Source organism: Fulvia fulva, chromosome 4, assembly GCF_020509005.1.
Source record: "Fulvia fulva chromosome 4, complete sequence".
NCBI lineage: Eukaryota > Fungi > Ascomycota > Dothideomycetes > Mycosphaerellales > Mycosphaerellaceae > Fulvia > Fulvia fulva.
This window is the reverse complement of record NC_063015.1, coordinates 5,133,914-5,406,905: the sequence shown is the minus strand read 5'-3', so window position 1 is coordinate 5,406,905 and position 272,992 is coordinate 5,133,914. Positions and strand designations below refer to the sequence as shown.

General features: G+C 50.5%; 71 protein-coding genes across 71 annotated transcripts; 33 read left to right on the top strand and 38 right to left on the bottom strand.

Moving 5' to 3' along the window:
* Positions 1-41,761: 41,761 nt before the first annotated feature.
* On the bottom strand, positions 41,762-42,292 carry CLAFUR5_05194 (uncharacterized protein; the record flags this gene model as incomplete). The annotated part of the gene is made up of 1 exon (XM_047904342.1): positions 41,762-42,292. The coding sequence occupies one exon, from the start codon at positions 42,290-42,292 to the stop codon at positions 41,762-41,764; it is 531 nt and encodes a 176-aa protein (XP_047761303.1).
* Positions 42,293-42,861: 569 nt separating this feature from the next.
* On the bottom strand, positions 42,862-44,106 carry CLAFUR5_05193 (uncharacterized protein; the record flags this gene model as incomplete). Its single annotated transcript, XM_047904341.1, has 1 exon — positions 42,862-44,106. One exon carries the CDS (start codon positions 44,104-44,106, stop codon positions 42,862-42,864), a length of 1,245 nt encoding a protein of 414 aa, XP_047761296.1.
* A 634-nt stretch (positions 44,107-44,740) lies between these two features.
* Positions 44,741-46,249, bottom strand: CLAFUR5_05192 (N amino acid transport system protein; the record flags this gene model as incomplete). The annotated part of the gene is made up of 2 exons (XM_047904340.1): positions 44,741-45,413; positions 45,474-46,249. 2 exons carry the CDS (start codon positions 46,247-46,249, stop codon positions 44,741-44,743), a joined length of 1,449 nt encoding a protein of 482 aa, XP_047761297.1.
* Positions 46,250-47,025: 776 nt separating this feature from the next.
* On the top strand, positions 47,026-47,709 carry CLAFUR5_05191 (uncharacterized protein; the record flags this gene model as incomplete). The annotated part of the gene is made up of 1 exon (XM_047904339.1): positions 47,026-47,709. One exon carries the CDS (start codon positions 47,026-47,028, stop codon positions 47,707-47,709), a length of 684 nt encoding a protein of 227 aa, XP_047761298.1.
* Positions 47,710-48,110: 401 nt separating this feature from the next.
* Positions 48,111-49,142, top strand: CLAFUR5_05190 (Core trichothecene cluster (CTC) protein 15; the record flags this gene model as incomplete). Its single annotated transcript, XM_047904338.1, has 2 exons — positions 48,111-49,058; positions 49,113-49,142. The coding sequence occupies 2 exons, from the start codon at positions 48,111-48,113 to the stop codon at positions 49,140-49,142; spliced, it is 978 nt and encodes a 325-aa protein (XP_047761299.1).
* Positions 49,143-50,255: 1,113 nt separating this feature from the next.
* Positions 50,256-51,176, top strand: CLAFUR5_05189 (uncharacterized protein; the record flags this gene model as incomplete). The annotated part of the gene is made up of 2 exons (XM_047904337.1): positions 50,256-51,002; positions 51,060-51,176. The coding sequence occupies 2 exons, from the start codon at positions 50,256-50,258 to the stop codon at positions 51,174-51,176; spliced, it is 864 nt and encodes a 287-aa protein (XP_047760605.1).
* A 165-nt stretch (positions 51,177-51,341) lies between these two features.
* Positions 51,342-51,731, top strand: CLAFUR5_05188 (uncharacterized protein; the record flags this gene model as incomplete). The annotated part of the gene is made up of 2 exons (XM_047904336.1): positions 51,342-51,568; positions 51,623-51,731. 2 exons carry the CDS (start codon positions 51,342-51,344, stop codon positions 51,729-51,731), a joined length of 336 nt encoding a protein of 111 aa, XP_047760604.1.
* Positions 51,732-52,832: 1,101 nt separating this feature from the next.
* CLAFUR5_05187 (uncharacterized protein) lies at positions 52,833-53,865 on the top strand (the record flags this gene model as incomplete). The annotated part of the gene is made up of 2 exons (XM_047904335.1): positions 52,833-53,002; positions 53,073-53,865. The coding sequence occupies 2 exons, from the start codon at positions 52,833-52,835 to the stop codon at positions 53,863-53,865; spliced, it is 963 nt and encodes a 320-aa protein (XP_047760609.1).
* A 112-nt stretch (positions 53,866-53,977) lies between these two features.
* CLAFUR5_05186 (uncharacterized protein) lies at positions 53,978-54,806 on the bottom strand (the record flags this gene model as incomplete). Its single annotated transcript, XM_047904334.1, has 3 exons — positions 53,978-54,202; positions 54,260-54,505; positions 54,561-54,806. The coding sequence occupies 3 exons, from the start codon at positions 54,804-54,806 to the stop codon at positions 53,978-53,980; spliced, it is 717 nt and encodes a 238-aa protein (XP_047760608.1).
* A 1,942-nt stretch (positions 54,807-56,748) lies between these two features.
* Positions 56,749-58,512, top strand: CLAFUR5_05185 (uncharacterized protein; the record flags this gene model as incomplete). The annotated part of the gene is made up of 3 exons (XM_047904333.1): positions 56,749-57,357; positions 57,410-58,305; positions 58,359-58,512. The coding sequence occupies 3 exons, from the start codon at positions 56,749-56,751 to the stop codon at positions 58,510-58,512; spliced, it is 1,659 nt and encodes a 552-aa protein (XP_047760607.1).
* Positions 58,513-59,242: 730 nt separating this feature from the next.
* CLAFUR5_05184 (Short-chain dehydrogenase/reductase) lies at positions 59,243-60,229 on the bottom strand (the record flags this gene model as incomplete). Its single annotated transcript, XM_047904332.1, has 1 exon — positions 59,243-60,229. One exon carries the CDS (start codon positions 60,227-60,229, stop codon positions 59,243-59,245), a length of 987 nt encoding a protein of 328 aa, XP_047760606.1.
* Positions 60,230-60,888: 659 nt separating this feature from the next.
* Positions 60,889-62,554, bottom strand: CLAFUR5_05183 (uncharacterized protein; the record flags this gene model as incomplete). Its single annotated transcript, XM_047904331.1, has 3 exons — positions 60,889-61,755; positions 61,809-62,367; positions 62,418-62,554. The coding sequence occupies 3 exons, from the start codon at positions 62,552-62,554 to the stop codon at positions 60,889-60,891; spliced, it is 1,563 nt and encodes a 520-aa protein (XP_047760613.1).
* A 10,889-nt stretch (positions 62,555-73,443) lies between these two features.
* CLAFUR5_05182 (uncharacterized protein) lies at positions 73,444-74,527 on the top strand (the record flags this gene model as incomplete). Its single annotated transcript, XM_047904330.1, has 2 exons — positions 73,444-73,711; positions 73,803-74,527. 2 exons carry the CDS (start codon positions 73,444-73,446, stop codon positions 74,525-74,527), a joined length of 993 nt encoding a protein of 330 aa, XP_047760612.1.
* A 514-nt stretch (positions 74,528-75,041) lies between these two features.
* CLAFUR5_05181 (uncharacterized protein) lies at positions 75,042-75,731 on the bottom strand (the record flags this gene model as incomplete). Its single annotated transcript, XM_047904329.1, has 1 exon — positions 75,042-75,731. The coding sequence occupies one exon, from the start codon at positions 75,729-75,731 to the stop codon at positions 75,042-75,044; it is 690 nt and encodes a 229-aa protein (XP_047760611.1).
* Positions 75,732-76,213: 482 nt separating this feature from the next.
* Positions 76,214-76,908, bottom strand: CLAFUR5_05180 (uncharacterized protein; the record flags this gene model as incomplete). Its single annotated transcript, XM_047904328.1, has 2 exons — positions 76,214-76,487; positions 76,511-76,908. The coding sequence occupies 2 exons, from the start codon at positions 76,906-76,908 to the stop codon at positions 76,214-76,216; spliced, it is 672 nt and encodes a 223-aa protein (XP_047760610.1).
* A 402-nt stretch (positions 76,909-77,310) lies between these two features.
* CLAFUR5_05179 (uncharacterized protein) lies at positions 77,311-77,650 on the bottom strand (the record flags this gene model as incomplete). The annotated part of the gene is made up of 2 exons (XM_047904327.1): positions 77,311-77,343; positions 77,393-77,650. 2 exons carry the CDS (start codon positions 77,648-77,650, stop codon positions 77,311-77,313), a joined length of 291 nt encoding a protein of 96 aa, XP_047761169.1.
* A 452-nt stretch (positions 77,651-78,102) lies between these two features.
* CLAFUR5_05178 (uncharacterized protein) lies at positions 78,103-79,251 on the bottom strand (the record flags this gene model as incomplete). The annotated part of the gene is made up of 1 exon (XM_047904326.1): positions 78,103-79,251. One exon carries the CDS (start codon positions 79,249-79,251, stop codon positions 78,103-78,105), a length of 1,149 nt encoding a protein of 382 aa, XP_047761170.1.
* A 1,213-nt stretch (positions 79,252-80,464) lies between these two features.
* Positions 80,465-81,149, top strand: CLAFUR5_05177 (Endo-1,4-beta-xylanase 2; the record flags this gene model as incomplete). Its single annotated transcript, XM_047904325.1, has 4 exons — positions 80,465-80,652; positions 80,713-80,733; positions 80,792-81,063; positions 81,121-81,149. The coding sequence occupies 4 exons, from the start codon at positions 80,465-80,467 to the stop codon at positions 81,147-81,149; spliced, it is 510 nt and encodes a 169-aa protein (XP_047761167.1).
* Positions 81,150-82,331: 1,182 nt separating this feature from the next.
* Positions 82,332-84,181, top strand: CLAFUR5_05176 (Phosphate-repressible phosphate permease pho-4; the record flags this gene model as incomplete). The annotated part of the gene is made up of 2 exons (XM_047904324.1): positions 82,332-82,413; positions 82,470-84,181. The coding sequence occupies 2 exons, from the start codon at positions 82,332-82,334 to the stop codon at positions 84,179-84,181; spliced, it is 1,794 nt and encodes a 597-aa protein (XP_047761168.1).
* Positions 84,182-84,984: 803 nt separating this feature from the next.
* CLAFUR5_05175 (uncharacterized protein) lies at positions 84,985-85,744 on the top strand (the record flags this gene model as incomplete). Its single annotated transcript, XM_047904323.1, has 2 exons — positions 84,985-85,041; positions 85,064-85,744. 2 exons carry the CDS (start codon positions 84,985-84,987, stop codon positions 85,742-85,744), a joined length of 738 nt encoding a protein of 245 aa, XP_047761165.1.
* An 820-nt stretch (positions 85,745-86,564) lies between these two features.
* Positions 86,565-88,166, top strand: CLAFUR5_05174 (uncharacterized protein; the record flags this gene model as incomplete). Its single annotated transcript, XM_047904322.1, has 1 exon — positions 86,565-88,166. The coding sequence occupies one exon, from the start codon at positions 86,565-86,567 to the stop codon at positions 88,164-88,166; it is 1,602 nt and encodes a 533-aa protein (XP_047761166.1).
* Positions 88,167-89,631: 1,465 nt separating this feature from the next.
* Positions 89,632-90,063, bottom strand: CLAFUR5_05173 (uncharacterized protein; the record flags this gene model as incomplete). The annotated part of the gene is made up of 2 exons (XM_047904321.1): positions 89,632-89,963; positions 90,021-90,063. 2 exons carry the CDS (start codon positions 90,061-90,063, stop codon positions 89,632-89,634), a joined length of 375 nt encoding a protein of 124 aa, XP_047761163.1.
* A 1,064-nt stretch (positions 90,064-91,127) lies between these two features.
* CLAFUR5_05172 (uncharacterized protein) lies at positions 91,128-91,720 on the top strand (the record flags this gene model as incomplete). The annotated part of the gene is made up of 2 exons (XM_047904320.1): positions 91,128-91,262; positions 91,313-91,720. The coding sequence occupies 2 exons, from the start codon at positions 91,128-91,130 to the stop codon at positions 91,718-91,720; spliced, it is 543 nt and encodes a 180-aa protein (XP_047761164.1).
* A 738-nt stretch (positions 91,721-92,458) lies between these two features.
* Positions 92,459-92,905, bottom strand: CLAFUR5_05171 (uncharacterized protein; the record flags this gene model as incomplete). The annotated part of the gene is made up of 1 exon (XM_047904319.1): positions 92,459-92,905. One exon carries the CDS (start codon positions 92,903-92,905, stop codon positions 92,459-92,461), a length of 447 nt encoding a protein of 148 aa, XP_047761161.1.
* Positions 92,906-98,096: 5,191 nt separating this feature from the next.
* CLAFUR5_05170 (uncharacterized protein) lies at positions 98,097-98,699 on the bottom strand (the record flags this gene model as incomplete). The annotated part of the gene is made up of 1 exon (XM_047904318.1): positions 98,097-98,699. One exon carries the CDS (start codon positions 98,697-98,699, stop codon positions 98,097-98,099), a length of 603 nt encoding a protein of 200 aa, XP_047761162.1.
* Positions 98,700-99,608: 909 nt separating this feature from the next.
* CLAFUR5_05169 (uncharacterized protein) lies at positions 99,609-99,970 on the bottom strand (the record flags this gene model as incomplete). The annotated part of the gene is made up of 2 exons (XM_047904317.1): positions 99,609-99,874; positions 99,958-99,970. The coding sequence occupies 2 exons, from the start codon at positions 99,968-99,970 to the stop codon at positions 99,609-99,611; spliced, it is 279 nt and encodes a 92-aa protein (XP_047760453.1).
* Positions 99,971-100,484: 514 nt separating this feature from the next.
* On the bottom strand, positions 100,485-101,779 carry CLAFUR5_05168 (uncharacterized protein; the record flags this gene model as incomplete). Its single annotated transcript, XM_047904316.1, has 2 exons — positions 100,485-100,558; positions 100,711-101,779. The coding sequence occupies 2 exons, from the start codon at positions 101,777-101,779 to the stop codon at positions 100,485-100,487; spliced, it is 1,143 nt and encodes a 380-aa protein (XP_047760452.1).
* An 829-nt stretch (positions 101,780-102,608) lies between these two features.
* CLAFUR5_05167 (uncharacterized protein) lies at positions 102,609-103,205 on the top strand (the record flags this gene model as incomplete). The annotated part of the gene is made up of 1 exon (XM_047904315.1): positions 102,609-103,205. One exon carries the CDS (start codon positions 102,609-102,611, stop codon positions 103,203-103,205), a length of 597 nt encoding a protein of 198 aa, XP_047760449.1.
* An 863-nt stretch (positions 103,206-104,068) lies between these two features.
* On the top strand, positions 104,069-104,584 carry CLAFUR5_05166 (uncharacterized protein; the record flags this gene model as incomplete). Its single annotated transcript, XM_047904314.1, has 1 exon — positions 104,069-104,584. The coding sequence occupies one exon, from the start codon at positions 104,069-104,071 to the stop codon at positions 104,582-104,584; it is 516 nt and encodes a 171-aa protein (XP_047760448.1).
* A 143-nt stretch (positions 104,585-104,727) lies between these two features.
* Positions 104,728-105,760, top strand: CLAFUR5_05165 (uncharacterized protein; the record flags this gene model as incomplete). Its single annotated transcript, XM_047904313.1, has 2 exons — positions 104,728-104,740; positions 105,519-105,760. The coding sequence occupies 2 exons, from the start codon at positions 104,728-104,730 to the stop codon at positions 105,758-105,760; spliced, it is 255 nt and encodes an 84-aa protein (XP_047760451.1).
* Positions 105,761-106,036: 276 nt separating this feature from the next.
* On the bottom strand, positions 106,037-106,285 carry CLAFUR5_05164 (uncharacterized protein; the record flags this gene model as incomplete). Its single annotated transcript, XM_047904312.1, has 1 exon — positions 106,037-106,285. The coding sequence occupies one exon, from the start codon at positions 106,283-106,285 to the stop codon at positions 106,037-106,039; it is 249 nt and encodes an 82-aa protein (XP_047760450.1).
* A 20-nt stretch (positions 106,286-106,305) lies between these two features.
* CLAFUR5_05163 (uncharacterized protein) lies at positions 106,306-106,593 on the bottom strand (the record flags this gene model as incomplete). The annotated part of the gene is made up of 1 exon (XM_047904311.1): positions 106,306-106,593. The coding sequence occupies one exon, from the start codon at positions 106,591-106,593 to the stop codon at positions 106,306-106,308; it is 288 nt and encodes a 95-aa protein (XP_047760445.1).
* A 469-nt stretch (positions 106,594-107,062) lies between these two features.
* Positions 107,063-107,794, bottom strand: CLAFUR5_05162 (uncharacterized protein; the record flags this gene model as incomplete). Its single annotated transcript, XM_047904310.1, has 1 exon — positions 107,063-107,794. One exon carries the CDS (start codon positions 107,792-107,794, stop codon positions 107,063-107,065), a length of 732 nt encoding a protein of 243 aa, XP_047760444.1.
* A 570-nt stretch (positions 107,795-108,364) lies between these two features.
* CLAFUR5_05161 (uncharacterized protein) lies at positions 108,365-108,841 on the top strand (the record flags this gene model as incomplete). Its single annotated transcript, XM_047904309.1, has 2 exons — positions 108,365-108,740; positions 108,789-108,841. The coding sequence occupies 2 exons, from the start codon at positions 108,365-108,367 to the stop codon at positions 108,839-108,841; spliced, it is 429 nt and encodes a 142-aa protein (XP_047760447.1).
* Positions 108,842-111,502: 2,661 nt separating this feature from the next.
* On the bottom strand, positions 111,503-113,489 carry CLAFUR5_05160 (Siderochrome iron transporter 2; the record flags this gene model as incomplete). The annotated part of the gene is made up of 4 exons (XM_047904308.1): positions 111,503-111,925; positions 111,976-112,490; positions 112,537-113,162; positions 113,215-113,489. The coding sequence occupies 4 exons, from the start codon at positions 113,487-113,489 to the stop codon at positions 111,503-111,505; spliced, it is 1,839 nt and encodes a 612-aa protein (XP_047760446.1).
* Positions 113,490-115,404: 1,915 nt separating this feature from the next.
* Positions 115,405-116,021, top strand: CLAFUR5_05159 (uncharacterized protein; the record flags this gene model as incomplete). The annotated part of the gene is made up of 3 exons (XM_047904307.1): positions 115,405-115,449; positions 115,504-115,782; positions 115,836-116,021. 3 exons carry the CDS (start codon positions 115,405-115,407, stop codon positions 116,019-116,021), a joined length of 510 nt encoding a protein of 169 aa, XP_047761224.1.
* A 1,053-nt stretch (positions 116,022-117,074) lies between these two features.
* Positions 117,075-118,448, top strand: CLAFUR5_05158 (uncharacterized protein; the record flags this gene model as incomplete). Its single annotated transcript, XM_047904306.1, has 1 exon — positions 117,075-118,448. One exon carries the CDS (start codon positions 117,075-117,077, stop codon positions 118,446-118,448), a length of 1,374 nt encoding a protein of 457 aa, XP_047761207.1.
* A 405-nt stretch (positions 118,449-118,853) lies between these two features.
* On the bottom strand, positions 118,854-119,270 carry CLAFUR5_05157 (uncharacterized protein; the record flags this gene model as incomplete). Its single annotated transcript, XM_047904305.1, has 2 exons — positions 118,854-119,048; positions 119,103-119,270. 2 exons carry the CDS (start codon positions 119,268-119,270, stop codon positions 118,854-118,856), a joined length of 363 nt encoding a protein of 120 aa, XP_047761225.1.
* Positions 119,271-121,683: 2,413 nt separating this feature from the next.
* On the bottom strand, positions 121,684-123,494 carry CLAFUR5_05156 (putative 4-coumarate--CoA ligase 1; the record flags this gene model as incomplete). Its single annotated transcript, XM_047904304.1, has 4 exons — positions 121,684-121,988; positions 122,039-122,659; positions 122,709-123,347; positions 123,395-123,494. The coding sequence occupies 4 exons, from the start codon at positions 123,492-123,494 to the stop codon at positions 121,684-121,686; spliced, it is 1,665 nt and encodes a 554-aa protein (XP_047761226.1).
* Positions 123,495-126,103: 2,609 nt separating this feature from the next.
* CLAFUR5_05155 (Aromatic peroxygenase) lies at positions 126,104-127,383 on the top strand (the record flags this gene model as incomplete). The annotated part of the gene is made up of 2 exons (XM_047904303.1): positions 126,104-126,438; positions 126,489-127,383. 2 exons carry the CDS (start codon positions 126,104-126,106, stop codon positions 127,381-127,383), a joined length of 1,230 nt encoding a protein of 409 aa, XP_047761227.1.
* Positions 127,384-127,931: 548 nt separating this feature from the next.
* CLAFUR5_05154 (Dothistromin biosynthesis peroxidase dotB) lies at positions 127,932-129,437 on the bottom strand (the record flags this gene model as incomplete). The annotated part of the gene is made up of 4 exons (XM_047904302.1): positions 127,932-128,303; positions 128,367-128,602; positions 128,658-128,852; positions 129,191-129,437. 4 exons carry the CDS (start codon positions 129,435-129,437, stop codon positions 127,932-127,934), a joined length of 1,050 nt encoding a protein of 349 aa, XP_047761228.1.
* A 2,214-nt stretch (positions 129,438-131,651) lies between these two features.
* On the bottom strand, positions 131,652-132,808 carry CLAFUR5_05153 (uncharacterized protein; the record flags this gene model as incomplete). The annotated part of the gene is made up of 3 exons (XM_047904301.1): positions 131,652-132,170; positions 132,220-132,233; positions 132,283-132,808. The coding sequence occupies 3 exons, from the start codon at positions 132,806-132,808 to the stop codon at positions 131,652-131,654; spliced, it is 1,059 nt and encodes a 352-aa protein (XP_047761229.1).
* Positions 132,809-134,283: 1,475 nt separating this feature from the next.
* Positions 134,284-134,952, bottom strand: CLAFUR5_05152 (uncharacterized protein; the record flags this gene model as incomplete). The annotated part of the gene is made up of 1 exon (XM_047904300.1): positions 134,284-134,952. The coding sequence occupies one exon, from the start codon at positions 134,950-134,952 to the stop codon at positions 134,284-134,286; it is 669 nt and encodes a 222-aa protein (XP_047761230.1).
* Positions 134,953-135,935: 983 nt separating this feature from the next.
* Positions 135,936-137,829, bottom strand: CLAFUR5_05151 (Trichothecene efflux pump TRI12; the record flags this gene model as incomplete). Its single annotated transcript, XM_047904299.1, has 3 exons — positions 135,936-136,865; positions 136,918-137,586; positions 137,641-137,829. 3 exons carry the CDS (start codon positions 137,827-137,829, stop codon positions 135,936-135,938), a joined length of 1,788 nt encoding a protein of 595 aa, XP_047761231.1.
* A 1,735-nt stretch (positions 137,830-139,564) lies between these two features.
* On the bottom strand, positions 139,565-142,173 carry CLAFUR5_05150 (uncharacterized protein; the record flags this gene model as incomplete). The annotated part of the gene is made up of 4 exons (XM_047904298.1): positions 139,565-140,340; positions 140,391-140,548; positions 140,603-141,394; positions 141,443-142,173. The coding sequence occupies 4 exons, from the start codon at positions 142,171-142,173 to the stop codon at positions 139,565-139,567; spliced, it is 2,457 nt and encodes an 818-aa protein (XP_047761232.1).
* A 266-nt stretch (positions 142,174-142,439) lies between these two features.
* Positions 142,440-143,798, bottom strand: CLAFUR5_05149 (Putative exopolyphosphatase; the record flags this gene model as incomplete). The annotated part of the gene is made up of 1 exon (XM_047904297.1): positions 142,440-143,798. The coding sequence occupies one exon, from the start codon at positions 143,796-143,798 to the stop codon at positions 142,440-142,442; it is 1,359 nt and encodes a 452-aa protein (XP_047760503.1).
* A 1,132-nt stretch (positions 143,799-144,930) lies between these two features.
* CLAFUR5_05148 (uncharacterized protein) lies at positions 144,931-145,347 on the bottom strand (the record flags this gene model as incomplete). Its single annotated transcript, XM_047904296.1, has 1 exon — positions 144,931-145,347. The coding sequence occupies one exon, from the start codon at positions 145,345-145,347 to the stop codon at positions 144,931-144,933; it is 417 nt and encodes a 138-aa protein (XP_047760502.1).
* Positions 145,348-146,298: 951 nt separating this feature from the next.
* CLAFUR5_05147 (uncharacterized protein) lies at positions 146,299-146,704 on the bottom strand (the record flags this gene model as incomplete). Its single annotated transcript, XM_047904295.1, has 2 exons — positions 146,299-146,454; positions 146,522-146,704. The coding sequence occupies 2 exons, from the start codon at positions 146,702-146,704 to the stop codon at positions 146,299-146,301; spliced, it is 339 nt and encodes a 112-aa protein (XP_047760511.1).
* Positions 146,705-147,336: 632 nt separating this feature from the next.
* CLAFUR5_05146 (uncharacterized protein) lies at positions 147,337-148,146 on the top strand (the record flags this gene model as incomplete). The annotated part of the gene is made up of 1 exon (XM_047904294.1): positions 147,337-148,146. The coding sequence occupies one exon, from the start codon at positions 147,337-147,339 to the stop codon at positions 148,144-148,146; it is 810 nt and encodes a 269-aa protein (XP_047760510.1).
* Positions 148,147-148,328: 182 nt separating this feature from the next.
* On the bottom strand, positions 148,329-148,868 carry CLAFUR5_05145 (uncharacterized protein; the record flags this gene model as incomplete). The annotated part of the gene is made up of 1 exon (XM_047904293.1): positions 148,329-148,868. The coding sequence occupies one exon, from the start codon at positions 148,866-148,868 to the stop codon at positions 148,329-148,331; it is 540 nt and encodes a 179-aa protein (XP_047760509.1).
* Positions 148,869-149,808: 940 nt separating this feature from the next.
* On the top strand, positions 149,809-150,818 carry CLAFUR5_05144 (uncharacterized protein; the record flags this gene model as incomplete). The annotated part of the gene is made up of 2 exons (XM_047904292.1): positions 149,809-150,312; positions 150,360-150,818. 2 exons carry the CDS (start codon positions 149,809-149,811, stop codon positions 150,816-150,818), a joined length of 963 nt encoding a protein of 320 aa, XP_047760508.1.
* A 1,919-nt stretch (positions 150,819-152,737) lies between these two features.
* On the bottom strand, positions 152,738-155,334 carry CLAFUR5_05143 (uncharacterized protein; the record flags this gene model as incomplete). Its single annotated transcript, XM_047904291.1, has 3 exons — positions 152,738-153,235; positions 153,340-155,149; positions 155,216-155,334. 3 exons carry the CDS (start codon positions 155,332-155,334, stop codon positions 152,738-152,740), a joined length of 2,427 nt encoding a protein of 808 aa, XP_047760507.1.
* Positions 155,335-155,442: 108 nt separating this feature from the next.
* On the bottom strand, positions 155,443-156,804 carry CLAFUR5_05142 (uncharacterized protein; the record flags this gene model as incomplete). The annotated part of the gene is made up of 1 exon (XM_047904290.1): positions 155,443-156,804. One exon carries the CDS (start codon positions 156,802-156,804, stop codon positions 155,443-155,445), a length of 1,362 nt encoding a protein of 453 aa, XP_047760506.1.
* Positions 156,805-159,834: 3,030 nt separating this feature from the next.
* CLAFUR5_05141 (uncharacterized protein) lies at positions 159,835-160,230 on the bottom strand (the record flags this gene model as incomplete). The annotated part of the gene is made up of 1 exon (XM_047904289.1): positions 159,835-160,230. The coding sequence occupies one exon, from the start codon at positions 160,228-160,230 to the stop codon at positions 159,835-159,837; it is 396 nt and encodes a 131-aa protein (XP_047760505.1).
* A 192-nt stretch (positions 160,231-160,422) lies between these two features.
* Positions 160,423-162,654, top strand: CLAFUR5_05140 (uncharacterized protein; the record flags this gene model as incomplete). The annotated part of the gene is made up of 2 exons (XM_047904288.1): positions 160,423-161,860; positions 161,909-162,654. 2 exons carry the CDS (start codon positions 160,423-160,425, stop codon positions 162,652-162,654), a joined length of 2,184 nt encoding a protein of 727 aa, XP_047760504.1.
* Positions 162,655-241,069: 78,415 nt separating this feature from the next.
* Positions 241,070-241,993, bottom strand: CLAFUR5_05139 (uncharacterized protein; the record flags this gene model as incomplete). The annotated part of the gene is made up of 1 exon (XM_047904287.1): positions 241,070-241,993. One exon carries the CDS (start codon positions 241,991-241,993, stop codon positions 241,070-241,072), a length of 924 nt encoding a protein of 307 aa, XP_047761070.1.
* Positions 241,994-242,484: 491 nt separating this feature from the next.
* On the top strand, positions 242,485-244,563 carry CLAFUR5_05138 (uncharacterized protein; the record flags this gene model as incomplete). Its single annotated transcript, XM_047904286.1, has 3 exons — positions 242,485-242,665; positions 242,717-243,718; positions 243,773-244,563. 3 exons carry the CDS (start codon positions 242,485-242,487, stop codon positions 244,561-244,563), a joined length of 1,974 nt encoding a protein of 657 aa, XP_047761071.1.
* Positions 244,564-245,512: 949 nt separating this feature from the next.
* On the top strand, positions 245,513-247,183 carry CLAFUR5_05137 (putative extracellular serine carboxypeptidase; the record flags this gene model as incomplete). Its single annotated transcript, XM_047904285.1, has 1 exon — positions 245,513-247,183. One exon carries the CDS (start codon positions 245,513-245,515, stop codon positions 247,181-247,183), a length of 1,671 nt encoding a protein of 556 aa, XP_047761074.1.
* Positions 247,184-247,269: 86 nt separating this feature from the next.
* On the bottom strand, positions 247,270-247,833 carry CLAFUR5_05136 (uncharacterized protein; the record flags this gene model as incomplete). Its single annotated transcript, XM_047904284.1, has 2 exons — positions 247,270-247,590; positions 247,654-247,833. 2 exons carry the CDS (start codon positions 247,831-247,833, stop codon positions 247,270-247,272), a joined length of 501 nt encoding a protein of 166 aa, XP_047761075.1.
* A 245-nt stretch (positions 247,834-248,078) lies between these two features.
* On the bottom strand, positions 248,079-248,992 carry CLAFUR5_05135 (Mevalonyl-coenzyme A hydratase sidH; the record flags this gene model as incomplete). Its single annotated transcript, XM_047904283.1, has 2 exons — positions 248,079-248,520; positions 248,577-248,992. 2 exons carry the CDS (start codon positions 248,990-248,992, stop codon positions 248,079-248,081), a joined length of 858 nt encoding a protein of 285 aa, XP_047761072.1.
* Positions 248,993-249,554: 562 nt separating this feature from the next.
* CLAFUR5_05134 (uncharacterized protein) lies at positions 249,555-249,995 on the top strand (the record flags this gene model as incomplete). Its single annotated transcript, XM_047904282.1, has 1 exon — positions 249,555-249,995. The coding sequence occupies one exon, from the start codon at positions 249,555-249,557 to the stop codon at positions 249,993-249,995; it is 441 nt and encodes a 146-aa protein (XP_047761073.1).
* An 880-nt stretch (positions 249,996-250,875) lies between these two features.
* On the top strand, positions 250,876-252,412 carry CLAFUR5_05133 (COP9 signalosome complex subunit 1; the record flags this gene model as incomplete). Its single annotated transcript, XM_047904281.1, has 3 exons — positions 250,876-250,897; positions 250,937-251,005; positions 251,055-252,412. The coding sequence occupies 3 exons, from the start codon at positions 250,876-250,878 to the stop codon at positions 252,410-252,412; spliced, it is 1,449 nt and encodes a 482-aa protein (XP_047761078.1).
* Positions 252,413-253,579: 1,167 nt separating this feature from the next.
* CLAFUR5_05132 (Peroxiredoxin-like 2C) lies at positions 253,580-254,545 on the top strand (the record flags this gene model as incomplete). The annotated part of the gene is made up of 1 exon (XM_047904280.1): positions 253,580-254,545. The coding sequence occupies one exon, from the start codon at positions 253,580-253,582 to the stop codon at positions 254,543-254,545; it is 966 nt and encodes a 321-aa protein (XP_047761079.1).
* A 1,136-nt stretch (positions 254,546-255,681) lies between these two features.
* Positions 255,682-257,753, bottom strand: CLAFUR5_05131 (oxidoreductase ptaK; the record flags this gene model as incomplete). The annotated part of the gene is made up of 3 exons (XM_047904279.1): positions 255,682-255,872; positions 255,975-256,136; positions 256,190-257,753. 3 exons carry the CDS (start codon positions 257,751-257,753, stop codon positions 255,682-255,684), a joined length of 1,917 nt encoding a protein of 638 aa, XP_047761076.1.
* A 1,273-nt stretch (positions 257,754-259,026) lies between these two features.
* CLAFUR5_05130 (uncharacterized protein) lies at positions 259,027-260,496 on the top strand (the record flags this gene model as incomplete). The annotated part of the gene is made up of 1 exon (XM_047904278.1): positions 259,027-260,496. One exon carries the CDS (start codon positions 259,027-259,029, stop codon positions 260,494-260,496), a length of 1,470 nt encoding a protein of 489 aa, XP_047761077.1.
* Positions 260,497-260,996: 500 nt separating this feature from the next.
* CLAFUR5_05129 (L-pipecolate oxidase) lies at positions 260,997-262,420 on the top strand (the record flags this gene model as incomplete). Its single annotated transcript, XM_047904277.1, has 3 exons — positions 260,997-261,798; positions 261,849-262,089; positions 262,156-262,420. 3 exons carry the CDS (start codon positions 260,997-260,999, stop codon positions 262,418-262,420), a joined length of 1,308 nt encoding a protein of 435 aa, XP_047760341.1.
* A 924-nt stretch (positions 262,421-263,344) lies between these two features.
* On the top strand, positions 263,345-264,579 carry CLAFUR5_05128 (Putative epoxide hydrolase; the record flags this gene model as incomplete). Its single annotated transcript, XM_047904276.1, has 2 exons — positions 263,345-264,422; positions 264,479-264,579. 2 exons carry the CDS (start codon positions 263,345-263,347, stop codon positions 264,577-264,579), a joined length of 1,179 nt encoding a protein of 392 aa, XP_047760340.1.
* Positions 264,580-265,553: 974 nt separating this feature from the next.
* On the bottom strand, positions 265,554-267,012 carry CLAFUR5_05127 (Putative alpha-ketoglutarate-dependent sulfonate dioxygenase; the record flags this gene model as incomplete). Its single annotated transcript, XM_047904275.1, has 3 exons — positions 265,554-265,705; positions 265,758-266,613; positions 266,668-267,012. 3 exons carry the CDS (start codon positions 267,010-267,012, stop codon positions 265,554-265,556), a joined length of 1,353 nt encoding a protein of 450 aa, XP_047760343.1.
* A 585-nt stretch (positions 267,013-267,597) lies between these two features.
* Positions 267,598-269,154, top strand: CLAFUR5_05126 (Pantothenate transporter liz1; the record flags this gene model as incomplete). The annotated part of the gene is made up of 4 exons (XM_047904274.1): positions 267,598-267,804; positions 267,835-268,288; positions 268,330-268,834; positions 268,884-269,154. 4 exons carry the CDS (start codon positions 267,598-267,600, stop codon positions 269,152-269,154), a joined length of 1,437 nt encoding a protein of 478 aa, XP_047760342.1.
* Positions 269,155-269,730: 576 nt separating this feature from the next.
* On the top strand, positions 269,731-270,150 carry CLAFUR5_05125 (uncharacterized protein; the record flags this gene model as incomplete). The annotated part of the gene is made up of 2 exons (XM_047904273.1): positions 269,731-269,974; positions 270,026-270,150. The coding sequence occupies 2 exons, from the start codon at positions 269,731-269,733 to the stop codon at positions 270,148-270,150; spliced, it is 369 nt and encodes a 122-aa protein (XP_047760345.1).
* A 985-nt stretch (positions 270,151-271,135) lies between these two features.
* CLAFUR5_20296 (uncharacterized protein) lies at positions 271,136-272,365 on the top strand (the record flags this gene model as incomplete). The annotated part of the gene is made up of 1 exon (XM_059463132.1): positions 271,136-272,365. One exon carries the CDS (start codon positions 271,136-271,138, stop codon positions 272,363-272,365), a length of 1,230 nt encoding a protein of 409 aa, XP_059318985.1.
* Positions 272,366-272,992: the final 627 nt, after the last annotated feature.

The window sequence follows — 272,992 nt, the reverse complement described above, 5'->3', positions numbered from 1 at the left end:
TTTACTATATAGGATCGCGTCCTATAAACTTCTAGTAAGGCTGTCTAGTTTAGCTCCTTAAACACCTAGACAATATATAATCTTAAAGAAGAATTATAAGAGGAACTCGGCCTATCTTACTTGTCGTCTATTTAGTTATATAGAAGATATAAAGTATTCGAGGTTCTTATAGTCGCTATATACTAGTACTAGGTGGCCGCTTAGATTAGTAAAGTTCTTAAAGTCTAGTTCGTCGACATCGCTAGCTATAAGTTCGGGCTTCTACTCTTTAAATACTTTGACGATAGTAAGTAGTTCCTTGTTATAAATGTCCTAATTATACTCCTACGGGCTTATCTTCTTAGATAGGTATACGATTGGCCTTAGGATGTTATCCTTATTGTATTACGATAGGACCGTAGCCGTAATAAAGTCAGTCGTATCCGTTTTAAGTAAAGTTCTACGTCCTAGGACAAACATCGCTAATATAGTGCCTTTAGTATCGGTAAAAGCTTACTTTAGTCCGTCGAATGCCTTCTGATATTCCTCTATCTATTACTAAGGGCAGTCCTTCTTAGTCAGCTTTACTATAGGTAATACTATCTTACTATAGTCCTTAATAAAGCGCCGAGAGAACCTAGAGAACCTATTAAACGTAAGGACATCTTTCACGTTTACTAGTATTCCCTATTCCCTTATAGCTTGTACCTTAGCTAGTTCTATTAAGACTCCGTCCTTACCGATAATAAGGCCTAGGTATTTAGTAGATTAGGTATAAAAGTCATATTTAGTGATGTCGAGTTATAGGCCGGCTTCACTACATTTACGAAGTACCTTCTTAATATACTCTATATACTCCTAAAGAGTGTCGCTAAAGATAAGTATATTATCTAGGTATGCCGACGTAAAGTCGTTAAGGAACTCTCGTAGTATGTCGTTGATATAAGACTAGAAAGTACTAGGGGTATTATATAACCCGAATGGTATTACTAGGTATTCAAACTGTCTATATCGTGTTATAAATACGGTTAGCCATTCGGAGCCCTCTACTATTCTAATACGATTGAAAGCGGTAATAATATCTAGCTTAGTAGAGTACTTCTTACTAGTAATACGATTGAGTATGTCTTATATTGAGGGTATAGGATACCTAGACTTGATCGTGCGTTCGTTAACTTGTCTATAGTCAATATAGACTCTTAATCCACCTCCTAGTTTCTTAATAATAAGCACGGGTAATAAAGTATCTACTCTACCTTCGTATCTACAAATGCCCTTCTAGGCTAACTACTCTTAGACCTAGTACGCGATGACTTTGTCCTCCTAGTTTAACATCCGGTAGGGCCTACTAAAAGGCGGTGTAGTTCCTAGCTTCAGCTAGATCTCGTGGTCAATACTAGGCCTATATAGTAGAAGCTCCTTCGCATCTTGTTTAGAGAAGTAATATACGAATTCGTGATATATAGGGAGAAGGTAGTCCTTTAGATCGATAGTCTCCTCCTTCTTACGTATAAATTTGTCTATATCGGCTTGTATATATATCTTGTAGGTAGAGAGAGTCGGACTAACGCGTTACGCTACTAGTACGAACGCCGCTATACGTACATTAAGTCGCTCGATAGTCTTATTATTAGAAAGCATCCTATAGCCAGTATTAGGCGAGTATATCGCTATATTACGTATATTACGGGCGCTTATAGCGTAGGTAGTAAGTAGGTCTATAGCACGTATATTGCTAGGTTACTATAGCTCGTTCCTATTAAAGATAAACATTATATATACCTCTACTCCTTTCCGCCTTACTATCTTCTTAATTGCCTCCGCGCTGACTTCCTAGATGTCGACATCCGGTAGTATCGGCGTAGCTAGTTTCTTTTCGAATAATAGTTTAGCGGTTCGCGGGCGTTTCTTTATAATTATATTAGAGGTTATAGTCTAGACAAAATCTCTATCGTTATCTTCTTCGATAGTAGCTTAATACGCTAGTCGGGTCTTTAGGGTAGGTTCGAAGGTCTGCTTAGTAATTACCGGTTCCTACTTATTATTAACACTCTATACCTAGACTAGCTCGCTATCCTATAGGCAATACTCCTTATAGTACTCCGAGTCGAGGGTTATAGTGCCTAACGTAAAGTAGATACCTAGCTAGTGTTTATTATACTAGGGCCTACCTAGCACAATGTTATACTCTAGATATATAACCTAGAAGGTTCTAGTCTCCTTATAAATATTGCCGAGTATAAGTTCTAGACTTATACGGTATTCTATCATTTCCGCGGCTATCGAGCCGTTTGCTAACCTAAGGGCTAGTAGGTTGTTAAGCTTAATCAAGGGCAGATTTTGTTTTTACGTATAGGAGAAGTCGATATACTTAGAATTAGTACCGTCATTAAGGAAAGTAAATGCATTTTGCCTATTAGCTATCCCTATTAAGATGTAGCATCTTAAAGGGAGTCAACAATCAGGAAGTGATCTAGTAGCCTAAGGTATCCACGATGACTTAGCTTATAGGGAGATACCTTCTCTCCCCTTTAGCTTAGATAGATATCTAACACAATTAACATATTGGTTCCTAATATATTACTATATACTCGTGCTATTAGTTAGTTGAAGATTGATCTCTTACTCCACTCCGCTACTATCTACCCGTACCTGTTTAACAATCCCTAGTATTACGAGGTATAAGCCGATAATAGGGTTATATTCTATTTCTACTATTCTACAAATATATAATAATAGCTTAAGTCCTTCGGGTGGCTTTACTAGTAGTACCTCTTCGTTATGTCCTATATTCTCCTTTTTATATCTACTAGTTATTACGCTTAAGTAGTAGACTAGGCATTTTCCGCCGGTAGTATAACGGTAGTACCGCTAGCGTTAGTACCTAGACGTACTAGTATCTCGTACTCGAATAGCTCGTAAGTACGCTACTATAGGCGGTAACCGGGCTTACGACACTTCTTATAGAGACTCTTACGTATATAGCGAGTGTTCTTAGCTTCGTCTATAGTCTTACTAAGGCTACTCTTAAATAGTTCAGGTCGGGTAGACTAAGCCTTACGGGTCGGCTTATTAGAGCCTAAACCTACTAGCTTATTGTCCTTGTTATCCTTATTACCGTCCTTCTTATCGTTCTTTAGCTTCTCGGAGCGTAGGTAGAGAGCGTTGAGGATCCTAAAGTCCTTATCTACCTAATAGAGATTATCGATTATCTCTTATAACGATTCGGGACGGAAGTTAAGATACTTATTAAGATAGCTAATAGTTAGCTTACGTTATAGGTTATCTATCGTATCTTTACCCTTAAGGCCTAGGATGTTAGTATTCTAGCGCTACTTAGGGAAGAAGGTCTAGAAGCTATCCTTATTATCTATCCTAAGGCTACTTAGGCGATCACGAGCCCTACTAATTAGGTTACGGTCTCCGTATTGCTTAGCGAGTTTCTTAATAAGGTTGTTAATACCCTTATACGTCTTCTTACTAGTAGTTAGGCTGCCCGAGATAGTAGGGATCTTTAGTCTAACTAGTTCCTAAGCATTACCTAGTAAGGCTAGTAAGTCGTATACGAACTTAAGTACTACCTTCTTATCGCGAAAGACCGTGTAGTCGATAATAGTCTCTAACTCGGAGAAGAACTTCTCGAGGGAGGGTCTAGATAGCTTACTATTAATAGTACCGACGAACTTCTCTAGCTTATCTATACTACGCTAAGTCTTAAAGGGCTAGCTAAGGTCTAGATTGTACTTAACTAGAGACTCGAAGTCGTAGACTAGCTTCTTCTTCTTAGAAGAGCGGCGATAAGTACGAGTATCGCTATCCGACTCCGAGTCCTTCTCTAACTCCTTAGATAATAGATCGGAGTCGTTACTATCATCCTTACGTATAGACTTCTAAGCCTTCTTTCTAGTAGTACGGCGAGCTGCCTTATCCTCCTCGTCCTTGTTACTAGCTCTATTATTATCCTTATTATTGTCCTTAGATAGGGTTCGGCCGTTCTATAGGGTACGACGCTATTATATAGCGCGAGATAGTAAGAATCGTACTCGAGAGCGGCCTTAGCGGTCTTCGAGTTACTTCTTAAGATTATCTACCTAAGTCTACTACGACTTATTAAGATACTTAATATCGTTCTAGTAGGTTTAAGCTTCTGTCTTATACGTATCGAGATCGAGTTCGAGGGTCTTAATCTTCGAGTTATTATTAGATAACTACTAAAGTACCTCCTTAGCTTACTTCTTTAGGGTGTCGTTCTTCGCGGTAAGTGTACTAATCTCTACGGACATTACTACATTCGATAATACCTTAGGTCGGGCCTTTAGGTTATCGAGTTCCTTAACTAGGGTGTCGTATTTATTACGTATCTATTAGTCGTAACTCTTCTATCTCCTAAGCTCTTCCTCTACTTTGCCTAACTACTCGTAGAGGATAGTCGCTATCTATATTACGTTCCTATACTCTTACTCGGCGCGTCGTAGGATAAAGTAGATAGCCGCGGCGGTCTCGGGCTCTACTAGGAGCTTGACGAGCTAGTCGATATCGAGTTAAAGGAGGTCGTTCGCGGGAATTCGGAGGGTTTTCGCGACTTATTATATATCCTCGCCCTTACCTTCCTCGGTCGCGCCTTCGTCGTCGTAGTCGACCACCGCTATAGTAACGCCGTTCTCGTCTTAGATCTCGTCGTCGTTTAGAAGGTCGTATAAGTTAAACTTACTAGGTAGGTTAGTAACTAGGCGCTAGAAGTTCTCGAGTTTCTACTTGTTATAGTCTCCCTATAGAGTGTATAGAAGGTGGGGACAGAAGAGCCTTAGAGTGCTTAGAAGTCGTTAAGAAGTGACAGTCTAGCTTAGTGTTTAAGCGCTAAGAATCATATACCCCGTAATATTCACTACGGGACCTAGCCCTCCAAATTCACCCCTCTACTAAACCTTGACAGATTCACTTCGGCTCGTGACTATATGACTCACAGCACTCCCGCGAGCACCCGCGACCGCGCTAGACCCTAGAAGAAGCACGTAGAAGACTCGGAACGTAGGGCCGGTTAGAATAAGGTTTTGAGCAAAGCTACTAAGCGCGGCTTCGTACGGGTTAGCCCTATTAATGCGGGGACACGCACTCGCGAGGGTCGCGTATAAATATCTAGCCTTCCCTAGGCCTCTCTTACTTTCTTCGTCTTTCGTTTTGTATAGCAATTATACTATACCCTTTATATCTATACTTCGTACCTATATTCTCGCTTTTACCCTTACATCTTATAGGCTAGGCTCTCGCCCTAACACCCGTACTAGATTATAGAAGTTATACTAGCTAAGCTCTTATACAAACTAAGATTGTCGGACGCTATAGTAGGACTCGATAACTACTTTTATACTTCGTTACTTTAGCGAGCCGATCATCCCGACTTCCTACTACTCGAAGGCTAGTATCTAGTACTACTACCGCCGATAACTATCGAGCCCGATACTATAGAAGCCGATATGGTCGCTAATATAGTCGTAATACCTATATATATATAAGGTAGAGAAGATCTTAGATATATATACCCGTAAGCGAGTAGGCAAAGTGAAGAAGGGGTAGAAGCGTAAAGTAGACACTTAGTATAAGGTGAAATAGCTTAGATATTAGAATGAGGAGGATAGTACGACCTAGTAACCGGCTAAGAATATATTTTAATACACGGCTACCGCTATTATAGACTTTTACTATAACCGGCCGGAGTTATCTACGCCTATAGGCTTTGTAGCTCTATCTAATTAGGTCCTCCTAAGTAATAAGGTCCTCGGGTCTAATACGATTAGGGTTAATAGTAACACCGTTACGAATAAGTTGTCTCGAGCTATACCTCTAATAGAATCTACTTAGTATATATTTACTACGTACCGCTATACTAACTAGGTTACGGGAAAGCCTACTGTCTTAACTAAGGACTCCGGTGTTACCTACTACCCTTAGCTCTACGATAGTACCGGTAGTATTACGTTAGAAGTGTAGGAAGTTATTATACGGGCTTATATAGGGTGCTTTAAAAGCAGGTTATGTATTATATATATCTATCTAGAATAGAGAAGTGTTGCTCTTAAAGAGGCTATAGGTAACTAATTAGTCACCTAATTCTTAGCGTACGTAGCCTCAAGTTTTGATAATAGGATGTTGCCTATATATACGCTTGGATCGCGACACACCCCCTCAGCTCGTACGCTAGAGTGAATGAGCTAATTCCTATATAATCGCGTGTACCCTATTATAACTACCCCCCCTACCTATAGTAGTGACGTCAGGCCCTCGGTGTTACTACTACTATAGTAAGGGTAAGTCAGCTATTTCAAGTAAAGTGAGCTAAGGTGATAGGGGTGTTTCTTACCCTTACGCTATTAGCTAATAGGAGTCCGAGAAACACCTATTAATAATAGTACTAGGGCCGTACCGGTAAATAGTAGATACTTTGCCCTAGCTTCGTTATCGTCTATAGTATTAGTAGCTACTAGTAGCCGTGTCTTACGCCTACTAGCGCTTCTAGAGAGGTGTCCGTAAAGATAAAGCCGTTTAGTGTTCGTTTCGAGATAAGGTAAGGCCGCTACTACGGGCTTCTTAGGCGTCTATTAGCCCGTTACCTCCTAATACGGCTATAGAGGGCACTAAGGTACGTAGGTCTACGCCTTCCTTAGCTATATTAAGTAGCTTAACGAAGTGCTTATACTTCTATAGTAGAAGTAGCTTAGTTAGCCCGTCTGTAGGCATGTCGTTAGTACTAAGATACTTAATCTTAATGTCTCCGCGCTAGTCTCGCTATCGGAGCTAGTAGTAGTAGATATTAACGTAGCGTAGCTTCGTATTAAGCTTTTGCCCTTATTAGTTAATAAGGCGGATAGTCTACGTGTTGTCGTAGTATAAGTAGGTACGCTAATTGAACTGAAGGTGTATCTTAGCGAAGACTCATTCCTACTATATAAGCTCTAAGGCGGCTTACGAAAGCCCGAGTAGCTCAGCCTCTATTAAGGACTTAGTGATAGTGATTTGTTTAGATACCTTATAATCTACTAGTCTACCGAACAGTATAAAGACCTAGCTATTTAAGCTAGTCCTGTTATTATTTATGCCGTAGGACGCGTCCGATACTCTAAAGAACTCGTAGTTACTACCGAGGTGCTCTAGTTAGCTATAAAGGCTAGTGATGTGTTTACTAGCGCTATATATAAGGCAGAGGTTCTTAGTCTCTAGGAGATAGCGTAAGCACTAATCTATAAGCTTAAGGTATGTCTTAGTTAGCTTAGTTAGATACTACGATAGTATAGATAAGGAAAAGGCGATATTAGGCCGCGTATATATAGCGGCGAAGTTAAGGGATCCTATACGTTATTAGTACGTAAGGATGGCGATAGAGGTGGGTTAATAACCCTCTAGAACGGTCTAATTAAGGTGTTGATCTACTAGTACTGTCGTTTTACGTACATTTATAGATATACTGAATTTGGCGGCTAGCTTCTTAATATAGTCTTCTTAAGAGAGCTATAGTAAGCGCTTATTTCTATCGCGCGTAACGTTGATTCCTAGGAACTAGGAGAGATTACTAAGCTCGTATATCTCGTACTTAGTAAGCAGCCGCTACTTAATATTAGTAGTATAGGCCTTATGCTTACGGTAGTAGAGTATAACTAGGTCGTTAACGTAAAAGAAGAACATAACCTTGTTGTTATAGTAGATACATTTAGAGTCCGATAGGGGTACTAGTCTAAGGGAGGCTAGCGTCTCGGTTAGGGAGTTATACTATAATAAAGGGGACTCCTTTAGACCGTAGAGGGCCTTAACTAGCTTAAGGGCGTGTCTATAGGATGGCCTGTCGATTCTAGGAGGTGGTTATAGATATATAGTATATAGCAGGTCCGAGTTTAGGAAGGCGTTAATAATATCGAATTGTTCGGCTTCTAGGTCGAAGCTCGCGGCTATAGTATAGTAGAGGCGGAATATACTTACTAGTAGTATAGCGGCGTATATGTCTAAGTGTGTTCCTTATAAATCGCCTCTTACGTATAGCCTAGCCTTGAAGCTCTTTAGTATACCGTGCTCGTCTAGTTTATATTTATATACCTACTTAAGCGGTAGTAGTAGCTAAAGTCCCTCCTCTTACTAAGTATCCTAATCCTTCTCTTCCTTTATTACCTATCTGAATGTGCCTATTACTAGGGCTTTAGCAAACTCCTTAGCTATAGCTTCGATCTACTATTAGGAGAAGCGGTGTTCTATAGCGGCTCGGTAGTTAGAAGGTTCGGGCGGAAGGTCATCGCGGTATATAGAGGTAGTAGTGTTAATACGCCTTAGAGGGCTATTACCTCTTCGTGTAGGGCTTCGATCGCTCTTATCGCGATAGTGGCGTGTTCTAGGTCGTATACCGGATATCTAGCCGATAATTATATTAGCGACTATAATCTAATATAGTATATAGTAGAAGTAGGCCGTTCGTAGGCGCCTTCTATTCTCTATAACTATATAGTTAGACTCCTCTAGTATGTAGAGCTCTAGCTCTAGGGGGAAGAGTAGTATATTAGACGCGTTATGTATTAACGCGTCTTCTAGTAGTATAAATATGAATAGATATAGCTCGCGATTAGGGTCCGTATTGCCTATAATCTCCTCACGGTCTTCTACGGTAAGGGCATCTATTATCTACTACTATAGGGTGTCGTAGTAGTCAGTAGTGTTGTGTACTAACTACTATATATTGTCTTGAGTCACGTGATCTATTACGTACTCGATTTGCCGGTCTTTTTAGTTATATATTACTGACTCGCGGTGTTACGGTGTTACGGTTCGGGCTGAGCCACGACGGCACACATAATCATTGGCTAGGAGCATCACGTGCGCTGCACGAAATCACTCGCTCACCAGTGACTTGGTGATTCGAGGTCACTCGCTCACCAGCGACTTGGTGATTCGAGCCAAGACTAACAATGTCTCCTTTGTATTTAGGAACGCTGAGAATCCCTTATGGCTTCGAGGCGTTCAACTCACTGTTCAATATCACTGTTTGGAATACACCACAACCCAACCTCTGCCTCATTGCTGCTTGGTCTTTACAAGACAAGACAGCTACTGCTTCATCACTCTCCCTCAACTTCCCATCGGCCCGAGAATAAACCCGATTGAGCTTGTCTTCTTGACTTGTGATATCATTAGGTTATACCAAACCTAACAGCTTTGAACGCCCTCTACGATGGGAGATCGACAGAGTGACCGGGGAACACCCGCCCCCAGTGAAGCAAGCAGAGCCCGACGACCTCAGACCGCGAACGATGCTATCAATGCCTTGGCTACTTATACAGGCAACGAGTCCCTCAAGGTTGGCAAGCCAGAGTTCTTCTATGGCGACCGAGACAAGTTCGACACTTGGGTCTCTCAGATGGATATGTACTTCTTGTTCAACTCCATGGCCGAGAACCTCAAGCCTATCTTTGCCACCACCTTCTTGAGAGGACGAGCACAGCATTGGGTCAAACCATTCCTTAGGAAGTACCTGGACAGCAACGGAGAAGACAATGCTGACGGAGTCTTCAAGTCTTACAACCATCTCAAGCATGCTATGAAGAGCGTCTTTGGTGTCTCGAACGAGATTACCACTGCCGTTCGTGTTATTCAGCACTTGACTCAGAAGACTTCCACAGCCGAATATGCTGCCAAGTTCCAGGAATACGCGCAACTCACCGATTGGGACGACGAAGCACTTCAAGTCATGTATCGAAGAGGACTGAAGGAGCATGTCAAAGACGAGTTGATGAGGGACGGTCGGAAGATCGATGGCTTAGGCGACCTAATCCAAGTCACGATCGATCTTGACGACAAGCTCTACGAGAGAGCTATGGAACGACGATACGACTCCAAGGTATCTGGAAAGGCCGGATACACGCCAGGCTACGACAACCGTAACAGAGGTTTCAACGACAACTACAACAAACCCAAGGACAAGCCGTACTACGGACCACAGCCAATGGAGCTCGACGTTACCGAGAAAGGTCGCAAGATCAGGAACAGCAAGGGGAACAGAAGACCCCCGAGTTCAAGAGAAACACGTACCTGCTATGGATGCGGCAAACCTGGCCACATAGCAAGGGACTGCCGCGGTAAGAATATGGTGCGCCGCGAACAGTTCAACATGATGCAACGACGAACTAGTAAATCTGAGAGCAGTGTTGAGTCTCTGGGAGACATCGACTATACTCGGAGAGTGGAGGAGAGAGCTAGCAATGGACGCACGGAGCCTCTCCTGGACCCCTCACAAGGACGAGGAGGATGCCATGGGCAGCAAATGGTGGTCATTCCATTCGAGCTGCAGAACCAGCCACGACAGTTCAACATGATGGCACGAAGAGTCGACTACGAGATCGAGTCCGAATCTCGAAATGGTCACGGAAGCCTTCATTGGCGATTCTGTTACCAAGACTCGTGTCAGGTTCACTACTCCGCGAAATCAGGAGCAGGGTATTGGCCTCAGCAACCGCGAGGAACCCTGGGAGCAACACATAGGCAAGACGCCACGCTCCAAGAAGTGGACATCGACGAATCCTGCTTCGACGACGATAGAAGCGACAAAGAAAATCAGGACCCAGGATGGAACGGATCGTGGTCACCGGAACCACAGGAAGGAAGTCAAGAAACCACCGGGCTGGATACCATCGAGGAAGACCAGGATCCGGAAGAATCAAGCGAAGAAGATTCCTCCGAAGGAGAAGAGAGCGACACTAACAACGACAACGAACAAATGACCTTCACCGTAGACGCACCGAAGAAGCTCTACGACATGATAATTCACCTGCAACGAAGGCATGAAGAATTCCTACCGAAAATAGGCGGACGACGAATGCTACACTCCATTGAGTTTGACAAGACACTCGACACCCTACGAGGCATGGCCTGGGGATACCCACTCATGGAAACGACCGAAAACCTAGCAACTGCTGTCACAGAGCGACCGCCGATAGGAAGTAGAATGATAGGTACCGGATACCTCACACCGTCAGGAACATTCGTGTCAAACGAATTGCGCAACATGGTGCAGCACGCACGCGCACTCAACTCAGAAACGCAGAAGATCCAGGAACGTCATCGAGTACAGATGTGGACACAGAAAGGCTCGCGCCAGGTTCAAGCGGAGGCCTCGAGACACGAAGCACGACGTTCCACATACGAACAGGGAAAAGGATCAACTCCCTAGGAATGAGCGACCGAAGGGAGTTATACAACACAGAAAAGGCTCAAGCATCACCAACGACAACAGTGTTTCGAACCAAGATTATCGTCAACGGGCACAAGACAGATGCCATGATAGATTCCGGAGCGAGCGGGAATTTTGCCTCCGAATCATTTGTTACAAGAAACAGGATCGCTACCTGTAAGAAGAAAGAGGGTTATGAATTGATCGCGGTAGACGGATCATCCTTACCCAGCGTGGAGCGCGAGACGATACCGCTACCACTTGCTATCCAACGGCACCACGAGGAGATTACCTTAGATGTTACTGATATGGCCAGTCATGACATCGTACTAGGTATGCCTTGGTTGAGAAAGCACAACCCAGTAATCGACTGGAGAAGAGGAGTACTCAGATTTGAGCAATGCGATTGCGTTATCGCGATTGAACCTACGCAGCGGCAGCGTTCGCTGGTGGATGAGGTAAGACAGCTAAACAGAATACAGCTTGCACCGACCAGAAGGACAGAAGAACCACCTTCGACTGGGATAGACACCGACTTGGGGCAGTTGGGTCACGAGATCACCGGAACGGATGGAAGTAACGCACCATCGAAGATGTCTGCTTCGGAACCAGACATTCCTCTAGAATATCGCAGATGGTCACGACTATTCAGAGAAGAGGAAGGCAAGGACGCCTTACCTAAGCACGCACCATGGGATTACAAGATACACATTCAGCCAGGAAAAGAGCCTCCATAGGGACCCCTATACCAAATGTCCGAAAAAGAGCTCGAAACCTTACGAGAATGGCTGAAGGAGAAGCTAGCCAAAGGATGGATACGACGATCCACCTCAAGCGCAGGAACTCCATGCATGTTCGTTCCAAAACCAAACGGGAAACTACGACTCGTACAAGACTACCGAAAGTTGAACGAGATCACGATCAAGAACCGATACCCGCTACCTAACATCGAAGAAGCACAAGACAGATTAACCGGATCGGACTGGTACACGAAGATTGACCTACGAGATGCCTTCTATGCTATACGGATGGCAGAAGGAGAGGAATGGAAAACCGCTTTCAGAACAAGATACGGACTCTACGAATTCTTGGTCATGCCTATGGGACTGACCAACGCACCCGCATCCTGTCAGGACCTTGTCAACGAAACACTCAGAGACCTACTCGACGTATGCGTCATCGCTTATATGGACGACATACTAGTCTACACCAAAGGATCCCTCCAGGAACACGTTAAGCAAGTCCAAGACGTCTTCGAACGACTCACGAAGTCAGGATTCAAGACGGCACCGGAGAAATGCGAATTCCACAAGAAAGAAGTCAAGTTCTTAGGCTTCATCATCAGCACGACAGGAATCACAATTGATCCTGCCAAGACACAGTCAATCAGAGAATGGCCAGAACCGAGGACAATCAAGGAAGTACAATCGTTCCTTGGACTCGCCAACTACAACCGAAAATTCATCAAGGACTACTCGAAGACAGCAGCACCAATGACGATGCTTACAAGAAAAGACGTCAACTAGAAATGGGGAAAGGAACAACACGAAGCGTTCACGAAACTCAAGGAACAATGCGCTTCAGCCCCTACGCTTCGACTATTCGATGGTAGCAAGGAATTCCACATCGAGACCGACGCGTCCGATATGGCAATAGGCGCATGTCTTACGCAGACACACGATGGGAAACGACACCCAGTGGCCTATTACTCCCGGAAGATGACCACAGCGGAACAGAACTACGACATCTATGACAAAGAGCTTCTAGCCATTGTTGCCGCCATGCAACATTGGAGAGTGTACGTCGAGGGCCCACCGAAGTTGACGATTCTTTCAGACCACAAGAATCTTACGTACTTCACGACGACGAAAGAACTTACCCGAAGACAAGCCCGCTGGTCAGAGCTGCTGGGACAATACAAGTTCGAAATTAAGTACACTCCAGGAACAGAGAATGGCCGCGCAGATGCGTTGAGCCGAAGAAGCGACTACATGGAAGGAAAAGAACCAGTGCAACACAAGATACTTAAGACGAACCCCGACGGAAGTCTTAGTGCCAACACGAGAGAGTTCAACAGCATTGTACGAATCCTAAGCGACAAGGAAGAGCAGTTCCCTATATCGCAAGGGAAGTACCAAGTACCAAAGGACCGAGAAGAAGAGTGCATTCGACAACATCACGACGAACCAATCTACGGACATCCTGGAACTTCAAAAACGATTGATCTGATACAACGCAGTTTCTCATTTCCACAGATGAGACAGAAGGTGTTACGCTACATCAAGCAATGCGTACACTGCCAACAAAACAAGGCTGCACGACACGCCAAATACGGTCATCTACAGTTCAAGACACCGCCAACGAAACCATGGGACGAAGTCACAATGGACTTTATTACGAAACTCCCACTATCCAAAGATCAGGTCACAGGACAAACATACGACATGATACTGGTTGTAGTCGACAGACTCACGAAATACGCACACTTCATTCCTGCATCGGAAACATACACTGCAGAGCAGCTCGGATACCTCATACTGGACAGATTGATCCGATACCACGGATTCCCGGAGACATTTATTACGGACAGAGACAAGCTCTTCACGTCAAACTACTGGAAGACGCTCATGGGAACGATCGGAATCAAGCACAAGTTGTCAACAGCATACCATCCAGAGACAGATGGGCAAACGGAGAGAACGAACCAGACACTCGAACAATACCTACGGCACTACATCAACTACGCACAAGACAACTGGGTTTCACTACTGCCAATGGCGCAGATTGCACTGAACAACCACAAATCAGAGACAACTTCTGTGACACCGTTCTTCGCGAACTTTGGAAAAGATCCTAACTTATTTGGAAAACCTGGATCCCACCCACAAGCCGAAAGAGCCATCGTGACGACGGAGACTCTCAAGGAAGTCCACAAAGACGCAACGAAGGCAATCACAGATGCACAACGAAAATTGTCTCAACAGCGGCAAGACACAAGAAAAATGGCGCCTCTGCTAAAAGAGGGGGATAAGGTCTATCTCCTTACAAAAAACTTGAAGACAAAAAGACAGACCAAGAAACTGGATCACGTCAAGGTCGGACCATTTTTTATCGACAAAGTCATAGGACCAGTCAACTATCGCCTACGACTACCACCTGACGCCAAAATCCACCCAGTCTTCCACATTTCCAAATTGGAACCCGCGGACGCCAGAACACCTTGCCAAGAGATCTTCCATTTCGAGCCGGAAGCAGAAAACGAATTTGAAGTCGAAAAAATTCTAGACAAGAAGGGTCAGCAATACCTTGTCAAGTGGAAAGGATACAACGAATTAGAAAATACCTGGGAACCGAAACAAAACCTACGGAACTGTCAGCAAAAAATCCAGGAATACAAAAAACAAAATCGGCACGGGAACCTCATGCGGTTGTCCACATAAGCTTCCCATGCCACGAGCCGAGATGGGAGTCGAACCCACGACCTCCGCGACATCGAGCACTTTTGCCGGAGGCCCTGCGACAAAATCGTTCGACGGAGACACGACGCTCTACCACTGAGCTACCCGACCAGGAATTTCTTATGTGGCAACAACGAAGAACACGAATACATACCTAACCACCTTCCGACACGACGGTCCTACCAGAGGAACCGGAAAAATCGATCGCATTGTTGATGAAGTCGATCGAAGTCCACACAGCAGGAGAGAGGCCGACAGTCGCATCTGCGGCAGGACAGTCGACGTCCTCGATCTCCCCGGAAGCCTCCATTTCAGCTTCTAGGCACTGCGCCTTCTTACGCGCGCGCTCCTCAGCTTGGCGGAGTATCGCCTTGTCCCGCATCAACCTCGCTAGCACCTCCGCCAGATCCTCCTCGTCCTTCTCGACCTTCCTCCGGTATTCTTCGCGAGTCCTGTCTAAAGACTCCCAGGACAAGTTCACGCACTTCCGCCCGCGGCGAACGCATTCGGAGCAGCGGAGTCGAAAGTTCCCCTCCATAGCGACACAGGAGAGGCCGTTCCAGAAACAATAATCGCAGGATTGATCGACGGGACGACCGTGTTCGTTTATCTCTTTGGCAAGCCGGAGACGATTCTTGGAAGAGGAAGAAGACATCGTTGCAAGACCTGACATGAGGGGACATCATGTCATCTTGTACAAAGCTTCGGGACGAAGCTAAGCTAGAAAGGGGATGGTGTTACGGTTCGGGCTGAGCCACGACGGCACACATAATCATTGGCTAGGAGCATCACGTGCGCTGCACGAAATCACTCGCTCACCAGTGACTTGGTGATTCGAGGTCACTCGCTCACCAGCGACTTGGTGATTCGAGCCAAGACTAACAATGTCTCCTTTGTATTTAGGAACGCTGAGAATCCCTTATGGCTTCGAGGCGTTCAACTCACTGTTCAATATCACTGTTTGGAATACACCACAACCCAACCTCTGCCTCATTGCTGCTTGGTCTTTACAAGACAAGACAGCTACTGCTTCATCACTCTCCCTCAACTTCCCATCGGCCCGAGAATAAACCCGATTGAGCTTGTCTTCTTGACTTGTGATATCATTAGGTTATACCAAACCTAACATACGGCTAGTATAGTTCTTGCCTAAGGAGCTTTTAGTAGGCGTCTCGAGGTTGTTAGGTGTACGGCTACTAAGCCTATTCTTCTACCCCCTCGGCCTATACTATGTCTTGCTCGTAATAAGCGACATATAGGTCGTAGTATTATTTAGGCTCTTTAGCCGGTTCCGCTATTACGATGTTCTCGATAGGGGTCGTATACCCTACTATTAGGCGTGATAGGTTATAGAACGTAGTCTTATCGAAGAGGACGTCCTTAACTCGTATAACCCTATCTTTTAATAGGTCCGATACGCGGTAGATATTAGTAGAGTCGTATCCTATAAGGTAGCCTATAAGCGCTCTCTCTTAGAGTTTCTCGCTCTTACTAGGCTGATCTAGTCTATAGATAAACACGTATATAAGGAAGCTATACACTACTATATGACCTACGTTCGGAATTCGTCCTATTACTAATTCGAATAGGGTCTTCTAGCCCTTTGACTAGATAGGGGATCGCTAGAGGATATATACCGCTACTATAGTATATTCTAGCTAAAGCTTTTCCGGCAATCGTACGTAGATACGAATAGTTCTACTTATAGTGATGATTAGAGCTCTAGCTCTTTTTGCTAGGTCCTACGTAGGCGCGTATTCCGCGGTTACGTACTATTTAATCTTGTTATTATTAATGACTAAGCAAAACACCTTCCTAATAGCGGGCTCGTTATCGCTATAGAAGTATACGAATCTACGACTAATAAAGTTAATAAAGCTTAGTAGGCTATTAAAGCAAGCTAATACCGATTGCTAATCCCTATTCTTAATAGTAAACTAGAAGTGTCTATAGGTATCTAGATCGTAGAAGTGGACGAGGTACCTATTACCGTTATAGGCGATAGTGAATTCTACTAAATCTATAGCTATATAGCCGTATAGGGTCATTACCCTAATAGGCTAAGACCGATTGTGTACCTTATAAGCTTTACTAAGCCTATATGCTCTATAATATATAGTAAGGAGTACGCTTAGACTATCGTTAATAATCACCCCCTTAACTCTAAGCGGTAACTACTTAATACGTTCAGCGCTAATATAACTAAAGATTTGATGCTACTAGCGGCTAGAGAGCTTTCGGTGTTTAATAGGGGTCCTACTAGACGTAGCTATACCTTTAGTGCCCCTAGTACTGTTTATGACTACGAGAACGGTACGGTTACTATCCTCTTAAGTAGTTAGAGATGCTACGCTATTAGTAGGTTCATCGCCGATGTTTATACCCCTACTAATAGTACTAATAAAGTACGCGTTACGTATCTTTTTAGTGACCTTCGGCAGGACTAGGCCCTCTTTTATAGGCCATTAGTATATAATAGGTGACTTAGGTAGTATAACTACCTTAAAGAAAGGGATTGTACTAGTAGGGCGGTATAGGTCTATCAATTTAGTGTCGTTATGCCACATTAAATTGCTACGTCCGTACTACTAGAGTCCGGCTCTTTCTATACGTATATAAGAGATGACGTTTACATAAAAGCCTAGGTAGTAAGCCATATCTAGCAAGGTGAATAAATGGCCCCTAATTGATATATAAACACGCCCTAACGCTATAATTGGAAAGGTGGTTATTCTAGCCTAGATTTCTAAGGTAGTAAGGCGCTCTATAATGAACTATACACCCTCCTAGTCATGATGATTAATTATATAAGTGTCTAAACAGTTATTATATACCTAGTAATCCCTAAAGTTAACGCTCAACTTACTAATTAAGCTAGAAAGAACAGTAAGGCTAATAAAGCCCTTATCGCTTAGTAATACCTTCTTCGTATTAGTAATAGCCTTGTTACGTTCCTAGTCCTTACGATTATTACGATTCAATACGCTAAGTAGACGCTCGCCGTCGTCGCTTAAGCAGTAGTTAATAAAGTTTTTCTAGTACTTCTTCTACTACTCTAAGCGCTAATCCTTTACTAGGCGCTTATCGGGGTTGATTACATCGTATAAGAACAGGCCCTTATAATAGGTGTCCTTAGGCTCGCCGGTAATGTTTTAGTAGCCGCTTAGCCTATTATTATCCTTATCTTTGTTCTTATCGCCGCGGCTACTACTACGACCCTTGTTACCGCGACTATTACTACGGTTATTATTACCGCGGCTACTACTACGGTCACCCTCCTTTTAACTAGTACCTATAGGTGATGTTTCGTCCTCTACTTCTACTAAGGTTTCTCCGGAGAAGGTTATGAAGACTAATCGACCGTTAGTTATTACTAGTACGGTATCGCGTATCTATTCGAGGTAACGCTTAGTAAGCTTTTGTAGTAACATTTTGTTACGCTTCTACTCGTTATATAGAGAAGCACCGTAGGCTAGAGCCTACTTCTACTAAATAGTAAGTAGGAAGTGTCTACTAAGGTCGTCGTACTCGGCGTAGTTATACTTAAGCATCTTAGTCTATAAAACTAACTAGTCTAAGTACTAGTTATCGATTCTACGTACGCTAGCCTTTTAAAGCTTAGATAGCTTAAGCGTAAGCTACCGCTTACGTAGTATATCGTCTAGACTATACTAATCCTTAAGAGCCTAGTATTTCGGTCTAAGGGTATTCTAGCCGTATATTAGCTCTTGCCCTAGCTCTATCGTCGTACGGATAAGGTAGGTAATAAGCTTTGATCGGGTAGTAGTAAAGATGTCGTATATCCGTTACCTTCGGTCTACGTCTATTTGTCGTAGCTTAATAAGGTCTCTTAATATAGCGTCTCCTACCGTATACGCTTATTAGATTTCCTTAAACGTTAAGTAAGTAGGCTCTGTTAGCTCGTTACTTAGTTAGTAAGGATCTATATACTTCTAGACATTTAAAGACTCTACGTAGAGCTTAAGCTAACGGTCAAACTTGTCCTATTAGTTATAGCTCTTTAGAACTACGGTACCCTAAGGTAGGGTACCGGTAGTTACCGGCGTCTGGGTAGTAGCTATAACTATAAAATAGGTTATAGGCTAGTGAAAGTTCTACGCGGGTTCACTAGGCCTAGGGGATACTACTGTACTAGTTGTAGTAGTAGTACTATAACGATACAAACTCTACTTTAGGGCTTCCTTATCGTAGCGAATATTAGTAAGCGCTAACCGGGCTTATAACTATTACGTTAGAAGTTGTTAAACAGGTACGAGTTGCGCAGCAGTGGAAGACGGCGGATCACACAAAAGACGAAGAAGGACCCAATGGGATAGCGTGTATCTACATACAGTATCGCCGGTGTTGGTGTAGGTAGATGCTAGGTGTCCGGATGTTTGCCAGCCTATAGGGGCTGGCAAACCCTAGTCACGTGATCTATCACATGACACACCCACACCTACATGCTTGTCCTGCGGCCTGTATGTTCTCAACAGAAGTGTAGGAAGTTATTGTACGGGCTTATATAGGGTGTTTTATAAGCAGGTTGTGTATTATATATATCTATCTAGAATAGAGAAGTGTTGCTCTTAAAGAGGCTATAGGTAACTAATTAGTTACCTAATTCTTAGCGTACGTAGCCTTAAGTTTTGATGATAGGATGTTGCCTATATATACGCTCGGATCGCGATAGGTAGTAGTACCGATGCTCGAGTAAAACCTATAGAGCCTATAATAATACCTAACCTTAGCTATAAGGATTATACGCGAGTACTAGCCGAAGACAAACTTAGGTCTAGGGTAAACTAGCTAACTAGGCAGTTTGTTTCTCGAAGGGAGCCGGTCGCGGATAAGCTAGTTATAGATAGACAGGATGTAGATATGTTACTAGATAATAACAAGGTATTAGGGGATAATTAGACTTTCGTACGGTTATAGAGTAGTACGGGTAAGTAGCTATATAAGATAGATAACGCTTAGAGGACTAAGACGTATTTTGAGAGGGGGGATACTATTACGGGTAGCCCGCGACCCCTTACTATAGCTACGTCGGCCCGGGTAAACCGCGGACCTTCCGTATCGGGTTAGCGCGGCTTAGCTTTACTTTATAACTTCGCTACGCCGCGCGCTCTTCTTTCGTAGCTTTATAGAACAACAACTCTCTTATTCGGACCCTATAGTACGCGCGCCCTTATAAGCGGATACATTTAGCTCCGCCCCTCCGGCTATAAATCCTACTAATTCGCTAGTAAAGGGCTTTAGTCTATATTTCGTTTACTAGGTTCTACCGATATAGTTTAGAGATTATACTATTATCGATGTCTTATTATATAGATAGATAGATATTTCATTAAGCTGTTGTAGTGCCCTTTGGCCTATATAGCTATACTATCTTGTTTTCGTATATATAGAGGGGAAACCGTATTAGGAAAAACCCCTCCTCCTTCCCGCCTATCTTTTCCTCCTAGTTATTGTCTTAATTTTCCCTTGTTAGGGGTACGCTAGTATTATAGGCCTGCCCTAATGACTACCCTATCTACCACCCCCTAGCTTCCGCCTCTTATCTATCTACTCCTCCGTCTCGCTAGCGAGGCTAAACTACTAGAGGTATCCCTACTATAGTATCTACCGAGAGATTCGGCGAATGTTACCTTTGTCCCTAATAATTAACTTGTAGTCTCTCCTTCCCGCTTAGTACCTCTAATTTCCCCTACCTCTCGCCTACTACGGGCATCGTAGTAGTATATATTCTAGGTTTTACGATAGGTAGCTACACTAGTAGGCTAGGCTATAGATGTCTAGTACGCGTCTTCTAAATAGGTAGGCCCTTAACCTAATATGTTCGGACCTAATTTGGATCGCTATACTTGCCTCGGCCCTTATTAGGTCCCTATATAGCTAGTAATTGTGTCTCTAGAAGGCTCGGAGCGCTATCGGGCCTATTGTCTTAGGGGGCTTCCTTTTCTAGTCCTACTCCTATAGGTAGCTCGCTATCTATTCCGCTAGGCTTTAGGTCTTAGCCTTGCTCCCGCCGGCCTAGCGAGTCCTACGCTCCTCCTCTTTTCGTGCTAGCCATTCGGTACTTGTCTATATAGCCGTAAAGGTAGTAAGGTCATCCTCTTTTTGGCTTGTCCTATATCCGGCCCCTCTCCGGTAGTAGCTTTCTATCTTATTCTTTACCTCCTAGATCGTAGTTTATACTAGGTAACCTATCGTCCTTGCCGCGTATTGAATTCTTATTCCCCGGATATACTAGCCGATTAGTAGTGTTCCTGTCTCTATTTCTATTATACTTATTAACGTTGTCTTATATACGCCTAGTACCCTACGTAGGTTGCCTACCTATGTCCTGTTTAGGGGTTACTCTATCCGTTTCGGCAAGGAAGGAATCGTATTTAGTAAGCTAGCTACGAGATAAGGTGACAAGTCTTAACCGCGCTTTCCTACTTATCTAGTACTACCGTATAGCCTCGTTTCGAGAGGTTAGCCCGGAGTAAAAGCTTCCCTCTACGCCCTCCCTCCCTATTTACTCCTTAAGCTAATATCTACCTCTATAGGCCTAAGCCCTTTAGTGCTCTCTATTGACCGATATACGTATCCGTCCTCTCGGGCTATATAGATAGTATTAGCCGTCGCTACTAGTATATACTACGCCCTAGGTTTTAACGCCCTTCGCGTTACCGTAGCCTATCTCTAGAAAGCGGCCGTCTATACCTCGTAGGTTTGCTCGGGGCACACACTACGCCGGGTAGCGTACTCCTTACGTTTCTACCTACTAACTAATATAAAGTTCCTTATTACCCTGCCCTCGATCCTCCCCGATTATAGAACTAATCTACTTATATTATACGTCTTTTCCCCGTCCTAATAGCCGTCTTTTCCTTACTTAGGCTATCGTCTTTTCCTCGTCGCAATCTACTATATTAGACTAGGTGCGTTATATAGTAGGACAGGTAGTGCCTTAGGCAAAACCCTCGTTCCTATACCGGGTATTTAATAGGCCCTTATAGGCTTCGTCGCGTATCTACCTACCTACCGTATTACCCGCTAGTAAACACTAGATTGTTTCGTAGTCCGCTCGACGCCGTTATATAGTCCGCTTAGTTGTTGTTCTATAGTCCGCTCGTCTAATGTTCGTCGCTTAGCCCGCTCGGTTTACGGGCTCCGGAGGTAAAAATTCTGTACTTATACTAGAGGTGTCCTATCGAGCGTATAGGCCACGGTTCCGCGCCCTTCTTATACGTAGAAAGAAGAGGGACTCGCTCCCGATACGAGTATACGCTCGTCGGATAGTTTTTATACCCGTTTTGCTAGTAGTCCTCTATTCGCCGCGGCTTCGCCTACGTTACGCGCCCGTCGCGCCTACGACGCTCTAGCGTAAGAATACTTAGCTCTCTCGTAGCTAGACGAGAGGTTCGTAGCCGACACTACGTATAGGTGATTCTCGTCGTCGACCTGTCTTATTATATAGATAGTAACCGAAGTAGTAGTTAGATCTAAACGCCACCTCGCTAGTTTCCTAGAAGATATTTAGGTTATACGCGGAGAGCTACGGTAGTCTAAAGACAATGTCGTATTCGAGGTCGGTAACGTAGTATAGCATTTACTCGTAATAACCGCCGATAACTACGTCTATAAGGGCTATATATATGATCTGACGCGCTATATCCGATCTATCTCCTAGTATTAATCGTCTGTTCTTCGTCAAAGAGATCAAGAGGGTTATATATTTACGTATAAATTTCTAATTAAGAAAGAGAGAGGTAGAGGTAGAATCTATAAGGCCGCGAGCCTTTTTATATTATATTATTACGGGTAATACTATATAAGAGTGTATAGCTAGTTTGTTTATCTAGTATATATACCGATATCTTAAGCTCCTTACTATAGTCCGTCTCTTATATTCTATATCTCTTAATCTTATACTCTTTCTATCTTAGAAAGTTCGGTTACTAACCGCTATCTACTACGCTTAGGTAGCGGTCGTACCATTTCCCTATTACTATAGGTCGGTAGTAAGGGAGCTAAGGTTCGGGTTAGCGTTCGCGTTGTTTCGTAGGCGTAGAGGGCGGTAGTCGCCGTCGTAACTATATATCGGGCATTCGGGGTTCGTTAATACGTACGAGCCTATACGGTAGCGGTAGTACTTATCCTACTTCTTAAGGTCCTCCCGCTACTTACGGTTTAATAAAGGCAGGTTCTATAAGTGAACTAGTAGGTCCTCCTTCTTCTTCGTACCTACGTATTATAGTAGTCGCTAGATAATTATAGCGGTCGTACTAGTAGCTATAGCGCCTACGGTATTACTACCGCCCTATACGCCGTTATTATTCGAATTAGGGTTACTACGTAGGCGCTCCTTCTATAGATACAGTCGGTCGGTCTTATAGAAGCTCTTATCTAATACCGTATATTCCTTAATAATATCTTATATATCGTATAAGCGTCTATCTACTTCCCTATCGCCGAAAGTCTTAATAAAGTACTTACGGATTAGGCGGTTACGAAATAGTATTGGCTTAGTCTCGTCGGTCTACTCTATCTAAGTACGTAGCTTCGAGTAGCGAGCGTAGTGTTACGGTCTGAAAGGTGGGAGAAGCTCATTTGTCAGACAAGCGAAGAACGAGGGAAGATCACTAGGCAGCCAGTGTATTGGAGTCACTTGGGTCACTCGTGAACGAGGTGACTCAGGGTCACTTAGGTCACTCGTGAGCGAGGTGACCGCGCCAAGACATAGTACTATATAGACGACGCTCCTTTGCAAGTAGATAGGAGCCTCGTGCTCAACTCATTTTAAGTATACACCATATACTGTTTGGGACCACTACCTTCTCAACGAGTCAGAGACATCATTGCAAAGATCCAAGCCCGGTTGGGATAACGTACAGCGGTTCCTAACAACTTTGAGCACCACCACCAGGGCCCTTTGCATATGTCTGGGAGAGACGCTACCCGGAGTCCGTCGAGACAAGGAACGCCACAGTCAACTGGCATTACGGAACGAATGAGCGAAATGTCGATTACAGGAAGCAGCAAGAACAACAACGCTCCTATGAGTATGCTGAACTCACAGGACCACCACCGTGCACCTAAGGTGTCTACGCCGGAGACGTTCGACGGGACCAAGGACAAACTGGAGGCTTTTCAACTGCAGGTTCAGTTGTACCTTCACTTCAACGCACACCAGTTTCAAGGCGAGGCCAGCAAGGTCTTGTACGCCGCATCCTTCCTACGAGGAAAAGCAGCTAGAGGATTCCGACCATACCTCAAGGACTGGCTCCACAACCAGGGTGAGGGGGGGACACCGAAGACGGAAACTCGAAAAATTTTCCACGACTACGACGAGTTTGAGACGAAACTCGATGATCTATACGGGATACCGAATGAGGAGGTATACGCCGACCGACATATCCGACAACTTCGACAGACCACTTCTGTAGCGCTGTACGCCTCAGAATTCCAAGGATATGCCGCCGACCTAGAATGGAACGACGCAGCATTGCGATCGCAGTTCTACCTCGGGCTGAAGGACAACGTTAAAGCCGAACTATCCCGAAACGCCAGCGTTGTGACGCTAGGGGCGATGATCAAGGCAGCAAAGGAGATCGACGAAAGGCTCCAGGATTTGAGGTACGACCGACACGTACAGCCTGGATACCAGAGACCCGCCGCGAGCGGAAGAGGGGGCTTCAAGGCCAGAAGTCAGGACCCTAGTTACGGAGACCCAATGGAATTGGACGTAACGGATCGTAGGACAGGAAGGGGGCTGAAGAGCAAAGGTTCCACCTGCTACGTATGTGGCGAGCAAGGCCACTTTGCAAAAAACTGCAAGAAGAAGAATATGGTTAGCCGCGAGTTCAACGCAATGATTCGCGAAGAGAAGACATACCAGGAATGCGAGAACTTCTTCTCGAAATCTGCTTAGCAGAAACGACCTGACGACAAGGCATCAAACAGCGGCTTCTTGATTTGATGACCTAAGGACTAGAAGTCAACACAACGACACGGATAAACGACTACTGGAACACGACTTACGAAGGCGCCTCGGGAGGAGGATCAGAACAAAAACCAGACCAGGAGAAAGGGGACGCTACACCGACGCTTTGGAGGCTCTTCTCCAGCTCGGATGCGGACAGGTGGACGACCCGAGTATCGTCTCCCTCGGCGGCGAGCTCACGATCCAAGCAACGGAGTTTTTCTTCTTCACGGGCACGGTTCTGCTCGAGTACTTGGCGCTTCCTGGTGAGGATCGCCCGGACCTGCTCCAGTTGCTGCAGGAGCGATTCCTGTTGTTGCTCCGCCAGCTCGATTTCTCTTTTTATGGATGCTTCGGTCCGATCTATGGCGGCCCACGACGTACGGACACAGGCGCGACCTCTACGGACACACTCGGAACACCGCGAGTCGGAGCCAGGCATGACGAAACACAGACGCAACTTCGAACAACAGTTCTCGCAGGGGGACTCGGCCAGGTGATTCTGTCGCTCGATGCGGGAGGCACGAAGTTCGCGTTTCTGTGACGAGGAGGAAGACATTTTGGACAAGCTGAGGAATGAAAATGATGGGACATTCGCTTATATCATCATGACACGTGATCGTTGGGACACCGATCCTGGGGAGGGGGATGGTGTTACGGTCTGAAAGGTGGGAGAAGCTCATTTGTCAGACAAGCGAAGAACGAGGGAAGATCACTAGGCAGCCAGTGTATTGGAGTCACTTGGGTCACTCGTGAACGAGGTGACTCAGGGTCACTCGTGAACGAGGTGACTCAGGGTCACTTAGGTCACTCGTGAGCGAGGTGACCGCGCCAAGACATAGTACTATATAGACGACGCTCCTTTGCAAGTAGATAGGAGCCTCGTGCTCAACTCATTTTAAGTATACACCATATACTGTTTGGGACCACTACCTTCTCAACGAGTCAGAGACATCATTGCAAAGATCCAAGCCCGGTTGGGATAACGTACAGCGGTTCCTAACACGTAGAAGGTAATAAAGGTCTCGCCCTACTTCTACTTATAGGTAGCGATATTAACTATAGCCTTAGTTCCTTCGTTACGGGTACCGTACTAGCGCGTTATCTAATCTAGTAGTTCTTTACTAGTATTAAACTCGTTAAATAATTATTGTCTAGGCACGGGGATCCTCGGCTTAATACTTCTCTAAGGGTTACCCTATGTCTATCTATATATAAAACGTAGGCCGTCTACCTCGGAGCGGAAAGTAGTTATAGTCTACTTAAGAAGTACGCTACTATACTAACTGTCGAAGTTAGGGTCGTTATTATTCTTAAAGTACTTCGGGTTAGGCATACTCTTACTAACCTCGATACCGCGTATTAGAGTACGGTTAATAGTAAATAGGCGTTCTAAAAGCTCGGTTAGGGGAGTCTATATACGGGTATTACGCGCTCGAGAGTCGCGACCGTTATTATTATTAGGTCGTAGACGGTTTCTATTACGTCCTCGGTCGTTATTACTATTGCCGTTATTATCGTTACTACCGCCTCCGCCGCCGCCGCCTCTACTAGTAGCTTTACGATACTTACGTATTAGCTACTCGAGTAAAGTCTCGTACGGAGGTAAATATAAGGGTCGGCGACTAGAGCGGCCCTTACCTCTATTCTATATAGTGTCTTTAGTAGCTTAGAGTCGAGTCTTTAGATCGTTAACCGCCTTCTATAGAGCCTAGTTCTTAGCTTCGGTATCCTATACCTTCTTCTTCTCCTTTTCGTAAATCTCGCTAAATTGCTTATATAGGTTATTAGCCTCCCTATACTTCTTCTCTACCTCTTATAACTTTGCTAGGTTATAATCCTTCTTACTCTTTAGGTCTATAGCTATCTTCTATATTATAGCTTCCTCGCTTCGTAGTATCTTATAGATACGGTTATACTCGGTATATAGCGTAGTATACTAGGTATTCTAGAGGTTGTTAGCTCGCTCTATTATATCGAGTTGTCTACCTTTAGTAATCGCTATATTTACTACCTATAGTACGAAGTCGTAGGTAGTCTTTAGATACTAGAATACGAGGGTCGTAAGTTTATTTAGTATAACATTCTAGTATTTAGATACGAGAATATACTCTACCTCGTCGTATAATAGGTACACCTCGTCTAGGTCGCCGCCTAGGTTCTCTTCGAGCTTAAACTCGAACAGTTCTATAAAGTTAATCTTACTACCTTCTTCTCGCTCGAAGGCTTTCTAGTAAGCTTTATTAATTTCCTATTATAGCGCGATACCGGTGTCTACTATAACCCGCTAGTTGTCGTCCTATGTCTAACTCTAAGGAAAAGAGAAGAGGTCGGGGAAAAGAGATATACGCTACTTACCTTTACCCTTAGGCTTTAGTAGCGGTAGTATACCGCCGTTTGTCTATAAAGTTATATTATCTAGGTTCGGGGGAGGCGTAACAATGCCTATTTCCTGACTATCTACGAGCGCGCGACTACCTACTAATAATGTCGCCGCGTTACGTTCTCTAGGCATTTACGCGCTATACGCCTTACCGTGTTCTATATTCTTGTCACGGGCAGCCCGCGACCCCTCACTGTAGCTGCGTCGGCCCGGCTGAACCGCGGACCTTCTGCATCGGGTTAGCGCGGCTTGGCTTTGCTTTATAACTTCGCCGCGCCTCGCGCTCCTCTTTCGTAGCTTCGTAGAACAACAACTATCTCATTCGGACCCTATGGTACGCGCGCCCTTACAGTTTGTTCTACCTTACTACCCAGATCGCGGATCTAGGTAAGGGACGCGTAACAACAGGAACAGACAGAACCGCAGAACTCGAGAACGCGCAGAGCCGCATCAGAACACAGAACACGGTAAGGCGCACAGCGCGCAGATGCCTAGAGAACGCAACGCGGCGACACCATCAGCAGGTGGTCGCGCGCTCGTAGACAGTCAGGATACAGGCACCGTCACGCCTCCCCCGAACCCAGACAACATGACTTCACAAACAGCGAACGGCGGCATGCCACCGCCACCTAAGCCTAAGGGCAAAAGCAAGCAGCGCACATCTCTTTTCCCCGACCTCTCCTCTTTTCCTCAGAGTCAGACACAGGACGACAACCGGCGGGTCACAGTAGACACCGGTGTCGCGCTACAACAAGAGATTGATAAAGCTTACCAGAAGGCCTTCGAGCGAGAAGAAGGTGGTGAGATTGACTTTACAGAACTGTTCGAGTTCAAGCTCGAAGAGAACCCAGGCGGCGACCCAGACGAGGTGTATCTATCACTCGACGAGGCAGAACACATTCTCGCATCCGAATACCAGAATGTCACCCCAGACAACCTCACGACCCTTGCATCCCAACACCCGAAGACCACCCACGACTTCGTGCTACAAGCAGTCAACACGGCGATTACTAAGGGCAGACAACTCGATGTAATGGAGCGAGCCAACGACCTCCAGAACACCCAGTACACCACGCTGTACACCGAATACGACCGCATCTACAAGATGCTGCGAAGTGAAGAGCTTGTCACACAGAAAATGGCAGCAGATCTCAAGAGCAAGAAGGATTGCGACCCAGCTAAGTTGCAAGAGCTGGGGAAGAAATACAAGGAAGCCAACAACCTGTGCAAGCAGTTCAGCGAGATCTGCGAGAAGGAGAAGAAGAAGGCACAAGATGCTGAGGCGAAGAACCAGGCCCTGCAACAAGAAGTCGATGACCTGAAGGCTCGGCTTGAGGCAGGAGACACCACACAGAACGGAGGCAGGGGCCGCTCAGGCCGCCGACCCTCTCGTTCCCGCCCACGCGAGACCTCACTCGAGCAGCTGTTGCGTAGGTATCGCGAAGCTGCTGGTGGAGGGGGCGGTGGCGGTGGTGGTGATAACGATAACGATGGAGACGACGATGACCGTGGCGACAATGGCCGAGGACGTGACAACGACCGTCCGCGACCAGGACCCAACAACAGTCGTGACTCGAGAATGCGCAACACCCGCACCCAGACACCACTGGTTGACCTTCCAGAACGTCTCTTCACCATTGACCGCACCCTCACTCGCGGCATGGAGATCGGCAAGGGTGTGCCCGACCCTAAGCACTTCAAGAACGATGACGACACCAATTTCGACAGCTGGTACAGCAGTGTTCTCCTAAAGCTGACTGTAGCAACCTTCCGCACTGAGGCAGATGGTCTGCGCTTCGTGTATGGGTGGACACAAGGTGATCCTCAGCGAAGCATCAAGCCGAGGATCCCTGTGCCTGGACAGCAGTCCTTCAACGAGTTCAAGACTGGAGAAGAGTTGTTAGACTGGATGACACGCCAATATGGCACACGCAATGAGGGAACCAAGGCTATGGTTGACATTGCTACCTGCAAGCAAGAACAAGGCGAAACCTTTGTAGCCTTCCATGCCCGCTACTCGAAGTTGCGCGCCTGGATGTCATGGACCGATGAGACCGAGCTCATGCTGTTCCGCAACCGACTGAACCGCAAGTACTTCATCAAGACCTTCGGCGACCGCGAAGTCGACCGCCGCCTGGACAGCATGCAAGACGTTATCGAGGAGTGCACCGCACTGGACGAGAGTTTCTACGAGACAGATCGACTAAACCCGCAGAAGGAGCGCCCCCGGGGCAATGGCAACTCGAACAGCAATGGCGGCCAGAACAACCAGAACAACGGCAACGCAGTTGCTAGTGCCGCTGCCGGTGTAGCAGGTGCCTTGGTACAGCGCCCACTACAGTACGCTGGTACCAAGAAGAAGGAGGATCTGCCGACACATCTACAGAACCTGCCTGCGCTCAACCGTGAGCAGCGCGAAGACCTTAAGAAGCAGGGTAAGTGCTACCGCTGCCGTACAGGTTCTCACGTGTCGACCAACCCTGAATGCCCAATGTATGGGTACGATGGCGACTATCGCCCACCGCGTCCACGCAATACCACGCCGAATCCGAACGCGAACCTCAGTTCCCTAGCCGCCGATCCGCGGCAGGGAAATGGCACGACCGCTGCCTAAGCGTGGCAGACAGCGGTCACCCGAACTTCCTAGGACAGAAAGAGCATGAGATTGAGAGACACGGAACGCAAGAGACGGTAACAGACTATAGTGAGGAGCTTAAGATATCGGCATGCGCACTGGATAAGCAACAGCCAGCTGTGCACCCTCACATAGTGTTACCCGTAATGATACAACAGAGAAAGGCTCGAGGCCTTGTAGATTCTGCTTCCACCTCTCTCTTTCTTGACTGGAAATTCACACGCAAATACACAATACCCCTGATCCCTTTGACGCAAAGCCGACGACTAACACTGGGAGATGGAACGGCCACTGCGCGGCAGATTACACACGCGGCCCCTGTAGACGTAGTCATAGGCGATCATCACGAGCAAATGTTATGCTACGTCACCGACCTCGAATACGACATCGTCTTTGGCCTGCCGTGGCTTACAGCGCACAACCCAAACATCTTCTGGGAGACAGGCGAGGTGGCATTCAGGTCGGATTACTGCTTTGGTCACTGTCTACAGAATAAGACACCGACAACAGTGCAATCCCTGAACCACCGCGAGAAGAAGAAGCAGGCACCAGTACTGTACGGACCAGAGCCCTTCACTGGAGATGCAGCGAGCTTCACAGCAGGAGGGGCAGAGCTGAATGTCTCATCATATGACCTGGAAGACATAGAAGATGAAGAAGTGGACTGCCAGGGCGTTTCTCAACGCGCGTGGGGGATGTACGCGCACCGGCCTGGGGCTGAGTGCTTCTACATCATGCCGACTAGGCGTGAGAGCGACGGCGGAGAGCTTAAGCTGAGTGCAATGGCTGCTGATGATCTGGACCAATTCTTGAACAAGCAGTTCAATCACAACCCGAAGGAGAAGTTGCCGCCAATGTACCACGATATTGCGGACGCTTTCTCAGCTAAGGATCATGAAGGACTCCCACCTCACCGACTAGGCGTAGATCATGAGATTCACATTAAGCCTGATGGTCCACAAGAGCCACCATACCGCAAGCCCTACGGCCTAGCTGAGAAGGAGAACGAGGCAGTTAAGAAATGGCTAGACGAGCAAACATCTGAAGGGAAGGTGCGGAAAGCAGGGCAAAAGACGAACCAGTCTCCTGCACCAGTGCTAGTGGTACGTAAGCCTGGAGGTGGGCTGCGTGTTTGCATCGACTACAGAGGATTGAATGCGATCACTATCAAGAACCGGTATCCGATTCCCTTGATACAAGAGACGCTCAACCGCATGCACGGCAAGAAGTACTTCACAAAGCTGGACATTGTAGCAGCCTTCAACAAGTTACGGATAGCTGAAGGGCACGAGTGGTTGACAGCGTTTGCGACACGATACGGCATCTACGAGTGTCTAGTGTTGCCATTCGGCTTGTGCAACGGACCAGCATCGTTCCAATCATACATCAACAAGGTCTTGCAAGAACACCTAGACGACTTTGTGTCGGCCTACCTGGATGACGTACTTATCTTCAGTGACACCTTGGAGGAGCACATTGAACACGTGCGGAAGGTTCTCACCAAGCTACGCGATGCAGGCCTTACAGTGGACATCGACAAAAGCGAATTCCACCAACAGAAGGTGAAGTATCTTGGGCTAATCATAACCCCTGACGGCATCGAGATGGACCCCGAGAAACTCGAATGTATTCAGACATGGGAAGCTCCTGAGAACCTGAAGGATGTCCAGGCCTTCCTTGGATTTGCCAACTTCTACAGGCGGTTCATCGAAGCATTTTCGCGCATAGCTGCTCCTCTCACAAACCTGACCAAGTCGGACGGACCAAGCAATCACAAGAACAGAAGGATTCAATGGTCACTAGATTGCCAACGAGCCTTTGACAATTTGAAAGCTGCGTTCAGCAAAGCCGGCATGCTCGCACATTACGTGCCAGGCAGGGAAACAGTAATAGAGACAGATTCTTCAGATTTTGTGAACGCCGGCGTGCTTTCGCAGTATGACGAGAATGGTGTGCTACATCCTGTGGCCTTCTACTCGAAGAAGTTGAGTCCACAGGAGTGCAATTATGAAATCTATGATAAGGAACTGTTAGCCATCATCAAGGCTTTTGAGGAATGGAGACCCGAGCTCGCCTGCGAGGCAGATGATGAGGACTCACAGCCAGTCAAGATTTACACCGACCACAAGAACCTGGAATACTTCATGACGACAAAGCAGCTAAATCGGCGACAAGCGCGTTGGGCTGAGTTCTTGTCACAGTTCAACTTCAAGATAATATACCGTCCAGGACTTCAAGGTACAAAGCCAGACAGCCTGACGAGACGCAGCCAGGACCTTCCGCAGGGGGTGGACGACCCTCGGAACCAGCATCAGCATCAGACATTGCTGCCTCCTAAGCGATTCCTTAAGATCGCCTCACTACAGGCAACAGTAGAAGATGCGCCGGAAGAAGAGGAACCAGTACCGCTAAACCCTGAAGCTGAAGAGTTTATGCCTACAGAACGAGATGCGCCTACTGAACAACCGGCGACGCGTGAAAGTCAGCGGGAAGCCGAACTCGAGTATCGAATGTCGACGGCGTACGTAACCGATAACGAGCTCAAGACCGCGATTAAGGACCTGCAGAAAGACCGCACTCCTACACTGCTACAGAGAGCGAAGATTCACCCAGCACACTGCAAAGTGGATGGCGACCTGCTATATGTTCGAAACCAATACGACGGCTGGAGCTTATGGGTACCAAATGACCAAGCTTTACAGACCAGGATAATCAAGATAAACCATGACGCTCCAGCAGCAGGCCATCCAGGACGAGCTCGCACTTATGAACTCGTAGCACGTGAATTCTACTGGCCTGGATTAGCGAGATCCGTGCGCAGATACACCGCGAATTGCCGCACCTGCCGTACAACAAAATCTCTGCACTCCCAGCCACTAGGATTACTACAGCCACTTCCTGTTCCAGATCGGCCTTGGAAACACATTGCAGTCGACTTCGTTGTCGGACTCCCAGACAGCACTCTTGACGGCATGGTCTACAACAACATTATGACCGTCACTGACAGGCTCACTAAGGAAGTCGAGCTGATCCCTATTGGCGCAATGACAGCACAGAATGCGGCAAGGCTTTTCCTCAAACATGTGTTCTGTCGGCGCGGGTTTCCTGACACCATTACATCAGACCGTGGCAAGCAGTGGGTTGCTACCTTCTGGAAGAAACTCTGCAAGATGCTCCGCACAAATCGCAAGCTGAGTTCTTCGTATCACCCAGAAACTGATGGACAGTCAGAACGCACTAACCAGGCGATGGAACAGTATCTCCGCATGTTCACTAACGAGGCACAGGATGACTGGGCAGAATGGCTGTGCCTTGCTCAGTTCGCGATCAACAATCACCTGTCTGAGACTACTGGTGTGTCGCCGTTCTACGCCACCTTAGGATACAACCCTGAGTTCATAGAGCGAGTTGACCTGAACGCTGGAAAGGAGGGAGGACTGACCACTCTCCAGCGACTGGATGCGCGATCAGCAGAAACCTTTGTGCGTCGAATTTGCGAGCTTCACAAACACCTTCAAGAGAATATGCGAATGTCACAAGCTCTCCAAGCAGAGGCAGCAAACCGCCACCGAAGCATTCCTCCAGACTACAAGGTGGGTGATTGGGTGTATCTTAGCACCAAGAACATCCGCACGACTCGACCATCTAAGAAGCTGGACAGGAGATATGCCGGCCCTTACCAGATCACGGAAGTTATGCCGGCCAGACTCTCTTATCGACTGAAACTATCAGACGCTCTAGTAGGACTTGATAACTGCTTCCACACCTCACTACTACAACGAGCCGACCACCCCGATTTCCCACCACTTGAAGGGCAGCATCTGGCGCCGCCACCACCGATAACTATCGAACCTGACACCACCGAGGCTGATGCAGCAGCCGATGTAGTGGCAGCACCCACGCACATGTACGAGGTGGAAAAGATCCTTGACATGTACACCCGTAAGCGGGCAGGCAAGATGAAGAAGGGGCACAAGCGCAAAGTAGATACATGGTACAAGGTGAAATGGGCTGGATATCAGAACGAGGAGGATGGTGAGACCTGGCAACCTGCAGAGGACATGCTTGAACACGCAGCCGCCGCTGTTGCAGACTTTCACCATAACCGGCCGGAGTTGTCTACGCCTGTAGGCTTCGCAGCTCCATCTGACTGGTCCCTACCAGCCACTGAGATACTCGGGCTCAACTCGATCAGGGTCATTCCGAAAGACACCGTCACGAATGAGTCGCCTCGAGCCTTGCCTCTAATAGAATCTGCTCCGCACATATTCGATACTCGAGTGGAGCCTACAGAGCCTGCAATGATACCCAACTTTGGTCATAAGGATCATACGCGAGTGCGAGCCGAAGACAGACTTAGATCTGGGGCAAGCCAGCTAACTAGGCAACATGTTTCTCGAAGGAAGCCGGTCGAGGATGGTCTTAATAGAGCGAATGCGATGTTATCGGATGACGACAGGGCACTAGAGGATGATTCGGCGTTCGCGCGATTATGGAGCTCGACAGGCAAGTGGCTTCACAAGGTGAACAACGCTCAGAGGACTGAGGCGTGTTTTGGGAGGGGGGGTACTGTCACGGGCAGCCCGCGACCCCTCACTGTAGCTGCGTCGGCCCGGCTGAACCGCGGACCTTCTGCATCGGGTTAGCGCGGCTTGGCTTTGCTTTATAACTTCGCCGCGCCTCGCGCTCCTCTTTCGTAGCTTCGTAGAACAACAACTATCTCATTGTCAGGGCGAGAGCCTGGCCTGTGAGATGCAAGGGTGAAAGCGAGAATGCAGGTGCGAAGTGCAGATGCAAAAGGGTATGGTATGATTGCTACACAAAACAAAAGACGAAGAAAGCAAGAGAGGCCTGGGGAAGGCCAGATATTTATACGCGACCCTCGCGAGTGCGTGTCCCCGCATCAACAGGGCTAACCCGTGCGAAGCCGCGCTCAGCAGCTTTGCTCAAAACCTTATTCCAACCTGCCCTACGTTCCGAGTCTTCCACGTGCTTCTTCCAGGGTCCAGCGCAGTCGCGGGTGCTCGCGGGAGTGCCGTGAGTCACACAGTCACGAGCCGAAGTGAATCTGTCAAGGTTTGGTAGAGGGGTGAATTTGGAGGGCTGGGTCCCGTAGTGAATGTTGCGGGGCATATGATTCTTGGCGCTCACACACCAAGCTGGACTGTCACTTCTTGACGACTTCTGAGCACTCTGAGGCTCTTCTGTCCCCACCTTCTGTACACTCTGTGGGGAGACCATGACAGTAGCCCCCCCGAACAAAGCTGAGTTCCTACGAAGCCGTAGTAGTTCCACATATCGAGGATGTTCAGCTTCAGTACCAGGCCTAGGCCTGATGTCATGGTCGATACACCATTGGTAAGCCCCGTCGAAAAGCTCAGATTCGAAGAGCCTGCCGATGTTGACTTCTGGGCCGTCTGCGCGGGCGTGGTATTCTTCGATTGCTTGACGATTGAAGATGATATGTTGGATAGGTTCCCATGAGGTATCCCACTCAGGGCAACCTTGCCATTCGACTTCATACTTGATCGGCGGTAGTCCTTCAACGTCGTTGGGCTCTACGCGGATTCCCCGGATCTTGCGGACGGCATAGTCGTCAGAAGGTAGGTTAACAGGCTCGTCGACTTCTACTTCATCGGGAGGACCTGGCATGTCTTGGTTTTGGTTCGGGAATGGGTCCTCAGCCGCCGGCCGAAGGCGTACGGGATGGAAGACGTCGTGGATCTTTATGTTCGCAGGAAGAGCTAGACGGTAGGCGTGTGAACTGATACGCTCGGTGATCTCAAAAGGACCTAGGTTCTTCCAGTTCAGCTTCTTGGAGGGGCGGTCTGTCTTGATGTTCTTGGAGTTGAGGTAGACCATATCGCCTACTTGGTAGTCGGGAGCTGGCTGGCGACGACGATTGGCTTGATCCTCGTAGATTGCTTGTGCGTACACCATCTCGTCGTGAACTTCTTCATGGATCTGTGAGAGCATAGTAGCGAACTCGTCTGCTGCTTGCTCGTTTGCGTCTTCGGTAGGCGGGAGAGGTTCTTCTGGTTCCATGCCTGTACGAGGGTGGTAACCTCTCGTAGTATAGAAGGGAGAGTAGCCAGTAGTCTCCGAGTCCCAGTTACGAGTAGCGAACTCCACCGCAGGGATATGCTGAGGCCAATCCTTCTGGTGGTAGTCGACGAAGCAACGAAGGACCTGCTCGAGGATAGCGTTCGTAATTTCGGTCTGGCCGTCGGTCTGTGGCTGAAAACTGGTCGAGAGGTTATGCTTGATGCCTAGGATAGCACACAGACGCTTCCAGAAGTGCGAGATGAACTGGGTGCCTCTGTCAGAGGTGATGCTATCCGGGAGGCCTTGAAAGCGCCAGACGAATTCGTAGAACAAGCGGGCAGTCTCCTTTGCGGTCATGCTCCAGCACGGGATCATGTACCGGTCCTTGGAGTGACGGTCCACGATCACTAGAAGGGCCTTTGCTTTCACGCCGCTGAAGGTCTTGCCGTGAGGAAGATCGGTGATAAAGTCCATAGTGATGTGCTTCCACGGACGATCAGGAGCCGGGAGAGGGTGCAAGAGACCGTGGGGACGGTGGCGGTTAGCTTTGGCTCTTCGGCAAGCAGCGCAGTTCAGCACGTAGCGGCGGACGTCCTTCCAGGAATGCGGCCACCAGTAATACCTAGCGAGGAGCTTGTGGGTCTTGGCTACGCCTGGGTGACCCCCAGAGGCGGAGTCGTGGATGATTTGAAGAATCTCAGCTCGGATATTAGAGCCTTCGGGCTGCGGTACGTAAAGCTTCTTACGGAAGTAGACGACACCTCCCTGGAGCTCGCACTCGGACAGCGAGAAGCCCGGGAATGTCCTCGCGCCAGATTCAAGGGCCTGAACTAACTCTTGGGCGTCTATGTCGGCATCGTACGCTGTTCGTACTCGTGCCATGATGCCTTCGGGCTGCTCCTCATTATCAAACCCCTCAAAGTCTGATTCGGATGAGCCGTCGGTCGTTACTGAGCCCTCTTCATCGTCGTTCAAGTCCTCAGCGTCCGAGGCGTATTCTTCAGGCTCGGATTCATCGTCACTCTCGTCAAGGTAGGCAGGAGCGAGCACGAGAGTAGCAAAGGAAGCGGCGAGCGTAGGCTGGCCGTTCGATAGGTACTCTCGAAGCTCGGAAGAGAGGTTGTGCTCTTTGATGACTTGTTGCCCTGCGATTTGCCGGCCCCCTCTTCGATCAACTGGAGAGTCACCAGGGCGGCGGGTAAGGGCGTCGGCCATCGAGTTGGCCTTGCCGGGCGTGTACGAGATCACGAAGTTGAACCGGGAGAGGAACTCGCTCCAGCGGGCCTGGCGACGATTGAGCAGCTTGCTCTTCATAAAGTAGACGAGGTTCTTATGGTCGGAGCTTACTTGGACGGGCATAGCAGAGCCTTCGAGCTCGGGGCGCCACTCTTCGAAAGCTTTGACGATGGCGAGAAGCTCCTTGTCGTAGATCTCGTAGTTACACTCCGTGGCGGTCATCTTCTTGGAGAGGAAGGCGACAGGTAACCAGGGGGATTCAGGCGAGCGGCGTTGTAGCAGGACACCGCCCACCACGCCGTCGGATGCGTCGGTCTCTACACGGGTCTCCAGTTCGAAATCGAAGTGCCGTAGAAGCGGGTTCTCAACAAACTTCGCTTTGAGCAAGTCAAAAGCCTCCTGGCATTCGTCGGTCCAGGCGAACTTCTCACCCTTGCGCGTGAGCTTCGTCAAAGGGCGTACCACGCCCGAAAATGCGTGGATGAAGCGGCGGTAGAAGTTGGCAAAGCCTAGGAAACCCTGGACCTCTTTGACGTTCGTAGGAGCATCCCATTCGACGATAGCGTCGATCTTCTCTTGGTCCATCTTGATGCCGTCTGCGGTAATGATCAAACCAAGGAACTTGACTTCGGTCTTCTCAAACTCGCACTTGTCGATGTCGAGCTGCAAGCCGGCGTCTGCGAGCTTCTGAAGGACCTTACAGACGTGCTCGCGGTGCTCCTCCTTGGTCTCGCTGTAGACTAGGATGTCGTCGATGTAGGCAGTGCAGAACTGATCGAGGAACTCCTGAAGGATGTCGTTAATGAAGTTCTGGAAGGTACTAGGCCCGTTACAAACGCCGAAGGGCATAACGAGCGACTCGAACAGCCCGTAGCGAGTACGGAAGGCTGTGAGATACTCGTGTCCTTCTGCCATTCGTAACTTGTTGAACGCAGCGATGACATCGAGCTTGGTGAAGTACTTGGCCTTAGAGAGGCGCTCGAGCGTCTCCTGAATCAACGGTATTGGGTAGCGGTTCTTCTTTGTAACAGCGTTCAAGCCTCGGTAGTCTACGCAGAAGCGTAGACCACCGCCGGGCTTCTTGACGAACATGACGGGACTGCCAGCGCTGGAACGGCTCGCTCGAATGAACCCCTTCTTTAGGTTCTCTTCGAGGTATCTCTTGAGGACGATAAGCTCTTCTCGGGACATGGAATATAACGGTCCGAACGGTGTCTCTGCACCTTCTTCTAGCTCAATCTTGTGGTCGTGAGGGCGATGAGGAGGTAGCTCGTCTGCGGCTTTAGCATCGAATACGTGGAGGATGTGGTGTGCCCAAGGAGGGACCTTCGTAGCAGGGTCGGTAGGTGTACGCTTCTTGTCGAGCTTCTCGAGGGCGATGTCGATATCGCGGAGAGAGGCGGCGAAGACTTGAGCTTTGGGCTGCTTAGCAGCAGTGGTGAAGGCAGCGGCGTTCACCTGGAAGATCTTGGTATACTCAGGACCGCGCTGAGGCGGCGGAGAAGGCGGAGGTGCCGGAGGAACTTCTGGAGGGAAGCTGACAGTAAGGGAAGTCCAGTCGATGATAGGTCGGTGTCGTCTGAACCAGGGGAGGCCGAGGATAAACTTCTGATGCGGTAGGGACGTAAGGAAGCTGGTGATCGACATACGCTTGCCTCCGAGGGTGATTGACGTGTGTACAACATGAGTAATCTTACCAGTGGTAGTCTCCGTGCCGTCAAAGAGTTCAAGGGTGCGAGGGTACTTCAGTTCCTGGGGTTCGAGGTTGAGAGAGGTCGCGAGTTTATAGTCCATAAAAGACTCGCCTAGTGCGCCAGTGTCCATGAGAGTGAGATTGGAAGAAGAGAGTTTCTTTGAGCCGATATTTACATTCGTGACGAACGGTTTGCAAGCGTGGTCCTTGCCCGTCTCGTCGTACAGGTCTAGCTGTGCTGTATTGATCCTCAACTTCTTTCCTCTCTTCACTTTCGGTAAACGTTGTTCTTGGTCTTCATCGCGTCGATGAGGAAGACCTAGGCTTTTTCCTGCTCAGCGGGAGCAGCAGGAGCAGGCTCGATAGCGCCGACAGCGCCGCGAACCGGGTTGCGGGCGTTACGGGCAGCGAGCTGCGGACAGTTGGCTGCGATGTGGCCTGGACCGCCGCAGTAGGTGCAGAGTCCGGCCTGGCGACGGCGAAGCTTCTCTTCGGGAGTGAGCTTACCGTTGACGAGGCCCTGGACTCGAGGGATGGCGGCACCAGCGCTGAGATCCATAGCGTCACCTACAGAGACGGGAGGGAGAGCCGTAGGAGCGGCGGCGCCTAGTGGAGCAGCGAAGTGGCTTCCGGGACCACGAGGCTGACGACCTTGAGAACGGGAAGCGAGGAGAGAGGCGGTGTGTTTCATGTTGGAGTCGAGGCGCTGGCAGGTCTCGACGAGCTCACGGAAGCTCATAGCACCGACGTCCTTGCCCTCGAGGGCTCGAAGAAGCTCTGCTGACAAACCACGGCGGAGAGTGCTCTTCTTGGTCTCTTCGTTGTAGCCGGTGAACCCGATGTCGCGGTTGAAGGCCGCGAGGTACTCGGCGAAGCTCTTGTTCTTCTGGAGGAGGTTGTGGATGGCGTTCTGGGCGGTGGCTCTACGGTCTGGATCACCAAAGGCAGCACGGAGGTCCTGCATCAAGGTGAGGACGTCCGGGCAGCCGATAGTCTGCGTGGCGTTGTCGATGTAGTGTTGTACCTGAGCCGCGGCGTCTCCCCGAAGGAGGGAGAAGACGTACGTGACTTTGTCCTTCTCTTGCGGAAAGTGGTCGGCATTAGCCAACAGCTTGATGGTGAGCTGTGTCTCAAATGCCTCAAACTTGCTCTTGTTGCCGTCGAACTCGTCTGGGTCGTTGACCTTCTTGGAGAAGTGCTGGCGGCGGTTGTCGTCGGCGTGCGGGGCGAGGTTCTGGAAGGTGTTCACAATACCTTGAAGGTATGTTGCTTGGTTGTTTGCTTGCTCGACCTGCTGGGCGGTCTCGCGGAAAGAGGAGACGGTGCGGTTGATGAGAGCGTAGGCGGTGTCGGGGTTGGCGTTTGCCCAGGCACCGAAGGCAGCGGCGTTCGAGAAGGGGATGTCAGTCCACTCACTGAAGTGGAATGGAGTGTCTTGGTTGTCGAGGTTGACACCTCCATCGGTGGCGTGGTCACCCATGAGGATGACTCGAGTGGTTGACGGTTTGTTGGTCTTTTGTGATGTCAGGGCGAGAGCCTGGCCTGTGAGATGCAAGGGTGAAAGCGAGAATGCAGGTGCGAAGTGCAGATGCAAAAGGGTATGGTATGATTGCTACACAAAACAAAAGACGAAGAAAGCAAGAGAGGCCTGGGGAAGGCCAGATATTTATACGCGACCCTCGCGAGTGCGTGTCCCCGCATCAACAGGGCTAACCCGTGCGAAGCCGCGCTCAGCAGCTTTGCTCAAAACCTTATTCCAACCTGCCCTACGTTCCGAGTCTTCCACGTGCTTCTTCCAGGGTCCAGCGCAGTCGCGGGTGCTCGCGGGAGTGCCGTGAGTCACACAGTCACGAGCCGAAGTGAATCTGTCAAGGTTTGGTAGAGGGGTGAATTTGGAGGGCTGGGTCCCGTAGTGAATGTTGCGGGGCATGTGATTCTTGGCGCTCACACACCAAGCTGGACTGTCACTTCTTGACGACTTCTGAGCACTCTGAGGCTCTTCTGTCCCCACCTTCTGTACACTCTGTGGGGAGACCATGACACTCATTCGGACCCTATGGTACGCGCGCCCTTACAATTCTAATACGACTCTACGCGTTCTTCGAGTTCTATAGTTCTGTCTGTTCCTATTATTACACGTCCCTTACCTAGATCCGCGATCTAGGTAGGGTAGTAGAACAAACTATAAGGGCGCGCGTACTATAGGGTCCGAATAAGAGAGTTATTGTTCTACGAAGCTACGAAAGAAGAGCGCGAGGCGCGGCAAAGTTATAAAGCAAAGCCAAGCCGCGCTAACCCGATGCGGAAGGTCCGCGGTTCACCCGGGCCGACGCAGCTGCAGTGAGGGGTCGCGGGCTGCCCGTGACAGAAGGTTCTAAGAACAAAAAGGAAGAAAGATCGTAAGGTCAATCGCTCGCCAAGCCGCGCTAACCTGATCCGGAAGGTCCGCGGTTAGGCCGGCGGGGAACGGCAGTGAAGGTCACGGCTGCCCCGTGAGTCACAAAGCTTTTAGTTTCCAGGCTCTTTGGCCATGAAGCACAATTCCCCGGCCTCGCCTTCAGACCGGTATTTCTACCGACTTGGACGCCATCGTGCCAGCAGTGCTCATTGCTGAAGCGTAGGATATTGAGCTCGAATCAGTAGCCCTCGTGCTTCTGGGCTGCGGTCAGCGTGAACAGGAGGCCAAGGACAAACAGGAGTGGCGATGGCATTGTGTTTGGAAAGGAAAGCGATGTGGTAAGCGAATGTTAGAGGGATAAGGACAGGTATTCAGCGGATCTTTGTGTGGGCGATACATGTATACTTTTGGGTTGCTTACCATAGCAAGTGTTGGGCTGGAGTGCAGTTTGAGGATGCCGGGACCAGCCGGATGGCACGGTGCTGCACTGACATCCAGTGTCCTGATACATCAAGTGTCGAAGAGTGATACAACATCATTACCTTTTGAGCAGGGCGGCATGGCTGGACCCATCACAAGATGTTCAGACCTTTTGTGTATACACGGAGGTGAGCTCGAGACATCTCCACGCTGCGGTTATACCTTCCAGCCCTATCAGATCAGTCTTGCCGTTGATATCAAACCAATACCTGAAGCGCTCCTTCTGCTTTCCATGCCACCTGCAGAATACATCCAAGGTTCTTAAGGTCCCTCCCGCTTCAACCAGTCTTGCAAGCCGTAACCGTAGTCTCCTTGTCTGTCGGGCAAGCACAGACCATAGCACCTTCGATTGTAGTCTCCGTAGTCAACAAAGCACATCCAGCACACTCAATACTCTTCGTCTTCGTCGACTCGTACTTGATGCCGCAATCTCCACAACCACCCACCGTCTTCGTGAAAGCCGTGATGGTGCAAGTTTCGATGGGGTCGTTGATCGTGATAATGGGGTCGTCGCGTTTGACGTACGTAGACATGCTTGGAGTGATGCTTGGAGCGCACGACGTGAGAGTCGTGGTGAGGTCGGTGCTGGTCGGGAATGGCACGGAGCACTTCATCTTGCATAGCGGTCCTTGGGCAGAGGTAAGGGCGCAGCCGTTGCAGTCGATATAGGACGTTGCAGTGTGTCCCGCTACTGGAGGACAACAGGTGACACCCTCTGGCGTGAGGGTCTTTGTACACGAGGGCAGCGCAGTCTGAGCCGCGGAGAGGGTTGCGAGTATGGCCACGAAGGCTGTGATTGATGGAAACATTTTGGTGCTGGATGCGGAGCTTGGAGGAACAGCAAGTGTTTGATCGGCTGAGGTGATGCTGAGTCTGCTGGGCTCCGATGTTGTTCGAGCTGAGTTTCGAGCTGCACGCGTCGCTTTATGCTTTTCGTTCGTCACACAGCTCTCCAGAGTGGTGTGACCATCCTTCAATAGCATTCTTGGCTGGTACTTTAGTTTCCCGTCCTCAGGCCACCAGGTGCGACTGCCAATCTCGTGGAGGTGACGAAGCAGCAGAGTCGTCCAGGTGTTCAGCTGGAAGCACTTCGACAGCCCTGCTTGCAATGCCTACTGCAGTCAAGGTGGTACAGGATCCGATTACGAGCCGCAGAAGGGATGGCAGTGCAATAAAGCTGCTCGGAAGAGGCGACGGATGGCGTTTTGAAGCTCGGCGGGTCTCGTGTTGTTGGTTGCACAACCATGAACAGGTCTCAGCTGTGCCGCATCGTCTTGGCAAGAGGCTTGCTTGTGCTCCCATGAATTCGAGCATAGCCAGGCTGCTGGAGGTACAGACTTTGAGTGTTGTATATCTCGAATGGATCATGCCATGCGCTTCAGCTGGCCTCACCAACAGACCTCCCGCTCTTGTTCCGCTTACTGCGTCTGCGTTCTACCACCTCGATCTGACCAGCAGATGCGTTTATGTGGCCTGGCTCATTCCACTCGTCATCAGCTCGTTGCTCTTTCTCCAGATCTGCTTCTTCCTGCTTGGCGAAAGCTTCCTCGCGATGATCGGAAAGATCCTCGGAGGGTGTACGCTTGCGCTTGCGGAACTTCTTGGTCAATGTCCTGGAATGTCGATGATTGATCTTTTCGGCATCCGCGAGGAATTCTGCAAGTTGGGCGAATGTGATCGTGAAGTGCCCGGATCGTGCGACTTCCGGCAAGGTGTCCAAGATATCGCAAGGCAGGAAATCGCTGGTCGACAGTTCGATCTCGCCCTCACAAGCTGTTCCGTCACCTGCTCGGAAGGCCACCGCATCCACATCGCATCGGCATACACCCACGTCATCGCCTTCCTCGTCTTGCTCCATTGCAGGTCTCCACACGCTGACCGTCGCCGTCTTGTCCTTCCTCTTCCCGCTCGCATACGTAACGTCCAGGCCCAGGACACACCTGATCTGATGCCTTGAGTCCACAATGTAGCGCTCTGCAATCCTGGGAAGAGCTTTCCGCTGCTGAGAATAGCTCACCTCCAGGATCAGTGCGGGCAGCGCTCCGCCGGGATGGAAGAATGAAGCATCGGGACTTCGTTGCACCACAAGGCCTCCTGCACTGGATTGCGACGACTGACTGCTGTTCTCGAGCTTTGGCGCATGCAGTTCTAGAGTTGTGCTGCGACCGTTATAGATCTTCCTCAAGCTCTCTGCCGCTGCTTCATGATGATCCGCTGCAAGTTGAACTGCTAACGCTGTGATGGCCGCACTTATTGCATCCTCAACACAGGCCAGGAATCGCTCAAGAACAGCCGAGGGCATGCGCAGGACAAACTCCGCCTCCGTGGGATCGTACTCGTAGCGTGCCTTATCGTCGAACCAGGCCCGAAGTCCGACTTCGTCCCTCAAACGTTGGCAGAACTCTTCGAACTGCGCTGGGCTGAGCTTAAAGCGCTTCCAGTCGCAGTTTGTAGGATATGCGATCGGTTGTCCAGCTTTTCGTAGGCGTAGAAACGTGACAAGGCGGTCGACGTTGGAGCGCGATTGTGGTTTCGGCGATTGCGGTGGAGATGGCGGCAGGCGCTGGTCGAGCTCGATGTCGCTGCTGGGAGGCGTACAGGATGATGCTTCCTGAGGCAGCATTGGGCGTGAGAGTGGATTGTACAGCGACAGCGAAATGCTGCGCGTTGATGTCGCAGGACAGACGACGTTTCGTGGTGAAATCGCGACGAGGGTAGCTTTGTCTCGCAGATCAGCCCATCTCAAGCAGGTAGGGTCTGGATCTAGCCGGCAGCTTTCACAACACCTGCGCACTTCATTCCTTCTTTCCATTTCATCAAGTTCAACATCAAGCTTCACATCTCAAGCGACTTCCCGCTTCCTGCTTCGCCACCCTACCATATAAGCGATCCTCAAGCGCCGTCGCTCGCCCACGACGATGCTCAGCTCGGCACATCTCTCTCGTCCAGAAACCGTTGGTACAAGGACATACGCATGTGACAAGTTCTACTCATGGGCAAGTGCATCCCAGTACCCTAGATGCCATGTCCAGTCCATCAACGAAGGATCAAATCTTACCACATCGGTAGTCATCCTTCTGTGAAAATGCAAGATTCGTTAGCATCCCTCAATCCTTCAGCCGCAGTTTCGGAGCCGTGCTTCGCGAGAATGGAGGAGTTGAGGGAGGATGGGAGTAAATCATGAAGTGTGATGCTCTTTGCATTGTGGCTATCTAATGGAAACTCCCATCCATATCCTCATTCCACCCATCCACCGTCTACAACGACAAATTCTTACAACTAAACGCCGGCCTCGTGGTCGTCGCATAATCCGCCATAATCGCCTTAACAGCCGCATACAGCCCCGGTCCCAGCAAGAACAGACCACAGATCATGATAACAACATGCACCACCGTCATCGTCGACCGCAGTGGTCCAGCGAACAACTTCCCTTTGTACAAGTGATAGTACGCCACAGCGAAGAAGATGAAGCCGAAGAACGAGTCGAAAGCCGCACCCAGCAGTGACAAAAAGTCACCCATACTCGGGATAACCTCCGCAAACACGAAAGCGACCAGCCAGATCGCAGCCATGACACCACCCCAAACTCCCCATCCAATGACAGTATTGCTGTGTCCATGGCGGGAGTTGCCCATAATGCGGCCGTAGACGAACTTGGCGCTGACGTTGGCGTAGATGACTCCAATGACCAGGGTTGGGACGATGACGAAGGCGCAGGATGCTTTCTTGTAGGCGACGACTCCCAAAGATCCAAAGGCTGGAGCGGTGGCGTATTGACCTAGGTAGTGGAATCCTATGGCGGGCGGGACGATGAAGAGGAAGGCGGAGATGCCGGCGAGGACGGCGAGGGCTTTAGGGAAGTCTTGGGGTTTCTCCATTTCCGCGATGAAGGTGGGGAAGAGGATTTGCGGGACCCAGAGGAAGGTGATGCTAGGGAAGAGGGGTGTTAGTTGTGGTTGATGTGGATGGGGTGTGGTAAGGTGAGCTTACTTGAGGACTGCGTTCATGCAGGCAACCCAGGTGGTACCGGCTGGTGGGAAGGCGTAGGTCTTGACGAGGCCGTCTTCGGGGAAGTTTCCGTTGTAGCCGTAGTATGGAGCATCCTCAATGCCGGCGAAGACAAGGAAGAGGAGGATGGCAATGCCCATGGCTGCGGCGGAGAACATGGACATGAAGGAGACGTGCTTGAGTGTCCGGGGCAGGGACATGACGATACCGATAAGGGCTGTGATGACCGAGAAGATGACTGTACACATGGAGTGGTCGGAGAGGGTGTTGAGAACCTTGGCACCAGTCAGGACGTGGAAGCCAATGAGGAGGATGTTGTTGGCGAGGAGCATGAAGGCGGTGAAGTGATATGCGATATTGCTCTTGCCGAAAGCGTGGTAGCCAAAGTCGCAGATGTCCTTGATTCGAGGATGCTTCATGATGAACTTGTGCATGGTCATCGAGGTGACGTAGAAGAGGATGCCGGCGACGAGCATGGTGATGATGCCAGGGACCCAGCCGAGGACGGAGAGGGACCAGGATTGAGCCATGATGGCGAGGCATACTTGGTCGCCAGCGAGGAGCCAGGCAGCTTTCTGCCATGACATGGTCCGGAGCTTGATGTCATGTTGGTGGTCTTCGTGGACAAGGGCAGTGATGGTGTCTATCGAGCTGTCGTCGTAGATGGGCAGTTCAGTCGTGGGATCGATGGGAGCAACGTTGATGGCAGAGACCTTCTTCTCAAGATCTGCACCAGTGTTGTACTCGAAGGAAGCCATGGCGGAGAATGTGCCGGTGTCCAGGCTGGTATGGAATGGGTGTGATGGGCAATGCAGATGCAAGGATAGATCAAGCCTGGACTACCATCCTGTGAGGACAGTATATATCCATGGCCTCGTCGCGTATTTGCACACGACGGCAGCAAAGTTCTCGCACACACAGCTCTGGGTGCATGGCGTGCTTCGCGTGGCTTACCGCAGAACATGGTCGAAAAGGTTCTGGAGCCGGGTTGACCGAAGCTACACATCAGACCCGACCGAACGCTGCTGTTTCACTGGACTGTGCTTCAGCCCTGCCTGTTAGCTGCATATCGCCGGCATGGTCACCACGTGCTTGTGTCTCGCCCTTGTCGAGATGGTGCAGGAGACGATGCTGTGTTGGTGATGGTGTGAGATGAGATGGGGGAAGTTTTGTCGAGGGCTGGGCGCCTAGATCGCTTGTCCAAAGCAAGACCGGACCCGAGGAAGCTTGTAGGTTGGACGGCGTTAGCGCATTTACTGTTTCGGCAAGGACCCGAATTCAACACCAACACCACACAGCGCGACAGCTTCCCACAAAGCACGCAACACAGGCTCACCGGCGGGCTGCACAGAACAGCTAAATCTTTACAGCATACCAGTGTTGCAGAAAGACTGTACGACAGACATCAGGCCACCCACGTACACTCTCCCGAAGCTACCCGGCTGCATTGTGGCGAACTCCATTTGAGGCTTCATCAGTGTCTTGAGCGAGACGGCAGAGCATCATCCTGCATTTGAAACTTCCTTCTGTACAGATGGCATCCTCCGACAGCACGACTTGGCCGCCAGCCGCAGGTCTCTGCTCCCCCACGGTTCCTCGGCAAGATGCCGTCTTCCAGTCATCTGGCTCATGTCGCATCAATGCTCCGGCAGCACTCGTCTTCGAGAATGTACTCCGCATCCAAGACTACGAGAAGTGGAACTCCTTTGTCCCGGAAGCACGAATCGTGAAGCAGCAATTCAGTCGACCGGACCTCTCTCCGGACGAGCAAGCTGCTGAAGCCAGCGACTTCAGCCACATGAAGAAGGACTGCATCATGCACTTCTCCGCCGTCATGAACTCTGCCAAACCAGAGAACAAGAACCAGATCGAGCTTCTGGTGACCGACATCTCCACCCCAGACAAGCCAAGCGATTACCTTGATGCCGAAACCTTGACAGATCCTGCATACACGAGCGATCTAAGCAAATTATACCGCATCAGCTGGAAATCTCACGGTGGATTTGTGACCAAGGGCCTGAGGACTGAGCGTTTCCATGAGATCATTGTTCTTGGTGAGAATGAATGCGAGGTCAGGACTTGGGAGGTCTATGGCGCTGTACTGGCATACACTGTGAAGTGGATGTATCAGAAGACGCTCAACGAGAAGTTTCAGCTGTGGGCTGATGACTTAAAGAAGTATAGCGAGCAGCAAGCGATGGCATCCAAGCATGCCTAGCTTTGAACATCTTCTGAGTCAGGAAATGGCGCTGTTGCCACAGCCCGCAAAGGGCATTGAACTGTGCAACCTTGCGGGCGCACCCTTCTGGACAGCATCCTTGGATACTGTCGGGTTGTGCAAGATTGCAGTACAAGTTGATGGCACGTCTGCGTGGTTGTCAATAATGATTGGCAATCGGGTTTCCAGTTTCGGAAGGTCGGCTCAGATGGCTTTGTGAGTCACGCATGGGCTGCACGTCTCATTGGTCGGCACAGTGACACTGCAGTGCCTCACGATGAGTCGAAGAAGAATGAGCATACAGTCAATGTATATCTGCCACCAGACGTTGCTGTATACCACTGACCAATAGCGCACTCCCATCCACCACAGATCACTTTCTCATTCTGGCAGAACCAAGCATGGTCGGCACGACGGTACTATGCAGCACGTGCAATGCACACTTCAACGACAATGCGATTAGACGACAACATATGGGCGGAGACTGGCATGTCTACAACATGAAACGACGGATTGTCGAGCTTTCGCCATTCTCGCTCGAGCAATACCATTCTCTCGTGTCAGAAGATCATATCAAGCACGAGGCGCTAGAAACACCGGAAACGCAGCTAGAAAGTGCCGCAGACAACAACCTTGCAACGCCAGAATATCGAGGTGTCGACGAGACAGAAACTACGAATGCAGCACAATGCCTCTTTTGCTTGATCATGAGCAATTGTCTACATGACAATCTCGAGCACATGGCTACTACGCACGGCTTCCACATCCCTCGTCCGGACAAGCTCGAGACTGATGTCGAGACTTTGCTTGCGTACCTTCAGCTGGTCATCACTCAGTTTACCGCCTGCCTGTATTGTGGCCATGAGAAGCAATCCGCAGAAGCGACACGTGCTCACATGCTCGGCAAAGGGCATTGTATGATCGACCTCTCACCCGAGTCTGACTTTCGGGAGTTTTGGGAACCCATCGAAGGTGACACCTCGACTCAGCAAATGCTATCAGAGACAGAAATGCGTACAGCTGCAGGCACCATAGTCACGAGCAGGCAGCATCAGCAGTCTGGACTCTTCGAACGAGCTCGGAGCCGCACATCGCAAGATGTCGCTATCGTACAATCGACTTCGCAAACTGCAGCACAAGGCGAGCGACCTGAGCAGAGCACTTCAACATCGACCAGCAGATCTCTAGCCCTTCGCGATCAGATGGGCATCGGAGGCCTATCTGACACCCAGAGACGAGGACTCGCCGTCGTCCAGAACAAGATGATGGCTCGCGAGCAACGGTCACGAAATGAGGCACGATGGGTCCTGGAGAAGTTCGGTAACAAGACGAAACAGAAGCACTTCAAAGTAAGTCGCTCTGGCATACACAGCGCTATGCAAGTATGTTGATTGGCCTCCCAGCCCGACGTTCCTGGGAGAAAGAATGGATGAATAATTACCCGCGTCGTGCGTGACTAGGTCCTGGTCTCTGGGAAACTCCAAGATGGCATCGGACTCCTGTCCGCAACGACTGGCGTCCTTGATTCCGGAATGGCCGTTCATGCCCACATTTGTAGGATAAACCACCTGTTCTGCCACGAGACATCCCGGGCCATAGTGTCGGCAAGTGGTTGCCGTGGACGACTCCGGAGCACACACAATTTCACCGCTCGAGCACGCCATCGACTCTTGCGGCACGATACTCAACCCTCACCATTTGTGTATATGCTTGATGCGCTCATGATTTCGTGCTCAGGCTCGCCAGACATCTTGATAAGGCCATGATAGGTCGAAACGGGTGGACCGGCGATGCGACACGAAGCGGGATGCCGGCGGATGCACGATACTGCGTCCTCTACCTCCTCTAACGGCAGATCGATATCCACGAGGCCCTGGATTATGGGTACTCCCGCGTAGCTTTGCTCTCGAGAAGAAGCAATTCGTGCTCGAATGCTCGAATGCGTGGCTGTAATGGCGTGCTGACCCATTGCGAGTCGAGACAGTGGCAAGCGACACTTCTCGGAATCGTTGAGGTGCCATCGGAAGGTTGGGCCTTGGCTGCTGCCGAGATATATAGAGCCATTGCCCAGTGTCTCGGTCTCTTCGATCTGAAAGCTTATCCATAGTCCTTGTGCACAAGCAAAACACCAGATCTTATCAGCTAGGCAGTAGCATATATGTGCCATGGCGGACGAGAAACATCCAGAAGAGCATCTTCGCTCGCTGCATCCAGACGACAATCCTCCCAGGCGAACCTCAGCTATTGATACGATCGCTGCTGGCTTTGCGACCGCCAATATCTTGAAAACGCCACCGGTCATCGAACAAGGGCACAACATCCATGGAGACAGCACCACGTTCGCATCTGCAGGTCTTGACACTTACTACAAACCTAGCGACCAATGGGAAGGTCTTCATCGTTATGATCCGGAATACACATGGGAACCGTCTGAAGAGCGTAGAATCATTCGAAGGGTTCGCCCTCTAATACCACACCAGTCGTCGTGACTTGTGTCCTGACTTTTTGTTTAGATTGACTGGAGGATATGCACATTCGCCTGTCTCATGTTCTTCGCTTTGCAGCTGGACCGTGGTAACATCAACCAGGCCCTGTCGGACAACATGCTCAAGGACCTTGGCCTGACTACGAACGACTACAACAACGGCATGACCATATTTTACTGCAATTTCCTCTTCGCCGAGCTGCCTCCACAGATGATCTCGAAGAAACTCGGGTCAGATCGATGGATTCCGGTGCAAATGGTGAGCTGGTCAGTGGTTGCGAGCATGCAAGCATTCCTCAACGGCAAGACGTTCTTCTTCATCACGCGTTTCCTGCTGGGCCTCATCGAAGGCGGTTTCATTCCAGACGTCATTCTCTACCTCAGCTACTACTACAAGAGTTCCGAGCTGCCCAGACGATTGAGCTTCTTTTGGGTTGCCTACCAGTCTACGAACATTTTATCAGCGTTCCTGGCTTATGGCATTTTGCGTCTTCGGAGACACAACGGCTTGCCTGGCTGGGCGTGGTTGTTCGCGCTGGAGGGCATGCTGACTGGCCTGCTCGGGATTCTCGCATGGTTCTACCTGCCGGCAAGTCCTTACACCACGGCTAGCTGGTTCCGAGGCAAGAATGGTTGGTTCTCGAAAGAGGAAGAGAAGATTATTGCCAACCGCATCATTCGTGATGACCCTTCGAAGGGAGATATGCACAATCGCCAAGGTCTGGGGCTGCATCAGCTCTGGGAGTATCTAGCTGACTGGCATATGTGGCCGATGTATATCCTGGGTTTAACATGGACGGTCCCGAATGTAAGCCCGGTGTACTGCTGCTTTCTTGCTAGAGCACCCACTGATTATGTATGACAGACTCCTCCTACTGCCTACCTCCCGCTTAACCTCAAGGCGCTCGGCTTCGGAACCTTCGAAACCAATCTACTCACCATACCAGCATACGTCCTCTTCATCCTCCAGCTCCTCTTCTAGACCTGACTTTCCGAAAAGATCAACCAGCGCTACCTCATCGGCGCCATCGGTCAACTGTGGTCTCTACTCGTCCTCATCGCACACACAGTAGAGCCTGCCAACGTCTCCCACTGGGCACGATGGGCGCAAGGAACTTTGCTAGTCGGCTATCCCTACATCCACGCCATGATGGTCGCCATCACAAGCCGTAACGCGGGCAGTGTCAGGACACGGACTGTCGCATCAGCACTGTACAACATGTCGGTGCAGTTGTCGAATATCATATCTTCGCAAATCTATCGCGAAAATGATAAGCCGCTCTATCGGACGGGGAATAAGGTTCTGCTGGCTGTGCTTGCGTACAATGTGATAGTATTCATTGCCACGAAGCTGTTTTACGTGCACACCAATAGGTGTGTCATGGTCTTTTGGCCGTTGAGGGAACATCAGCTAACGCCTATTTGCAGGAAGCGTGATGAGATCTGGAGCGCTATGAACACAGAGGAGAAAGAGGAGTATCTGAGGACGACGAGGGATCAAGTTCATAAGAGGTTGGACTTTCGGTTTGCTCATTGAGAACATGTAGAGACAAGAGTGGAGGCTACTTCGCGCTTCGCATATCAGTCATCGGATCACGACAGACAGCAACATGCTTATAACTCGCACCTCACTATTCAGCGCCAACAACATCAAGATCACGGACACAGCGAGTTCGAGTGCCTCGGCCAGAACACTTAGAGCAGCATGAGCTCTATCTTCGAGGATATTTCCATCCTGCTTGGCATCTACATCAAAGGCGAATGTTCCTGGACATCAGATTCTTCTCTTAGTCATCGACCATTCCAACGATCGGGTACTGCTGTATCTCCCCGGGGCACTTGTTATAACACTGCAGTGGCTCGGGCATCGAAATGCAGAACACCAACAGACCAAACCACTTCACGATACAGCGGCCTCACCACCTAAACAGCCTCTCGTAAGTACCTTTCATCCAACACCACCACCATACACGGCATATATGTACAACATGATCCTCTCAACCAAGATCGGAGCACCTCCATACAACAGGTAAGGCTCGGACCCACCCGCCTACCGGAACCTGAACTCTTGATCCAAAATGGCCAGACTGCTTTCGTCCCGACTTTGGCCCGTGTTAACGTCGACCACTGCAGGAACTGACGACTCAAGCTTCAGCACTATGCCAAGCTCGGCCAAACAAAGCAACGCTAGCCAAACGACATTTGGAAGAATAGATTATTGGCATACTTGATTGACATCATGTTCAATAATTCTGTTCATCCGGCGCAGCCGTGTTGGTACGAATTCACGACTTGAAGAAGTGGGTATTTCCTGACTTCACCTCCTCCTCTCCCCCCATCCTCTAAACACCCTTATCGACCACAGCATCATCATGCGCCCCTACCACCCCCTCCTTCTCGCCTCCACGGCATACGCACAATAACCTCCTCCTCCTCCCTCCTCCCCTCCTCCCCAGGCGGCGCCCTCCCCGCCAACATCCAAGCCCCCAGCACCTCCGGCTTCACCAACGCCACCATCCACCCCGCCCGCGGCGGCCTCGCCGTCTGCGTCTCCGGCATAGTCTCCGTCAGCGCCAGTACATCCAAGAACGTCAAATTCAACCTCGACATCCCCAAGAACCAGTCGCAAGTTACGGAGATGTTTGTAAGCATGATTACATCCGGGAGCACGATTGCGAAGGAGATCATGGGTGGCATGCAGAGTGTTAATGGGACGTTTGAGATTGGGGCGACGTTGTGTATGCCCGGAGGGAATGATACTGCCCCGGAGCAGGTGCAGATTTTGACGCATGGGGTTGGGTTTGATCGGTATTATTGGGTACGTCAGCATCATCAACTTCCATAACCATTCCAAAACTCGTGTCATACATGTACTTAGGAATGTTTATTCGGACTTCGCACCAGGCTACAGCTACGTCGACGTAGCCGCCCAATACAACCACGCGACCTTCTACGACCGTCTAGGCGTCGGCAAATCCGCCAAACCAGACCCCATCAACACCGTGCAATCACCCCTCGAGGCCGAAATCGCCAACTCCCTCGCCAAATCGCTCCGCCAGGGCGCTTTCAGCGGTATCGCATTCAAGAAGGTCATTGGTGCCGGTCACTCGTTCGGCAGTATCATTACCCAAGCCATCACAGCGCAGTACCCAGCAACTCTCGATGCTGCAATCTTGACGGGTTTCTCGACGAATAGCACTGGAATGCCGCCGTTTTTGCAGGGCTTGAATTTGGCCATTGCGTCGCAGAATAGCCCATACAGGTTTGCGGATCTGAATAATGGTTACATCGTCTCGTCATCGGCCATTCCGAACCAAATCGAATTCTTCCGCGCGCCAGGTTTCGATCCGGCGATCTTGTACCAGGCTGAGGCGCAGAAGGGGACTGTTACGCTCGGTGAGCTACTCACCACATCGGCAGTGATGGCACCAGCGATGAACTGGACCAAGCCTGTGGCTGTCGTTAACGGTGCTGAGGACCTGCCATTCTGTCTTGGAAACTGCTCGTACCCGACCAACAAGGCGCAGGCGGTGTTCGCGATGCTGTACCCTGCGACGAATACGACTGGAGCCTATTTGAGTGAGGTTGCAGGACATGGGTTGAATCTGCATTATTCGGCTGTTGAGGCATATCATTATATCCAGGACTTCATCGGCAAGAATGTGAGGTAGGAGAAGGGAGGGACACAGGGATATACATTATAGATTCCAGAGATTATGTAGATAATGTCGAATGTGTAGGTTGGAGAGTCTGTCTGTCCGCTTTTATCGCCTTCTCATCGTTTCAGGGGTGTGTCATGGGTTGATAGACAGGTTGTGGCGCGGGTAGTGGCTGCGGTGCTTGTGCGGTTCCGTATGGCGGTGCGAGTACGCCCGATGGCTGTGGAGCGTAGACCATCTCCGGCGGTTGCTGTGCATAGGGTACTGCCGAGACGTAAGGCAATGCTCCGACTGGCGTTGTGGGCGCGCGTCTGTTGAGCTCCGTGTCCATCTGTGCCATGGCACAGGGCTGAGGCACACTGTCAGTTCAAACGCTCTCACAGCCTCGGACGGGAAAGGCACCAACCTCGCAGTAAAAAGCCACGCAACAATCTGCACATCCATTTCCCCGGATATTGAGCTCATCTCTTGCATCGCTTCTTTGCATCATGGTGAGAATGAATTTTAGTGGTCCCAATATGGTGCCCGTCAGACAATACACCAGGCAAGGTCCGTTGAAAGTCTTGACGTGGCCGTGGTGAACGTCGGGGTATTCTTCGAGGCGCGCGTAGTTCTTTCCGTGCATGTAACAGGGGCAGAAGTGGATGACAAGCTGGACGGTCTGTCAGCGCGAACGAAAAGAGGTGGTGTTGTAGTGGGTCACTGACGCAGGACGAGCAGGTTCCGCCGCAGCAGCAGGCACAGAAGTGCTTCTGCCATTCTCCTGGGGCTGTAGACATGGTTGTAGATGGCTTGTTGTTATGCTGTATGATTAATGCCGAGAGTGTGGTGGAGATAGCTGGTCGTTGTGCCAATGGGTGGTGTGGAATATGGTTGTGAGATGGCGATGGCATTGAGACTGGATCGCCATCTACCCATCTCCGGGAGGTGAAGACAAGACAGCAGCGAGCCATCACAGTTGCCTGAGCAGCAACGATCTCTGAGCGTAGCAGGCATGATTGTGATGATGAGGAAGGTGAAAGCTGAGTGTTGATGATTGCATGTGGTGTTGTTTGAAGGGAAGGAAGAGACGTGTCCCAGGCGCGTGGATCTGGATCCGGGGGAAGCTGTGAGCCTGTCAGATCGGCCGGAAGCTTCGCACAGACATATGTCTTGCGCCGGCAGCAACGTGTAACATCAACAGCTCCCTGGAAGGTCGCTCTGGACTGACACTCGCTCCGTAGGTAAAAGGTCTTGAGTAATCTTGCGCGAATCCGACATTATCAATGCTTTTGTATTTCAAGATGGTACTTTGATCATCGTGAACGTGGAATCCAGAAACGATCATGACGAAACTGGGTCATTGGTGTGGCGTTGGCAATGACCTCGAAATGATGTTCAGTAGCCGCAGATACCACTGACAGTCTCGGATGTAGTTGCCGAAGCCGATCAGATTCCTACGTCGATGTCGACGATGGTCCAGTGGTTTACCTAGCACACGCACACTACCTCAACACTCGCTGCCTAAGGCATCATGAAATCCGTCAGTTGCCGACGGTCGGCTCACGCTGCACCGAGAAGGAACAACAAGAGCAGAGACGACAGGATCCAGAAACAACATGCATACACAACTCCATCTTCACCTCATCATCCTACTTTGCACATCCTCACTCAGACACGACATGAATCGAAGCAAGATGCGTCGCACAAAGGATGATGTCCGACCTTGTGCCAATGGGACAGCAACCTCACTCTCAATGCGAAGATCAGTACATAAGAGAGGGAGACACCTCATGAGCCGCCAGCCACCAATACGTAATGGCATCTCGGAGCTCGACCGCTGCTCGACGTGAACGAGCGTAACACGCCTGCGAAAGAGAGCTCTACACCATTATGGATTGGGTGAAAGAGGCGGTCGCATCATGCTGCGTTGCTTGTGCCGCAGGTCTTTCGGCCGAGCGTCAACTGCGCGGAGTTAGCTGAGCGGTCACCGCTATTGTCGTCCAGCGCTTGTCATTCTGAGCCAGGACATGATGTCTCCGAGGGAGCGACTTGGCGGCAAAGGACTCAGCTTCCACTGCGAGAATATGGCATGTCGCTGCTATACCGTCAGCGGTGGAAGCCAGCATCTCCAAGTCGTCTGCCCACGCGTCTTCACACACGACGACAACGACACCTCTCAAGAGCACCAGGAAGCCCTGCCCTACGCAAAATTATGGTCAACGTGCTGCAGGTGGTCACGCCATCCCACTGTCGAAGCAGTTGCAAGAACGAATTCGGACATCACACTCTCATGCCGACTCCATCAAGCCTGCGACAAGCCGAAACTCTCGACACCATCGGCACCATGTTGAGGTGTCGCTGAGACATGGTGACAGCGACATGACGAGCAGCGCAATCACGATTCGCGCGACTCTGCTGTTTTGGCTTCATCCATCTCCACAATACTCCATCAGACTGGAGACTCCGACGCTCCGAACCAGCTGCGGCACTGGACAAGCTTTTCTCAACTTTGACTTCGCCAAGGATCTCCGCGGCTTGTCAGTGCTTCGATGCGGCATTTTCGGCCATGATTGGAACAACGAGCCACGACTGAACTGTGACACGCACCGTCAACACACCAGCAATGCTCTGACCCCCTGACAGCCGCGTAATGCACCAATCTGCGGTCTGCAATGCAGGGTGCCAAGCGTGATCTGCCGGGCCGAACCTTACTGCTCCTTCGTGGGCACCATACGCAATACCGTAGCTTGTCGCGCGCTCTGAGGAGGGTTGTGCTGGTGTGCGAACTGTCGGCCCGCCACTGGCCTCTTTTGCTTGGAGAAAGGTAAGTGCTACTCATGCCTCTCGACGCTCTCTCTTCTCGAAATCACGCACTTTCATCATACATGTAACCTGGCAAAGATATCGCTCACAATGGGGAACTGGAGCTGGAACTTTAACCCACCTGCGCTAAGCGCCGTTGATTCCACGGCATCAACAGACTCTGCGAGTTGGAAGACGGAACGCTCGCCCTCCTCGTACACCCTCCCCGGATCAGTCGGTTCGACTGCACACACAAGGACGATCCATGTGCCAATAGATGTCACCAATGCTCTGCAGTCGAAGGGCCTATATGCTGATCAGCAAGGTATCGTTCGCTGGAGGCACGATAGCATCCAGTCAGTGCATCCGCGAAGATGGCCATTGATCCGGAAGATATACGACTCTGCTGTTATCTGCTTCATGGAGTTCGTCATGACGCTGATCAGCAATGCCGGTACTTCGATTGCACCTGAAGCGAAAGACCATCTAGGCATCAGCAACGAGCTGGCGCTTTTCTGCTTCACCACGCTCTACTTGCTAGGCGATGCACTTGGTGGTCTCCTGTTCCCGCCTCTGGCGGAGTCCTTTGGTGGTAGGACCCTGTATGTGTCTGCTACCATTGGATTCAGTGCAGCATGCCTTATCCTCGGAGCATGTCCCAACCTGCCGGTGATCATCGTCACCCGCTTCATCATGGGATTCCTATCTGCCATGCCAGGAGTATGTGTACCCAGACTGAACTCGCCAAAATCGACTGACTGATCATCTGTAGGTCGTCGGCGCCGGTAGCATCGAGAACATGTGGGACACCAAAGCCCGAGTCTGGCTCATCCACATATGGATCTGCTCAGCGGTTCTCGGTCTAGCTGTCGCGCCTCCCATCACCACGATCGTCAACGAGTCCCATCTTGGCTGGCATTGGAACTTCTACATCGCCGCTGCAGTCACGGCAGGTATTGCTGTCCTGTGTCTTGGCATTGAAGAGTCTCGACCATCACAACTGCTGAGGCAACAGGTCAAGGACATCAAACACAAGACCAGTTTTCAAAGGCTGTCACTGGATGATAGCGACACTCCACCCGACTTCAGGACTTTCGTGCGGACATCCCTCACACTCCCGATACGACTCTTCTTCACAGAGCCCATCGTGTTTCTCACGGCTATTATGGGAGCGACCGTCTACGGCGTTATATACCTCTTCTCAGCCGCACTCCCGGATGTCTACGTCCGACAATACGGCTTCTCAACGCTGCAGTCCTCGCTCGTATCTCTCTCCATCGGCGTCGGCGTGGCCTTTACATTCCTCCCCAGAATATATGACATCCGCGTCGCATGCCGAAAGAGTGCTCACGCGATTCAACCAGAGGATAAACTCATGGGTTTCTTCATCGCCGCTCCGGTCCTTGCCATTGGACTTTGGTGGTTCGCGCTGACGGTTCCGCCACTCATTCATGGCGTTTTACCCTGGGCTTCTATAGCGAGTCTGGTGCTGTTCGGATATGCGGTCGTGGAATTCGATAATGTTCTCTCGGGATATCTCTGCGATACGTATGCGAGCCACGCAGCTAGTGCGATTTCGCCGATGAGTTTCCTGAGGGCGATCCTGAGTGGTGTGTTCCCGCTCTTTGGGAGTCAGATGTTTAGGAATTTGGGGGCGAATTATGCTATGTAAGTTAGTCCTTTCATGATCATGGTGGAGACTTTGCTGACGATTTTGGTAGGTTCATCCTCGCAGGCATAGCGACGATCTTCTGTGTTGTGGCTGTGCTGTTTAGAATGTATGGCAAGAGGATTCGAGAGAGCAGTCCGATGGCGGAGAAGACACGGAATGCCAATGCTGAGGTGCATGTACATGTGCCGATGGCTGGCGTTTGAGAGGGCAATGGCGCTTTGCGTGCTTGGCCTACTCACGACCATTTGGCCTGGTATTACAAGGCCCGAGTGTTGGCGTCCGCAAGCAGAGGCAGGACATCTTCAAAGCGACGATGCCGGGAAGCCCTGCGACCAAGCAGAGCGATACCGCAGCTCGTTGTCGCCAATGGGCATACCTTGGTTCCACTGGTCGTGTCAAGGCCCAAGACGCCGATCTGAGCAACCGAGATGCTGCAACGAACCGGAACATCCAGTGTAGCAGTCCGCACGATTCCCAACAGGTTGAATACGCGGCCGCTGTAGCGATATGCCACGCCCGGCATGCCTTATCCGCACTACGCCACCGTCGGCCGCCATGTCCGCACTGGCTGACATAGCGCTGGGCTCGTGAACGATCAAATACGTTCCTTGGCGCCGCGAAGTCCCTTGGAGGACAAGACGCGGAGAGGAGGATATTGGGGCCTTGTGCCATGCTCGAATGCCGGTATGAGTCAGGTACATGACGGGATCGTGCGGCCACTTTGAGTCGTGATAGCTCTTCTCGGTGTAAGAGCAGGATGTGTCGCTGATGGACAGATGGAAAAGTTTATTATATTATTACAATAAGTTATTTGAAAAGTTGACCGCCCAAATGCAGCGAGCGGAGCGTCTACAGCTTCACCGTTATCACACGGCACCATATGACCATCCAGCTCTCACCCCAGCATCATGCACACTACCATTGCGACAGCATCTACACAAACTCCGCGACCCTCTGCTCACTCCACTCCCAAAACTTTCCCGCCACCCCACTCCCCCCTTCACTCTCCGCCATACTCGCCTTGACCAAATCTTTCCTGATCGTCCCAAACCGCCCCCACGGAATAATCCACTTCCCGCCCTCCAAACTCGCCATCTTAATATCCCCCGACAGCCCCGCATAAAGCTCCGTATACGCCCCCTTCACCGGCGGATGCAGGAGACACTTCTTGAAAACCCAATTAATCGCTTTCGGCACATGGCGGCCGAGGTCGGAGTCGAGGTTTCCGGGGTTTAGGGAGACGGAGAGGATTCCGTCGGAGCCGTAGCGGCGGGCGTATTCGTGGGCGTAGAGGTAGTCGCCGGCTTTGCTGATGCCGTAGAGGCGCCAGACGGGGACTTTGCCGGTGAGGTCGTCGAGGCGGTCGAGGGGGACGCCGCCGGGGTTGTGAGACATGACTTCGGCTGCGGAGGAGGAGACCCAGATGACGCGGACGGAGTTGGGGGCTTCGGTTTTTGCGGTGGAGGCGAGGAGGGGCGTGAGGAGGCGTGTGAACATGTAGGGGCCTAGACAGTTGGTTGCTAATTGTAGTTCGTGGCCTTGGGCGGATTTGCTACCCGCTGGGGGCATGGCGACTGCGGCATTGTTGAAGAGGACGTGGAGTTTTGATTCTTGGGATAGGAAGGTCTCCGCGGCGGTTTTGACGGTGGACAGGTCTGAGAGGTCGAGGTGGAGGAAGGTTAGTTTGCCCTTGGAATCGGGGGAGGTGGTCTTGATGGAGGAGATTGCGGAGAGGGCTTTTTCTTGTGAGCGAGCGGCGATGTAGACGGTGGCGTTTTTGGAGTACAGGAGTCGTGAGAGTTCTTTGCCGACGCCTGTGTTGGAGCCGGTGACGATGTAGACTTTGCCTGCGAGGTCGCCGAGGTTTTTCTCTGTCAGGTCTGGTTTGGGAGGGAACAGTTGGCTGAATGTGTTGCCCATGTTTGAAGTTTGCACCCGCAAGCCCTGGGAGGACGGCGCAAGGGGCGGAGTCAGGTCCGGAGGATGTCTCTTGACGTCGCTGTACCGTGGGACGGCGGCGCTGTTGTTCCGATCTTGCGTGCCGGGCGGAGGGAGCAGAGTAGGTCTGGCAGAGATCACGGGATGCCTTGAGTACAGTTGTTTGATATTCTCCTGGTGTGACCACTGCCGCCGCAATGCTTGTCGCGAGGTGGCGGTGTAGGCAGCGGGCTCTCGGGCCAGGCTGAGATTTGCTTGTCAGTGGCTGATGCGCTGTATGTCGTCTGGTCCCGCTACGCTCGAACAATGCGCTGTGTACAGAATGTCGAAGCGTGTCGCACGTAGATACTACTCATGATGGTGTACACGTGTAACAGAATATCCTCCATACCGGATTGAAATATTCTCGACCGAGGGACCGTTTCAGGGCTGCGAGACATGCTCGTCGTGGCCGAGCGGGAGCGGAAAGTTACTCGGGTTTCTCGTCTTCCGTAATCAGAAAGAGCCGTGCAGGGCAAGTTTAGACGGAGGGAAGAGATGCTGTTCGTGAGAGGTAGCGTTATGCATTGCTGCTGCAGTACTAGAGTACATCTGTTGCGTGGTCGTGCGCGTGATCGTGCTCGACCCGAAAAGACACAGGCTTATGGTCTCCATCTGAAAGCCGGATGCTTCCAGTCAAGATCCTCAATCTGCTTCTGCTCCAGCCCAGCAAGCTCTGCATCGACATCTCTGCTGTGGCGCTTCTTGTTATCGAACTTCATCCAGAACAATAACGCAATTGAAAGAAGCAAGATCGTGCTCGACGTCGCAAGATTCAGGCCATTGCCAATCGGAAAATTTGGTGCATCAGTTGGCAGGAATGACCATGTGGAGATCAGCCCTCCAATGTTGCCCAGCATAACGTTTGTGCCGATCGCTGAAGATCTTGCTGTATCCGAGACCACATTCGCCGAAACTTGCGCATTGCAAAGCGCACCGTATGAGAAGGCGCCGACTGCGATGATGAAGGTTGCACCGTACCGCGCTTGTGTGTCTGTGACTTCAGTCGCAAGGAACATGATGTAGCCAATCATCATCAATGGTGCAGAGGCAACAAAGTAGATTGAGCGGCGGTCGGTTTTGGTGCTGAGGTACGGGATGACCAGAGTCGCAACGGCACCGACGACGTAGGGTGGCACAGTGCGCAGTTGTTGGCCAACCACAGTTTGATTCGGGTAGATGGTCCTGACGATGGTTGGCGCAAAGAATGCCAGGCCTTGGACAGTGACGTTGTCCAGCAAGAAGACGAAAGAGGTCGACAGCGTGACGGGATTGAAAATGCCAGAGAGCAGCTTCTTCATGTCAATCTTGTCGAGGACAGCAGTGGTGCCAACTCGCTCGGACTTGATGCGAGCAATGGCCAACTCCTTCTCTTCAGCCGACAGCCATCGAGCAGTCTCCGGTCGGTCTGTGAGTGTGATGAAGGCAATGAGTGAGATGCCGATTGTGATGATGCCCTCGATGCCGAACTGTGAGACTGTCAGCTTGAACGATATACCAATCATTCTGTGCAATGACTCACGATCATGCGCCAGCTGTGCAAGCTGCCAAAATGTGGTAGCTTCAAGATGCCAGACGCGAGAAGACCACCGAAAGCACCAGCCAGAGGTGCCATAACGATGTACAACGACAGGCGGAAGGCCAGCTCGCTGCGTCGGTACCAACGGCTCATGTAGTAAGCAATACCTGGAAGCATACCAGCTTCGAAGAGTCCTAGCAGGAAACGCACTCCACTAACTTGAGCCATGTTGTTGACGAAGCCGCATGCCACAGACATGACGCCGAAGCCTAGAGAAGTGGCCGGGATGAACCAGCCTGGTCCAACGTACTTGCAAAGGACGTTGCATGGAATCTCGAAGATGATGTAGCTGATGTAGAAGACTGATAGAACGGCGTTGTAGTCGTAGCCGGTGAGCTTCAGATCCTTCTCGAGGCCGGCCAGTCTGGCGTTTCCGATGTTGGCGCGGTCGATGAAGCAGAAGAGATAGAGGAGGGCGACGGTGGGGACAATGTACAAGTCGATCTTGCGCCTCAGTCTTGCCTCTGCCTTTGGATCGAAGTCCACGAGCGCATGGCCGTATCTGGGAGCTGTCAGCCTGCGGTATTGCATGAAGCTGCGCACGTCTCATACTGATCAGTGGCGACATGGCCTCGCTCTGCTGCTTCATGGACGTTTTCGAAGATCTGCTTATGTTCTGCTCCGACACCATTGGCCTTCTCACTCTCCAAGCCGTGCTGCACTGGTACCGCTGGCGTACCAAGCGCCATCGCGTCGGGCTGTCCTGGCCAACCCTTGAGTGTTTGGTGAAGAAGTTCTGGGGAAGAATCTGGGCAAGATTGGCGTCAGATATGGCGATATGGGGTGATGGTGAGATGGAATGTTATGGGATGAGCCTGGAAAGAGTGCCGTCTAAATGTGCCAGCAGCGTTTGAGACAAACGTGATCCCTGCCGGGCACTCTACCGTCTGCAGATGTCCGAGCAGGCCGATGGATGCGGACTTTTGGCGACTGGTGCAGCAAGGAGGGGTAGGGTGCACTTGGCAGGCGTGTTGTTCGCGTGAAACAGCAGCGAAGTCTTCTTGGCTCGCATGGCCAAGACAAGCGTCAGGATATTGTGCGTCTCCCATTCGCGTAGAGGGAAGCGGTCGCATGGCAGCGGCGCGTGGAAAGCTTGTGCAGCACGCGGCAATATCGTGGGAGTTCCAAACGGCAAGGAAGCTGCAGCTACGCGTGCTCTGGAACATGCATGGATGCACGCATCCGAGTGTGACAGGATCTACGCAGACCTCAGCTCGGTCGGGGGTGTAGATATGGTGGCCGGGAAGGGCCAGACGGGGACGATAAGAGGATCAAGGTGCCTGTTTGTTGCTGAGAAGAGATCGGGATAGAGTGCGAGGAAGGTTGGGGACCGGATCTCTGCCGCTGTCTCAGTGATGCTGCCAGCAAGCCACGCTCTCCACGGTGCATCTGCCATCGATAAGGACCGACCTTCATCCATCTGCCATGACTCCATGACCTCTCATGGCCTCGGGCAACATACAAAGGAGGAGTACACTTGTTGCTGGGCACGGGAGATGTGGCAGCAGAGGATGACATGTCGTCCGAGAAACAGACTTTGGTGGCAGGAAAACACTGAACTTTGCGCCCGACATCACACCTGCCACCTACTGTACCCAAGCTCAATGTCCCTTGCCTTTGCCACCACCGGACTTGATACCATCCAGGAAGCCATAGTATGCAGGCTTCTTCTTGTACTTCTCGTCCCACATGAGCGCCGCTCCTTCGCCTGCGAACACGCCCGGGATCCAAGAATAGAACGCTAGCATAAACACCTAGTGCACTCGGCTTCCTCGATCGTCGCGTTAGACCGCGACGTTTTAAACAAAACGGTATATTAGGCAATAACGAAGCGCTTATATATAGTAATATATATACAAAAATGCTCGCCTATACATACGTTATCGAATACGTGCCTTAAAATGCTATATACTAAGAGTCTATTTTCCCGAGAGCAAAGAATAGCCAAGTCTTAGCGCTTATCGACGTCGATAATTTACGACAAACTGTCGCGATCCGAGCGTGCACATGGGCAACATCCCATCATCAAAACTTGAGGCCGCGTACGCCAAGAATCAGGTGACTGATTAGTCACCTGCAGCCTCTTCAAGAGCAACACTTGTCTATTCTAGATAGACACATGCAATACACAACCTGCTTTTGAAACACCCTATATGAGCCCGTACAATAACTTCCCACACTTCTAACGTGATACAAACTTCTGTATATATAGTTAGCTATTATCACGTTAGAAGTGTGGGAAGTTATTGTACGGGCTCATATAGGGTGTTTCAAAAGCAGGTTGTGTATTGCATGTGTCTATCTAGAATGGACAAGTGTTGCTCTTGAAGAGGCTGCAGGTGACTAATCAGTCACCTGATTCTTAGCGTACGTGGCCTCAAGTTTTGATGATGGGATGTTGCCCATGTGCACGCTCGGATCGCGACACACCCCCTCAGCTCGTGCGCTGGAGTGAATGAGCTGATTCCCATGTGATCGCGTGCACCCTGTCATAACTACCCCCCCTATCTATGGCAGTGACGTCAGGCCCTCGGTGTTGCTGCTGCTGCAGTGAGGGTAAGTCAGCTGTTTCAAGTGAAGTGAGGTGAGCTTTGTACCCCTTCCCTCATTCCTCACTTTCACTGCTGCCATTGTTACCTATATAATAAAGCATAGAATGTGTGACTGTTGCCGGTGAGATGGCTCAGGTGATGGTCCCGTTGCACGGACTTTCACTTGAGTGTGCAATCATCTCACCCACCGGCAAACATCAGAGGTCCTGAGTTCAATCCAGGGGTAGCCTTAGTCCTATCGTATGCTTAAACATATATTGTCGTCCGCTCAACTTATTGAATTGTCCGATAATTGCTCTGTGCCAAGTTATTTCGCTCCGGCGAATGGTGAGAGAGCTCGCTCTGCCCCTGGGGAGTATGAGATACTAGTCAGTGGCGCAATGCACTGGGCTGTCTACGACAGAGCTTGCACCATGTGAGGTGTAATGGGGCTCCAATAGGTAACACCGGAGCAACGGTATCGGAAAGTTGAAAAGGCACCTTCGGGGTGCCTTGCTTTCTGCACTTTTAAAGGTCCATCACCTCAGGGTGGTGACACCTTTTTGTTTTGGGCAAGTGTGTGCTATGTGTGAGGTGCGAAAGCAGCGGATGATGTGGTGACAAGGTGGTAGTGTTGTAGCTAGCAGCAAGTTGGAGGCGTTTCTCGCTTTCTGATTGGACGCGCTGCTGCTGGTGACAGGGGTGTTTCTCGCCCTTGCGCTGTTAGCCAATGGGAGTCCGAGAAACACCTGTTGATGATGGTGCCAGGGCCGCACCGGTGAATGGTGGATGCTTTGCCCTGGCTTCGTTGTCGTCTACAGCATTGGTGGCTGCTGGTGGCCGTGTTTTGCGCCTGCTGGCGCTTCCAGAGAGGTGTCCGTAAAGATGAAGCCGTTCGGTGTTCGTTTCGAGATGAGGTGAGGCCGCTGCTGCGGGCTTCTCAGGCGTCTGTTAGCCCGTTACCTCCTGATGCGGCTGCAGAGGGCACTGAGGTGCGTGGGTCCACGCCTTCCTCAGCCATATTGAGCAGCTTGACGAAGTGCTTGTGCTTCTGTGGTGGAAGCAGCTTGGTCAGCCCGTCTGCAGGCATGTCGTTGGTGCTGAGATACTTGATCTCAATGTCTCCGCGCTGGTCTCGCTGTCGGAGCCAGTGGTGGTGGATGTCAACGTGGCGTAGCTTCGTGTCAAGCTTTTGCCCTTGTTGGTTGACAAGGCGGATGGTCTGCGTGTTGTCGCAGTACAAGTGGGTGCGCTGATTGAACTGAAGGTGTATCTCAGCGAAGACTCGTTCCCACTGTATGAGCTCTGAGGCGGCTTGCGAAAGCCCGAGTAGCTCAGCCTCTGTTGAGGACTTGGTGACAGTGATTTGTTTAGATGCCTTATAATCCACTGGTCCACCGAACAGCATGAAGACCCAGCCATTTGAGCTGGTCCTGTCATTATTCATGCCGTAGGACGCGTCCGATGCTCCAAAGAACTCGTGGTTGCTACCGAGGTGCTCTGGTTGGCTGTGAAGGCCAGTGATGTGTTTGCTGGCGCCATATACAAGGCAGAGGTTCTTGGTCTCCAGGAGATAGCGCAAGCACTGATCTGCAAGCTTGAGGTGTGTCTCAGTTGGCTTGGTCAGATACTGCGATAGCATGGACAAGGAAAAGGCGATGTCAGGCCGCGTGTGTGTGGCGGCGAAGTTGAGGGATCCTATACGTTGTTGGTACGCAAGGATGGCGATAGAGGTGGGTTGATGACCCTCTGGAACGGTCCAATCAAGGTGTTGATCTACTGGCACTGTCGTTTTGCGTGCATTCGTGGATATGCTGAATTTGGCGGCTAGCTTCTCAATGTAGTCTTCTTGAGAGAGCCACAGCAAGCGCTTGTTTCTGTCGCGCGTAACCTTGATTCCTAGGAACCAGGAGAGATCACCGAGCTCGTGCATCTCGTACTTGGCAAGCAGCCGCTGCTTGATGTTGGCAGCATGGGCCTTGTGCTTGCGGTGGTAGAGCATAACCAGGTCGTCAACGTAAAAGAAGAACATAACCTTGTTGTCATGGTAGATGCATTCGGAGTCCGACAGGGGTACTAGTCCAAGGGAGGCCAGCGTCTCGGTTAGGGAGTTGTACCACAATAAAGGGGACTCCTTCAGACCGTAGAGGGCCTTGACCAGCTTGAGGGCGTGTCCATGGGATGGCCTGTCGATTCCAGGAGGTGGTTGCAGATACATGGTGTATGGCAGGTCCGAGTTCAGGAAGGCGTTGACAACATCGAATTGTTCGGCTTCTAGGTCGAAGCTCGCGGCCATAGCACAGCAGAGGCGGAACATGCTTGCTGGCAGTGTGGCGGCGTATGTGTCTAAGTGTGTTCCTTGCAAATCGCCTCTTGCGCATAGCCTAGCCTTGAAGCTCTTCAGCATGCCGTGCTCGTCCAGTTTGTATTTGTACACCCACTTGAGCGGCAGTAGTGGCTGAAGTCCCTCCTCTTGCTGAGCATCCTGATCCTTCTCTTCCTTTGTTGCCCATCTGAATGTGCCTGTTGCCAGGGCTTTGGCAAACTCCTTGGCCATAGCTTCGATCCACTGTTGGGAGAAGCGGTGTTTCATAGCGGCTCGGTAGTTAGAAGGTTCGGGCGGAAGGTCATCGCGGTGCATAGAGGTAGTGGTGTTGACACGCCTTAGAGGGCTGTTGCCTCTTCGTGTAGGGCTTCGATCGCTCTTGTCGCGATAGGCGCGTGTTCTGGGTCGTATGCCGGACATCTGGCCGATGATTACATTAGCGACCATGATCTGGTGCAGTGCATGGTGGAAGTAGGCCGTTCGTAGGCGCTTTCCATTCTCTGTGACTGCATAGTTGGACTCCTCTGGTGTGTAGAGCTCTGGCTCTAGGGGGAAGAGTGGTGTGTTGGACGCGTTGTGTGTTAACGCGTCTTCTGGTGGTGTGAATGTGAATGGATATGGCTCGCGATCAGGGTCCGTGTTGCCCATGATCTCCTCACGGTCTTCTGCGGTGAGGGCATCCATTATCTGCTGCTGCAGGGTATCGTAGTAGTCAGTGGTGTTGGGTGCTGACTGCTGTGTGTTGTCTTGAGTCACGTGATCTGTTACGTGCTCGATTTGCCGGTCTTTTTGGTTATATGTTGCTGACTCGCGGTGTTGCGGCCAGTGTGGTTCTTGCCCAAGGAGCTTTTGGTGGGCGTCTCGAGGTTGTTGGGTGTGCGGCTGCTGAGCCTGTTCTTCCACCCCCTCGGCCTGTGCTGTGTCTTGCTCGTGATGAGCGACATACAGGTCGTAGTATTGTTCAGGCTCTTCAGCCGGTTCCGCTGTTGCGATGTTCTCGACAGGGGTCGTGTACCCTGCTGTCAGGCGTGATGGGTCATAGAACGTGGTCTCATCGAAGAGGACGTCCTTGACTCGCATAACCCTATCTTTTGATGGGTCCCATACGCGGTAGATGTTAGTGGAGTCGTATCCCACAAGGTAGCCTATGAGCGCTCTCTCTTGGAGTTTCTCGCTCTTGCCAGGCTGATCTGGTCCATGGATGAACACGTATGCAAGGGAGCCATACACCACCATGTGACCCACGTTCGGAATTCGTCCTGTTGCCAATTCGAATGGGGTCTTCCAGCCCTTTGACTGGATAGGGGATCGCCAGAGGATGTACACCGCTGCTGCAGTGCATTCTGGCCAAAGCTTTTCCGGCAATCGTGCGTGGATGCGAATGGTTCTGCTCATGGTGATGATCAGAGCTCCAGCTCTTTCTGCTGGGTCCTGCGCAGGCGCGTATTCCGCGGTTGCGTGCCATTCAATCTTGTTGTTGTTGATGACTGAGCGAAACACCTTCCCAATGGCGGGCTCGTTGTCGCTGTAGAAGCATACGAACCTGCGACCAATGAAGTTGATGAAGCTCAGCAGGCTGTTGAAGCAAGCCAACACCGATTGCTGATCCCTGTTCTTGATGGTGAACTGGAAGTGTCCATGGGTATCCAGATCGTAGAAGTGGACGAGGTACCTGTCACCGTTGTAGGCGACAGTGAATTCTGCCAAGTCCATGGCCATGTGGCCGTATGGGGTCATCACCCTGATGGGCTGAGACCGATTGTGCACCTTGTGAGCTTTGCTAAGCCCACATGCTCTGCAATGTGCAGTGAGGGGTGCGCTTGGACCATCGTTAATGATCACCCCCTCAACTCTGAGCGGCAACTGCTTGATGCGTTCAGCGCCAATGTGACCAAAGATTTGATGCCACTGGCGGCCAGAGAGCTTTCGGTGTTTGATGGGGGTCCTGCTGGACGTAGCTGCACCTTGAGTGCCCCCAGTGCTGTTCATGACTGCGAGAACGGTGCGATCACCATCCTCTTGAGCAGTTGGAGATGCTGCGCTGTTGGCAGGTTCATCGCCGATGTTTGCACCCCTGCCAATAGTGCTGATGAAGTGCGCGTTGCGCATCTTTTCAGTGACCTTCGGCAGTACTAGGCCCTCTTTTGTAGGCCATTGGTAAATGATGGGTGACTTAGGTGGTGTGACCACCTTGAAGAAAGGGATTGTACCAGTAGGGCGGTGTAGGTCCATCAATTTAGTGTCGTTGTGCCACATTGAATTGCTGCGTCCGTGCCACCAGAGTCCGGCTCTTTCCATGCGTGTGTGAGAGATGACGTTCACATGAAAGCCTGGGCAGTAAGCCACATCCAGCAAGGTGAATGAATGGCCCCCAATTGACATATGAACGCGCCCTAACGCTGCAATTGGAAAGGTGGTTGTTCCAGCCTGGATTTCTGAGGTGGTGAGGCGCTCTGCAATGAACTCTACACCCTCCTGGTCATGATGATTGATCACATGAGTGTCTGAACAGTTATCATACACCCAGCAATCCCTGAAGTTGACGCTCAACTTGCTAATTGAGCTAGAAAGAACAGTAAGGCCAACAAAGCCCTTATCGCTTGGTGATGCCTTCTTCGCATCAGCAATAGCCTTGTCACGTTCCTGGTCCTTGCGATTGTTGCGATTCAACACGCCAAGCAGACGCTCGCCGTCGTCGCTCAAGCAGTAGTTGATGAAGTTTTTCCAGTACTTCTTCCACTGCTCTGAGCGCTGATCCTTTGCTGGGCGCTTGTCGGGGTTGATCACATCGCATGAGAACAGGCCCTTGTGACAGGTGTCCTTGGGCTCGCCGGTGATGTTCCAGCAGCCGCTTGGCCTGTTGTTGTCCTTGTCTTTGTTCTTGTCGCCGCGGCTGCTGCCACGACCCTTGTCACCGCGGCTGTTGCCACGGTTGTCACCACGGCTGCTGCCACGGTCACCCTCCTTTTGACCAGCACCTGTGGGTGCTGTTTCATCCTCTGCTTCTGCTGAGGTTTCTCCGGAGAAGGTTGCGAAGACTGATCGACGGTTGGTTGTTGCTGGTGCGGTGTCGCGTATCCATTCGAGGTAACGCTCAGTAAGCTTTTGTAGTGACATTTTGTCACGCTTCCACTCGTTGTATAGAGAAGCACCGTAGGCTGGAGCCTGCTTCTGCTGAATAGCAAGTAGGAAGTGTCTACTAAGGTCGTCGTACTCGGCGTGGTTGCACTTAAGCATCTTGGTCTGCAAAACTAACCAGTCTGAGCACCAGTCATCGATTCTGCGTGCGCTAGCCTTCTGAAGCCTAGACAGCTCAAGCGTGAGCTGCCGCTTACGCAGCATATCGTCTGGACCATACTGATCCTTGAGAGCCTGGTATTTCGCTCTGAGGGTGTTCTGGCCGTGCATTAGCTCTTGCCCTAGCTCTGTCGTCGTACGGATGAGGTAGGTAATGAGCTTTGATCGCGCAGCAGCAAAGATGTCGTACATCCGTTGCCTTCGGTCTGCGTCTGTTTGTCGTAGCTTGATGAGATCTCTTGATGTAGCGTCTCCTGCCGTGTACGCTTGTTGGATTTCCTCAAACGTCAAGTGAGTAGGCTCTGTTGGCTCGTTACTCAGTTGGTGAGGATCCACATACTTCCAGACATTCAAAGACTCTGCGTAGAGCTCTAGCTGACGGTCAAACTTGTCCCATTGGTCATGGCTCTTCAGAACCACGGTACCCTGAGGTAGGGCACCGGTAGTCACCGGCGTCTCGGTAGTGGCCATAACTGCAAAATGGGTTGTAGGCTAGTGAAAGTTCCACGCGGGTTCACTAGGCCTAGGGGATACTACTGCACTGGTTGTAGCAGTAGTGCTGTGACGATGCAAACTCTGCTTTGGGGCTTCCTTGTCGCAGCGAATGTTAGTGAGCGCTAATCGGGCTCATAACTATCACGTTAGAAGTGTGGGAAGTTATTGTACGGGCTCATATAGGGTGTTTCAAAAGCAGGTTGTGTATTGCATGTGTCTATCTAGAATGGACAAGTGTTGCTCTTGAAGAGGCTGCAGGTGACTAATCAGTCACCTGATTCTTAGCGTACGTGGCCTCAAGTTTTGATGATGGGATGTTGCCCATGTGCACGCTCGGATCGCGACAGCTATAACTCTTACTAACTATAGTGTATTGAATATTACGAAACTTGAATTATCGATAGATCTATATTGGTTCTATATTTCTAGAAATTTGTATTCTCGTATCTAGCCATAACTACTACAAAGTTATATCTTATTTTCTGAAATTTCTTACAAAACTCGCGATTCAGCGGGCCGGGAAAGCCGAGTGCACCAGGTGTTTATGCTAGCGTTCTACACGCAGCGGTTCTCGCTGTGTGACGACCTCGGCTAAACCAGCCAATCACGAGCCCATCCTGAGCACGCTTTCGAGATCCCGCAGAAGGATCGCCGTCGACCTTGACTTCAGCTCTTGCTCGACTGCCAACACGCCCAGCACTTGGCCTTGCAACAACACTGGGTCGCTACGGCCTGCTTCGTGCCTTCTCGCGCTCAAGCAAGCCGAGTGCAACAGCACGGGAAGAGGCGACGATGCTTCTGCTAACGATTCGAACTTCCAGAAACAGCACGCACCCGTGCTTGTTGCTGGTATGCTTGCCAACACGTGCGAGTCTGCGATACCCAACTGCTACCTTGAGGGCTGCGCCTCTGTCAGACGGTCTTTGAACAGAGTCGGCAAATCCTTCCCCCCCGCGGCGAGCCCGGGAACTCACCGGCAGTCACCACACTCAGGCACGCATGCTCGCTCTACAGCCGCTTCGCGCAACACAGGCAGCCGATCGCTACTCGTTCGCGAGTGTTGGCTGATACGATCGTCAATGCTTCTGGAGAATTCGGTCTCTACGCAGGGACATGTCACCTCGAATGCCCGAGAACGTTATGGCAACAGGGTCAACACTAATCCTCACGCGATATGCTTATTACAGCTGTACGGCCCACCCACCAATCAAGTCAACTACCCGCCCATGCTCGCTACTCACTTCCGCGGTATGCAGCATAACATGGTTCGCAGGATCTCTGCCCAGCCTACTGGAGCGGCCCAAGTGCTGCAGCAGCCGTTGCAAAGAGACGAAGCTCCACGCCGCGACGCCGATCTTGCTTGCTCTGCTTTGCTCTCTTATCCTGCAGTACCGAGCAAAGATCCACAGCGAAGAGATCCAAGCAGCGTCGCAAGCTCGACCAGAGTTTCGAGGACCAACATATCGACATTGTGGTGGGGCGATCTATTGCTTGAGAGCTGTCACCATCGCCAAGATGTTGAGACTGGAACATTGAAGTAATGCTGATCTCACGCTCGGAGCTTTTACCGTAGCAGTGGACTGAGTTACTGACTGACAGAAGCCTGTGCTGTGCCCCACTGCAGTAACTTTCCACAGCGTGGCTGATTATTGCCGCACTGTCGTTGCGGGAAGTATCACCATGCAGCAATGCACCCCACTGACCTTTCAGCCACCGAAGATCCGTTCTGGACTGCTCACATGATCCTATAGGTGCCCAAGGCGGTCGCGTGTGAGCGCCTCACAATTGACTTTTCTGCACCTCGAGGTCCGTTGGTGGAAGCGCTTACTGCAGGTCCCTAGCTTGCGGCGCAGCAGGGCCCGGACCTACTTGGCGTGGGATGTTGGGCTCTCTCTCTGTCAGATCACGAACATTCTGCTCCAGCCTCGGAACGATGAACGAGTTTCATACAGTCCGCCTCGACCAGAACTGTTCACCACGATCCAGATCTCGACGATCTTACACTGCACCGTCTTGTCGCTCCCGTGTTTCTGCCAACAACGAGCACCCTCAACCTCATCCTCCACTGCTGCACACATCGCCGGCGATCAAAAGACGACCCTTTTGCAAGTACAGTGCACGAAATACGATACATCAGAGCTGCACGCAGTGCTGGGATCTCCAGGCATAGCGGTAGTTCTCTCTGGGGTGCAACGTGCCACGATCCACTTCTTCCGACACTCGAAGGTGTAGCACAGGACAGTTGCATGGCAATGATGAGATATACGACTCTGCAGCACTTCCTGCTATATCTGGCATTGCTCTTTGGCTACCTCTTGCTCTTCGACGTCATCATACTTCACACTCCGTGGTCCAACTCTTTCAGATCATATCTTCCCGATTGGCAGCTGTCGTTCGCGATACCGGTGCCAGATATTAGACAGCCGGGCTCGTGAAGAGCTGAGAGAAGGCCTGAACCGTGCAAGGGAGAACTGGAACAGGACAAAGGCGTCCACTTACAGATTTGAGGGTACCCTTCGGCCACACAAGACTCAGTAACGAAGCAACATGCGACTGCTACTTCCAGGTCCGCATGTCAGAACCTCTGGACGCAAGACATTTGGCTCCATCGCGGTGTTGAAAGTGACCTTGGCCTTTGAGCGAGCTGATTTGTCAACCCTTCTACAGAACACACGTCTCGGCAACGACGATGAGACTTGTCGAGCTTGTCATGAACTTCGCGACAGCGCTGTAGCGTTCGCATGTTTTGCTTATCCTGAAAAAGGACATGCTAGCGATATTGCTCCCCTTGTGGTAGGTCGATTGTTTGTAACTTCTAGCTCCGTCCTCAAACTCTCCACGATTTATCTGCACACGATCACTTCATCTCCCATCTTCCAATTTTGCGAACAGCACCACTCTCTGCTCTTTCACACCAGAACAGACCATCATGCTCATCTCAACATTTGTTACGGCACTCTCCGGCCTTGCAGCCTCCATGTCGACATCTGCCGGTCAGTGGAAGCCAGTGTCCACGTACACTCCCTTTGTGCGATCGGGCGCAACACCCAGTATCACACATCCGCCATACACACGGACTGACGCCCCGGTCCTGACAACGCGGGTGACTACGATTGTGGAAACTGTTGGATCGGAACCGACGACGATGGCGACTGGACCGGCGAAGCCGAAGGGCTCGGAGTATTATACCACTACAGGTACGTACGACGCATTTTCCTTCCGGCACCAGCTGCCAGGATATTGTCATGTACTCCTCGGAAGCATAGCTAACCATTTCGTGATTCATAGTTGCCTACGGAACATATGGTGTAATCACCGTCAGCGGGACACCGCCGGCCCCGCCGTCCTTCAAAGAGAGCTTATCCTTGACCTACCACCCAGCCGCCGCTACCTCCAACAGAACAGCACCAGCCACCCCAACCAGCACCAATCCCCTTGCCAACCTCGACCCCAACCGCCCCACCAAAGGCCTCGTCTTCGCCATCCAACGCTACGCCGACGCAAACTGCGACCAACCCATCGGCCCCCGCTTCGCCTACGACGGCAGCCAAGACAACTCCTGCTTCTTCTCCCACGGCTCCTGCCGCGGCTCCTGCGGCTACCTCTCCCAAGACACCCCCTCCAGCCCCGAAGTCTGGAAACACGCCAAGCAACAACTCTCGGCCAAAAAACTCGAACAACACGACTTCGCCTCCTGGAACTACCGTCTCGTCTCCTGGGACGATGTCTGGAACAAAAACAACAAGTGGAAACCAGCCTACGGACACATGAGGCATAAGCATAAGAAGTGGATGTTTCCCGAGAGTAATAATGAGGGCACCGCGGTGTGTGATGCCGTTTTTTGGGAGCAGAGGGATTGTAGGGATAATAGTCCGAGGCCCGAGAGTGGGCAGGTTATGAGGTGGCAGCCGAGGAATTTGAGAGAGGATGAGGGGAGGTGTATGAATGGGTTTAAGAATGGGAGGGGGGTGCCGGCTATGGCGGCGAGTTTTAGGATTAGGTGTTATGCTTGAGTGCGGTGGTCGACACTTCTGGTGGGGAGGATGGGGCTGGTGGCTTGGACGATCAAGTGGGTGGTGAGAGTGCGAGTGTGGTTGAGGATGAGTGCTGACAGGTCATGAGGCAGGTGGATTGGGTACATCTCGCAACCTTGACATGTCGGCGTCGGCTGTGCTTCAGCATTCGGTCAAATATGCCGCGCTCGAGACGCATGGTCATCATTGTATGGAAGAGGCGGCCATCGCTGCCTTAGATATCCAAGAAAGTATGGAGGGAGAGTGCTCGCATGGTAGAAGCTGAGGGCTGATGAACCATGAGGTATCTAGCTTGGGTACGTTTGTGACATGGCGACATCGGCTTTATGCGGTCTCTCACCTTTAATCGGCTATGCTGTGCTCGCAATCGGCCAGTCCGCTGTTCTAGAAGTTGTCCAACGTGCGTCTTCTTCACGATCCAGTCTCTGTGGCTTGTCCTCAACATAGCCGGTCGATGGTCGCCTTTCTCCTTCCTCCCTATGCCTACTGAAGTCTACACATACTCCAGCACGAGCTTCGCGCCAAGGAAGTCAATACTACCGAGCTTTGCCTCAAGCCACTTACGAAACTCGTCTGTCGGCTCGGGGGAAGTCAGTCGAGGGGCTTTGCCAGTGCATGGGACTGACACATGAACCTCCAAGAGTTCGAGCTCCTTGAATCCCAGCAATGCCAGCTCTCGAAGAACATCCAAGCGACGGTTGATCGCTTCCCACCGAATGTCTGGATCTGAGTGGTTCGGAAAGGAGCCCGGAAGGCTGCGCAATGGATCGGACGTCGCCAGAATCATGCGGACATTGCGCATGAGCTTGCGGATTGCGGGCGGTGGCATCTCTATGCTGAAGCAGTACTCCTTGTTGTAGCCTTGGAAGACCCTGTACTCGGTGCTGTAGCAGTATGTTGAGTTCATTGAGGTGGTATGGGACTGGAAGGGATGTCGGCGGTCGCTAATTTGCCTCAGGATGAAGAGGTTCGCGCCGTAGATCAGTGGACGGAGCTCTGCGCGGAGGGTTTTGCTGATGTGGAGTGTTCGCAGGAAGCGGAGACGACCCAGTGGTAGTGAGCGAAATTGGACTGGATGCAGTGCGCCAGTCTGCTGGATTCGGTGGACAAAGGCGAGGTTGAAAATCTTGTTCCGGATCTCGGAGGGGAGGGTCATCAGATTGGTCTTCTGCATCTCTGGCATCTTGTGGTCCGATTTGAGACCACAATCCAGTCAGTGCACGTGGGCATGGACTCTGGAAATCCGCAACGTCTCGAGTCGGACTGGTCTGTATGTGTGTCCAAAAGCTGGCTATGGTTGGAAATGTCCGCGGCGGTGGTACTGCGAGGTGGTAAAAGCAGATGTCGACTCGGTGGGTGTTGATGGTGCGGAGCAGCCGGGGAGCAAGTTTTCACGACAAGAGAGTGCGACACGACACAAACCTTAAAGTTGGACAGGCCGTGAATCTGGACGTAAAGATTCACACACAGGGCATATTCACTTGAGCAATAGATCAATCGGAGCTGAATATTCACGTCCTCCAGATCGACGCTGCCCATGCGGCCATCGTATGCTCGGCTTGCTTCATGATACGCTGTTCGCTGGAGATGATCCTTGGTGGCTCACTTCCGTTACCTAACGCTTCCTACTCGCCCAAGTTTCTTCCAGTCTGTACAAGATTTTCCTTATCCCCGAACTCGCAGTGCTTTCCCCACATCCATCTGCAGGTATGCGTCTCTGATCATGCTATCGTCCCAAGTCAGCATCTCATTCGCCTTAGCCGACTCGATCTGATCCTCCCTCAAGGTAGCCAGTACAAGCCCCAAGGGCACAAAGCTCGGGCTCGAGCAGTATCTCTTGGGGTGAGAGAACAGATCCGTTCGGATCAAGACGGTCTCTGAGGTTGGGATGGCGAGAATGGCGAAGATGATCACGCCGAGGTCTTTGCGCATCGATGCACTGGCGGGTGTCGACTCCTTTACCTTTCTGAAGTCGTCGACGTGGAGGTTGACAGTGAGGGAGAGTCCAGTTGAGTGAAGTCTTGTGCGACGACCCGTAGGACTTGTACAATGGCGTCCACCGGGTCGATAAGAGTACCATCATCATAGACATCGAAGAGAAGATGAAGACGACGAACGCGCAAGGAGACACCATGGGCAATGTATGGCTGAGCTCCCCCAGTGTAATGTGCGATCCCGTACCTCAGCTGGATATGCAGGTGTATCTCGTTCACGCGCCAGAACTGCTTCTCGGCTTCTTCCAACAACACAGGACTGTCTTGCCACGGCTTGAGAAGTCTATTCTTGATCTGGTCGATCTTCCCGGATGGCACTGCGCCGCTGTTTCTGTTGAGTGAGTAGCGCACGATCTTGAACCACATCTCGAGAGGCAGCTTCGGTCGATACACTGCTATGCCTGTACATTATCAACATTCAGGCAACAGCCCATGCATGCGTTTGAAGGAAATTTACCGGGGTCAGCTCTCGGAGAGCGTTTGCGCCGAGCCATAGCGCCGACAGTGATGTGCGTGATGTTTGCTCGCAGTTGCGGACTAGGTCTGGAGATTTTCCTGAGACCCCACGCTCGGCAGACGAGTCCGAGCTTGGAACTCTTGTAATTCGCACGTGATTAATAGAGAAATGACGTTGCGGACATCTGGATGGTTGGCCGAGAGACTATGATACTCGCGAGTCCAGCACCACAGTCGGAGCATACATCGCAGAGAACGGGGCTCTTGAATAGACTCGCGCTCTCTCTACACATCTTCGTACTACAATGCTCATCATGTCATCTCCCTTTTCCTCCCCGCCAATCTCTACACAATATCATGTAATTGCTTCACTTGCATGTTTGCTACCTCTCACCAAAGCCACCGCATCCAGCTCCCGTCGCACCCTATACTCCAGCTCCATCACCTTGTCAGCTTTCCTATCAGCCTCGATCATGATCTCCTTCGCATCCTCAACTTGCTCGCGATAGGTAGCCCAGGCCAGAGCTTCATTGTAGCGGGTCACTGCTTCGCTGACTTTCTGCTGAGCCGCGGCGACACGAGCGGTAGCATCGCGGTACCGTGCTAGCAAGCGTCGATGTGCGCGGTCCTCACGGCTGCCGAGGAGGAACATTGTCGTGTATGGAGTGTTCTGGGGTGATGGTGGTGGAGACTGAAGACGTGGGGTGAGACGAGACGACGGGGTTGTGAGTCGGGTGGACAAGAGATCCTGTAAGCGATAAGTAGGACTGTGATTTCGCGGTTATTCAGACTCCCGTGTGTTGTGTGTGGACCATGTTGTGAACTGCTTCTCACGCTGACATGTGAATGCCAAGAGTTCACCAGTGAAGAGGTTGCGTTGCAAACACGTGAGAGTCACCGAGTAGAATGTGAGTGTATCTGTCACTCGCGTGCACTACGAGAAGCACTGCGGATCCTGTGGCAGTACTTGACCGTTCGCCATGCATCTACCGCCGCAGATGCAATAACACGGGACAGAAGATGGCTTCCATCACCTGGATAGCGTCCCTACTCCTGACATACTGACTCCTTGGTCTATTACGTCGGGCCTTTCATACTTCAATCCTAATTGTCCTGCGCCTCGTCCTCGCCCGAAGATTCTACCTCCTCTGTGACCTCAGGCTCGTAAATCTCCCACTCCCCAGTCTCCTTGTACTTCTCGTAAAGAGCTGCCGTCTTGCGCAGACCCCAAAGCACGACGCAAAAGTTGGGAACGCCAGGAAGACTTTCCACCTTACTCTGGTCCCAGACAGCAGGAACAGCCGAAGCTCTTAGTGCGTATGCGGTGATGTCGTCGTATTCATGGCCGATTGCGCCGCGCATGGGGTTCCGCAAATACCAATGAAAGTTGGCCGTGTTGTTGGCCCTCACAACCGCGTGCGCCCGAAGCGTCGCTATCGTGAGTGCAGAGAGCTTCCTGGGGACTCCGAATGCCCCTGCAACGAGGTGCATGATTGGTAGGGCGTTCGGATGGGCCGGTTGAGGTTCCATGGAAAGAGAAAATTTCTCGACCTTGAAGGAGATGTGTTTGAACGTGCCGCCGTTCGTCTGCGGAGTAGCGTATGAGTTGGTGTAGCGAAGAAGATAGCGATTGTGGAAGTCTGACGAGCCCTTAGGCGCTTTGTCCTCCCAGATCTTCTGGTCGTCTGTGTAGTTGAGATCGAGAAGTCTCATGTCTTGGACTTGTAGAGTGGTGATGTGCTTCAGGAGGCTGAAGCTTGCCTTGGAAGTCTGATGAGCTCGACCCAATGATTGCACGTGGGCTGGTAGAAAGGCTCGCTCGTCGTGCTCGTATCTGGTCTGCGACAGAGACTTTGTCACGTCGATGCGCAAGACAATGTTCTTTGCCACGTGCTTCAAGCCATCCTCCATGGTTCCGCGACTCACACGCATGAGCTGCAGGGTCAGTTTGAAATAATCCCAATTGACGATGGTCGGCTGAATGTTCGTATCGTGTCGAATCGCGACGATGATGGCTTTCGGCATGGCCCAAGTCACGATGAGGTCGAGTACTTCTTGTGGCATCTTCTGCGCGTCCTCCTTGTCGCCCCGTAGGTTCCTGCACTTCCGAGCATCCTCGCGTTGCTTCTCGCGCTCGACTGTCTTCTGCTTCTTCGCCGCTGCGTCTCGTTGTAACTGTGCGCAGAAGTCATCAAGCGCCGGATGCTTGGTGCTGATTCTCGGCACCTCATCTTGCTGGAGTTGGAGGGCCATGTTGAGTGGTCGGTCGTTTGTATGTTGAAGGTGTAGTGTCAAAAGCTTGTCTTTCGCGTGGCGTTTGGTCTGCCTGGCCTCAAACTAGCATGAACCCTGCATGTGCAGCTGAGCTGGAATCACGTGCGTTGCTCGAGCTCACAAGCAGTGCACATCGTATATATGTACTTTGAGAATGAGGACTCCAGTGAAGATTGCGGGCCGCAGCGCTGACCTCTACATTACCGTACACACGCGCAAACACACGACGTGTCCTCAATCTTAGTCATCAACATTGTTTCTTTCTCGAGGACAAGGACGAACATACCCTTAGCTGCAACCATGAGGATGACCTAGCACTACGAGAACAAGTACTCGAGGCCGGTCTGCTCAGTATGCCGTGACGCTTGCGAGACCGGAGAAAGGCGACGCGAGGATGCGGAAACTGTGGTGCAAGGAACGGCAAACAAGGAGCCCGAAGCTGTCATCTGTGGTTCTCCTCGTGAGCTGCCTGACGATCTTGAGTTGGAGCAAGAAGACCTTCGACCCAGAGACACAGCGATGCTCCGATACTCACCGTAGTGGCGACCAAGATCTTAGCGAGCCACTGGGAGCTGAAAGTTGATGAAATATGTAGATCTTCTGGCAGCAAGGCCTTCAAGAGCTTCCTCGACTCCATGCCAATAACATTCTCGAGAGATGTCCACGGGGTTTGGTAAGATCAAGATCTTCGACTGGTACGTTGTGTCAAGAAAGACGATGTCGTCTCTGCCCTTGAAGTGCCAAATCCGTGTGTACACCCGAGAGGATAAGACGTCTGTCTCAAGAATCGCACCAGCCTTCCAGTCCCGCCTGTCGCAACACATGGCCGGACCAATAAGTCATGCTCGCAGACAAAACCAGTCTAAATATTATCGTCAACTCGATCAGAAAGTAGACAGCCCATATCACCATCCGCCTATTGAGCCGCCGGGAAAGCTCTCCTAGGCTCCAGATCGATACTGATGTCAATGAGTCTGTACATGTATGCAGATGCAAGACCATCTTATAGACCAGCATTCCCAAATAGGAAGGAAGCAAGCCGGGTAATGACATCTCGGCTACACTCCCCAGATCGCTTCCCCAGACTGGCTGGGCCCTGAGGATCAATATGGACCGGCTAAAGACCATGAACAGCAGTCCAGACACGCTGGGGTAGCGGATGCGACATAGCCGCTGTTGAGGTGTATACATCATGCTCGCCTCGAAAGATCGTGGGCTCGTGTTCCAGGGCACACCATCGAACCGTAACATCATTGACGCCGTGCACTTCTCGACTTTGCTCAGCTCCAGTCTTCTGGCTACTGCCACCACTGTCGTGGCGAATCCCACTCGTGGCTCCAAGTCTGACGGTCTCGCGAATGCGATGCGTGCCAAGGGCAGGTCCTTCATCGGTACGGCTGTGACGTTTTGAAACGACTCAGCTGAAGCAGCGATCTATAGCAACAAGAACGACTTCAACTCGTGCGTATTTCAGTCCTTGACTGCCAGGCCTTTGCAAGACAGCTGACACGATTCGCAGCATCACCCCCGAGAATGCTCAAAAGTGGGAAGTCACCGAGCCATCCCGTGGCAACTCCAGCTTCGCAGATGCCGATCGATACGTCGACTATGCCACTTCGCACGGCATCCAGATACATTGCCATAACTTGGTTTGGCATAGCCAGCTCCCGACTTGGGTGTCTGAAGGTGGTTTCGACCATGCCACCTTGATCCAGGTGATGAAGGAGCATATTCAAGCTCTTGCTGGCAGGTACAAGTGCAGGTGTACCCGGTGGGAGGTTGTCAATGAAGGTGAGTCAGATCTGCTTCGTTCTTTCGGACGGATCCAACGCTGACCTGACTTGTCAGCTCTCAATGAAGATGGCACTACGGTGTGAAGATCAAGGGTGTCGGTCTGCAAGCTCATCTGGCTTCGGAAGCTACGCCTACAGCGCCAGGTGTTGTTCCAGATCAGGCCGTACTGGAGAAGGCGTTGGACATGTACACCAGCCGAGGCGTCGATGTCGCGTACACTGAAGTCGATGTGCGCATGAAGACAGCGTCCACGCCAGCGAAGTTGCAGGTGCAGAAGAAGGCGTTTGAGCGAGTTGCTGCAAGCTGCCACGCTGTCAAGAGATGTATCGGCATGACGACTTGGGTGAGTAGGCACTTGCGCTCGAGATGTTAACGTGCGCCTTGCTGACTTTGGCTATTCCAGGGTGTCTCTGACAAGGAGTCTAGAACGTGTCCTGGCTGTTTCCTGTCGCGACGTCGTCCCATGCAGAATCTTCCGTGTGACGCATCACTCCCACCATCCTCCACCGTCGCAGCAATTGGTGGTCCTGTGGGCGCCTTCCTGCTCGCACGTGGGTGACGCCCGCATCAAGTGCACTTGGCAGTGACATTCTGGAGAGACGGGGCCGGAGCTGCAGCCGGAAGGAGAGGCGGCGGCGGCGAGGTCGTGTGCAGGCAGAGTGAGCGCTGCCAGCGAAGCTGCGGAGAGAGAGCGAGACATGGAGCAGAAAGCGCACACGTGGCTGCCTCATTGGTCTTGAAACGCGGAGAAGCGCTACGAGCCAAGCGACCGCGACCGGGGGGTGCGCCGCCAAGCACCTCTTCCGCCAGCCAGACGAGGCCGCTCCGCTGGTGAAGCTTCGTCTGTGCCTCTCGCCTGCCTCACACCCACTCCCACCCGCCCATCCTTCACCTCTCCCGCGCATCTCTTCTTCTAGCGCTTCTGGTGGGCTAAGATCGTACTTTCCCGTCGCCCTCTAGAACATGTTGGGAAGAACAGCCGTGGGTGATGGGCATAGCCTCAGCCCTGGAGGCTGGAGCCTTCACCACGCTGCCTGCTCGGGCGCGAGAGGAGTAGTCAGTAGTGCAGATTCTGCAAGTTGCCCACAGGCCTGTCCAGATAAAAGGGGAGGCCAGCACCACCCGGTGTACTCTCGGCAGCACACACCAGCAGCACACTCCTCCACAGCACGACAGTACTTCGATCATCGACTGATCACGCCCTCCAGTCACTACTACCACACCAGTAGTCAGTCTTCAGTCAATCGTTCAGCAGGACCGCCGCAATGCCCGTCCTCTCGCAGTACGACTATGTCTTCGCCATTGGCACCTTCTTTGCCATGCTCGATGCCTACAACAACGGTGCCAGTAAGTGCCAGCAATCCACTCGACCACCACCTGACCGCATCTAACACTCCCACCAGACGATGTCGCCAACGCCTGGGCTACCTCCGTCTCCTCCCGCTCCATCTCCTACCGATGGGCCATGGTCTTGGCCACCATCTTCGAGATGGTAGGCGCCATCACAGTCGGTGCACGAACTGCAGACACCATCAAGAACGGCATCATTCCAAACGACGTCTTCCAGGGCAACGCCGGTGTGCAGATGCTCGCCTTTACATGCGCTCTCGCCGGTGCCTCCATCTGGGTCATGTGGTGCACGCGCCACTCCGCCCACGTCTCCTCCACCTACTCGCTCATCTCCGCAGTCGCTGGTGTCGGTGTTGCAGTTGCTGGTGCCGACAAGGTCCAATGGGGCTGGAACGGCGGCAAGGGTCTCGGTGCCATCTTCGCTGGTCTCGGTATGGCTCCAGCCATTGCCGCTGGCTTCGGAGCCACCATCTACATGCTCATCAAGCTCGTCGTCCACATGCGCACCAACCCAGTGCCATGGGCTGTCTGGTCGTCGCCATTCTTCTTCCTCATCGCCGGTACCCTCTGCACGCTCTCCATCGTCTACAAGGGATCGCCAAACCTCAAGCTCAACAAAAAGCCAACATGGTTCATCGTCTCCGTCACCATGGGTACTGGCTTCGGTCTCGCAGTCCTCGCCGCACTCTTCTTCGTGCCATACGTCCACTGCGTCGTCCTCAAGAAGGACTACACCCTCAAGTGGTACCACATCTTCCAGGGCCCACTCCTCTTCCGCCGTCCAGCACCAGCTGATGCCACCGTCGCCAAGGTCCGCAACTACGCCGTTGTCCAGGACGATGACGACCAGATCACCGCCGAGACCGAGATCACCCGCGTCGGCTCCGACATGACTCCAAACGAGGTCAACGAGAAGTCTCTCGCTCAGGCTGAGGTCATCGCTGCTCCAGTTGACTACAAGAAGCTCCGCGCCGAGGGCCAGGGGCGTCTCCACCGCAAGCTCCGTCAAGGCAAGGGACCAATGGGTTGGGCCATGCGCCTTCTCCACGATAATCCAATGGGCCCAGGTGAGATCTACGAAGTCAAGAACATGAAGATCTTCCTCAAGTGCATTCCCGCCATGATCGTTGTCGGTGCCCTCTACGGTGTGCACTACGACATCCACGCTGCTCAATCCGGTATCCACGGCACTCCCGAAGGTGACCGCATGGCTCGCGTCTACGGCCACGCCAAGAAGTACCCCAACGAGGTCGAGCACCTGTACTCCTTCGTCCAAGTCCTCACCGCCTGCACCGCCTCTTTCGCCCACGGTGCCAATGACATCGGTAACGCTGTCGGTCCATGGGCTGTCATTTACACCGCTTGGAAGACCGGCGAGGCTGCTGCCTCCAAGGCTCCAGTCCCAGTCTGGCAACTCGCTGTCCTCTCCGGCGTCATCTCCCTCGGTCTCATCACCTACGGCTACAACATCATGAAGGTCATGGGCAACAAGATCACCTACCACTCCCCCAGCAGAGGTTGCTCCATGGAGATGGGTGCCGCCGTCACGGTCCTCATCTTCTCGCAATTCTCCCTCCCAGTCTCTACCTCGATGTGCATCACTGGCGCCACCGTCGGTGTCGGTCTCTGCAACGGTACCTGGAAAGCAGTCAACTTCCAGCGAGTCGGTCTCCTTGTCTTCTCCTGGATTATGACCATCCCGATTGCTGGTACTCTTGCAGGTGTGCTGATGGGTCTGGTGCTTAACGCGCCACACTGGAACTAAGATGTTATGAGATTATGATGCACGCATGCATGGACGATGTTTTTGTACAAAAAAGTGCTGGGTTTAGCGATGGGGCGGGCATAGAGAGCCGGATAGATTTGATACCACACCAGATACCTCGAGAAGAAGATTTTTCATTACTGCAACCGATGCTTCACGATCTTTTTCATCGCGCTCCTGCTCTGCTACTGTCACAATTGGGATATGTGTTGACATGTCTTGCGATCAAGCATACGATCAACTGCTGGAATTGTACCTTCCCGAACGAAGTCTTAGAAGCTGCACGTGAGCATGAAGTCTGGTACTGAAGGCGTTATGCCACCGCATTCACATTTCGCAGCTTCCTTCACGTTTATTGAACCTTCTCACAACATTCCTCCAACATCAACAACAGACTGTGAAGCGATTTCAACACAGTATCAATCTGTGTAACCCCATCACCTTGATGCTTTCCATTCACACACCCTCGCAAGTGCCGCATGGCGTGGGAGTGGCACTTGTCAGAGGCTGGCACAGTGCGTGATGGCAGCTCATGCCCACGACGCTGCCAAAGCTGAGGCACGCACATAGAAGGACATGCACACGACTCTCACGACGAATATTTGAGATGTGGTGAGCTTTGCTGTTGCTTGGACCATATATGTCCTGTCAGAAATACCCTCACCGGCGTACCGCCCCCTCAAGCGATCGCCGAAGCAACTCGAGCATCATCAAACGACATCTGGCACCGGGATGCTGAAGTCTTGATCACATTGGGCCACCGGACCTCTGTCACCGTCTATCACACCACACACGTGTGAGAGATGCAGTCGTACCAAGGTTCAGCGAACATTGATGACGTTGAGGCGGTGCTTCCTCATGTGTGTCTCAGACGTGTCTTAGGTGGACCAGGGCATACCAGATCCTAGGCAGAACCAATGCGCACACGCATCAGTACCCGAAGATGAACGGCTCGAGGCGGAAGGTATCAAGCGGAAGAGTCAGCGACAGTCACGAATAAGCAGAGCATACTCGTGGTCGACGAATTGGAACTTTGCCGGCGAGTCTATAGCTTCTACAAGATTAACCGGCGATCCCGCACCCGCGACTGAAGGACGCCGCCTGTCGAAACTTGGCCGCCGTCTGTCCTTCATCTCAACCTATGCCAACAATATCGCCGATTTCATCGCCACTGAGCCTTCCCACGAGACAAACTTCCCAAAAGGCCTCGAGTTCCCCAACGAAGGCGGCTCCAATCTCTGCGTCTCGATCTACGGCACTGTTGATGCTCTCGAAGCTACGACGATGAGACTCCTCATGCCGAGAGGATCAAAACAAGCAGACTTTACGGGAGCGAAGGACTACGTCGATGCTCTGCAACACATCTGCAAGCTGAAGAATGGGGATATGTTTTGTCGGCCTACGCCAGAGATTGAGAGGCAGTATCCAGGTGCCGCGGTGATCTTGAGAGGGACTGTGCAGGACTTTGTGAATAAGTGTTTTGTCGTGGGCACGTTTCCGATGGGGTTGTTATTTGAGGAGAGATTGCCGGAGAAGTATGAGATGGAGGTTGTCATGATTTGAGTGGTACATGTATGTGCTGGAGCTAGCGCCTGGCCAGGCACAGCGCCCCGGGCTTGCTGTGTTGATCAGATATAGCGACATGTACCTGAGAACTTGTTGCACGCCCGATCGCATCTTCCTTTCCTCAAAGAACAAGCAAACGTTCGCCCTGCTATATAGCAGATGCCATGTGCCCACCTTTGCTTCGCGACATTACAGATATATGTCTTCGTGCACTTTCTATATACGGTGCATGCTTTCGGTGAATGCTCCACGCACTTGAAGTAGTGTCATCACACGCCAGATGTTGATCCTCGCTGGATATCGCGACACGAACGACGTCTCGGTGGTCTTAATCCGCAAAGTAGGTGCTTGTGATGTATCACATGACAAGCCGGAAACACGCGAACCAATCAGAAGGCGTGTTTATCATTCATTTGGCTTTAGACTTTGGGCTCGAGCCACCTCGTCCTCAAAGCCGCGAGTCCTCAAGCCTGCATGATGGCTTCCTAAGCCGCTGTCTTTTCGCTGAAATTACATATTCGACAGTCTCCAACATACTTGAGTACTACCGAGTAGCATCAAGTATCACCACCGACACCACCAGCTATCAACACCAGACATCGCCACCAGCTATCAACACCAGACAACATCATCAGACAACATCATCAGACAACATCATCAGACAACATCATCAGACAACATCATCAGACAACATCATCAGACAACATCATCAGACAACATCATCAGACAACATCATCAGACAACATCATCAGACAACATCATCAGACAACATCATCAGACAACACCACCAAGTACCACAAGACTTGGAACCGACAGCATGAACACACAAACCGTCACAACCTCTGAGCCAGGTCAAGGGCAGAAGCCCAAGATGAGCCGCCTCGCGATGCTTATCGACCTGCTAGGCGACGATATGCCACAGAAGCTGGACGAGCCAACACCCCAGCCTGCAAGCGAAGTGTCTCGTGTAGATGAGAAGATCGAAGCCGCACCCGTCAAGAAGCTCATAAGACCGATCTGCCCGACCATGGAGACTGCTGCGGACTTCGAGAAGCATATCGCATATCTCAAGGGCGAGGTCGCGAACCTCGAAGCAGAGTATCATCTTCTGCCGCTCCAACAGCGACGAGATATCCGACTACTACATGCAGAAGAGCGCCTCATGTGCGCTGCGATCTTCCAGCACAAGCCGAGTCTTCGTGCATATGACCACTTTCTCAGTACAGATGGCGAGCTGGTCGTGGAGCCAAACCGCAAGGAGCCGTCGGCGGAGATCTGTCCCACGACAGACTACTACGTCCATGGGGCGCTGCGTGCTGCCCAGACCAGCTTCACGAAGGGCGATCTCGAAGTCGCCGAGAAACACCTTCGCGAAGCAACAACGCAGCTCGACGACGCTGAAGAGATGCTCTCCAAGATCAGTGGGGCTGTACCAAGTGACCTTCCACTGCAGGACGGCTGGCAAGTTCTGAGCGGCTGGAACGACACCTGCTACTTCGTTCAGAAAGGTGTTTCTCTGACCACCGCCATTGAACGCGCCCTTCGCAAGGCCTGGCGACTACAAGGCTGGGGCCTTGACAACCAGGAAAATGGTGGTCGCCAGTACTTCCCCTGGCATCCATCTCAGAACACCAAAGTCTTGAACCCCATCTATCCAGCCAACCTCCCGGGTATCAACGACATGTCCTTTCCGAAGTACAAGCCAACGCCAGACGAGTGGGAGCACATGTTCGCTGGGTACAAGACTATCTGGGCCGACCTCTCACCCCACGACTCGGACCACCCCTCTCCACTTGAGTTCATGGCCGACATCGAACACGAGCACGAGTTCCTATTCAGCGACATGCCAGACTCACTCAAGGTCAAGACTTTCTTCCTCCGCGGCGCCGGTTTCGAATCAACTTACTTCCACAAGCCCCTCGCCCATGAGTCCGAAGATCCCTACGCGATCTGGATCGGTCTCGACGAGGACCTCCAGGAACTTGCAGCCCTCGAACGATACCTTCACAGGGTTGAGATCCCGCGCTGGCACTCGGATCGGATCAACAAGCGCACCGGCGTTACTGGGGAGGTCGATGAGGGCATTGCCCGGTCGGAGGAAGTGAAGACTGTGTGGAATGCGTTGAGAGAGCTGAGGATCATGATCAAGGAGGGCAAGTTCGTGCATGCTGCGAACGTGAACTCAAATTACGACAAGGAGGTGGGAACGTATAAGAGAACCATCAGGACTGAGGAGGAGAGGGAACGCTTGCATCGGGAGATCAGAGAGAGATGGGACAGGGAGGAAGCGGCAGAGAGGGCGGAGAAAATCAATAAGGGGGCGGAGGAGGAAGGCCAAGGAAGCGGGGGAGGCAGTGCTGCAGATGAGGCTTGTTATGAGATGCAATCGCCGGTCGATTGGGTCGATGATGTAGACTGAGATTCAACGACCTGAGCAGACAGAGGCCAATAGAGAAGGCGTCGAGCATATATTCACACAGATCTCCCACAGTCCAAGCCTGGCCATGGCACACAATATGTCTTGTTGCTCTGAACGTGGTCGTGCCGCTACATAGAATGACTTCTGCGACGGGCAGTGAGCCGACGGATACGGAACGGCAAGAAGGATATTTCCGCCATCGTAGATGTGGAGGTGTAGATCGTGCCGAAAATAAGAAGCCGCTTCACTTGGTGGAGAAAGTCATGTCTTGTTGGACAGCTCCAAAGTATCACAGCACACGTGAGTCCTATCAGACAGTGTCATCAAGAGGACAGTGCTCTAGTACTGGGTTCTTAGCTAGTACTCTGGCGAAATTGTCTCGTCGTCGAATGTGTCAAGACCCTAGCTGGCGCTACCGAACCCAAATTAAAGATTTGCACATGTCGGACTAGCGTTATCGCAGACAAACACAAAATCATGACTGCATGCACTTCTAAGAGCCGGTGAGGCGAGGAAGTCGCATTCTGTTTACTCTTGTAACTACGTACGTCGCTCAACCCAAGCTCTCAGCTCTTCCTGCAGCCACATCACGCTTTTCCGGCTGAGGACAGGGGTGGCCGGACTCAGCTTGTACTATGACTAGCGTGAGACAAGATCGTGCGGCTTCTCTCCGCTATCACCCAGCTGTACTTGTGCATAGCCGCGTGACGCATGGTACTCCACATTGCCCTATCTGGAAGTGTTTTGTTACCCAATAGACACATGGTTGCAATGGCTGCCTGTTACAGCCTACTGCGTCGTCGGGGGAGGCCGGACCTCGAAGATCTTGTATGCTTGCTTGACGCCGCATTCCGCATGTTTGCCAAAGGGATGGAGATCAAGAGATAGAGTGTAAGTAGCTTCTTGCCATGCCAGGCTGTAATACCAGTGCATCCGCGGCGATACACGATTTTGAAGCATTGTAGAGCAGTGGATAGCTAAGGGCAAACCTGATTGAGCTCAAGTACGACACGGACCATAGAGTCCGGGACTCCATGGTCCGTGAGCTGCTTAGGTAATTATTGCAAAATAACACAAAGGCACGCTGAAATAGATAATGATGTTCCGCGCAGATGGTTTGCAGAAGTTCTAGCGCACGAGAAAAAATCCTCTAGGAGTCTAGAAGTGCGCATGTAGGGTGCAACATATCGATGGACAAAGCGGCGCGAAGGTCTCATGGCACTCCGGAGAGCGACTGAAACCCACCAGGAGGAGTCTGCAAGAGAGTCGACACAACTCACAGACGTTCGAAACTAACAAGACACGACTACAATCGTCATCGCGACTACACGGCCAGATCTGTTCTCAGGCAGACCTCATCTTCCTCGACTGTATGCATTACCAACGCATCCTTCTGGCAGCTTGGCACTCTGCGCAGCACTCGGTCGGCGGCTTACACGAAATGAGAATTGTACGTAAGTAGGCCTTACTTATGACCTTTGCTATCTATTTCTTGGCTGACAGAGTTCCTTATGGGCATGGTCTTTCGATACAAACTGACCCCAGGTGGCAATTGAACACCTAATGCGAGTTCCACAGCATCAGAAGCTTGCCCAGCTTGCCCATCCTGCGCGCTCAACTCCGCCTCTCGGCTGGTCGTCTTCCTACAGCTGTTTCCTGTCTCCAACAGACGCAACAGCAGGTTTGAACGGACCATCTTTTCAGCCTCTTGATTTGGAGATGGAGCGTCGTTCCATTCGTCCGCGTAGGTGTCCTCTCTAGTGGTGACAGTCGCCAGAGGTTGGCACTTTCGAGGATCTTTAGCGGGAAGTGGTCAGACAAGGCAAGTCCAGGACGACGCAACACAGCACTTACCCTTCGCTTTTTGAGACACCATGGTGTCGAGAGCGTGACACATCCGATACGTAGATGGTGGATCGTTAGGATGGGGTGGTAAGTGGTCGAGGAGACAGAGGGAATCCCTCTGGTATTGACATGGCGAACTTTTCGACAACGGAACTTGGGCAATGCCTGAGCAGCAGACATAGTCGCACCCGAAAGTTCCGGAGCCCCTTTAGATTTTTCCAAGGACTCAAAGATGTCACGACTTCTGTCAAGATAGTAGACCAACATGCTGTCAGGCGCAGCTCTCACTCGTGCACCATGTTCGTGGCAGATACCGGAAGCATAATCTGTGATAGACATTACACCGTCGAAGATTGACCAGACAGGGTTGAGGAACGCTGCTCAAAAATGCGCCGAGAAGAGACATGTATACATCGCGAGGCGGCATGAACTCGTTGATGTACGTCATGTTCTGCTCGCTCCTCGAGGTCCCTAACAGCGATCCGTACAAGTACCGCAGTTCTGGGCTTGAGTTGAAAGAGAAGCGACGATTACCAGTTCCAGCTAGAGCTTGAAGTTGCTCGAAGGCCTGACCACTGACTGACTCCATGAAGCTACACAGGTGCTGCATCTGCTTTTCGAAATATTGGACGTCGATAAGGGGTCCATTATGCTGGCGACGATCGCTCCGTCTAGGGAAAGCTCAAGAAATACGTAGAAGAGATTGGTATATCTACCGTCCATCAGCTGCTCGATGTTCATCTGGAACATCTTCGGCATAATGCTCTGCGTGCTGCAGAACGCCAGTATCCACACGTCGACATAAGCAATGTCGTCGTTCACTGGTTCCTCACGGTCCCCGAGATCGCCTATCAGTTCAAAGACTTGCCGAGCATCACTGCAGCATATAGAGGAGCTGGTATAGTCCCGATGTCTTTCAAGTCTAAAGGAGATTCGATTGGTCAGTATGCACCCAGGAGCTTGAAGTACAATCACTGAAACTGTCAGGCTCCTGGCAAGCGTATAGGTTCTTTCCAACCGACTATGAGCAACAAGTCGGCGTCAATGGAATAACCTTCCAAGATCTGGCAGCCAGGCTGCGCAACCTTCCCGGGCGCTAAGACACTAAGCCAAAACATGTACGTCAATGGAATGATCAGCAAACACTGTCCGATGGCACCAAGCGAGAGCCAGCTTGACTACCTGGCCGAGCGCGGGCTGTATTGTGTTGCTGCACCATATTTACTGAAGCTCCGACTAGACCCTCAACAGGTATCTATCCATCTCAAAGTGTGTTCATACCATTTTTGACATTTTTTTAGGTTGTTCCGGCTTCATGGGAGATGGATGACGAATTTGAACTCACCAGCAATGGAGGTTCGAACTATGGCGGACCCGACAGTGACTCTACCGAAGAGGTCGACGATGCGCACATGTCGCCAACACGCTCTCTGGTGGACGGTCATGATCCAGATATCGTCATAAACGAAGACAATGTGAACGAAGATGCGTTTAATCCCGTCAAAGACCAAGCAGCCGCCGCCATTCGCGGGAAAGAGCGCAGCAATGCCGAAAGGATCTCGTCCTCGGGCAAAGCTGTGAGCGAGCAGCCCGCTTTTCGCAGGCTCGATGGTGGCGACTGTAGAGTCGGTATACTTGACCATGGGGAAGACGGAGAAGACGAGGTGCATGAGAGGTTGCAGGAGTATGTCAATGACGCAAGCTTGTAAAATGTTAATGTGTTGATGGCGCTGCTCTCGATCGTCGTAGACTGGAGCATTTATGGCTGTAGTACAAATCGTCTTCCTGCTATGCACGCATTGTGGGGTGCTGCAGGGCTGTTACGTGATCATCGTGGCGTTTTACCTCTGGTGAGCCATGCGATATCTGTCACGAGATCGCGCCGTCTGTAGTACATCTGCCTAAATGACTTTCAGGCAACGCAAATGGCTGTCAAGCAAGTATGCTTCATCCCGCTGGTAGCGGTCTTCGCCTATGTTCTGGCCCTCGACATTGCTAATGCCGAGAAAATGGTGTTGGAGAAGCCTAAACTGGTCTGTCCAAGAAACAAGTGGAGACCGTGAGCCCAGAACCTTGCCAACCATCAACAAACTGGACTTCGGGTCAAACCATATCGGCACTGGTGTGGCCATCCTTGAGTATGTTCGGGCGCTGTCGATGGCCGGTACCTCAGGACTAGCGGCCGGGGCAAACAGTTGCTGGGTCTTGACATGAGTCAGTATGCTCGACACGAGAAGCCAGAAATAGCGGCCTCGACAGGAGGCGTGCCATCACCGCAGACGTCGTTCGATCAGTGCTATTGCGGATCTGCGGGAATACGAGTGAGGTGGTGCTAAGCACAAGCGTGCTAGCGATTCGCTTTAGACCCAGCGCCTGACAGGGCCCCATGATCTTTGTTCCCTCTCCTCTAAGTTCCCCGTCTCTACTCTGTCAGAGCAACAGCCTTCCTATCTTTGAATGACTCCTGCTCCCCCACGACGTAAGAGCGAGAGGTCCCACTCGAGATCGTTGCTCTCAGCTCTTGCCAGTCTCTTTTCACCCTGTTCGATGAACCCGCACAGCTCAGCGAATGGTATCTTGATGCGCTCCTCCTGTGCAGACGGCGACAGGGTCTCGTACAAACGAGAAGGCAGAATATCGCGGATCGAAAGACGCAAGGCTCCCTTGCCAGCAGTGCCGTCTCCGTTGCGGAAGATCCTTTTGTTCACTGTGCGGCCACTGAGGAGTGTGTCACCCTTGTCATCGACTGCGTACTTGGGTTTCCACACGCTCAAGGTCGCGGATTTGTTGTCCATCATGTCATCGCTTGCATTCACAAAGTCGATGAGTATCACGCATCGCGTCTCAGAGCCGTGTTTACGCGCCGCTCCCGCCCATATGTAGTCACCCGCCATGTCGCGCAAGGTCTGTGTCTGACCTGGGTATCAGTTGTAGATTGATGGTTGATATTGTTGTAGGTCGCTAGGTGTCTAATAGTAGAGATGCAACCCTAGTCCGTAGCCACACGTGACTACATACGCTGGTGCACGGGCATTCACTTCAACATCCCCCTTGCGCGTCATTCCATTGTATGCTGTCTCGTGTGTGGTGACGCTGGTGCTTTCGTCCGGCTGTTAGTGTGACGCAAGTCAGTCCCCTACTTATTCACTCGTAGTCCCCCTACTTATCTGCCTTTGATAGCGTTGCGAGCATGTGACACTATCGACCCCCCCTTGCTCGCTACGCCCTACGTAGGCACGAGACCAATAGCCTTTCTGAACTGTTCGAAGGCTCGCTTAGCCAGTGGCTTGGTGAGACTATTAGCGACCTGCTCCTTAGTGCTAATATATCGCATTTCGACTGTGCCGTCTTCAACTTTTTCGCGGACGTAGTGCTGTTGAATATCAATATGCTTGCTACGTCTATAGTGGACTAGATTCTTGGCCATTGCGATAGCACCCTAGTTGTCACCGTATATAACCGTAGCTACAAGCTGTTCTTCACTAAGTTCCTTGAGCAGTGCGCGTAGCCATACAGCCTCTTTTGTAGCCTAAGTCTGACCCATATACTCTGCTTCGTAGGTGGATAGCGCTACCGTCGCTTGTCGCTTACTAGACTAGCTTACGACTACTGATCCGATATTGAAAGCGTAACCCGCTATAGAGCGGCGTGAGTCTATTTCACCAGCCCAATCGGAGTCGGTATAACTAGCGAGGTGCGTAAAGTTACCGTATATCAGCTCATAGTTAATGGTGCCGCGAAGGTAGCGAAAAATCCCTTTAACTACCCTCTAATAGGTCTCGTCGGGGTTGGAGGAATAGCGACTAACCACTGATATAGCATATGCTATGTCAGGCCTAGTGCTAAGCATAGTATACATCAGTGAGCCTACTACTTACTAATACTATAGCTTGAACTTAGCTGTAGCGACGTAGCCGCCTTCCGCCTTACGGAGTCTCGTATTACTGTCTATTAGGGTATAGTTAGGCTTATAGTCCTATATGCTATATTGCTTTAGCACTGACTCTAGGTAGGCACGCTAGCTAAGGTACAGGCGTCTATTAGTACGGTCGCGACGGATAGTCATGCCGAGATAGTAGTAATAAGGGCCTAGGTCGGTCATTTGAAACCTCTAGCTAAGAGCTGTCTTAAGTTGTGAGATCTCGCACTTATTAGGCCCTATAATAAGCAGGTCGTCTATATACACGGCTACGAAGGTATAATCCTTCGCGAATGTGCTATAGTCGCTATCTAGAGTAGTGAACCCCTATGATTTTAGAAGCGTAGCAAGTGTGAGATACTAGATACGTAGTGACTACTTAAGGCTATATAGTGCCTTGTTAAGCTGGCACACTATGTCTTCGCCTTCCTTATAACTAGTAGGTTGTTCGACGTAGATGTCGGTATCCGCTTCTCTATACAGAAAGGCTGTCTTAATATCCGTCTGTTCGATCTCCTAGTCGTACGCGCATGCTATAGCAAAGATAAGTTTATAGGTCATTGGCTTTACTACTGACGCGAAGGTGTTATAGTAGTTACTACCGGCGACCTGTTCGAAGCCGCGGAATACCTATCTAGCCTTATACTTCTGTATCTTACTATTCGTATCTCTCTTAAGCTTATAGACCTACTTGCCGCGTAGTATTCGCTTACCCTTGATCTGATCACGTCTACGAAGGACCTATATACGGTTCTCTTTCAGTAAACGGACCTAATCGTCTTCCGCGAGTTACTATTCGGTCTAGTGACCTGACCGCTATGCCTAGAGCCTTGTCTATAGGTCGAAAGCGTTAGTTACTGCCGCTAGTATCAGGACGTAGAAGAGCAGTATATACTAGTCGTTCCTTAGTATACGCTTTCGCTTTCCTATTACGATATTGGTCTTATCTAGGCGTGATCGGCGGTCGTGCGGATATAATGCCTTTTCCGCCGGAATAGGCTGCTATTCGTAGCTCGGCCCGGCCTACGGTGGTCGCTCTAGCGACGGTAAGCGCTCTAGTAGCGGCGATTGTTCTAGTGTCTCGAGATGACTAGGCACGGAGGGTAGCGAGCTGTCGTCGTCACTCTCGTCGTACTGCTAATAAACCCGGTAAATAGTAATCTTAGTTAGCTGTTTAGGCACTAGTTCTATAGTGACAGTCTGTAGTACTAGCGCCTTGCTTTTGGTATAGGCCCGTGTCTTATCTACTATAACGTTGTCGCGCTATTCGGCCTTACTATCGGCTTTAGCGACTCGATATTAGCTGTTGCCTTTGAAGCCGAGTATTAAGCCGTTATGTGTCCGCTCCTTACTTAGAGCCGCTTTAGGCCTCTTCCGGCTAGGCTATAGTATATACGCCTTGCTTCTAATCTTACGGATGTTACTAAGGTTCGGCTTCTCGCCGTACCGTGCTTCGAACGGCGTGTACCCTAGTCGTATACTTAGTGAGCGGTTGCGAATGTAGGTAATGCTATGCTATAGCACCTCCGGCCACTAGCGCGGGTCGAGCTGGTGCTCTATCTTCGCCATTATTAGTGTTAGAGTTAGCTTATAACGCTACACTCCTTAAAGCCTCTTAACGGCACCATTTTACTAGTGTTGCTCGGTGCCTATATATTCGTATTCGATGCCCTTGTCGTACGTAAAAGCGAACAGCTTATACGACGAGTTCTCCCCTACCCTGTCGAGGTGAAAGGTACGGAAGGGACGTTCTAGCGTTTCGCGGTTTAGTACGATATGTCGTATATAGTAGAGGAGCTCGTCTTTTGTACGCGTAGGGATATTATCTACCTATTACGTAGCATCGTCAAGAGCTGATAGCTAGTACCTATACCTACCGAAGCTAGGCTCGAATAGACTAGCAATATCGATGTAGGTGAGGTCATTTATATAGGTTCCCTTACGTAGGTGACTACTATATAGCCGTTCCTTTATACGCCCTAGAGCACATACGCGGCAGATGCAGTTTCTATCCCTTATTCGCTATATGCCGGTGGACATGGTCATAAGCTTCTTAATATTGTCGTCTAATAGGTACGCAAGCCGCTTATACTAGAGCTTTAGCTTTAGGTCGACCGTATATACGGTATATAGCTATAGGAGTCACATATCGAGCACGAGCAGTCTATCTATCTAGGATACACTGAATTAGTGTTCCCCCTACTAGAAGGTAAGTCTATCTTTAGCTTGTACAATGTCGCGGATATATAGCTAGAATTAGCTTATTACGATCAGGTTCACCCTAACCGTAGGCGAGTAGTAGACTTCTGGTATTTCAAGGCGACGCTTACTAGTTATTGTCTTGTATAGCAACTTAATAGTGCCCTTGCTAACCGGCGTGACTGACCCCCCTACCCCCTAAGATGCTAGGGTAGACGCCAGTTCTTAGTAGGTCCCTTAGATGAAGAGGTCCTTTCTGCCAATAAGGCTGCCGTTAGCACTACTATCCTAGATAAAGACATCGTATAGGTTGCGGTTATAGTAGATAGCTATAGCCTCTTAGCCGTTCTGTTAGAAGTAGGTCTGATGTCCGCTACCCTAGATAAACATACGGTGTTACTTCCCTTATATAGGTGTTAGTAGGCCGATTGCTAACACACTATCGCTATCATTATCGTCGATACGGCGCCGCTTATTATCATGTCGCTACTACTGTTGTTTCGCGGCCTAGCCTACTAGCGTAAGCGAGGGGTTCTTCTTCTAGCACTCCCCTTTATAGTGCTTACTACAGTGTGTGTATTTAGGGTAATCGAAGCGCCTCTCGCGGCGGCGCTAGGTACGGCTGTCGTTGTTATTATTATAGTAGAAGGCGGCATTCTGCTATATACTTAGCTAGAAGTTGGCTGCTGCCACCATTATATTGTTCAGTGTCGCTTATAGTCTATTCGGCTCGCCTAGGAAGTAGGAGTGACTATTAACGTAGCTGAAAATGAATTGGTTATATTCGTCGGACAGGGCTCGTAGGAACTAGTAGACTAGAAGGATGTCTAGTATAGTTACTAGTGTATCGATGTCCTTTAGTTCTACTAACAGTGTCTTGATTACGTTACCGAGCGCTATAATGTCGCTATTTAAGGACGCGAGGTGAGTCGTAAGCAGCTTCTTAAGTGCTTACCGAGCCTAGTTCATTTTATCCTTCTTGAACTGTGCCTCAAGGTCGTCGAGGGCCTGTCGTACTGACATGTTCGCTTCTCGTACCTTAAGAACAATCTCGTAGGCCGTAGTACTATATCTGTTAAGGACCTCGGCGTAGGCCTAGAAGCGCTTCTCATCCTACGGCTCTGCCCGCTTGTTATATATAGCGTCGGTTTCGCCTATATCTATGTCTTAAGTAGGTCTAGCCTTATAGAGTTGTTGATAATACCCGCTCTTAATAAGCAGTGTGTCGATGGAGCGTATCTATGTAGTGATTTGTTCTAGGCGAGTCAGTGGCTCGATACGCTTGTTCTTAGTAACCTTGATAGTAGTGACGTCAATTGACGAGGATATAATAGCTAAAGAGGATAACGAGTGCTTGTGCTCTAAGAAGGGACGAGTGCTTATGCTCTATATGTTGTGGCTGCTTGGCCTGATATATGTCTGTGACTGTATGATCTGATCCCTTGTATATATGTCTATTATGTGAGTGCCGTGGCACTATAGACCTGTTTTACTGAGGGAGATGTATAGGCCGTGAAGGTCGGATATCGGTTCTTTTGCCGTTACCTCCTTGTTTAGCGATAGCTGCAACGACGCCGCTTGTTTACAGGCGCGTCGGCCTTAGTACGTGGTGCAACTAGTATTGCTAATCGTGTGTGTGTGTGTAGGGCTCGTCGTGTGGCCGTAGCCTGCGGTCGTGTCGCTCGAAGGGTCTGGTGAAAATTCTGATTTCCGGCCTTGGCGTGTGTGCGACAGCGACGGTAACGTTACGGCGGCGACGATGGCACCTCTGAAGGTCGTTTGCAGTACTGTAGCACGTATCAGCAGTGTCTGGTACATCTACAGGTGTCGGATAACGCCCCCCGGGCTCATAACCTTTCAGTTGTAGATTGATGGTTGATATTGTTGTAGGTCGCTAGGTGTCTAATAGTAGAGATGCAACCCTAGTCCGTAGCCACACGTGACTACATACGCTGGTGCACGGGCATTCACTTCAACACTGGGTAGCTCACCTCCACGACCAACAACGGTGGCACGTCGGCAAGTCGGTGGCAGAAGGTCAGATCAGGGCTGCGCCAGGCTGTGATTTTAGTGTCACTGTCGCCTACTTCGTATGGCGAATGTATGCCTTGCCAGCCCCTTATGTCTTCCAAGTATTGCGCCACCTCGTCTTCGCTATGCTCCTTGACAAGTCTCTGAGCCAAAGCTTCGGTTTCTGCGTTCATTCTCATCTTGATCTCAAAGAGCATTTTCTGGTGGACAAACCCGTGAAGACGAAGCACTAACTCCTGTCTTCTCGGATCGTAGTCGTGTCGTTCCTTGTTCAGAGCATACCCCCAAGGCGGATGTGTCCACGCTTTTAATGGTTTCTTCTCATCTTCCTTCAGCTGAGCAAATTCGCTCGTGGTCAACGGGAAACTCTTCCACTCCGATTCGTAAGGGTAGACTTCAGGTCTTCCATCTCTGCGAAGCCGCAAGAATGCCATGAGATGAAGCCATGAGTGGTGTATAAAGCCGTACGTGTGGGCCGTGATAGACAGTCGCTCGAGATGTCGACGCTCTTTGGCCCGCTTCTGAATAGCTTTGAACATGAATTTCGATACGCGTGAGAACAGACTATATATTCTCCACATGCACCCCTGACGTTCTAGGCAGCAGCACCCTGCCAAGCCAAGTTCCCTTGCGGGACCGGGCAATGCCGAGTAGATAACACAAACGTCCAACATGACACTTCGCGTTGCTTGCGACGCGTGTTGTTGAGCTCGCAACGGCTGGGATACAACCAACTAGCCCACCCAAGATACCACAGTGGCCACTGCACGGCGAGGTCGAAAGGCCGTCAATATCTGGGGCTCCCCACATCTTTCTGCGAGCCACGAGCATTTGATGCCTCAATTGGCGTGGTATGCTCTACTCAAGAGCCCATCGCTAGGACGCAGTCAACACACCTCTAGCCACAATAGAAGAGAATGCGCCATCACAGCTAGCGTATGGCCCGTACCACTGGCGGTGGCGCACTTCGTTGTCCAACATCCCTACTCGCGATATCGACAAGAGGCAGGTAGAATGAACGCTCAGACATCCTGGAGCCGTAGACATCCCTACGTGGCAGACCGACGACCGGACTGCTTTACTCTGCGCATTATGGTTCCTAAGATCACGGAAGTCTTGGCACAGTTACCAGTTTGGCACTCACGTTTGGACATACGAGCAAACACCCTCAGACCTGGTTTGGATGCAACAATGTATCACGAAGAACATAAATGATCAGGAGGTCTTATTCTCTGTCTGATTATTCCACTCCAATGGCGCCAAGGGCCAGAAAGGACAGGAATTGGGTATTATCGTCTTCCACCATTGGATAACGATTGTCACGAATAAAATACAGTCGCAAGATTGATCATTCGACAAGCCTAGCATAGTCTTGTTGGTAGAGGTGCAACCGATAGCTACTGTTAGCAGTCTCGAAGACTGGGCGGACCGGTTCCGGTTCAACGAGCTCATGCATCTATGCGAAGCGCTTCAGCACCGAAGAAGATGGCCAGACCGTTAAAGCAGACACCGCTCGGGGCGAATACTACAATGCCCAAGGGAAAAGAGGAGCCGTTGCCAGCAAAGAGGCCGATCAAAGCCCAGACGATCAGAGCGGCAATGCTCGTGCTCGCGGTGATAACAATTCGCTCCGCATTGATCACTCGTTGGTATCGGTGAAGGGCATCGACGGTCGAGGTGATGAAGAGGCCGAGTAGAATGATGATGTCGAAGGCTGCTGCCGCTCTAAGATGGTCATCAGTACATTGGCACCTAACAAAGGTGTACTTCCAGTCTGATCGGTCGTGAGTACCATACTAGGGACAGTCATTATTGTCGCTTGCGAAGGTGCGTTCCAGGCACAAAATTGTGAAGCAGAAAATGCAAGCCACAATGTTTTTGACGACCACAACGCCTGATATCCTGGCGCTTTCTCCTCGACAAGGTTACGTGTATAGCGAGTATGTATTGACCTTGTAGGCATTGAGACTTCGCTTGGAGATTGGCGAGTTGATATTCTTGGTGTGCTTGCGTTGGCTCAATGCGCAGGGATTGGGTGCGCTCTTGCAAATGTGGTACTTAGGGTGGGCAATGGGAACACAAGATACGTGTATAGAACTTCGTTGTGTACGTACGTGGATGGCTCGAGCTATTGATAGTCTTGCAGGGGGTATGGCACTCGATCGTATTCCCCCATATGTCACAAGGCTGTGCTGCAAGTCGTCTGGGAACTTTACCGCAATAGGCAGCACCCAATTTTTTACTCGTAGTGGTGGAACAGCACTCCCTGTGGATTTACATCGTGTACCTGCTACGCGCTAGGTACATGGTTGTTCGTTGTCTGGTCACCTCTGCATTTGAGGAAAGTGACGCCACAAGCCGGAGGACGACAATCTCTTTTCGATCCATGGCGTGGACACTGATATCGAGTTACATGAAGACCCAAGACTCTTTATTTCTTTGCTACAGGCACCGCTCCAGTGGAGCAGAAATGTGTGCGGACGTCGTCGTCGTCGTCGGAGAATAGTTACGCCGAAGCATTCACTGACGCTTTCTTGCCACGCCTCTTACCGTGCGAGACCCTGGTCCAGGTATCATCTTCCAGCTCGCTGCCGTCTTGCGTCCTGTTACCCATCTCCTGACCCTGCGACTCCCACACCGCGGCATCATAGCGTCCTTTCTCCCACACTCGTCGTGCCAAGGCTGGTTGCATCAGAGCCCATTTCTCAGGCCAGAGTCTGAGATGTTCCTCGAGCTCCGCAACTGACCTATCGGGCAGCTGATCCAAGAATCGATCCTGATCTTCATCGCTCAGCACAGACGTGAACCATTGCCATTCAGACAGTGGCAAGTAACGACCGCATCGCTGATCTGCAAGCAAAGAAAACAGGATCTGCATATTGCAATTGAAATCGAGATGTTTGCGCGCTGCGGCCTCGATCGCAACTGCGACCCTGAACCACGCGGGTCCATGCCCACTCGTCCCTACTAGGGGACCACCCCAACGATAGGTGCACTTGAAACCAGAATGCGTGACGAAGAGATGAGCACACTCGTGCAGCACAAGAGACTTCAGCTCGTCCTTCGAATGTGCAGGATCAAGCTCGATGCGGTAATTCATGAAGCCCTCGAATGTGGTCGAGGCGGCCGTGACTGTCGTGATCGAAGGCCCGTGCTGTCTTGCAGATCTTGAGCGGAGACCGGGCGCCCACGAAACCTGGTACACAGGTAATCGACGATCGAAGAAGAGTGAGTTGATCATCTGTATGGCTTTCATGATAGGCACTATCCCTGCAGAAGGTCCTGTCCAGGTTTTCTGCCATTTTAGCCAAGCCGCTGCCGCCCAACGCTGCCGCTTGGTCTGAAGCCGACTACCACTGAGGGTACTTAGCAATGGATTGACGATATCGAACATTAAATGTTGCGGCGCTTTAGAGCGTAGGGCTTGAAAAAGCTCCAGGGCTTTCTCCAGGACACCCGCGGTTCCAGGTAACCTGTTGAACTTCTCGTCGTAGAGCTTCAAGGGCATAGGCGGTAGGATTTGTTGGTTGTTCCTCGCTCGCTCCTTTAGAGCAGCAAGTGTCATGGCCATGCATGCCTGCTGTAGGCCTTGACGGTAGGAGTCTTTGTCTTTGAACATAGCTGAAAGTTGTCCTTCGTCGAGCTCGAGGAGCAGGCCAGCAATGTGATTCGAGGAATTATCGTCATATCTCGACCGGATAGAAATGTTGCGGAAGATTCCACCATATTACTGTCTCGTATCGCCGGTCAGCCGTCCAGCCGGCTTCAGCGGAGTTGGATCTGGCTGGGTTGATCGAAGTTGTGCTATTTGGAGTTGCGGTGGTCGAGGCGCATCTGGTCCGACTTCTTGCAACAATATCCGATGTGTGGCCTCGGTCTCTCCTCCCAGCGTGCGTCTTATGACTTCCATGGCGGCGTCGTAGTCTCACGATGGCACATGCGCACGCAGTGATGGAGAGGTCGCTTGTCTTTGCTACGATTTCGTGTGCGAGATTTCCGTTCGACAAGATGATGTACTGATCGCGAAAGGAAAGCTTTAGGGCATGCGCGATCCGCGTGCGGCAGCTGCATGTGATGGGAACGGGCCAACGCCAAGCCCATGCAACCTTCATTCACCCACTTGCCCCTCCCCCTTGTCTTCCTTAGCGCGTCCCACATCCTGAGCCAGTCGATTTCGAATGCCACGCGCACAGAGTTCCCGGTTTTACGGCCGTCAGTGGCAAGAAACCATGGCGTTACAGCTTTCACACTCGCAAAATGCTCGCCACGGCACTGCCTTCACGAATGGTATCTCCAGTAACCTACAATTGATCTTGCTGATCGTACCCTCTCTTTATACTCTCGCATTCTCACTCTCTCAACTACCGACACGTCCTCTAACACTCACATCCGAGCACCAGATCGCAACCCGAATTGATTACTCAGGTTAACCCACAGCACAGCTCACCATGTACCAGTACCAATACCAAGGCTACGGCAACACCCTCCCCAAAGTCAGCGAGGACAACTACGGCTTGTTCGCCTCCCGCGAATCTGCCCCCTATGGCACAAGCTACAGCCGCACCACCTCCGGCATGCCTCAGTCTTTCGGCGGCCTTGGCAACGCTCGCGGCATGGCCTCTCGAGCTCCTCGAGAAACCACGACTGTGAGTCTGGCCCACGATAGCAACATGCGAGACTGGAACCGCTTTCAGGGCGGTGGGTGGAACGGCTGGGGTCAGTTCAAGTCTGCCGATGCTGATGCGGCTTGGGAGAATCGTGTGAGCCGTGGCGGTCCGAAGTCTGACTCCAGCTGGGAAGCCAGAAGCGCAAGCCTTGGTGGATGGGGAGCGTCCGGTTCCGGTGGAGGAGTAGGAGAAGGGAGAGGTATGGGTGCTTTTGGTGGTTGTGGAGGCGGAGTTTCTAGCTATGGTGGTGGAGGGTCTAGAGGCATGGGCGCTTTTGGGGCGGACAGAAGTAGCAGTGGAGGCTCGAGCTATGGTGGTGGTGTGGGACCTTCGAGCGCACATGCTGCTGGAGGATTTCTTTCCAGCTATGGTCGTTGATTGATTACGTTTTCGATGGTCTCTCTGGAACCAGGAAAGGTATAGCGTTTGGGTGTACTGTTAGCGTATCGGATGTATTTCAGTAGCCTTTCTGCTCAATCGCACATGTGAATGTTTCACCAGCTCCAAATTATGACAGTCGAACTCTTCCTTGGCATATCTCCGTCCTGTCAGTTATAGGGAAGCAGATTTGCATAGTAAAATCAGGTAAGCATCGAACAACTAGCAGGCTCTCGCTGTCCAATTGCCCACAGACAGAGATCAGAATCTTGGCCTTTCCAAGATTGGATCAGAGCTACCAACGACGGACAGAACTATCGAAGAGAGTAGAGCGTTAAGTAGAGCGAAACAAATGCTTCTCGCCAGAGGACTACCTGAAGCCGCGCATACAATCAGGTCATTCAACGGAACACATGTAAGGCTTGGCACGGTCTGTCAGCTTCACCTTGCTTGGACCGGTGGTCAGTTGTCATCGCTATGCTAGTGATGCTCTGCGAGATAGACCTATGACATAGACAAGAGACGTGCTGATCTAGCCTAAGTTCTGTATGTCGACCGGTGGCTCACTTATGCCCGTGGCTGGCCGCTTAGGATTCGAGCCTTGTGTTTGTGAAGGTCGCCAAGCACTGCTACCCCGTGGCTCTCTATCGAGATATCTGCAGTCACGAGGCACACCAGAATTCGCAGCCCTCACGACCTCAGCAAATGTGCATAAAAGGACTTCCGAAGCCCCAGCAAAGCCTCAAACCTCAAACCAATAACCACCAGCTACGCCCAAGGCAACAAGAACAGCAGAGACATACAGGCCCCCAGACCTTGGAAATACATCTAGACCATACCTTGACACCAAAACCCATATCACGATGTCAGGAACTCCATCCGACTCAAAACTAGGCCCTCTCCTAGATGAGAACACCATGCAGAACTTGTCATATGCCCAAAAGTGTCATATCGGTAGAACCAAAAACACCGGGGTCGCCGACTATGGCCGCTATAGCGACGACCTGAGGTACGAGAGAGACGCGAAGAAGTTTGGAGAACTGCCGGGAGAGCCGCCGCAGCCGCAGCCGCCCATGGGCTTCGCGCTTAACAGGGCGAAGGCACTGGAGAAAGGACCAATCAACAATGCCTACACCAACTTGAACATAAAGCCGCGAGCGACTGGTGAGAGTGCACAGGGTGATGTGACTGCGAACGTGGGCGCTCTAATGCCTGTCCAAACGAACACGTCATCAACGAACAAAGACGGCAAGAAAGGCAAGAAGAAGAGCTTCTTGGAGTACCTGTTCAGTGATGACGAAGGCGGGCCAGCTCAAATCCGTCCAAAGGACAGCAAAGGGAAGGACAAGGCCAAGAAGGTCACCAAGACTGGCAAGTAGCGGACTCGGAATATCGACCATGAGCCCCTCGATCTGGGGATAGCGGTTTGGGATGTATTGGTGACAGTTGCGGGCATCCCACTTTTGCTATTTGTGCATTGGATCTTCGATTGACCTGAAGGAAGTGGTCCTGGGATTTAAACATGGGCTCGAGAGGTACGTTGCTGGAGGGAAGCGGACCACAGCCCGGTACTTAGGCCATTCTGGAGTCTAAGAGACATGCGCTGTACGAGCCGCGTTCCACTTTGCCATTTGCATCATTGGCTGAGCCACTGCGACGTGCCTGTCGAGTGTGGCTGGCATGTTTCTGTTTATGGTTGTAGTTAGACACTAATTCTCAATAGTTGGCATCATGTTGTACTGAACTTTCACTAGAAGGCTGGATTCATTTTGGTGCACCCTAGGGCTGTCGTGCAAATTATCATATATTCGTTACAAATTGGCCCTCCAATGGAGTGACACGTCTCCAGAAGCATGATGTGAGCTGTCGACTCACTAGCCATCTGTGCAGTGCTCTCTACCATTTAGCTCTTCCTCGGCTAATCGTAGTTCCCTCCAGATTTTGAGGGAGGACACAAATTTCACTCACCAGCGCGGCTCGGCGATAGAGCTAAGCACTTAGCGGCGAAATACATCCGCCTTCACAGTCACACGAGATTCTTGCTAGCCCCTTCAGTCACTTTCAATGGCAATGTCGGCATCTTCGAAGCTCATCCTTACCATTCACCAACATTTCTCGCATGGTACAAATGCCCGGCGACAAGTTCGTGCTCATGCATAAGTTGCGAGTCAGTTCTTACCCTTCATCCTGCCTTTTTCTCAGCTACACACCATCACAGCACTTTTCCCCACAACGCCACTTACCCCAATCGCTGCAATATTCCACGACGAATAACATCATCCCTTCGCACCAACCCTCCTCACCATCAACCAGCCATCAACATGCCTCACCCAAACGGCGACCCAACCCTCGAGGAGAAGCTAGCGCTGTTCACCAAGAAGAGGGACCAATACAGAAAGGAAGAGGCGGGTATCAAGGAACGCAGAGAGAAGCGGGAGGCGCTGAAGCAAAAAGAAGCAGAGGAGGCGAAGGACCGCAAGGCGAGGCAGAAGGAGAGGAGGAACGAGAAGAAGTCCTCGAAAGAGTGGAAGGATGGGAAGGGGTGGTCTTTGTGATGCAGCTTTGAGGTTGGGCGCGGTTTCGTAAGTTAGGGGACGTGTGAGCGCTCGCAAAGGAGCGACGACACCTCACGGTCGGGTGATGCCGAGATGGATGTGATGATCCAAGAGTGACGAGGCTTCGTCTTCACCTGTGGCCGTTGTGTAACGTTGGGCCTTCTGAGCGTGCTCTCGTTTAAGTCGGCATAGGTCCATGCATGTATTACCGTCGCGGTCTATACCATCAGCATCGGACGCAGCATACCACGTCTATTCCATACCCCCCCCCCAACATCACCTCTCAACAACATAACTAACTCTTGACGTCCCCTTACTCCTCCCAATCTTCCTCACCGTCGTCTTCCCACACAGCTTCGTACTCCCCACATGCGTCCCGCCACAAGGATACACCTCCGCACCCACAATTTTCACAACACGGAACTCCGTCTCTCCCCCCATCAAAAAGCTTGGATCCGGCGTTAACCTCTCCAGTCCATTCGCTTTGAAGTCCTCGGCGGTCCACCAGTCGATTTCAACTGGCATGTTGGCAGTGATGTACTCGTCTACCGTGGCCTGGATGTTCTGGCTACGATGACGTTGAAGATAGAACTTTCGAATGAGGAGGATGTGATGAGGCCTGTGTCTGAGGGCTGGCCGCCGCCTTGAGGATGGAAGATGGTGGCTTCTGTGAGGACGATTTGCCACTTTTCGTCGTTGTCTTGCTTGAAAAGTGCTCGATCTTGCTCGTCGAGTTGTGTAAGTGAGACCACGGCGACAACATTGGTCTCTAGTCTCGTAAGGGAGCCATCATGCTGGAAGGTCAGGTGCGTGGGTTTCGTGATGCTGTCCATGGTGATCCTGGAATAGTGTTCTAGTCTGTCTTGCAAGCTCTGGGCGCGTTCAGTGGTCCTATGGTAATGAGTGTAATATGACAAGTTACAGAACACAGAGAGGTCATGACACAAGGACATCTGAGGTGGAGAGAATGTGATGATGTTGGTGTCAAGGGGAGGACGGATGGCATTGCGAGGTGAAGTCGGTTCTTGCCTGAGGTTTTCGGCTTCGACCCGCCGGGCGCGATGTCATTGAAGGCCGCGGTCTGCACATCTCGTATCCTCTAACCACACCACCGACATCTCTACATCCGTGTTGTTAGCATCGATCACCTTGTGTACTCCGGATGTACGATGTCATATCTTTATCCATCTCAAACGTCGCCTGGAGGCCTGGAAAAGCGCTGTGACTTGTACAACGAACGTTGTTAAAGGGGTACTTACTGCCTACCCTTATGCTGACATTTTCTACTATTGCCGATACGATTCAAGCATGCCGCTCTACCCGGACCTCCATATTCGTCACTCGAGCAGTCTGATACTCGTCAAACCACGACACCTTCTCATCTGCCCTCCGCTCGATGGTCTCATGTTCGTGTTGACCACGCACAGCCTGGAACTCACCATAATCCTCCTCATCGTCCGACACAGTGTCATTGACCGTCATGAGATCAACGCCAACAGGATTGCCAAGGACTTTGTGGTAAGCGTCCACGGAGTTGGCATTGAAGCCAGTCTGTGCCATCCAGCGAGAAGGGATGTCTTTCCCTGCTCGGGTCCGCATGCGGGATTGTTGCCATGCCTGGAAATCCTGCACATGCGAGGTCGCCTCCTCGACGAGTTGTAGGAGCATTACGGCAAGCCCTACTGTGCTCCAGGATGGGTCCATTAGAGAAGCATGCACGATGCTTCTGAGCTCGGATCGCACACTATCGACGCGTGTGCGACCCATGATCTCGCTCTCCGCCTCGACGCCGATACTGGTGTCCCAGTCGTTGGCGAAGGTGATGGTGAGGTCAGTAAGATGAAAAGTCCAGGCCTCATCGGTGACCTCCCAATCTACGCCGAGTGGAAGGTAGGTCTCCAAAAGGTCGTTGAAGGTGTCCTCGGCAATGACGCTGCGGTCAACGAATCCATAATGGCAGCGTATGGGTTGGGGCTCTTCTTCTTCGATGTCGCTGTCGTAGTGTTCGTCGGCGTAAAAGTCGTAGTCTGACATGGCGAAAAGGTATGCGAGAGATCTGTGTCTGGTTCTCAGTATGTTTAAGAAAATCACTCACCTGTAAAAGTTTGGGAATACGAAAGCTGCCCTGCAGCTTGTCTTTACTGTTTCTGAGATAGGTCTTAGAAGTTGTGGACGGGAACTGACATGTGGATAGCTGGGAGGTAAATCACGTCTTGGACAGACCAAGCCCACCACTTGACAAAATATTTCTTTGAGGGGCATTGTATTTCTTCAACCACGGCTTTTTACTCTTGGAGCTTGACAAAGAGGTATTTTCTCCAGGACTTGAGTGCCTTGATGTGTTCTGGCCTCGTATGCAGGTGTCCTCTGCCGGTGTCTGGATCTGGATCCGGATCTGACTCACACGTCATGGGCGGCCTGTGGCAGGAATTTGCCAGAAAACGATGTCTCGGTCTCCTCTGCCGCGTGGAATCAGAATCCTCGGCCGCACGATGTTGGTTCTTAGCTGACGACCATGGGTCTGGACTGGACGATATGATCTTTGGAGCAAGCATATACGTCTTGGACTTCTGAGCTCTCCAGCTGGGCAGTAGTGTCGTCAAGATGTCAAATTTTCATGCTCCGCACAATTTCTTTCAAATGAATCAAAGTGTTGACCTCAGCTTCGCCATGAAGACCGCAGGCCTTCCAAATTCTGCTTCCACGTCTGGACCCCGCTGCATCGCCATGCTTGCTATGCGCTTGGCCTTGATCGCCATTTTCACCAGCCTCTTCCGCAACCCCGCTCACGGCAAGGAGCTTTTCGACATCTGGCTCAAGAGATACCGCAACCACGAGTGCGCCGGTCGTTCTGTCAGCGGACCAAACGTACTCAGAGGCAACGGCAAATGTCGCAACTGGGAAGACAACACGCCTTTCAACAATCTTACGTATGCATGGGCCGCGCATCGAGCTTTCTATGAAAAGCCGGAGGACCATGGTGAGTGAAATCCCCGAAGTTCGAATGAGGTGAAGCTGACCAGACTAGGGTCTTGCGTAATACGAGTCTGGGAGAATGATGGATGTACTGGGGGGTTTTAGGCTAGTTGCAGTACGTGAGTCGTCCCGCCAAGATTTATCGGAGACCAGTGCGCTGATTTCGAGCAGGCGAATGAGTGGGCGCAGCTTGGAGGGTGCTATGGTGGTTTCACTAGTGGCTCTAACAGCACTGATGACCCGGGTGGTGCGAGGAGTATGGGGATTGAGTGCCACAAGGACGGTAAGGTGCAGGGAAGAGATGACACAGGTAGATCAGAAGCCAGCGTCGAGTTGAGCCGAGTAAGAGAAGAGACGGCGACGTTGAATAGAAGGAGGGAGGATCCGTGTAATGTGTCTTCAAGGGTGAGCGGCATCGTGCTTTACGTACATGATGGCAGCAGACACTCGTCGGGACTGAGATGCAAGACAAGGATGTGGTCGCACTGGCAGCTAGAACGCACGATCAATCTATGCACGGAGCTGGCACCTCAAGCGCACAGTGATGTCCTCTTCCTCGGGATGTGCCTCTCTGCCTCATCACAGCATACCAACCTACTCTGTGATTAAACCGCCTCCCCTTTCGGGAAGAAGCAGAAGAAGCGACTCTGGACTACAAGCAATCGGACTCTCTTATGCATGCTTGCAGATTGGTGATTCGGCACGATGTCTTTCGAATCGATCACGGTATTGCGCTGGGCTTCGCTGTGAGTGTTGCATGCTGTCTGGACTCTCGGAGACCCAGCATAACACCACCACACGCTTCGCCGCGCGGTATCACCTCCCTATTTTCGCAACATCGTTCATAGCAGAGAACTCTTCGACTCCTGCTGAGCGGGTAAAGCTTTGCACTTGCAAGGGCCCACGACCTCGACAGATGGTCGACTACTCAGTAATTGTATCACCACTTGTTAGTCGCAACAACAACACCGGAGCGCCGTGACTGCTGGCAACATAGAAGCGTTGCAGCGCACTCCTCTCTTCAACAAAGTATAACAGGTCTAGGGTGCTCGAAGCGTTTCACGCAGGTTGTGATTACTATCGCTCTTGGAGCGCGAAGGCCATCGTATTTGCCAGAGGGACCTCGCTAGTCGTTATCTTGCTTCGGATCTCTTGAAGTCGGGAGAGTCGCTTTTGCTACAGCTCCGGATCCGCAGTGGCATAGGTGAGATTCTCGGGCGAATCTGTATAAGGTCTTCTACTTACCAGCAACTTCGGAAAGTGGCACGTGAGTGAGCAAAGACGTGCAAAATCGAGCAAGAACGTGCAAAATCGAGCAAAAACGTGCAAAATAAAGCAAACACGTGCAGATGCTTGATGCGATTCTTCCCACTCATCTCTTTTTCCAACCTAGTTCACTCACTCAATCTCAGCACCTTCGTCATAGTCATCGCCATCAACCACTTTCCCTCCCTGATTGATCTGACACGCAATCGTATCAAAGTCAAAAGACATCCTACCAAGTAGAGAAACATCAGCCACAATCTGGTGGAAGACATCCAGCAACGCCTCTGCAGCAGAACTCACCTCCAAACCTTCCACCTCCCCTCCTCCCACCGCATACTAAAGCAATCCCACCCCGAGACTCGGTACTCCCCACTCCGAATCCCCTCCCACGACCAGTGGGTCATGATATCATCCTTGTGCTCGGAACCACTATCGACCATGAAGGGTAATTGAAGCGCTTGGAGTCCGAGTCCAGGCCGGGAAGAGGTGCGACTTGAGAGGATGGGCCAGAGGCGATGTAGTGGTCTAGACCGACGGGCTGGCAGAGGTTAGAAAGAGACGCGTGGGAGATGGAGTGCAAGACTTGCTAGAGGCGCTTCGCCGCGCAGAGACTTGAAGGAGCCAGGGTAAGCTTTGAAGTCTTGCGTGAAGAGGTTGCTGGCTGTGGCGTTTGGGTCGGGGGTCTCACCGGACTTGAGGGCCCAGAAAGTGTTGACGAAGGATTCAGCTTGAGATTGGGAAATTCTTTTGTGATTTTCGGTGGATTTATGATCGTGTGGTAGTCCTCGGACAGTGTTCGCAAGAAATGGGATGAGCAGAAGAAAGTACGATGTCGCTGCCGAAGTCTGGCAGACTTGCACCCTCTTTTCCACTGAGCAGAGGAGACGTAGTAGGTGTGCAAAAGTGCAGACGATATCCTGGCCAAGATCTGGGCGAGAAGGAAAAGGCCGTCTCGAGCTCCAAATCAATCGCTGTGTGACGCCAGAGGCTAAATTGTGATTCACCGGGGGTCATTGCGTGGGATACTGCAGAAGAATTGACGACAATACGTCGCTTATGACTTTATGGCATTGGCTCCAGCTTCGATCGAGCTCCGGATGGAGGATGTGCACAGCATGTTGTGGATGCTGACTGGCTGATTCTTGGCAAAGCCAGCGATCACTTGCTTCAAGGTTGAAGAGATATCACTGCATCGCCCTTTCATCACGAGATTTGGAGGTACATTGCAGGTGTTCGAGCTTGCGTTGACCACACGCCAGAAGGCTACATGTGAGTCACCAGCTCTGCATCCTCGAAGGGAAAGTCCTCGTGCAGTCTTGTTCGTAGTCGTGCGGTAACACCTCTTGCTCACACAGAGGCAACAGAGCTGGAACAGTCCAGACTTTCGCAGTATCGAACTTTCCTTGCCGTGGCTATGTACACATCAACGATCGCATCATAACAGTCCAGTATCACACCAACACACCATGCTGCAAGAATGCTGAAATTCAGTCATACCCTCTACAGCATCGTACCCTTGTTCTGCTGCCGATCAACCCTATAGTTCTTCCACACGGCAATAGCCGGAATCGCCAGCACCAGAATACAAGTACTCGCAATACATCCATAATACTGCGTGCGTCCCCAAGCATAGTTGATCGCCTCGCGCTCAACAGTGCCCGGTGGGAACATGATCTGCTGCGTGTAGCCGCCCAGATACAGCTCGGAAGCTTTGGCTGCGCGGTTGGCGGGTAGCTTCGAGAGTGCGGCGGAGACGAAGGTGTTGGAGTAGATGGCGGTAGCGACGGCTTGGCCGATGGCGCCGCCCATGCTGCTGAAGAGGTAGAGCATGGAGAGCATGAGAGGGACACCTTCACGGTCGGCGGCGGACATGACGGCCATGTCTTCCGAGATGACGAGGGTGCCGCCTGCGAAGGCGATGAACTGGGGGTTGTTAGTGTGGTACACAGGGGTGCGTTGGGGGCAAGACTCACGATTTGGCACATGATAACGTAGCCGAGTTCACCATCTCCACCGCGGAACTTGATCATCAAACCAGATCCCAAGATCATCAACGGCAGACCAAAGAATAGCGCTGCGTACTTGAAATGCTTGGTGTACCTGATGTACACACCAAACACACAAGACCAGAAGCAAGATCCAACATTATAGATCTGGCCGACGTACCCAGCCAAGCTGACGGGCAGGGCGTAAACGACAATGACAAAGTTATAGAAGTTCAGGTCCCAGGCGTAGAAGGAGAAGTACAGGATCGAGGCGAGGATGCAGGCGCCGAGGACTGTGCGGCTGCGGAAGAGCTCCCAGCGGATGAAGTGTACTCGTGCGAAGTAGCGCTCCCAGATGTAGAAGGTTGGGAAGAGGAGGAGACCGATGACGACCATGGCGACGAAGGCGGCGGAGTCGTAGCCGTTGATGCGGCCGTAGGATTGGAGGGAGAATGGGAGGAGGAAGAGGATGAAGGCAGCGCAAAGGATGAGGGCGCCGGGGACTGAGAGGTATTAGTATGAGCTGATACGTTGTTGAGTGGTACATACTATCAAACTCGTGGAAGTAGTGGATGATGGACTGCGTAGTCGTGCGACCGCTTGGGTTGCTCTTGTACAGTCCCATCTTCTTCGCCTTGAGCGTGTACATCTTGAACACAATCGCAAGCGGTGTGAAGACGAAGAAGTTGACGATGGCGAAGGTTCCAAGACCCCATCGCCATCCAGCTCCAGTGACTTTGTTGGACAGGAAGGAGTCTGCCGCCAGAGGGCCAGTGAAAGCTGTGCAGATGAACGGCGTCGAAGCAAAGGCAAATGCCAAAGCTCGGTTTCGCAGACCAAAGGTATCAGCGATGAAGATGTCCAAGATCAGGTAGATGGCATCGTATCCGATCCAGTATAGAACGTAGCCAGCAGCGTAGGTGTTGGGACCATTGCTGGCGGTCAAGATGATCAGACCAATGAGGTAGACGACAACGAAGACCATAAAGCCTTCGGCACGTCCCCAGATGTTGATCAGCTTGGCGATGGGTAGTTTCAGCACACCGCCGATGATGTTGGACAGGATCGTTGCGGTGGTGATGGCTGGAGCGGTGGTGAAGGCCGAGTATGCGTAGACGGTGACGTAGCTCTGGATGGAGGACTGGAAGGCGAGCATGAAGTAGCATACCCAGATCCTGTCGATGGTTAGTCGGCGCGAAAGGAAACATTGCTGTCATGGTCGCATACCATGCGTATACTCCGAAGATGGCCGTCTTGCTCCAGACAAGCGCTGCAGCTTCGGCCTTCTGGATACCAGCTTGAGCATCGGAAGTGACTTGATCGGGCGCTTCTTGAATCCTCTTCTCTTCCTTGGCCTCCAGACTGAGGTTGTCGCTATCTGATCCCGATCCCTCGACATCATGCGACACCTTCGTCTCATCCTTGAAGGCAGTCTGGTCATGATCGGTACCGGCAGCGATCTGGTTCGTCCGCCTGTTGCGGACCTGGTCAAAGACACGCATAGCGACTAGCAACGAGGCGCAAAGAAGGATGCGCAAGCACTACCAAGTCGCAACCAAGCACTTGGGTCGGTGTACTGTAGGTGAGGTATAAAAAAAGAGGGCGGGTAGATCCCAGGGAGGAAGATGGAAGATAAGATATGCAGATGAATACTCGGACTGGGAGGGAGCACCACGCCGCAGCGATGCACCGACCACGCCACTTCCTTCGTGTTGAGCTTTCGCTTACAGCAGAGAATTTGCTCATCCCACTCATGTCGCGGCCGAAGCTGCCGTGACGACTCTGACGAGAAGAGAAGCTCGTCCGGAAGACTGGAGCAAGGATGACGAGCGATGGGCTTGCCGAATCAGATAACGGTATCAGATCGCTAGTCTCGGTCGTTCGGCTGACCCACTTCGGCAGGATACGAGAGGAAGCGCCTCTTGCGCTCGAGACGTTGTCTGTGTCGTTTGCGCGCGCGTCTCGTACCAAGTGCTGCATGCAATCCTTCGAGAATTGTCCTTTCGCTTGATTGATATAAGCAATGCCGCCGCGTGGGCACGCAGACATTTCGTCTTGGCCTGCTTGTTTCTTTTCCCGGCCACGGCCGCGTGAGAAGCTTGAACCTGCCGATGCCGGAGTGTCGGGTGAAAGCCGCCGTGTGATTCGATACTTCCATCTTCCTGTGGGCTCCCGTTTTCCGTCTTTGCGGCGCTCTGTGATGGTGTTGTCGCGGCAACAGCGAAGGTTTCGTCGTGTCGCTGCTGAGAGCAGGAGCTTGCCATGATCGAGCACGAGCAAAGTCCAGAGTCTTTCTTCACCAGGAATTCGGGGGACCACACTTGCCAGCATGTCGATCCTTCTCCCACGCCCATCCATATCCGCGTGTTCCTCACATGGCACGTCGACGTGCAACCGCGCCTGGTGCTTGCGTGCTGACTACTCCCACACGCCCTCTGCCTCAGTACGAGCCCGACCCCCGGCCATCCTCGTGCAAGAAAAGCATACCGAAAAAGTAAGCATGCGCTGGATTTGGTATTTGCCTCCCATTCGAGAAGCCACTTTGCGGACACGATCTGCTAGCCGGGTGTAGTTCGCTTTGGACCGCCTTTCGGAAGGCTGCCTCCTGATCGATCGCTCATTCAGAGATCAGCGCGTGGCTCCATCTCCGTGCGACGACTTATCAGAGCCGGGGACCATGCAGGACATCGCGCGGTTCTCAGTCGTCGAACTCCAGAGATGGAAGAGCTCTCGCCACGATCGCTCTGGGCCGGAGTTATGAAAGCACGAGGACAGTGAGGCGGCATGCTCTTTGTCCTTCAAGACGGAACACACCCAGTGCTATTCTCAAATCAACGCCCGAAATACCCTCAAAACTCACACAACCCATTTCCAGCATCGATGCTGTGCCGCATTGTACGAGGCGGCTGGACCCAACATGTGACTCCATCCGGCGCCTGCTAGATCGTGGCGGTGCCTAGAAGGATTCGACCAGAAAGCATACTCGACCTCACCGGTTTCCTGCAAGTATGGGCGCCCCAAGGCTGAAAGCAGAAGAGTTCCCAATAGTAGCAGCAGGAATATGCGCCGGCGTCGAGTTTGGGATGGTATTGTGTTTCATTGCACAGAAGCTGCGGCAGCTGCCGTGTTGCCTGAGGGCTGTGACTGTGCCACATGAGGGCGTTTGCCTACATGTGAGTCCTACAAGAAGTGCAAACGCCCACTTCGCTCTTCGAGAGTCTGTCAAACAGCACGAATCTCTGCTTCAGCGGTATTCCCGTCCTTCCGCCGCTGACTGAACAGTCAGTTTTCCACCAAGATCAGATTGTACTCGCACACACGCATATTTCGAGCACCATACCCACACGAGATCTCAATTTCAACAGCTTCACAGCAACCCGTCTCCCGCCTTCAGCCAACACCCGCCAGACCGGCAAGATGGAGAAGGGTCGCATCGGTCTTCTCGTCACTCGCGCCTTGCAGGTAAGCCGCTATATCGCCACGATTTCCTCCTACGTACAGTACTGACCGGCATAGTTCATCTGCGCCGCAGCAGTTCTCGGGGTCGGCGTCAAGCTAGCGAGAGGTGTCCACGAGTTCGACGACGACTGCAAAGCTTACGCCAAGCACGATCGCGATTGCAACGACGCTCTGGGCCGCTTTCCCTCTTCCCTCGCCTACGCCGCCTTCACCGGCGCCTTTGGCCTACTCGACGCACTTGTTGGTCTCGCGGCGGTCTTCATCTCCGCCGTCCCGTGGATTGCTGTACTCGCGCTTGATGCACTCGCTGCGGTCTTCTTTCTCGCTGGAGGCATTGTAAGTTGACATTCATTCTCAGGTATGTGAACTCAGCTGACATGCGTATACAGAACTCAGCTATCTTGAGATCGAAGGACAAGTATCGCAACGAAGGACGCTGTGACCTGCTGTCGGGCTTCTGTGGTCGCTTCGATGCCACTACTGCCTTAATGTTCATCGGGTTCCTCACGACTCTGGGAGCCATGGCAATGGGCTTCTTCAGCAGACGTTCTGGCAACAGGCATAGTGCAGTCTAAGATATCCTCGACAAGGACGACCTCCGATTCTTTCTTTCCCGCCGGGCTGGGACACGGATGAGGTGGGACACAAGACTGCTTAATACTGTTTGGAGAGCGCTATGTACGATGCATTCGCGGGGTCTGAAATGCACCCCATAACGGATGCGCTACTGTAGGATCGAAACGATGAAACGGCTTTACAATACACTCACGTTCTCCCTATCATATGCCGACTTCGCTGACCCTTCCAAATCACATGCAGATCCAAGACAGCGCTTCGTGCACCCCCCCGAGCGCGAAGGTCTGCCACAAATGTAACAAAGGACGATAGCATTCCTCAGCCGTCAACTCGAAGCGATATTGTGTCTAGCACTGTCGCGACGCAGCGTTGGAGCGTCTAGGCTGCTCCACGCACCCAAGCCCGGGCTTGACGTGGACGCAGGCTACTGCCATGGTAAGGTGTATTGTCTGTCAATGGTATTGCGAGTCGTATTGTCGCCTTGCAGCGAGTATAACTCACGCCGTTTCTGATGTGAGTATGCCATGGTATTGTCGATAGAGGGTACAACAGTGGTGAGGTGCATTGTATGGCAATAGTATCGTTGATGGCATTGTCGCTTCGAGCCATTGCTTCTCCACAGCATCAATTTTGACAATAGTATAGACGGGTGATGTTCCATTGACAAGTCCTATTGTGTTGCACCAATATTGTAGACGTTATTGTATGTGGAGCATTGGAACGTCTCGATGGGCACAGGGATTGTGCAGATCCCTGCAGGCGCATGGCTGAGATGTGGGGCGAGAGCTTTAGAGTTTCGAGGTGAAGACGCGACAATTGCAGCTTCAATACCATTGTTGGCTCAATAGACGCCATACTATATCTTGCTGCATTTCTTCTTGGTCGACTTCTTTGTTCTTGGATACCATCAATTCTTCTCCCTGCGACCGCCACACCACCACCACAGCACCAGCAGCAACAGCAATAGCAGAACGAGCCTCGCGCCGCAAACGCGACCTCGACTCCTCCACACATTTTTTGCAGCACACCACTGCCGGCCGCGACTGCCCAGTATGGTGGGCACGCGCAAGTCCCTTCCGTCGCTGGTGCTGCCTTCTGAGATCCCAGCAGAGCTTCGCATCGATGGCAAGAGCACTCTGCTGGGGGAGAAGCGCGACGAGGCGCCAAAGCGCGTCTACTACTGGCACGGCGCCGTCTACGAGGCCACCGCCGACACCCCTCTGGAGTGGCTGACCGAGCAGCCGGCCAAAAAGCGCAAGCGCTCGCCGTCGCCAGCACCACCACAGCCTCCTCAGAAGAGGAAGAAGAGCAACCCCGCCGCCGAGAAGAAGAAGCGCAGGAGCACCACCACCACCACTGCCAACACCGCCTCGCGGGCCGAAGAGGCCGTCACCTTCGACCTCAGCATGGACGGAGCCGCAGACCTGAAGGCCGCCATTGGGCGAGAGCAAGAGCGGGCGAAGAAGAAGGGCTACCGCGTCCAGAGCCTGCAAGATGACGAGATCAAAGACAACATTACGGTCGGACGCAGAGACCAGCAAGATGAAGACGACGACGACGATGACAACATCACACCGCCAAATGGCATACAGCTGCTGCAGAACATCCACGCCATGAGCAAGCTGAACAGCAAGATCGACCAGGTGAAGGCCAAGTACGAGCAGATGAAGCAGAAGGGACTGACAGCAGACGCCTTGAAGAAGAGAAAGAGAACGATCGAAGAGCCTGAGGACGAAGACATACTCCCAGGCAGCAGCAACACAAAGCGCGCACGACGTGACGAGACAGAAGACGACGACACCACACACCTTGACGAGCCAGTCCAAGTACCGACACCCGATGAGACCGACCAAGACTCGTTCATGGCACAACTGCAGGCAGCCGCCAATGCAGCCCCATCACATCGTCAAGATCGCGAGACACGCTCCCAGCTCGACAGCCAGCTTCGAAGCCCAAGCCCGACCCGCCGTACCAGAGCCAGAGCCGAAGCAGACAGATTGACACCGGCCGGACAGACACTAGCAGAAGAAGCCGACACCTCATCGTCAGAGATTCCACCACGCCGTCACGCCTCAAGTGTCAGCATGAGCATCTCCACCGGCACATCACCCTCCATTCACGAAGCCGCCACCGCGCCAGCTTCCACTATCACGAACACCAACAACACTACCACCCGCTCGTCACGTCCAAACGACCACTTCGGCAAGCAGCAGCCTCGCAAAGCAGTTCCAGACCTCGCAGAGAAGAACCGTGGCGGTCAGGCACTACGATGGAGCATCACGGCAGAAGACATCACCAAGAACCCAGAACGAGCCGAGAGCTTGATTCAGAAGGGTAGATTGAATGGAGAGAGCAAGCAAGCACGACGTCGCCGTGTTGCGAGAGAGAAGGCTTTTTTGCAGAATTTGCCGTCACAGGAGGTTTGAAGATGATTACATTGCATGAAGAGAGCAAGCAAGCACGACGTCGCCATGGCGCTAGACAAAAGGCTTCCTCGCAGAACTTGCCATTACAGAAGGCTTGACGACGACTACATTGCATGGGACGGGTTACGATTGATGAGAACTGACGACTTGAAGCATGCGAAGCGATTGCATTTTGAAAGAGAGAAGCGCAGGATACCACATCGACTTCTGAAGACTTGAAGCGTACCAAGCGAAGCGATGACATTTTGAAGGAGAGAAGGATGATACCAAACCGCTCAAAGGACTTCAGACTTTCCAAGCACTTGAGCGCGAAGCCAGCATGCTTATACTGCCAAGATACAGATACCCATTTGAAGCGAAGCGCATCACCACGCCGTGACCGACCTCGCTATAACTCTTTCCATCTCATGTTCCTGCCTTCGTCTCGTTTTGGGGACACATCCAGAATCCATCCAGACCCGGATCATATAGCGGTAACGGACAATCCCCGCCCCTGTCTAATGGCTTGCATTCAATCTTTGCACTCCTCGCACTCCCTGGCACCCCATCGATGTCGCGGAAAGGTTGCCAGCAGGCCGAGGGGAGGTCGGGCCAGTTGATCTGGAAGGTGTATTAGTAACAATCTCGATGGCAGCATTTCTCACATGCACTCACATGCGTAGCCTTTCCTAGATACCTCCCCTTGCACTTCTTCCCTTCCCAGAGCTTGAGTGTGCAATTCCCTATCAAGACTCTCATGTCAGCTGCCCCCACGTCGCCACCACAAGTCTCGCAAGGGTTCCACCTCAAATTCGATACGTAACATACCATACGCCAAACCATTCTCCGGATCACTATGCCGCACGCGAGTTTGCCTGCCGAAGAAGGAAGTGAAGGAGTTTTCGAACGTGGTGCATTTGCCGTTGTCTCTGATGTAGCGTCTTATGGCGACTTTTGAGCGGCACTGGGGATCGTCGCTGGGTCGGACTGCGAATTGGAAGGGTTTGCGTTTGAGGTTGGTGGAGGCGGAGGCGGAGGTGAGGAGGAGGAGGAGGAGGGAGAGGATGGTTGTGGTTATGGTGGTGAGGTGCATTTTGGGCGTCGTGTAGCTGCTGCTGTGAGGATGGGTTGGGTTGCGAGGAAGTCGGTGGGATAGGGAAAGAAAGAAAGGAGAGGATGGGATGGGAAGGATGGTAGAATATATAGGCCAATTCTCGAAGCAGGATATGGGGTGGATGGTGGTCAGCATGAATGACACAGCCTCTGGACGCTGCTCGTTGGTTGGATGTTTCTTTCATTGATGACTAGCAAGGTTTCCTCACGATGGCGGTGGCCACTGCGCCCTAGGACTAATAGTAAGCAGAATCTTCTGCGTTAAATTCTTCGAGTGCCTTCGACGCTTTGTTGTCGTATCTTGTTGGAGAGCAAACGCTTCTGTCCTAAGTCGCACTGCTGGTGGTCGCGATATCTCTTCAGGCAGATATCGAGCCGCTCCTTGCTATGTGCGACGTTGCTGAAGAGGCCGATGATACCACGGCGAAGCGCATGGGCGAGCATGGCCGTATGCTGGTTCTCCCAGATGGGAGCAGAGTTCGGTCAACATACAGCCTTGATAGTGAAGCCCAGAGCCGACGCCCTTGTTGGTCTGGAAGACATTGTGAGCAGCATGAAGGTGTAAGTAAGATCCTGAGGACATTGCGATGCAGGAACGCCTGCCTGAACTCCTCATCAGTGGTTTGAGGCATCGAACTCAGCCATTTGATTCCGCAAGCACCATCAACCTGTAGGTCCAAGAATTCTCTTTCTGGCGCATCGGTCCTGATCCGGACATTGCACATGTAAGTCTGGATTTGCTTGCGCCTGCAAGAATACTCTATGAGCACAGCCCACTCTCCTGCTTACAGTATTTCCTCAAGATCGGGCGGATGTTTGCTGCCTGAGTCAGGCCTGCAGGATGCCTGGAACACAAGCCATTCAGCAGAGCAAGTCTCTGTATTGGTGCCGGTCATGGCAGTACCTTGGTCAATGATAAGCAGCATCATTCCCACTCTCTGGTAGCGACTTACAACCAATGCCAACCTCGACGTTGGGATCTAACACTATTCCCAACAGTGCCAGCAGAGTCGACGCGGGCTGCACAGAGGCCTCCACGACCGGGTTGCAACACTGCATGGGACCTGGGTTGCAGTTTTGAGCGCTTGCTGCGAGCAAGGTCGCAAGAAGGACAGAAAGATGCTTGATGTGCATCATTGTGAATGAAGTTGTGTCGAAGTGATCGTCGCTGCGGTGGCATTGTGAACCGCGATCTTATATCCTGCTACCTTTCTGGCAGCTTCGTCAAGGTGGTGTAGTGTGGAGGGCTTTCTCTACGACGGCCAGATCTCTGCCTGGCTTGCTGGTGGCTTTGACTTTCACCGACAAAGCTCGCAAGTCTGCCGCTGCAATGATCTCGACGCCTACGCATGTGGATCCTTGTGGCCGCTCCGCCAGCCGGTTCAAGATCATCCTCATAGGCAAGAGAAAGCGGATTCAGCCGGCCGAAAGACTCTTGCAAGATGGTTAATGTTTCGCCCCGGCGACGGCCTGAGTAAGCAAGTGGCAGCATCAGTGGAGCTTCTGTAGACCAGTCTGGCCTGGGAGACATGTGTGCGTTCAGGCAGAAAGGCGAAGATGCGGGCCAGCAGCTCAGGAGGCAGAACTTGTAGTATGGGAGCCATCATTGCACGAGTGTATCAGAGCTCTGTCATGGAGATGCAAGCGGTGTTCAACAGTGACGATGAGACCGAGACGACATGATGCTGAGGTGGATGTCGTGGTCAACACGTGGGAGGCTTCGGACTTCCGAGATGGGGTCTCGGACGGCTCCGGATGCCTCAAACTAGCTTAGCGTGCGATCTGAGCAGCGAGACAAGATATCTCAGCGTACATGTCCATGAATCTGAAACGCACCTGCACTCTTTCCATTCCATTACATCCGGCCATGGAATACACCGACACCGACACGGCGGGGGCCCACGCATCCCAGGAGACTCGTCACTGTCCTCGAGTGGCGTATGTCTCCATGACTGGGGAATTGGGGCCTCTATTTCCACCTCGCTTCCGGCAGTCTCCCGCGTTACATAGTCTAGGACTCAAATAGCACGTTAACGGAACAATCAATCAAGCAATCAATCCGGCAGTCTCCCAGAGCGGCCATGGCCAAGTACAGAGGCATGAACTCCACCGCGCATGCACCTTTCCACATCCTTCACTTCGCCTACAGCTTGGCTCTGGTCTTCTCTTCCGCCTGAGCCATGACCTTCAGCTCCCGCCTCAGCAGCTTCCCGGCAGCCGATGCTGGAATGGCATCGATGAAGCGCACACCTCCTCGCAGACGCTTGTAATTCGCCACCCTCGCGCCCAACCACTGCGCTATTTCCTCGGCCGTCTCCTTTGATCTTGCTGCGCCTTCATCGAGCACCAAATAGGCTCGTGGAAGTTCAGTCTGCCGCTCTTGGGAGAAGACACCAATCACGGCTGCATCTTTCACTTTCGGGTGCTTCAGCAGCAGTCCTTCCAACTCTGGACCGGCGTCAGCAAGTTAAGCCCTGGTGTGATCTGCATGTACTCACCTGCGGGAGCGACTTGAAAGCCGTTGTACTTGATCAGCTCCTTGATGCGATCAGTGATGAAGAAACGGCCGTCGCGATCCACGTAGCCGATATCGCCACTCTTGTACCACCCATCGGCCGTGAGGGAGTTTTTGGTTGCGGCGATATTGTTCAAGTACCCCTTGAAGATATTCGGCCCTCGAAAGCACAGCTCTCCAACACCATCGACATCGAGCTCTGTGCCTTTCTCCATGTCTACGACTTTACCTTCGACGTTGGGCAACAAATGACCAACAGATCCGATCCCTCGGTCCCAATCATTCCAATCTTGCTGAGTCAAGCCAGGACTGGTCTCGCTGAGGCCAAATGCCTGTTTGATCGGTATGCTGAGACGCTTGTGTACCAGCTCCACGAGTTCTTTGCTCAGCGGTGCTGCTGCAGAGTTCAGCATCCTGATGCTGCTGAGGTCATACTTTTCCACAATTGGCACTTTTGCAAGCGCCACCGCTACCCGAGGCACTATGTTGGCGTATGTTATCTTGTGCCTTTGCACAGTTTCGCAAAACTGGCGGATATCGAACTGCGGCATTACGAATGATTCGAGGCCTTGCCAGATTCCGAAGTGCAGCAGGACAGTTAAGCCTAGGTGATCGTATCAGCACTATCATCGACCCCCGAGTGCGGAACGTACCATATATATGGTAGAATGGCAAGAACGCCATGACTTTGTCCCCAGATCCAGTTGTGCCATCACCGCAACCAAGATTGCCTACCGAACTGACAGCGCCCTGCGAGATGTTCGATACGATGTTGCGATGACTCAACATCACACCCTTTGGCTTGCCTGTTGTGCCGCTCGAGAACACCAAGAACGCCAAGTCATCTCGCGGGTTGATAGCGAATGGCCGTCGCTCATCCGTTGACCGATGAGAGTTTCCCGTCAGAGCAGTGAAGTGCTTTGCGCCGGCACCTGCAGCTTCTGGGCCCATGAGAGCAATACGGTCTTCAGGTATACCGACTTCTCTTGCGGCAGCTTTCGCCTTGTCAATGGACGATTGATGTGTCACTATTCCTCGAGCACCAGAATCCCGCAGCTGTCCCACAAGCTCATCGGTCGTGCATGCCGGGCTCACCGTGGTCACGACGCCACCGGCCCAGTGACAGCCCAGACTCACAGCGGCATAGTCGACATCGTTTGGAGAGTAGATGGCCAACACTTCGCCCTTCTGCCATTTCCATGCATCCCGCAAGCCTTGGCCGCAGGCGATGGAAGCCTGCCTCAGGTTCTTGTATGAGTATTTCCGAGCTGAGTTGACTTCCTGGAGGAGGACTTGTGCTCCGTCAGCCCTGGTCTTGCGTTCAGATGAAACCACGAACGCTTATCATGGCGATATGGCCGTTTCTGCCGGTCGAACAATAACGACCAGATGTCGACATCAGGGATATCCACATCAGGGTATGGCGACTTGTGCGGCATGGCTGGAGCTTCTCGCTTTCTTCACGCTGGGCAGTTCGAAGTCGGCCTGATTCTTATTGTTTCAATTCAGCGACGAAGTGCAAACCGACTCTGGTCTGTCTATTGAAAAGAAAGACTCGTGCTTTGTGCGAGAAACATATTACCCCATCCCATGTCGCATGGCACGCCTGGAAATCATCTTCTCGGCCGCAAGACCTCTGATCCGCGCGTGTGACGGCCTGTCAATCTTACTTAGGCCCTGTCCATTTCGAATTGAAGGGACTGAAACGGCAGTGAAAATGCAGCGAAACCGAATTCTCCCCGCAGAATTTCGGAGCAAGTCGTCCGGCAGGCGAATTGAACCAAGTGCTGGCTTCAAACTGCGAGGCTTCAATTTGATCGTGTCTATATCGACTTGCACAACACGGGTCATATAGGGGAGATGCGCGGCGTGTCCAGTTGAAGCCAAGCTCAAGGCGAAATGGACAGGGCCTTGTACTGATCTGACCGATCAAGTGGTGATCATGATCACTAATCACGCGGCAGATCTTATTCGTATAAACGGTTGTTAGGAATTCGTGCGCCGAGCTGGCGACGATGATGGTACGATCAGTCATCTTCGTCCGAGAACTTCGACATGACACATCTTTGTCTCGACTCTCTTGTCCCGACCGGTGCCATGCACCATCTCTTGCTGTAGCTTCGATCAAGGTGTGTTGACGCCGTGAGATTCGACAGCACTTCTGAAAGCCGTCAAAGAGGCCTACCTCAGGTATGTTCGCGGACTGGACTTACGGTGGTGCGCTGCATCCTGTTATGCAACGGACACGGTCTTCGCTACAGACATACACATCATCACCATGTTGGAGCAAATGCTTTTGCTCCACGGCTGAACCGAAGCGTTGCGTCCGGAGAGCAGCAAGCAGCCGGCCACGCAATGCGTAGAGTGTGGTGCTAGCAGTGTTCGTCCGCAGTACTCGTCGCTCAACCCAGCAAGTGGAGAGGAAGGTACAAGTCTCTCGCGCACACCTTCTTTGCTGGCCATGCACACGGGCACATTCCTCTTTGCCTTGTCCCAACAGCTGGAACCGAGGGCGGAGTATGTGCGGTCGCATCCTGTGCAACAAGTCTTGCACGGTGCAGCACAGGCGCTCGATTTCTACTTTGGCTTCCATCTATGCCACGCGAGGTATCACGCGGACTCCCTGTGCATGCCACGCGACTGTGGAGTCCTGCCGGGCAGCGTCTGTGGTGTCAACAAAGATCTCCTCAACGTGATTGTCTTCTGGAAGCTCTTCGCTGGCCGAACGCTTCCACATGGCCACCGGGCTTTCGCATCCGGGCATTATGAGGACCAGCATTTCTCCAGAGGATTGATATGGCCTGCCGCTCAAGGCATCGTGGTGACAAGTGCTGCGCGGTCTGATGCGCTATCGATTCTCACTATTGCAAGCTTAGGGAGCCACTGCAATAGCAATGACCTGATTTGACGGAAGACCTATCAGGATGTTTGCATTGTCAGCTTCCGAGTAGCTATCTCATCATGTCGGCTACAATAGCTGTAATCAAGGAAAGGAACCTTCCTCGGTCATTTCTGGAACTCACAAAGCACGCATACACGACTCAACATGCCTGCCCTGGCAACGTCAAGACATGATCGACATCGAGGTGCAGAAAGTTCAGCAGTCAGAGGTCACAACAAACTCAAGAGTCCAGCAGCCACACCTTATGTTCTGCGACATCGAGGCGTAGGAGGCTTAAGAGCGTCAAGAAAGTGCCTCGGTGGCACATACCAAGATACTTATTTCTTTGCATTCTGTACCAGACAGGAAGGAGAAGAGTCGTAGGTGGCGGTTTGCACGCATGTATAAGAGAGGATTGCCGCCTGGGCAGCTTAGCTTTCTAGGCGCAAAGCTCTCCTCGAAGGGCTACACCGCAAACACTTCTCTAGGGCACACCTCGTGCGCGCCACATTGCGAGCGCACGCGAACACGCATACTGATCCTCGAGTTGATGTGGCAGACTATGGCTTGCTGACCACGTTTCCAGCAGTACCGGAACAAAAACTCGCTCCACGAACAAAAGCTTGGCCCCAAGACTTCGAGGCGACCACCAAGCAACCAAGCCCGCAACTGCCATCCAACAAGAATCCAGCACACAGCCCGGTTTCCCTGACCTGCCCTGGCATCATGCTGAGAGACAAGAGCAGCCGACCACTGACTGCAGTGGCTGAGGTCGTCCACCAACCACAAAGTCTCCATTTCAAAGCATCAAAGACGTCGCAGCGCGAATGGACCCCATCATGCCAGCGCGAGTAGAATGCGCCCCTTACTACAGTTTGCTGTAGCCTCGAGGTGTGCATGGCGCGTGCATGGCAGATGGCAGTGTCGAAGTCAATACCGTCAGACTGCGGCGCTAAGTAAGATCAGCACTCATGTTCCTCGGTGGTGTATGATTTCGTGGCGCTATGTCTATGGCCAAGACGAAAGAGGTAGGAGTACAAGTAGCAACGTTGACCGACATCTGTTCTGCTTCAGATCACCACTCAGAAGCCGTGCAATAATCAAGAAGGCATCTTTTCAGCCTCATCCACTACTCTCTTCCTGCACATCGTCAAGGCTCAGGTCGAGATGAAGTCTTTCGTTGCATACTCGCTCATCGCAGCGGAGGCAGCGCACGCCTTCCCGTGGGTCCGAAATTTGCCCGGTGTAGACTCTTCTATGCTGCCATCTCAATACCAAAAAAGACAACAAGCTCCAGCACCAGGCGGTCCAGGCAGCGCTGAGACCTGTCCATTCAACCCAAACCACGTCAATGCCGTGGGCATCCAGCCAGGACAGTACAACAACGCCCGCAATGGCCGAAAGGGCAACGAGCGAGGTGGTTACCAGGTCCCAGCACCTGGCGACGACGCGCACCGCTATATCGCGCCAACGGCTCAAGACATACGAGGACCATGCCCAGGGTGAGTAACTAATCAGCCAATTCTTGTCGCCTTCACTAACACGGTCACAGTCTCAACACAGCCGCCAACCACGGCTTCTTGGCTCGTGATGGTGTCACCACCTACGCCGAACTCGTAGATGCGCAGCAAAACGTCTACAACGTCGGCTTCGACCTGTCAAATCTGCTCGCCTTCCTCGGTCTGCAAGCAGACGGTGACCTAATCACCACCAAGCTCTCCATCGGCTGCGACGCCACAACAAGAACGTCCATCGCCCCACTCCTGACTGGCTCGCAACCCGGTCTCTCCGGCCACAACAAGTTTGAAGGTGACACCTCCCTAACCCGCAACGATTTCTTCACAGGCAATGGTGACAACTATTCGTTCAACCGCACGTTGTTCGACAAGATGAGCGCCACGACCGGCGGTCTTCACGACCTCAACAACTTGGCGCAGTACCGTCTCGAGCGATACGACGAGTCCCTGTTCGAGAACCCGAACTTCTACTTCGGACCTCTCTCCCTCCTGTTGTACGGAGCTGCATCCTTCCTGTACGAACTCTTCCCATCTGGCCCCAACTACATCCCAGACCAAGCCACGATGGACTCCTTCTTCATCGAGGAGAGACTCCCCGCCAACTGGATCAACCGTGTCGAGCCATACAGCAACCGCCTCGTCGTAGAGCAGATTCTGGCCATGTACCTCCTCCGCCCAGTCGCCTTCGGTGGCAACGTCGGTGATGGTACTTTCGCACCACTCAACTGGAGAGGCCTGATCGTCAACGGTACTCTCGGCAACGACATCCAGCCTGCTGCGGTCTCTTGCTTGTTGTACCAGCTTGCGACACAGTCCGTGCCATCGACACTGAACGGCCTTGTTACGCCAACTGTTGAGGCTATCTCGTTCTTCCTTACGAGGGTTGCTCCAGAGTTTGCCAACCTTGGCTGCCCACGTCCATTGACCTAAGCGATAGGCCATGAAGGCATGTTTGATGGATGATGCATGGTATGGGGAAATTTGGAAGCATTGCAAGGAGATGTTGAGCACGTTTTGTAGATAATTGAAAATCTGATGCCGTTGTTGCACTTCCTTGTTAAATCCCATATTCATGCCAGCAATGTCAATCGACGGTCAATTCGCCTGCAGAACTTGCATCGCAGGTCTGTCACTGCAAGAACAAACAAACAACAGCTGGGCGTAAATGCTCGGGAGATGATGGGGTTGTCTGCGCGGGGGCCTACCAAGGCCGTGAGAACATGCAAGAAGACATCTCGCAAGAATCAACACAGCCTGAAACACATGGCCATGATCATTTGCATCGGACTTGCTGGTGGCAGAGGGACGGCAGAAGCGTGGGACGACCAAGACTCTTCACATGAAACAGTCGAGTATGATTCCGTGGAAAAAAGCATAGACCTTTCCATATGTGCAACTTCCTCTACATATATCTACACCTCTTGATCTCATATACCGATCGTAATCTCATCATACTCCATTCTCATTGCCTCCTTCGCTTAAGACTGAATAGCACCTGGTGCGACCGGTCCAGTTGGTCCACCGTAGAAAGAGAAGCCTGGGCAAGCAGTAAAGGCGGACTGGTTAACAGCACCAATGCTAGCACAGTTGGGTGGCTTGGTAAGGGTGTTGAGCGTGCTGACAAGTGGAGCGAGGGCAGCACTGCTGGTATCGAGACCAGTGATGAGTGGCAGCGAAGCGATGGCGTACTGGGTAGCGAAGCAAATGGGGCTCTTAGTGATCTGCTGGGCAGGGTACACGCCGTTGGTCAAGACAGCTGGGTCGATTGGCGAATAGGTATTGACGGAACCCCGGTTGCAGCCAATGGTGAGGATCTCTGGTTGGGTCTCGGCAAAGTAGAGGATATCGGCCTGTCAAGGAGTGGTCAGCTACACTCATGGAGCACTCCATGAAGCCCCACTGTCAGTACTTACCTCGAAGTATGGAACGCTGTACTCGTCGGACGGGTTGCGCTTGTACCAGCTATCGGGCATCTTTTCGTATCCTGGGGTGTGCTTGAGGTTGTTCTCTGGGCCGGAGACGGCCATGAAGCTCTTAAGGACCTCCTTGTTGAGACGACCCTCTGGGTACTCGGCGGACTTGTTGCTCATGAAGCGGTAGATGAAGGTAAAAGCAGCCTGAGAAACCTCGATACCACCAAATGGCAGGTCTGTAAAGCCATGAGTCCGTGAAAGTCTGTCAGATCTCACTTGAGCTTGACTTACAGGCGAAGTATGGGTTCTTAGCAATTGACTCCTTGAATCTGTCACCGCGGAAAGCACGGAGAACTTCCAGGTTGTAGTTGGCGGTGGAGGCGTCTGGCTGACGGTTGTAGAGGTTGTAGAACTGGCTCATGACGAATCTGGTGTTGCTGCCGTACTGATTCAGATCAGACTTGATAGGAGAGCTGTCAGTCTCGTCTGGGGGTGATGTGTGTCAGCCTAAATGCTCCATCGACGAAGCCAGGAGTCACACCAGGGGGAGAGGAGATCACTTAGAGTTGTTGTGCGAACCCAAGATACCGGTGTGTGGCAGACCACCGATTGACCAGCCAAGACCGTTGCCATCTATGAGAGCACCATAGTATGACAGTAACCCGCCAAGATCCTTGCCCATGCCAAAGACGGTGTTGGTGGCATCGATGAATTGCTGGATAGTCGCAATACCTAACGTCTTGTTAGCACATGGTCAGATGACACTTCATGGTGGTAGCTATCATTGTGTGGGAGATATCCATGGTTAGCAAGGGCGTTAAGACCTGGGCACTCTCCTCTCTCGTCACCAGCGCCTGGAGCCACGAACTTGTGTACGCCCTGGTTACTAACGTATTGTGTCGCGGCATCAAATGGGGGTGGGCTGGCTGGAAGAGCACCAGCACCTTGTGGAGGAGCGGTCTGCCTGCTTTCAAGGCGGTTGGCGGCTGCACCGTTCAGGGTCTCGAGGTCGAGGAGGTGTGGGAAGGCCGCGGCGCCGGCCACGAGGCCGCTTATCGACAGGAACTTCATCGTGGAGGATAGTATTGACCCAAGACTTGGAAGGATTCAATACAGTGGGCTGAGAGTGGAGAACAGTAGCCGATACGAAGAAGAACGAGAAGCAGATCTCTTTGGGGCCCAAGATGTTCATATAGGACAAATGCGGCAACTGCCATTGGCTGCGAAATCATGCTTGTTGACTGCTATAACGGCGGGGAGTCTTTCAAGCGCCAGCTGAAGTCGATTCTCTCCGAGGCCTGAGAGACGTGATCTACGTTCGAATGGGAAGCATCTGGCCACGCTCAGGCTGCATACAGTTCGCAGGACTGTTGAGGAGGACCAATCGACGCATTGTGACTTGGTAGATCACTGCCCGAATAGACAGGTCTAATGAGTGTATCAGCAGTACTACAATCTAGCGCACGTGTAGGCCTGATCAGATCCTAGTCTCCTGCTTAGTAGTAGGTTACGCATGTCTTCACGCTGCCAGCAGCTGCATGTTTTGGCGAAATGTGGCTGCGCGGCCGCCTTTTCCGCAATCAGACTCGAAGCTTGCGTGGGTTCTCCCGATGGTCCAAGCTTTGATGGCCATGAATGCTGCCGTCTGTTCTGGCAGCGCTGCCTCAATCAGTGTGTTGCTTCAGCGATATCGCCAGACGCTCACGAACACTGCTCAGATTTCCCTCTGGTTTATGTGGTGTTCGATTTGAGCGTGCAGTAATTCTTCTACCACATAGCACTGCGCAAGGTTCGACTACGATCAAGCTCCTGGAAGCATATTGAGATCAAGTTGATGAGACTGAGTTTTTCCAGAAAAGTCCCGAGGCGAATTGTGGTAGAAACACTATTTCTCCCCACGATAGCGCAGCCATGGCGTGGTCCGTCGTCGATCTGCCGAAGCCTATATGCCAAGCGTCAGAAAATCGACCAGTAGAAACTCAGCGAGGTCACCGAGGCGTCACTTCACCTCTCCATGTCAGCCCCCACCGAGGGGCCGCTGTCACTCGAATATCTTGAAATCAGGAATCTGCCGCCCTCTGAGGCAGCGATGACTTGATAAGTGCACTCGTCAAGTTATCTGACTTTGACTTCCCATGAGCCCTATAATCGATTCCGTCCTATGTGCAGCGGGGCTCGGTGGTGGAATCATACTTCGAAGGCAAGGCATGACAAAGGCCGGTGGCATCGATGACCGTGACGATAGCGACTGCATCAAATGGCCGGCAGACATCTGTTCCCATGACATGCTGATCAGCTTTGCAATAGGCCTCTACGCATGTCAGCCAAATTTTTCTGCATGTCCGTAGAGGTTCGACAAGCTGAGTGGGTCGAGAGCTTACTCGAACTCGGCGTGGACTTGTGTCGATTGTTCAAAGCAATCAGCAGCACCTCATGTCAGCTAATGGCCGTCCAAATGGTGCTTGCTGCGTGCTTGTCAACGAACATTGTCTCATCTGGAGTGCAGAACTGGCCAACGGACGGTTGATCATTAGTTCTCTGCAAATTGGAGGCAACCGGACGTGCGGCCTTGGAGGACAACAGTGCTGATACCAGGTGAATACAGCCGTAAGTCTCCAACGACACGGCGATGCAGCGTAGATCCCAAGCCTGACTGGCGATGTAAGTCGCATGCTCATACACTTCGATGCGAGTTTACGCATTTACCAAAGCACTTGCAAGGCTTTGAAGCGGGCAGCCACGTGGAATGCTTCAGGGCGCTCCTGCTCACAGGGTTCAAACGCTTCCTTGCTTTGCAACACAAGAGGTGTACGCTGCTGCGCGGTCTGGTTCAATTATGACATTCATGTGGCCTCTGCTGCCACGAGTACGATCATACCTTCTTCGCCAAGGTCCAGAACGCCAGGAGGTGGTTATATGAAGGAGCGACGAATCAATCCTGTGCTTGATAGTCCAGTGCCTACGTGGACGCAGAAGGTTCTGGCGAGCCCCATCAGTATCTCTTCGGTCTCTTTGGTGTCCTTGTCAAGTCGATGTCCAGTGGAACACAGGCTCGGCTTGACCATCGGAAGGCTGGGTAGCTGCCTCTTGCTGGCACGCAATAAGTCTATCTCGGCATTGAAGCGTGGCACAGTAAGCACGGCCGTGATTGGGTATAACGATACTCGAAATGATCATCTGCTGAAACGTAGAATCACGTGCCCGATTCCTCGTGTTTCTCCAGGTCGGGCTGCTGGAGGAAAAATTGATAGCCTGGTACACGATCCTTCCTGAGGTCGACCATGCTCATGACAGAGTCACAAGTACATTCGGAATGTTCGCATCGCCAGCAACGCCGCTTCGCTGTCCATCATTCGCATCCCACACCTGAACACTCTTGAACGTCCTCGTGCCGCCAAAGACATCCTTATGCTGGATGAGGAGGTACGCATCACCCGTCATCGCCATAGATCCGATCGTGCCATGAGCCCCTTCGGATTCCGGTACATTTTGCACTGCCATTCCAGGGTATGCTTCGCTGAAACGTCCAGCCTCGATGCCAGTCACATGCTTGACGACCTCTTCGATGTCTTCGGCGATGACATTCATATGGAGAATGTACTTCAAGCCGCCTATGGGTTTCTGCTGTGCTCCGCAAAGCTCCTCCCAAGTTATGAAAGTAACGTCTGACCAGTGTTGCAGCGGTACCAGCTTCTCGGGATCGAGGAGCCCGCCGATCTCTGTGTGCTGTGGGCTCTTGAGGTTACTGGCGACGACAATGCCGCGGTCACAGTTGTAGAAGTTGCGGTAGAAGGCATTCGTGGCCTGTAGCAGTCAGATGCTGAACTTGCTGGGTGCGAGACAACAGACATACCGGGTACTCCACCTCTGCATCTTTGGAGGTGTGCTTCGTGCTCTGGGTGTGTTCCCAATGCACCATGACCCATGGTTTTTTTCTTGTCGACGTCTGCGGGTTTCGCAGTGTTGTCCAGCTGCTTGATGGTGAGTGCTTTGAGCACGCTCTGGGAGACTTTCTTCTCCTCCTCGTCGATTGACTCCGCCTTCATGGTCCAGCCATAACGCTCAATGTCTCCATAAGAGGTCCATGTGGTTTTGTCGGTATCCAGAACATCCTTTGCTTTCATAAGCTTGACCAGCCTTTCGCCACGGAGGACGTTGCTTGCCCAGTCGTGGCTGCCTCTGGTGTGCAATGCTTCTGGTGCGTGTGGTAGCATATGACCGCGCCAGTGAGGATTGAAGAAGAGGATCGCGCGTCGGGAGAGTGCTCCGCCATAGAGCCCAGCAAAAGCTGCAACAAAGGCATCTGCCATGATGACAATCAAAAGCAGCAAGACACACAGAGGGTTGCGAACCGCCTCTCCAAGGGACTGCGGATTCTTGAATATTCTGGTCTTTCGGCGTACGGGTTCCGTTTCGCCCCTTTCATCGCTGTCGTGATCCATGATATTTCAGCGATGGCAATGGTGTCATTGGTGTTATTTCCATCGTATGAGGGGCCTCAGCGCATCGGTCAGGCAAGCTAATGGACATGGCAGTCACGCCGTCCTACTTGCCCACGTTCCAGCCATGCCAACACATTTCGAGAAGTGACCATATCACACGCAAGACATCATTCCAACCTGCGATGGACAAGCAGTGATGTATGACCATGTGGTGGTTCCTGACACGATACATGGCGCTCTGGGCACACCTGCGACCTGTGAGCAACCAGATTCTCCTGCTTCCAGGACGGATTTCGCTCGTTCACATGGCAGCGGTCTCGTCCGAAGGGCAGACGAAGGCCATTGCGGGAGTATCGAGATCCCCCTTCGGATCACCTTTGACGTACATGGCAGTTGACCATGATACCGTTCTCTTTGCTTCAACAGCTTGTGATGTGCCGGATGGTCTGTTCTCGCCATGGTAAGAGTCTTCCGCCAGAGACGCCTGCACGGACATGCGTGCGGTCGGTTATGAGAGTGAGGTTCTGGCGGTACTGCTGGAATCGTGCTGTTTCGAGTACAATGTGATGATCAGCCTATGTCGTAACATCTGGGTGCCGTTGCAGCATGAGCATGGCCGGCACTGCCGCTCGCATGGCCGTTCAGCCTGTCCCGTGCACGTCGGGCGTGCTCCATCTCTCCAAGCAAGAAGCCCTCAACACAGCACTCAGCGCCGTAGTGTAGAAGACGATGTTGACGAAGATGATGAAGAAAACAAGCAAAGCAACGAACGCGCCCGAGGAAGACGCGACGCGGCGACAGGGATGATGTCTGACAGCTCCGGCTGAACATGTCCACCTCGGCCGCGAAATTGCCCACATTGACAATGACCCCTTGGGGTTGCTTGTGGAAACAACTTGCGGGACCGATGGTGACGGCGACATGAACTTCAGTGGTACGTGTTAGCGGGTTCGATAGCGGGGACAATGGATGGAGAATATCGATAGATATTCTGGTGGCGTTTGAGTTCAATATGTATGGTCAAGGGGCAGCGGTGGTGTTGGTTGAGCATGGATTCTGAGGAAAGATCATGGCACGCGAGAACATTGCACCTTGGGTCTCCCGGTTCCAGGTTGACACTGCTTGATCAGAAGAGCTCACGAAAGTAATGCTCGTGCGGCAAGCAGTGAGTCGGAAAGGAGAGGACGGCGAGATGGACAATTACGTTCCCACACACTGTATATCGATCATCGCCAACATTCACATTGAAGCAGTCTACGATTCTGGCATGCTTTCATCTCAAGAGGCCGCTGTATCGGCCGGGCCATGTACACTCATCCCGCATCACGCCGTACATGCACGCTTCTCAATGCTGCTGCCCTCTCCAGCCGAGGGTGTCATGCCGATACCATCCACCGAGCATCTCGCACTGCATCCTCGCCTCACTCACTGCCTTCCAATCACATACACAGAACCACATCTCAACCCTCACCCCATCATAGCGTCACGAACGCAACCAGCCCAGCAACGACCACCGCACCCAAGCTCGCCGCAGACCTCCCCACACCACCAGTCGCCGCCTTTTCCGCCGCCTCCGCCATCGCCTTAGCCTCGAAGTAATTCGTCGGATTGCAAGTCTGGTTCATCCCGCTGAAGCAATCAATCCCCTGCTGAATACTCTCCAACGTCTGCGAACTCAACGCCTGCGCCACGCTCCTGGTGTTCTCCGGCACTAGCATACTCACAGTATCCGAAAAGATCTTACTCGAGTTCTTCTGGCCTTCCAGGGACTGAATAACAATCGGCGAGAGATTTCCCGACTCGAACTCACGCTTCTTGCCAATCAGGGCCGCGATGGAGGAGTTGACGGCGTAGGCCAGATCCTGCGTGTATGGGCCGAGAGCTGTCGCGTCGGCGTTGCTGAAGGGCTGTGCGGTCTTGGCGTCTTCGGTTGACGAGGAGATTTTAGCGAGGACGTCGTTGGTTGCTACTGTGATGGGGAGAGCGAGGGCGAGGGAGCCATTGAAGGCATTGACGGCGCCGGTGACGGCTTCCGTGAGGTTTTGGATGGATTGCAGGTCGGCGATGATCTTTTTCGCGGAATCACCGACTGCGTGGACAGATGCGGCGCCGGCGAGGGCGATGGAGAGGGTGGTCAATCTCATGGTGGGCGGCTGCAGAGGTAGCTGGCGGGGATGGGAGTGATGTTTGACCTGAGACTGACACGTTGACGAGTGCTATTCAGTCGACCGCGAAGCAAGCAAGACCCAGATCTGACGTTGGCCAGGCGAGAGCACGAGGTGATATCGCAGCAGCAACGAAGGAGTCGTCCGAAGCTACCGACCGGGCCATCATGTGCTGTAAGTGGAATCGTCGGTTTCCCTTGGCGCATCCAGTAGTCGGGAAGTGAAATGCCTCGGTGTAGCATTAAACTTCGCCTCGACCAATATGCACGCAGAATGGACGATCTGGGGTAGCGTGCCGTCAAGTCACCCAGATCGCCACCTCCGCAGCAAACAGCTCGGCTACGGCGGCGTTGCAGCAGCGTTTCCTGTTGCAGCATCTCATCCGAAGGACTGTACGCCTGGCCTTTGAATAAGCATGATGTGTGCTGCATCTCGGCTTCGACTGCTTGGGTCTTCGTACCTTGGCGAGGCGTGGTCCACATGATATGCTGTGCCACCCTCGGAGAATACCATGACTGTAAGTATCGAAGGATGAGGTACTGGTGGCGATGTAGTTCTGTACAGTGTTGGAGGCGGCACAGAGGACCGCGGTTATTGTGACTGACGACGACGTGGATGGAGTCTTTGTGTTGGAGTTCATGCTGTCGGGTGCTCAAGAAAACCGACAGACTACGTAGGGCAGGCTTACCGTACCTGTTTCATGCTGTCTGAAGATGAGGATAGAGAGTATTGTATGTTCTTTCTGGCAGTCTGCACGGCCATGGCATGTGAGGGCACCGTAACCCGGAATGTCTTTGAAGTTCACGACATACAACATGTTCGAAAAGATGTGCACAAAGTATTACTTTCAAATCTACTCCTTTACGGAGATGCTTCATTCATTCATGCTGTAGTGGTAAAGTCGTTGCTTTCTGTACAAATATCCCTCCTTAGCACCACACCCATCCCTATGCGTCCAGCTTCTATGCCGGACCATCAAACTCCTCCATGTGCTTCTTGATATCCCTCAGGCCAAACGAACAAACAATGCACACACCACCGAACGCGATACTGATCCAATATGGCCATTGGTATGCGATCGCGAAAGCATCCTGCACCGCAGCAATGATGATGTTGTATGCCGCCTCTGGGTCGATACGAAGAGTTGGGCTGAACTCCAGCGCTGTTCGGAATTGCTCGTACTGTGCATTGGATGCGAGGGTGATGAGGTTGAGGAGCTCGTAGTAGTCATATGTGATGCCGGCAGCGGTGATTTGTGGGGCGGCGATCGTGTTGGCGAGACCAAAGTACTCGTGGAAGAAGACGTTGTAGTAGGCGGTGAAACCGATGGCACCACCGATGTAACGGATCGAGAGGGTGATGGCCGTGACGGTTCCGATGAGCTCTTGTGGGCACATGACTTGTGCGATGATGGAGCAGGGAATGATGACCGCACCGACAGAGATGGAGGCTAGCGTCAGGATCGGGTAGACGGTTGGTGTGAGGTTGTAAGTTCTGGCCGCAGACATGGCACCGGTGAAGCCGGTCATGGCGAGGGTCCAGAAGATCATGAGAATGGTTGTCCGTCCCTTGGTCAGACCAATGAGGAACAGGGCGAATGCGGCACCGAAGATGATACCGAAGCCGATTGGCAGTGTCCTGATACCAATCTGGAGTGGGTCGTTGCCGTACATGTTGTAGACCTGTGTTGGCCAGAAAAGCAGCAGCACGAAGAAGTTGCCACCGCTAAAGAATGTGATCAGCAAAATGAGGATCATGCTGCGCTTGTCCTTGGAGAAGAGAGCTCGCGGGCACATTGGGTATGGGGCGAAGAACTCCCAGACGAAAAAGGCGATGATCAGGATCAGTCCCATGATGAGAGGCACCAGGACGTGTGCACTTCCCCAGGTGTACTGCATGCCTTGTTAGTCGCTCGTTTTCTCCAAATCAACTTAGTTGCCTTACCTGACGTGCTCCCCACTGCAGACCCATCATGAAGAGTGTGACACCAGCAGTGCTCAGAATTCCACCAATGTAGTCGATCTGCTTCAGAACCAACTTGACCGGTGGTCGCTCACGGACAGGATCTCTGTATGTCACTGCCACCAGGATGAGACCGACGAAGTTGAAGATGCCGACAAGAGCACCGTTCCATCTCCAACCACCGCGAGCCGCAATGAGCTGTGCCCACAGAGGTGAAGGGCAGAAAGGCAGGATCGTGAAGACGACGAATCCAACGTACGCAGCTCGCTTTCTCACCGGCACCATCTCGGATGTTCCAGCAAGTGCGATCAATTCGTTGAGACCAGCACCGAGACCAGCGATGACCATTCCGCCGATGGCAACGTTGATGTGGTGCGCGGTGCAAACCACGATGGGTCCAATGACCAGCAGAACCTGACCGAATGAAGCGACTGCTTTTCGGCCGAAGATATCGGAGAGCGCACCGACGAATGGACAGATGGCAGAGACAGGAATCAGGTATCCGACAACCAGCCAGATATATCGTCCGTTGGCACCTCCGATTTCACTGTAGATGTCGGGAAGTACACTGCCGAAGAGGTAGAGAGGGATCTGCGAACCGACCCAGCAGAAAGACATGGCCAGCAATCCTAGGAACAATCGGAGGTTCATCTGATACTGCTGTCAGTACATGTCTGCAAGTCTCGTCCACCGGAATGCGCATACCGATTGGTGAATGTTCGGGTCGTCGGCTTCAGTGTACTTTCGCTCGAGGCCTGCTCCATCGTGGTGACCATACCCGGGCTCCATGTGCTCGAGCTTGTCGACAAAGTCATGATCGCGGCTTCCGCTCGAGTTGTCGCCGTGCGATGCCATCTTCTCTTCAGTCAGACCCGTATTGTGTTGTGTCGCCATCGAGAGTGATCCCGCTCAGCAGCAACTTCAAAGGACAGAAGAGCAGCAGAACCACAGCGGACGGAGCTCTCAAGGCAAGCGTGGTCGAGAGCAGCGACCATCTACCGTTTTGTGTAAATGGTCGTCTCGTAGCGTCCATTGGCAAACTCAAAATGCCTCGGTCATTTGGGAACCTTGCACGCCCAAGTTCACGATGCAGCAGCTTTCGACTGCTAGCGAGAAACCAAACCAGCGATGCATCATGCAGTGGATCCTGCCGCGACCGTTTGCGATGCATTCTCAACACTCCACAACTCCAGACAATCGAGGGACCCCGCGTGACGCTAAAAGTTAACCATGTCAAAGCCTAATGGAACAGACAAGCGTACCACGCGCGTGCCTCGGTGGCGGTCTGGGGTCGTAGCCAATCGCCGCTTGCTTGACACCTGCAAGTGTCCGCGGCCGCGCGGCGCTGCAGGTCATTGGGTAGGTAAGCAACTATGCTTTGCTTCTTCTGGCGAGCCTCCTCTGTTTGCCTTTGGCCAGTTGCGACTTCGAGCATGACAAGTTAAAACAGATTGAGCGTTTGCCTACCGTCCATCTGGAGTCTCAAAGATGCGGTACATCTTCACCTCGTGCTTCTGGTCCGCAATGCCCCAAGACGGCAGCGAGAAGCCAACAATGTGGCTCGCATGAGAGTCCAGAAGGGTCATGCCTGGCTGTGCCACATTGCTGGGGTGCAGCTTAAGATCGACCTCGGTGGTTTGGTAACGTGCTTCGATTGTGTGACGTCGCCATGAGGAACTCTGACAAGCTTGCCATGCAGCATCATTGCCTTGGCAGCTCGATAGAACAAGCCAGGAGCCAGTTTGCATAAGCAGCTCGAAGGAGTCGAAGCCCTCTGGGCCTCGTATATCGCCCCAATGTCCGATGGATGATCGACTGCAAGCGAAATGCGAGAGTTGCTTGATGTCGGCTGCACTTGACCTTGCGTGCTTCTTGCTGTGACGTGCAAACAAGCAGCACGTCAGATCGAGTTCGACCCATACCTCAGACTCTCGTACAATCGTACAGTGTAGCAACAATAGATAAGTGATGTTGCGCTAGTCGTGGTCCAGCAAAGCGAAGTGCCCGCAATGCCGGTTGTGGGCCCGACGATCAGCGCACCTCTGCACATCGCTCGGTATCTTGTTCAAAGCCTTGCACATGCAAGCCATGTGCAAGCGGCTCGTGTTCAACATCAGAAAGAGTACATGAACGGCCACATAGCCAGATGGCGATAGCGTGGTACCTGTTCGAACTTCGAAGAACTTTTGCAAGCCACCAAGTCTTGAAAAGAAGTCTGTCCCCTCTTGCTGTCTGCTCGAGAACGAGCTGTCGTGCCGGGTTGGTCCAACCTCGGTGTTTCGGCGGTATACTTGGCGTGATCGCTGGAAGTCTCCGAGAGGTCAGAAGAGGTTGGCAAGAGTCCACTCTCACTCCTGACATGATCCGAGGGGCCTCGCGTCAGGACTTCACCTCATGCTGTGTTAGTGATGCTGAGCGCAGAGATAGGTGGTGTGGGAAGAGCAAAGGGCATATGGCTCGGCGATGTCAGAGCTGTGAACAGTATGCTTTTCGTGCCGACGAAGACTTCGATCGTCATGGGTATCGCAACGAGCGGATCGCATGCTGAACCACAATGACATGGAGTCTCTGCATTGATCTCGCGACTGCTGAGCTGCAGTGGCATACTGAACGCGGTAAGCGTCGAGCATTACGTCCACCGCACAGGCTCCATGCCCTTTTTGGCCTTCATATCTTCATACCAACTCGAGAGAGATGCCTTGCACTCCTCCTTCTCAGCATCGGTAGCATGATCATGATAGCGACACATGTCATACCTCCAAGGCAGCCCAGAGAATATTGAACCTTTGGCGTACGCACGGAGAAGCCCAGCAGTAAAGGCGGTTGGTAGGTTCTCCAGATCTTCCGAGATGTCTTTTCCCACATTCCAGCAACGAAATGCTTCATCGACAAGCCATCTCCAGAGTGCTGAGCTAGCGGGCAGGTTCGAGAACGCTGTTTCCAGCAACTTGTCGTCGGAAGAAAACAGCTGTGAGCCAGACTCGCGACTACGAGAGATGTCGACCATGATCTGATTGCGAAGCAGTGGGACATCTCTGCGGTCTGCAAAGATGAAGAGGTCCACAAGCATCCTGTGGTTGATGCAGTTCTGAGCACCATCGCGGCGTTCCATCCCGTCTGGAGCTGCTCTAGATGGCTCCAGGTCATCCGTGTTGCCGGTCATGGTCATGTTGCCCATTGCATCTTGGGTACCTTGCAGACCAGCATCTTCAGCAGAGCTTGCTGGCTGGTATTCACCTCCCTCGCCGTTTTCCCTGCCGTTTACATCGAGCTTAGCTGACCCTCTAGCCGCCGCGTCATCACGGACGCTGGTCCTGTTCTTATTCATGGTTTTAGCGAGACGTTGCCGCACTTCGATAACGAAGTCATCATAGTCCTGTAACGCATCGTGGTCGGGCAGGTCCACTGAGCCAGCATAGAGCCATCGCAAGAACAAGGCAAAGTAAGCGACAGACTCTTCTGGCAATTCAACCTCGTCTTTCCGGCTTCTGCGAAACCAGCCTTGAAGGCACCTCGGAAATATCCAGAGTGCTTGCAGATCAGGCCCTTGTGGACTATGAACTTCAAACGTTCTCGTCCAACGACGATGGTGGCGGTAGATGAGTATGGCTTGCTGCAGGTTGTCAGTGTCTGCTGTTTATTGCTATCATGTGCGACATCAACTCACTGCAAATCGGGGCCCGGCTTTTTGCGTGCGGCAATGTCCATTGCCTGTCGATCCGTCAGAGACTTGCGACATGCTGCCGCTTCCTGCTCTGTGGCGTGGACGTGAGGGGCGCATATCCGTCGTCGTCGCTCATTCTTGGACAGCTTTTCGATGTTGCCTTCGTCCCGGTCTTTTAGCAAGTGCTTCATGATAGCAGTCACATAGGCCACCGGAAAGGCCATGGTACGGGCAGAGACCACTTTCTCGCTCAGTCTCATAGCGGCGTCCTCCACCAAGAGGTCGCAGAAAGACCCGGCTTCTTCTCGAGGAGCGGCGAATAGAAGTTCTATTACTTTCTTGGTCGTGGTCTGTCCGAGGCGGGCATTCCGCACCATGAGACAGGTGACAGCAGCGTTGGCAAGTGACTGGACGCCCTCTCTGGCCGCGAATACAAACAGGCGTGCCAGGTCATCGTCATAAACGAAGTTGTCCCTTGGGCGTCGAGCCTTCGCAGGCACAATCCTGTTGGTAGTGTCCAGTTCCAGACTCTTCTGCCATTGGGCATCGTCCATGCGTAGCGGAATGATTTGGCCAATGTACAGCCAGCCAAGGAAGAGATGAAAGGTCGAGACATCCTCGTGTTCGAGTTCAACCCTCCAGCAGTCCACTGTCACGTTTTCGATGTGACAGGCCAGTTTGTCTACACGCTGCTTGAAGTCGTGGCACTGCCGATCTTCAAGCAGCTGGTCATGAACGTAGAAGGGAACTCGATCTGGCCCGACGTCAAATCTTGTGACGGCGAGATGGTTGTCACTGCATAATCATCAGCTCATGTGACGTTCTCTTGCAAAGCACACGTACAAGATGGTAGCGCATAGGAGGTCGGCAGCTTCCTCCAGTGCAATGATGGAAGGATTTGTCAGTACCTCGTACTCTTTTGTGTCATGAAAAGTCTTGCCCATACGATAATTCGCAAGGCGGATCTCCTCGAAACTGTGTGCTTGGTATTCATGCTGAGATGTGATGCTCTGAAAATGGCATATCTGATCGCGCGCCGTAATCGCCAAATCGTCTTGAGCTTCATATGGTGCAAAAGCAGGGCAATGGCAGGATTCCGAGTGGCCGCAGATGGCACAGCCGAGTGGATCATGGTGTGGGGCATCTTGGAGGAGCCTCGAGAATTGCGCCGTGAGGTCGTCTGGTTCAACATCCTCTGGACCTGCTACTGCAGGAACACTGGGCTCCCTGTTGTGCGGTACACTCACCTCTTCAGCGGGCGAATTCGATGTCGCGGCGGAGTTGTCCGGTTCTGCGGTGGCAGAGCTCATGATGTCCTGGCCGTCATGTTTGCCATCGCCACTTCCATTGAATTTCATCTGCGAGTCAGTCGCTTCCTCGTGTGTCGTAGCTTCCAAGCTCTGCAAAATATCCTCATGAACATGAGAGGGCACCTCTGTCAGTATACCTGCCTCTTGTGGAGACTCTGTTGCGCTGACATGACCATCGTGCTTGCCCATGTCTGTATCATCAGTGGCTGTATGGCCACCATCACCATGCTTTCGAGACATCTCTCCGCCATCATCGTTCGCCATGTCAAGGTTACCGATGATGCAAATGGGTGAAGAGTGTTGATCGCAGGCAACGCTTGAGACTTGTCCAGTTGATTGCACATCATGAGATGAGATTTGGCTTGCAGGGATTCGCGTTCACGGTGCACGCGAAGTCGGATCCTTGTCCGCGTGAGTTTCGTGTTTTAGAAAGTGCAGCCGCCCACATGGAACTTCCTCCACCTGAACCGTCTACGAACGGTAAATGATGAAGAGAGCAATTTTGAGAAGTACACCCACCATATCAACCACTACTTCCACTCCTCAACAGCCTTCTCAATGATCGGCCGAATGACTTTCCTCCCCGCATCCTCCCTCTCATGCGTCCACACCATCTGCCTTCTCCCCAACTCATCAGCCCGATGCCACTTCTTCGCCTTCAGCGTAGGCTCCTCTTCAATCGCCTCGCTAACAGTCTTGAAGAGCGCATCAGCCTGCACATCGTCAATCCTAACGTCGCTCCGCACCACCAGCACGATCTCGCGAATCTTGTGCTTCTTGCCGTGCTTGTCTTTGACTTTGTATTTATTGAGCGCGACGCTGATGTCGGTGCCGACTTGGGCTGTCCAGGCTGCCTCGATGGCGAACCAGTCGAAGAGCTCTTCGAACTCTGTCTTCTCGATTTGCTCATCCAGCGAGAAGGGAATTGAGGCGAAGCCGAGGCTGACTGTTGGCGTGCGTGGAGAGGGTGTGTCGACCAGGTCGCCCTTCCAATCTCGTCGCAGCAGGTCGCGGACTGTGAGGTCGTCAAGATTCTTCTTTGCTTTCTTCAACTCGTCGTCAAGCTTCTCCATCTGGGCATCGAGGTCTCGCTTGTTCCATCTGCTAAGGTCCAGGACTCGCTGTGAGATCTTCTTGTCTGCGTCTGTGGCGTCTTCGAGACCACCTGCATCGATGGCAATCGCGCTGAGCATCAACTCCAAAAGCTCATGTGACAGGTGATATTGCTTCGGTAGCGCTGCCCATTCGTCAAGCATCTGTGTTGCTACCAGAGTGGTGCAGCTGGCAACTTTCTGGAAGATGCGAGGCTTCGCGTCCTTGCCAGCGCCGCGGTCTTCGTGGTGGTCGAAGATGCTCAGGATGGGCGCATTGTCCCATTTACGAAGCGGAGCAGGATGATCAACGATCACAATACCCTTGATGTCACGCGACAAAGTTTCTGGATGTTCTGGCAGTTCGTCCGTGGTGAGCAGATCAGAGTGCCCGGTGCTCATCAAAGAGTTCCTCAGTGCCAGCTTATTCTCCGGTCGCAAGTCAAGTGCATCAGTCGGGGTCTGGAGTAATGCGATCGCCTTGAGGGGATGGGAAGTGTTTTGAGTGGAGTGCTCAAGATGGTAGGCCCAAGTCACAGCAGAAGTCAGACTGTCAAGATCGCCACCTTCGTTGCCGAGCACCAAAGTCCAATCCGAGATCTTTCCTCTTTGCCAGTCTCGCAGGAACTCCTTCTTGGTCGCTCTGCTCCATTCGCTGAAGTGGCCAACACCTGTTTCGATTCCGTTTGCTGGTCGTACTGGCGATGGTTGCAGGACTGTTTGTTCCTCGGCCTGCGAAGGTGCTGCGGACGCTGCCGAAACGAGCAACGCACCAGTGAGAGCTGTTATCGTCTTCATGTTGTCTGAGATTTTTCAATCTTCCAAGAAGGCATACGCAAAGAAAAATGGTGTTGGTCACAGACAAACCTGGAAGGCGTGGAAGGCTGATGACCCCTGCATCACCCATGACGTTTTCTGCTTGGCAAGCGAGCACGTTGTGGCTGCATTGGCAGGCGCAACTCGTCCATCACGGTGACCAACACATACATGTATACCTCTTGACCGACTTCTCGGTGTTCATGATATGGCAAGAGCGAGAGATGACTGAAACATGTCAGCAGAGGTAAAGCATCACCTGCAGGAGATCAAGATGGGCGGCGATCCATGTCGACGGGCCGCGAGCTATATAAGAAACAGATCGCGATGGCATCAATGATTCCTTTCACCTCATGTCGTCACGACCATCGTCCAGGTCGCCGAGTACAGACACCGTTAAACCAACGCGTGCCCTCGGCCGCGCATGTCGTGCGCTTGTGCTTCTACGTCTGAACTGGACCAAGTCGCTCCAGGACACAAGACTAGATACTGGGCAACACCAACACCACATACACAATGGCCCCACACGCACTACAGAGACTCCAACGACGAATGAGCGACGTTGGAGAACAGTTGGCTGGAGCTTGCTCCAAGTCAATTGTTGCCAAGGTTCGTGTTCCTGATATCTGCTGACTGGTTGGTACACTTCATCCATCTTCGAGGCGGTCATCGAGGGGAACTTCCACAACGCACGCTCCTGAATAGCGAACTTATCGCAACATTTGCAAGCCCATACGAGCGAGCCAGAAGCATCTCACTTCGGGCCGGCTGCCATAGCGGCCATGGTCGCATGCACCGCCAGAAGAGCTGCAAGCGAGGAGGCGCAAGCGGCAGATGGTGCTACGAAAAGAGCGAGGTGCGAAGAAATTGTGGACCAGGAAGTGGACATCTTAGCCGCGAAGCGTGCAACCAGGTCATGGATCGTATGATGCACGTCCGATTGCATGACTGGCCACTTTTGACCCGAGAACCTACCTGGATCCGTCACTGATTCGACACGTTACCAGAAGGATCTTCGCCGTGTAGATACATCGTGCAGGAAGCTGCGTATTGCTGGGCCCCTGGAGAGCGAGACTTTGATGCGCGGGCTGGACTAAACAAGCTAACGCCTGTTTTACTGGACAAGTGCTGAGAGCGATTGTGGTGAGAAGGGAGGAGGTGGTAGGTCTTCGCGAGGTGTTTTGGGTTCGTCACTGCCGCTTAAAACGACTTGTGGAAGGGTGTTGATGTCGAGGTTCGTGGTGCTGCTGCCTTTGACATTGGGACAGTTCTGCTTGGCGTCCGGGTAGATGTCTGTCATGTTCTCGAAGTAACCCTTCTTCGAATAATAGGCAACAACACGATATGGCCTGAACGAATTGCAAAGGTCCGTCTTCAGATCTTTACTATTTTCCCAGAGGTCTCGGGACACGACTGATAGACCGAGCTGCGACTGCTGCAAGTACTGGATGACCTGAGCGGTGTTGTTCGGTGCAGCTGGAAGTTCCTTATTCTCGCATTGCGGTGCAGTGTAGTTGACGGATTTGAACATGCAATGAGTGAAAGTCGTGCGGATGGCGACGTAGTCCAGTCCGGTTTGGTTGTCGGTTCGGACGAAGTCGTGGATAAGGTCGACAATTTCTTGTTGGAGCAAGGGCAGGTGACGAAGTTGATTGCCGCCAAGCGCTTCGACTTATTATTGAAGCAAAGGCCTTTGCTTGAACGCGCGGGCGTGTAGCTTAGCAGTACGGCCGCACCGATACGGTCGTGCTTGTAGCGCGTCGAGCCCTTGGTTATGCGCCCGTTGGACATCATTTTCAGAAGTAAAGTCATGATCTCAGCCGACAACGTACTTTGTCACCAGCCCTCGGGGGGGGGTGTTTCAGGCAGGTTGATGGGGCATCTTCGGCGGCGAATGTGCTGGTGAAGAAGAGAGCGCTGATGGCGAGAGCGATGGTATGATAATGCATGATTGAAGGGTGTTCGGTGTGAAACTGGTGCCTGAACGCACTGGGTGTACGGACAGGCTTGTCAGCTTCAGGTTCTGCGAGAAGCTGGCAACTGAGGCAGTATGCCTAAAAAGGCAGCGCCCTAGGTATATTTTTTTATCGAATTCATCTCTGCCCTCGACATCAGCCAGCCACCATACCTCAGCGTATACGCCACTCATCGGCCCTCATGTTCTAGATTCGCAGAACTTGGATGACATTCATCGTCAGCAGCATCACCGGATTATGAGAGCATGCAGATTCAACGGTGGCGGTTCGAAACATTGCGCGAGTCCAGTCGAAACCACGTTGCTGCTTGCAGATTGACTTCGACGTTGAGGATGGTGGTCTGACCAAGCTCGCTCAGCTCCAATGGCGGAGAGAAAGCTTGCAGAGCTTGACAGCCACAGGCGCCGCCAAGGAGAGGAGCGAAGAAGAAGGATGAAGCTGTTCCATGTGCGAAGGTTGCACAGACGATTTGCATGCCCCGACCAGGTAGCATTCACTCAATCCCATCATTCCAGACCACGAAGGTAATCGTGAAGGTGCTCCGAGTTCGAGAAGTCTTCATCCTCAGGTGCACCCTCGCCCTCAACCTTCTCTGCATCTCCACGCTTCTTCTCATCTCGCCATTGCCTCAACTGGTTCATCACAACTCTCTCACACCTCTTCTCAGTCCATTCCAGTAATAACCCCCAATTGGGGTCCAGATACTTCCGCTTCTTGCGTTGGCCGTACCATACCAGCGAGAATGATAGCGGATCGTAAGGAGTTCGATGGGATTGAGACTTGATTCAAGGCTTTTATGACGGCGTCCCTATGGTTGTGCAAGGAGTCAGACTTGCTCATGGCCACATCTGAGAAATCTGAAGAGCCGAAGTCACGGTATATGCGATCCTCCTGCTCGACTGCTCTGTTCATTGCATCGAAGTCCCAGTGAGGAATGTAAATCTCGGCATATTGAAGACCGTCGCATCGAAAAGCCACTGGATCGCCAGCAGCTCCGCTTACACAACGTGCTGATGTGGGTGAAGTGCGTGTCGAGTACGAAAGTGATCTTCTTGAAGAACTTGAGATGCTCGTTCTTCCATGCCTTGAACTCGGCACTGATCCAGATCTGAACGTCGCTCAGCGGGAGGGTTACACGCGCGTGGGCATTCTCATAGCGACGATTCGTGTGTGACCGTGGTGCAAAGGGGAATTCGTTCACGTCCTGGTCGTGGAAAAAGTACTCGTAGATCTGCTGGCGCAGCTCCTGGGTAGGCCGAAGATGGTAGTTCTCTTCTTCGACAACAATTTCGTGCGATTGAGTGTCTCTAACTCATGTTCCCAAAGATCAGAGCAGTTGGCTGTAGGATGTGCAATGTTTCGTCTCCAGCTGCCAGTAGGATACCACGCATATATAAGCAGTGTGTGGACATCCTGATTTGAGTCACATTGCCCGTGAGCCGACTACAAATTGGTTCTTTCTGCCACCTTTCGACTCAGCACTTACCGTCACATCATCATCATCATCATCATCATCATCACCATCATGGCGTCCCCAATTGTGCATGACCTTCCCAAGGAGGCAAAAGAGACGACAAACTTTCTTCAGCCTACCTCTCGAGCTCCGCCAGGTCATCTACGAGCATCTCCTCCATGTCCCAGAGGAAGGCATGATAGCACTAGGAGACGACGGACCCGGTTACTTCGATGTCTTGGACATGCGCGCAAACGTCTCCAAAGCGGCGCCCCAACTACGTCAAGAGCTCCAAGAGTGGACCGCTGCCCGTCACAGACTCACCAAGAAAACACGATTCTGCCTAAATGCAGGGTTCGAAGATTGCCCACACCTGCAAGAGGAATTGCTCGAGCTGAAAACATCCTGGCGATCCGAAACTCTCAAAACAGTGGAGATTTACGTCAATTACGGGGAGACCTGGGAGCTCTTCCAATGCGACTGCAACGATTACATGCCCGAAATCCAGTACATTGGCGAATGTCAACTCGAGCAGATGTACAAGTACATGGAGGCGGTGGTGGAGTTGCTCAATGCTGGCTGTGAATCGATCGAGCTGCTCCAGATCCGGCACGACCGTGCTTGGTGGAACACGGCGTGGTTGCGCAAGAGTCTGAATGAAGATTTCGACCTGTTCGAGTTGGACGATTTCATTCCAAGCTTTGATGGTCTCCATAAACGCTTCGAGCCACAGTTGTTTGGGGAGAATACGGTTCTTGAGTATCTCTTGCGTCCGCTGCAAGGGTTGAAACGATGTGTTCGCGTCGACATGGAGCAGCAGGGTCGGCGGGAGAGCATAGCGGAGGAAAGGAAGGCGAGATCGGAAGATTATGTCGGCAAAGTAGGCTTGGTCTACGATTGATGGCTCTCGGAGGAGCGTGGTGAGGAGACCTTCAAAAGCGTCTGGTTTGAAGTCTTCGGAGAAGGCATGAGTGAAGCGTCATCGAAGTGAGTGCAATGGTTCCAGTGATAAGGTGACAAGAGAGGCCCAGTCACCAGACAGGGAGGGTGGTCCATAACCTCTGTCACATGCTGCGCGTGCCATCAAGGAACCTGCAATCTTCGGTTCCTCCGGTACGGCTCCTCTTGCTGCCGGTCCCGCGCTTCTCGCTGATCTGCAATCGCCGCACGGCAGGGCTCTGTCCGAGTGGGATGATTGCGGTAGTTCCTCCAGAAGTCTAGATCCTGCCACCCGCTACACTCGGCGGCCCTTTTCTCGAACTGCAAAAGGTCGATGCGTTTGTGTGCTCGCTTAACGTGTCCGCGCAGATGCTTCTGATCAGGGCAGCACTCGAGCATTCCGGCATCAGACGTGTTTGCCCGCTTGAAGGGAGAAATGCTCGGCGGAGGTTGTTCTCTTTGTTGTTTCTGCTGTTGTGCCGCTCTCTCTTCCTGCCTCTTTCTCTCTTTGGCCTGCTTCCGCTCTTTTCGTTCGGGGTCGCCGCGATATGCTTGGCAAAACTCGTGCGAAGGCCAGGGGTGATCGCTCGGCCGAGTGTGGCTGGCGACGAAGGCTTTCGATGTGTTGGGAAAGGTGGTAGGTTGGCTCTGGATGGCCGGTCCGCAGCGCATCATCGTGTCCATTGTAGGTGGATGGGTTAGGAAGCAAACGGAGAAGCGGGAACGTGATGAGGAAGGAGATCAGGCCAGATTTGCAACAGTAACTTACCTTGCATGTGCCAGGAGCTGGTCGATATGAGCGAGCCCGGCCACGTCGTTGACCGCAGCGAGACCTATCTGGAAATGTGCCTCGCGTCTTGCTGACTTCGACTCATGTGTACGATGCTGTGGACGGCATCAGCCATGCTGGAGTATCGCACAACAGCGGCATGCATTGATGGCGCGGTCACCGGTGAGACTGAGACAGCAGGGTATCTCATCGTTCGTGTAATGAGGTGTGGACTCTCGCTCCGGAGGTAATTTGGTACAGACGCTGAAGCAGGTGTGTTTCCCACGGTGGACCGTGTCGTAGTATGATAGCAGTCGGTCGGAATGGGGGATGTCATGGTTGTTTGTTGTGAAGACGTGGTGGCCGGGATCCGTCCTGACTTGTTGACTCGTCCGTGATCACCGGCACACTGTTCGCTGAGCCTTGGCCAAATATCGCAGGCACGCCAGGGTCGAGTTCCAAGTTCCAATGCCTGGAAGCACCACCACCGTCTTCGCCTGGCCAGCTCGTTCTCCTCTCCGCTGCCTTCTCGTCTTCAGTGCACCGCTGTGTACATGTCCGTCTTCTCACCAAAGGCGCTCGTGCACACCAAACGCGACTGATCCTCTGCGACACTCACCTGCGAAACATTTCACGCAATCACATCCCCGCCGATCGAGCAGTCGCAAGCACATTCCACGAGCACGAAACGGGCAATCTCACCAATACACCATCAGCAACATACGAAACATCACCCTCACCACCGACATCCCGACCTTGTGCTCACCCGAGCACCATCCGACGACTCCGACGAACCAAGAGCACTCCCGCACCACCTCCGCAGATGGTGTTTGATGTGATCGTCCGCTAGCCAAGATGGTCTCCACGCGCATCGCAGCCTTCACCCTCCTCTCCCGCCGCGGGAGCCTCGTCGCAGCACAACAAGGCGTCATCAGCAACGGAAACAGCCAACTGCCAGCATGCGCGCAATCGTGTCCTCTGCTCGTCCAAGCAGCCCAGGCCTGTACTGCCACCAACACCGCCACGCAGTCCAACTGGGCCTGTTTCTGCCAATCTGCCTACTTGACCACTCTTACATCATCCGCCGTGGGCATATGCGACGCCGTCTGCACCAATCCCACCGAAAATGCTCAAGTCTCGACGTGGTACAACAGCAACTGCGGCTCGGATTTCGGCGCGTCGGAACATGCTGGTGATGGGAATGCTGGCGGTGCTGCAACAACGGATGCTGCAGGAGCCCCTGCGGCCACGGCCTCGGCTTCATCGCCCGCCGCTGCGACACGATCAGCGGGCAGCAGTGCCGGCAATACCTCTGGCGGTGCGACCAAGCATGTCGGAACGTGGTGGGAGGAGCATTACGTGAGTCACATTCGATTGTGTCCTGATGTCCAACTAACATCTGCCAGAAATGGATCATCATGCTGATCGTCCTCGCCATCCTCCTTCCCGCCATTGGAGTCGGCGCGATATTCCTGAAGCGACGCCACGACCGCAAGATGGACCAGATCCGGGGCGGCTTCAATGCCGGAATCACAGAGCGGACAGGTCCCATGAAAGACCCTGGCGTCAATCAATCCGGCAGCGTTGCGGCAGGAGGAATCTCAGCCAGCGGCAGAAACACACCCACCAGGACGCGAGACGCATTCATGCCATATGGTTATGGATACAGTCGCAGCGAAAGCAGGCTGGCTTCGCAATCGAACATTCACCCAGCAGAAAGAGGCATGACGCCGCATAATGACACGGAGAAGGGTGGTCCCTCGAATGCGGCGACGCTGAGCCAGAAGAAGTCGAAGAACAAAGTGCTTGTTCGCGAGAGGAATGTCGAGCATGAAGTATCGAATGAGAAGGATAACAGGTTCTAGGATGACCTTCTCCCGTCAGTACATCTTCATGGCATAATGAGCAACGCACAATACATCACTTCTTGTACAAGTCCCCTCTGAAGGGTGTCATTTCGGTCAGTATTGCTTCTGAGCCGAGAAAAACAGGAAGAAGATGAAACAGCGGCAGAAGAACATTGACATTCGGGACTGCGGTGTGAATATGTACGCGCACTGCTGCTGTCGTCACCAACTACTGCTGCGCCGTCTTCCCCGGCGGCGTCCCGCTTGACGAGTGATGCATCAAACGCGCGAACCTTCCGCGGTCTTGGTTTTGTATGACTTTCAACATCGACCGACAGCGCTTCAGACGCTGCAGCGACATTTTTGACTTCCACGTTGCCTGACACTCGATTATCCGGATAAGAGAGCGTACGTCGGTCTATTAGAATGGCGACCCTTTCTCCGAACATTCTTTCAAGCCGTCATCGAAATACCTTTTCCTGCTTGCGCAGATCTGCTGGCTGTTGTGCTTGTGCGGGACTTTGAGCTACTTCCTCCAAGGCTCAGTATATCACTTCACGTCGTCGACAGCGAGGGTCTTATCTTAGCATTTAGATGATATCGTCGTTGGCTTCGATGTTCGAGGTTCACGTATGCTGGAACAACTGCGATGCTGCAATGCACGCCATCACAGCCATGTGACCATCATCTTGCAGTATCCGTGCGAGCTTCTTTCCATCCGCCTGTTTACATGAACCCGTACCATTGCGCCGAGCTCTTGCCTCGTTGATATCTCCACTTTGTCCTCGGGATCGCCGTTTGCCTTGCTCAAGGCTCTGTCATTACCATACGTATAACAGGAACTTATACTTCCAGCTTGGCAGTCCGCGCATTATCAGCCTCTGTCAATGCCATCCCTATCTCTACTAAGCTGGTGGCAGACCGGGACAGGGCAAGCCGATTCCTGGGTCTGTAGCTGTGCATTGAATAGAAGGGCACACCCCGTGCCAAGGCTCGTGACGGGTCTTGAAACACTGATGAGCTTCCCCGAGCATGGACGAAATGTCGAATTGATCCGATGGACCGCGTGCTTGCGGATGCAGCCCATTGCGCTCTTCTGCAGACGGTCACTTGCTACGCCCCGACGGCCGCCAAGCTCAGAGATCGGAGTTTGTTGTGGACCGACACAGGCAATCCGCCGTACCGGGGTCTCGGAAGTCCGGTGAGGTACCTACTAAGGATGAGGGCAACAGTTCAATCGGCTGCAGTCGGTACACAAAAGTGGCAGGATATTTGGCCTCGCAGCAACTCCGATACATGCTAGACTTATATCTACAGGACTGTGAAGATGATGCTACATGTCGAGAAAATGGTTCGAGGGAGACTGGCCAGCGAAAAGGCGTGATGCTTTGCGGCGTGCTTAGGCTACATGTGGGCCTGACAAGTACCTTGACTGGTCCTTTGGCACAGGTTGTTAAGTCCTATATTTCTTCGTCCGGTGGCGTGGTTCAGTGGCAGAGCGGCAGAGTAGCGAGTAGCAGCAGATTCGACAGGATGATCCTCCTCCGAGGGGTCCTAGGGCATCATTCCATAGCGCTATACTTTCTTGCTTTTGATATGGATGGCATGACTGTAATATAGTCTTCTAATGTATGTGATATGCGTTGTGTGTATATGTCTCGCCGAGATAATTCCATCGTCTTGCATGTGAATGCTTGGCATCACTGCCGCAGCGGATTTCCTCTGCCGATCGATTTCCAACGCCGTTGAGATGCTGTGCGTTATGTAGCACTCAATACAACCGTTGGAACATGTAGCAATGATAGTAATTGTTCATGACTCATGAGGGTTTTGTGACTAGAACTGCATGTGTAGGACATGCTGAGAAGCATGGACACCTCGCTGCCCAGGATCCGTGTTCTTGGGGCGTGGGTAGCATAGCCTGAGGATTTTGCGCGTCACTTCTGCCAAAAGGCGGTAGCGAAGGGGGGGGGGTACGCGGACGCTGACGGAGGGGCGAAGTTGGATGCTCGGTGTCCCGAGACTGGGCGTGGGTATGGCTGTTGTTGCTCGCCAGCTTGACTGGGCGTTCCCGCTTGAGATTGAGCTCTGATGACGCCATCGCTTTTTGAAGGATGGCTGAGTTGCCACGCAGCAGAAGCTGGGGATTTGAAAGGGTGCTGAATGGGTGTGTCGACGCCTGCTAGATATGGCCGCACAGATCCTTGCCGTGCTCCGAAAGCCTCGCTTGAGCCAGAAGGAAATCCAAGTATTGGAGAGGCTGCAGGATGATATGAGTTTGACGTGGCGTTGGTCTGATTGTGCACGTTGCCACTGGTAGTGACAGTGCTGCCGCCGAACAACGGTTGGCCATGTTCAGGGGCACTCGTTCCCAGACTGGGAATGCCGCCTCGCGTCCCGGTCCCTCCTCCGGCAAGCATGGCCATCGCGTGTGGCTGTACAGTAGCAGAGAAGCCGGAAGTAGTAGAGAGATGGCCCGCTGGAGGCGGCATCGCATTGCTTGAATTCGGGCCAGGGGCCTTGGCAGAGCCAGCCTTACCATGTTATCGCCGTTTGCCTTCCAAGCTATGGCTTTCTTCAGACGATGTTGAAGATTGCTGCGCTCAGGCATACTCCAGCCTTTATCAATGCAGATCGGCTGGTAGAGAGTGGCGATGTCACCTGGTGTGTGTGTCTTTGCTAGTCTCAAGAAAGCATCTCCGACCAGAAGGTCTGGGCGGACTCCTGGGTCGTGGAAGATTCGAGCTTCGAAATCCGAGTCACTAAGAGTTGACATGTTTGGAACGACGTTGTGTGAATGATCCAATCTTCCAACGTTTCCTCCCTTCTTCTTGTTGGCTCGAGGGGCGTCTGTTTTGGAGTTCGTTCCAGCACCATCGAGCTGCACCTTTCTCTTCGACCCAGCCAAAGCATGTGGCTGTCTTCCAAGGCTGGCTGCTGTAGAGACTGCGAACTGACGCCGATGATCTGAACTGGTCGGGGCACCTTGCCGGTCTGTAGTGGCACTCGTTGAAAAGTGAGCCGCTATGGCGGTGCTCTTCGCACGCTGGAGCATAACAGCAACAGGTGGCGCCGGCAACCGCTGATTGTGCTCAGACATGACTCTACCGAGTAATGCCCTGAATGCCCCGTCTTCTTGAGCTCCACGATTACCAGCTTCCATCTGGTGCCGATGGTGATCTTGGAGTTCCGACAGCCGATCAAGCATAGACTGGTGAAGTGGGCCAAACTCTTTCTCGGAGTAGCTCTTGACGATCTGTCGCATTGGCTCAAGGTCGTTCTGGAAATCAGCTTGGTTCCTAGCTTGTGCAGTGAGCGGGATCGAAGGATGTTTGGGCTGGACGACGGTAGCACGTGCTGTGGCTATACCCTGTGCTGTTCTGCGTCTCTTCTGGGCACGACCATTTTCTTCAGTTACAAGTAATACGATGTCGTCGCTACCGGAGCCTGGAGGGGCGCCAGTGGTACCATCGTGCGTGTCACTCTCGGTGTGCCAAGACTCTGGAGGGCCAAGCAACAGTTGCTGCTCCTGTCGGAGGTATTGCTTTCGGACTGGTGGCAAGACGGCTTCCTGACGAGAGACATGCTCAGAATCCCAGTTGTGCTTGGACATCAGACCACTGTTTGCTTGGGTGCGCGGCGCGCCGGACACATGCGGAGCAACCTTGGGCATCTGGTCTGAGTCCCCATGACGATCACTTGAGTTCTGTGCTGGGATCCGCGACGTACGGTCTTTGTGGAGGGAGTTTCGCTCGGCCGCCTCCTCCGCCTTGTCCTCTCGAAGACACTCCTCGCAGGGGCCCATGTCTTTTGCTCCTTCGATAGGCTTCAATATCTCCTCCCCACAACCACACACACCGTACCCCCCGATTTTAAAGCGAATGCCCGTGGCTTTTGGTGCTTCACCGGAGAGTCTCCCTCGGGTATCATCAACATCCGGATTGATTCGATACTGCTGACCGTATCTCTGGTGCTCGGAGACTATGTTGTGGATGCGCTGCGCTCTGACGAGCAGCCATTCGAATGCTTCAAAAACTTCGTCCCCCACTTGGCCAAACTCCTTGCCGGATTCTGTGGCTAGCATTTCCAGAAATGACATGCGACCCCAAGGAGGAAGTTTGCTCGACTTATCATCCTCCACGAACCAATCAAGGTTGTGAGTGTAGATATAGCTTGGGATACCGTTAGCCTCCTGTGTGAAGAAAGTCATGTTGGATCCAGCAACTTTGTGGATAAACGTCGGGGTGCGGTAGCAGTCTGTGACCTTCTGGCCTTTCTTGAGAGGAGTCTTGACACTAGACACTGCTACCAGACGCTCCAAGTCCTCTCCTTTGACCCTTGCAAGCCACCTGGTGAAAGGGTCGATGATTGGGTAGTCGATCAATGGATCTTGGAACTTGTCGACCACCTTTTACGTCTCCGCCATCTCTTCTGTGATGGTGATGAGCATATTCCTATTGCCCTGTGACTGTGTGATGTCCGTGTTGTGAGCCTCCCTTGCTCGCACCAGAAGATACATGAAGCCCTGCTGCATATTGAGAGGGCACTCGATGGAAGACTCGATGCGGTCCTGCATGTGCAGCTCGTTGAGCTCACCCAACAAGACATGACGATCAGCTGGTTCGAGCTCGAGAAAGACTTATCAGCAGTTCAGTTTCGGCGGTCCCCCAAGCTTCTTCGCAATCGTCTTGTTTGTACGAGGAAACAAACTCTGATAACGAGCAGGGGTGCCGTTGTGTATCATAGACAAGTAGTGAATACCCATCGCGGTAAAGCTACACTCAGCTTGCCGAGCATGTCGTTGAATGTTCAGCGTCTCAGGGAGTAGTCCAGAGTTGACATCCTCTTCCTCGAGCTCTGCTGATGAACGCTGATCAACAACGCGAGCCGGGAGGGATTTGGGGGGATTTCTGACAGGAAGCTTGCTCGTATCCACCTTGAGTCTCACCACCTTCTGAGCGTTCGAATTCGGATGTCGAGGGGGGACCATCGAATCATCTTTGGATTCTCGCAACATAGGGTTGTCAAGCTTGAGGACGACGACGCGACCCGGCGCGACGATCTCAGCCGTCTGATCTGAAGGAGATGAAGCCTGGAAAGCTGTTGCCGAGTAGGAAACCTCGACAGTGATATCTGCGGGACTGTCTTTTGACGGTAGGGGCTCTCCATCATCGCTCGCTGCAGCAGCACCCGTCGAGCCGCCGGCGCCGCCAGCATTGTCGGACAGACCAGATTTGTGTCCTTCAGCCGTCTTCTGACGCTTCGCTGCGTGTTCGAGACCATCGCCAAGACGTGGATCGGCCGTCAAAGATCGACTTGATTGTACCTCCGCTTGTCCAAGAGTGTGGCTGCTTGCTGCAGCCTCCCCTGTGGACGTCCGAGCGTCAATGGACACGCTACTTGCGGCGACGTGCCTCGAGTTGTCGATCACAGGGGTTGGCGGTCTTGTAGCGGTCGCTTCTGTTGGATAGAGCGGATTGCCATGCGCATCGAGTAGCAATGCGCTGCCGGGAGTGAGAAGCTTGAGGTCGGCCTTTAGCACTGATGGGCTTTTCCAGATGCCCTTGTACAGGAAGATGACGACTACAGTCTCATCTTTGATGCTCTTCACTTCACCAACGCGCCACTTCTTATCCTTGTCTTGAGCGAGGACGATTGCACCAACTTCAAGTTTTCTCTGATCTGCGCTCAACTTATTGCGCCAGCGATCGATTTGCGTGTTGAGATGCTTGGACAGACGCAGCGTCGCATAAGCTGGGACCGTAGCGTCTGAATCTTGCTGGAACTCGACCCACCGCCAACGACGGGGATTCGCTATGGCCAGCTGCTGGTCCGTTGGATACGCGGAGGGCAGAGGCTTCGTCCCGTCGTACTTACCGCCGGGCAGCAACTTGAAGATATTGCCACCAACCACCGTGATCTCGTACACTGTCCAGGTATGCAAAGCACCGCTCGCGACTGCACCACCGTAGAGGCCGGTGGCGCCGGTCTCCGAGACGGCCATACCTCGTGTGAGTCAACGGATCTCTGGGAACAGTCGGCTCTGTATGTGCGCTACTCGAGACCCATTTATAACTAATGCGAGACGTCGGACGGTCCTGTGTTAACCTTTGCGTGGGTGACAATGGTGTGTCGTGCCGTAGATGTAACGGACTCGGTGTCTGTCGGTGGTTGGGGAGCAAGGTTTGTGAGTTGAAGTGGATTGTAAACAGAGGCCAGAGGTTGAAATTGAAGGCGCGGATTGACTTTCCCGCTAGCACGAAATTCCGCGCTACTTGCGGCTCCAAGCGTCGCCTGTGTTTCCTTCACAGCGACTAGGCAACTGACCTAGACTGAACCACCATGCGAAAACAGAACTCATCCTCGCGACCACGTGATCAGACTGAAGACTGGACTGATGGTAGCCAATCGCGGCATGCATCGCGCGTGACTCGAAGCTTCCCGTGACCTTCAGCTCATTCACTTGCTTCTCCAGCCTGAGGCCGAAGCGCAGCTCGTTGAGTCATGCCCCGCTTTTTCTTGCGCTAACGAGACATAAGAAGTTCTCTCGCTTCCATCCATCTTTCTTTCTTCTCCTCCGACACATCTTGATCTTACCACTCGGCCCGCCGCCACGGCTCGACCATCGTGGAAGACCTGTTCCGCGCCTCGCCAGTGCGCGACTGATCACAACCAGTCGACGATCTCGGGAGCATTTGGCACATCGCATACTCGAAGACGGATCGAGGCAGCGATATCACTTCCTGATCATATCTGTGTCGAGTGCATACCCACAGTGTGATCTCTCGCCCTGAACACGTTGGACGGCGAGTCTGTAATATGCCGTGCAAGGGGATCTCCAATGGCGATGTCTTACCTCGCCAGCAAGACCGCTCGCTTTTGAGATTGATATCTCGCAGACTTTCGATGCGTTGCACGACTCGACGAGGAACAAGGACGGCTGTCAGTCGCCGCCGGTACGCCGGGTGGTTACACCAGTCGCATGTAACTTCCCGCCTGGCTGAGCCCGAGTTCATCATCGGGTGGTGCTCTGCAACAATTCGCGCTTTTTGCAACTTCTTGATGGTCAAGATGGCTGTCAGTCGGTGCCGGCTTGTCCGGGCGTCGACACACCAAGGCAGCGTGGATTCCCCGATCGTCAGAGCCTGAGCTCGTCATCGAATTGCAATGGACACGGAGGCTGGCACCTGCAGCGCCCCCAACTCGCAGCTTGTCTTGCCTTTCTCGAATCATCTCGACAGATATGCTCCAGTCGCACCTTCCGAGCAATCGCAAGGCGGCGACCGATCTCTGGCTTCACCACCAGACAAAAGCAAACTGACTTCTTCTTGCAGCGGTGACCGGTGAGATGGCGCCAGATATGGTAGCCAGGCCTTTGTGCTAACTGCTAGGGTGTCGGTACTTTGTCGCAAGACGAGTGCCTAGAGCCTATCGTCGGTCATGTCGCCCAATTGGTAAGGGTGCAGGCATACGCTGTCTCGAACTGCCAGGCACCGAGCTCCAGCGTGTGTTTGTGTGCTTCGAGAAGAGTTTGCCTCCGCCTGGCAAGGTGCGAAAGGACGTTGCTCACTTTGTTTCGTCGTCGTTGTCGCTACATGCGATGATGGCGGAGAAGAACTATCTTTAGCTGCCGTACCTGCTGCGATGTCGCACCCAGGTACCGCTTGTGGTTCATATCGAGTGGCGTTCGGTGATGCACCCTCGGCGCATCCATCTGCTCGCAGAGATGCTCACCCTGCCCACATATCCTTCACAGTCTTTTTCTCTATTTCCATTTCAGACCGCTGCCATCACTCGAGGTGGTGTTGAAGTGAAGCCCCCCAAGCCGAGAGCGGCGCCTTGGCGCTTGCTGCCTGTGGTTGCGTCTGGGCACGAGATAGTCTTTTTCTGTGGTATTTGCGTGCCTCAGGCCAACCTTCTCGATCTTGGGCGACCGCTTTCCCTATCCTATCCCATGCACCTGTCCTCTTCTGTCTGGACGTAAGGTTCTGTTCACAACTCCACGTCGATTACAAAGTGCCACCTTTCCAGCCCGTACTCGACTCACACTTCGCCATTACACCCTCTCGTTTGCCGTCTACGGTGGCACGTCCGCCACTTGAGCAAAGCCATCTTTTGTATGACCTTGCCGCCTATTCAGCAATTGGAGCCAAGAACAACAAGTTTTCAGCAACGAGATAGCGAGGCTCCACTACCGGGCGCTACCTTCTTACCCTCCAGCAATGACCTCGCAGACTTCGTGCTCCTCTTCATCTTGGGCTTTTCTTCAATAGTCTAAGGTACATCCCGAAGGTCCGACCCCAGCAGCGTGCCACACGGGACTCCTCTCATCAATGCCGCCATCAGCCCGACTGAGCATGAAGCTTCCATCACATCGTGCCAGCACATCGAATACAGAGTTGCTCGCGCCCATCTTTCGGCAGCGCCCTGATCTTTTCTTACTCGTTCCATGATCCATAGCGTGGAGTTGCGCGCCGTGAAAGTCGTGCCCTCAAAGCACGGCGGCGAATCTGTGATCGCGGATCTTTATTACATCTTCGAGAAGGTTGCTAAGCTTGCCGTTGAGGATCAAAGAGGGTTCGTGATCAGAAATGACTGCTTTCCAGCCACGGTCATGGGATGTCTCTTGGTACAACTTTTGCTCACACCGATCAACTGCGAGGCAATAAGTAGCGCAGGCTCGCCTTCTGCAGCCCTTGCTTCGATCAGAGAGGGCTATTGAGCGAAACGGCTCAGCTGGTCTGTACTGTCTATCTGCTGTAACAAAGTGGTCCTGGTGAGCTCTCGGTGGTCGTCCGCAGATATACGAGCACATCTTTTGTCCTCTTGAGCTCACCTGACGTGAGGTCTCCTCCACCAGATGACAATCGGAACCGATGCGGTGCCGTGTGCGTGGAGCACGCGATTGATCGTATCGTCCATAGCGGAAGCCTTCTGCGCAAAGACACCTCTCCTCGAGCTGGTCCACTAGTCGAGCAAGCTGAGCTGCAACATCGCAGGTGGGTGTTCTCCACTTGCAAGCCAGCCAATGCGGTCATCCTCTGTCCGGCATACAGCGTGATCTCCTAGATCGCGGTACTACGCGAGCTTTTCTCACTGCTTGCTCTCGTGGCAGGGGCTGGATGAACATCTTCTTGGGCCCTGGTGCTTCGCGCTCGACCTCGCGCTGAGAAATGGTCTGAGGTGCGAGCACACGCTCCTCCTCAACAGTCTTCATGACCACATCATGATCTGTGACGCGCTCGGCGGTGCGAGTCACAGCCAGCATGGGTGGCGTATAAGCAGCGGCATCAGGCGCATCGTAGAATTTTGCGGTTGCGACGCTGATCGCACTGGTTGGAAGCTGTGCTGCTCTGCTCGTTGTATACACTGGGCTGTACCGGTCGAATTGGTTGTCGATCTTTGTTAGATGGAGAAACTTTGAGGGCATCTTGAACAAAGAAGTCACTTTGCAGCCTATACGCAATTCTGTGAAGTGCTACGAGGTATCATCACCTTTGCTCACACGTAAGGCAGTCAAAGTGTTGATCTGTCCTCGTGTGTACTTTGTGTGAAAGCGGCAATTTCTAAAGCAACGACATCCAGTGAGTGATCGTTAACAACAATGGAGTAAGAGATTGGCATGCAGACCACGGTATCACGTCCACGCGCCGCGTGCCACAGAGCATATTGTTCAAATGGACAAAGTCCCGTGATTGACACTTGCCGTAACCGCCCGCGCTCCATGCCGTGGCGTTGCAGGGATGATGCTTCAATCCCCCGTGACATGTCGAGCACGGTCGTGGTTCATTCCCCAGGCGCGGGCCTCACGATCCGCAGCTGGCATACCTTGTTGACAGGCCACACGCTTGGAACTCAACTGGCATCACGGAATGATGATGCACGAGCCTCCAATATCACTCCCTTTCCTGCGAGGCATGGAGCTCTTCGTCTTCGTCTCCGTCATTCGACACGGAGAAAGAGCCAAGCACCAGTCCGTTCACCGAAGATGCTACAGGATACACCGCCGAAGCCTGGAAAGCTGCCGAGGATATCGATACGAAAGCGTCGACCAGAGCGGAGGGAAGATGGTACCACAAGTCCGGCGGCAAGATCGAGCAAGCTCTACAATGGAGCAGTCGTGGTCGCAGTCGGTGATCGTCAGACTGTCATGCCCAGTCTTGTACGGAACCACGAGAACGGGAGCATAGGCACTTCTCCAGTCCCCAGCGAAGACACCCGTATGTTCGACGAAGCATTGGAAATCCTCAGCAACCTACCAGATCCTCCTGCTGCCACACCAGACAAGTCGAGTTGGCATGGAGCGAAGTTTGCTGTCGATGAGATCGTAGGTCAAGGCAAGCGCCATGACACCACGGTGTACAAGGTGGCATGGAAGAACTCAAAAGTGCCGACCCGTCTGCTCCGAGCCGAAGATGGTCGTGACACTGTCAGATGTGACAAGCAAGAATACATTGTTCGTTCGTACTGCCCTGTGAGTCCGGAGCTCGGCGCGAACAACGAGCCACATCTCCTGATCGATTGGAAGTCAACTTGGGAAGACGAAGGCTTCGTTCTTGAATGTGCAAACCCGCAGCTGGAGGACTTTTTGCGAAAGATGCGCGAAAGCCAGGAAATAGATGAAGCAAGTAGCAATGAGAGACAAACGAGGACCCAGCAGCAGTCAACAAGTGCCTCTCCTACCAAGCTACGACCACAAGGCATCGTTTATTCGCCCAGCTTCAGGCCCGAGAGAAGCCAGGTCTACAATGATGCTTTGAGACGTTTACTGCGCGGCGTGGCTGGAGACGTTGGAAAGTTGCTGAGCATGCCGGACAGTAATGATCTGATCTTCCGGAAACGCTATCTTCAGAGGACGTTCAATGCCGAGTGTCCCAAAATGCGCCGAGCGGCGGCCTTGCAAATGGTCGGCATGATGCAGAAAAAGAAATGCGACCACTGCACAAGGGGCTTGGGACCCTTCCGAGGTTGTGTTGTGCTGACAGGATTTGCAAGAGGCGCATGCGCCAATTGTCTGTACAGCTCCAGGATGCCGATGGAATGTAACTACCACTGCCAAAGTACGTAGAGACTGCTGAACAGCTGGTTCATGAATTGACAATCATCAGGTCGTGCCAAGGACGGGCCGTGGACACCAGTCAGCGCAAGTGAACACGCCCAACGTCGAAGAGATGCCGTGGCAGCAAGCGACGGGTCTTGGCCTCGTGTCGTAGCATCGCCAGCTGTGGATTCCCCAGCCCGGCGCCTCGCTGCGGAGACACAGGACACGCGTGGACAGAGCTTGACACAGCTCGAAGCGAGAGACCCAGAGACGGTGACGTGCGTGTTCGATGCACGAAGCTCGCCACCGCTGCTAGCCTTAGAGCCACAAAGATCGGATGCCGCTCCTGCGAAACAGTCGAAGGTGACTAACATGCCCGCTCTTGTGGAGCCGCGATACTTGTCGCCACTGTTTCGCCATGCGCAATGCCTACGCTCCAGGTTGCGTTGCGCGGACGCCGTCGCCAGCTACAGCAATAAACAGCGAAAGGGAGGCCACGTTGCACGTGGGCAGATCTTCCACGCGGGCGAAGCGTCGGTTGAGCAAGTTCGGTGGTTGACTGCCATGAGTGGTTGTAGCATGACCGAATACATGCACCGAGCGTGGCTGTGGCGTTTGCAAAAGCGTGATCTAGAGCCATTGCCGCTGGGCTGGAGAAAGGAGACGTTCATCTCGTACTATCATTGGGCGGAGCTGAACTGGATGGCTGACCAAATCGGTGCGGCGAACAAGCAGAAGAAGAAGGCAGGCAAGAAAGCGAAGCGCGGGCGCGGGCGCGGAGGAAAGTGGGGTCGCCGAGGTTCGCAAGCGTGATGTTGGAGCGGTTGACCACCGGAAGGGAGGTGAATGCGGGATGAGATGCATGTGAAGAAAGAACATGTATGATGTTGCGTTGTTGCAAAGAAAGCTGATGCCGAGGTCCGACCGAAAGCGACTTCATGCTGTTTCTCTTCTCTACTCCATGTCAATCTCACTTTCACACAAGCTGTTGTGTGGAACTATATATAACCAGACTACTCAACTCTCTTAAGGAGCGTTCCTTTTGACCCAGAGTTTTACAGTTATGAGCCCGAGTTGTACACTCAGGGTTACTACACATATTGTTTCCATCCAAACCTCCTTTTCAGGACACCACCATAGACCTCAAACAGTATCTTCTAGACAACCCATCCGCTATGACATCAAAGGAGCTGGAATGCCCTAACCCCTCAAAGTTTGATGACTTCTTTCTTCAAACCAAGGCCAAGGCCATCCGACTGGACCTCTAGAAGTATATAGAGAGGGTAACAACCCCCGGGATAGACATCGACCCACCCCTCGAACCGTAGAATCACGACTACGAGCTACCCCCTAATACTCCTCCCTTAGATACAAGCGATGACGAATAGGTCACCTTTCAAAGACAATCTAGGGCGTATAACTACCGTATTACGGCAATTAAGGAGTATAGAAGGATCTATAAGGACTTCCTTACGCGAAAGAGGACCCTTAAATCGTATTTCGAGAGAACGGTGCCCGCTATATATATTAACGAGCTGCTGAGGACTCGGAATCGCGACGACGGCGACGGAAAGAGACAGAGAACGAGGAGGAGATGAATGGGGAATGCTTTGTAGAAAGGCAGAGGAGATGGTAATGGCAGAAGAGGGACAATTCCCAGAAAGAGCACTAAAAGGGGTAATAAGTGAGCTCCTCGGGGGACTGAAAGCACTCAAACAACAAACAGGAACTACGATTAATAGAGCAATCGAAGCGACAAGAAACACCTTCCAGAAAGACCCAAGGCAGGCCCAAGGCCTAAAGACATATGCTGCAGCAGCAACGAGCCCCCCACTAGCCCCCCCAAAGCACGGTAGTCCGCATACACATCACAGACCAGCAGGAGAAGGAAGAGGTAGGCAAGATGACAGGAAGGGAGATAGTAGAAAAGCTTGGGATGAAGGAGGTAGTAGGAGCAAAGGCAGACAATAGAGGGGTAAGACTGTTTACAGCCCACACACAGGACAAGAAGACCCTAGAGATGAACAAGGAATGGACACTAAAGATTGGCAAGACAGCAAAGGTCTCCCATCAGCAACACATGGTCATTGCACATGGAGTCCCAAGATCCTTCAACATACAAGAAGACATGCCAAGCCTTCAGAGACAGAACCAAGCAACAGTCCCAGGACTACAGATCACAAAAGTGGCATGGGTCAGGAAGAAGATTGAAGAGACTAAGAAGGCCTCATCTCTCATCTTATGGGTAGGAACTGCAGCCCAGGCAAACAAGGTTCTAGACCAAGGACTATTCTGGGACTACGAGAGACTAGAAGCAGAGATACATCAGAGTAACCACAGAGTCCTCCAATGTTTTAAGTGTCAACAGTATGGCCATATTGCCCCAAAGTGTAACAGACCTACACCAGTCTGCTCCCACTGTGCTGGTGATCACGTAACCCAGGAGTGCCAGAAGAAGAAGGAAGACACGAAATGTGCAGCTTGCGGAAGGAAACATCCAGCATGCTCAAACCAATGTCCAGCTAGACTTGCAGCCCAGTGGAAGGCGAGGGAAGCAAGAGTAACAACTCCTGCAAGATTCTTAGTGGGGGAGAAAGACCAGCCAGCAAGGACCTTTCACCCAAACAAGAGACCAAGGCCGCAAGATGAGCTAATACCTGCAATGGGGAGGCCAACACACCTGTTCAGAGCAGGACAAAGCAATGGACAGATGAAGATACACCAGATGATAGGGAGCCAGCGGGAGGAGTCGGAACAAATAGAGCAACAAAGCCAGGAGAACCAGCCCTACAACCAACCACATGACCAGCCAGACACACCCATGTCCTAATGCCTCACACCAACAAGCTAACCATCATTCAGTACAATGTCAATAAAAGCAAGGACAAGGTCCAGAGGAGCTTCCTGCAAGCCCTGGACCCAGAGGTACACCACATTGTGGCAATACAAGAACCATGGATCAGCCCACATACCAGAATCCCCTCAACAGTGAAGAGCCCAGAGTATCACTCAGTGGTCAACAGAACAGAGGAAGTCCCAAGGTCCTGCATCTACATCAGCAAGAAGGTGTCAACTGAGGACTGGCAAGCCTTGCCAAGGGCTGACAGGGACATTACCACAATACAACTAACGACATCACATGGCCAGATCCTGGTCCACAGTGTGTATAACCCACCCCCAGAGTCTAGTAGTAGCACACAGCTACACACATTGGAAAGACTTCCAGAGGCAATGAGTCAACAAGCCCAGAACATAGTGGTTGGGGACTTCAACCTCCATCACCCAACATGGGGATCAGACTTCTCCCCAGCACACCACTTCCTGGCAGGCAGGCTTATTAGCCAGATGGAGACAGCCCAGCTAGGCCTAGTCACACCAAAGGGAACAGAAACATGGGCAAGAAACAACAGCTCTAGCACACTAGACCTGTGTTTTATGTCCCATGCCCTGACACAGAAGGTGGAGAGTTGCAAAGTGAGCAGCCACCTTGAGTCCTCATCGGATCGCCTCCCAATCCAGACGGATCCAGCTCACGGTTGAGGAAGAGAGGGAGCCAGAAGAGAAGCTCAACTGGAAGAAGGCCAACTGGTCACTAGTGCAGGAACAGCTAGAGGGTGAACTTGAATGGGTGAACATAGACAACATGTACACAACAGAGGGGATTGACCAGGCTGCCATACAACTGGTGATAGCCATGGAGAGAGCAGCCCAAGCCCACATACCTAAGAAGAGGTGGTCACCATACCAGAAGACATACTGGACACATGAATGCACAACCAAGGTCAAGGACGCAAGAAGGGCAAGGAGAAGATGGGAGCAACAACGTACCCAGGCCAATTGGGAGACCTATAACAATGCCTGCCAAGCCAAGAGAGCACAGATTAGGAGGGACAAACAGCAAGAATGGAGGTCCACTGTTGGGATGATCACAGAACATCCAGAACAAATCTGGAGGCTAGCCAAGTGGGCAAGGAAGCCCGAAGATGAGAAGAACTCCCTACCTCAGTTTCCCCCAATACAAGACCAGAGAGGACAGGTGCAAACCACTCTTAAGGGGAAGGCAGAGGCATTTGCAAGCCATTTCTTTGGGACCCAGGTGGAGGCAGACCTCAGCAACATCCCAGGAGCTCACATCCCACAACCAAGAGAGGCTAGCTGGCATGTAGATGCTAAGGAGATTGAGGGAGTCATTAAGAAACTCAAGGGAAACAGGGCCCCAGGCCCGGACAAGATCCCCAACTGCTACCTGAAGGCATGTAGAGACCTTATCACCCCAGTACTGGCACCAATCTTCACCCAATGTATGGCACAAGGCTATTGCCCAGGGATCTTCAAACAATCCCTCACATGTGTCCTAAGGAAACCCCGGAAAGAGGACTACACCAAACTAAAGTCATATAGGCCAATTGCATTGCTGAACACAATAGGAAAGCTCCTTGAAAAGATCATTGCTTAGAGGCTTACAGAGATTGTGGAGGAACATAACCTCCTCCCAGCAACACAGATAGGGGGCAGGAGAAAGAGATCCACCCTTACAGCAGTGGAGCTAATTACAGAACAGATCAGACACATCTGCCACTATGGCAACAATAGAGTAGCATCACTGCTCTCACTTGACATATCAGGAGCCTTCGACAATGTCTCCCACACTAGGCTCATCCACATCCTAAAACAGAAGGCTATCCCAACATGGATCGTCACATTTGTGCAATCATTCCTCCAAAACAGAACAACCCAAATCCTCCTTGGAACCTACAAGGCCCCACAGACACCAATAGCACGCACAGGGATCCCACAAGGATCCACACTCTCACCAATCCTCTTCCTCCTCTTTGTGGGAGACCTAATGCCACTCCTGGAGACAACAAACACTACAGCATCAGGATTTGTAGATGACACAAACATCCTAGCATGGTCAGACTCCACAGAACACAACTGCAACCTCCTCGAGGAAAGACATAAACAGTGCGAGAAATGGGCAAGGGAACACGGGGCAAAATTTGCACCAGACAAGTACCAGCTTATCCACTTCAGCAGGGCAAAGACAAAACACAATTTGCAGGCAACAGTACAGATCCAGGGCTTTGAAACTCACCCTACACAGGAACTCAGGGTCCTAGGGATATGGCTGGACCCAAAGCTTAGCTGGGGTCCACAGGTGAAGAAGGCTCAGGCAAGAGCAGACACAAACAGACAGTCTATAGAAAGGCTTACAGCCTCCACATGGGGCGCAACCTTCTCTAAGGCAAGGATCATGTACAAGGCTATTGTCAAACCTGCAATGATGTATGGAGCAGCAGTCTGGGCAGTAGCAAAGCACACCCCAAAGAGGATTGAGGAACCCCTTAACAGAGCCCAAGCAGCCTGCCTGAAGAGAGTACTTGGGGCCTACAAGTCAACTCCCTACAAGACATTGGAAATGGAGTCAGGAACTGCTCCTATCAAAGAATACCTCCAAGGCCTAAGGAGCCAATATGCAGGCAGGACATCTGCATACCAAGTACAGGGAGCCATCCAAGCAGCCACACTGAAGATCAGAACCCAATGTACAAGGAAGAGGAGACCCAACAGGCCACACATGATCCCACAAAAGGAAAGAGACCTTGCAACATTTCAAGAGATCACGGCAGCCCTTGAACAAGGGGAGGCCCACAGAGGCCAAGCCAGCTCAAGAGACAAAGACAAGAAGAAACAAAGCCAAGCTGAGCAAATTGCAGGATACCTCTGGGAAAAAACTGGAGCCAACAGCACGTAAGACCAGGGGCCCCACTAGCAGCAAGAACATTTGGAAGGTACAACTACCACATCTACAAGGACCTGAAGAGGGCAGAAGCAAGTATAGCCATCCAGATCCGTTCTGAGCACATTGGGCTTAGGGCATACTTGCATCAAAGAAGAGTCCCAGGACATGAATCCAAGAGCTGCCCATGTGGCTACCTGTCCCAGAACCCGAAGCACATGGTCCTAGTCTGCAAGGAGTGGGTCAGAGGGAGGAGTCTATGGAGAGCAAAGGCAAGAGATAGGCAGTACCAAGCCATTATCAAGAACAAACGAGACATACAAAGGGTAACAAGGTGGATCCTGTCGGAGAACTACCTTGAACAGTTCTCTCTTGCAGTGGAAACAGAGAGATGGATTGAGAAGAGGGAGGAAGAGAGAAAGGAGGAGGAGATAAGGAGGAGGATAGAGGAACAGGGAATGAAGAGGAGGACAGAACTAGGGCCGCGGGCAAGGTAGTCACAGGGTAACAACCATGACACTAGCGCACCCTAAAGGAAGGAAAACGGGAAGAACAAGAGAAGGACAAATCCAAGGAGAGGGAGAGGAGGTTTTCACCCGTTACTCGGGTTTCCTACCTACATAAATATACTCTATAGCGAGAGACCTGCATAGGCCAAGAGGCACCAAAACAGGCAAATGAATAATCTATCTATCTATATTAACGACCTTCTCCTAAGGGACGACACGCTATATACCTAGTAGTACTATATTAAGGAGAAGATATACTAAGGGCGGAGGAAGACACGATGATAGCGATCGCAGGAAACGACCAGGAGCAGGAGAGTAACGAGTGGAAGGAGGTCTGCAGGAAGGCAGAAACAATGGCAATGGCAGGAGATGGCGAGCACCCAGAAAGAGCACTTAAGGGGATGATTTTGGAGCTCCTTGGAGGGCTAAAGGCACTAAGGAGCCAAACAGGACAGATCATTAACAGGACAGTAGCAGCAGCAGCAAAGAAGAGGACACAGGAAGGCCAGAAACTAAGCCAACCAACCTGGGCAGCAGTTGCATCCCAAAACCCTCCCCCCCAGAAAACAGCTATCAAGGTCTACATTTCCGACCAGCAAGAGCAGAAAGAGATTGAGGGCCTGTCAGGCAAGGAGATCATACAGAAGATTGGGATACAAGGCATCATTGGAGCCAGGAAAGAGAAAGGAGGTGTCCTTAAGCTGTTCACAGCACAGGAGCAAGACAGGAAGAGGCTAGAGACACAGAAGGAGTGGACAGTCAAACTAGGCAAGACGGCTAAGGTTTCACACCAACAAAATATGGTTATTGCCTATAGGATGACCACAAAGTTTGACATTGAAGGAGACCTTAAGAGGCTGCAGGACCAGAACCAGGCTGTATGCCCAGGGCTACAGATCACAAAAGCAGCATGGGTCAACAGAAAGACAAAGGACACAAAGAGAGAGTCTTCTCTAGTGCTCTGGATAGGCACTGTAGAACAGGCAAACACCGTGCTTGACAAGGGCATCTTCTAGGAATGTGAAAGAATGGACACAGAAATCTATAGAAGCACCCACAGACTACTGCAATGTTTCAAGTGCCAACAGTATGGTCATATCTCTACTAGATGCCCAAGCCAAAAGGACACTTGTTCCCACTGTGCTGGTAGCCACAAAGTACAGAATTGCACAGCCCAAAGAGTGAAGCCAGATGTGCATGCTGTGGAAAGAAACACCCTTCCTGGTCCCAAGACTGCACAGCCAGGATTGAGGCAAAGAGGAGGGCAAGAGAAGCCAGGATCAACACCCCTATCAGATTCCAGACAGGGACAATCACCCAAGAACCCCTAAGGACTGTCTACAACCCTCTGAAAAGAGGCAGAACAGAAGAGACCACACAGGCCCAAGGCCACCCTGCCATGGGTAGACCAAAATCAATTGTGGTTGCAGGAAGAGACCCGTCACAAAGCAGGCTCAACCTTACCACAATCCCAAATAGCAGCCAGCAGCAGGAAGCACGAGAAGACCAGCAGGAGACCAGCATGGATGAGTTATGATTGAGACACCCAATCTTACCACTATCCAGTACAATGTCAACAAAAGCCAGCACAAGGTCCAGAGAAGCTTTCTCTAAGCACTGGACCCAAAGAAACACCTAGTCATTGTAGTCCAGGAACCTTGGATCAACAGCAAATCTAACAGACCATCTACTGCTAACGACCCAAGGTATCACACACTCCTAGCCAAACAAGGCACCCCTAGAACATGCATGTACATCAGCAAAGAGATGGCAACAGACAGCTGGGAACAAATCCAACAGGAAGGGGGAGACATCACCTCAGTCAGACTCAACACTAACCAAGGCAGCATTCACATCCACAGTGTATACAACCCACCCCCCAGCTCCAGAAGCAGCACCTAGCTGGGCACACTACAACAGCTGCCAGACATCTTGCAGAGTGACTCCCAACACATCGTGCTGGGAGACTTCAACTTGCACCATCCTACATGGGGATCAGACTTTGCACCTGCCCATCACTTCCTAGCTAACAGACTCCTCTCCACTACCTAAAGCAACAACATGCACCTAGTTACCCCAAAGGGCCTAACTACCTGGTCACAGAGAGCAAGCTCAAGCACCATTGACCTGTGCTTTGCATCACATGACCTGCAGCAGAAGGTCGCTAGATGCTGGGTTAACCAGGACTTGGAGTCCTCATCAGATCACCTCCTAATTCAGGTGGAGTTTGAAACACAGACACAGCAGGAAGGAGACCTAGAACCTCAGCTGGCCTGGAAGGCAGCCAACTGGGAACAGATCAGACAAGACCTAGAACAGAAGCTAGCTAGACTAGAGACCAGGAGACTGGAAACAGCCTTAGACATAGACCAAGCAGTGGCAGAACTGGTTAGAACAATGCAGGAAAGTGCAGCAGCCCACACTAGAGAAAGGAAACAGTCACTGTACCAGAAGCCATTCTGGACAAAGGAATGCTCAGAGAAGGTCAAGGCAGCCAGGCAGGCCAGGAGAGCCCTTACCCAGAGTCACTCCCAGGAAGCATGGGACAGATACAACCAGGCAACCAGAGACAAGAAGGCCCAGATCAAGAGGGACAAGATGCTGGAGTGGAGGTCAACAGTTGGATCCATTACCCAGAATCCTGAGAAGATGTGGAAACTAGCAAAGTGGGCAAGACAACCCACACAGGACAGAAACATGCTGCCCTAGTTTCCAAACATTGAAGACCAGGAAGGAGTAATCCAACACACTCTCCCAGGAAAGGCACAGGCATTAGGGAAACATTTCTTTGGCACACAGGTAGAAGCTGACCTATAGGATCTGGAGGGCAGTGTGTATCCAACACCACTAGAGCAATCCTGCACAGTAGGAGAGGGAGAGATCAAGAGCATCATTAAGAGACTCTCAGGAAACAAGGCCCTAGGACCAGATGGGATTCCAAACTTGTTCATCAAGACATACAAGGACCAGATCTCCCCTGCACTGTCAAACATCTTTTCACAGTGCATGGCCTAAGGACACTGCCCTAAACACTTCAAGGAGTCACTGACTGTGGTCTTGAGAAAACCACAGAAATAGGACTACACAAAGCTAAAGGCATACAGACCTATTGCCTTGCTCAACACACTAGGCAAACTCCTGGAAAAGATCACAGCAGAAAGGCTGACAAACCTAGCTGAAGAACATGGAATCCTTCCTAAAGAACAGATAGGAGGCAGGAAACAAAGATCAACACTAACAGCTATAGAACTTATCACAGAGCAGATCAAGACCCTGTGGCACTTTAGGAACAACAAAGCAGCCACACTCCTCTCACTGAACATATCAGGAGCCTTTGACAATGTCTCACACCAGAGGCGGATCCACATCCTGAAACAGAAGGCTATCCCCAACTAGACAGTCTAGTTTATCCAGTCCTTCCTTAGAGGCAGAACCACAAGACTAAGACTGGGCAGATACAAATCTGACAGCATGCCTACAGAGACAGGAATTCCACAGGGATCAACAATGTCTCCAATCCTGTTTCTCCTCTCTATAGCAGACCTGCCAGCAAAGCTAAACTCTAGAAACATATCAGCCTTAGGGTTTGTGGATGACACAAACATCCTAGCCTGGTCAGACAGCACAGAAGAGAACTGCAGAATCTTGCAGAAGAAACACAAGGAATGTGAGGAATAGGCCAGGAAACATGGAGCCAGATTTGCCCCAGAGAAGTACTAACTCATCCACTTCAGTAGAGCCAGAAACAGACACAATATGCAAGCCCTAATCACCATTCAGGGACACACAACAGAACCCTCAAGTAAATTAAGGGTGCTAGGAATATGGCTGGATCCAAACCTCAGCTAGGGACCACAGGTCAAGAAAGCACAGGCAAGAGCAGACAACAACAGACAATCAATTGACAGGCTTACAGCCTCCACATAGGGAGCCACATTTGCGAAAGCAAAGGTTATGTACAAGGCCATTGTGAAGCCAGCCATGCTATATAGAGCCCAGATCTGGTCAGCCCAAGACAAGATCCCAAAGAGAATTGCAGATCCCATCAGCAGAGCCTAAGCCTCCTGTCTGAAAAAGGTGCTTAGAGCATACAAGTCAACTCCAACAAGGGTGGTCGAAATGGAGTCTGGCTCCCCACTAGCCAAGCTCTACCTTCAAGGGTTGAGATACCAGTATGCAGGAAAGACGTCTGCATACCCAGCCCAGCTAGTAATCCAGAAGGCAGTCAACAAAATCAGGAACCAGTGCACAAGAAGGCACAGACAAGCAAGACCCAATCCAGCCCCACAGAAGCAGCAGGACCTACAGAAGTTCAAAGAACTAACAGAACAGCTGCACCTAGCCCAGCAGGAACAGGACAGAAGGGCTCAAGGGAGAGGATCAGCAGCTAGCCAAGGGAAGAAGCAACAGTCTCTAGCTGAAAGGATGGCAGGACTCCTCTGGAAGACTGAATGGACAAGAACCCCACAGAGGCCAGGAACCCCAAAGGCACTCCAACAGTTTGGTAGCCACAACTACCTACTGTACTCAGACCTGACCAGGTCAGAAGCAAGTATAGCAATACAAATCCGCTCTGAACACATCGGAGTCAGGGCATACCTGCATTAGAGAAAAGTCCCAGGTATCGAAGACAAGAGTTGCCTATGCGGCTACCTGTCCCAGAATGTCGAACATAGACTTCTGGTTTGCAAAGAATGGAGTATAGGGAGAGGTGAATGGAGGGCAAGGGCAAGGAACAGAAACTTCCAAGCCATGATCAGCAATAAGGGAGACCTCCAGAGAATTACAAGGTGGATCATCCACCAAGGATTTTTGGAGCAGTTCTCTCTTACTAGGGAAACAGAGAGATGGATTGAGGAGAGAAAGAAGGAGGAGGAGAGCAGGAAGAGGGGGACAACTCCAGGGTTGCAGACAAGGTAGTCAGAGGCTAACCACCATGACACTAGTGCACCCTAATGGAAGGAAAACTGAGAACTCATGGCAAGGAAGCTATTAGAGAAGGAGAGGAGGTTTTTACCTAGGAACAGGTTTCCTACCTTATGCAGTAACATATATAGACATAAACCCGCATGGGCCGGAGGGCACCACAACGGGTAAATGAATCATCTATCTATCTATCTATATTAAGGAGAAACTTAAGCCTAAAGTAGAGAATAGAAGGCTACTCCTATGATCTTAGTACGACAAGCTAATAAAGGGCCCTATGTCACGGTTCACTGCTGCCGTGACGTCGCGCCGCGGCTCTTCCCCGCGTGCTAGCGCCTTGGCGCTTCCCTATATATCTCGCGCGCTTCGCGCTTCTCTTTCGTAGCCTTACCGAACAACGCTTGTTTTACGGCAACCCTACACTACGTCTTACAGATCACTGCCCGTGATAGTTTGTTCGGTCGGGCAAGCGGCGCATCTAGTCAGGCTAGCAGTCACAATCAAATCGCACTAGTAAAGTGCGCGTTAAGGCAGGTCAAGTTCACTATAGGCACTAACCGTCGAGTCGCGCGTATAGGCGCATTAACAACAACTATAGTCGCGCAAACAAGCGCATTAGTTAAGTCAATAGATCACCTCTCTCCTTCGCGTGAAACGCGCGCCTCCCTACTCTTATAGGGCCCTTATATACCTACTAAGAGAGCAGTCTTATCTACTACGTAATAGAATAATATAGCTATACCCGGTAGTACTACTAACGGGGTGCTCTTGCCTAAGCAACCTCTTTATCTAGATCTTAGCAAGTACAAGCGTTAGTCGCTCGTACGCGCTAAGCTTTTCCTAACCGTATCTACTAAAACGTAGACACTCGATAACCTAGGTATTAATACCGCCCTAGGTGCCTTCCCTTCCGACGACGACTCGAACGTATTCGCCGCCGAATAACAAGAGATCGAGAAGGACCTACTACCTAAAGAACAGTAGTTTGCCTTAACCTCCGACCCTATTAACTTCGAATAATTCCTCGACAAAGAATAGATCTTAGAAGAAGGAGGAATTAAGGTGTACGAGATCATAGAGTTAAGAGATAATATATCTATATAAGATAGTAAAACTAATAATATACGCTAACCTAAGGAGTAGGCAATCGCCTTAGAGTATACTACTATTAAGAGCCTAGCCGAGTTTGCGACTTGTACTATAGTATACCCGGAGATTATATTTCACCTCGTTCGCTAGATATAGTTAGACTTCATTACACTTTTCAACTAGGTCGAGTCCCTAAAGAAGGCTAACAAGGTTATATAGCGTAAGTACGCCAATATAAAGAAGGAACGTAACATCGTATCCGGGAGTCTTAGTCAACTCGAAAAGGATAAGGATGTTAAGGGCCTCTTTATATTCTACTTTAACAAATACTAGAAGTATAAGAGTTAGATACAAGACCTTAAGGAAGCTAATTAGCGCCTCTAATAGGACAACGATACGCTCTTCGGATAGATCGAGGAGTCGTAGTATTAACGAGCTAAGGGCCCCTTTAGACCCTGAAATTTGCGCGTCAAATCTCGTTAACCTTTAACGGTTAATTACGTAGTAGGGGTATATAGGGGTACTACTGAGATATATATAGTTAGGAGGCGACCTTAGTAGGATGCTAAGGATTTACGAGGAATCTCTCTATAAGGCAAAGATACGGAAATCTGAAAATTTCGGATTTATTATCTTTTTTCTCAAGATCGCTATATATACTTCACGGCCCGCAGACCGGCAAGTATAAACACCTACGCGTAAGCTATCTTAAGGTCACTAGGCGCGCCCTTGCTTACTAGGGTAGTTAGTCGTATATATTTTAGTGGTTAATAAGGGGGGGTTTAAGTATATACCCTGTTAAGATGTAGCATCTCAAAGGGAGTCAACAATTGTCGCGATCCGAGCGTATATATAGGCAACATCCCATCATCAAAACTTGAGGCCACGTACGCTAAGAATCAGGTGACTAATTAGTCACCTATAGCGTCTTTAAGAGCAACACTTGTCCATTCTAGATAGACATATACAATACATAACCTGCTTTTGAAACACCCTATATAAGCCCGTACAATAACTTCCTACACTTCTAACGTGATAGTTATAAGCCCGATTAGCGCTTACTAACATTCGCTACGACAAGGAAGCCTTAAAGTAGAGTTTGTATCGTTATAGCACTACTGCTACAACCAGTACAGTAGTGTCCCCTAGGCCTAGTGAACCCGCGTAGAACTTTTACTAGCCTACAACCCATTTTGTAGTTATAGCTACTACCGAAACCCCGGTGACTACCGGTGCCCTACCTTAGAATACCGTAGTTCTGAAGAGCTATGACTAATAGGACAAGTTTGACCGTTAGCTAGAGCTCTACGTAGAGTCTTTGAATGTCTAGAAGTATATAGATCCTCACTAACTGAGTAACGAGCTAACAGAGCCTACTTACTTAACGTTTAAGGAAATCTAATAAGCGTATACGGTAGGAGACGCTACATCAAGAGATCTTATTAAGCTACGACAAACAGACGTAGACCGAAGGCAACGGATATACGATATCTTTACTACTACGCGATCAAAGCTCATTACCTACCTTATCCGTACGACGACAGAGCTAGGGTAAGAGCTAATGTACGGCTAGAACACCCTTAGAGCAAAATACTAGGCTCTTAAGGATTAGTATGGTCTAGACGATATACTACGTAAGCAGTAGCTCACGCTTAAGCTGTCTAGGCTTTAGAAGGCTAGCGTACGTAGAATCGATAACTAGTGCTTAGACTAGTTAGTTTTGTAGACCAAGATGCTTAAGTGCAACTACGCCGAGTACGACGACCTTAGTAGACACTTCCTACTTACTATTTAGCAGAAGTAGGCTCTAGCCTACGGTGCTTCTCTATATAACGAGTAGAAGCGTAACAAAATGTCACTATAAAAGCTTACTAAGCGTTACCTCAAATAGATACGCGACACCGTACTAGTAATAACTAACGGTCGATCAGTCTTCGTAACCTTCTCCGGAGAAACCTTAGCAGAGGATGAAATAGTACCTATAGATACTGGTCAAAAGGAGGGTGACCGTAGTAGTAGCCGTGGTAACAACCGTAGTAATAGCCGTAGTAATAAGGGTCGTAGTAGTAGCCGCGGCGATAAGAACAAAGACAAGGACAACAATAGGCTAAGCGGCTACTAGAACATCACCGGCGAGCCTAAGGACACCTGTTATAAGGGCCTGTTCTCATACGATATAATCAACCCCGACAAGCGCCTAGCAAATAATTAGCGCTTAGAGTAGTAGAAGAAGTACTAGAAAAACTTTATTAACTACTACTTAAGCGACGACGGCGAGCGTCTGCTTAGCGTGTTAAATCGCAACAATCGTAAGGACTAGGAACGTGATAAGGCTATTACTAATACGAAGAAGGCATCACTACGCGATAAGGGCTTTGTTGGTCTTACTGTTCTTTCTAGCTCAATTAGCAAGTTGAGCGTCAACTTTAGGGATTGCTAGGTATATAATAACTGTTTAGACACTTATATAATTAATCATTATGACTAGGAGGGTGTAGAGTTCATTATAGAGCGCCTTACCACCTTAGAAATCTAGGCTAGAACAACCACCTTTCCAATTGTAGCGTTAGGGCGCGTTTATATATCAATTAGGGGCCATTCATTCACCTTACTAGATATAGCTTACTGCCTAGGCTTTTATGTGAACGTCATCTCTTATACACGTATAGAAAGAGCCGGACTCTAGTAGCACGGACGTAGCAATTCAATGTGGCATAACGACACTAAATTAATAGACCTACACCGCCATACTAGTACAATCCCTTTCTTTAAGGTGGTCACACCACCTAAGTCACCTATCACTTACTAATGGCCTATAAAAGAGGGCCTAGTACTACCGAAGGCCACTGAAAAGATGCGTAACGCGTACTTCATTAGCACTATTAGTAGGGGTGCAAACATCGGCGATGAACCTACTAATAGCGTAGTATCTCTAACTACTTAAGAGGATAGTGACCGTACCGTTCTCGTAGTCATAAACAGCACTAGGGGTACTTAAGGTATAGCTACGTCTAGTAGGACCCCTATTAAACACCGAAAGCTCTCTGGCCGCCAGTAGTATCAAATCTTTAGTCATATTAGCGCTAAACGTATTAAGCAGTTGCCGCTTAGAGTTAAGGGGGTGATCATTAACGATAGTCTAAGCGCACCCCTTACTATACATTGTAGAGCATATGGGCTTAGTAAAGCTCACAAGGTACATAATCGGTCTTAGCCTATTAGGGTGATGACCCTATACGGCCACATAGCTATAGACTTAGCAGAATTCACTGTCGCCTATAACGGTAATAGGTACCTCGTCCACTTCTACGATCTAGATATCTATAGACACTTCTAGTTCACTATTAAGAACAGGGATTAGCAATCGGTATTAGCTTACTTTAATAGCCTACTAAGCTTTATCAACTTTATTAGTCGTAGGTTCGTATACTTCTATAGCGACAACGAGCCCGCTATTAGGAAGGTGTTTCGCTTAGTCATTAATAACAACAAGATTGAATAGTACGTAACCGCGGAATACGCGCCTACGTAGGACCTAGCAGAAAGAGCTAGAGCTCTAATTATTACTATAAGCAGAACCATTCGTATCTACGTACGATTGCCGGAAAAGCTTTGGCTAGAATGTACTATAGTAGCGGTATATATCCTCTAGCGATCCCCTATCTAGTCAAAGGGCTGGAAGACCCTATTCGAATTGGTAATAGGACGAATTCCGAACGTAGGTCATATAGTAGTGTATAGCTCCCTTATATACGTGTTTATCTATAGACTAGATCAGCCTAGTAAGAGCGAGAAACTCTAAGAGAGAGCGCTTATAGGCTACCTTATAGGATACGACTCTACTAACATCTACCGCGTATAGGACCTATCAAAAGATAGGGTTATACGAGTCAAGGACGTCCTCTTCGATAAGACTACGTTCTATAACCTATCACGCCTAACAGTAGGGTATACGACCCCTATCGAGAACATCGTAATAGCGGAACTAGCTAAAGAGCCTAAACAATACTACGACCTATATGTCGCTTATCACGAGTAAGATATAGCATAGGCCGAGGAGGTAGAAGAATAGGCTTAGTAGCCGCATACCTAACAACCTCGAGACGCCTACTAAAAGCTCCTTAGGCAAGAACTATACTAGCCGTAACACCGCGAGTCAGTAATATATAACTAAAAAGACCGGCAAATCGAGCACGTAATAGATCACATAACTTAAGACAACATATAGCAGTTAGTACCTAACACTATTAACTACTACGACACCCTATAGTAGCAGATAATAGATGCCCTTACCGTAGAAGACCGTAAGGAGATCATAGGCAACACGGACCCTAATCGCGAGCTATATCCATTCACATTTATACTACTAGAAGACGCGTTAATATATAACGCGTCTAATATACTACTCTTTCCCCTAGAGCCAGAGCTCTATACACTAGAGGAGTCTAACTATATAGTTATAGAGAATAGAAAGCGCCTACGAACGGCCTACTTCTACTATATACTATACTAGATTATAGTCGCTAATATAATCATTAGCTAGATGTCCGGTATACGACCTAGAACACGCGCCTATCGCGATAAGAGCGATCGAAGCCCTACACGAAGAGGCAACAGCCCTCTAAGGCGTGTTAACACTACTACCTCTATATACCGCGATAACCTTCCGCCCGAACCTTATAACTACCGAGCCGCTATAAAACACCGCTTCTCCTAATAGTAGATCGAAGCTGTAGCCAAGGAGTTTACTAAAGCCCTAGCAACAGGCACATTTAGATAGGCAACAAAGGAAGAGAAGGATTAGGATGCTTAGTAAGAGGAGGGACTTTAGCTACTACTGCCGCTTAAGTAGGTATATAAATACAAACTAGACGAGTACGGCATACTAAAGAGCTTTAAGGCTAGGCTATACGTAAGAGGCGATTTGTAAGGAACACACTTAGACATATACGCCGCTACACTACTAGTAAGTATGTTCCGCCTCTACTATACTATATCCGCGAGCTTCGACCTAGAAGCCGAACAATTCGATATTATTAACGCCTTCCTAAACTCGGACCTGCTATACACTATGTATCTAGAACCACCTCCTAGAATCGACAGGCCATCCTATAGACACGCCCTTAAGCTAGTTAAGGCCCTCTACGGTCTAAAGGAGTCCCCTTTATTATAGTATAACTCCCTAACCGAGACGCTAGCCTCCCTTAGACTAGTACCCCTATCGGACTCCGAATGTATCTACTATAACAATAAGGTTATGTTCTTCTTTTACGTTGACGACCTAGTTATACTCTACTACCGTAAGTACAAGGCCTATACTACTAACATTAAGCAGCGGCTACTTACTAAGTACGAGATATACGAGCTCGGTGATCTCTCCTAGTTCCTAGGAATCAAGGTTACGCGCGACAGAAACAAGCGCTTGCTATAGCTCTCTTAAGAAGACTATATTGAGAAGCTAGCCGCCAAATTTAGTATATCTACGAATGTACGTAAAACGACAGTACTAGTAGATCAACACCTTGATTAGACCGTTCTAGAGGGTCATTAACCTACCTCTATCGCTATCCTTACGTACTAATAACGTATAGGATTCCTCAACTTCGCCGCTATATATACGCGGCCTGACATCGCCTTTTCCTTATCTATACTATCGCAGTATCTGACTAAGCTAACTAAGACACACCTTAAGCTTACAGATCAGTGCTTACGCTATCTCCTAGAGACCAAGAACCTCTGCCTTATATATAGCGCTAGCAAACACATCACTAGCCTTTATAGCTAACTAGAGCACCTCGGTAGTAACTACGAGTTCTTTAGAGCATCGGACGCGTCCTACGGCATAAATAATAACAGGACTAGCTCAAATAGCTAGGTTTTTATACTGTTCGGTAGACTAGTAGATTATAAGGCATCTAAACAAATCACTATCACCAAGTCCTTAACAGAGGCTGAGCTACTCGGGCTTTTATAAGCCGCCTTAGAGCTTATATAGTAGGAACGAGTCTTCGCTAAGATATACCTTCAGTTCAATTAGCGCACCTACTTATACTACGACAACACGTAGACCATCCGCCTTGTTAACTAATAAGGGCAAAAGCTTAATACGAAGCTACGCTACGTTGATATCTACTACTACTAGCTCCGATAGCGAGACTAGCGCGGAGACATTGAGATCAAGTATCTTAGTACTAACGACATGCCTATAGACGGGCTGACTAAGCTGCTTCTACTATAGAAGCACAAGCACTTCGTCAAGCTACTTAATATAGCTAAGGAAGGCGTAGACCTACGCACCTTAGTGCCCTCTATAGCTATATTAGGAGGTAACGGGCTAATAGACGCCTAAGAAGGCCGTAGTAGCGGCCTTACCTTATCTCGAAACGAACACCGAACGGCTTTATCTTTACGGACATCTCTCTAGAAGCGCTAGTAGGCGCAAAACACGGCCACTAGTAGCTACTAATGCTATAGACGACAACGAAGCTAGGGTAAAGCATCTACTATTCACCGGTACGGCCCTAGCACTATTATTAACAGGTGTTTCTCGGACTCCTATTGGCTAATAGCGCAAGGGCGAGAAACACCCCTGTTACTAGTAGTAGTGCACGCGCGCGACAAAAGTAGCGCGTCTAATTAGAAAGCGAGAAACGCCTCTAACTTGCTACTAGCAACAACACTACCACCTTATCACTACATTATCCGCTACTTTCGCACCTTATATATAGCACACACTTGCCTAAAACAAAAAGGTGTCACCACCCTAAGGTGATGACCTTTAAAAGTATAGAAAGTAAGGCACCCCGAAGGTACCTTTTCAACTTTCCGATACCGTTGCTCCGGTGTTACCTATTAGAGCCCTATTACACCTCACATAGTACAAGCTCTGTCGTAGACAGCCTAGTGTATTGCGCCACTGACTAGTATCTCATACTCCCCTAGGGCAGAGCGAGCTCTCTTACTATTCGCCGGAGCGAAATAACTTAGTATAGAGTAATTATCGGACAATTTAATAAGTTGAGCGGACGACAATATATGTTTAAGTATACGATAGGACTAAGGCTACCCCTAGATTGAACTTAGGACCTCTGATGTTTGCCGGTAGGTGAGATGATTACATACTTAAGTGAAAGTCCGTATAACGGGACTATTACCTAAGCTATCTTACCGGCAACAGTCACATATTCTATGCTTTATTATATAGGTAATAATGGCAGAAGTGAAAGTAAGGAATGAGGGAAGGGGTACAAAGCTCACCTTACTTACCTTACCTCACTTTACTTGAAATTGCTGACTTACCCTCACTATAGTAGTAGCAACACCGAGGGCCTAACGTCACTACTATAGGTAGGGGGGTAGTTATGATAGGGTGCACGCGATTACATAGGAATTAGCTCATTCACTCTAGCGTACGAGCTGAGGGGGTGTGTCGCGATCCGAGCGTATATATAGGTAACATCCTATCATCAAAACTTAAGGCTACGTACGCTAAGAATTAGGTGACTGATTAGTCACCTATAGCCTCTTCAAGAGCAACACTTGTCTATTCTAGATAGACACATACAATACACAACCTGCTTTTGAAACACCCTATATAAGCCCGTATAATAACTTCCTACACTTCTAACGTAATAATAATTAGGAAGTGATCTAGTAGCCTAAGGCATCTACGATGACTCAGCTTATAGGGAGATACCTTCTCTCCCCTTTAGCTTAGATAGACATCTAACACAATCAATATATTAGTTCCTGATATATTGCTACATGCTCGTGCTATTAGTTAGTTGAAGATTGATCTCTTACTCCACTCCGCTACTATCTACCCGTACCTGTTTAATAGGTTATGAGCCCGAGTTTATGTAGGAATAAGAGCAACCTATATCAGTACAGGTTACTTATATCCCTTGCTATCGTAGTAGAAAACATCTGGGAATCAGAAGTCTACCCCGTCTATCCTATTAAGGAGCTTAGTTCGATACTAAGTGATAGGTAACCTAGACAAGGACTCTGTGCGGCTTACTCAAAGCTAATACCTTAAAGATACTCTGTAGGTAGAACTGCATCGAGATACTATTAAGAAGGACTTCAAGTAAGTCATTTGAAGCTCTGCTAGGAGAGACAGACCTGTGTCCTAGCCCCGAGACCTCATACCGCTCCTTCTTTACTATACTAAGCAGGCCTTAGTATCCACACCTACGAACTTTCCTATTCTATACTAGAAGCCTTAGTAGGATCTGAGCCACCACCTTGGAACATATACACCTTGTTTCATTACATCCAATTTATTATAGATTCATACTAAGAGAAGACAGAGGAGAAGGGAGGCAAAATCCCAATTCTTAGGAGGGACAATTAGAAGAGATGGTTCAACCTTTAGAGATATAAGATAGAGAGCCAATTAGCATTCTTTGCAATTGATGACCTAATAGAAGTGTCTTTTGATAACATCAAGGGCAAGACTCTAAAACTCTAAGAAGAGGCTACAACTAAAGAGATCCTTAATACGCCAACATAGACAAGACATAATGTAGTGTGCAACTTCAGTATCCTTAGTAGGATTATAGAAGAAGATGAATTTGAGCTTAAGGGCTTATATGAATCTAGAAGAGCTGCTAAGAAGTAGGTGTATCTCTAGAACAAGTATAGCCAGGTGCTACTAACCTATATACATAAGCTCACAAAGCAATTTGTGACCTTTGAGATGAGTAAAGAGTTCACTATCAGATCTATATAGACACACCTAGTTTCTCTTAGAAAAAGGATTGCTGATGTTGACCTAGAGGGTCAGCATTACAGGAAAGCTAATATGAGGATAACCTAGCTCTTAAGCTCACTGCTACCTGACTACTATATAGCTAGGGATACTATTATAGCTTAGCTAAAGATGGATCATAAAAGGACCTTAAAGATCCTTAAAGCTCAAGAAGCCAGGTTAGATCCCTCTAAGGCTAAGTATGGCATAGCAGCCACCTAGGTCAAGCCCTTAGGTCTAGTAAGACCACTCTCCTACCTTCTCTATAAGAAGGATCATCTAATCAAGGACTGCCCTAGTTTGCCTAAGGCAAGAAAGGTCCTTAGATCTCATTCCTAACCACTATCTTCCTAGAATATAACACATGTTAAGAAGAAGAGAACTCCACCACCTACTTCAAGGAGGATACTAAGAGAGAAGTTCTCTATAGAAGAACTTAAGAAAATAGTAAAGAAACTCAGCTCTGACATACTGTCACTCTAGAAGAACTAGGCCTAGTCTTATACCTCTAAAGTAAAGAAGACTAGAAAAGGTTTTTCCGCCTAAGAGCCACGTGACTTATGCAGCTCATCCCTAGAGACAATGTCTGATGATGATGAGTATAATGAAGTGGCTTACTCAACTGTAGAAGTCTAAGGTAAGTTCCCCTCGTTAGAGTGGTTACTTAACTCCTGTGCTTCATCCTATATAACTAACTAAAGCTGCCTCTTTAGATCTATGACTCCCTTAACAAGGAAGAAATGGATCAAAGTGGGAGGTGGGTTTTTATTGGCCACTCATATTAGGAATGCAGAGATAAGTAGGAGAGCTAGCAGAAAAGTTGTTTTGGAAGATGCCCTGCTTATACCTAAGCTAGGAGTGAACCTGGTTTTATAGAACTAGTTTAGCAAGTAGTTTAGTGTGCAACCTCTATCATTTTCTCTTGTTTCCCCCTCTAGTAAGACTGTTGTCCAGACAAAGCTCCTTAGGGGGGTTCTATTTATTGATAAGATTTCTCCTCTCCTACAAGAACGGGCATATTACTCATTATATGTACCACTAATAGAGAATGCCTTTGTGACTGCTTAATTAGAGACCGACCTGAAGCAGTAGGAGCTTTAGTATAGAAGATTTGTACACTTTAGGAAGAATTTGCTCTAGAATCTTCACAAGGTAACAGACTTAAAAGAACCTATTCCTATCCCTAAGGATGGCTTTCACTAGTACAGAGTATGTTTAATAGCAAAGATGAAGAAGTACAAAGGCAAAGTTATAGAGAGAAGACCTAAAAGACTTACCCTTGTATCTATTGACATATATAGCCTACTACTAATCTTAAGACTAGGATTCAAATACTAGCTTAAGATTGTTAACAACTTCTCTAGGAAGAAGTGGACCTTTCCTCTTAGGAAAAGAGAAGATGCTCTAGTTGCTCTCTAGAACTAGAAGATTAAAGTAGAGAGGAAATCATTAGCGTAGCTGAAAGTAGTAAGACTTGACAATGTAAAAGAACTTATTGTATTAGTGAAGCAGTGGGAGAAGGATTTGGGGATTAGGCTCGAGCCGACTAAGGCATATAACTCTCTATAGAATGGACCAGTTGAGAGGTCAATACAAACCTTAGAGGACTCTATAAGGGCAATGCTTGAAGAGGCTATAATGCCGGTTGAATTTTGGCCTAAAGCACTAGAGGCCCAAACTTATATAAGGAACAAACTACCAAATAGCCTAGATTACGATAGATTTAAGGTTTTACTAGATGAGGCTTTTGATGGTATCAAACCGACTATTAACCATTTGAAAGTTTAGGGATGTAAAGCTGTTGTCTATATAGACATAAGATCCCAACCTTAATGGGCAAGAAGTGACAAGCTAATAAATAGGGGTAAAGAAGCAGTGTTTATTAGGTATATTAAAAACACAGCTAAAGCCTAGCTCTTTTAGGAACTAGACATAAGAGCTGTTAAACAATACACATATGCAGACTTCTTTAAGGACTAGCCTAGAGGTGATATAGGTCTCAATGTTCTAATATTGAATCTACTAAGCAGTACACTAGCTAGGAAGCCCTTAGGAAGGCCGAGGAAGAACGTATCCTTAGGACAATCTACCTACTATTCAGGCGTCTATTAGAGCACCCCCGAAATAGATCAGCCAATTAAGAGCCCTAAAGTCGCTTAGCCGAGGAAGCTGTTTATGCAACTTCCCTAACCTCCGGAGAACGTAGGGGAATTTCAGAAAATCGATCAGCTAATTAAGAGAAGCTCCCTAGATCCCTAGGAAATAGACGTTACTAGGTCATAAGTGACGGTCCCTAAATCATCCCTTAGAAAGAGAAAGGCTGACTATGATGTTAAGGGCTATGACATGAAACAGAAAGCCCTAAAATCTATAGTCCCTAAGCCCGAACTAACCACTAAAGTAGGAGAAGCAATAGACCTCTTAGAGAACCTTGCTGCTTTTCACTAAGCTTTCTTTATAGCTATGCAATCAGTGGACAGTTCAATACTATAGGATAGCGAATTCCTAGAAGAAGTTGAGGAAATAGCCTTTGTAGCAACTATAGAAGCTATTATATACAAGCAAGAGGTCCTAATTCTAAAATCCTACAAGGATGCTATAAATGACAAGAAATGGGGACATCTTTAGAAGGAAGCAATCCAAAAGGAACTAGATGCTCTATAGAGTAACAACACCTAGGAAAATTCTGTTCTACTAAAAGGAGCAAATCTGGTTGTATCAAGATAGGTCTTTGATATTAAGAGAAGCATTAGTAGAGCTATTGAAAAGTTCAAGGCTAGACTAGTTGTAAGGGGCTTCTTATAGAAGTTTGGTGTTGACTTTATAGAGACATTTGCACCTATAGTAAGACAGGACACCCTTAGGGTGTTTATGGCTATTATATATAAGAAGGATCTTTATCTTTACTAAGTGGATGTGAACAATGCATTCATAGAAAGCACCCTCTATAAAGACATCTTTATATTATCACTACTAGGAGTTGAGCTTCTACCAAACATAGTGTTCAAAATCCTTAAAAGCTTATATAGACCTAAGTAAGTAGCTAGAGATTGGAATCAACTCTATGTGTCAAAGCTTAGAGAGATTGGATTCACATAGTCAGAAGTGGATCTATACCTACTTATCTATAAGAAGAGGGAGATCATAATCCTTATATATGTAGATGACATTCCAATTGCTATACTAAAGTTAACAGATGTTCTCTACTTCAAAAGAGAACTTAGCAAGATCTTCAAGATTAAAGATCTAGGTGAACCTAAAAAGATCCTTAGCATAAGAGTCACAAGAGACAGGAAGAGAGGCATCCTAAAACTTGACTAAGGACACTTTGTTAGGGATGGCCTAGCTAAGATAGGAATGAACTATAAGAAGGCAGCACCTACATACTCACCTATAGACAGCTATAAGGCCCTTAAACCTTCAAGCTATATAGATAAGAGGTGTAACAAGGCAGAGTACTAGAGTATTAATAGTACTTAGATGTGGCTAGTAATAATTATAAGGCCAGACATTGCTTTTGCCCTAGGAAGGATAAGCTCATTTGTAAGTTACCTATCTACCTACTACATAAAGGCTTTGAAGAAGATCACTAGGTACCTAAGATTATACCCTGATCTAGGACTTCAGTTCTTAAAGTCTAGAAAAGGACACCTTATTAGATACTATAATTCTGATTATGCTATAGACAAAGCAGACAGAGTCTCAATCCTTAGGTATGTCTTCTTCCTCTATAGGGCACCAGTTTCTTAGATAAGTAAGAAGCAAAAGTCTGTAGCAACATCTATAATAGAGGCTGAATATATGGCTATAAATGAATATACGAAGCAGTCCTAATTCCTAGCTTTACTACTAAGAGAAATAGATTGTCTAGAGTTAGTAGGAGACTGTTCCTATCAACTAAGAATCACTAGAAACTAGGAGACTGTATCAAATTTGAGACTAGTCTAATTAAGAGGTGACAATCAAGCTGCCCTTACTCTAGTAAAAGATATATATGTTCATAACAAGTCGAAGCACATTGACATTGCCTATAACGCTATTAGGAAACTTTAGTGGAGGAGGCTTATTGCTGTTAAGTACACCCTAACCTCTAAGATAGTTACAGACGGGTTTACAAAACCAAAGACTAGTCTACACTTCTAGAGGTTTATAAGCTAGCTTAACCTATCATAAAAAGGTCCAAGTACTATTAATAGGAAGTGAGCAGACTATAACCTCCTATACGAGATAAGTAGGAGTGTTAAGATGTAGCATCTCAAAGGAAGTTAACAATCAGGAAGTGATCTAGTAGCCTAAGGCATCTACGATGACTTAGCTTATAGGGAGATACCTTCTCTCCCCTTTAGCTTAGATAGACATCCAATACAATCAACATATTGGTTCCTGATATATTGCTATATACTCGTACTATTAGTTAGTTAAAGATTGATCTCTTACTCTACTCCGCTACTATCTACCCGTACCTGTTTAATATAAACTAAGATTATCGGACGCTATAGTAGGACTCGACAACTACTTTTATACTTCGTTACTTTAGCGAGCCGATCATCCCGACTTCCTACTACTCGAAGGCTAGCATCTAGCACCACTACCGCCGATAACTATCGAGCCCGACACTATAGAAGTCGATATAGTCGCTAATACAGTCGTAACACCTATATATATATATATATAAGGTAGAGAAGATCTTAGATATATATACCCGTAAGCGAGTAGGCAAAGTAAAGAAGGGGTAGAAGCGTAAAGCAGACACTTAGTATAAGGTAAAATAGCTTGGATATTAGAATAAGGAGGATAGTAAGACCTAGTAACCGGCTAAGAACATATTTAAATACGCGGCCGCCGCTATTATAGACTTTTACTACAACCGGCCGGAGTTGTCTACGCCTATAGGCTTCGTAGCTCTATCTAATTAGGTCCTCCTAAGCAATAAGGTCCTCGGGCTCAATACGATTAGGGTTAATAGTAACACCGTTACGAATAAGTTGTCTCGAGCTATACGTCTAATAGAATCTACTTAGGATATATTTACTACGTACCGCTATACTAGCTAGGTTACGGGAAAGCCTACTGTCTTAACTAAGGACTCCGGTGTCACCTACTACCCTTAGCTCTACGATAGTACCGGTAGTTATACCGATGCTCGAGTAAAACTTATAGAGCCTATAATAATACCTAACCTTAGCTATAAGGATTATACGCGAGTACTAGCCAAAGACAGACTTAGGTCTAGGGCAAACTAGCTAACTAGGCAGTATGTTTCTCGAAGGGAGCCGGTCGCGAATAGACTAGTTATAGATAGATAGGATGTAGATATATTACTAGACGATAACAAGGCATTAGAGGATAATTAGACTTTCGTACGGTTATAGAGTAGTACGGGCAAGTGGCCGTATAAGATAGATAACGCTTAGAGGACTAAGACGCATTTTAAGAGGGGGGGTACTACTACAGGTAGCCCGCGACCCCTTACTACGTCGGCCCGGATAAACCGCGGACCTTCCGTATCGGGTTAGCGCGGCTTAGCTTTGCTTTATAACTTCGCCGCGCCTCGCGGTCCTCTTTTATAGCTTTGTAGAACAATAACTCTCTTATTCGGACCCTATAGTACGCGCGCCCTTATAACTCGGCTGCTTTAGTAGTAGAAAGTTAGGGTATTATACTACCCGAGGATCGTAAGATTGCTATTAGGGTATCCGCTAGTCGCTAAACTAGTAGTAGTCGCGAGACCGGCGGTAGTCGACCGACTAGCCTTCGTTCGAGGGCCCTACTAGGTTAGTTCGTAAAGGAGATACCTAAGTCTAGATCTCCCCCCTTCTCGTTTTCGAACTAATCTACTTAGCTATACTACCTAATAGCTCGTATATCTAGCTCCTAGAACAACTATTACTTAGTCGATTAACCGTATCTAACGAAAATAGCTTCCTTACCCCGGTTTATTAACTTATCCTATTATAGCCCTTTTAGATATAATTTCGGTTCTACGTAAACTACTACCCTATAACCCTATACTCTTAAGTAATCTACCGTCGGTACTTTGCTAGTAAATGCTTCTTCCGGCGAAAGTTAGACACCGTTAAGTAACGGTCCGTTTAGTAGTAGGTTACGTATAACCGCCTATACCTCTAGCGCTTTAGGCTAGAATTCTACCGGTATCCCCGATTCCTCGAGTATTACGCGGATCGCGTTCTCCGATACCTAGATTAACCTTTCTACTACTCCGTTTGTATAGAGTTGTAAGCATCCGTCGTATCGTATTAAACCCCCGATTCTTTCTCCTATTCTTTTAGAACTATTAGTAGCTTAGGTGTATTATTACTCCGTACTACTCTTACGTAGTATTTCGATACTTTCTCTATAGTTAGCCGCTATTATCCTAGTACTTACGGTGCGTCGGATTTGTTCTTAAGCGGGATCAACTACTTCTTTCTTAAGAAGTTATCTACGATCTCTAGCTAGTATTTAAAACCTAGTCTAGATGTCGTATTTTCGAAGGGTCCGTAGATATCGATAGATATAAGCGCAAGTCTTTCGTTCTTTCGTTCTACGATAGCGCCTTTAAACTTCCGTATATTCGCGATAGAGCATACCTTATAGTTATACTCGTCCGGGATAGGAATCGGGTCCTTCTTATTACTTACCCTATAGACGTTCCGGAGCAATCCTTTACCTAGGTGTACGAATCTTCTATACTAAAGCTCCTACTAATCCTCGGTAGTTACCGCGGCTAGAGCTTCCTTATAAAGTATCTCTAGGGGTATTATGAATATAGGTTAGTAGGTATATCGTACGGTACTAAGACTAACTTAGTATATAGTAAGCTAGTCGAGACAATAGTACGGTAATACTATTATAACACCGTACGAATAGTAGGAGCGACTTAGAGGAACTGCCGTCGTAGGATAAGATATAGGTGAAACCGATAAGGCGTAGTGAAATAGAACTAGGACTGGAGCAATATCCCTCTATATAGGTATAAGAGACGTAGTCTCTATACCGATAGTAGAGATACCTTTAGTACTAAATACTATTCTACTATATACCTTCGTATACTATATTAGTCCTTCCTCCTTCCCTATTACGTGTCCTAACTCCCGTATATATAGATAGATAGATAGATTTGTCATTCCCCTGTTCTAGGACCCTATCCGGCCTATGCAGGTATATATCTATTGTTATGTACAAAGGGAAACCCGAATAGGTGAAAACCCTTCCCGCCCCCGACTACTCCTTGTCTAGATTAGCTTTCCCTCTAAACGTACGTAGTCCATGTCACTACCCCGTTAGCCCCCGCTCCTAGCCGGTCTCGTCGCGCTGCGTCGTGTCCTCTCTTCCTGCACTGCTCCTACTAGGCGGTACTGTTCTAGCCAGCCCTTCTCTAGTATCCAGTTCGTAATGCGCCGTAGGTCTTCAGCGTTGTTAAGAAGTGCCCCAATCGTCCGGTTCCTCGCCTTTGCCATCCACTCCCCCCTTCCTAGCGACCACCTCGGACAGACGAGGAGTGCGTGCCGTACGTTCTAGGAGCGATAGCCGTAGGGGCAGCTAGTATTCGTGTATCCTGGGACCTTCCTCTATGATAGGTACCCCTGGAGGCCGATGTGTTCGCTTCGCAGTTGGGTTGCTATGCTACTCTATGCCCTCGTAAGGCGGTAGTAGATGAGCTTCGGGGGGTGCTTGACCGCGGATTTTGTAGCTGACCATTCCTTAGGTTGTCCCGCTGGCTAAGGGCGTCCACTATGCCCTACAACCTGGTTGTTCCACCTCTCTTTCCATAGTTGCTCTACAAACGATTTCTCACCTTCCTATTGTGTTGCTAGCTGTTCGTCCCTTGCCCGGTAGTTCGGCTCGTTTCCGGGTCGAATGCCCTTATGCGCTAGTACTGATTCGCGGGCCCTTGCGACTGCACTGGCGATGACCTTCTGTACTAGGTACTGTGCCGACTTGCCTAAGTAGGAGGTCCGTAGTCCCTAGATGTATAGGTCGATCGGCGGTATAGCGGTCTCGTGCTCAAGCATCCTCGTTAGTGTCGACTTATATGCCCCGGTGACCTTCCTTAGGCATTAGTTTTGGATCTTCGCTAGCGGCGCGACGAGTCCCTTCGATAGGCAGGCCCTCTCGCCTAAGGACCACACTTGGCTGCTATAGGTAAGGACTGGCCGTACAATAGCCGTATATAGAAGTCGTGACTGCCGGAAGTCCGCCCCCTATATAGACGCAGTGAGCCTCTGGCATGATGCTATATTCTGTTCAGCTTTCCGTAATATTGCCTGTACGTGCTTCCTCCACCGTAGCGCCGGGTCCACCCATAGTCCGAGGATCCTGAGCTGATTTGCCGGGTTAGTCGTGTGCCCCTATATCTGGATAGAAGCTTGCATATTGTGGAACCGTGGCCGGCGCGTAAAGTGTATCAGATTGTACTTTTCTGGGGCAAACCGAGCCCCGTGCCTCCTAGCCCAGTCCTCGCAGATCTTGTGCTTCTCTTCTAGTAGCCTATAGTTCTCCTTAGTCGAGGAAGACTACGCTAGGATGTTTATGTCGTCTACGAAGCCGCTCGTAGCGGTGTTCTGGGATTCTAGGGCTAGGAGCAGCGTCGCTATAAAGAAGAGGAACAGAATAGGTGCTAGCGTTAAGCCTTACGGGATTCTAGTATAGACTGCTTAAAATGGGCTTCTATACTAGCCGACTAGGATCGACGTACTACGGTTTTGGAGGTAGGACCGTACGAAGTTAATAAGCTACTTAGGGAGTCCTTTCGACCTTAGGATATAGAGTAGCCGCGGGTATGACACGTAGTCGAAGGCTCCCGATATGTCTAGGCTAAGTAAGGAAGCCACCTTGTCCCTATTCTTATACTAGATAGCCTTTACCTAAGAGGTGATAAGTTCTATCGCGGATAGCGTCGATCGCTATAGGCGCGCACCTATCTAGGTGTCCGGGAGTAGGGAGTGTTCCTCTACCGCCTCGGAGAGTCTCGTTATAACTAGCTTCTTAAGCGCCTTCCTAAGAGTGTTAAGGAGCGCAATTGGGCGGTACGACTTCACCTGCGTATAGTCTTCCTTCTGCGGCTTGCGTAGGACCACTGTCGTCGATTGTTTAAAAGCTATCGGGTGGTATCCGGTCTGTAGGCAGGCGTTGAAGATCGCTGTAACTGCTAGGGCTAGTTGATCTCTACACTTCTTTAGTAGCTCGTTTAGGATCCTATCCGGCCCCGGGGCTTTCTTCGCCGGCAACTTCCTTAGCACAGCGGCAACTTCTCCCTCGGACACCTCCTGTTGGACCGCGATGCTAGGGGCTAGGGGAGTAGAGCTGTTTATGTCGCTTAGATCAGCCTCGACTAGGGGTGGGAAGAACTTGCTAGCCAGTAGACGCGCCTTGGCCTCGGGGTCGCTAACCGGGCCACTAGGCGATTGTAGCGCTAGGATAGAGAAGGAGGGGCCCTGTGTAGGGTCCTGTCGGGCCCATTTCGCTAGCTTCCACATCCTCTCTAGCTTGCCGGCGATTTCTTCCACTGTGACCCTCTAGCCGACTGCTTTCTCCCTCCGTATTATGGCTTTCTTCTGTTAGCATGCCTCCCTGTATACGTTCCAGGCCTCCTCGCTATAGCTGCTCGTCCACACCCGGCGGGCTCTCCTTGCTTCTCTTACTACCGCAGTGCACTCCGGCGTCCAGTATGGTTTGGACTATGTCGTTAGTTGGGCAAGCGGAACGTGAAGTGAGGTCGCTTTTCTTATTTCGTCTGTCAACCCCTGGACTGCTTCGTCAATCTCGTCTTTACTGTTGTATTGCTGCTACGCGATCTGGACTAGCCTCTTAGAGTCATCGAGGTACGCCTGGATGTTGGCCCAGTGGGCCTTTCCCCAGTTTGGCTTAGGGGTTCTCGCTAGTGTGCGTTGTATCTGTGTCGCAATAGAGGTCCTGACTGGCATGTGGTCTGACGACGCCTCGAGTTCATGTTCGATCCCACAGTAGGTTACCGTGTAGTAGTGGCTATCTGAGATCCAGGAGAGGTCGATCGTGCCTTGGAGTCCCCCTCTCTTCCAGGTGCCCAGGTCCTTCGGGGTATTGAGGGCAATTACGTTGCTCGCCATCAAGTCGAGTACTTCGTCGGCTATAGGGTACGGCTGCATAAGGCTTTCCTAGGAAGGGTGGTGTATGTTGAAGTCTCCTACTACGATGTGGCACCCTTGTCTCTTAAGCGCACTGTCTAGGTGTCTGCAGACCCCTAGGTCACGGCTAGACCTCGAGGCTAGCGGTTGCATATATAGGTTGTGTATCCAGGTGCTACCCACGTAGAGGGAGGTAATATCGCCCCCGCCTTCTTCGTCTACGTAGTACACTACCTCCCAGTCGGATTCTAGTATGTCCTTGCTGACATAGAAGCACGTGCGGGGTCTGCCGTCGCCTCGTAGGCATGTCGTGTAGCCTAGTGACTTGCAGGTCGTTGGTCTCTTATGGTGCGGGTTAATCCATAGCTCCTGGATTGCAAGGACGTAGTGGACGCGCGGGTCCGCCTCGTGTAGGAAATGGTTCTGGACTATATCCTTGCTATGGTTAACGTTATACTGGATGATGCTAAGCGTGTCGAGGCTAGTCATCGGCATCGACAATCATTTCCTCTGTATCGTCCTATGTCCTACTGCCCTGTGCGTCCTGGTCTACGCCTATCGGCTGTGTACTAAAGGGGAGCCGGGCCTGGTTAGATTCCCTCGCCGCAGCTAGCAGAGCACGTGGCCTCCCGTACGCCCTAGGCTGCGCATCCTTTACATCGTTCTCGGCCCTAGGGCGCTTGTGCCCGACCGCCGCTAGTTGGTTCCGGTGTGGGCTAGCCTCACGGTCGCCGTAGAATATTAGGGCGACGGTTCTGTTTGTGATTGCCTTGTTTTTCGCTAGTTTCCGCTGTGGGCATTCCGTACTATACGATAGGTGGTGCCCCGGACAGTTCGCGCACCGTCTCGTAGTCGATGTACAGTCCCTAGACATATAGTCTCCTGCACAGTTCGAGCAGGCCTGCTTGTTTGTGCACGTGTAGGTTTGGTGTCCATACTGTTAGCATTTGAAGCATTAGAGGACACGAAAGGATGAGGAGTGCTTTTCTACTGTCTTGAGGCTGTATTGCTAGACCAGGCCTTGTTCTATCGCTAGATCCGCCGCTTTCGCGTCTTGTAGCTATACTATTAGCGCCGAGGCCTTCTTGCCTTCTGGCCATTTCCTATGGAGCCAAGTCGCCTTCTGGATTAGAGAGTTAAGAGTGACCGGGTTGTCCTCTTAGAGAGCGCGTAGGTGACCCTAGTTGGTTGGGTCAAACTCCTTAGGCATGTCGTGGACTAGGATCGTGAATTGTTTCGTTGAGACCTTCGCTGATGCCGCAACCTTAGATGCCCACTGTGGCTGTGCCTCTAGGTGCCTCCTAGCAGTAGCAGAGCTAGTATAGATCTATAGAGTGCCGTTAGACTGTTGGTTCACTGCGACTACCCCTGGTTGGTTGATTCGTTAGGCGAGCTCCTTGTTCGATAGCTTCGCAACTTCGGCCTAGTCTTCCTTTGCTGCAATGCGGATCGTAACTGTATCGTGCGTTAGGCGGGGGCCTAGTATCGATGCCGCGACCGATGCCCAGCTATAGGGGTGTTGATTCCGGGTGGCCTTGCTAATCGCCTAGGACGTCGTCCTCATTTCTTGTTGCCCTCGGTAATACGACAGTACAAGCGCCGTACGTAGCTAAGTGATCATTACCTGTAGAGACCGGTAAGGGAGCTGATCGTTAGTTTCTATACTTTTTGCGTCCTCTATAAGTTGCTGCCAGTTGTCTTGGGGGGGCTTCGCCTATAGGGCCGTAGGCGCCGTTAGTACCGTAGCCTAGGCTGCCATTGCCTAGGAGTTGCCTAATGTAGCTAGGCACCTCCGCGGCGTTTGGAGCTGAAGAAACAGGGTGAAGAGAGCTTCAAGCTATCTAGATTGAATGAGGTAGAACTCCCTCAGTCCTAGGGGCAGTGGCCTGCTTTGTATATCGTTGGAATGGCCTTAATAAGAGCTTTCGAATGTGTCGTGTTTTGGCGTAGAGATCGATAATTCCGTCCGGGCGGTAAGTCCTTCTTCCCGTATATATATATATATACTATACCTGTTTAATAGGTTATAAGCCCGGGTTTGCTTAATAGGACATCGATATACTAAGGAAGTACGACGTAGGGTATTATACCCTATACCCGGAATCCTTACGGTGACGTACTAATAGACTCGGAGAGTCTACTATACGGAACGCTACTAATAGACTCGGGGAGTCTAAGCTTATTCTAACCACCGTAGTCAAGTAGAGCTTGCTATATGTCAGGGCGAGAGCCTGGCCTGTGAGATGCAAGGGTGAAAGCGAGAATGCAGGTGCGAAGTGCAGATGCAAAAGGGTATGGTATGATTGCTACACAAAACAAAAGACGAAGAAAGCAAGAGAGGCCTGGGGAAGGCCAGATATTTATACGCGACCCTCGCGAGTGCGTGTCCCCGCATCAACAGGGCTAACCCGTGCGAAGCCGCGCTCAGCAGCTTTGCTCAAAACCTTATTCCAACCTGCCCTACGTTCCGAGTCTTCCACGTGCTTCTTCCAGGGTCCAGCGCAGTCGCGGGTGCTCGCGGGAGTGCCGTGAGTCACACAGTCACGAGCCGAAGTGAATCTGTCAAGGTTTGGTAGAGGGGTGAATTTGGAGGGCTGGGTCCCGTAGCGAATGTTGCGGGGCATGTGATTCTTGGCGCTCACACACCAAGCTGGACTGTCACTTCTTGACGACTTCTGAGCACTCTGAGGCTCTTCTGTCCCCACCTTCTGTACACTCTGTGGGGAGACCATGACAGTAGCCCCCCCGAACAAAGCTGAGTTCCTACGAAGCCGTAGTAGTTCCACATATCGAGGATGTTCAGCTTCAGTACCAGGCCTAGGCCTGATGTCATGGTCGATACACCATTGGTAAGCCCCGTCGAAAAGCTCAGATTCGAAGAGCCTGCCGATGTTGACTTCTGGGCCGTCTGCGCGGGCGTGGTATTCTTCGATTGCTTGACGATTGAAGATGATATGTTGGATAGGTTCCCATGAGGTATCCCACTCAGGGCAACCTTGCCATTCGACTTCATACTTGATCGGCGGTAGTCCTTCAACGTCGTTGGGCTCTACGCGGATTCCCCGGATCTTGCGGACGGCATAGTCGTCAGAAGGTAGGTTAACAGGCTCGTCGACTTCTACTTCATCGGGAGGACCTGGCATGTCTTGGTTTTGGTTCGGGAATGGGTCCTCAGCCGACGGCCGAAGGCGTACGGGATGGAAGACGTCGTGGATCTTTATGTTCGCAGGAAGAGCTAGACGGTAGGCGTGTGAACTGATACGCTCGGTGATCTCAAAAGGACCTAGGTTCTTCCAGTTCAGCTTCTTGGAGGGGCGGTCTGTCTTGATGTTCTTGGAGTTGAGGTAGACCATATCGCCTACTTGGTAGTCGGGAGCTGGCTGGCGACGACGATTGGCTTGATCCTCGTAGATTGCTTGTGCGTACACCATCTCGTCGTGAACTTCTTCATGGATCTGTGAGAGCATAGTAGCGAACTCGTCTGCTGCTTGCTCGTTTGCGTCTTCGGTAGGCGGGAGAGGTTCTTCTGGTTCCATGCCTGTACGAGGGTGGTAACCTCTCGTAGTATAGAAGGGAGAGTAGCCAGTAGTCTCCGAGTCCCAGTTACGAGTAGCGAACTCCACCGCAGGGATATGCTGAGGCCAATCCTTCTGGTGGTAGTCGACGAAGCAACGAAGGACCTGCTCGAGGATAGCGTTCGTAATTTCGGTCTGGCCGTCGGTCTGTGGCTGAAAACTGGTCGAGAGGTTATGCTTGATGCCCAGGATAGCACACAGACGCTTCCAGAAGTGCGAGATGAACTGGGTGCCTCTGTCAGAGGTGATGCTATCCGGGAGGCCTTGAAAGCGCCAGACGAATTCGTAGAACAAGCGAGCAGTCTCCTTTGCGGTCATGCTCCAGCACGGGATCATGTACCGGTCCTTGGAGTGACGGTCCACGATCACTAGAAGGGCCTTTGCTTTCACGCCGCTGAAGGTCTTGCCGTGAGGAAGATCGGTGATAAAGTCCATAGTGATGTGCTTCCACGGACGATCAGGAGCCGGGAGAGGGTGCAAGAGACCGTGGGGACGGTGGCGGTTAGCTTTGGCTCTTCGGCAAGCAGCGCAGTTCAGCACGTAGCGGCGGACGTCCTTCCAGGAATGCGGCCACCAGTAATACCTAGCGAGGAGCTTGTGGGTCTTGGCTACGCCTGGGTGACCCCCAGAGGCGGAGTCGTGGATGATTTGAAGAATCTCAGCTCGGATATTAGAGCCTTCGGGCTGCGGTACGTAAAGCTTCTTACGGAAGTAGACGACACCTTCCTGGAGCTCGCACTCGGACAGCGAGAAGCCCGGGAATGTCCTCGCGCCAGATTCAAGGGCCTGAACTAACTCTTGGGCGTCTATGTCGGCATCGTACGCTGTTCGTACTCGTGCCATGATGCCTTCGGGCTGCTCCTCATTATCAAACCCCTCAAAGTCTGATTCGGATGAGCCGTCGGTCGTTACTGAGCCCTCTTCATCGTCGTTCAAGTCCTCAGCGTCCGAGGCGTATTCTTCAGGCTCGGATTCATCGTCACTCTCGTCAAGGTAGGCAGGAGCGAGCACGAGAGTAGCAAAGGAAGCGGCGAGCGTAGGCTGGCCATTCGATAGGTACTCTCGAAGCTCGGAAGAGAGGTTGTGCTCTTTGATGACTTGTTGCCCTGCGATTTGCCGGCCCCCTCTTCGATCAACTGGAGAGTCACCAGGGCGGCGGGTAAGGGCGTCGGCCATCGAGTTGGCCTTGCCGGGCGTGTACGAGATCACGAAGTTGAACCGGGAGAGGAACTCGCTCCAGCGGGCCTGGCGACGATTGAGCAGCTTGCTCTTCATAAAGTAGACGAGGTTCTTATGGTCGGAGCTTACTTGGACGGGCATAGCAGAGCCTTCGAGCTCGGGGCGCCACTCTTCGAAAGCTTTGACGATGGCGAGAAGCTCCTTGTCGTAGATCTCGTAGTTACACTCCGTGGCGGTCATCTTCTTGGAGAGGAAGGCGACAGGTAACCAGGGGGATTCAGGCGAGCGGCGTTGTAGCAGGACACCGCCCACCACGCCGTCGGATGCGTCGGTCTCTACACGGGTCTCCAGTTCGAAATCGAAGTGCCGTAGAAGCGGGTTCTCAACAAACTTCGCTTTGAGCAAGTCAAAAGCCTCCTGGCATTCGTCGGTCCAGGCGAACTTCTCACCCTTGCGCGTGAGCTTCGTCAAAGGGCGTACCACGCCCGAAAATGCGTGGATGAAGCGGCGGTAGAAGTTGGCAAAGCCTAGGAAACCCTGGACCTCTTTGACGTTCGTAGGAGCATCCCATTCGACGATAGCGTCGATCTTCTCTTGGTCCATCTTGATGCCGTCTGCGGTAATGATCAAACCAAGGAACTTGACTTCGGTCTTCTCAAACTCGCACTTGTCGATGTCGAGCTGCAAGCCGGCGTCTGCGAGCTTCTGAAGGACCTTACAGACGTGCTCGCGGTGCTCCTCCTTGGTCTCGCTATAGACTAGGATGTCGTCGATGTAGGCAGTGCAGAACTGATCGAGGAACTCCTGAAGGATGTCGTTAATGAAGTTCTGGAAGGTACTAGGCCCGTTACAAACGCCGAAGGGCATAACGAGCGACTCGAACAGCCCGTAGCGAGTACGGAAGGCTGTGAGATACTCGTGTCCTTCTGCCATTCGTAACTTGTTGAACGCAGCGATGACATCGAGCTTGGTGAAGTACTTGGCCTTAGAGAGGCGCTCGAGCGTCTCCTGAATCAACGGTATTGGGTAGCGGTTCTTCTTTGTAACAGCGTTCAAGCCTCGGTAGTCTACGCAGAAGCGTAGACCACCGCCGGGCTTCTTGACGAACATGACGGGACTGCCAGCGCTGGAACGGCTCGCTCGAATGAACCCCTTCTTTAGGTTCTCTTCGAGGTATCTCTTGAGGACGATAAGCTCTTCTCGGGACATGGAATATAACGGTCCGAACGGTGTCTCTGCACCTTCTTCTAGCTCAATCTTGTGGTCGTGAGGGCGATGAGGAGGCAGCTCGTCTGCGGCTTTAGCATCGAATACGTGGAGGATGTGGTGTGCCCAAGGAGGGACCTTCGTAGCAGGGTCGGTAGGTGTACGCTTCTTGTCGAGCTTCTCGAGGGCGATGTCGATATCGCGGAGAGAGGCGGCGAAGACTTGAGCTTTGGGCTGCTTAGCAGCAGTGGTGAAGGCAGCGGCGTTCACCTGGAAGATCTTGGTATACTCAGGACCGCGCTGAGGCGGCGGAGAAGGCGGAGGTGCCGGAGGAACTTCTGGAGGGAAGCTGACAGTAAGGGAAGTCCAGTCGATGATAGGTCGGTGTCGTCTGAACCAGGGGAGGCCGAGGATAAACTTCTGATGCGGTAGGGACGTAAGGAAGCTGGTGATCGACATACGCTTGCCTCCGAGGGTGATTGACGTGTGTACAACATGAGTAATCTTACCAGTGGTAGTCTCCGTGCCGTCAAAGAGTTCAAGGGTGCGAGGGTACTTCAGTTCCTGGGGTTCGAGGTTGAGAGAGGTCGCGAGTTTATAGTCCATAAAAGACTCGCCTAGTGCGCCAGTGTCCATGAGAGTGAGATTGGAAGAAGAGAGTTTCTTTGAGCCGATATTTACATTCGTGACGAACGGTTTGCAAGCGTGGTCCTTGCCCGTCTCGTCGTACAGGTCTAGCTGTGCTGTATTGATCCTCAACTTCTTTCCTCTCTTCACTTTCGGTAAACGTTGTTCTTGGTCTTCATCGCGTCGATGAGGAAGACCTAGGCTTTTTCCTGCTCAGCGGGAGCAGCAGGAGCAGGCTCGATAGCGCCGACAGCGCCGCGAACCGGGTTGCGGGCGTTACGGGCAGCGAGCTGCGGACAGTTGGCTGCGATGTGGCCTGGACCGCCGCAGTAGGTGCAGAGTCCGGCCTGGCGACGGCGAAGCTTCTCTTCGGGAGTGAGCTTACCGTTGACGAGGCCCTGGACTCGAGGGACGGCGGCACCAGCGCTGAGATCCATAGCGTCACCTACAGAGACGGGAGGGAGAGCCGTAGGAGCGGCGGCGCCTAGTGGAGCAGCGAAGTGGCTTCCGGGACCACGAGGCTGACGACCTTGAGAACGGGAAGCGAGGAGAGAGGCCGTGTGTTTCATGTTGGAGTCGAGGCGCTGGCAGGTCTCGACGAGCTCACGGAAGCTCATAGCACCGACGTCCTTGTCCTCGAGGGCTCGAAGAAGCTCTGCTGACAAACCACGGCGGAGAGTGCTCTTCTTGGTCTCTTCGTTGTAGCCGGTGAACCCGATGTCGCGGTTGAAGGCCGCGAGGTACTCGGCGAAGCTCTTGTTCTTCTGGAGGAGGTTGTGGATGGCGTTCTGGGCGGTGGCTCTACGGTCTGGATCACCAAAGGCAGCACGGAGGTCCTGCATCAAGGTGAGGACGTCCGGGCAGCCGATAGTCTGCGTGGCGTTGTCGATGTAGTGTTGTACCTGAGCCGCGGCGTCTCCCCGAAGGAGGGAGAAGACGTACGTGACTTTGTCCTTCTCTTGCGGAAAGTGGTCGGCATTAGCCAACAGCTTGATGGTGAGCTGTGTCTCAAATGCCTCAAACTTGCTCTTGTTGCCGTCGAACTCGTCTGGGTCGTTGACCTTCTTGGAGAAGTGCTGGCGGCGGTTGTCGTCGGCGTGCGGGGCGAGGTTCTGGAAGGTGTTCACAATACCTTGAAGGTATGTTGCTTGGTTGTTTGCTTGCTCGACCTGCTGGGCGGTCTCGCGGAAAGAGGAGACGGTGCGGTTGATGAGAGCGTAGGCGGTGTCGGGGTTGGCGTTTGCCCAGGCACCGAAGGCAGCGGCGTTCGAGAAGGGGATGTCAGTCCACTCACTGAAGTGGAATGGAGTGTCTTGGTTGTCGAGGTTGACACCTCTATCGGTGGCGTGGTCACCCATGAGGATGACTCGAGTGGTTGACGGTTTGTTGGTCTTTTGTGATGTCAGGGCGAGAGCCTGGCCTGTGAGATGCAAGGGTGAAAGCGAGAATGCAGGTGCGAAGTGCAGATGCAAAAGGGTATGGTATGATTGCTACACAAAACAAAAGACGAAGAAAGCAAGAGAGGCCTGGGGAAGGCCAGATATTTATACGCGACCCTCGCGAGTGCGTGTCCCCGCATCAACAGGGCTAACCCGTGCGAAGCCGCGCTCAGCAGCTTTGCTCAAAACCTTATTCCAACCTGCCCTACGTTCCGAGTCTTCCACGTGCTTCTTCCAGGGTCCAGCGCAGTCGCGGGTGCTCGCGGGAGTGCCGTGAGTCACACAGTCACGAGCCGAAGTGAATCTGTCAAGGTTTGGTAGAGGGGTGAATTTGGAGGGCTGGGTCCCGTAGCGAATGTTGCGGGGCATGTGATTCTTGGCGCTCACACACCAAGCTGGACTGTCACTTCTTGACGACTTCTGAGCACTCTGAGGCTCTTCTGTCCCCACCTTCTGTACACTCTGTGGGGAGACCATGACACTATATATATAAGGCTACCTTCGCTATAGAAGACTTAACGAGTTACGAGGGCCCCCGGAAGGTCGGCCCTACCCTTACTCGTAAGAACTAGAAGCGCTAGTTCGTTATACTACGAGACTATCTCGAAAGCCGGGAGGTATTCTAGGTTATCGACGACTCGTCGGCTGATCTCCTAGAATCCGTTACGCCTAAGATCACTTCGAAGGCGAACGGTATAGCGAGATATACTATCTTAGTATATTTGTCCGAGGAGGACAACTAAGAAATCTTGGATATACGAGATACGAAAGAAATCTAGAAACTTCTATAGAAGAAGTATAGTAAGGTCTATAAGGCATACGTAGTAGCGCTTATAAAATAGCTAGTGTCGTTTAAGCTACCGGACGATTAGACAATTAGACAAGGGTAGATATATCTAGGTAACCTATCTATATAGATTGCCGAAACAGATAAACAATAAGTTAAAGTAGGCACTAGCATATCGCGACGACTTTAATGACCTCCTAGCCCTTTAGCGATACCTTCGCGATGTCGAACTGAAATTAGACGATATTAAGGGTTCCGGCGGAGGCGGTAGCGGCCGTAATAGTAGTGGCCGTCGCGGTAGTAACGAAGGCAAGCCTAAGTATGTCTACTATAGCGAGAAGATTCGTAAGGAATATAATCTTAAAGCCGCTAAGTACGATAGTTATACCTTCCGTAATCTTACTAAGGAAGAAGTAGCTAAGCCTAAGGAGGATATATTCTACTACGTATATAAGGCTATAGACTATAAGGGTGCCTAGTCGCCTAAGTGTCCCTTTAAGAAGTATAAGAAGACTAGTAGCGACGCTGATAACGCTACGAAGAACGTATCGATCTAGGTCGGCGACGTACTAGTAGAGCTTAAGGCTACCGAGTCGGGGGAAGCCTAGGCTCTAGTCGTATACGTACTGACTAGTAGCCTATACTCGCGCCTAGTACTAATCCTCCGAAGACGGTACTACTAGAACCTCCTAAGGTTACGCCCTTATTATATTACCGTTATAGAGGAAAGAGGAACTCTATATAGTAGGAAATAGCAATTAGTAACATCCCTATAATCTTTAGTCCGGAGGTTATACTATATACTATAAAGACGATAGACCTTCTACTAAGAAGCTCGTACATTATAGTAGTAGGCGTAGCGCGTAGTAAGTTAGTACGTATTCTAATAGATCCTAGTGCCGAGTCGCTATTTTGTAATACGAAGTTTACGAAGAAATATCTATTACGAATACGACTACCTTAGGCTTAGAAGATAGGCCTAGGAGCTAACCCTAAAGCATCTAGTTAAGCTACGGAATGTGTTAAGACTAAGGTCGACCTTGTTGAGAATATATAGGCCGTAGGACAAGTATATAGGTGTTAGTATGTCATGTGACTAGATCACGTGATTAGGGTTTGCTAGCCTATAGGCTAGCAAACATCCGGACACCTAGCATCTACCTATACTAACACCGGCGATACTGTATATAGATACACGCTATCCTATTGGGTCCTTCTTCGTCTTTCGTGTGATCCGCCGTCTTCTACTACTACGTAACTCGTACCTATTTAATAGACCTAAACGGTTATATCGAGGAAGTTAGTTACTTCGTTACTAACCTCGACTACGACTTCGTGTTTAGTATACCCTAGTTCTAGAAGCACTACCCTGTACTAGACTAGAGAGCTAACATATTTATATTTACTAAAAAGTACTGTACGGATTATTACGATCCTTACCCTACGACTATCGGCGGTACGAAGGTTCGTATATAGCACGCTATCCCTTATTTATAGACTCTAGAACCTAACATCTAGGTGTCTAGCATAACGATTAGCGAAGCCTACGAAGAAAACCTAGACGAAGGTTTCCTTATTTAGGAAATAGGGACTCTTAACCCTAATAAGCTAGAGCCTACGAGTAAGGAACTTACTCACGACATTAGTATACGGCTGAGTACTATATTAGCTAAAGACAAGGCTATCTATATAAACAAGAAGCAAGCGACTATACGAGAAGTCGAATCCTTGCTACCCTAATAGCTAAAGGACCTAAAGCACGGATTTGACCCGTCTATCGCTAAAGGCCTACCTCCCTATCGCCCCGAATTAGATTTGGCGATTGAATTCGTTAAAGGCGCTAAGCTGCCTTTTAAGCGTCCTTATTCTATGTCGAAACTAGAGCTCGATATAACTAAAGCCTACGTCGATAAGGAAGAAGCCGCTAGTAAAATCCGACGCTCTACGTCCTAGATCGCTAGTCCTATTATTATTGTTAAGAAGCCAGGTAGAGGACTCCGTGTCTACGTAGACTATAGAGCTGTTAACGCTATTACCGTTAAGAATAGGTACCCGATACCTCAAGTCCGTAAGACCCTAGCTCGTATAAGCGGCGTATAGTAGTTCACTACCTTAGACATTATTGTAGCATTTAACGAGCTACGTATCCGTGAAGGCGACGAATAGAAGACAGCCTTTACTACCCGATATAGCACCTACGAATAGCTTGTAGTGCCATTTGGTCTCTATAACGTACTAAGCGCGTTCTAGGTATATATTAATAAAGTATTACGTAGACACCTAGACGACTTCGTATCTATATACCTAGACGACAATATCGTGTTCACGTATAGTTTATTTAAGGAACACGTAAAACACGTACGTACTATTATTAGGTGTCTAATTGACGCTCGACTTCCTATAGACGTCTATAAGTACCGCTTCTTCTAGAAGAGCGTCAAGTTCTTAGGACTAATCATTACTAATAAGGGCATTTAGATAGATGAATCCAAGGTCTAGACTTTTCTAGATTAGGCTACTCTATAGAGCTTGAAGGATATGCTGTCCTTCCTTAGGCTAGCTAACTTCTATAGAAGGTTCGTTAATAACTTTTCCGGTATCGTTATGCCTTTAACCGACCTTATACGCGGCAACGTACTTAAGAATCGTATACCCTTCGTATAGAGCCTAGACTACTAAAGTACGTTCGAGACCCTAAAGGTAGTATTCTATAAATGCCTAGTATTAGCACATTTTGATATTACTAAGCCCTACGTCGTAGAAACTGATTCCTTAGATAGGTATATAGCTAGCGTGTTGTCTTAGGTTAGAGAGGACGGTGAATTGTATCCTATCGCATTCTACTCGATAAAGATAAACCTAGTAGAATACAATTACGAGATTTACGATAAGGAGCTAATAGCTATTATTAGAGCGTTCGAGGAATAGAGGCCGGAGCTAATAAGCGCTCCCTCTAAGGTTCTTACCGACTATAAGGGCTTAGAGTAGTTTATAACGACTAAGTAGCTGACCCGCCGACAAGCGCGCTAGAGCGAGTTCCTATCCGGGTTCGACTTCTATATAGAATATCGCTCTAGTAAGCTTAGGACAAAGCCCGACAGCCTTACGCGCCGTAGACAAGATATAGACGATAAGGATGATATAAAACATAGGTAGCAAGCTATATTAAAGCTACGCAATCTCCCTCCTAATATACGTGAGCGCTTAAAGCTATTAGCTATAACTACTCCGCGTACTACGGCCGACTAGTATCAATTAGCACTTTACGTACTCGAAGTAAACGAGGCCTCTATCGAAGAACTTATCGAGGAAGCCTACACTAAAGACGAGCTAGCGTACGGCATTAAGAAGGCCCTAGACGACAATGCTCGTACTTTACTACGAAACCTAGAAGGCTCTAGCTACATCTCGCTTAGCGACTATAAGTTAGACGGTGACCTAATCAAGATCTAAGGACGTATATACGTACCGTATAAGCTTCGTCCGGAGCTAATAGCGAGGCACTACGATACTCTATTAGCTAGGTATCCTAGGCGTAAGAAGATAGTCGACCTACTTACACGTACGTACTACTAGCCTAGTCTAGTAGTAGATGTCGCTAAGTACGTTAAGAATTGTTACCTATATATACGATCTAAGGCTTTTTATAATACGTACTAAGGTATACTCCGATAGTTACCCGTACCCTCGGGTGCCTATAAGGAGATAGTACTCGATTACGTAGTAGAGCTACCGGACAGTTATAGTACTAAGGGCGTAAAGTATAACGCTATCCTCACCCTAACCTATAGACTTACTAAGAGGAAGCATCTTATGCCCGTAGTAGATTTGACCCCTAAGGTAGCGGCCGACGCCGTATTAAAGTACGTAATTAAGGATTAGGGCCTATTCGATACGGTAGTATTAGACCGTAGTAGCTAGTAGGTAAGCTAATTCTAGAAGGCTCTAATAGCGCGTCTAGCTATACGTATAAAGATCTCGACTGCCTTTTACCCTTAGACTAATAGGTAGTTAGAACGTACGAACTAAGCTATAGAACAGTACCTACGCGCGTACGTTAATTATACGTAGGACGATTAGGTCTAGTAGTTACCTATCGTAGAGTTTGCCCTAAATAATTAATAGAGCGCTACTATAGGTATATTACCGTTCTTCGTAACGCTAGGCCGTAATCCTCGAATAGAGGTGTTACCTTAGGCTACGAGCGGTAACGGTACTAAGCTTCCGAAAGTATAGGCCTTATCGAAGTAGTACGTAGAAGATTTCGCGACTTTTATAGAGAACGTTAACGTACACTACATTATATAGCTTAGATATACCTAAGAGCGGTACGTAGACACCGTAGCGAATAAGCGTAAGCCTATACTAAGATACGCAATCGGCGATAAGGTTTGGCTAGATACTAGAAACATCCGTACTCGAAGGCCCTATAAGAAACTTGACTATAAGAATGTAGGTCCCTTTACGATTATCCGTAAGATTAACGTAGACGTGTACGAGCTCGACCTTTAGGAAAGTATACGTATATACCCGAGGTTCTATACTAGTATACTACGCCTAGCAAACAACGACCTATTCCCTAATTAAAGCTAAGGTTAACCACTTATCGAGGCCTCCGAAGGCGATAGCAAGGAGCTAGATAAATACGTAGTTAAGGCGATTGTAGACAGTAGATAGACTAGTAGAGCTAAGAAGTATATAAAGTATACCGTCCGTTAGGAAGGTAGTGTCATTATAGAACTGCCTTATAGTAAATTGAAAGGTAGTACCGAGGAAGCGATAGCAGATTATTATTATAAGAACCCGTTAGCGGCCGGTCTACTACCTAGATAGCGTAAGTCTAAAGGTTAGATATTAGACGATCTAGACATCGTTACCGATAGTCGACCCTACGACGCCCGCGTAATATAGATATAACTTAAGGTAAGCTAAGGCTGAATAAATAGTTAGCTTATCTAAGGTAAACTACGGTATAATATAGACTCGACTTAAGGCTTACTACGGTAAGATATATAGATAGATTTGTTATTACCCTGTTCTAGGACCCTATCCGGCCTATATAGGTATATATCTATTGTTATATACAAAGGGAAACCCGAATAGGTGAAAACCCTTCCCGCCCCCGACTACTCCTTATCTAGATTAGCTTTCCCTCTGAACGTGCGTAGTCTATATCACTACCCCGTTAGCCCCCGCTCCTAGCCGGTCTCGTCGCGCTACGTCGTATCCTCTCTTCCTATACTACTCCTACTAGGCGGTACTGTTCTAGCTAGCCCTTCTCTAGTATCTAGTTCGTAATGCGCCGTAGGTCCTTAGCGTTGTTAAGAAGTGCCCTAATCGTCCGGTTCCTCGCCTTTACTATCTACTCCCCCCTTCCTAGCGACTACCTCGGATAGACGAGGAGTGCGTACCGTACGTTCTAGGAGCGATAGCTATAGGGGCAGCTAGTATTCGTGTATCCTAGAACCTTCCTCTATAATAGGTACCCCTAGAGGCAGATGTGTTCGCTTCGTAGTTAGGTTACTATACTACTCTATGCCCTCGTAAGGCGGTAGTAGATAAGCTTCGGGGGGTACTTGACCGCGGATTTTGTAGCTAACTATTCCTTAGGTTGTCCCGCTAGCTAAGGGCGTCCACTATGCCCTACAACCTAGTTGTTCTACCTCTCTTTCTATAGTTACTCTATAAACGATTTCTTACCTTCCTATTATATTACTAGCTATTCGTCCCTTACCCGGTAGTTCGGCTCGTTTCCGGGTCGAATGCCCTTATACGCTAGTACTGATTCGCGGGCCCTTACGACTATACTAGCGATGACCTTCTATACTAGGTACTATGCCGACTTGCCTAAGTAGGAGGTCCGTAGTCCCTAGATGTATAGGTCGATCGGCGGTATAGCGGTCTCGTGCTCAAGCATCCTCGTTAGTGTCGACTTATATGCCCCGGTGACCTTCCTTAGGCATTAGTTTTGGATCTTCGCTAGCGGCGCGACGAGTCCCTTCGATAGGCAGGCCCTCTCGCCTAAGGACCACACTTAGCTACTATAGGTAAGGACTGGCCGTACAATAGCCGTATATAGAAGTCGTGACTGCCGGAAGTCCGCCCCCTATATAGACGTAGTGAGCCTCTGGCATGATGCTATATTCTGTTCAGCTTTCCGTAATATTGCCTGTACGTGCTTCCTCCACCGTAGCGCCGGGTCCACCCATAGTCCGAGGATCCTGAGCTGATTTGCCGGGTTAGTCGTGTGCCCCTATATCTGGATAGAAGCTTGCATATTGTGGAACCGTGGCCGGCGCGTAAAGTGTATCAGATTGTACTTTTCTGGGGCAAACCGAGCCCCGTGCCTCCTAGCCCAGTCCTCGCAGATCTTGTGCTTCTCTTCTAGTAGCCTATAGTTCTCCTTAGTCGAGGAAGACTACGCTAGGATGTTTATGTCGTCTACGAAGCCGCTCGTAGCGGTGTTCTGGGATTCTAGGGCTAGGAGCAGCGTCGCTATAAAGAAGAGGAACAGAATAGGTGCTAGCGTTAAGCCTTACGGGATTCTAGTATAGACTGCTTAAAATGGGCTTCTATACTAGCCGACTAGGATCGACGTACTACGGTTTTGGAGGTAGGACCGTACGAAGTTGACAAGCCACTTAGGGAGTCCTTTCGACCTTAGGATATAGAGTAGCCGCGGGTATGACACGTAGTCGAAGGCTCCCGATATGTCTAGGCTAAGTAAGGAAGCCACCTTGTCCCTATTCTTATACTAGATAGCCTTTACCTAAGAGGTGATAAGTTCTATCGCGGATAGCGTCGATCGCTATAGGCGCGCACCTATCTAGGTGTCCGGGAGTAGGGAGTGTTCCTCTACCGCCTCGGAGAGTCTCGTTATAACTAGCTTCTTAAGCGCCTTCCTAAGAGTGTTAAGGAGCGCAATTGGGCGGTACGACTTCACCTGCGTATAGTCTTCCTTCTGCGGCTTGCGTAGGACCACTGTCGTCGATTGTTTAAAAGCTATCGGGTAGTACCCGGTCTGTAGGCAGGCGTTAAAGATCGCTATAACTACTAGGGCTAGTTGATCTCTATACTTCTTTAGTAGCTCGTTTGGGATCCTATCCGGCCCCGGGGCTTTCTTCGCCGGCAACTTCCTTAGCACAGCGGCAACTTCTCCCTCGGACACCTCCTGTTAGACCGCGATACTAGGGGCTAGGGGAGTAGAGCTATTTATGTCGCTTAGATCAGCCTCGACTAGGGGCGGGAAGAACTTGCTAGCCAGTAGACGCGCCTTGGCCTCGGGGTCGCTAACCGGGCTACTAGGCGATTGTAGCGCTAGGATAGAGAAGGAGGGGCCCTGTGTAGGGTCCTGTCGGGCCCATTTCGCTAGCTTCCACATCCTCTCTAGCTTGCCGGCGATTTCTTCTACTATAGCCCTCTAGCCGACTGCTTTCTCCCTCCGTATTATAGCTTTCTTCTGTTAGTATGCCTCCCTATATACGTTCTAGGCCTCCTCGCTATAGCTACTCGTCCACACCCGGCGGGCTCTCCTTACTTCTCTTACTACCGTAGTGTACTCCGGCGTCTAGTATAGTTTAGACTATGTCGTTAGTTAGGCAAGCGGAACGTGAAGTAAGGTCGCTTTTCTTATTTCGTCTATTAACCCCTAGACTACTTCGTCTATCTCGTCTTTACTGTTGTATTACTACTACGCGATCTAGACTAGCCTCTTAGAGTTATCGAGGTACGCCTAGATGTTGGCCTAGTAGGCCTTTCCCTAGTTTGGCTTAGGGGTTCTCGCTAGTGTGCGTTATATCTATGTCGTAATAGAGGTCCTAACTAGTATATAGTCTGACGACGCCTCGAGTTCATGTTCGATCCTATAGTAGGTTACCGTGTAGTAGTGGCTATCTAAGATCTAGGAGAGGTCGATCGTGCCTTAGAGTCCCCCTCTCTTCTAGGTGCCCAGGTCCTTTGGGGTATTAAGGGCAATTACGTTACTTACTATCAAGTCGAGTACTTCGTCGGCTATAGGGTGCGGCTATATAAGGCTTTCCTAGGAAGGGTAGTATATATTAAAGTCTCCTACTACGATGTGGTACCCTTGTCTCTTATACGCACTGTCTAGGTGTCTATAGACCCCTAGGTCGCGGCTAGACCTCGAGGCTAGCGGTTGTATATATAGGTTGTATATCTAGGTACTACCCACGTAGAGGGAGGTAATATCGCCCCCGCCTTCTTCGTCTACGTAGTACACTACCTCCTAGTCGGATTCTAGTATGTCCTTACTAATATAGAAGCACGTACGGGGTCTGCCGTCGCCTCGTAGGTATGTCGTATAGCCTAGTAACTTATAGGTCGTTAGTCTCTTATAGTACGGGTTAATCTATAGCTCCTAGATTGCAAGGACGTAGTGGACGCGCGGGTCCGCCTCGTATAGGAAATGGTTCTAGACTATATCCTTGCTATAGTTAACGTTATACTAGATGATACTAAGCGTGTCGAGGCTAGTCATCGGTATCGACAATCATTTCCTCTATATCGTCCTATGTCCTACTGCCCTATACGTCCTAGTCTACGCCTATCGGCTATATACTAAAGGGGAGCCGGCCTAGTTAGATTCCCTCGCCGTAGCTAGTAGAGTACGTGGCCTCCCGTACGCCCTAGGTTACGTATCCTTTATATCGTTCTCGGCCCTAGGGCGCTTATGCCCGACCGCCGCTAGTTAGTTCCGGTATAGGCTAGCCTTACGGTCGCCGTAGAATCTTAGGGCGACGGTTCTGTTTATAATTGCCTTGTTTTTCGCTAGTTTCCGCTATAGGCATTCCGTACTATACGATAGGTAGTGCCCCGGACAGTTCGCGTACCGTCTCGTAGTCGATATATAGTCCCTAGACATATAGTCTCCTATACAGTTCGAGTAGGCCTGCTTGTTTGTGCACGTGTAGGTTTGGTGTCTATACTATTAGCATTTGAAGCATGAGAGGACACGAAAGGATAAGGAGTGCTTTTCTACTATCTTAAGGCTGTATTGCTAGACTATGTTAAACAGGTACGAGTTGCGCAGCAGTGGAAGACGGCGGATCACACAAAAGACGAAGAAGGACCCAATGGGATAGCGTGTATCTACATACAGTATCGCCGGTGTTGGTGTAGGTGTTTCAGGAGGGACAGCTGTACTCAGGACTTGACTAGCAAGCCCTGATTACTAATCCCCCTAAGCACCTAATGTTGACCCTATGACCTGCATATTCTCAACACTCCCACTCAGGTCAGAAGGTCTCAAACAATCCCTTATACAAGCTGGAGCTGCCTTACAAAGTTTTGAAACTGCTGGCCATTGAGGGGCTTAGCCAGCCTATCAGCAACTATGTCCTTTATATGGCAGTAATCCACTGCAATCTTCCTTTGCCACGAGAGATTCCTGACATAGTGGTATGCAACATCAATATGCTTTGACCTGTCATGGATATGGGCATCTTTGACAAAGGTCAAAGCTGCTTGGTTGTCACCCATAAGCTCCACGGGTCTCAGCTCATCAACAGTACTGCTTGCCTTGATCCTAGGTTGGAATGAACACTCTCCAACTAGGTCAGGACACCTCATCTCCCTAAGGACTGCAGCAAGAAACTGTGACTGCTTGGCTGCTGCATTCATGGCTATGAACTCAGCCTCCATTGTTGATGTGGCAACAGACTTCTGCTTCCTACTCATCCAGGACATAGGTGATCCACAAAGGAACCATATATGTCCAAGGATTAAGACTCTGTCTGCCTTGTCTATAGCATAACCAGAATCTGAGTATCCCTAGAGAATACCTCCTCCTCTTCTGTACATCAAGCCCAGGTCCGGGTATGATCTCAGATACCTGGAGAGTTTCTTCAAAGCTCTAAGATGTTGCTTTGGAGGGTCAGCAACATATGAGCTGATTCTTCCAAGGGGGAAAGCAAGGTCTAGCCTTGTCATTGTCATTGGCCACATCCAGGTACCATTGCAACCCTGGTACTCCTGTTTGTTGCACCTCTCATCCATAGTAGCTGAAGGTCTCAGATCCTCATAGCTGTCTATAGGTGAGAGTGTGGGTGTGGCCTTCTCTGGAGAGATGCCCATCTTGGCAAGGTTAGTTTGGATGTAGTGTCCTTGATCAAGCTTTACAGTGCCTTGGGACCTGTCTCTTATAATCCTCATTCCAAGGATCTTCGTAGGATCACCAAGATCTTTAATCTTAAACACTTTTCCAAGCTCAGCCTTAAACCACTGAACATCTGACAGCTTTGGAGCTGCAATGGGGATGTCATCCACATAGGTGAGGACCATGAGGTCTCTTCCTCTGTAGATGAGTAGGCATGGATCCACCTGGGACTAGGTGGATCCAATCTGTTCTAGCTTGGCAACACAGAGCTTGTTCCAATCTCTAGCTGCTTGCTTCAGTCCATACAGGCTTCTAAGGACCTTGAAGACCATATTTGGTGGAATTTCAACACCTAGGGGTGGGATCATGTAGATGTCTTCAAGAAGGCTGCTTTCGGTGAAAGCATTGTTCACATCCACCTGGTGTATCTCAAGATCTCTCTCACATACTACAGCCATGAAGACCCTAAGGGTATCATGCCTAACAGTAGGTGCAAAGGTCTCTTCAAAGTCAACACCATATTTCTGTGAAAACCCTCTTGCAACCAGTCTTGCCTTGAACTCTTCAATGGCTCCACTGATCATTCTTTTCACATCAAAAACCCACTTAGATGTAACCAGGCTTGCACCCCTTGGTGGTACAACTGGATCCAAGGTGTTGTTGCTTCCTAAGGCAATAAGTTCTTTCTGGATTGCCTCTTTCCACATATGTCCCCAATTGGGGTCTCCCACTGCCTCCTTATAGGACTTTAGGATTGGCACTTCCTGCTGGTAGGCTATGGCCTGCCTAACAGCAGCAAATGCATATCCCTCCACATCATTCAGGATTTCCTCAACCCAGCTCATAGTTGGATCAAGATGAAACATCTGAGCAATCAATGCCCTATGATGCTTGGCTTCATGCTCAGCAAAGCCATCATCTTCATCCCCCCTTGACCTCTTGTTGCCTGCAAGCTGAGGTGGCTGTTGAGGTTGATCCTCCTGAACAAGTTCCTCTTCCTTTTCTTTTCTTGGAGTCCCCTCTACTCCACTCTTCTGGTACACTCTAATGTCTTTTGGAGGTTGGGGAAGTTGCACAAACAGAGGCTTTGCCTGGAGCTGCTGTGGCTGCATTGATGAACTGGAGACCTGAGCAGGAGGTCTTCCAACGGGGTTTCTCTTTAGGGCTCTGCTTGACTGGTTTGTGAAGGTGATGCCAAGATCCATATCACCCCCCTTCTCATTCTCAAACCAGTCAACTTGCCCGTGTGTTTTGATGGCTTTTATGTCAGGCTCCTAGAAGAGCCATTGCTTTGTAGTGTTCTCTATATAGCCAACAAAGACAACTTCTTTACCCCTATTCATGAGCTTGTCACTTCTCAAGCCTTGAGGTTGGGATCTCGGGTCTATATAGACCACTGCTTTACATCCCTAGACTCTCAAATGGTCAACTGATGGTACCTGGCCAGTGAAGGCTTCTTCTAGTGAAAGAGTAGTACCATCTATCATTGGTCCATTTAGAAGTCTGTTTCTGACCACAGTTTGAGCAATAAGGGCCTCTAACCAGAATTCAACTGGCATATTTGAGTCCTCAAGCATAGCTCTCACTGTATTCTTAGAGGCTTGGATTGACCTTTCCACAGGTCCATTCTGAAGTGAGTTGTAGGCATCAGTTGTGTCCATCTGAATGCCAAACTCCTTCTCCCACTGTTTTAGTAAGGAAAGAATTTCCCTTGTACCATCACTACGGATTATAGATAGAAAACACCTTGAGCTGTTCTCTACCTGAACCTTCTATTCCTTTAGAGCTGTAGGAGCATCACTCCTAGCCTTCAAAGGGACTACCCACTTCTTCCTTAAGAAGTTGTCTACAATCTCAAGCCAGTACTTGAAGCCAAGTCTTGAGACTGCACCTTGAAAAGGCCCACAGATGTCAATAGAGATGAGGGCCAGCCTCTCTTCTTTCCTCTCTGTGGCAGGTCCTTTGAACTTCCTCATGTTTGCAAGGGAGCAGACCTTGCAGTTCTGGTGTTCAGAAGGAACAGGAATGGGATCTTTCTTGTCAGTGACTCTATGCAGGTTTCTTAGCAGTCCCTTGCTAAGGTGTGCACATCTTCTATGCTATAGCTCCCACTGGTCCTGGGGCTCAGTGGCAGTCATAGCCTGTTCCAATTCGCACTCAAAATGTGTACCTAACTTGGACAGATCCAAGTCATGCTCCTATAGAGAGGCATATGCTTGAGGCATAGCTTCAAGCTGCTCTGAAACACTTTGAATGAATGGAACACCCCCTCTCAGCTTTGTCTGGACAACAGGTTTTCCAGAAAGGGATTTGAGGGTGAAACTGGGTGGTTGGACAGCAAACTGTTAGCTGAACTGATTCCAAGAAACAAGGCTAACTCCAAGGCCAGGAACAAACAAAACATTCTTCAAGACAATCTGCTTCCCAGAAGGACCACCCATCACTGCACTCCCCTCATGTGTGGCATGTAGGTAGCCACCCCCAACCTTGATCCACTTCCTCTTCTGAAGAGGTTTCAGGGTCCTAAAAAGTGAATCCTGGTCAGTCATATAGGATGAAGCACAAGAGTCAAGCAACCACTCTGAGGAGGGGTACTTGCTTTTGGCTTCCACAGTTGAATGGGCAACCTCATCAACTTCATCATCCTCTGATGGTGTCTCAGGGTCTGATAAGTCTTCCTGGGTTGCATAGGCTCTTCCTTGTAAGGTCCTTCATCACCACTAGGATGTCCCTCAGGCTTGGGGATGGGGACCTCGTTCTCGGTGGTGATGATTGTCTCTTTGCAACAGAGGTGTTTCCTCTGTTGAGCTTGTCCTTCCTGACAGCATGCTTGGCTCTAGAGAGGTGTGGGCAATCCTTGATCACATGATCACTATCACAGAGATGGCAGGTGATCTTGCCCTGGAAACCTCTTCCTGCAAACATTGCTGTTTCCTTGGATGCAACTTCCAGCCTGGATTTATGTGACTCAAGCAGTTATAGACAATCTTCATATGACAGTCCTGGCTGGGCCAGGATAGTGTTCTTGGTCTCAAGATACACCTTAGGCAGGGCTTGAAGCAGATGCTTCAGCTTCCTTGTAGGCTCTCTGTAGTGAGCCTCTGCTGGGTCAACTTCAGCAATCCTTCTTACAAGATTGCCAAGGTGGACCTAGGCCTGTCTGATGGTCATGCCATCTATCATTCTGAAGTTGATCAATTCTTGAACAACTGTCATTGCATATGCAGCATGAACCTTGCTGTACTTTGCCCTCATCTTGAGCCAGATCTCTCCAGCTTGTCTCATCTATTTGCTTTCCTCCCAACTGGACTGTATCTTGACTCTTCAAGTCCAGGTAAGGGATCTAATGACTCAGATGGTGTTGAGGAGCTGGGTGTGCTTGATAATAGATGGCCTCTATCTACAACCCAAAGCACATCTTGAGCTTCAAGATGGTCTTGTATCAATGAGAACCATGTCCTCTAGTTGTCCTTGGTTAGGATAGGTGCTGCTCTCCTCCTACCAAGGGTGCTGTGTCCGGTTTCCTCTATGCTTTTATATATAGGACAGGATGGCTGCCTACAGAAGAAAGGTATTCGTTCGTACGCGATCGGATCGATAGGAGGTGAACCGAACGCGAGGTTGATAGTGGAGAGAATGGCTGTCCACTAGAAAGCGAGGAAAGTCGGTCGTAAGGATCGTGTTTCTAAGACACTGTCTGTAGCTCTCTCAGGGGAGGGTGTTCTGAGACACTACGGCTCTCTCAGACGGAACAGTTAGTTGGTGAGGACAACGCGATGTCCTGAGAGCAACTCTTCCTAGTAGGCTCGCCCACCTTTCTAAGGTATTGGCATAGGCTTCTCTTCCAACCCTCTAAGTTAGTCAAAGTCTGACAGTGCCTCACTAGGCTCTATCACGACTAACATACACCTATAGCGAGCTGTAGCTTCCTGTGTAATGCGGAGGCGGCCTCTAGTCTGCCCTTCCTTTTGGTATTGTAGAGGAATAAGTACTACGACTTCAATCTATAAGACCTAAAGGCTAACTCGGGCTCATAACCTGTTAAACAGGTACGGATTGCGCAGCCGTGGAAGATAGGAATTACAGATTATGTGAATGAAGAAGGACCTAATAGGATAGCGTGTATCTATGTACAGTATCGCCAGTTGATAGTGTAGGTGTTTCAGGAGGGACAGCTATACTTAGGACTTGACTAGCAAGCCCTGATTACTAATCCCCCTAAGCACCTAATGTTGACCCTATGACCTGCATATTCTCAACATAGCTTATAGATAGCCACCCCTAACCTTGATCTACTTCCTCTTTTAAAGAGGCTTTAGTGTCCTGAATAGTGAATCTTAGTCAGTTATATATAATGATGCACAAGAGTTAAGCAACTACTCGGACGAGGGGTACTTGCCTTTAGCTTCTATAGTAGAATGGGCAACATTTTTAACATCATCATCTTCTAATAGTATCTTAGGGTCTAATGCGTCTTCCTAGGTCGTATAGGCCCTTATAGGCTTACTAGAGGAGGCCTTTAGCTTACGGCTCTCCTTTATCTGCTTTATAAGGTCCGTTATCACCTTAAGGACATTACGAAGGTTTAGTAATAATGACCTCCTACGAGGTAGTAACGGTTGTCTCTTAGTAGGGTAGGTAACCCTAGCTAGTTTGTCCTTGTTCCTAACAGCCTACTAAGCTATAGAAAGGTGTAGGCACTTGCTTATAAAATAGTCACTATTATAGAGATAGCACATAAGCTTGCCCTAAAAACCCTTCTTAGCGAACATAGCTGTCCCTTAATAAATTATTAATTCTTGCTTCTCCCTAAGAATTACAAGAATGTCTTGTAGTAAGAGATTCACCTAGGCATCAATTGCATCGCGAATTGAGCCAAATGAGTCTAGTAGAGCTACTAAGAGTTACTAGATCTTTCTGTCCTTAGTCTTAATGTCTTAGAACTAAGGCGAGATTGAAACAGCCCTCCTTATAATTAAGCTAAGCTCCTACTAGGCGTCATCTATTAACTGGTCCTCTGTTATCACGAAATTGGTGTATTACTAAAGCAAACTTCTTCTAGTAGCGAGAAGTCTTCTCTTATATTTGGCTTTAGCCTATTCCTATAACTCCTTCGTATACCGGATCTCGTATATTATCTCTTAGTTATCTGTCGACAGACAGATATACATCTTATATAGGGCCGTTGTATAGTACCGTCTGTACGATGCCTTCCTTATCGCTTAATCTAAAGGAAGGGATGACTCTAATAATATAGAGTGTTAAATAGGTACGTGTTACGTAGTAGTAGAAGACGGCGGATTATATAAAAGACGAAGAAGGACCTAATAGGATAGCGTATATCTTTATATAGTATCGCTAGTGTTAGTGTAGGTAGATACTAGGTGTCCGGATGTTTGCTAGCCTATAGGCTAGTAAACCCTAGTCACGTGATCTAGTCATACAATATACCTACACCTATATACTTGTCCTACGGCCTATATGTTCTCAACACTCCCACTTAGGCCACATGGTCTCCTACAATCCCTTTACGTAAGCTAGAGCTACCTTATAAAGTTTTAGAACTACTAGCTATTAAGGGGCTTTATTAACCTATTAGTAGCTATGTCCTTTATATAGTAGTAGTCTACTACAATCTTCTTCTACTACTAGAGATGTCTAATATAGTTATATGTAACATTAATATGCTTTGACCTTTTATGTATATAGATATCTTTAACAAGTGTTAAAGCGGCTTAGTTGTCACCTATAAGCTTGACTAGCCTTAGCTCGTTAATAGTGCCCTTACTTGCCCTCATACTCGGCTAGAAAGAGCTCCTTCCTACTAGTTCTAGGCACCCCATTTCCCTAAGGACAGCAGTAAGAAATTGTGACTACTTTGCGGCTATGTTTATAGCTATAAACTCAGCTTCTATTATTGATGTTATAATAGACTTCTGCTTCCTTTTTATCTAGGATATAGGTGATCTATAAAGGAACTATACGTATCCTAGAATTGAGACTCTATCCATTTTGTCTATAGCGTAGTTAGAGTCCGAGTATCCCTAGAGATTGCCCCCTCCCTTTCTATATATAAGACCTAGGTCTAGGTACGACCGTAGGTATCGGGAGAGCTTCTTTAAAGCCTTTATATACTACTACGAGGGATCAGTAACAAATGAGCTAATTCTTCTAAGGGGGAATACTAAGTCTGGCCTTGTCATTATCATTAGCTATATCTAGGTACTATTATAGCTCTAGTAATCCTGTTTGTTGTACCTCTTATCTATAGGTGCCGTAGGCACTAAATGCTCGTAGCTCTCTATAGATAAGTAGGTTAGCGTAGCCTTCTCTCTAGCTATATTCATCTTGGCTAAGTTAGCGTGGACATAGTGTCCTTGATTAAGCTTTAAAGTACCTTAGGACCTGTCTCTTGTAATCCTTATTCTAAGGATCTTCGTAGGTTCACTAAGATCTTTAATCTTAAACACTCTTCTAAGCTTAGCCTTAAACCACTGAACATCTCATAGCTTCGGAGCTACAATAGGTATGTTATCTATATAGGTAAGGACTATAAGGTCTCTATCCGTATAGATAAGTAGGCATAGATCTACCTAGGACTAGGTAAATCTAATCTTCTCTAGCTTCGTAATACAGCGCTTGTTCTAGTCTCTAGCTACTTGCTTAAGCCTATAAAGGCTTCGTAGGACCTTGAACACTATATTTAGAGGTGCTTTAACTCCTAGGGGTGGGATTATATAGATGTCTTTAAGAAGGCTGCTTTAGGTAAAAGCATTATTCACATCTACTAGGTGCATCTCGAGATCTCTCTTATACACTACCGCCATAAATACTCGGAGAGTATTATGTCTAACAGTAGGTATAAAGGTCTCTTCGAAGTCAACCCTATATTTCTATAAAACCCCTCTTATAACTAGTCTTGCCTTGAACTTCTTAATAGCTCTACTAATCATTCTTTTCACATCAAAGACCTACCTAGAAGTAATTAGATTCGTACCCTTTAGCGGTATAACTGCTTCCTAGGTGTTGTTGCTTACTAAGGCAATAAGTTCGTTCTCGATTGCCTCTCTCTATATATGTCCCTATTCGGGGTCTCCTACGGCTGCCTTATAGGACTTTGGGATTAGCACTTCCTACTAATAGGCTATGGCCTACCTAATAGCAGCAAATGTATGTTCTTCCACGTCGTTTAGAATCTCCTCTACCTAGCTTATTGTGGGGTCTAGATAGAACATCTAGGCGATAAGAGCCTTATAGTGTTTAGCCTTATATGTTGAGAATATGCAGGTCATAGGGTCAACATTAGGTGCTTAGGGGGATTAGTAATCAGGGCTTGCTAGTCAAGTCCTAAGTACAGCTGTCCCTCCTAAAACACCTACACTAATACCGGCGATACTATATGTAGATACACGCTATCCCATTAGGTCCTTCTTCATCTTTTGTGTGATCCGCCGTCTTCCACTGCTGCGCAACTCGTACCTGTTTAATATTATACTCTTCAGAGTTATTATCTCCGTCCCCCTTTAACCTCTTATTACCTATAACCTGAGATAGCGCTAGGTGTTCGGATAGGTCGAACTGAACGACATCTTCTTTTTCTTTTATTAGAGTACCCTAATCTCCAAACTTCTAGTATTCCCTAATGTCCTTTAGGGGAGGGGGAAGTTATACAAACAGCGGTTACTATAGTGTTAATGACTTGGGTAGGTTCTATATAGATCCACCGTTATCGGCCTTCGATAGTATTGAAACCGCCTTAATATTTTCTCCTAGCCTTCGTAACGGTGTCTCTAATAATCCCCTATCGGAAAATTTCGCCCTAAAGGGCTTCCTCCTAATAGGATTACGCTATAGCGCTCGACTCGGCTAGTTAGTAAAGGTGATACCAAGATCTATATCTCCCCCCTTCTCATTCTTAAACTAGTCGACGTGACTATACGCTTTTATTGCTTTTATGTCGGGATCCTAGAATAGCCATTGTTTTGTAGTGTTTTCTAAGTAGCCTATAAACACGGCTTCTTTTCCTCGGTTTATCAACTTGTTTCTCCTTAAGCCTTAAGGTTAGGCTCTTAGGTCTATATAGACTATAGCTTTGCATCCCTAGACGCGGAAATGGTCGACTGACGGTACTTGGCTAGTAAAGGCTTCTTCTAGTAAAAGAGTAATACTATTAATAATCGGACTATTAGGCAGTCTGTATCTAATTATAGTCTATGCTTATAAAGCTTCTAGCTAGAACTTAACTAGTATGCTAGAGTCTTTAAGTATAGCCCGGACTATGTTCTTAGAGGCTTGAATTGACCTTTCTATAGGTCCATTTTGAAGAGAGTTGTAGGCATCAGTTATGTCTATCTAAGTGCCAAACTCCTTCTCCTACTCTTTTAGTAAGGCGAGAATTTCCTTTATACTATCACTACGGATCGTAGACAGAAAGCATCTTAACTACCGTTCTGCCTAGACCTTCTAATCCCGTAGGGCTATAGGAGCGTCGCTCCTAGCCTTTAAAGGGACTACCCACTTCTTCCTAGAGAAGTTGTCTATAATCTCAAGCTAATATTTGTATCCTAGCCTAGAGACTGCGCCCTAAAAAGGCCTACAGATGTTAATAGAGATGAGGGCCAGCCTCTCCCCTTTCCTCTCTATAGCAGGTCCTTTGAACTTCCTTATGTTTACAAGGGAGTAGACCTTACAATTCTGGTGTTTAGAAGGAATAGGAATAGGATCTTTCTTATTAGTAACTCTATATAGGTTTCTTAGCAGTCCCTTACTAAGGTGTACACATCTTCTATACTATAGCTCCTACTAATCTTTGGACTTAGTATTAGCTATAGCAGTACCGTCACGTTCTTAAGAGAGTATACTAGTATGCTATAGCTTAAGAATTTCCGAGATCGAGTAGATAAACGGTACTCCTCCTCGAAGTTTAGTCTAGACAACGGGTTTACTAGACAAGGATTTTAGGGTGAAACTAGGTGGTTAGACAGCAAACTATTAGCTAAACTGATTCTACGAAACAAGACTAACTCTAAGGCCAGGAATAAACAGGACATTTTCTAAGACAATTTGCTTTCTAGAAGGACTACCTATTACTACACTTCCTATATATGTAGCTTGTAGATAGCTACTCCTAACCTTGATCCACTTCCTCTTTTAAAGAGGCTTTAGTGTCCTGAATAGTGAATCTTAGTCAGTTATATATAATGATGCACAAGAGTCAAGCAACTACTCGGACGAGGGGTACTTGCCTTTAGCTTCTATAGTAGAATGGGCAACATTTTTAACATCATCATCTTCTAATAGTATCTTAGGGTCTAATGCGTCTTCCTAGGTCGTATAGGCCCTTATAGGCTTACTAGAGGAGGCCTTTAGCTTACGGCTCTCCTTTATCTGCTTTATAAGGTCCGTTATCACCTTAAGGACATTACGAAGGTTTAGTAATAATGACCTCCTACGAGGTAGTAACGGTTGTCTCTTAGTAGGGTAGGTAACCCTAGCTAGTTTGTCCTTGTTCCTAACAGCCTACTAAGCTATAGAAAGGTGTAGGCACTTGCTTATAAAATAGTCACTATTATAGAGATAGCACATAAGCTTGCCCTAAAAACCCTTCTTAGCGAACATAGCTGTCCCTTAATAAATTATTAATTCTTGCTTCTCCCTAAGAATTACAAGAATGTCTTGTAGTAAGAGATTCACCTAGGCATCAATTGCATCGCGAATTGAGCCAAATGAGTCTAGTAGAGCTACTAAGAGTTACTAGATCTTTCTGTCCTTAGTCTTAATGTCTTAGAACTAAGGCGAGATTGAAACAGCCCTCCTTATAATTAAGCTAAGCTCCTACTAGGCGTCATCTATTAACTGGTCCTCTGTTATCACGAAATTGGTGTATTACTAAAGCAAACTTCTTCTAGTAGCGAGAAGTCTTCTCTTATATTTGGCTTTAGCCTATTCCTATAACTCCTTCGTATACCGGATCTCGTATATTATCTCTTAGTTATCTGTCGACAGACAGATATACATCTTATATAGGGCCGTTGTATAGTACCGTCTGTACGATGCCTTCCTTATCGCTTAATCTAAAGGAAGGGATGACTCTAATAATATAGAGTGTTAAATAGGTACGTGTTACGTAGTAGTAGAAGACGGCGGATTATATAAAAGACGAAGAAGGACCTAATAGGATAGCGTATATCTTTATATAGTATCGCTAGTGTTAGTGTAGGTAGATACTAGGTGTCCGGATGTTTGCTAGCCTATAGGCTAGTAAACCCTAGTCACGTGATCTAGTCATACAATATACCTACACCTATATACTTGTCCTACGGCCTATATGTTCTCAACACTCCCACTTAGGCCACATGGTCTCCTACAATCCCTTTACGTAAGCTAGAGCTACCTTATAAAGTTTTAGAACTACTAGCTATTAAGGGGCTTTATTAACCTATTAGTAGCTATGTCCTTTATATAGTAGTAGTCTACTACAATCTTCTTCTACTACTAGAGATGTCTAATATAGTTATATGTAACATTAATATGCTTTGACCTTTTATGTATATAGATATCTTTAACAAGTGTTAAAGCGGCTTAGTTGTCACCTATAAGCTTGACTAGCCTTAGCTCGTTAATAGTGCCCTTACTTGCCCTCATACTCGGCTAGAAAGAGCTCCTTCCTACTAGTTCTAGGCACCCCATTTCCCTAAGGACAGCAGTAAGAAATTGTGACTACTTTGCGGCTATGTTTATAGCTATAAACTCAGCTTCTATTATTGATGTTATAATAGACTTCTGCTTCCTTTTTATCTAGGATATAGGTGATCTATAAAGGAACTATACGTATCCTAGAATTGAGACTCTATCCATTTTGTCTATAGCGTAGTTAGAGTCCGAGTATCCCTAGAGATTGCCCCCTCCCTTTCTATATATAAGACCTAGGTCTAGGTACGACCGTAGGTATCGGGAGAGCTTCTTTAAAGCCTTTATATACTACTACGAGGGATCAGTAACAAATGAGCTAATTCTTCTAAGGGGGAATACTAAGTCTGGCCTTGTCATTATCATTAGCTATATCTAGGTACTATTATAGCTCTAGTAATCCTGTTTGTTGTACCTCTTATCTATAGGTGCCGTAGGCACTAAATGCTCGTAGCTCTCTATAGATAAGTAGGTTAGCGTAGCCTTCTCTCTAGCTATATTCATCTTGGCTAAGTTAGCGTGGACATAGTGTCCTTGATTAAGCTTTAAAGTACCTTAGGACCTGTCTCTTGTAATCCTTATTCTAAGGATCTTCGTAGGTTCACTAAGATCTTTAATCTTAAACACTCTTCTAAGCTTAGCCTTAAACCACTGAACATCTAATAGCTTCGGAGCTACAATAGGTATGTTATCTATAGGTAAGGACTATAAGGTCTCTATCCGTATAGATAAGTAGGCATAGATCTACCTAGGACTAGGTAAATCTAATCTTCTCTAGCTTCGTAATACAGCGCTTGTTCTAGTCTCTAGCTACTTGCTTAAGCCTATAAAGGCTTCGTAGGACCTTGAACACTATATTTAGAGGTGCTTTAACTCCTAGGGGTGGGATTATATAGATGTCTTTAAGAAGGCTGCTTTAGGTAAAAGCATTATTCACATCTACTAGGTGCATCTCGAGATCTCTCTTATACACTACCGCCATAAATACTCGGAGAGTATTATGTCTAACAGTAGGTATAAAGGTCTCTTCGAAGTCAACCCTATATTTCTATAAAACCCCTCTTATAACTAGTCTTGCCTTGAACTTCTTAATAGCTCTACTAATCATTCTTTTCACATCAAAGACCTACCTAGAAGTAATTAGATTCGTACCCTTTAGCGGTATAACTGCTTCCTAGGTGTTGTTGCTTACTAAGGCAATAAGTTCGTTCTCGATTGCCTCTCTCTATATATGTCCCTATTCGGGGTCTCCTACGGCTGCCTTATAGGACTTTGGGATTAGCACTTCCTACTAATAGGCTATGGCCTACCTAATAGCAGCAAATGTATGTTCTTCCACGTCGTTTAGAATCTCCTCTACCTAGCTTATTGTGGGGTCTAGATAGAACATCTAGGCGATAAGAGCCTTATAGTGTTTAGCCTTATATGTTGAGAATATGCAGGTCATAGGGTCAACATTAGGTGCTTAGGGGGATTAGTAATCAGGGCTTGCTAGTCAAGTCCTAAGTACAGCTGTCCCTCCTAAAACACCTACACTAATACCGGCGATACTATATGTAGATACACGCTATCCCATTAGGTCCTTCTTCATCTTTTGTGTGATCCGCCGTCTTCCACTGCTGCGCAACTCGTACCTGTTTAATATTATACTCTTCAGAGTTATTATCTCCGTCCCCCTTTAACCTCTTATTACCTATAACCTGAGATAGCGCTAGGTGTTCGGATAGGTCGAACTGAACGACATCTTCTTTTTCTTTTATTAGAGTACCCTAATCTCCAAACTTCTAGTATTCCCTAATGTCCTTTAGGGGAGGGGGAAGTTATACAAACAGCGGTTACTATAGTGTTAATGACTTGGGTAGGTTCTATATAGATCCACCGTTATCGGCCTTCGATAGTATTGAAACCGCCTTAATATTTTCTCCTAGCCTTCGTAACGGTGTCTCTAATAATCCCCTATCGGAAAATTTCGCCCTAAAGGGCTTCCTCCTAATAGGATTACGCTATAGCGCTCGACTCGGCTAGTTAGTAAAGGTGATACCAAGATCTATATCTCCCCCCTTCTCATTCTTAAACTAGTCGACGTGACTATACGCTTTTATTGCTTTTATGTCGGGATCCTAGAATAGCCATTGTTTTGTAGTGTTTTCTAAGTAGCCTATAAACACGGCTTCTTTTCCTCGGTTTATCAACTTGTTTCTCCTTAAGCCTTAAGGTTAGGCTCTTAGGTCTATATAGACTATAGCTTTGCATCCCTAGACGCGGAAATGGTCGACTGACGGTACTTGGCTAGTAAAGGCTTCTTCTAGTAAAAGAGTAATACTATTAATAATCGGACTATTAGGCAGTCTGTATCTAATTATAGTCTATGCTTATAAAGCTTCTAGCTAGAACTTAACTAGTATGCTAGAGTCTTTAAGTATAGCCCGGACTATGTTCTTAGAGGCTTGAATTGACCTTTCTATAGGTCCATTTTGAAGAGAGTTGTAGGCATCAGTTATGTCTATCTAAGTGCCAAACTCCTTCTCCTACTCTTTTAGTAAGGCGAGAATTTCCTTTATACTATCACTACGGATCGTAGACAGAAAGCATCTTAACTACCGTTCTGCCTAGACCTTCTAATCCCGTAGGGCTATAGGAGCGTCGCTCCTAGCCTTTAAAGGGACTACCCACTTCTTCCTAGAGAAGTTGTCTATAATCTCAAGCTAATATTTGTATCCTAGCCTAGAGACTGCGCCCTAAAAAGGCCTACAGATGTTAATAGAGATGAGGGCCAGCCTCTCCCCTTTCCTCTCTATAGCAGGTCCTTTGAACTTCCTTATGTTTACAAGGGAGTAGACCTTACAATTCTGGTGTTTAGAAGGAATAGGAATAGGATCTTTCTTATTAGTAACTCTATATAGGTTTCTTAGCAGTCCCTTACTAAGGTGTACACATCTTCTATACTATAGCTCCTACTAATCTTTGGACTTAGTATTAGCTATAGCAGTACCGTCACGTTCTTAAGAGAGTATACTAGTATGCTATAGCTTAAGAATTTCCGAGATCGAGTAGATAAACGGTACTCCTCCTCGAAGTTTAGTCTAGACAACGGGTTTACTAGACAAGGATTTTAGGGTGAAACTAGGTGGTTAGACAGCAAACTATTAGCTAAACTGATTCTACGAAACAAGACTAACTCTAAGGCCAGGAATAAACAGGACATTTTCTAAGACAATTTGCTTTCTAGAAGGACTACCTATTACTACACTTCCTATATATGTAGCTTGTAGATAGCTACTCCTAACCTTGATCCACTTCCTCTTTTAAAGAGGCTTTAGTGTCCTGAATAGTGAATCTTAGTCAGTTATATATAATGATGCACAAGAGTCAAGCAACTACTCGGACGAGGGGTACTTGCCTTTAGCTTCTATAGTAGAATGGGCAACATTTTTAACATCATCATCTTCTAATAGTATCTTAGGGTCTAATGCGTCTTCCTAGGTCGTATAGGCCCTTATAGGCTTACTAGAGGAGGCCTTTAGCTTACGGCTCTCCTTTATCTGCTTTATAAGGTCCGTTATCACCTTAAGGACATTACGAAGGTTTAGTAATAATGACCTCCTACGAGGTAGTAACGGTTGTCTCTTAGTAGGGTAGGTAACCCTAGCTAGTTTGTCCTTGTTCCTAACAGCCTACTAAGCTATAGAAAGGTGTAGGCACTTGCTTATAAAATAGTCACTATTATAGAGATAGCACATAAGCTTGCCCTAAAAACCCTTCTTAGCGAACATAGCTGTCCCTTAATAAATTATTAATTCTTGCTTCTCCCTAAGAATTACAAGAATGTCTTGTAGTAAGAGATTCGCCTAGGCATCAATTGCATCGCGAATTGAGCCAAATGAGTCTAGTAGAGCTACTAAGAGTTACTAGATCTTTCTGTCCTTAGTCTTAATGTCTTAGAACTAAGGCGAGATTGAAACAGCCCTCCTTATAATTAAGCTAAGCTCCTACTAGGCGTCATCTATTAACTGGTCCTCTGTTATCACGAAATTGGTGTATTACTAAAGCAAACTTCTTCTAGTAGCGAGAAGTCTTCTCTTATATTTGGCTTTAGCCTATTCCTATAACTCCTTCGTATACCGGATCTCGTATATTATCTCTTAGTTATCTGTCGACAGACAGATATACATCTTATATAGGGCCGTTGTATAGTACCGTCTGTACGATGCCTTCCTTATCGCTTAATCTAAAGGAAGGGATGACTCTAATAATATAGAGTGTTAAATAGGTACGTGTTACGTAGTAGTAGAAGACGGCGGATTATATAAAAGACGAAGAAGGACCTAATAGGATAGCGTATATCTTTATATAGTATCGCTAGTGTTAGTGTAGGTAGATACTAGGTGTCCGGATGTTTGCTAGCCTATAGGCTAGTAAACCCTAGTCACGTGATCTAGTCATACAATATACCTACACCTATATACTTGTCCTACGGCCTATATGTTCTCAACACTCCCACTTAGGCCACATGGTCTCCTACAATCCCTTTACGTAAGCTAGAGCTACCTTATAAAGTTTTAGAACTACTAGCTATTAAGGGGCTTTATTAACCTATTAGTAGCTATGTCCTTTATATAGTAGTAGTCTACTACAATCTTCTTCTACTACTAGAGATGTCTAATATAGTTATATGTAACATTAATATGCTTTGACCTTTTATGTATATAGATATCTTTAACAAGTGTTAAAGCGGCTTAGTTGTCACCTATAAGCTTGACTAGCCTTAGCTCGTTAATAGTGCCCTTACTTGCCCTCATACTCGGCTAGAAAGAGCTCCTTCCTACTAGTTCTAGGCACCCCATTTCCCTAAGGACAGCAGTAAGAAATTGTGACTACTTTGCGGCTATGTTTATAGCTATAAACTCAGCTTCTATTATTGATGTTATAATAGACTTCTGCTTCCTTTTTATCTAGGATATAGGTGATCTATAAAGGAACTATACGTATCCTAGAATTGAGACTCTATCCATTTTGTCTATAGCGTAGTTAGAGTCCGAGTATCCCTAGAGATTGCCCCCTCCCTTTCTATATATAAGACCTAGGTCTAGGTACGACCGTAGGTATCGGGAGAGCTTCTTTAAAGCCTTTATATACTACTACGAGGGATCAGTAACAAATGAGCTAATTCTTCTAAGGGGGAATACTAAGTCTGGCCTTGTCATTATCATTAGCTATATCTAGGTACTATTATGGCTCTAGTAATCCTGTTTGTTGTACCTCTTATCTATAGGTGCCGTAGGCACTAAATGCTCGTAGCTCTCTATAGATAAGTAGGTTAGCGTAGCCTTCTCTCTAGCTATATTCATCTTGGCTAAGTTAGCGTGGACATAGTGTCCTTGATTAAGCTTTAAAGTACCTTAGGACCTGTCTCTTGTAATCCTTATTCTAAGGATCTTCGTAGGTTCACTAAGATCTTTAATCTTAAACACTCTTCTAAGCTTAGCCTTAAACCACTGAACATCTAATAGCTTCGGAGCTACAATAGGTATGTTATCTATATAGGTAAGGACTATAAGGTCTCTATCCGTATAGATAAGTAGGCATAGATCTACCTAGGACTAGGTAAATCTAATCTTCTCTAGCTTCGTAATACAGCGCTTGTTCTAGTCTCTAGCTACTTGCTTAAGCCTATAAAGGCTTCGTAGGACCTTGAACACTATATTTAGAGGTGCTTTAACTCCTAGGGGTGGGATTATATAGATGTCTTTAAGAAGGCTGCTTTAGGTAAAAGCATTATTCACATCTACTAGGTGCATCTCGAGATCTCTCTTATACACTACCGCCATAAATACTCGGAGAGTATTATGTCTAACAGTAGGTATAAAGGTCTCTTCGAAGTCAACCCTATATTTCTATAAAACCCCTCTTATAACTAGTCTTGCCTTGAACTTCTTAATAGCTCTACTAATCATTCTTTTCACATCAAAGACCTACCTAGAAGTAATTAGATTCGTACCCTTTAGCGGTATAACTGCTTCCTAGGTGTTGTTGCTTACTAAGGCAATAAGTTCGTTCTCGATTGCCTCTCTCTATATATGTCCCTATTCGGGGTCTCCTACGGCTGCCTTATAGGACTTTGGGATTAGCACTTCCTACTAATAGGCTATGGCCTACCTAATAGCAGCAAATGTATGTTCTTCCACGTCGTTTAGAATCTCCTCTACCTAGCTTATTGTGGGGTCTAGATAGAACATCTAGGCGATAAGAGCCTTATAGTGTTTAGCCTTATATGTTGAGAATATGCAGGTCATAGGGTCAACATTAGGTGCTTAGGGGGATTAGTAATCAGGGCTTGCTAGTCAAGTCCTGAGTACAGCTGTCCCTCCTAAAACACCTACACTAATACCGGCGATACTGTATGTAGATACACGCTATCCCATTAGGTCCTTCTTCATCTTTTGTGTGATCCGCCGTCTTCCACTGCTGCGCAACTCGTACCTGTTTAATATTATACTCTTCAGAGTTATTATCTCCGTCCCCCTTTAACCTCTTATTACCTATAACCTGAGATAGCGCTAGGTGTTCGGATAGGTCGAACTGAACGACATCTTCTTTTTCTTTTATTAGAGTACCCTAATCTCCAAACTTCTAGTATTCCCTAATGTCCTTTAGGGGAGGGGGAAGTTATACAAACAGCGGTTACTATAGTGTTAATGACTTGGGTAGGTTCTATATAGATCCACCGTTATCGGCCTTCGATAGTATTGAAACCGCCTTAATATTTTCTCCTAGCCTTCGTAACGGTGTCTCTAATAATCCCCTATCGGAAAATTTCGCCCTAAAGGGCTTCCTCCTAATAGGATTACGCTATAGCGCTCGACTCGGCTAGTTAGTAAAGGTGATACCAAGATCTATATCTCCCCCCTTCTCATTCTTAAACTAGTCGACGTGACTATACGCTTTTATTGCTTTTATGTCGGGATCCTAGAATAGCCATTGTTTTGTAGTGTTTTCTAAGTAGCCTATAAACACGGCTTCTTTTCCTCGGTTTATCAACTTGTTTCTCCTTAAGCCTTAAGGTTAGGCTCTTAGGTCTATATAGACTATAGCTTTGCATCCCTAGACGCGGAAATGGTCGACTGACGGTACTTGGCTAGTAAAGGCTTCTTCTAGTAAAAGAGTAATACTATTAATAATCGGACTATTAGGCAGTCTGTATCTAATTATAGTCTATGCTTATAAAGCTTCTAGCTAGAACTTAACTAGTATGCTAGAGTCTTTAAGTATAGCCCGGACTATGTTCTTAGAGGCTTGAATTGACCTTTCTATAGGTCCATTTTGAAGAGAGTTGTAGGCATCAGTTATGTCTATCTAAGTGCCAAACTCCTTCTCCTACTCTTTTAGTAAGGCGAGAATTTCCTTTATACTATCACTACGGATCGTAGACAGAAAGCATCTTAACTACCGTTCTGCCTAGACCTTCTAATCCCGTAGGGCTATAGGAGCGTCGCTCCTAGCCTTTAAAGGGACTACCCACTTCTTCCTAGAGAAGTTGTCTATAATCTCAAGCTAATATTTGTATCCTAGCCTAGAGACTGCGCCCTAAAAAGGCCTACAGATGTTAATAGAGATGAGGGCCAGCCTCTCCCCTTTCCTCTCTATAGCAGGTCCTTTGAACTTCCTTATGTTTACAAGGGAGTAGACCTTACAATTCTGGTGTTTAGAAGGAATAGGAATAGGATCTTTCTTATTAGTAACTCTATATAGGTTTCTTAGCAGTCCCTTACTAAGGTGTACACATCTTCTATACTATAGCTCCTACTAATCTTTGGACTTAGTATTAGCTATAGCAGTACCGTCACGTTCTTAAGAGAGTATACTAGTATGCTATAGCTTAAGAATTTCCGAGATCGAGTAGATAAACGGTACTCCTCCTCGAAGTTTAGTCTAGACAACGGGTTTACTAGACAAGGATTTTAGGGTGAAACTAGGTGGTTAGACAGCAAACTATTAGCTAAACTGATTCTACGAAACAAGACTAACTCTAAGGCCAGGAATAAACAGGACATTTTCTAAGACAATTTGCTTTCTAGAAGGACTACCTATTACTACACTTCCTATATATGTAGCTTGTAGATAGCTACTCCTAACCTTGATCCACTTCCTCTTTTAAAGAGGCTTTAGTGTCCTGAATAGTGAATCTTAGTCAGTTATATATAATGATGCACAAGAGTCAAGCAACTACTCGGACGAGGGGTACTTGCCTTTAGCTTCTATAGTAGAATGGGCAACATTTTTAACATCATCATCTTCTAATAGTATCTTAGGGTCTAATGCGTCTTCCTAGGTCGTATAGGCCCTTATAGGCTTACTAGAGGAGGCCTTTAGCTTACGGCTCTCCTTTATCTGCTTTATAAGGTCCGTTATCACCTTAAGGACATTACGAAGGTTTAGTAATAATGACCTCCTACGAGGTAGTAACGGTTGTCTCTTAGTAGGGTAGGTAACCCTAGCTAGTTTGTCCTTGTTCCTAACAGCCTACTAAGCTATAGAAAGGTGTAGGCACTTGCTTATAAAATAGTCACTATTATAGAGATAGCACATAAGCTTGCCCTAAAAACCCTTCTTAGCGAACATAGCTGTCCCTTAATAAATTATTAATTCTTGCTTCTCCCTAAGAATTACAAGAATGTCTTGTAGTAAGAGATTCACCTAGGCATCAATTGCATCGCGAATTGAGCCAAATGAGTCTAGTAGAGCTACTAAGAGTTACTAGATCTTTCTGTCCTTAGTCTTAATGTCTTAGAACTAAGGCGAGATTGAAACAGCCCTCCTTATAATTAAGCTAAGCTCCTACTAGGCGTCATCTATTAACTGGTCCTCTGTTATCACGAAATTGGTGTATTACTAAAGCAAACTTCTTCTAGTAGCGAGAAGTCTTCTCTTATATTTGGCTTTAGCCTATTCCTATAACTCCTTCGTATACCGGATCTCGTATATTATCTCTTAGTTATCTGTCGACAGACAGATATACATCTTATATAGGGCCGTTGTATAGTACCGTCTGTACGATGCCTTCCTTATCGCTTGATCTAAAGGAAGGGAGGACTCCGATAATGTAGAGGGTGTCGCTATAGATAGGGTTATAGCGGGAATGTCCGTAATAATGTCTTCGAGGACCTAGTCAACCTGCTTTGATACTAGGTGTATTCTTATCAGCTTGAACTATGTTTCGTGGTTCTCTCTTATTAGAACAGGTGCTGATCTCTTTCTTATAATCCTAGTCTCGTTCTCCATTTTTTATAAGTTAAGGGACAGGTTGGCTACCCTTAGGTAAAAGGATATATTCGGTCGTACGCGATCGGATCGAAGTAGGATAAAACGAACGCGAGGTTAATAGCGGAGAGGATAGCTATCCGCCGGGAAGGGGAGGGAAGTCGAAGGATCGTGTTAGTACTAAGACACTATAGCGTAACTCTCTTAGTAGAGGGGGTTTCTAAGACACTACGGCTCTCTTAGAATAAATAGTTAGTCGATACAAACGCGATGTCCGGAGAGCGACTCTTCTTAGTAAGCTCGCCTACTTGTCTAAGGTATTAGTATAGGCTCCCTGACTCGGAGTCTAACAGTGCCTTACTAGGCTCTTTTACGTCTTATATACACCTATAGCACGGCTATAGCTTCCTATATAATGCGGGTACGGCCTCCAGTCTGCCTTCCTTTTGTTCTAAAGAGGAATAACTCTAATACGACTTTGTTAAGGGTGAAACACCGAGTTACTAACTCGGGCTTATAACCTATTATATAGGTACGAGTTATATAGTAGTAGAAGACGGCGGATTATACAAAAGACGAAGAAGGACCTAATAGGATAGCGTGTATCTATATATAGTATCGCCGGTATTAGTATAGGTTGTCGCGATCCGAGCGTATATATAGGCAACATCCTATTATCAAAACTTAAGGCTACGTACGCTAAGAATCAGGTGACTGATTAGTCACCTATAGCCTCTTTAAGAGCAATACTTGTCTATTCTAGATAGACACATATAGATAGATAGATAGATTTGTCATTCCCCTGTTCTAGGACCCTATCCGGCCTATACAGGTATATATCTATTGTTATATATAAAGGGAAACCCGAATAGGTGAAAACCCTTCCCGCCCCCGACTACTCCTTGTCTAGTTTAGCTTTCCCTCTGAACGTACGTAGTCTATGTCACTACCCCGTTAGCCCCCGCTCCTAGCCGGTCTCGTCGCGCTACGTCGTGTCCTCTCTTCCTACACTGTTCCTACTAGGCGGTACTGTTCTAGCCAGCCCTTCTCTAGTATCCAGTTCGTAATGCGCCGTAGGTCCTTAGCGTTGTTAAGAAGTGCCCCAATCGTCCGGTTCCTCGCCTTTGCCATCCACTCCCCCCTTCCTAGCGACCACCTCGGACAGACGAGGAGTGCGTACCGTACGTTCTAGGAGCGATAGCCGTAGGGGCAGCTAGTATTCGTGTATCCTGGAACCTTCCTCTATGATAGGTACCCCTAGAGGCCGATGTGTTCGCTTCGTAGTTAGGTTGCTATGCTACTCTGTGCCCTCGTAAGGCGGTAGTGGATAAGCTTCGGGGGGTGCTTGACCGCGGATTTTGTAGCTGACCATTCCTTAGGTTGTCCCGCTGGCTGAGGGCGTCCACTATGCCCTACAACCTAGTTGTTCCACCTCTCTTTCCATAGTTGCTCTACAAACGATTTCTCACCTTCCCATTGTATTGCTAGCTGTTCGTCCCTTGCCCGGTAGTTCGGCTCGTTTCCGGGTCGAATGCCCCTATGCGCTAGTACTGATTCGCGGGCCCTTGCGACTGCACTGGCGATGACCTTCTGTACTAGGTACTGTGCCGACTTGCCTAAGTAGGAGGTCCGTAGTCCCTAGATATATAGGTCGATCGGCGGTATAGCGGTCTCGTGCTTAAGCATCCTCGTTAGTGTCGACTTATATGCCCCGGTGACCTTCCTTAGGCATTGGTTTTGGATCTTCGCTAGCGGCGCGACGAGTCCCTTCGATGGGCAGGCCCTCTCGCCTAAGGACCATACTTGGCTACTATAGGTAAGGACTGGCCGTACAATAGCCGTATATAGAAGTCGTGACTACCGGAAGTCCGCCCCCTATATAGACGTAGTGAGCCTCTAGCATGATGCTATATTCTGTTCAGCTTTCCGTAATATTGCCTGTACGTGCTTCCTCCACCGTAGCGCCGGGTCTACCTATAGTCCGAGGATCCTAAGCTGATTTGCCGGGTTAGTCGTGTGCCCCTGTATCTAGATAGAAGCTTACATATTGTGGAACCGTGGCCGGCGCGTAAAGTGTATTAGATTGTACTTTTCTGGGGCAAACCGAGCCCCGTGCCTCCTAGCCCAGTCCTCGCAGATCTTATGCTTCTCTTCTAGTAGCCTACAGTTCTCCTCAGTCGAGGAAGACTACGCTAGGATGTTTATGTCGTCTACGAAGCCGCTCGTAGCGGTGTTCTAGGATTCTAGGGCTGGGAGCAGCGTCGCTATAAAGAAGAGGAACAGAATAGGTGCTAGCGTTGAGCCTTACGGGAATTCTAGTGTAGACTGCTTGAAATAGGCTTCTGTACTAGCCGACCAGGATCGACGTACTACGGTTTTGGAGGTAGGACCGTACGAAGTTGACAAGCCACTTAGGGAGTCCTTTCGACCTTAGGATGTAGAGTAGCCGCGGGTGTGACACGTAGTCGAAGGCTCCCGATATGTCTAGGCTAAGTAAGGAAGCCACCTTGTCCCTATTCTTATACCAGATGGCCTTTACCTAAGAGGTGATAAGTTCCATCGCGGATAGCGTCGATCGCTGTGGGCGCGTACCCATCTAGGTGTCCGGGAGTAGGGAGTGTTCCTCTGCCGCCTCGGAGAGTCTCGTTGTAACCAGCTTCTTAAGCGCCTTCCTAAGAGTGTTAAGGAGCGCAATTAGGCGGTACGACTTCACCTACGTATAGTCTTCCTTCTACGGCTTACGTAGGACCACTGTCGTCGATTGTTTAAAAGCTATCGGGTAGTACCCGGTCTGTAGGTAGGCGTTGAAGATCGCTATAACTACTAGGGCTAGTTGATCTCTACACTTCTTTAGTAGCTCGTTTGGGATCCTATCCGGCCCCGGGGCTTTCTTCGCCGGCAACTTCCTTAGCACAGCGGCAACTTCTCCCTCGGACACCTCCTGTTAGACCGCGATGCTAGGGGCTAGGGGAGTAGAGCTGTTTATGTCGCTTAGATCAGCCTCGACTAGGGGCGGGAAGAACTTGCTAGCCAGTAGACGCGCCTTGGCCTCGGGGTCGCTAACCGGGCCACTAGGCGATTGTAGCGCTAGGATAGAGAAGGAGGGGCCCTGTGTAGGGTCCTGTCGGGCCCATTTCGCTAGCTTCTACATCCTCTCTAGCTTGCCGGCGATTTCTTCTACTATGGCCCTCCAGCCGACTGCTTTCTCCCTTCGTATTATAGCTTTCTTCTGTTAGCATGCCTCCCTATATACGTTCTAGGCCTCCTCGCTATGGCTGCTCGTCCACACCCGGCGGGCTCTCCTTACTTCTCTTACTACCGTAGTGCACTCCGGCGTCCAGTATAGTTTAGACTATGTCGTTAGTTAGGCAAGCGGAACGTAAAGTGAGGTCGCTTTTCTTATTTCGTCTATCAACCCCTAGACTGCTTCGTCTATCTCGTCTTTACTGTTGTATTGCTGCTACGCGATCTGGACTAGCCTCTTAGAGTCATCGAGGTACGCCTGGATGTTGGCCCAGTGGGCCTTTCCCCAGTTTGGCTTAGGGGTTCTCGCTGGTGTGCGTTGTATCTGTGTCGCAATAGAGGTCCTGACTGGCATGTGGTCTGACGACGCCTCGAGTTCATGTTCGATCCCACAGTAGGTTACCGTGTGGTAGTGGCTATCTGAGATCCAGGAGAGGTCGATCGTGCCTTGGAGTCCCCCTCTCTTCCAGGTGCCCAGGTCCTTCGGGGTATTGAGGGCAATTGCGTTGCTCGCCATCAAGTCGAGTACTTCGTCGGCTATAGGGTGCGGCTGCATAAGGCTTTCCTAGGAAGGGTGGTGTATGTTGAAGTCTCCTACTACGATGTGGCACCCTTGTCTCTTGAGCGCACTGTCTAGGTGTCTGCAGACCCCTAGGTCGCGGCTAGACCTCGAGGCTAGCGGTTGTATGTATAGGTTGTGTATCTAGGTGCTACCCACGTGGAGGGAGGTAATATCGCCCCCGCCTTCTTCGTCTGCGTAGTACACTACCTCCTAGTCGGATTCTAGTATGTCCTTACTGACATAGAAGCACGTGCGGGGTCTGCCGTCGCCTCGTAGGCATGTCGTGTAGCCTAGTGACTTGTAGGTCGTTGGTCTCTTATGGTACGGGTTAATCTATAGCTCCTAGATTGCAAGGACGTAGTGGACGCGCGGGTCCGCCTCGTGTAGGAAATGGTTCTAGACTATATCCTTGCTATAGTTGACGTTATACTAGATGATGCTAAGCGTGTCGAGGCTAGTCATCGGCATCGACAATCATTTCCTCTATATCGTCCTGTGTCTTACTACCCTGTACGTCCTAGTCTACGCCTATCGGCTGTGTACTAAAGGGGAGCCGGGCCTGGTTAGATTCCCTCGCCGTAGCTAGTAGAGCACGTGGCCTCCCGTACGCCCTAGGTTGCGTATCCTTTACATCGTTCTCGGCCCTAGGGCGCTTATACCCGACCGCCGCTAGTTGGTTCCGGTATAGGCTAGCCTCACGGTCGCCGTAGAATCTTAGGGCGACGGTTCTGTTTGTGATTGCCTTGTTTTTCGCTAGTTTCCGCTATAGGCATTCCGCACTATACGATAGGTGGTGCCCCGGACAGTTCGCGCACCGTCTCGTAGTCGATGTACAGTCCCTAGACATATAGTCTCCTGTATAGTTCGAGCAGGCCTGCTTGTTTATACACGTATAGGTTTGGTGTCCATACTGTTAGCATTTGAAGCATTAGAGGACACGAAAGGATGAGGAGTGCTTTTCTACTGTCTTGAGGCTATATTGCCAGACCAGGCCTTATTCTATCGCTAGATCCGCCGCTTTCGCGTCTTATAGCTATACTATTAGCGCCGAGGCCTTCTTGCCTTCTAGCCATTTCCTATAGAGCCAAGTCGCCTTCTGGATTAGAGAGTTAAGAGTGACCGGGTTGTCCTCTTAGAGAGCGCGTAGGTGACCCTGGTTGGTTAGGTCAAACTCCTTAGGCATGTCGTGGACTAGGATCGTGAATTGTTTCGTTAAGACCTTCGCTAATGCCGCAACCTTAGATGCCCACTATGGCTGTGCCTCTAGGTGCCTCCTAGCAGTAGCAGAGCTAGTATAGATCTATAGAGTGCCGTTAGACTGTTGGTTCACTACGACCACCCCTAGTTGGTTGATTCGTTAGGCGAGCTCCTTATTCGATAGCTTCGTAACTTCGGCCTAGTCTTCCTTTGCTACAATGCGGATCGTAACTACATCGTGCGTTAGGCGGGGGCCTGGTATCGATGCCGCGACCGATGCCTAGCTATAGGGGTGTTGATTCCGGGTGGCCTTACTAATCGCCTAGGACGTCGTCCTCATTTCTTGTTGCCCTCGGTGATACGACAGTACAAGCGCCGTGCGTAGCTGAGTGATCATTACCTATAGAGACCGGTAAGGGAGCTGATCGTTAGTTTCTATACTTTTTGCGTCCTCTATAAGTTGCTGCCAGTTGTCTTGAGGGGGCTTCGCCTGTAGGGCCGTAGGCGCCGTTAGTGCCGTAGCCTAGGCTACTATTGCCTAGGAGTTGCCTAATGTAGCTAGGCACCTCCGCGGCGTTTGGAGCTGAAGAAACAGGGTGAAGAGAGCTTCAAGCTATCTAGATTGAATGAGGTAGAACTCCCTCAGTCCTAGGGGCAGTGGCCTACTTTGTATATCGTTGGAATGGCCTTAATAAGAGCTTTCGAATGTGTCTTGTTTTAGCGTAGAGATCGATGATAGACACATATAGTACACAACCTGCTTTTAAAACACCCTATATAAGCCCGTACAATAACTTCCTACACTTCTAACGTGATATAGGTTAATACTAGGTGTCCGGATATTTGCTAGCCTATAGGCTAGTAAACCCTAGTCACGTGATCTAGTTATATAACATACCCACACCTATATACTTGTCCTACGGCCTTTATGTTCTTAACAAATACCAAGCTACGCTATATTAATATCTACTACTACTAGCTCAGATAGCGAGACTAGCGCGGAGACATTAAGATCAAGTATCTTAGTACTAACGACATACCTATAGACGGGCTGACTAAGCTACTTCTACTATAGAAGCATAAGCACTTTGTTAAGCTACTTAATATAGCTAAGGAAGGTGTAGACCTACGTACCTTAGTACCCTCTATAGCCGTATTAGGAGGTAACGGGCTAATAGACGCCTAAGAAGCCTATAGTAGCGGCCTTACCTTATCTCGAAACAAACACCGAACGGCTTTATCTTTACGGACACCTCTCTAGAAGCGCTAGTAGGCGTAAAATACGGCTACTAGTAGCTACTAATAGATAGATAGATTTGTCATTCCCCTGTTCTAGGACCCTATCCGGCCTATATAGGTATATATCTATTGTTATATATAAAGGGAAACCCGAATAGGTGAAAACCCTTCCCGCCCCCGACTACTCCTTATCTAGATTAGCTTTCCCTCTAAACGTACGTAGTCTATATCACTACCCCGTTAGCCCCCGCTCCTAGCCGGTCTCGTCGCGCTACGTCGTATCCTCTCTTCCTATACTGCTCCTACTAGGCGGTACTGTTCTAGCTAGCCCTTCTCTAGTATCTAGTTCGTAATACGCCGTAGGTCCTTAGCGTTATTAAGAAGTACCCTAATCGTCCGGTTCCTCGCCTTTACTATCTACTCCCCCCTTCCTAGCGACCACCTCGGATAGACGAGGAGTACGTGCCGTACGTTCTAGGAGCGATAGCCGTAGGGGCAGCTAGTATTCGTGTATCCTGGAACCTTCCTCTATGATAGGTACCCCTAGAGGCCGATGTGTTCGCTTCGTAGTTAGGTTGCTATGCTACTCTGTGCCCTCGTAAGGCGGTAGTGGATAAGCTTCGGGGGGTGCTTGACCGCGGATTTTGTAGCTGACCATTCCTTAGGTTGTCCCGCTGGCTGAGGGCGTCCACTATGCCCTACAACCTGGTTGTTCTACCTCTCTTTCTATAGTTGCTCTACAAACGATTTCTTACCTTCCTATTATATTGCTAGCTATTCGTCCCTTACCCGGTAGTTCGGCTCGTTTTCGGGTCGAATGCCCTTATACGCTAGTACTGATTCGCGGGCCCTTACGACTATACTAGCGATGACCTTCTATACTAGGTACTATGCCGACTTGCCTAAGTAGGAGGTCCGTAGTCCCTAGATGTATAGGTCGATCGGCGGTATAGCGGTCTCGTGCTTAAGTATCCTCGTTAGTATCGACTTATATGCCCCGGTAACCTTCCTTAGGCATTAGTTTTAGATCTTCGCTAGCGGCGCGACGAGTCCCTTCGATAGGCAGGCCCTCTCGCCTAAGGACCACACTTGGCTACTATAGGTAAGGACTGGCCGTACAATAGCCGTATATAGAAGTCGTGACTGCCGGAAGTCCGCCCCCTATATAGACGTAGTGAGCCTCTAGTATAATGCTATATTCTATTCAGCTTTCCGTAATATTGCCTATACGTGCTTCCTCTACCGTAGCGCCGGGTCTACCTATAGTCCGAGGATCCTGAGCTGATTTGCCGGGTTAGTCGTATACCCCTATATCTAGGCAGTAGCTACTAATACTATAGACGATAACGAAGCTAGGGCAAAGTATCTACTATTTACCGGTACGGCCCTAGAACTATTATTAATAGGTGTTTCTCGGACTCCTATTAGCTAATAGCGTAAGGGCGAGAAACACCCCTATTACCTTAGCTTACTTTACTTAAAATAGCTGACTTACCCTTACTATAGTAGTAGTAATACCGAGGGCCTGACGTTACTACTATAGGTAGGGGGGTAGTTATAATAGGGTGTACGCGATTATATAGGAATCAGCTCATTCACTCTAGCGTACGAGCTAAGGGGGTGTGTCGCGATCCGAGCGTGTATATAGGTAATATCCTATCATTAAAACTTAAGGCTATATACGCTAAGAATTAGGTGACTAATTAGTCACCTATAGCCTCTTTAGGAGTAACACTTATCTATTCTAGATAGACATATACAATATATAACCTGCGTTTGAAACACCCTATATAATATTACGTTATGTTAAACAGGTACGAGTTGCGCAGCAGTGGAAGACGGCGGATCACACCAAAGACGAAGAAGGACCTAATGGGATAGCGTGTATCTACATACAGTATCGCCGGTGTTAGTGTAGGTGTTTCAGGAGGGACAGCTGTACTCAGGACTTGACTAGCAAGCCCTGATTACTAATCCCCCTAAGCACTCAATGTTGACCCTATGACCTGCATATTCTCAACACGTTAGAAGTGTAGGAAGTTATTATACGGGCTTATATAGGGTGTTTTAAAAGCAGGTTATATATTGTATATATCTATCTAGAATAGACAAGTGTTGCTCTTAAAGAGGCTGTAGGTGACTAATTAGTCAACTGATTCTTAGCGTACGTGGCCTCAAGTTTTGATGATAGGATGTTGCCTATATACACGCTCGGATCGCGACATATAAGCCCGTATAATAACTTCCTATACTTCTAACGTAATAGTAGTAAGAAGGAGATTACGGACTTAATTAAGGATGTTAAGGGCAAGATTAATAAGGTAACTATAGCTCTTAAGGTACTCGGTAAGGAAGTTAGAGTCCTAAAGCACCTTGCTTTAAAACTCTAAGGGGGTGTATAAAAAGATAGTATAACCTTATAGCGTGAGATGAGATTATAAGGTTGAGATGAGCATTACAGGGTGCAAGGATATAATGGGTATTAGCCGAGGAGATTGCGATGACTAACGCAGGGCAACAGCTTGCCCTACATAAGAGCCAATAAGGCACTGATTTCAAATGACATGGTTTTTCACACCTTGCAAACCAATGCCCTGTACTTGCCAATCGAGATCCCCAGTTTCACATGTTGCCCTTCGCACGCGTGCAACCATCCCTCCATGGCAGATCACATGCCGAACGACGTGCTGTTCCCCAGAGATTCCCACGCGACAACCACACGAGCGCTTGCGCCGGATGCGACCTCGACAGAATGAGCAGGATGAGGATGCAGAATGGCACCGACCGCAAGAGACAGCCCACACGTGTGCCACACACTGCATTGCACGGCTTGCTATACATACATGTTCCTCATACGGTTGCGTACGTTTCCCAGCCGACGGTGTCGAGCAAGACATGAGTTGTGCAGCAACAGTCCCGTCTGACCGGCATTCCTGCAAGTACGGACCGGGTCTTGCCGATCATATACCATCACGGTCCGGCTCTCGAGCCTTACGGTGGGCACGCTCTCTGCACAATATCCGCCGAGTCTGCCGCTGCAGTCCTTGCCCGCTTTGGCGCTCGACGGTCTTGCGAGCTGTCAGGCCCGGCGAGCGCCGTCAGGATAGAGGCTGCACGAGGCGAGGCCGATCTCCTGGATTGAGTAGAGACCAAGCTCCCGGCCGACGTTGTTTTCTCCAGCTCTGTGCAAAGCGCATCAGACACGCTGTCCAGCATGTCCTGGTCGGAGAATAAGCCTGCGATGCGCCTCGCAAGCTGCTTTGCCTCAGCACGCTGCAGCCTAGCCGTCACCTCTTGACATTTGGAAGCACTGACGCCGTTCTGGCGGAGCTGCTCCACGATCTGTGGCACCTGGCTCGTGACGATGACATTGGATGAGATCACCACGTCCTTCAAGCTTGAGTTGACAAGCTCCGCGATGGCGCCACTGACTGTTTCGTCGTGCAATTCCAAGTCTCGCAAGACCCGCAGGTAGCACGCCGTACGTCTGTCTAGACCCGGTTTTGCTGCACTGGCTCCGGGAGACAGAGGTCCTCCGAGTCGCTTCCGGGGCTCGGCCAGCTCTAATGGCTCGCTGGCAGGCGTTCTACCCGCCGTCTTTATGCGCCTTCTGTGGTTTGTGACTTTATACCCGACTTCCACATCTTCAGGCTCAGTGCTGCTGGACCGAGACTTTTGTGCTCTTCTTCCGCCCGAGGTCGGCAACGGCGGGCTGGACGCAACGCTTGCCTCATAATGTCCTGGCTGCTCATATTCCAACTTCACTTCTGCTTCTCCACCCTGCTTCGACCCTTTATCAGCAAGCGTCTTCTTCCGAGCCCGTTCGCCAAGCTCCCGAGTCTTCTGCGAGAGCCACCTCTTTGTTCCATCCCGAGTAGCTCCATGTTCCGGCACTGGCGCGTGGAAGGACGACATCGATTCCGGTGGTCGGCAAGCTGCTGACCACACTGGAGATGTTAGAACCCCAAGATCTGAAAATGGCTTGGAGAGATCGGTATCAAGGGCAATATGCTTTGCTGCTACTGCTCATCATCTCAATACAATACGTGAAGCTACGCACGCACTAGCCACCTCACAAGACGACATAGTTCTGGATGACATCCGCACCACTGTCAGAGTACAACGTTCTTGAATTCGGCCAAGCGGATCTGGTTCGCGCGGTGTGTCCGCAAAGTCTGCCAGGGCCCTCAAATTGCCAATGCTTGTCGAAAACGTGGTTGCTGGGGGAGCCTCGTGTGCCATGGAGCTTGCTAACAAACCCAACCAATCAGATTGAACCAACCGTCGACGCCTGGGATGACTGGAGCGAAGTTCACGTCTTGGCTCTGAACGCGTTCTCACGACGCGTCCTTCACCATTGAACTGACCGACTACATACAACACAGCAAACACCAGGCGCGCCCCTCATGGCTGAACTGAGTCCTTGGAGATCGCAGGCTCGCCACCCACTTATACCTCAACTTCGTCAACGCGAGGTCGATGTGCAGCTCGAGCTTGATGTGACCAAGGATGTGATTGAGCGGCGAGTCGATCGAGCAGCTTGCCCGAGCCCCGATGACGAAGCTGCAGCTGGGACAGCAGCAAAAGGTACACCCGACAGCAAAAGACATGAGCTGCATGGCTGACACATCCGCGAAGCACCACCGGTTCCACGCTTCACTGCCGTGAACGCCCAGGCCGGGCCCGCTCCGAGGCTAGGACCTGTCACCGAGAAAGTCTTGATGTCGGAGCCAGACTCACGTGGATCGGCAAGTCCCTCAAGAACAGCATCTCCGTCATCAACTGTGCCGGCTCAACATCGGGACGTAGACGACCGAGAGTGGGAGGTGTGTCAGATTGTGGACAAGCAATTCACACATGGTGGTGTCGTGCGGTATCTCGTACGATGGGCGGCGACAACGCACCCTGCCGCTGTCCTGCGTCACGGAGAAGGAGGTGATGTCACGGTGGTGGTCGATGGGCAAGACTTCGCCGTCTGTCAATACTCAACCGGTGCAGCTGACGAAGCGACTGGTGAGCAGCAGCGCATTGTAGAATGGAAGACAACATGGCACAACACGTGGGAGCTTGCTGATGCCATCAGACTGGTTCGCAAGTACGAACAAGCACACGAGCCAGTCTATGGAAGCTCGGACAAAGAACTGAAACAATCGAGAAAGGACCTGGTACTGCAACACCCGCACTGGAACTGGCCAATGACGTTCAAGAGCCATCACGACCAGGAGCACCGGCCGGATCCCGCGAAAAGACGAGATATTCTCAAGCCTGACTTTGTGCCCGAGCCGGGAGCCGACTATACCGCCAGCTTCTGGGCATGGCAAACAGACGAAATCGTTTCTGGCCAGTGTCAGATACCCAGCGCGGCACGGTTTCTCAATCGGCCGCTGCGGCAATATCTTCAGTTCAACGGCGATTACTTTGCTGAGGAGCTACATAGGACCTACAATGCTGGTACCACAGGCAAGCTGACTGCTCTGTACGCTCACATGGTCGGTTTGGCGCATCGTGTGAAATGCACGAACTGTCAGAATCTTGAAGTTCCATTCTCGAAGTGCGTCACATTGAGTACATCCTTCAGTGGCGCTTGCACGTGCTGCCAGTATCTCAATAAGGGCCAAGAGTGCACGTATCATCATCACTGTGAGTATCTGGACTCTTCAGACATTGTGAACATGTACTTACATGACTTGCCAGATCGAGAGTTCTACGAGGAGCAGATCCGCAAGGACCTCAAGCGCGAGCGCGAGTGGGATCCGACGCAGTTGGAGCAGCATGCCAACATTGAAGATGACGGTTACAACTCCAGCGATAGCGAAGATTCTGGGTACGGTGGAAGCTCGCCGGCACGTCATGATGCGGCCGCCATCGATGCTGATAGTAGGCAACGAATCGACAAGGGCAAAGCACCTGCGAGAGACAACCCAGCAGCTTCACGCGGCGGAAGCGCAGGAGACGACCAGCCATCCCAAGATCCCGCGATGAACAATTCTCAAGAATCGGCAGGATCAGTCCTTGATCAGGCGCGCCGTGAGCGCAGGAACAAAAAGCGCAAGATCATGAAAACAGAGGCTCAGAATGACTCGCTCTCGTCCGAAGCATCCTGGCATCCTGGCAGCTGCGGACGCTCTTGGCAGATCTGTCGCCATCCAACCATCGGTCACGTGCGCCCGCCTATTGAAGATGGATCTTTACACCCGCCCAACGTGGTGTTCAACAACCAACGCTTCTCGGCTGGTGAAGCAACAGACGAGCAAGTACGCTATATTATCAGCTGCAGCACATGTCAGAATACGACAAAACTCGAGAAAGCTTGGCAAGACGCTCTCGAAGAAGCGAGGACAGACGGCGAAGTCCTCGACATTGGCAAGGAGACGTACCTGTCCCACCTCTTTGCCGACTGGCTGAACGAGATTGTGAAGATGGCGTGTCCTACCCCATCGCTGCCACCAAGGGTCGACATTGACCTTACGCTGGATGACGATTGAGCCTGGAGGCGGCTTTTGCATGTTCTTCAGCATTTCTTGACTTCGATTCGACATCCTGCATTATCCGAAGTACTTTCAGAGGATCGTAATAACGATGAAGACGATGAGGTTACCTTCCATAGCTCAATGCCACATGGCGTTCTTACTTGTGTCAGCCTTGATGCACAAACTTCGACCTCACCTCTTCCTTCTCTCCTTCATCTCACGACTGCGTCTTCATCACATGTTGGTCGTCGCAGACGTCTTCAAAAGACAATGTTGCGCCCGTCGGAGCTCAGATCCGGTGCTGCCGAACCCGACGTTCAAGGCCAAGCACTTCCAAGGCGGACCAGCGGCATCAACAGAAGTGCTTCGACTCTTCGACTTGCTTCGCAGTTGTGGGAGATGCCATGCCGCACTGCATTGCTCCATAAGAGATGTGGCGGTCCTTTGTCGTCGCCACTGACTGAACGGACATGGCCGATTTTGAGATGCCGCTCGGATCTTGGTTGACGACGAGCAATATGTTCGACCGGCTCTCCCTGCAATCACAGATGGCAACCTGCATATCGAAAGAGTATCTCGAATGATGGTTGGTACACGCACAAATCATGTCTCACAGCAGCGTTGCAGCGAGCCCGCCTTGGCAGAACATCTCCACCACTGAGCGGCCGCACTTGTCGACTTCGGGAAGGACCTTCGACAAGCATATTCGATACCTCCAACTGGGCAGGAGATCCTGCGAGATCCACCAACGCCGTGCAACATCGCAGAGGGGCCATGAGAGGACACAGCACGTGCCGTCCGTATTCGTGTTGCATCGCCAATGCAACTTCTGAAGCCTTCTTAAGTGCTTGATCTGCCTCGTTGATGGCTTGGGTATGCTTGTCTTGAATTCTTGCCAACCGCTTCAACTCCGAAAACTCCGGAACCCTCATCGATACCAAGCAGAGGGCAATTCTAGCCAATCATGAAAACCATTGTGCTGCTCGCCAGCGCGGTACTGGCGAGCTCGCAAAGCTATGGCGGACATGGTGGCGACCACGGTCATGGCCATGGCAGCTGGGGTCACGACCACGACTGGGATTGGAACGGAGGATATCCGCACGGAGGATGGGGCGGATCATGTCAACACATGCCAGGTGGCGAGCCTCCAGCTTACGGAACGCAAAATGCGACATTTGAGCAACTCATTGATCACAACAACCCAGAGCTTGGCACGTTCTCGCAGTTCTACTTCTATGACGACCGTTACTGGAAGGGCCCAGGATCTCCGGTCATCTTGTTCACGCCTGGCGAGGTCAATGCTACGAGATATTACAGCTATCTGTCGACGAACAGGACCACTGGTCTCCTAGCAGAGGAGATTGGGGCAGCCACGATCGTTTTGGAGCATCGGTACTGGGGCGTCTCTTCACCTTTCGCTGACTTGACGACCGAGAACATGAAGTACCTCACATTGGACAATGCACTCAAAGACATGACATACTTCGCCAATAACGTCAAGCTACCTTTCGCCAAGCATGCCAGCAGCAATGCTAAAGATGTGCCTTGGGTCACGATGGGCGGTAGCTACTCCGGTGCCTTATCGGCATGGCTGGCAAGTGTCGAGCCGGGCACTCTCTGGGCGTATCACGCTTCAAGTGCGCCTGTCGAAGCTGTTTCGGACTACTGGGGATACTTCAAACCAGTGCAAGAAGGAATGCCACAGAACTGCTCGAAGGACGTCTCGCTCGTCATTGATCACATGGACGACATCTTGATGCACGGTTCTGACCAGGAAGTCCACGACTTGAAGGCGAAGTTCGGTCTGGAGACGGTCGAGCACAATGACGACTTTATGGCCGCTCTTGAGAATGGACCATGGTTGTGGCAAGGCAACCAATTCTACACCAACACTGGCTTCTTCACCTGGTGCGACTACGTCGAGGACTCTGTCAACAAGACCGGAAGTGCCGTAGCTGGTCCAGATGGTGTTGGTGTGGAAAAAGCACTCGAGGGCTATGCCAAATGGTGGGTCGAGACAGAGCTGCCAACGTACTGCTCCGCGTATGGATACGCAGAGTTTAACAGCACCAACAACACAGCGTGCCTTGACAGCTACAACGCCACCAGTCCTCTGTACACGGACACCACTTTGAGCAACGTCGTCGACAGGCAATGGGTGTGGATGACTTGCAACGAGTCATTCGCATACTGGCAGACCGGAGCTCCAGAAGGCCGACCAAGTATCGTCTCTCGTCTGGTGACACCCGAGTACTGGATCCGTCAATGTGGTCTTTACTTTCCCCCAGGACCGAACGGCGAGACATACGGCATCGCCGAAGGCAAAACAGAAGAACAAGTCAACGCATACACCGGAGGCTGGAACATCGACAACACCACCCGTCTGATCTACGTCAACGGCGACAACGATCCATGGAGAGAGTGTGGTGTCTCCGCAGATCTTCGACCTGGCGGACCACTCGAAAGCACCGAGCAGGTACCGGTCGAGATCGTGCCTGGTGGCTACCACACCAGCGACCTAATCACACAGAACGGAGCAGTGAATTCCGGCGTCAAGGCTGTACAGGATAGAATCATTGCACAGCTTGCAGCATGGGTGAAGCAGTACCCGAAGAAGCATTGCTTCACAGCATAGAGCAGCCTGTAGCTGCAGATCTAATGAAGAGATACGCACTCGCATCGAAAGCATCCCCACTCTCCTCGCACTCAACCCACGCTTCCTCACTTCCGACTTGCCCTAACTCGATAGATTTCATACTCAATTCCCCTCCTCCCCTCCTCCTCAATCCACCTGCCCTCCGCAACAAAACTGGCGCTCTCCACCCACTTCAACTCTATCTCACTTGTCTCTACCACAGGATTTACAAACCACTCATGATCACCATACTCGGTACTCTTCGCACCTGGCTCCGTCGCCAGATGCGGTGCGCTCTTCTCATCCGCTTTGAGCACACCCGCATACTGAATGTAGATGGCTTCACCGGATGTCGTCTTGAGGTTGAGCCGAGCATCAATGTGGAGGGTATTGTTTGTCGGGTCGAGCTAGGAGGTTAGGAGTCAGCATCATGGAAAAGTGCACGCACGGCACTAGGTGGTAGGTCCTACCAAAGGCCAATCCGCTCTTCCTGGGATGATTTCTGCTTCAATACCACTTCCTCGCAGGAAGCCGCTTTGGACGGGGACAGACATGCGTTGCGGTCCGCCTTTTATTGTGTTCACTTGGATGGCATGTTCGGGTGAGAAGTAGCCGCGGAGGGTGAAGCAGTGTTCGAGTGCTGGTGGCATTGTGACTGGTGGGTAAGGAATGGTCAACGTGCGAATGGAAAACACCGTGAAGGGAGCGAGGGGTAAATGTGTACATGTATTTCCAGCTCTAAGTCTAGAGCATTGCCTGTTCTGGAAAGCGAAAACATCACCATTTGGAGCTTTGTCGCCCCGTTCCTGAAGTACATGTAGTGCCTGTCAGCCAGCGCCAAGGATACCTTGCCCAACATGAACTGTCAGCCTCATACTACTAATCAACGCATGGGTCAGAGCTTCGCAGTTCGCCAATCCGGCTTCCTCTTCTCTCGAAATGCAGACAATCCTTCAACGGAGTTCTCACTCTTCATCAGCTTGTCGTAGTAGTTCTCATGTGTGATTTGAAAAGCTCTCTCAACACTTCCCGTCTCCCATGCTTCCCGTAATGCTGCCCGGGTGACGATTATGCCATCTGGTGAGACAGCGGCGATTTGTCTGGCCTTTGCCATTGTTTCCTCAAGAACAGTCTCGGGGGATTTCGCAATGCCTTGTATGAGATGAAGGTCCAGTGCTTCTCGTGCTGAGAGGCGACGTCCAGTCAGGGCGATGTCGCTGGCTGCTTGCATACCAAGATTGCGGACGAGTCTCGGTAGACCTCCGCCGTATGCATAGACGCCGACTTGAGCTTCTGGGAGACCGAATTGGGCGTTTGGAGATGCGATGGCGATGTCACTACGGGTTCGAAATCAGTACAAAAGCACCTCTCCTTCCAGGCATTGACCGCATACCTGTTCAACACAATCTCAAACCCGCCACCCAATGCCAATCCGTTCACAGCCGCCAGCATCGGTTTCTTCCCCTTCCTCCTGCTCACGCCAGCAAAGCCACCCTTGGGATGCTCATGCAGCCATATCTCAGACTTCTTTGGATCCTGGAAGCCGAGCTTTGCTTGCTGTGCTTGCTCAATCTCTTTCAGATCTGAGCCGGCGCAGAAAGCTTTCGCGCCAGAGCCGGTGATGACTGCCACACGTAGCGAAGGGTGATTGTCGTACCAGTCGAAGAGGTTCTCGATCTGCCAGTTCATGGTGTGCGTGATGGAGTTCATCTGCTTCGCCCGGGAGAGTGTGACAAGCATGATGTTTGCTTCTGGGAATGTGACTTCCACGCCATCGCAAGGTGGTGGTTGGGATTTGGATGGCGACATCGTGTGCTCTTTGATGGCCACTCCAAGACTCGAGATGGTGGATTCAATGGTCGTTTAGGACATGGTGATGTTGCTCTGCTGTCGCTCCAGGAGACAGCCGAGGAAGTGGGGTTCAATGTGAAAGTCAATTTCTGTTCCTTCTCGTTTCACCTTCTTCCTCTTGATGACGCTCTGCATCAATATGAGCATACTGACAACAATGATGTTGCAATCGTAGCAATAGTATGATACCCCAGCCTGGCTTAAGTGACTTCAAAATGGCTCAACAACATGTCGAAGACCCAGCTTCTGGGCGGACCCACCACAGCTCCACCAACCTTCGATGATGCGGCAAACTACAAGAATTGATGTTCTCGTGCACTTGACCTGCCTCATCGAGCATATAAGCTTCGATAGTCAACATCTGCAGACGACACTATCTGGCCGCAACATTCTGGCCTTTGATGGGAAGGTGCCCGTCAAAGAAAAGTCAGGCCATAGCAGGAGGTCCGGTTCACAGTCGTGACGAGCTGAGACCGCCAAGAGGAGAACGAAAGAATATGACTTTGCTCACCTGGATGCCATGCAAAGCACACTAAACCAGGCGGCTATTGTCGAAGAGATTGAAGGTCTCACACATCAGCTGGTTGAAGCCATCAATGACCGGGACTGGACAGCGTCGAGATGGTCTTTCGTGGCGCCGACCTTCATGATCAAGCCGAGATCGATGACTCGACCAACAGAAGGTGGAAGCACACATGTAACCCTGGACGAGTGGCTTGACACGTGGAAGATGTTTGCGAAGAAGAACCCAAACTTCTCTCTCCAGGTGGCGGATATTAGTGCTGTGGTGAATGACAAGATGGGCACGGCGGAGACTTTGTTCAATATTGCTGTTTCTGGTGTGTATCCCGGGATTGTAACAAAGGTCGTGTGTGTACTGGCATGCCAGTATATGAGGCCTGGGAAGTGGGTGCCAGTGAGGCATGAAGGCTTGAGTGGTGCGGATGTCATCGGGTTCTGAGGCATTGCATGTTCATGTCTATTATTGGCGATCTTGTCAAGCCCAGCAGTTGGTCGCAAGACTCTCGACGGAGGCTGCTGGGTCACGGGCTTTGGGTCTGAGGGCCATTCTCGGTGCCATAGCGCAGCTCCTCTCCCATGGCATAAACTCGGCTCCGGAGGCTTTGGAAATGCCTCGAGTATGTGCGAGCCATCGCGCATCCGACTGATAGCACATTGCGAGACAGACGGATAGACCACCCTCCAGTCGTCGCTTCCGGCACATAGAAGCGTGTCTCACAGTTTGCGAAGGATCTTGATATTGTCCTCAGCTGGCTACAGAGTTGATGGCCGTGGCTCTCGGGAGGGAAGTGCAGGATGTCGTCTTGGCCGAAGTCGAGCATATGGGTAGCCGGTGGTCTGTCGCGAACATGTCGCAAAGTCGTCGAGGGCAGGAGAAAGCGGTGTCTAGACGGTACATGTAGTTCTTCAGCTCTCTGAATCCATTTCTCCGGCCATGATTCCCCTGACCATGCTGCAATGCATCCTATGGCACCGTGGACACCGGCGCAAGTGCACTATACTGCCTCGAGACTCGACCCTACAGCAAATTGACGGCATTCCTGCTTCGTAACATGCTCCCTGTGAGCGATAACACGACGACTTGTCCGCCCGACGACACCCTCACCAATCTGCTCAGGCTTGTAAGATCTGTTGCAGATGCACGTGAAGAGTGAGTTTTGATACATGTACATGTACCGGAGGGCTGCAGGGATCGCGTTGCCCCGCGTCACCTGCATGCTTTCCAAGCTCCAGTCTGACTTCGCGCGACAGGCACCACCTGCAGAGAGCTCCACCACTTCTCGTTTGTCCGCACATCTCATCAACACAACTAAGCCAACATGGCGCGCAGAGTCAGTACAGGTATGTCGTCTGCTAATCGGTAACGTGCTTAGGTCCCAGCTAACGTGGCGACAGCGAACCTGCCATTGCCGACATTCGACCTCGAGACATACGCCAGCAACTACCAAGGTAAATGTATTCTTGGATCGCATGTTACAACGTCTACTGACATAGCCAGGGCCTCTCCTCCCACTTCGCCTCGCACACATCGCCACACACTGCCCATCACTCTCCCGACAAGCGCTCGCCCTCGCCATCGGCCATGCGAAAAATGGCAAGGACCTCCAACTCTACCACCGCCTCTTGGACCTCGCAAGTAACCTCGACCTACAGGATTTGGCCAAGGTAGACACCGAATGGGCGACACGGAAAGATGAGGAGAACAGACGCGAGTCCGCACGGCTGGAGGGCGAGCTGAGGGGATACAAGAACAATCTCATCCGTGAGAGCATCCGCATGGGCCAGGAAGATCTGGCGACACATCTCTTGCTCACTGGCGGCCCCATTCCAGATCCGAGCAGTCCGCAATCAGTGAATAGCGCCGGTTACAACGCCGCCTACCAGCACTTCGGCAAGATGCGTGACTTTTGCACGACGCCGACACACATGATGGCCATGAACTTGCGTCTCATTTACACTTCATTCCTGCAGGCTGTCACCACGTCACAATCTGGAGGCTCGGCCAGCACGCACTACAACAACATAATCATCAACGCGAGTAGACTTCGCGGCGGCGGTGTGAAGGAGGAAGAACAGAGCAAGTTGACGCCCATCTCCTACGTCATGTCGGGTCTGGCGAGCATGGCCCAGGGAGAGTATGCGACAGCGGCGAAGACCTTCCTCCAGGCCTCGTTCGACTACCATAACATGGGTCCTGTTCTCGGCTCAGATCTCGAGCGCTCAGTCGCAAGCGCCAACGATGTGGCCATCTATGGCGGTCTCTGCGCACTGGCGACCATGAGCCGCGACGAGCTCAACGACCAGGTTCTCGGTGGCCCATTCCGCGCATTCCTCGAACAAGAGCCGCACATGCGCAAAGCCATCACCCTCTACACCACCGCCAAGTACCAGTCCTGCATCGAGACGCTACGACGCTACTACAGCGACTGGACCCTCGACGTCTTCCTCGGAGCTCCTAGTGCCAGCGTCTTGGGCTCGCACGTCGATCGACTCATGGCCAAGATCCGCGAGCGCAGCATCACCGCCTACTTCTCATCCTTCTCGGAGGTCAGCCTCGCCTCGCTCGCATGCACCTTCCCACCGAACCCGAACACAGCAGAAGCGATGGAGGCAGAAGTGCTCCTCATGATCGACAGCGGCATACTCGACGCACGACTCGACGTGGTCAATGGTGTGCTCAAGGCACCACGTCAAGAGGCACGACAAGCTGCACACCAGGACGCGAAGCAGACTGCAGAAGAGGTGGAGCGGACACTGCTGTTGCGGCTGCACAGAATCAACATGACACTTGCCGGGCTGGAGGTGCCCAAGGTCAAGGGCCAGTGGAATGGAGGCGGCATCCACCATGGTTACTGAACGCCTGACGGAAGGGACGATGATGAGATGAGATTGCTTGCGGCATAGCGAAAGGCGTTCAGGTGGGCATGATAGTTCTGCTGCCACGGCAGAGAATGCATACGAATGGCATGAGGCATCTTCAGTACAGACCAGATGGTCCATGTGCCCATATGAAGTATGAACAGCATGAAGATGAGCTGCAAGTTGCAGCCCAAGCAAGCATGGTATCTGTGATATCAAGAACGTCCCTCAAGATGAGATGCCCCACAGATCGACTCAAGATGCACCGATGTCTTGATGCCTGTCCCTGTCAACGTGGAGGGTCGATTTGTGACGTGTGGAAGCCCACCTCGCGTTTGTCTTCGGCAGACTCGTTTCCTTTCTTATTCTCTTGCGTCCAGTCGGAGTGTACGGCGGCGGAAGTTCATGTTCTTGACGCGATGGGTGTTGACGTTGTTTCATGTTGGTGATGGGCACAGATTTCCCAATGCTTGGATGGTGGAAGCAACGGACCTGCGGAAGCGGGAAGGGAGGAGCCGACGCACAATCTCGAGCACGCGGAAGCGGCACGCCGATCTTCCTTTGACTATCCTCGCTAGACGAAGCATCGTCGTCGACATACTATGACACATGTACTGCATACGGACTGCATCCGATATATGGACGGGGATGCTGCATATTGACGACATGTGAAGGTGGTGGGCGACAAGAGATGGAAGCTGCGAACTGGAAGCAGACGAGTGGGAACATGTGGCGTCAAGAGTTGTTCATCGGCTGTTTCGCTAGTTCTACATGTCCACGGTATGGATTAAAGGTGCGCCTCCGCGTGCATCCAAGCTTTTCGACGTCGACAATTCGGAAAGACGCTTTTCTTCGCTGTCGCACCGCATGACGGTTGCCAAAGTCAAGTGCACTGTGCCTGTCGTGTTGCGTAGCGCCAAAAAGAACGGATTCGGGTGGTGGATGATGATGATAATGCCCATCTTCTCCTCTCCTTCTGCTCTGCTCTCTGCTTCCTGTTTGTTGTCCTGCTGCTTCCAATTCTCTCGCGTCGCACGAGCTGTCTTCGGCACATCCTCTTGGAGCAGGAGCTGCATAGTGCATAGTGCATAGTGCATAGTGCATAGTGCATACCATCACACCCTCTTCTGGAAGGAACGCCGCTGCACTGAGCAACCGCACACCATGGCGAATCGGAGGTCTGTCTCGCCTATAGGCGCGTCTCGATTCGAGTCTCCATATGAACCCCCCCGATCGCTACACAACTCCGCAGCAGCGTCGCCTATCACTCCAGCACTGAACAGTATGCCTTTTGCTCTGCCACGATCCTCGTCGCGAGCTCCTCCTTCCGACTCGGTCTTTTCGCACGCCGACACGATGGAGACGACGCAGACGTCCATCTCGTCGGAGGACAACCGGCGATACAATGACGAGGATAGTATTCAAAGTCCAGTGGAGACCGTCTCTGCAGACGAATGGTTCTCACGCTTCCACTCGGACGACGGAATCGACGCCTTCCAATCCGACGAATGTCCCGATCGAGCAACCCTCGCAGCAGTAAACAATATCCAAATCTACGACGCAGAAGGCAAACCCCGCTCCTTCGGCTCCCTCTACGAACCCGCCTTCGCCACCCACCAACGTCAGCTCATCATCTTCGTCCGCCACTTCTACTGCGGCGCCTGTCAAGCCTACCTCAAAGCCCTGACCGAGAACATCAGCATGCAGGAATACTTCACCATCCCGGTTCCCACCTCGATCATTGTAATCGGCTGCGGCGAACCAAACCTGATCCCCCACTACAAAACCTTCACAAACTGCCCTTTCCCCATGTTCGCCGACCCGGACCGCTCACTCTTCAAGAAACTCGGCATGAAAGTCACCATGAATCTCGGCGGCGACCGTCCCGAATACATGAAAGACATCTCCGTCCCCGCCTGGGCCGCAGGCCAATTCAAGACGGTCAACGCCAGTCTCAAAGATCCCGAAGGCATTCGAAAACGCGATGTCCTGAAGGGTGGACACCCTTTGCAGATTGGAGGAGAGTTTTTGTTCGAGGAGGGCCAAGTGGTGTGGTGTCATCGGATGAAAAATATGCGGAATCATGCCGAGGTCCGCGTGATTAGGAAGTTGTTGGAGTTGGACGATTGACAATCAGAGCGCGACTCGATGATTAGTTCTGTGCCGAGTTATTATCAGAAGGCGAATGAGAGTTCGGCGGGTGGTAATGCGGCAGCGACTTGGCAGACTTATCAGTGAGGAGCGCATATATGAGATGAGACAGGCCAGAGAGATGGTCTGATGGGGAAAGAGAGGAGAGGGAAAGAGAAAAGAGCACAGCATTGATTTGACTACAATGACCGTTCTACACCGCAAGGGCGAAGATCATGCCGAGCCTTGCGGAGGAGCCGCGAGGATGCTCGCAGCAGAGGCTTATGTCTACCAAGCACGAGATCCAGCAACTCCGGACGGCAGAACAGAAACTTGGAGTTGTTGGAGTAGACCTAGAAGGTCAGCCAAGCTTCGCACGCTGGTCTACGAGGAACGAAGAGGCTCACAGATTGCCCTCGAACCTTGACCCACGACCAAGAGGCAAGAGAAGAGGAAGAGAGAACCACAGCATCTACAGCATTTTCCTGGCGTTATTCACATGCAGATACCCCCCATTCGAGAGACCGAGTGAGAAGATGAGCAGAAAGTATGCGCTCATTAGAAATGGTCATGGACATAACTACGGCAGATAATGAGATTACAGAGTTTTCTTGTATAGCATCGGAGTAGGAGTATTGTCGAGCAAGAGTACGAGTCTCGGATGTTCATACTCACCTACCAGTACTGCCTTTGATACCTTATTGCTCCCCCTCTTAACAGCGATCCGAAGCAACTGAGCATATTCCACAGCGAGTCAGCTATCCCGATCACGATGTACGGCGTGCTGCCAAGGTTCACCACCATCCTGGCAACCGTTGAAAGGAGCATTTCGGTATGCATGTACATGACTCTCTGCGCAGTATTCGCAATCTTCTTGATCGGAGGGTTGACTCGACGCAGATCTACTCACTGTTGACGCTACGCGCAAGGCTTGCAAGCTTGTGAGCAGTGCTGCTGCACGTTTTTGATACGAAGGAACGATCTGCATCGTGATACAGAAAACACATTTGTACTATTAGGTACTTCTACAGTATACGATATGTCAGTCTTGACGGTATCCACCGTCTTCGCCTTTGTTTGTTTACAATCATCGTCTTTGCTACCCTGCCCAATTCCTCTCCCATCTCCCTTAACATCTACAACCCACTATCAATGCCCGTCAGCAATGGGCCAGTCTTCTTGATCCAATCATTCCACCCATCACACGTCTGTCGGATCTGCCGTCCCGCACCCACAAGTCTCTGTCTCGCATCGTCCGTCTTTTCCATCACGTTGATGACGAGGCCCATGGAAGAATGCCAGGCGAAATGGCAGTGAAGGGGCCAGACTATGACGAGCGTTAGCGCGCGAGCGACAGGCATAGGAGGTGAGAGGTGAGAGGTGAGAGGTGAGAGGTGAGAGGTGAGAGGTGAGAGATGAGGAGACTTACCACCTGGATTATCAACAGTCCATTGCACGACGAGGAAGCTGGGTATACCATCCTTGGTGGCAGGCGGCATCATTTGAACATCTCTTCGCTGCGGGTTTGCGGCACGAACGACGGTGCCGTCCCATTCCCTCATGCCGACGGCGAGGATTTGCATATTGTGACCTGTGTATCATGGTCAATTTGGCCGTCATCTCGCGAAGTGATGTCCATCTTACCATGATAATGAATCGGATGTCCCTGATCGTTATAATTATAAATCACAACCCTCACCGTGTTGGCATTACCCACACTCCAGAGATTCCGCTCTTTTGGAACTTCATGAATAGTATTGTTCAAAACTTTCCAGTACAGCGGTGCGTTGAAGTTTGCTCTGAACGTCCTGTTGCCGAAAGTGTAGACGATGTTGGTACCGTTGCTTCCCGCACGAATGTCGAATCGCTGCGTGACATCTGGCTCCGCAGCACGAATGCGGAAACTGGGCACCGTGTTGATTAGAGGATCGTTACCGCAGAGTTGAGGCGCGCTGCTGTTGGTGGGACCCCAGTTGAAGGGCTCGGAGGGGAGGGTGTTGGTGTCGGCATTTTCGTAGTAGACGACGGCGCGAGCTTCGGTCTGGAGGCCGTCGTTGAAGGAGCACTGGATCAGATTGGTGCGAATCCAGTACTTCTCCCCTGGCTTGCCGGATCCGTAGACGAGGACATCGGCGCGCTGACCGACACCTAGAGAGATCATGCTGGTGTTGTAGGGGACGATGGGCATGTAGTCGTTGGCGATGACTGTCATGATGTGGCCGTCGATTGCAAACTTTTGGACGACACCCGCACCGACGTTCATTAGGCGCATCTTGTGGATCTTGCCAGAGGTGAAGCTGAACTTGGCATACGAGGCTACTGCGCAATCCAGGCTCGTCTTGCTGCAGTCGAAGCGCATCTTCCCGTTGATGAGATTGCTGTTGGCTTCTGGGTGAACCGGACCACCTTGTGCTAGAGGGCGGAACAAGCCTCTGATGGTCGTCATGTAGTCGTCTCGGTACCACTCGTGGAGCATGATTGGTCCAATATCGAAGTCGTGCCTCAAGTTGTCAGGGCCGTAGATGACGATGGGTCCGACGACGCCTCCTGCATATTGTCCAGAGTAATGACTGTGGTACCACGCCGAACCGTACAGCTCTGCCTTCATGGTGTATGTGTATGATTGACCTGGAGCGATGGGACACTGTTGAATGCCTGGTACGCCGTCGTTGAGGCAATTGCTGGTCTGCAAGAAACCGTGCCAGTGCATGGCCGTGCCTTCGTTCTTGAGGTTGTTCTTGACGGTGATTACGAGTGTGTCACCATAGTTGGCTTCGATCAGAGGTCCTGGGAATTGTCCGTTGACACAAAGCGCGTGTCGTTTGATGACACCGTCCGGCCTGACATCGCACTCTCCGACGGCCAGCACATATGTCCGAGTCTGGGTGCCAGTGATTTGCTTGGAAGCTGTGAAGGGATTGAAGTTGACGGTGTCGATGCCACCCCACGGCGTCTTTCCGCCCATCCAGCTGTAGAGTGCTCCATAGCCTAGGGTACCCCATTTTGACCAGCCGTTCTGTTGGTATGGAGTGACTGTGCTACCGTCACTCTGCCTCTTGGAGACTTTGCCGAGTTCCTGGATGACGGGTGCTAGACCTGATTCACCGTATGTTGGGCCGCCGGGTGACTTGGAAAAGCTCCATGCAGTAGTCGTCCGGCTGAGAGGCGCGAGAAGCGCTAGGCAGGTCGTCGGAGTGGCGAACTTCATGGTGGCTACTTGATTTGCTGGGGCGAGGCTGCAGCGTGAGTGAGAATGAGGCAGTTTGTGTCACCGCCATACTAGATAGCGGGGATGTGGCGACAATGAAGGACGAGCAATACGGCATACAATGAAATGGAGGCGACTTGCTCTTCAGCCATTGGCTCGCCAGTCAACATGGCGACCGAGCGAGACGTCCTTGCGAATCGAGAGCGGGACGTTCGGAGAGACGCTGTTCTTTGTTTCCCGATGCGAACGGGGCCGAGGTGGCCAAATCCTGGCACGCCAAGATATATGGTGGCTTCTACCATTGTCCCGCATGCATGTGGTATAGAGGCCTGGAAGTGTACGCGGACCGACTGCTCGGTGTCCTTGGCAAGGCTGTGCGTGTCGCGGTCGGCAAGACGGGATGTTTTGAGTGGTGGCTTCAATGTTTGGCGGAACTTTGCTGATGTCAGCTTTCCCTCCACTTGCTTCATGTCAACAACATCGCCACGCAGCGGCCGGCCAGCTCGCGCGTCATCATGGCTTGCCAACACGAATTCACGCGGGATATGGCCACGGCCAGGCTCTGAGACCTATCGATACCACGAATGACGAGACTTGGACCATAGCTCGAGCAGCTGACGATGGCTTTCTGACGCTGGGTGCGACCGCGCGGTGGAGATCAGTGTGGCTCCAGAAGATACATGTATGCTGCACAAGTCACACAGATGCACGGCACGCGGCACATCTTTGATATGGCACACCCGGCGGCCATCATCAGAAACGCGAAGGGCGGGCCTGGCAAGGGCAAGAAGCAGCTGCATCATGCCCTTGCCATGTATGCGAGCGCGATCCTGTGCACCTGGAGTCGTGGTGGCCTGGCATGCCCATGGGCGCCATCAAAAGATCCCACAACTTCGGGACGGCGTACGTCCAGGCCGCCACCAGTCTGTGAAGGGCACGGTCCAGCCAGGCTCACATCCAGCTGCCCTTCTCGCTCGTTCAAGTTGCCACGGCATTATGACCACGCTTTGTGCATGGACATTGTCGAATTCTTTTGCTTTGTGCTCGACGTCAGTGGCCGCCTTCTTCGAGAGTAGACTCTCTGTTCCTTGCATCAACATGGACACTGGCCCGAGGTGTACAAATGGCTTCGATATGTCCACTGCGCTGGTTTCCCACCTACCGTCACCACTAGAAGCACCTGCAAATTCTTCCACCATTCTCAGAGTCACATCAGCAGCGGGACTGCCGATCGCAGGACCCTTTTCGGACTCCACACACGCCAAACGCTACAATGTCCAGCGATGTTGATCTCACCTTTGGCGTTGAACTCGAGTTCATCGTCGTGTATCACGAGCTCGCCTTTGAAACCTGCGCTCCGGACCGGGACGAGCGACTCGGTGACCCATTCGTATCCGCCATACCGGCCATCATGTCTTGCATGGAGCGTGCTGGTATCGGTGCGATGCTCAGCGATGATGATTACGACGAGGAAGATTATCGCACGGCTTTGTCGCAGCCATCAGGCAAGCGATACCGGAAATGGACTGTGAGCAGGGACATTTGCGAACTGTCGAGAGGCGAGCGTGCACACTTGCCACCAGGCTATTTGGAGGAGACCGTGGAGTTGTCCAGTCGTGTGTTTGCTTTCAATGACGGTGACTCCCACCGGGAGCTGGCTAGCATCCTGAACGTGCTGAACAAGATGAAGGTCGAATACGGCTGCGAGATTTTCACTAACTCGACTACAGGTCATCATGTCCACATTGGCCGCCGAGATGGTGCCGAGCTGCCGCTGCAGCTCTGCAAAAGGATCTTTCAGTTGGGGACGGCGCACGAGCGGAACATCGATGCGATGCACATGGCAAGTCGTGTGATTGCTCCTGTTTCCGCAAAGCGGTTCACCAATGACCTGCTGCCGCTCTACATGCCACCCTCAGCTATTCATCGACACGCGACATGCGACACCCCGGGTGCCAATCTTTTCGAATGGCTCGAGCGGATTGAGCGCGTGGGGTCTCTTGAAGCGCTCAAAACCATGTTCATGGTGAGCTTGAAGAGGAGGACTGTCACAGGCCACTTTTCGGCATACAACTTCGACAACCTGGGAGAAGGTATCAAGAACACCGTCGAGTTCCGTCAGCATGCTGGTACTCTGGATCGGGTCGAGATCTTTGCCTGGGTGTCCTTCGTGTGTCGCTTCGTTCAGTACTGCAGTCAAACCCCGGATGTCCAGTTCGTGCACTTGTCATGTCGGGCCACTGATCTGGACTTCAAGCTAATCGATTTCCTCATCGCTCTTGACGTTCACACTGACGTGCTCATGCACTACAATCGCGATGGTGGTGAAGCTCTGCTGGGTATCATACCATCGAGATCCACATATCAGCTGGATGCATCCTTCAACGATCTCATTGCCCAGAATGACCACGAACAAGAGCAAAACATTGCTCCGGAGACAGTCGACGATATCATCGCGCGGAAAAGTGCTCCAGGCGTGGGCACTGGTGTAAGCTTTCTGGGGCTGATCCCCAGCGCTGGCGTGGTGCACTGCCACGAATCTGAGCACATTCGACAACTCCTGGAGAAGGCTTACCAGCGAGCGCAGCGAACAGAGCATCTACCCGACGAGCAAAGTAACGCCACCATCGGCTTTGAAGGGTACGCTCGCGCTCTCGTCTTCGAGAAGCTTTCATCGATCTATGCTGATCAAGAGTCGGGGGCTGAACGTGCTGTTCAACACCATCTGGCAGACTGGCTGTGAAGTAAGTCTGCGAGGTGTCACATTCCCTGGCGCGCATTGTTTCAGTTTACTCTTGTTGCTCATCTGCACTGTTGAACAACCTCTTCCGTTCTACATCTCACTTCATTCTCCCGGCTGTGCCTGCCTAATATGGTGCCAAAAGCACATCTCGTAACTACTGGTTTGTTCATCTTCTTTCCGTCAACATGCACGATACCACATCTGTTGTTCCGTGGCTCAATCTCTGGCCATCTTCGAATGCGTCCAACTTATCGGGAGTGCATGCGACACGAACGGCTCCCGCAGCCGCACTGAGCAATGCCAACCGGTAAGGAACGGTACTGGGCGCGTGTCGCGTGCGTGATGATGGACCAATTTGCCTGATTTGGTCGCTTCCTCCACCAAACATCGACCCCGCGTTAACATTTCCCGGATCAGACTTTACATATCAGTACTGGAGGAGCCATCGTCGCAAGAAGGAGAGTTGCTCTGGTGTAAGGACTGACACTCGTCCATCCATCATGGCAGACCAGTCTTACATTATCGTTGGAGCCGGCGTTTTTGGAGTCTCGACAGCATTTGAACTCATCAAGAAGTATCCCAACGCTTCGATCACGCTGGTGGATCGCGACGCTTTCGACGCAGACAGTCGAGTAGCAGCTTCCTGGGACTGGAACAAGGTCGTTCGCGCCGACTACGATGATATTGTCTACTGCCGCATGGGTCTCGAGGCGCAAGATGTTTTCAGAACAGACCCGCTTTGGAAACCTTTCTTCCACGAAACTGGCATATACTGGATGTGTCGTGATGACTATGCTGGCAAGGTACTGGAGAACTACAAGAAGCTAGGACGAAAGGCGGATCTGGAAGCTGTGCCGATTGCGAAGGCGAGGCAGCTATATGGAGGACTTTTCGATCAGGCAGACTACTCTGACGTGCATGACGTGTTGGTCAACAGGACGAGTGGGTGGGGTGCGGCTGGTGACTGCTTGGTTGCTGTGACAAGAGAGGCGATCAGATTAGGCGTCAAGTATGTTACCGCAGAAGTCACGAACCTCAACATCGATCACAACGGCCGAAGCTTTGGTGTGAGGACACATGATGGAAGGGACTTGAGGGCAACGCATACGATCCTGGCTTCCGGAGCGTTCACCCCCAAGCTTCTGGAATGGAGTGCCGACATCACTGGCAGGAAAGAGCTGCGAGCTGAAGGCAGGATCGTGGCTGGTGGTATCACGACTGGCATGACGAAGCTTTCGGACAGGGATTATGACAGCTTTGCGAAGATGCCAGTCGGTGTGCAGGGCTACACACCACAGACAGGTGAGAAAATCAGCAGTCGCACGCGAAACGACGACTAACACTTCCAACAGGTCCCTTCATTGGCAGCCTCCCACCCACACCTGACCACGAGCTGAAATGGTGGGGCCAAACCATTTTCCAGAACAACACCCAAGTCCTGCCCGGCAGGGTCATCAGCGCACCTCCAGCAGAGCCCGACTACGCTCAATGGAAAGTGTCAAGGAAGCTGCGGAAGGACATCGACCATGCCAACCAAGTCTTCTACGGCAAGAAGGGTGCCCACTGGAAATTTGAGAAATATCGGATATGCTGGTAAGTTCCATTCCCCTCGTCCACTCTCCTACTCCCAACCCCCAATACTAACCAGTCATCCTTCAGGGACGCCTTCACCACCTCCGGCGACTTCATCATCTCCCCGCACTCCGGCTCGAAAGGCCTCTACGTCGCAACATGCGGCAACTTCCACGGCTGGAAGTTCTTCCCGATCATTGGCAAGTATGTCATCAATATGCTGGAAGGAACGCTGGAGGACGAGTTGGTGAAGAAGTGGGCGTGGGATCGGGAGAGGCCTGACCCGGCGCTGTTCCCGGATTGGCCGAGGGGGGAGTTGAGGGATTTGCAGGATTTGAATGCGAGGTTGTGAAGGGGGAAGGAAGTGAATGGGATGGGATGTCAATGCTAGGTGGTAATGATACGTTTTCGATGATGTCTAGCCAGTCAGTTCCTGTCAGGGACATGTTGTGCATAAGACATAGCCTGGGGATCGATAGCAGTGTTTGAGCGTGGCAGACTGGTCAAGTCGTGACCGACTGTCAATGCTACGTGCACCAACTCGACGCAGAGCGACTCTTCTTCCGGCAGATGTCCCAGATTCACTCCTCGTCCTGTCATGTCTGCACTCATGTCCAGACCATCGTGTCAGTTGGCGACACGCTTGCATGCCATACATATACCTCTGACTTGGAACGCTGCGCATCTCATCATGCAACCAGCCGGCCGTCCATGCCTTAGCATGGGACCATTTTGCCATGGTTACGCCTGAACAAACGCCGCTGTTTGCAGGCACCTCTTCGAAGACGAAGCATTCGCCAGGCCAACGATGCGTACAGCTGTTACCGATGATGACGTTCCCTATGCAACAGAATTAGAACCCCATGCTCCGAGCTGAAGATGCTGGTGGCCAGACTCCACAGTTGCTGCACTGATTCTTGCTGGCTGGCTGAAGGGTACTTGAAAGCCTGAGCACCAAGACTCGCACTCCAGACAGCAACTACCCAATCTCAAGCCAAAGTGGACCTTCCTGTATTGGACTCTCATCGCGTGCGACTCCGTTCACCACAAGATCACAGGGCGTACCGGACACCCGGAGCTCATCGGTCCAGGGTGCGGGGAAGCACAGTAGACGTCAGGTCGACGATTAGTGGTCCGGGGTGCTGATCAAGTCACCAAGCAACAACAAGATGCAGAGAAGGATGTCTTCGGCACCGATATCCCCCCGATCAACGCCCTGGTCGCCGCCCCAAATACGCCAAGCCACTGCACTGCTACCATGAGCACACAAAAATGGATGGGCAGTATCGCTGCAGACTCTGAGGAGATCGTTCCCTTCCAGGTCGACATACCCCAGGAAGAAGTAGATCGTCTCCAACGCAAGCTCAAGGACACTCGTCTGCCGCCGAAAGAAATCGTGCCTGATGCTAGCAAGAAGTATGGACCAACGTACGAATGGGGTGCTCACTTGTACGACCGCTGGGTGAACGAATTCGACTGGTATGAGCACCAAGACCGCATCAACTCTGCACCCCACTTCCTCACTCGGATTGACGGCATCAAGACTCACTTCGTTCATGCCAAGGCAAAACGCTCTGATGCTATACCACTGATCATGATCCACGGATGGCCAGGGTCTTTCTACGAGTTCAACCAAGTTTGGAACGAGCTTGCCAACCCGAAAGATGACAGCCAGCCGGCCTTTCATGTTGTGGTGCCTTCGTTGTTCGGGTACGGCTTCTCGGACTGGCCACCACGGGCAGGCTGGACCCTCCAGGATAGCGCACATGTCTACGACAAGCTGATGAAAAAGCTTGGGTACCGCCAATACTACTTCCACGGCGGCGACTGGGCACACTGGATCGGCCGCGAGATGGGGTCCAAGCTCACAGACTCTTGCAAGCTGGTGCACTTCAACTTTGCTCCGTCTCCGTTGCCAGATGGCGTAGAGTATACGCAGCGTGAGCAAGAAGTGCAGCATCGTGTTGACGACTGGCTCGAGAACCACATGGGCTATGCTATCACGATGCGAACTCGACCTCACACCATCGGCTTTAGCTTCAACGACAATCTAATGGGGATCCTGATGTGGGTCGGCGAGAAGTACAATGAAGCAGCTGGACCTGAAAACCAAAAGAAGCGGTACTGGGACCATCATATCCTCGCCACCGCAAGCATATACTACTTCACTGACACGATCATGCCGAGTATGTTGTGCTACTACGAGAACGTGCGGCACGGGGAATTTGCCAGCTTCGCGATGAAGCCGGACAATCGGATCACTGTGCCATTTGGATACACATCTTTCTACTGGGACACTGCGCCGAGCTCGAAGAGAGCTGTGGAGAGGACAGGCAACTTGGTGTTCTACAAAGGTGAGTCTTGTTCTTCGTCGTCGATCGTCTCTCGTTTTGCTGACGTTGAGGTGTAGAGCGCAACGATGGAGGACACTATGCTGCAGCAGAAGATCCGCAAGGTATCATCGAAGATATCCGAGCACTCGCAGCAGAACATTGGCCGAAATCGTCGTAGTGGAGCATGTATGTAGCCCCGATGATGCAGCTCATGCAAACGACCACGAATTTTTCTACAGACCGACTCTCGATATACTTGAAGACAAAGGGCTGGAGTTGTTAGGTCAGGCAGCGCCATATCTCCTTTCGAAGTCTTCGGTGGCACAGTATTGCCTACACGTGGCTTCGTACGACTAATCTGGCTCGAGCGGCCGCCAGATTGAATGCTACACGACACTGCATATGAAAATGCCGACGATGACTGCTCGCTGAACTGACCCCCTCAACGGAAAGTGCCAGCTAGCTGGTGTTTGCCTCCCCCTCATCATCAGGACAAACAGAATCTTGACGAAGCTATCAGGCGTCACACAGCTTCCTCTATTCACGATTGATTACCCAGCATATTTTGTGCGCTTTGACAGCTCGATGGCGTTCCACTCATTTAGGGCCCTAGATCGTTGCAAAATCGACATCAAGCCTGCGAAAGAACCATCAATACCATGACGACCACGATACTTGATTCAAAACCTTATATTGAGCGCTCCGTGAGTATGGCCGAAGCATACAGCCTCTACGACAACGGTGAGATCGACTCGAAGACGCTACGATCGCTATCAATCTCGTATGCGCAAACATCGTCGGTATGTTGCACGAAGGAGGTATCGGCAGCAGCACAGAATTTGAAGCTCACCCAAGTCCCAGACATCGACATCACAAGCGACATCTCGCCATACTTCTACTACGGCATCTGAGAACTCTTCTTGCTGTTGCAAGCATGTGCATGCGGAACGATCTCCAAGATATGCACGCTTGGTGGCTTCGACAGACGACAATACCGAAGGTCGCAGCTGAAATTGTCACCGAGGAGTGCGACAAGCGCTCGCTTTTGCAGCGGCTGAAGAGGTTGTGGGTGCGTGCTTATGCGTGGGACATATCACAATGATAAGAACTGTGCCATACTGTTATACCTCCTAGCTCTGACTTCAACGTCACCTACACATCCCCAGGCCCAGCCAATCCAAGTGCCTGTCGCCTCGTCGGCGCCGAAGGGTCAAAGAAAGGCTTCTCCGCCAAGCTCGTGACTCGTGTTCCATGCCTTGAAGCCGTGTTCTCGTAGTCCCACGAGGCATTGTGCATCGTGATTCCTGCCTGCAGTCAGTATCATTCCCCCAAACAGTGTCTCAATGGACGACTTACTGTTGTCCCACAGCGCCGAAGTCCCCGGAGTCCACTTGAACCGACACTGAATATCAACATTTCCCTCATACACACTAAACAGATACTGCAAGATCGCATCACTCTCCCCCTTATCTAGCCCCACAATCCTGTCAGTCATAGCTCGGTTGACATACAGCGCCTTCCATCCCGTAGCAGGATGTGCGCGAACCAGCGGGTGCTCGCGCTCAATATACTTGGGACCAGCGTGAGGATCGTTGCGGGCAAGGTATGTATGCGCAGATCTGTACACTGCATACCGGCCATCGATGATCTTGCGGAAGTTCGGGCTGAGTTTCTCGTAGGCGGCGTAGCCAGATGCCCAGAGGGTGTCGCCGCCGACTTCGGGGACGGTGTCGTTGTGGAGGTGGGTGATTCCCGCTGGCTGCTTCTCGTGCACAAGATCTGTGTGCCATTTTTGCGTGCCGACTGGGTTGCGGAAGTCTGCGGCTCTCTCGGTGGCGGCGAGGGCGGGCCAGATGACGGTTGTGCCTGGGAGGCCTGGGACGTGGGGGACTTGAGGATGGATTTCGACTTCACCGTAGTAGCGGCCAAGCTCGAGTTGTGCTTGTGGACTGAGGTCTTGGTCGCGGAAGAAGACGACGCTCCGTTCGGCGATTAGTAAAGCTAGCTCGTCTTTCTGCTGGTCGGTCAAGTCTTTGAGCTGGAGGCCAACTATCTCGGTACCGATGTGGCTTGTGAGATGCTTCACTTCTTTTGCGGCGGAGAAGAGAGCCTTCTTGCTTGGACTGGCTCTGGTTCCGGCATTGACGTATTCACGGTCCTCGTTTCGGATGGCGTAGACATGTTGAAGGTAGAAAGGCACAGCAGGTCGATACTGATGCACTTGTCAGCAGATGTTGCAATTGATCCATCATGATGGAGATCTCACAGGGTAGCCCTTCGATAGATCAATGCCGACCTTCTCGAGACGAACTCTTGTAGGCGCAGGAAGACCAAGGTTATCTTCCCTGGGCGCTACGTAGTCCACGATGTCGGGGACGATTGCCGCTGGCGCCATGACGGTGGTATGCCAGTAGATAGATGTGATGGCACAGTACTGAGTAAATGGTCGAGAGGCTCCTTTTGTTAACTGGCAAAGAGAGCTGTGTTTATGCTTACCCCAAGCAAAGCACAAGGTGGAGTTCATCACCTGGTGGGCATACCACCCATGTACATTGTCTAGGAACGCGGCATCCTCTCTGCTGTGCTTACCACTGAATTCGCATGGCTGCATGGAGTTCGTGATCACCTCGCGTCTCGAACCATTGCGCCATTCAGCTCGGCAAGCTTGCAATATGAGCTAAGCTACGCATGCGCGGTCTGAGCACCAATCATGTGCTTCTCCGGGATTCTACCGCTGTATGCTTGGGTGTCGCAACATATGGAGAAGCATACCTCCTCCACTATGGCATTCGTCACGCAATGGTGGATGCACAGCACGATGGCATCCATCTGGAGTTGTAATTCGACTTTGTTTGGCTGCATCGTTGAATCCGATAAGAATGCATCCACTCTCCGGCAGCTGCTGATCAAGCGAAGGACGACCCGAAAGGAAGATGGCACGCATCAACGCAAGTCATAGGCTCGTGGACATCCGATGCCGTGCTGAGCCCAGCACAGACAATGCATGCCGCGACGTATGGCGTGCTGGTGGGCTAGGCTGTTTTTCCATAGAGGGTCGCGCCTCGCCAAGGTGGAACGAGCGGCCATGTCGTCCTCCAAGGGGCAAGAATATCTCGGTGTTGAAGGCGTAGTAGACGAAGAGTCACGGGCACTTCTTCGACACACCCCAAGCAACTCTAGCAGCAGTTCTGAGATTATGTCGAAGCAGGAGGGAGATGCGGTTTCGGAAAAGAACGCCGCGGTGTACAGCCGGACGCCAGACAGCGATGTCGACTCGAACGAGAACAGAGTATCCGATGCAACGAAGGCCAAGCCGCCGTGGTGGGCGTACATCTGGGACTACGAGCCTGGCCGTTCAAAGGAGGAAGTCGCCTTCATTCGCCGACTAGACGTCAGCGTGCTGGTGATTTTGTCGCTAGGCTACTTTATCAAGAACCTAGACCAGACCAACATTGCAAACGCATTCGTGAGCGGCATGAAAGAAGACCTGGCCATGAACGCCAATCAGCTGAACTTGATCGACGTGGCATGGACAACAGGCTACGTTGTTGGACAGATTCCCTCGCAAATCATCCTCACCAAAGTGCGACCAAGCATCTGGATACCCTCTTGCGAAATGGTATGGACGATCCTGACCTTCTGCCTAGCAGCAGCCAAGACCTCGAACCACGTGATTGCAATTCGCTTCTTCGTCGGACTCGCTGAGAGCATCTTCTATCCCGTCGGCCATATGATCCTCGGAAGCTGGTACAAGCCTTCAGAACTGGCCAAAAGAGCATGCATCTTCCATGCATCCAGTGCGATTGCCAGTATGTTCAGTGACTACCTGCAAGCCGGCGTGTACAAAAGTCTGAACGGCGTTCACGGGATGACTGGGTGCAGTGGTTGTTCATCATGGACGGCATCATTTCGACTCCCATCTGCATAGCTGGGCTCTTCCTCATCCCCGACCTGCCGGAGAAATCGCGGGCGTTCTATCTGCGCAAAGATCAAATCCTATTGGCACAGAAGCGTATGGACGACGTCGGACGTGCGCCGCGCAAGAAGCTGGGCTGGTCGACCTGGAAGCGCATCTTTGGTCGATGGCATGTGTATCTCCTCTGCGTTTTGTACATCATCTTCATCAACACCGGGCCATCTTCGAGCATCAACCCAATGTCGCTTTGGTTGAAGGCGCAAGGGTACTCAGTGTCCCTCATCAACATCATTCCAACGACTCAGTCAGCAGTACAGGCGGTTTCGACTATCCTTTCGGCAATCTTCAGCGACTACTGGCGTAATCGAGCTGCCTGGATGTCGGTTTCTACGGGGTTCGGATTGTTTGTCTGTGTTGTGCTAGCGGTGTGGAGTGTTCCGAGTGGTTTGAAGTGGTTTGCATTCGAGGTGTACAGAGTCAGCGTTCCGTACGGACCGATCTCGATGTCTTGGGCCAAGTAAGTCTGTCAGTGATGATGAGCATCTCATACACTGACATCGTCGCAGCGAGATCTGCGGCGCAGATGCTGAAGAACGCAGCATTGTGCTGGGCTTGATGAACTCCTTGGGTTATGCATTCAATGCATGGGTGCCGTATTTGACGTATCCCCAAGTCGATGCGCCTCGGTTCCGCAAAGGCTTCATCTTCTCGATTGGTGCTTTTCTGGCACAGTTCGCGATAACATGGATCGTTTGGTGGTTCCAGAGGAGAGACGTCAGGCAGAAGAAGGTGCTCACTGCCGAAGCCGTAGACCGTGTGCACGTTCTCGAAGCATAGTCGTGTATCTCGTAGACGTCAGGTCAAAGGGGAACTACAGTACTCCCAAGAGTCGGATAGCCGTACGTTTCGGCGTGGTGGGGTCGCGTGACCTTTTTCAAGCAAGGTGAAGTCACGTGTTGTCGGTGGCCAGTGACCAATGCGCCTGATAGAACTAATTGGCCGCCCTGCCTGAGCGTCAAGCCGTCAAACGAGCGACAAATTGTATGTCAGTTGATCGCCACTACTTTCGGGAACGCACAAGTCCAATACAGTTTCGTGTTGTTGATGAGTGGTCCGGTCCATTGCTCATGTTCTTCTTCGAGCGGCAAAACGCGATATTACTGAACGCGAAAGCAATGGCATTGTCATGGGTACGCGAGGCATGGGCATCGTCACGTCAAAAGACGCGCCAGATGGAGCTGAACATGGCTTCATCTTTGTCGACCACTTGCTCGTATTCGATTCCTGCTTCCACGTCAGCAGTAGCTAATAATGTCTCATGCGTGGAACACATCTACCCGGGGCCGGAACACATCCAACTCAAAGGCCACCCACCAGCCAGCTCCAGTCACGCGCTCGAATGTGCAAGTCCAGATGGGCGCGTCATGGCGCAAGAAGATGGATGAGGTCGAGGCTCGAATCAAGAAAGAGCAAGGCAACCTGGGCGTCTTAGACGGCGAGGTGAAGCTGAAGACCAAGGAGAAGGAATACCTGAAGATCAAACTGCAGCGTCTGGTGAGAGAGCAGGAGAATTTGCGAGAAGGCTCGGCGCTGGAAGAGCTCAGTAAAGTCGTGGCAGAACAAGCGGCCAAGACCGAGTTGCTGAAGAGTAGCAATCGTATGCACTTTCCTCACCCCCGTTCCCGGGTTGGGTGCTGATCGTGTACAGTCGTGTTAGAACAACACGGGCTGGAGGTCGTCAGTGAACGAAAGGCCAGTGGCGCCTTGAAGCGGAAAGCTGAAGCTGCTCGAACAGAAGCAATGACCATTGCTGACTGTCGCCGCCCAAAGTGAGAGCGGGTGAAGGCGGGTGTTGACGTGAAGGTGGGTGTTGACGTGAAGGCGGAGCCAGCGCTATCAGCAGAGGAGGGCGAGGGATCCAGCGGGTCTGATAGTTCTATCGAGTATGACGATGACGATGACGATGAACATGACGATGACGAAGAAGATGATGAGGATGAAGAGGGATTCGGCGGTGTACAATATCATGTATATTGAATGGCTCCTTTTCGATTCGAGGTGGCTGTAAGCATCATCGCACTGGCTCCTTGCCAATGCCTCAGTGGGTGAATGAGTGTTTCTTCTGCAGTGCCATCGAGATGCGATGGCGACGCATCTCAATCCCGGCCTTTTGTGCACGGCAGTACACATGTTCATCAGCTGTCACGAGTGTGTCATTGGCCTCTCAGTGTAACGTACCAACTTTCAAGCACAAAGCAATTGGCTGACTTGACCTGCAAGCGAGCATCACCCGCAGAAACAACTCTCGGCGAAACTGGAGCCTCTGGAGGTCAGCAGCGGTAAGCTCAGGTACTCAGCCTACGTGGCCTCAGCTTCCACGCTATACCGCACACCTGCGCTTTGGCAGCCTGGACTTGTTCCTATTGGGCAACGAAGCAAGCTTGCGTCAGGGGTTTCGATAGGCTGAGATTAGAACCTCGGGAAGAGCCATCCACCGCTGGCACCCCATTACATCATCCAACACACGTGACGTACGGGCCGAGCCTCTGGCGACACTCAAATCTTTGACATCTAAGGCATCGAATCTAAAAAAAAGATGGGCGTCATCTGATGTAGGACATGTATGTAGTTGAGCTCCAGGCCTCCAGCTGAGGCCGTGAGACTTGATCTTGCGCAGCGTTCACACTCTGGAAAGGCTGCGACGCCTTGGACGTCGGCTGCCATCCTATTCCTCAGGCTGCGCCCGGAGCGCAGGGAAACACATCGTTATCTCCACCGGAAACACACATGCAGCTGGCTGTCGGACATATCGATGACGATGACGATCATCGCGAGGCATCGAGTTCATGTTCCGCGCGAGCCGCAGAGCGACGACTTCTTCCAACGAGCCGACCCGTACGTGAACAGCCAGTCGGATGACATCTACGCTTCGATACAAGCAGCCCGGGCGAGCGAGGACTCCGACTATCTGCCGACGGCGAGTGCGACACAGAACGGAGACACCGTATTCACGCCAAGCGCCAGCAGCGGCGATGATGGGACACTGGTCGCGATGCAGACCAGCACTGTCGACGGCAGTGCTAGTCCGACGGCACGTCAGAACACGGCGACATCGTCACTCTTGACCGCGAGCGACACTGGTGCCGCGTACCTCAATCCATCCACTGGCACCATCTCGAACACCGACCGTCCTTCATCGACTGCACTCCCGAGCGGCGCCCGTCTGGCCGAAGGTACCACTCAGACATCTTCGTCAGCAACAGCGAGCGAGCATCACGACCATGGACTCTCCAAAGGCGAACTTGCTGCTGCCATCATCCTACCCATCCTCGCAGCGCTGGCCCTCTTCCTTCTCGCCTTCTTCCCCCTCCGCAGGCGAGCCCGAAAGACAAGAGGTCGGCACGGAAGCGGCGGCGCATCATTCCTTCCACGTCTTCGCGACAAGTGGGGCAGCCTCTGCAGCAGCAGTACATCGCAACACCGACAAGAGATGGAAACAGCACGAGGCGCACCCGTCGTCAGCAGCAGAGAGAACAACGCATACTTCACAGGTCTGGACACTTCCTTCCATGGCTCCAACTCGGGCCGCGAGCAAGGTCACAGCGGCGAATACTACGCCAGGACCTCAGAAGGCGGCACAACGTTCGACATCCCACCACCTGTCTATACCGTGAAGCCAAATAACCGCGGACCACCAATGTTACCTCCCATCCACACGATCGGCGAATCTCCCCATCTCTCGACGCCATCTGCAGCAACTCTCCTCGCCATGCCCCTCGATCCCCCACAATCCTCGGCTCGCTCAGCTGTTTCCATATCGAGTACTCTCTACAGCGACACGGCATCCATCCACTCCGCGCGAGCTGCGAGAATGAGTATCGGTGGTCCGAACATCGTGCGGCCGGGTCTGCATTCTTCGACGAGTGGCAGTCTCGGCCAGGAGAGGGATCCGTTTGGAAGTGACAATGAGGCGAGTATGCCGAGTACGAGGAATGGGAGTCCGGTTGAGAGTGGCATGGTGAGCCCGATTCAAGAGAGACGGGAGTGAGTTGGAACGTGGAAGAGGGCAGATGTACATGGAACCCGGACATGTACGTGATGTGGAATGTGGGTAATGTTTGAGATGTTGATGAAGCCATGTTGATGGAGGAGCTGTGGACGTGTATCTGGAGCGACGGCGAATTTCGAGTCCGTGGATCGTGGAATGACAAGTGCACATGTTGTGCTGCAAAAGATTGTACATGGTCGCTATGAAGTATGAACGATAGTGTATGGAATGTGTTCACGACCTGGCACCCTGCCCTGTGGGGCATCTCGGCGTCGATCCTGCCATATCTGTCCACCTCTAGGGGTGTCATCAAAGGCATCTTCAACATCGATCGAACATATCACTCTACGGTTGTCAAACAGGTCCACCTCGCCCACACGTCTCGCAGGCCGTTCACGATTCGAAGGTCCAGCGGAGGTAATGCCGTCTTCTTGCCGACGACTTCTATTGACACCAAAGAGCTGGAAGTCCTTGTGCTGGATAAGCCCTGCCATGCGACCTAATGCTGTACATCGTGAACGCAACGCCGTGGTCCCTTACAGATGCATGCCTCGACCGCTACGGGTGTGGGTGGACGGGCTGCCATGCACGAGAGTCTCCTGTTAGAGGTCGTCGCTCTCATCCGGT